The sequence below is a fragment of the Saimiri boliviensis genome, chromosome 12 (assembly GCF_048565385.1).
Source record: "Saimiri boliviensis isolate mSaiBol1 chromosome 12, mSaiBol1.pri, whole genome shotgun sequence".
Lineage (NCBI taxonomy): Eukaryota > Metazoa > Chordata > Mammalia > Primates > Cebidae > Saimiri > Saimiri boliviensis.
In genome coordinates, this window is record NC_133460.1 from 104,077,406 (window position 1) to 104,365,763 (window position 288,358).

At 41.3% G+C, this 288,358-nt stretch overlaps 3 protein-coding genes, 1 non-coding gene and 2 pseudogenes across 12 annotated transcripts; 2 read left to right on the forward strand and 4 right to left on the reverse strand.

The window, feature by feature from the left end:
- Positions 1-1,552: 1,552 nt before the first annotated feature.
- On the forward strand, positions 1,553-109,471 carry INPP5F (inositol polyphosphate-5-phosphatase F). Of its 6 annotated transcripts, XM_074382967.1 has the most exons (21): positions 1,695-1,862; positions 29,544-29,624; positions 31,466-31,468; positions 36,945-37,024; positions 72,184-72,312; positions 72,536-72,703; positions 72,824-72,880; positions 75,224-75,422; positions 76,288-76,467; positions 77,337-77,404; positions 83,778-83,902; positions 84,966-85,043; positions 85,938-86,058; positions 87,626-87,754; positions 89,772-89,889; positions 91,494-91,692; positions 101,265-101,336; positions 102,473-102,546; positions 103,109-103,237; positions 103,875-103,962; positions 106,953-109,471. In XM_074382967.1, the coding sequence occupies exons 1-21, from the start codon at positions 1,766-1,768 to the stop codon at positions 108,103-108,105; spliced, it is 3,348 nt and encodes a 1,115-aa protein (XP_074239068.1). In that variant the 5' UTR covers positions 1,695-1,765; the 3' UTR covers positions 108,106-109,471. The 6 variants fall into 6 exon arrangements, with proteins under 6 accessions (XP_039320984.2, XP_074239066.1, XP_074239069.1 ...); XM_039465050.2 differs by lacking the exons at positions 31,466-31,468; positions 36,945-37,024 and adding an exon at positions 61,458-61,594 and having other exon boundaries at positions 1,553-1,862; XM_074382965.1 differs by lacking the exons at positions 31,466-31,468; positions 36,945-37,024 and having other exon boundaries at positions 1,553-1,862.
- LOC120362559 (putative ribosome biogenesis protein RLP24 pseudogene) lies at positions 22,079-26,560 on the reverse strand (annotated as a pseudogene).
- A 641-nt stretch (positions 109,472-110,112) lies between the features above and the next one.
- Positions 110,113-157,311, reverse strand: MCMBP (minichromosome maintenance complex binding protein). Its single transcript, XM_039465051.2, has 16 exons — positions 156,952-157,311; positions 142,927-143,012; positions 142,192-142,332; positions 142,035-142,076; positions 139,924-140,025; positions 135,350-135,494; positions 130,589-130,740; positions 128,781-128,881; positions 124,100-124,272; positions 122,985-123,108; positions 121,350-121,467; positions 118,872-119,037; positions 117,340-117,473; positions 116,014-116,178; positions 112,626-112,714; positions 110,113-112,217 (listed from the first exon to the last, which is right to left on the reverse strand). The coding sequence occupies exons 1-16, from the start codon at positions 157,007-157,009 to the stop codon at positions 112,091-112,093; spliced, it is 1,923 nt and encodes a 640-aa protein (XP_039320985.1). The 5' UTR covers positions 157,010-157,311; the 3' UTR covers positions 110,113-112,090.
- Positions 157,312-164,342: 7,031 nt separating this feature from the next.
- On the forward strand, positions 164,343-222,521 carry SEC23IP (SEC23 interacting protein). Of its 4 annotated transcripts, XR_005578402.2 has the most exons (20): positions 164,343-164,576; positions 171,995-172,527; positions 176,704-176,914; positions 178,667-178,860; positions 185,364-185,453; positions 189,058-189,178; positions 191,878-191,967; positions 192,877-193,018; positions 195,029-195,237; positions 195,582-195,700; positions 196,619-196,771; positions 198,648-198,743; positions 205,703-205,894; positions 209,937-210,092; positions 210,653-210,755; positions 212,751-212,936; positions 213,923-214,085; positions 214,658-214,759; positions 220,971-221,181; positions 221,550-222,521. XR_005578402.2 is itself a non-coding variant. In XM_039465204.2 (19 exons), exons 1-18 carry the CDS (start codon positions 164,414-164,416, stop codon positions 214,737-214,739), a joined length of 3,003 nt encoding a protein of 1,000 aa, XP_039321138.1. In that variant the 5' UTR covers positions 164,343-164,413; the 3' UTR covers positions 214,740-214,759; positions 220,971-221,360. The 4 variants fall into 4 exon arrangements, 3 of the variants coding, with proteins under 3 accessions (XP_039321138.1, XP_039321139.1, XP_074239070.1); XM_039465204.2 differs by lacking the exon at positions 221,550-222,521 and having other exon boundaries at positions 220,971-221,360; XM_039465205.2 differs by lacking the exon at positions 221,550-222,521 and having other exon boundaries at positions 213,926-214,085; positions 220,971-221,360.
- A 23,930-nt stretch (positions 222,522-246,451) lies between these two features.
- LOC120362619 (U6 spliceosomal RNA) lies at positions 246,452-246,563 on the reverse strand. Its single transcript, XR_005578471.1, has one exon. It is a non-coding gene; the product is annotated as a U6 spliceosomal RNA (small nuclear RNA).
- A 31,036-nt stretch (positions 246,564-277,599) lies between these two features.
- On the reverse strand, positions 277,600-278,250 carry LOC101031934 (nascent polypeptide-associated complex subunit alpha pseudogene; annotated as a pseudogene).
- Positions 278,251-288,358: the final 10,108 nt, after the last annotated feature.

The window sequence follows — 288,358 nt, forward strand, 5'->3', positions numbered from 1 at the left end:
ATGGAAATTCAACACTGTGGGCTGCAATAATTAGTCATGTGGAACTCCTTCCTGCTTTTGTACCCTCTCACTTTTACTTGAGCAGAAGGTTAAAAGTATTGGCACCCCCCCTTTTTTTTTTTTTTTTTGAGATGGAGTTTCACTCTGTTGCCCAGGCTGGAGTGCAATGGCAGAATCTCGGCTCACCACAACCTCCGCCTCCCGGGTTCAAACAATTCTTCTGCCTCAGCCTCCCGAGTAGCTGGGATTACAGGCATGCGCCGCCACACCCGGTTTATCTTGTATTTTTAGTAGAGACCGGTTTCTCCATGCTGTTTCAACTGGTCTCGAACTCCCGACCTCCAGTGATCCACCCGCCTCAGCCTCCCAAAGTGCGGGCATTACAGGCGTGAGCCACCGCGCCTGGCCTTCTTTTGCCTATTAAACCTCCGCTCCTAAAGTTAAAAAAAAAAAAAAAGGTATTATCTCCTTTTGCTCATCTCCTACCTCTTGCTTTTTTCTTATTTCCGCTTCAGGGATTAGAGAAGGCAAGGAATTAAGTGCAGAAAGATTCACTGATTTGTAGAACTGGGAATGTAATAAAAGGTCATTAGTTCAGCCATCATCTGAGACCAAGAGACTTCGTCAAGATCACACAGCTAGACAGTCCTGCAACTGGCCCCCGAAGTGGGGGCCTCGTTCCCCAGACCCATTTTGGTTTTTCAAGACAGACTGAGCTCAAGGATGCTTGGGGGAGACTCTGCCCTCCCCGAGAGAGTCTCCACTCATATTATCGTCGCCAAACCATATTCCTTCCTCGTGCTTCATTAATTGGCGCCATTCATGAAGTCGTCTCCAACCCGCTCTGCTTAATTCGGGACACAGCAGCACCTGCACATTCCTCCCTTCCTCCTCGCTCTTTAGCCCTGCGCTGCTAATGCTTGTGTGTTTTCTATTGCAACATGCTCTCCCTCGTTGATGTGCATTTATTGAATGCCTCCTGTTGTCAAACTTCTAATCGGAAATACCAACACAGAAGACGCCTCCGCTCGGCGGGGAGCCTGGCTGGGTATGAACTCCTGTAGCCAGGCCCCGGGGTCTCGCCTGGTTCTGGCATGGGCGGGCAGGCAGCGCAGGCCCGCGGGTGTGGGGCTGGATTCAGGACGCGGCTTGGCTTTAGAGGGCCTGGTGAGGCGTGAGCGCCGCTGGCTCCGAGCGGAGGCCCCGGCGGTGGGCGGTGGGCGCCTGCCCCCAAGGCCGCGCGGATGGCGGTCAGCCCAGCCCCTCTCAGCCGAGCTCCTGGGCGGTCCCCGGTGGCCACGGCGGGAAGGCGGGCCCGGCCGCGGGAGGGGCCTGGGGAAGAACGGGAGGGGTGGGCGGAAGGAGAAGAGGGAGGAGGAAAGACCCGCGGGGAGGAGCTGGGAGGAGAAACCCGGGAGAAGGCGGAGGACAGGGCAGGAAGCGGAGGGAGCTGAAGGAGGCGGAGGCCGAGGGGCGGAGCCGCGGAGGGGGTGGAGCCGCGGGGGGGTGGAGCCGGGCCCGGGGCGGAGCCGGGGAAGGGGAGGAGCAGGGGGAGAGGCCTCTACGGTCGCTGCAGCCGCCGCCACCGCCGGGGCGCGTTCTCCTCCTACCGGTCGGGCCCCCCGAGGCGTTCCCTTCGCCGCGGCTCCCCGGCGCTGTTCCTACCCGGCTGCTCCCCAAGGCGCGGGCTCTGGGGGCCGCGACCGACGAGGACTCCCCGTGCGCCGCCCGTGGGCCGCCGCCTCCCTTGGCGCGCGGGGCCGGCATGGAGCTCTTCCAAGCCAAGGACCACTATATCCTGCAGCAGGGCGAGCGCGCGCTGTGGTGCAGCCGCCGCGACGGCGGCCTCCGGCTCCGACCCGGTGAGGCTGGCGGTGCGGGCAGGGGGCGCCCGGGGCCCGGGCGGGGAGAGGAGGGGGCGCGGCCGGACCCCTCGGCCGGGCGGGAGGAGCCGCCTGCGGGCCTGGCGAGGCGGGGCGGGGCGGGCTGCGAGGCGCGAGCTGTCATTATTTCCTGACTGGAGGGAGCCTGGCCTTTCTCCGAGGGCTGCGCCGAGCCCCTGCCCCAGTGCGGAGCAGAAGGGGCTGGCGACCCTCATCCCTCCCACCGCGTCGCGCTCCCGCCCTTGGGGCTAAGGACGAGGGGAGGGGGTCCCTTCTGGCAGAAAGTTCCAGTAAGGTGCGCTTGACCATAAAGGCCTTTTCCTCCCTGGAGCGGTTCTTTCTTGGCCTTCGCCAGAAATTCTGGGTTCGAATTCCGATCAGGAGCGGTTGCGCCAGTTCCGTCGAGGGCTCTGCTGGACACTCACGCCCTGTTGCCATCCCGACTGTTCTTGGTCCCTTATTAGTAAAAGCGTGACTTCAATGTGGTTACCTCATAGGCACTCGGTTTAAAGCCCTTGTCTTTGACTTTAATACCACAGCACAATTAAACTGTATTGTCATGTATAATGTTGAGATTTTTGTGTGACTTGATGTTGGACGACACAAAATGAGTTGTGGGTCCATGTTTGGGTGTCATGTAAGCTGCTCGGAGATGCTTAAGTCTATAGTTAGCTTGCTTTAGGAAAATGTGTGTGCACTCGTGGTTTAAACAGAGCAGTCCCTGCCCTCAGTGAGCTGACAGTCCAGTTTCTTGTAGGATGGGGCTGGGTGGCGCCTGCCCCTTTTGGCTTGCCAGTCCTTTCCCCATATCACTCAAAGATTCTTTCACTTCAGGAAAAGTGAGAGGATAGAGTTCGTTAAGGAAAGAGCCAGAGCTTTTGAGACTTCCTTGTACGGTAATTCTTATGTGCAATTCTTATGTGCAGTCTAGACGGAAGGATTACATGATGTGAACTGAAAGGATAAAAGGTTCAAATGAGGTTTTCAGATCACAGCGCGTTACCCCTTCTAGGGTGGGTTTTAAGGACAGGCCCTTTAATATATTATTCCTGATGCCCACAACATCCTTACAGCACAGGTGTGGGATCCACAGGTGAGGAGAAAGGAGTGAGAGGCTATTAAGGACCGGCCCTTTAATATATTATTCCTGATGCCCACAACATCCTTACAGCACAGGTGTGGGATCTACAGGTGAGGAGAAAGGAGTGAGAGGCTATGAGTAGCTTGCTCGGGGTCACAGCCTAGTGTTGAGACAGTGACACAGGGCAGTTCTGTGACCTTCAGAACACTTTTGGGCAGGCCCCACTGCTTTTTTAGGAAGGACTGTTAGTTGCGTTGCCAGAGCAGTGGATAACTTATTTTTTTTCCCAGGCTCTGGCTGTATTTTCTTTTTATTACGTTGTATTTCCTCTTTTCAGAATGGAGGATAAACTCCTTGGCCCAGATAAAGTTCTTGATGCTCTTAGGACAGAGTTGTAGATAGGCTAATTTTGGCCAGTCTTCTGTCATTCTCTTCTCTGATTTGACCATTTGCCTGGCTGTTTCTCCCCTTCCCTCCTTTCACTCCCCCAAATTTGGGTAAGGCTACACTACAGCTTGAAGTAAAGCAGATTGCAAAATTTCCTAGGTTGTCAAAAGAGCCAACTCCTTGGATTCTAAAAGTTTAGACTATTAGAGCTGGATGGCATTTAAGATTGTCTCCAGCTCATCTGACAACAGACTTCTACACCCCAGTGTCTTCAGCTGTGATTGAAGGCTAATTGGGCCTTGGTTTTTGGATGAAGCCATGCAGTTTGGATTACTGTTTTTCCAAAGTCCACCTCAGAAGGCAAATTTAAAACTTTTTTGGGGGAGTGAAGTAGCTATAGTCTTTGCACTTGAGATTATCATACTTTTTTTTTTTTTTTTTTTTTTTTTGAGATGGAGTCTTGTTCTGTCACCCAGGCTGGAGTGCAGTGGCATGATCCTGGCTTACTGCAACCTCCGACTCTTGGGTTCAAGCAATTCTCCTGCCTTAGCTTCCTGAGTAGCTGGGATTACAGGCATGTGCCACCACGCTCAGCTAATTTTTTAAAATTTATTTTTATTAGAGACAGGGTTTCACCATATTGGCCAGGCTGGTCTCGAACTCCTGACCTTGTGAACCTCTCACCTTGGCCCCGCAAAGTGTTGGGATTACAGGTGTGAGCCACCGCACCCAGCCCTTATCGTACTTCTTAGGATATAGCTGACCACAGACCAAGTAGACCAAATATCTAGAGGAAGAAAGAGGCCGTGTTTCAGAAGTAACAGCCAGTTTTGATCTAAGGTGTTCAGGATAGCCAGGGAATAAAGAATCCCATGCACTTGATTTTCTCATAGTTTATCCTGTCGGGGACTGAAGATTGTCTCTAACTAATGGCTATTTCATAATGGCATTTTAATTGATTAAGTACTTTTCAGATCTTTTTCTACATACGGAATCATTTAAAATTCTCTTTATTTTATTGAACTTTTCCCCTCTGCTTTTATGTCAAGTTTTGCTGCTATTTGTAGTGACAGCATTTAAAATCTTTCATTGTTTCCTATTGGTTATTCAGCTGAATAGATTACTGACCAAGTCCTTTTCTTTTTTAAAAGGGCAGTATTATAAGCTCAAAAAGGCTTGTGGGCATCTTGGTTTTTACATTCGTGGCTATTGAACAACCCGAAACAAGAGTTTTCCTTTTTCCAGAGACATTAGAAGGATAAGTAATGATGATATTTAAGATTAAAATGCTCGTTTATTTAGCCTGGGATGTTTGTTACTGTCCACTCCTTTTCCTAGCTCATTCTGTAAGGCCTAGCTCAGATGCTGCTCAAACCCCTGTGCTCATCCTACCCCTCATCCTTGGGGCAGAATTATTGGCCATCTTTATTGTGTTTCCAGGCATTTTCTACACTTAATGCACAGTTCAATTCTAGTCCTTATGCATCATCACATAATAAAAGTTTGCCTACTTCTTCCCCAGTGGGTAGTCCCAGTGTGTTCCCCAAGCAAGGCAAGGGGAAGAGTATGTACTCTTTTTGGTGTCTGTAGGCTTTAGAGTTCTTAGAACACAGAGGTGTTTTTGTTTGAGTTGAGCTGAATTAAAGTTAAGTCTAAGTTTTCTCTCAGTAATGTCATTGCCTTAAAAATAAGACGTATTATGCTTGTTGCTCTTTTTAGGCCTGTTTTTTGTTTTTTGTTTTTTGTTTTTTTGAGGGGGCAAGAGGCAGTGGACAGAGTCTTGCTCTGTTGCCCAGGCAGGAGTGCAGTGATGTGATCTTGGCTTACTGTAACCTCTACCTCCTGGGTTCAAGTGATTCTCCTGCCTCAGACTCCCAAGTAGCTGGGACTACCGGCACATGCCACCACACCCAGCTGATTTTTGTATTTTTTGATAGAGACAGGGTTTTGCTATGTTGGCCAGGCTGGTCTCAAACCCTTGACCTCAGGTGATTGGCTCGCCTCAGCCCTTCCAAAGTACTAGAATTATAGGCTTGAGCCACTGTGTCCCGCCTCTTTTTAGGTTTGTTTTGAATATATTTTCATTGGAGTGGAAAATGTCTGTCCATTTGGATGAGGAAATATGAGGAAAGGTTTGCTTCCACTTCCGTTATATTTCTATCTGATGTAAAATGATCTCCTTATCTTTTTGTTTTTTTCTGAGACAGGGTCTTGTTCTGTCACCCAGGCTGGAGTGCAGTGGTGTGACTGTGGCTCACTGCAGCCTCTACCTCCTTCAGTCAAGCTATTCCTCCCACCTCAGCCCCCCAAGTAGCTGGGACTACAGGCGTGTGCTGCCACACCTGGCTAATTTTTTTTTTTTTTTTTTTTGGGTAGAGATTGAGTCTGACTGTATTGTTCAGGCTGATCTTGGCCTCCTGGGCTCAAGTGGTCCTCCCACCATGGCCTCCCAAAGTGCTGAAATTACAGGCATGAACCACTGCGCTGGGCCTTTAAAAAATCTTTATGGTAGTATTCCTTACTTTCCTCTTCAACATTATTTAAGCTTTTTCAGGTTTTTTTTTTTTTTTTCTTTTTTTCCTAGCTAAACAATTGAGTATTGTTATTTTTCTGGTATTTCTAATTTTTTTAAGGGTAGTGAGTAATCTGTATTCATACATTGCACTGTTTTTTGAAAGATGCTTAGGTCTATTGTAAGATAATGACCACCAGAGAAAAATGTTTAGGTTATTTTATTTTCTATAGGGAAAATGATAAAGCACTGTGTAAACATTCAGTAATCTTGTGAGAGTAGAGTTTAATGTCTCAGGATGAGAATTGTAATTTAAAGACTCAAAAAGAAATATAATACAATCTGCTTCGGGGGAATGGTGATATGGTCTTATCTCTTTGCTCTTAAAATTGCTTCCCCTAGTCCTTGTGGCTTTGTCTGATATGACAGTATTATATAATTTACAGCTGTGTGTAAATTATATAATAATTCACATTCCATTCTGAGACAGAGTGACCATGAAAAGATCTCAGAGCATCTGTCATACACATAATATTCATAAACATAGAAACTATATGATACTCTAAGTGATGCATCCCAGTGAACATTTTTTTGAGGGGTACTAGCTATCAGTTAGAATTCACAAAAATATTTGAAAAAGTCCTGTTCTTAGAGTTAATTTTTGATAATAAAATTATTTTTACCATGTCATATGAGGTTAACTTTTTTGAATGAGAAATCATAATTATGGAATTGAAATCCACCTGGAATTTTTTTTTTTTGTGGAATCATTTTTATGAAATGTTTCTGTTTATTTGGAGTTTTGAGGCATTTGGTATTTACTTAAAAGAAAAAGGATTTTGAACTTTATCTTTTTTAAAAATGGTGGCTCACACTTGTAATCCCTGCACTTTGGAAGGCCAAGGTGGGTGGATCACCTCAGGTCAGGAGTTCAAGACCAGCCTGGCCAACATGGTGAAACTCTGTCCATACTGAAAATACAAAAATTAGCTGGGTGTGGTGGTGGGTGCCTGTAATCCTCACTACTTGGGAGGCTGAGGCACGAGAATCGCTTGAACGTGGGAGGCAGAGGTTTTAGTGAGCCGAGACCGTGCCACTGCACTCCAGCCTGCGTGACAGAGTAAGACTGTCTCAGAAAAAAAAAAATTGTGTTTGCTACAAATTTGCAAATTACCATGACAAAATTTTATAGGGTACTTTAAATTAAATATTAAATATGTTTACAAAATCTTTCTGATCACTTTCATTGCTGAATAACCAAGTTTTTTCTTAGTGTACGTAGTCTTCAGTTTCTATAAAATGGCTTACTGGTTTTATATCCTATACTACTTTTTACTCTACATTTATATTGCTGACAACTAACAGTTGGGTTGAATAGATCTGTGTATTTTTATGCATGTACATATGACTGTATATTTCCTATTTTAAGGTAGAAAATATTTATCTTTACAATTTTCACCTCACATGCTTTTGACTTAAAAGAAGACAGTTTTTTTTTTTTTCTTTCTTCTTTTCTTTTTTTTTTTGGAGATAGAGTCTAGCTCTGTTGCCCAGGCTGGAGCGTGGTGGCATGATCTTGGCCCACTGCAACCTCGGCCTCTTGGGTTCCAGCGATTCTCGTACCTCAGCCTCATGAGTAGCTGGGACTATAGATACCTGCTATCATGCCCGTCTAATGTTTTGTATTTTTAGTAGAGACAAGATTTTGCCATGTTGCCCGTGCTGGTCTTGAACTTCTGAGCTCAGGCAGTCTGCCCACCTCGGCCTCCCAAAGTGCTAGGATTACAGGTGTGAGCCACCACATCTGGCAGGAGGACAAGGTCTTTCTAAGGTGACTGACAATTTTTGGAATCGGGTTTTACAGATCGAGGGAGGTTTTTGTGTATATTTTGGTGTCTACATCATCACCTGAGATTAAGAGTAGCTAATAATAACAGATTTTATTTGTTGAGCACTTTTCTTTTTCTTTCTTTCTTTCTTTTTTTTTTGTTACAGAGTTTCGCTCTGTTGCCCAGGCTGGGGTGCAATGGCACAGTCATAGCTCACTGCAATCTCTGTCTGCTGGGTTCAAGCAATTCTCCTTCCCTCAGACTCCCAAGTAGCTGAGATTACAGGCAACTGCTACCATGCCTGGCTAATTTTTGTATTTTTAGTAGAGATGAGGTTTTGCCATGTTGGCCAGGCTGGTGTTGAACTCCTGACCTCAGATGATTGGCCCGTCTCAGACTCCCAAAAGTGCTGGGATTACAGGCGTGAGCCACCCTGCACCTGGCCTGTTGAACATTTTCTGAGCCAGACACTGTTCCATGCCCTTTACATATATTATTTTATTTCATCTTCACAGTAAATCTTGGGAGGAGAGTTTCATTTTTATCCTCCTTTTACAGATGAGGAAACTGAGGCACAGAGAAGTAATTTGCCCAAGTTTACAGAGGGAGAGCCAGGCTCTAACTCAGTATTTGACTCTAAAACCAGGTTTTCCTCAGTATTGACGAAAATGTTTTATGAACCTTTCTACCCTCTTGACTCCAAAGTTATAGGATTTATATTTTCATGGGTAATACCTGAAATGTACCTTTAGCTCTCCTAATCATTGTAGTGTAGCCCACATAGAGAATTAAGTAGCCTCTCAAATGTGAAAGCAAGCACACTGAGGAAGGATCTATGTAGAATGAAAAGGCTAATAATGTAATAACTGGTTTGTTTGTTGACCCTATGCCTGCACTGACTTTCTTCCAAAATTCATGTAATTATGGGGAATGTTGTTATGTAATGAATTGACTAGTACTAGTTTTTCCAGCAACGATCAGTTGATCAGGTTTCTCTTCTTAAGTGTTTGGAACATCTGCAGTTTGGGAAAGGAATAGATACAGGGTGGATCTTTGAGCAGAAACATTGATATGTGTACTCACTGGGAACTCTTTCCTCCAATGATGAGCAACCTGAAGCCCTTCTCAGTGTAGCTTTTCAAGAGTCCTAGATCCAGTTTCATGGACATCCTTTTAGAGCATGTACAGCAGAGATGAAATTGAGGAGAAGCCTGTAGGGCAAAACTACCTTCAAAGAAGGGAGAACCTTTGTAGAATCACTGTTTTCTAGACACTTGTGTTTTGGCCAGGTCCTGGCCAGGACTTACCAAAGGCATGCTTTAGAGGAGAAATAGTATCAAGTTTTTTTTTAGAGTAGATTGTGAGGGTGCCAGAAACTAAGGTGCACTGACAGCTTGGTTTCTGGGGAGCCTGGCTGCATTGATTCAGGTCCCTGCTTTTCCTACTTGCCTGGTGTAAACGCCTTGTTGGCATAGAGGAAGAGGATAAGACTCATTGCTGGATCCCTAGCACCTGGCCCATAGCACGTTTTCTGTGAAAGTTGTATTGAATAAATTGAAATAATTCTAGTCCCTGGTCTACCTTGTATAGTTTGAGCAGCAAAGGGGTTGTTGGGAAGTTTAAGGGGAGAATGCAAGAATAAAAGACTAGAACACACTTCCTCTCTTGCCACCTAAAAAGGTCGTGCTAATTTCTCATTGCCATTTTATTTAGTGAAGCAGGAATTTCTTAAGCCTGTGGAATTAATTAAATTTGTTTTCTTTCTGATTCTTTCTGAATAAAAATAAATGGAACCCATAGACATCTTTATTTTTTTCCAAGCTGGCTCTTATGCAAAAAAGGTTGTTGTTGCTAATTTTAGTCCTTGTGATTTATGAGGGAATTTGTTGATATATTTGCAGACAGATACTAAACTACTGGAAAATCAAACTAGTTTGGCTGTGCTATTGATTCTGTATATTCTCAGAATCATATGTAACCTTGTTTTGGCATGGTTTCATGGGGACTGAAATGCATTAGCCCTTTACAAGCTGTGTTACTATGTAGAGTAACACAGAGATGTGTCTTTTTGTAAACGGTTCTATTTCTGTTCAGATATGTTTTAAAACATAACCTTTAGCCGGGCGCGGTGGCTCAAGCCTGTAATCCCAGCACTTTGGGAGGCTGAGGCGGGTGGATCACGAGGTCGAGAGATCGAGACCATCCTGGTCAACATGGTGAAACTCCGTCTCTACTAAAAAATACAAAAAATTAGCTGGGCATGGTGGCACGTGCCTGTAATCCCAGCTACTCAGGAGGCTGAGGCAGGAGAATTGCCTGAACCCAGGAGGCGGAGGTTGCGGTGAGCCGAGATGGCGCCATTGCACTCCAGCCTGGGTAACAAGAGCAAAACTCTGTCTCAAAAAAAAAAAAAAAAAAAAAAAACATAACCTTTAAAAATCTACCTTTGCAAACAGAAGTTTGTGAAGTAACAGCAATGTCACAGTGCCTCTAGTCAATCCAAGTCCTTAGCTGTTATCAGTCATAATCATTATGTGTCAAATGCCCATATTTGAGCTGAGGAGAACATTTAAATCAGTATGTTTAACAAAATAGGGAAATAATAAATGTTATAGGTTATCAATAGCCATTGATAATACATTAAGTGATAATGTGTAAATCATATTTCTAAAGCGAAGATAAACATTGAACATTCAGCATCATTGTCCGTCACAAGACATACTGGTAGCCCCTTAATTAAATTGCATGTTTTTAGGATGACTCATTTTCTGGTTGTTGGAGACTCTTATGGGATCTGCTTCCATTCACAAAAAAGCATCCACACATTCTTTGGTGAGTGGTTGAGTGAAATACGGGCTGATTTTAGGTCAATGTTCCCTGGTGTTTTTTTTTCTTTTAAGTTATTTTAATTTCAGGTTCTTCCTAGTTTACCCTTGTGTTTCTTTAACTTGATAGTGGGATACTTTAAAATACCATGCTAATTTTCTTTATGAATCTCATTCTTTGAAACATTTTACTTTCAAGTTAACACTGAATTTCACATTTCACAATGTCTGCAATGTCAATCTGTATGATTTGAAGCAGTTATCGAACTGAAATGTTATGAAATGTAAAACATGCTATAATGCTCTCAATTTTAGTAGTTTGCAGGTATAATATTATTGCTGTTTCACAGTATGATTATACATTGTTTTTATACCAGATATAAACATTCTTCATATTTCCAGTTTAAACAATGTCCCTTCCCCCAGGGAGCAACGGAAGTGGGTAGACCTGGGAGTTTAGCAGAGTAACAGTCTCTTTTCTAGACAGGGACTCCCAGGATTCATCTGTGTAGCATCTGTTCCAGCTGTGCCTTTTACTCCCATTTGCACCTTCCAAATACTTCTCTTGAAGAAGCAGCCCTCATCCCCCAGTATCTAACTAATTTAGTATTATATTTATTTCTCCTAACACTTTACATTGCCTGAAATTTTGTGGGCCAGGTGCAGTGGCTCATGCCTATAATCTCAGCCACTTCGGGAGGCGAGGTGGGTGGACCACGTGAGGTCAGGAGTTCGAGACCTACCTGGCCAACATGGTGAAACCCTGTCTCTATTGAAAATACAAAAATTAGCCGGGTGTGGTGGTGAGCGCCTGCAGTCCCAACTACTCAGGAGACTGAGGCACGAGAATTGCTTGAACCTGGGAGGTGGAGGTTGCAGTGAGCTGAGATTGTGCCTCTGCGCTTCACCCTGGGTGGAGACTCGTCTCAAGAAAACAAAACCGAACAAAAAATCCAGCACTTTGGGAGGCCAAGGCAGGCAGATCACCTGAGGTCGAGAGTTCACAACCATCTCTACTAAACATGGTGAAATCGCATCTCTACTAAAAATATAAAATTAGCTCACTGCAACCTCTGACTCCCTGGTTCAAGTGATTCTCCTGCCTCAGTCTTCTGAGCAGCTGGGATTATTACAGACATGTGCCACCATACCCAGCTAATTTTTGTATTTTTAGTAGAAACGGGTTTTCACCATGTTGGCCAGGATGTTGTCGATCTCCTGACCTTGTGACCTGTCCTCCTCAGCCTCCCAAAGTGGTGGGATTACAGATGTGAGCCACTGCACCTGGCTAGGACTGTTTTTTTTTTTTTCTTTTTTTTTTAAGTCTTGCCAGAAGTAACTCCTTATATGTGAAGATTGTGAAGGTGCCAGAAACAATGCCTGTGTTATAATTAGGTGCTCCAAAAAGAAAAAGGAAAGGAACAAATTCATGAGGGTGAATGGTGCCTACTGGGCCAAACTGTAGGAATAGTACATGTTTTTCTTTCCTTTCCACTCCCTGGGAACAGTATCCTTTGGCCCTTATTTATCTGGAGTTTTTCATCTGAGGCCAAGTAAAATGGCAAATCCTAGATGTGATAATGTTTGAAGGTAGAGCTTTCTGTTGATGAGGACCTGTGGTGGTAGAATGACTGTGCAATCTTAGATGGGATAGAGTAAAGTAATTTTGAAAAAAAAATTCAGGAAAAGCTAGGAAATTATTTAAACACCAGCTGGGAGAAAGGTTACATCTATTTAATGATGGAAGTGCTAATTTTATGCTTCTCTGTTAATGGCTCTAAAATGAGGAAAGGAAAATACCGATTCTTAGCTCATCTGTGCTTTGATTTAGCTCTCAAAATCCTGTTTTTGAAAGTGATATCAAAAGACAGTTTTGGGGACAGCAAAAGGTGAGGAGTATATCCCAACACATTGCCATGTTTCTTGGGTGATGCATTATAAATGATTAGAGTTATCTAATCTTTCTTTGAGGTGGTTGTTACTTTTAGGTGCTTAAGGTAATGAGTTTGGCAAGTTGTGATTCAAGCTGTACTTCCTATTTTATTCCCAAACCATGGCCTTTCTTTTTGTTAAATAATAGAGACAGGGTCTTGCTATGTTGGCCAGGTTAGTCTTGAGCTCCTGGCCTCAAGCAGTCCTCCTGCCTCAACCCTCAAAGTTCTCGGATTACAGACATGAGCCACTGTGCCTGGCCTAGAAATTAAGTTTCTTTTCTAGGTGGTATCTCTAATCTTTTAAATATTCTTGTGGTTACTTTTTGAAGTGTATTTCCTCCTGCTAATTTAGACCAGCTTTTATGCCACCTCACTATATTATGAGATCTTTATGCATTTTATATTACTTTACTACATGAGAGTTTTAAGTTATATGTGCTATAGGCATCATCTTTCAGTCAGACTGATAAGACCAAGTTAGTAATACATGTCCTTCCCAGTGACCTATAATCATTTAGACCAGTGATTCTTAAGCTGGCTGTACATTAGAATCACTAGGGGGAGAATTAAAGAATATCTATTCCAGGGCCCCGCCCTAACCAATTGAGACAATCTCTGATTGTCTCTGAGGCCATAGTATAAAGCTCCTAGATGATAATAATGAGCAGCCAGCACTGATAACCACTGCATTAGATTTAAGAAATCACCAGCTGCTAGAACTTCTAAATTGGATTAGCTCTTCAGCTTGTGGAATGCTGGAGAATAAATACCATCAGAGAGTTCAAGGAAAAAAACTTTGCATTCATAAGATAGCACCGAATCAAATTATTCCTTAACCTATTTTCCTGGCCTAATTAAATTCTGAGAATTAAAGCATAAATGAGCTAACAATTGAAACTTTTAGTTTCTCATTTCCACATCTGTTTGATTTTGGCGTTGGTGATTGTCTTTTCAGAGCAATAATATCCTTTATCTTTAGCAGGAAATGAAACATGGGTCTGATTATGCATACCCTGACACACCTTTTTTTTTTTTTTTTCTTTTAAGACACAGTGAAAGTGCCTATAAACTTCAGCAGCTGTGCAAAACCCCGGCTTGTTCTGGCGCTGAGGGAGTGCCTTCATTCTTCCATCTTGGAATGAGTGACTCATGCTCTGTGCAGGCACATAGTACTTAATCACTTGTTTTCTGTGTACCAGGAAGAGGAGGGCATATGAAAATAGAAGCCATGTACTGCCAAATGCATCTGAAATAAGAGTGGAAATGTTGACCTGATGGGTCAAACAATTGAGCTTATTGCAAATACTTACAACTTTGGGTGTATGTTATATTATTATTTCACTAATTAAAATTTGGCATTATTTCAAACATGGTATACTTTCGTAATTTGTAAGCAACTCTGTTCCTTATAGGTACATTGATAATCTTAAATTTTATGATTTATTTGTGAATTAAGAATTTTTCTTTTTTGAATTTGTGTGCCACATTAGACTATACTTTCTGAAGGAAAGATTAGAAAACAATACGACTGTTGGATTAGATCAGTTACATGGTTATTAGATCAGTTATGTAGTTTGAGCCCGCTGGCCATTTTTTCTACCATTCCAATGCCTTCTGCCCCCATAGTAGCCATTAAAATGGTCAGTAGAGTATCTGCTACTGAGAGCAGTGCTGCATTTGCCTGATCTCATACTGTCTACACATGTCCTCTGTACAGAAAGACTCTTTAATGTCAACTGGTTTTATTTTTTTAGTGAAGAGCTACAGATTTTAAATACACACACACACACACACACGCACACACACACACACATTTTGAAGTGTCAGCTGTATGCCCCATGCTATACCAGGCAGCAAGTCAGAGCAGCTCATAAGACACATGCAATCTTCCTTTTTGTGTTAATTATGGTACCTGCTTCAGGCCTTTCTCTATTGTTTAGTGTCTCTTATCTCTAACTAGTTTGAGAAGTGATGCACCTGCTAGAGTTTTCAAGATAATATAAATATTTCAAGATAATTTAAATTGCCCCAGCCAGACTTGGTGGCTCATGCCTGTAATCCCAGCATTTTGGGAGGTTGACTTGGGAGGATCACTTGAGTCCAGGAGTTTGAGATCAGCTTGGGCAATATAGATAGACCTTGACTCTACTAAAAAAACAAACAAACAGCAATTAGCTGGGCATCATGGCATGTGCCTGTAGTCCCAGCTACTTGGGAGGTTGAGGTGAGAGGATAGATTGAGTCCAGGAGTTGGAGGCTGCAGTGAGCTGTGATGGAGTTACTGTACTTGAGTCTGGATAACAGTGAGACCTTGTCTCAAGGAAAAAAAAAGATTGCCTAGAATTTTTAGGTAAATCTTTGATTTTGAGAAACCATATTCTCATCATGTATTATATTTACTGAAAAATAATGCTTTTATTAAAAGCACCTGAAAAAAATGAAAACTCCAAGCTCATTCCTGGTTTGTATAAAAGAAGAAAATAAGTATGTAAATAAAAGTGCCTGCAGAGCAAAGACTGATATTTTGGGGCTAACTTCAAAAACAATAAAAACTTAAGATGATATTTTTATTATACGTCAATGAAAACAAGCAATTGTTAGGAAAAATTCATTTGCATGTTTTGATGCTTATTTTTATTTATTTTGTTTAATAACTGTTGAATGAGTGCCTGTTATGCTGGACAGCAGGTATATAGTGGCAAACTATAAATAGCCATAGAATTAAATAAACTGATAGAGGGGTTCGGACTTAATAGTCTGTCTTTTTTTGAGATAGAGTCTCATTTCGTCACCCAGACTGGAGTGCGGTGGCGTGATCATGGGTTACTGCATCCTCAACCTCTGGGTCAGGTAATCCTTCATTTTAGGCTCTTAGGTGGCTGGAACTAAGGCGCCTGGTTAATTTTTTGTATTTTTTTTGTAGAGACAGTGTCTCACTATGTTGCCTAGGCTGGTCTTGAACTGCTGGGCTCAAGCCATCTGCCTGTCTCAGCCTCCCAAGTACTGGGATTACAGGTGTGAGCTACCACACCCAGCCAATAGTCTGTCTTTTCATTGGTTGGTTGAAACTATTTACATGAACTGTAAATGTATTAGAAGTGATTTCTATCTTTTATTTATGTTTTTCACTTATGATGCTTTTCTTAATTTTTATTGCTCTTGCCATTTCCCCCCACTGTCCATTGGATAACTGAAATTTTGTCAGGTGTCTTTCTGTTGCTCATTAAAAGTTACACTTTCTATTTATACTCCTCTACAATTTCCCAAGGCTTAGGACCTAGCACTTATTCACATATGGAACTGGAGTTTACTAGTATTCATGTCTTTCCCAAGCATGTTTCTACCTCCCTTGAGATTCTACCTTTTTTAGATTATCCCTGTCTCCTGTGTATGTAGGGGGTGTAGGGCAGGGGAGGAAGTTGGCAGTCATGTTTGATTTACCATTTGGACCAGAATTTGGTTGTTGGGACTGAATGCTGGATGCCCATTATTACACTATATTAGAGCTGCAGATCAGTGTTTTCTATTCTGAGAAAGTAGAATTCTGGGGCATATCTAGGCATTAAGATATTTCCGTAAAGCATTTATTACTCTGAAAAAGCTTTCAGGAATTACGGTCCTACCATGAGGTTTAATAATTGAAAAAATTATTGAAGGTTTTTTTTTTTTTTCTTTCATACTTTTTTTTGTTTTGAGACGAAGTTTGGCTCTTTTACCTAGGCTGGAGTGCAGTGACACGATCTCGTCTCACTGTAACCTCCGCCTTCTGGTTTCAAGCGATTCTCCTGCCTCATCCTCATGAGTAGCTAGGATTACAGGCACCCGCCACCATGCCTGGCTAATCTTTGTATTTTAAAATTTTTAATTTTTTTGAGACGAAGTCTCACTCTGTTGCCCAAGCTGGAATGCAGTGGCGCGATCTCTACTTACTGCAACCTTTGCCTTCTGGGTTCAAGCAATTCTCCTGCCTCAGCCTCCCAAGTAGCTGGGACTACAGGCACCTGCCAAATGCCTGGCTAATTTTTGTATTTTTAGTAGAAATGGGGTTTCACCATGTTTGCCAAGCTGCTCTTGAACTCCTGACTTCATGATCCGTCTGCCTCAGCCTCCCAAAGTTCTGGGATTATAGGCGTGAGCTACTATGCCTGGCCTATTTTTGTATTTTTTATAGAGATGGGGTTTCACCATGTTGACCAGGCTGGTCTCAAACTCCTGACCTCAGGTGATCCACCTACCTTGACCTCCCAAGTGCTAGGATTACAGGCGTGAGCCACCAAGTCCAGCTGTTATTTTTTTTGAGATGAAGTCTCACTCTGTTACCCAGGTTGGAGTGCGTTAGGGAGATCTTGGCTCACTGCAACTTCTGCCTCCCAGGTTCAAACAATTCTTCTGCCTCGGCCTCCCAAGTAGCTGGGATTACAGGTGCCCACCACCACCCCCAGCTAATTTTTGCATTTTTAGTAGAGACAGCGTTTCACTATGTTGGCCAGGCTGGTCTCGAACTCCTGACCTCAGATGATCCGTCTTACTTGGCCTCCCAAGGTGCTGGGATTACAGGCATAGCCACCGCGCCCATCCCAACAACAGCTTTTTATTTAAAATTTTTTTTTAATTGTGATTTTTTTTCTTTTTGAGACAGAGTCTTGCTGTGTTGCCCAGGCTGGAGTTCAGTGGTGCTATCTCAGCCCACTGCAACCTCCATCTCCTGGGGTTCAAACAGTTCTCTGCCTTAGCCTCCCGAGTAGCTGGGATTACAGACTTCTGCCACCATGCCCATCTAATTTTTTTTTTTTGTATTTTTAGTAGAGATAGGGTATCACCATCTTGGCAGGCTAGTCTTGAACTTCTGACCTCGTGATCCACCTGCCTCGGCCTCCCAAAATGCTGGGATTACAGGCGTAGCTGCCGCGCCTAGCCAGATGGTAAATGATCCAGATGGTGAAGGACCTGGACAAGGATAGTGGCGGTAGGAGTCAAAAGAAGTGAAAAGATTCATCAGTTATTGAGGAGATAGAACCAATAGGACTTGGCAAGAAAAAAAGGCATTTTAGAGTACCTGGGATGATGCTGGTGAGCTGAAAGCCCCATACAAATATGAGAGGATCGCACCAGAGAGAATTTGGTAGGGAAACTTATGGTATTAGAAAGAGCTGTGGCCTGAGAGTGAGAAAGTATTCTGATGTTAATAAGCTGTGCAGTGTTGGGCAGTTACTTTACCTCTGCCAGCCTTAATGTCTTTGTCTCAAATAGACCAGATGAGATGACTTTACTTTTGTTACCTTAAGTAGTAAATCCTTCCAAAGTGGTTCTGTGATGATTTTTACCTTTTGCCACTTTCAGTTAGTAAATCCTTCCAATGTGATTCTGTACAAATTACCTGATTTCAGCTTGCCTCCCATTTCCACGTCATATGTTTACTCATTCATTTTGGAGCCTTCCGTGTACCATGCACTGGGAACATAAGCTTGAGGAGACTAGGTCTCAGTCACCTTCCTCTTCCTGATGAGTTCCTGTTCAGTCAAGGGGACAGGCAAGTCACTAATAACGTGCACTAAACCAAAGTAAGGTGCTACGATGGGAATATGCGCAGGGCTCAGGGCAGCCACACAAGAGGGTCTGGTCAGCTCTGCTGGGTGGGTGGAGTGGGGAATGTGTCTGGGAAGAGCACTGACCCTTGTTCTAAGTCTGGAATGAAGGGCAGGCAGAAGTGGGTGGGAAGTTGCATTCCAGGCCCAGGCCGCACGTGGTTCAGGATGACTGAAGTCCAGGTTGCTGTGGGGAGAATGTGCTGGAGGGGGATGGACAGGACTAGCCCATGCAGGGTCTCACAAGCCTCTCCAAGGAATTTGGACTTTATTCCTAAGGCTGTGGGAGTTGGAAAAGTAGTTAGCAATATCCATGTTTATCCCTTTTTAATGCCTAATGTGTTTCTTTCACAATATTAATGTTATACCAACTAGACTTTAGGGCAAAAAGTGTTATTTGAAATAAGACTGGTTATTACATCCTGATGAGCAGAGCAGTTCACCAGAAAGATATAATAATCCTGAAAGATATAAAAAAAAAAGTGAAAGAAAATAAAGCATGAGATTTTGCAAAGTAAGACCTCTCAAAAACTAACAGGTGAAGCAGTCAGAAAAATGAGCAAGTATGTAGAGGAGTTGAACAAAATAATTCACGGGTTGTACCAAAAACAAAAGTTTTATGAAGTATTTCTCCTTACACTGTGGTTTTTCTGTTTTCCATTCTGTTTTAGTGCTATTAATGCTCTACTTTTTTACTTTTTTTTTTTTTTTTTTTTTGAGACAGAATCTTGCTCTGTCACCTAGGCTGGAGTGCAGTGGTGCAATGTTGGCTCACTGCAACCTCTGCCTCCCAGGTTCTAGCAATTCTCCTGCCTTTGCCTCCTGAGTAGCTGGGATTATAGGCATATGCTGCCATGCCCGACTAATTTTTTGTGTTTTAGTAGAGAAGGGGTTTCCGCATGTTGTCGAGGCTGGTCTTGAACTCCTGAACTCAAGCAGTCCACCCGCCTCGGCCTCCCAAAGTGGTGGGATTATAGCCATCAGCCACTGCACCCAGCCAATGCTGCTCTCTTTATATGAAATTGACATGATGGCCCACTAATGGATTGATCCCCTTTTTCTTGAAAACACTGAGTTAAAAAATATACATACTTTTTGGCCAGGCGTGGTGGCTCACACCTGTAATCCTAGCACTTTGGGAGGCTGAGGCGGGCAGATCACAAGGTCAAGAGATCAAGACCATCTGGCCAACATGGTGAAACAAATAACAAAAATTAGCTGTGTGTGGTGGCATGCGTCTGTCATACCAGCTACTCGGGAGACTGAGGCAGGGTAATTGCTTGAACTGGGGAGCTGGAGGTTGCAGTGAGCCGAGATAATGCCACTGCACTCCAGCCTGGTGACAGAGCGAGACTCTGTCTCAAAAAAAAATTTATATGTGTGTATATATATATATATATATATATATATATATATATATACTTTTTTTGAGATAGCAAGTGGATTTTACTGATAAAACAAAGCAAATACCATTTGGAATTAGAAAGCATTTCCTATTTTAATTCATAACATTATTAATCAAAATTGTAAAAGTAGATTTACAGAGAAACAGGAAATGAAACGTCCCAGAGACATTCTGAAAAGTTCCAAAGAAACACACACTAGCCTAAAAATCTACAGTTAAACCATGGTTGCAAAACAGGTTATATTTATTCCTGCATTTTCTCAGTAAGTTCTTCCTTATATTTGCCTTTCTCTTTTCCAACTTGTCCAGACTTGGCTTTGTGTTCAAGAATTTTTTTCCTGTCCTTGTCCAGTTTTAGCCTGGTGATAACCACCTTGCTCGGGTGAATGTGGACTGTGGTGCCATTGGCCTTCTCACGCTGCACCCGCTCGATGTAGATGACATATTTCTTTCTGTACACCTGGACTACCTTGCCAATTTGCTGCCCTTTGTGGTGTCCTCGAACTACCTGGACCTCGTCATCCTTGTGGATGGGCACGGAGCGGACATTGTACTTCTGCCGCAGCTCCTTGGAGAGCGGGGATGACATGATCTTCCTGCGCACGTGCGAGGGAGCATTGACGTGACGTTTGCGGTTTTTGTTGCGATCCGAGGTCATGAAGGGATTGAACTGCATGGTGACCCTGGGAAGGTCTCGCAGGGCAGTGGGCTTCAGAATCCGAAAAAAATCTCCAACCTCCACTCAGCCAGCTATCAGCAGCCTCAGGACGGGAGCACACAGGGCCGAAAGTCTATATATACTTTTAAGCATACATAGAACACTTGCAAATTGACTTCCCAAATTCCTTTCCCACACCTAGCCTCCAGTGACCCTATTACTCCTTCATCCTTCCCCTTGCTAAAACAAAAATGACTTTGACTCTTGAGTCAAGGGCATATGATACACTCATCTGCTTCTCTTCTCCATTTCTATGTTTAGCTTTTCATCTTTTCTTCCAGACTTAGAAGAAAAAAATAGTATCTTCTTTTCTAAGGTTAACTTTTACACCTGTAGTTTTTTTTTTTTTTTTTTTTTTGGTCATCTGTCTTCTTTTCCTTCTTTAACATCTTCTGTCTTTCTTGTTTTTTATTTTTATTTTTTATTATTTTTTTGAGATGGAGTCTTGCTCTGTCCCCCAGGCTAGAGTACAGTGGCATCATCATAGCTCACTGTAGCCTCAAATTCCTGGGCTCAAGTCATCCTCCTGCCACAGCCTCCTAAGTACCTGAGACTACAGGTGCATGCCACCACACCTGGCTAATATTTTGTAGAGGCAGGGGATCTTGCTGTGTTAGCCAGGTTGGTCTCAAACCCCTGACCTCAAGTAATCCTCCTGCCTTAGCCTCCTAAAGTGCTGGGATTACAGGCATGAGCCACTGAGCCTAGCCCCTCCTCTTGTTCTTAAATTTAGTTATTTCCTCTTGATCAGCTCATCTTGAACTCAGTCTTTTTTTTTTTTTTTAACTTTTTAAATGGTTTTATGTACAAATAATGAACAGATATTGTACCCATAAATTCTACTTTCCAAAAACAGGAGCTTTTTAAAAGAAAACCACGTAACTTTTAAAAGGCACTGGGATTTCTCTGCTTCTAGATCATTGGGAGGCTAGAAAAATAAAGTTTGTTCTATCAGGAATCACAAGTTGGAACTAAATGTTCTCCAAAGTGTAATTTCTAGAGTGTAGTGTCACTCCAGGCAAAGATTATTCAGTTCTTATCCCCAACCAAAACTACCTATCAGAAGGGCTAAACCAGGTCAAAACAGTCCACCATAATTAGACTTCATCAAACAATGTCATATGCTCCTCCGAGATGCAAATAAACCAAAACAGGAAATACTAAAATCTAAATAATATTTGACACTGTCATACAAATTGTTAGTTCCTTGTTCAATATCCCTCCTTCTGTAACATTAATAAAGGGAATATTTTACTGCAAAGAAATATTTTATACATCACTAGCCATGAATATTTGCCATTAGTTATTATGGCAAATGCTGCCTTGTGCCGTTATCCAAATGGCATAACCGTTTTACATCCACAATTCACTTCTATAGTTATAAGCAGAATTTTCGTGATTTACATAGGTACATCTGTCAGTGAAGATTTAACACTGAGATGCAATCTAACATCCATAATATCTGATGTTTTGTAGATGGCACTGTAGGAAAGATATATTTTAATCACTTTTCATTTAAGTGACCTTATGTAAAAAATAAAGTAATAATTTAGCAGTTCCACGTGTCCAAAGGGCATTTTCAAATGTACATAAAAGAAATGGCTATAGAGGTTTTTTTTTTTTTTTGAAACGGAGTTTCGCTATTGTTACCCAGGCTGGAGTGCAATGGCGCGATCTCGGCTCACCGCAACCTCCGCCTCCCGGGTTCAGGCAATTCTCCTGCCTCAGCCTCCTGAGTAGCTGGGACTACAGGCACGCACCACCATGCCCAGCTAATTTTTTGTATTTTTAGTAGAGATGGGGTTTCACCATGTTGACCAGGATGGTCTCGATCTCTTGACCTCGTGATCCACCCACCTCGGCCTCCCAAAGTGCTGGGATTACAGGCTTGAGCCACCGCGCCCGGCTTATAGAGGTTTTTAAGAAGCATCTTCCATGTCCACATCCTCTTGCGACTGCTGTACCATTTTCTCTTCTGACTGCTTTCCTTTTCCTGCAAGAGGGGCTCAGATAAGATGAATGTTTTGCTTGACTTCTTTGATATCCTGAACTTCCTGTAGGTCTTTTTCTTCCATCTGTTCATTATAAATTTAGCTTGGCGTTTCTGTTTGATCTCTTCAACCCTCTTCATTGCATCAATAGTTTTATTCCATAGCTCTTGCTGGTATTTGATAGTTTCATTTCTATGCTTTTCAAATTCAAATGAATTATCCACTGTAAGCTCTTTACCAGCTGCTCTCTGGAATGCTTTGGTCCACCTAACTTTATGAGGATTGTGCTTCTTTTTAAAGTTTTTATGACATTTAGATTCACAAAATGTGAACACCTTGTAATCATTGCAGACAAACATCATGCTGTTGCCAGGGTAGATGGGCCCTGAACAGAAATAACACTTCTCGATATGCGTGTTGAACCCTCGTGGGTCCCCAGTAACCAAATGCCAAGCTTGAGAGGAAGTCTTGAACTCAGTCTTAATGGGTTTAACTGGTTTTCATTCTGGACTATTAATGACTATTGTTTTTTAATCATTAAACCACAACACAGACATTTTTATAGTTTTTTTTTTTTTTTTTTTTTTTTTTTTTTTTGAGATGGAGTTTTGCTCTTGTTACCCAGGCTGGAGTGCAATGGTGCAATCTCGGCTCACCGCACCCTCCGCCTCCTGGGTTCAGGCAATTCTCCTGCCTCAGCCTCCTGAGTAGCTGGGATTACAGGCACGAGCCACCATGCCCAGCTAATTTTTTGTATTTTTAGTAGAGACGGGGTTTCACCATGTTGACCAGGATGGTCTCTATCTCTTGACCTTGTGATCCACCCGCCTCAGCCTCCCAAAGTGCTGGGATTACAGGCTTGAGCCACCGCGCCCGGCTATAGTTTTTTTTTGAAGTAAAAATCTCATTTTCTTGAATGGATGATGGGTTTGCATGGTTCACAATGCCAAAGATGGAAAAGGGTATTGAATGAGGAGGTTCTCACTGGCCCTTCCTTTTGGCTGCTGTATACCCTGTCCTTACTGCCTTGCTCCCTCTTGCTCTTGTCACTCCTGTCCTTATCCTTTCCCACTCAGGAGAGAATAGGTGTCTCAGTGTCATCTGTGATTTGCCCTCTTCTTGTCATACACATAGCTTCTTTTGAGGTGTTTCATGTTCATCTATCTCCTCCTATGCATTCTTCACCTACTACCAATTCACTCCCCAAGCTCTTTTCTTTTTTTTCAAATCTTTTTTCTATTGTTATTTTTCCTTTTTTTTTTTTTTTTTCCTCGATCTCTTTTCTCCGTGACCTTTCATGTCATTTCAAGCCAGGACTTTTGCAGTAACCCAAGTGGGTTTCTTACACCCATTCTCCACATCTTTTGAAATACTATTTCATGAAACTTTGTTTCTAGTACCTACATACATCTATGTGTTCACTAGGTAGTGATGTAAAAATATCTCTTACGATGGACCTTCTAAATGATTGAAAACACGATTTAACTTTTGGGTAAGGGTTCTTCAGTTACATCAACCTCGTGATGTAATCCCTGGCTGTAATCTTGTTTTACTTATGTTATTACTGCTCATCATAGTCTCCAGGAAGCTCGGGCTCATTACTGGTTTTTTTTTGAGGTGGAGTCTCGCTCTGTCGCCCAGGCTGGAGTACAGTGGCATGATTGGCTCACTGCAACATCCGCCTCCTGGGTTCAAGCGAGTCTCCTGCCTTAGCCTCCTGAGTGGCTGGGATTACAGGCAGCGCCACCACGCTGAGCTAATTTTTGTGTTTTTAGTAGAGACAGAGTTTTACCATGTTGGTCGCTCCTGACCTTGTGATCCACCCACCTTGGCCTCACAAAGTGCTGGGATTACAGGCTTGAGCCACTATGCTCAGCCAGGCTCATTACTGTTTATGCATGTTTTTCCACAGTTGGACTCAGTTTACTTTTCCAGCTTTATCATTTCATATCTCCAGTGTACCTACTGGTTGTTATCTACACTGTTTGCTTCTTTATTTTTGTATCATCTTAACATGATAACAGTGTCTGGTTCCTGGCAAGTACTTGATAATGTGTTTCTCCAATGATGGGACAAATCCCAGAGCAAATCTTGTACTTTTTTTCTGTTGTATTTTTCTTGCTGCTGCCCTTATGCCTGATGCACCACTTCTTCTACACGACTCTCCCTGACTGCTTTAACTCTGTTTTTTCCCTTCCTCTTCCCTATTCCTAAAGCTTATTTGGTACCTAAGGGATAAGTCCTACAACTGTGGTTTGTTTGTCTGAGGTCAGGTTGGGAAGGTTCTGGGTAGCTGGAACTCTTTCCTTAGCAGGGTCGTCTGTGTTGGCAGATGATGAGATGTGGCCTGCCTGATACAGAAATTCTGGCTCGCTATTTGGAAAGAAATCAGGGTATCTTTATCCCACTGGTGTAAGGGTTAAATAGTTAACAACTAACAGATGAAATCAGTAAATACAGTAACTGATGCTAATGAACAACTTTGTAAGCAAAAGATATAAAAATTAAAAACTGAAAATATTTGCAAACTTGTCAAAAGAGTTGAAGTCCCTAATGTGAAAGGAACTCATAAGTCAATGAGGGATATAAAGAAAAATTGTTACGAGGTATGAGCAAGAAGATCATAGAATATGTCATGACACATAAGCAGCCTTTTTTTTTTTTTTGAGTCAGAGTCTCGCTCTGTGACCAGGCTGGAGTGGAGTGCAGTGATGTAATCTTGGATCACAGCAACCTCCACTTCCTGGATTAGAGCAATTCTTGTGCCTCAGCCTCCTAACTAGCTGCGATTACAGGTGTATACCGCCATGCCCAGCTAATTTTTGTATTTTTAGTAGAGACGGGGTTTCTCCATGTTGGCCAGGCTGGTCTCAAACTCCTGACCTCAAGTGATCTACCTGCCTTGACTTCCCAAAGTGCTAGGATTACAGGCATGAGCCACCATGCCTGGCCATAAGCAGCCAATTTTATAATTAAGTTTTTAGTCTTACCAGCAATCGAATGGGAATAAACATCATGTTAAGCAATGGATGCCATCAAATTAGCAAAATTAGTTAAATTCTAAATTTTTAACTGAAAATTATTAAATTTTTTGGTTGTTTTTGAGACACAGTCTTGCTCTGTCCCCCCAGGCTGGAGTGCAGTGGTGTGATCTTTCACTGCAGCCTCCCCTCCTTGTTCAAGCAGTTTTCATGCCTCAGCCTCCCAAGAAGCTGGGTTTCCAGGCATGTACCACTACACCCAAAAAAATCATTGTCTTACTGATTAGTTCCATGTATAATTTCTGAAGGAGGCACTGTAACAGAATGATTTAGAGCAGGGGCTAAGAGTCAGGAAGGCCCGGTTTTTGGTAGCAGCCTTGATCCAATCCATTGCATGACTTGACCATGTTACTTACTTGTGTATTTTTAGTAGAGACAGGGTTTCAACGTGTTGGCCAGGCTGAACTCCTGGCTTCAGGCAATCCGCCTGCCTTGGCCTTGCAAAGTGTTGGGGTTACAGGTGTGAGCTACTGTGCCTGGTCTTGCTTTTTTTTTTTTTTTTAATCTCAAAGAAATTCATGTGCTTCTGGCAGAAGTCTAATTTGGTGTAACCTTTGTAGCAAACAATTTGGTATTATTTGAGAAGTTTATATTTTTAAGGTTTTAACCTATTATTTTCATTCCCAAGAATCTATCCAAAAGCTATTAATTAGAGAGGCAAATATTTGTATAATGTTCATCATTTATCACAGTGTTTTTTATAATGGTGGGAAAACTTCCAATAACTTAAATGCTTTCATTGAGGAAATATTTCCTTAAGTGGGAAATTATGCCACCATGAAGTTATAATTTTGAAGAATATTTTAAAGAAGAATACTCATGAAATATTAGAAAAATTATTAGAAATATTAGAAAAATTATTTTTAAAATTATAAAAAATTATAATTATAATGTCATGGGATCCTTGGGGTGTTGCTTTTCCACCTGGAAACCTCTGTGGCTGGTGGCACTTTTGTCTGAGTTTTCTTTGGACCTGCTGGGCTTGTTCCACCTTCTTGGCCTAGCAGGCTGCACGCGGTTTGCATTACTACCTGGATCCTGTGCCTGCCAAGGGTGAGCCAGGTGCGGAGCGGTCAGTGGTGTGTGAGCGAGTGTGGGGTCCAGCCACTGTGCACAGCCAGGTGTGCCAGCCATGGCAGGGCAGGCAGTTCCAGGCACCAGTACAGGCACTGGCTCTGTGGGAGGCTGTGGCTGGACCAGGCGTACCACAGGCAGCTTCCACTGTGGGCACCGGGGAATGTGGTGATGCCTGCAAGCTTGGAGATGCCAGGAGCTGCAGAGCTCCAGAGAAGATGTCACAGCCCTGGCTCAGAGAGCCCCTAGGTCTGGTTCCCTCCTTGTTGCCTGCAACCTGGTGAGTAGAGGGCATGTTTTGGTCCTGTTTGTGTTACAGCTTTTTCAGTCCCACCATGCAGGGGTCCCATGTCTAGGAAGAATGAGGTATATGCACAACTGGAGGGTAAGCAAGGCAGAGAGCAACTTCGTTGAGCAACAGAAGAGCTATCAGGAGACCTGAAGTGGGTAGCTCCTTCTCACAGGCGGGTCTTCTGATGAGGAGACCCGAAGTGGGCGCTCATTTCTGCAGCTGGTAGTCTGGACATCTGTGAGTATGGCTGAGTCTGGGATTTTTATGGGCTCAGAATGGAGAAAGTGTGTGCTGATTGGTACATGGGAGGCCATGGACAGCCTGGAAAAAGCACTGTTTAAGTTCTTACTCCAGCCAGTGGACTCCACCTGGAATCCACAATCTGGACCCCAGGCCTTAGGCCGTCTCTGGCTTGACGGTGGGGTTTCACCTGGGACCCACCCCTTTCTGGGCAGGAACCTATGTCTGCCTCCCTCCGTCAACATGCCATCCATAGTGCCCACACTGTTTGGGCTGAGGGGTGCCTGCAGGTCCAGTTTGAGCTGCCTTCACCCCTGCTGGCCTCTCTGTGATGCTCACTGGCACCCAAAGTCCAGAGAGGGCTGAGGTGGCAGGGGGCTGGTGTGTCAGCACTGCCCCGAGCCTGTGCACACCCGACTGGGTCATCATAGTGCCCAGGCTCAGCCACAACTTTGCTCTGCGCCAGAGCACGTGCTAAGAGCAGGGAGAGGCCAGGGAGTGGGAGCAGGCACATCCTAGCCTGTGGGAGAAGAGGGGGCTTCCTGGGCCCTGAGAATGCAGGAATGCCCGGGTTAGGAGCCTCCGCTGGCTGCAGCTGTGCCTGGAGCATGGGGCTCTCACCCTGCCAACTTGGTAGCAGTCAGGGCTCCTACTTGTTCTCTGCTCTGCTGGCTCCGTGGAGCATGCAGCCTGGCTGTGCCTCCCCCACTGCAACCAGCAGCTGCTCCAGACAGGCTGCCCCTGCCCTTAGTAGTCCTTATTTATGGTGTTGCAGTTTGGTTTGTCTACAAACATGACCTGAAATGAAGCAGAAGTTATCTCTGGGTGGTGGGATAGGTGATGATTTTTAAAATTTTATTTGTATAGTGCATGTTATTTAAAAAATCACTATCCTGGCCAGGCGTGGTGGCTGACGCCTGTAATGCCAGCACTTTGGGAGGCCAAGGTGGGCGGATCATGAGGTCAAGGGATCGAGTCCCTCCTGGCCAATGTGGTGGAACCCCGTCTCCACTAAAAATATAAAAATTAGCTGGGCATGGTGGTGGGTGACTGTAGTCCCAGCTACTCAGGAGGCCGAGGCAGGAGAATCGCTTGAACCTAGGAGGCAGAGGGTGCAGAGTGAGACTCCGTCTCAAAAAAAAAAAAAAAAAAAAAAAAATCACTGTCTTACTGATTAGTTCCATGTATAATTTCTGAAGGAGGCACTGTAACAATGATTCAGAGCAGAGGCCAAGAGTCAGGAAGGCCCGGTCTTTGGTAGCAGCCTTGATCCAATCCATTATATGACTTGACCATGTTACTTTTCTCAGCATCTATTTCCTTATCTGTAAAATGGGACTTCTTAAACCTAACTCAGAGTTGTCAAGATTAGAAATGATAATGTATTATAACAGCCTTTAAAAAATAAATTTATTATTTTGCTTTAATTCTTGCAATAAAAACAAGTCTTTTTTTTTTTTTGAGGTGGAGTCTCATACTGTTGCCAGGCTAGAGTGAGTGCAGTGGCATGAGCTCGGCTCACTGCAAACTCCACCTCTTGGGTTCGAGTGATTCTCCCGCCTCAGCCTCCTGAGTAGCTGGGATTAGAGGCACATGCCACCATGCCTAGCTAATTTTTGTATTTTTGTAGAGACAGGGTTTCACCACGTGCACCAGGCTGGTCTTGAACTGCTACCTCAGGTGATCCACCCTCCTCGGCCTCCCAAAGTGCCAGAATTACAGGCATGAGCCGCTGAGCCCAGCCAAAAACAAGTCAACTTTTTTTTGCCTCCCAGTGAATATATCATAACAAAGACATTCAAGATATAATAGTCAAAACTCAAATGAATTTTGAGGCTGAACTATTAAGTGTATAATTACCCTGTGAATTACAGATTGAGTGTAAGTTTCACTAAAATAAAATGTAAAAATAATTAAAATGTAGTTTAAATTTTCTGCCAAGACAGATATTGTTTTCATTCTTGCTAATCTTCACCTGTTGAACTACCACCGAGGTTACATTTATTACCATATATATAACAACCTTTTGCAGTCTGGGTCACACAAGAGAATAAACCCTGTCCTTAGGCATCCGTTGCATGTAATGAATTTGCTTCTGTCTTGTGTGTCTACAATGGAACCAGCTTGTATCATCTAAGTTCTCATATGGAAGCAGTGAGAAAACTGTCACCCAAATTGCTATCTGTTCTGTGGTTTAGATGAGGAGCCCTGATTGAGATGCCTGGCGTGTAGAAGGCACTCAAAAGGAAACAGTTCCTATTGTATTTGTCCTAGAAGTCATGTAAAAGAGAAGTTGCTTTCCCGATTTCTTTGTTTGGTATAAGCATCTTTGGGAAAAGGTATTTTCAGAGTATGATCCCGTAAGTGGACAGCTCTGTGGCAATTTCTTAGGTCCGGTCTTTGGATCTGGTACTGACTCTGTGCTGTGTAGAACCACAGGCAGCTCCACCGTTAGCCCTCTTGTATTGTAACAGCCCTTTTCCTCCACTGTAGGGCGCCAAGGTACTGCTTCCTATCTGGGCAGAGTTTCTGAATTCTCTTCTGCTTAACTGTCAGAAGCCTTATTGTATCAGAATTTCAGGCCTCACATTTAATGCTTTGTCACAAATTGCTTTATGGTAATATATTTCATTTGGATATTCGTACTGCTTTTTGGGACTTTTAAAAAAAATATGCTGCTAAAGATACTGTTTTAATATATTTCCTGGTGAATGTTTTCTCATCACTGCTTCCTATTTTATTTTAGCTACTGATCTACTTCTTGCCTGGAATCCCATTTGTTTGGGATTGGTAGAAGGTGTTATTGGGAAAATTCAACTTCATTCAGGTATGTTTGTAAACTCCTTGAACTTGTCAGATTTATTACGGCATTTTTTTGGTGTTTTCCTCTTTGAGGATGCATGTAGGTTCTCTTAGAGCTTTGTCTTAATTTTGGGTCTGCTCAAAGTGGGCGTATTTCCATATAAGTTTAATGAAATAAAAAGATAACTTTAGAGAAAAAGTGGCATAATATTACACTTCTTTCTGCTACTAAAAACAAAAAAACAAAAAAAACTTACTGAATGCCTGCTATGCATCAGGAATCGTGCTTGTTGGTAGAACACAATAATGAGCAAAGACCTGTTTCTACCCTTATAAAGCCTACAGTTTAGGAGGAAAGACAGGTATCAAAGACTAATCATGGAAATAAGTGTATGATTATTTGGTAATCGTGGAAGGTGCCATGAAGGAAAGATACAGCAAATGCATCGATCTCAAAGGAGAGTAGTAGGAATAAAGCTGGAGAGGGAGGCAGGTGGCAGACCGTGGCTGGTTGGCTTTATGTCAGCTGTCTACTCCTGATACAGTCAACTCTGTCAGGGACGAGCGTGGGTCTCTTAGCACGGCACACAGTATATGGTCCTATCAAGGATCCCTATCCAGAACAGACAAATTGATGGGACATCCAGGTCATTCACCAGGCACTCACTTGGAATGACAGGCACCTGTATCCTAGGCCTAAAGGGAATTTTGTTAGTGGGAAAGTATAACAGGTATTATACGGGCGTGTCCTAAAAAGCTGAGTGAAAGGGGCCAAATGAAATTTTATTTATTTCTTTTTTGGTGCCTTGCCCTTCAGGGAGCTTTTTGTTTGTTTGGTTTTTGGTTTTTTTATTTGAGATGGAGTCTCGCTCTGTCGTGCTGGCTGGAGTGTAATGGCACAATCTCAGCTCACTGCAACCTCTGCCTCCCGGGTTCAAGCCATTCTCCTGCCTTAGCCTCCCTGGTAGCTTGGATTACAGGCACGTGCCACCACGCTCAGCTAATTTTTGTATTTTTAGTAGAGATGGGGTTTCACCATGTTGGCCAGACTGGTCTTAAACTCCTGAGCTCAGGTGATCCACCTGCCTTGGCCTCCCAAAGTGCTGGGATTACAGTCTTGAGCCACATTGCACCCAGACTAGGGAGGTTTTTAAAATTAGAGATGGGTTCTTGCTGTGTTGCTGAGACTGGTCTTAAACTCCTGGCCTCAAGCGATCCTCCTGCCTTGGGCTCCCAAAGTGCTGGGATTACAGGCATGAGCTACCACACTTGCCTTAAATGAAATACTTTAAGCACTGTGTTTAAATAAGTATTTTTCCTTTGGTATCAATTTTGATGAGTTATTAATTTAGGAGGCTTTGCCATTATTTTGGTGTAATTGTGAGTATGTATCTCTATAATGTATCCTTTTTTATTATTTTAAAATAGTAAGCATTTGAGAGCTAGATTGATTTTTTTGTATATAAGAAATAAGCACATATATCTGGACAATCATGATTCTTTGGTTGTTTTTAAAAGCGTGTTTTCTTCATGAAATATTTATAGTTTCAAAAAGCTGTTTATCACAGATGTGCATTTACACAGTTTCTTGTAAAATACACACATATATCTACCACCTAGATTAAGAAATGAAATATGGGCCAGGCTCAGTGGCTCATGCCTGTAATCCCAGCACTTTGGGAGCCCAGTCACCTGAGGTTGGGAGTTTGAGAATAGCCTGACCAACATGGAGAAACCCTGTCTCTACTGAAAATACAAAAATTAGCTTGGCATGGTGGTGCATGCATGCCTGTAGTCCCAGCTACTCAGGGAGGCTGAGATGGAGAATCACTTGAACCCGGGAGGCGGAGGTTGCGGTGAGCTGAGATTGTACCGTTGCATTCCAGCCTGGGCAACAAGAGCGAAACTCCGTCTCAAAACAAACAAACAAAGAAATGAAATATGACCAATGGGTTTGGAGCTGTCTCTGTGCCTTTTTCCAAATGTTGCCTGTTTCCTTCCTCTTAAAGGAACCTGCTATTTTGCATTTTATATTCCCTTGGTTTTCATTATTGCTTTTATTATATATGTATTCCTAAACATGTTGCTAAGGCTTGTATTTTGGGGATTTTATATAAATGATATTAAGCTGTTTGTGTTCTTTCACTTATTTTTATTTATATTTTTGAGATTTATCTATGTATGAAACTGTAGTTCCTTATTTTCACTATTTATGAATATATCATGATTTGTTCTTTTTCCTGTCACTGGGTAATTTCTATTTTTTTTCCTTTCTTTTTTTTGCTATTAGAACTAATACTGCTATGAGCATTGTTGTATATTCTTTGTTTGGTGGGTTTTTAAAAGATTCTTCCAACACAGAGGAGAAAAGCATTTAGTCATTGTGTCACCATGTAACCAAGGTATTTTAATAACACTCTCCTACCTGTCCACATTTACATACATATATTTTTAATTCATTTACATGCTGACAGGATAATTTCACAACTGGGTGTTCTGAGCTGAAATTCATTTTCTATTATTTAAATGACATGTATGAAACTTTTGAGTTATTTTTTCTCATTTTCAGTCACATCTTAGCACAGTGAATAAATCACTGCAGTCAGTCAGGAGACCCGAATACAAGCTGTATTTATTTAGCTTTGAGATACAGGAGAAGTTGCCTAATATTGGTTTCATACATCTCTTGTTATGTAACAAGCCAGTCCCAAAAGTTAATGGCTTAAAACAACAACAGTGTGGCCGGGTGTGGTGACCACGCCTGTAGTCCCAGCATTTTCGGAGGCCGAGGCGGGTGGATCACAAGGTCAGAAATTCCAGACCAGTGTGGCCAACATGGTGAAACCCTGTCTCTACTAAAGATACAAAAAATTAGTCGGACGTGGTGGCACATGCCTGTAATCCCAGCTACTTGGGAGACTGAGGCAGGAGAATTGCTTGAATCCAGGAGGCGGAGGTTGCAGTGAGCCGAGATCACGCCATTGCACCACTCCAGCCTGGGTGATGGGGCAAGACTATCTCAGAAAAAAAAAAAAAAAAAAAAAAAAAAAAAAAAAAAAAAAACAGGAACAACAGTGTCTAATTTCTCAGGATTCTGTGGGTTGACAGAGCAGCTCTGCTTTTCGCTGTTGTGTTGGCTGGGGTCATTCACGTAGCAGCAATCACCGGGAGTTTGCCTTGGGTGGCCTCAGTTCTCTTTCACCCAGCCCCTCCCTCCATGTGTCTCTTCTCACAAGGCCTCTCCTTGAGTCCTCCTCTCTCCTAGATAACCTGGACATCCTTTCAGGGTAATGGCCAGGTGCTGAGAAGACAGCTTCCAGTATTCAAGGGCCTGTATGTATGTCTTAAGTTGTTAAACAAGGTAGAAGAAACCGGTCTCTTCATTTCCGTAGGGTATTATGAGTCCCAAATGAGATAATGTACCTGCAAGTGCTTAGTAAATTGTAAATCACTATTTTATCAAGGATCTTTGGTTGCAAATACAAACCTATCAGCTTAGCAAAAACACATACTTTTTTATGAGGAACCCACGGGACCAAAAATAAGAAAGAAATGGATGTTGTAGAGGATCCAGGATTACTTTATTGGGACAGCTGGTCTCTGACAACCGCCTCTTCTTCTATGTCTCTTTTATTCTTCTCTCTTTTTGGCTTTCTCTGTTTGTGTGTATGTAGGACAAAATTTCTGCCTTTAAAATGGCACCCTTAGCCATCAAACCAACTGACATCTGATAATCCCTGAAATGACTGGAAACTAACCAGCAATCAAAAGAGATTGAGTAGTGAGTCCATGTTAGACTTCTAGTTAAGAGACTTATTGGCCCACCTTGGGCCAGGGGACTCCTGACCAGGGTCACATAGGTCACATGTGCTCCCGAGTCCCAATCCCTTAGGTGGGAGTCAGAGCAGGAGGGTTTGGACTTGGCAGACAGCCCAGAAGCTGTCTACTACAAATAATGTACAAATGTAAGTTAGTTAATAGTTGATGAGTTTATGATACAGTCAAAATATGATCATTTAGGAAGCGGTGAAGGTATGGTCATCTGTGGGTAGCCCCTTTATGTGTACTGTTCCTCTTTGCCGTTTTTTGGTCCCAAAACAGGTGACAATACCTGTGATGGTAGGATATTTTGGAAGAGGGAGAGGTGGAGAATAGAGTGAACTGGAGAAATAAGTATGAAAAAGGAAAGAAGGGCAGGGAAATTCTCTTAATTTTTCACTCTCCTAATCCTAGAACCTTTTTTTTCTTCTTGCCATGTCACCTGAAAGATTTGGCTCTTAAGAAAGAGAGTGGGGAGGAAGCAAAAGAAACTCTTTTCTGGGCCCTTGCTGCTTTTCCTTCCCTCCCAACCCTCTTCGTGTCACTCTGCTCCTAGCCCCTTGCCTGTGAGCACCCATCTTACTCCCCTCATCTGTCCTTGGGGATGCCCCCTCTTCCCCTTTCCCTGCCCTGCCATTAAAGTTCTTGCCCTGGGTCAGATTGGCTAGAAGGGAGATATGTGCCTGCTGTGTTAGAAAGAATTGAAAAAATTACTTCAGGGACATTTTCCCTGGGAACATCTTATTTTTGGAGCACAGGGGATGAGGGGAATAAAATGTCTGTACTTAAACTTTCTCCTGTTTCCCTCCTACTTATTATCCACATATTAATGCACAAATTTTTGTTCTCGCCTAGTGAGATGGGAACATAAATTTGTTTGAACAGATGTCATTGACAGTCTTAAAGTGGCGTGGGTGAGCCATGCTGCTGTTCCTGTCACTGAACTCTGAGCTCTGTGGAATGAAGCAAGGGCTTGTGACTTAGGAACTGTATTGGTTTGCTGCCATAACAAAGTACCACTGGCTGGGTGGTTTAAATGACGGAGTCGTATTTTCTCACAATTCTGGAATGCAGAAGTCTGAAATCAAGGTGTTGGCAAAGTTGATTCCTCCCAAGGCCTCTATCTTAGGCTTGTAAATGGCCGCCATCCCCTTGTGTCTTCATCTGATTTTCCTTCCATAACTGTGTTGTCTGTCTGAATTTCCTCATCTTGTAATGACACCAGCCATTTTGGATTAGGGCCCACCCAAATAAACTCATTTTAATCTAATTATCTCTTTGAAGACCCTGTCTTTAAATATCACATTCTGAGGTCCTGGGAGTTCAGACTTCAGTATATGAATTTTAAGGGGACACAGCTTAGCCCGTAACAGAAACATAATAGCCTCTGAAATGCTCATTACAAAAACATGTCAAAAAGAATTCCCTCGAACTGGTTTGCTGTTTCCTGCCACTTGGCCTTATTTCAGTATGATAGGCCAGTCCTCACATATCATTGGTTAGGCAGCCACTCTAGACATGAACTAATTCTGAAAGATCACACAATTGCCTTGAGTCAGGTGACTTCATCTAGTCTCAGTTGCCATTTAGAAGACAAAGTTGATTATAGTTCCTTGATACAGTTATTTTGAAGGTTTAATAAAACTCACATAAAGTGAGTTCTTAGTAATAAGCATTCAGTATATGCGGATTTTTTTCCGCATATACTGAAAAATAGTATATACTATTTTTTTTCCTCTTAAAGAGCCTCAGAGGTGTCAGATATTCTACTCAAGAACCACTTACATTGTGGCTACACATTTTTGAACAAATTTTAAACATGGACTATTTTTCTAATGTTAATTTTTGCCGAAACTGTAATAAGAACAAGTCACAGGCTGTATGTGGTGACTCACACCTGTAATCCAAGCACTTTGGGAGGCCAAGGCAGGTGGATCACTTAATGTCAGGCATTGGAGATCAGCCTGGCCAACACAGTGAAACGCCATCTCTACTAAAAATAGAAAAATTAGCTGGATGTGATGGTGGGCACCGGTGGTCCCAGCTACTTGGGAGGCTGAGGCAGGAGAATCACTTGAACCCAGGAGGTGGATGTTGCAGTGAGCCAAGATCACACCACTGCATTCCAACCTAGGTGACAGAACAAGACTAAAAAAAAAAAGAAGTCACTGAAAGACTACATTGTAAACAACGTATAAAAAGTAATGTTTTGCCAGGCGCAGTGGCTCAAGCCTGTAATCCCAGCACTTTGGGAGGCCGAGGCGGGTGGATCACGAGGTCAAGAGATCGAGACCATCCTGGTCAACATAGTGAAACCCCGTCTCTACTAAAAATACAAAAAATTAGCTGGGCATGGTGGCACGTGCCTGTAATCCCAGCTACTCAGGAGGCTGAGGCAGGAGAATTGCCTGAGCCCAGGAGGCAGAGGTTGCGGTGAGCCAAGATCCCGCCATTGCACTCCAGCCTGGGTAACAAGAGCGAAACTCCATCTCAAAAAAAAAAAAAAGTAATGTTTTTGGTAGTAACAGATTAGTAGCATTAGCAAAAGTTATTTTGTAATCCACAGTTCCTTTAAAAAATGGCCTCCCACCAAAAGTTACATTGTTAGTTTAGATTATCTGGCATTGCTCAAGGCCTCCAGTAAACAAAGATACTCCTACAGGCAGAACATTCCAAAGGCTTAGAAATTACAGCAAAGTTAATAAAAAAAATAAAAAAATATATATGACAGAAGAATTTCAAACTATTTTTGTTTGTGTTATCCTTTGTTGATAATTGCCTGCCCTTTTAGCAAGCTCTGCCAAAAAAAAAAAAGGAAAAAGAAAAATGGTTCTGTTTAATGCCTGTAAAATATGTGTTTAGAACCATTAGCTTGTTTCTGGGTTGCAAGGCCTCTTTCCCAGACATCTGTAGGCAGGTGGACTTCAGCCAGGGTATAATGTAGTCTGTCTCCAACAACTCAAACGTGTCTGACTTTGGTCTGACCAGTTGAGAGATAATTAATATGAGGAACAGAAAGTAGGAGATGTGTAATGTATCAACTAGGTGAAAGGAAAGTATGGACTTGTGAAAAATCAACATGAAAAAAGATTCATTGTACTATCCAGGAGGAAATAAAAATGGCAGTCAAGGGTGGGCACAGTGGTTCACACCTGTAATCCCAGCACTTTGAGAGGCTGAGTTAGGGCAGATCACTTGAGGTTAGGAGTTTGAGACCAGCCTGACCACACGGTGAAACCCCATTTCTACTAAAAATATGAAAATTCGCCGGGCATAGTGGTGTGTGCCTGTAATCCCAGCTACTTGGGAGGCTGAGGCATAAGAATCACTTGAACCTGGGAGATGGAGGCTGCAGTGGGCCAAGATCTTGCCACTGCACTCCAGCCTGGGTGACAGCAAGACTCCATCTGGCTGGAAAAAAAAAAAAGAGTAGTAATCAGATTCATATCATAATTTTAATTACATATTTATTTTTTCTTTTTCTTTTTTGTCTGTCTTCTCATGGAAATAACCTACAAGTAGACAGCAGCTGTGGGCCATGTCTGTTCTGCTTACCTGCTGTGTCTCTGTGTGCAGGCCCACTGCAGGGCTATTCAGAAATATTTAGCGAGTACTTAAGGATTTAATGAGTATCTATGGAGTACCTACTATGTGTCACAGTCTGTACTCAGTGCTGGGAACTGCAGGTTGAACAGAACTCGAAATTTCCAGGAACATAGACTCAGAATCTGAGTGATAGATGTTAATTCCCAGTTACACAGTTTTACCATTACAGATGTAATCATCTAAAGACAAGTATGGGGTGTTGTAGTAGTATGACAGAAGAGCCCAAGTGGTGGAGCTGGGGTTGCTGGATGGAAAGCATCTCATACGGACAGGGCCAGGGGTGGGATGGGGAGGGATTAAAAGGAGAGAGAGTTCTTGGCAGAGTATGAAGCTGTGCAAAAGGCCCACATGATTGATATGTTTCTTCTCTTCATTTTCTGTGTTATGTCTGGGTATAGCCATTTCTTCACACAGATGTCCAGGAAAAGACTGCTTTAGGCTGGAGATTTAAAATAGATCACAAAAGCTCTTCAAGTTATAATGTATTTTTAAGATTGAGAAGAGGATAAGCTCAATTAGGGTAAGAAGTATCTGAAGATAAAAAGCAAAAAGATCATTAGTAAAGGAATATATCCCACGATGTATTCAGGACTAGTTTAAAGAGAAAATTGTCAGGAGTCTTGATTAATTTGGCAATAGAGGCTCTTTGTTTAGTGATTAACTGAATTACTGCTGATAGTACTGAACAATCGTAGACAAAAATTCACTCAAGTAGATCTCATTCATGAAAATAAGTACTCACCATCTGCTGTTCCTACACTTTTTAAGTGGTAATGATGTCTCAGTCATTAAGATGGTAAAGTGTATTAGGCATATTATTTTTAATACTGATTTTAGTCTTCTCTATGGAGACTTTCTTGCTATGGCACTAGTGACATGAAATATTTTATATTTTAGTGATGAATGAATGGAGTGTCATTGGTATTGTTTTAGTGCATGCCTTAAAAGCCATTGGAAAACCCCACTCCTTAAGGACATTGGAGAGAAACAAGGGGGTCTCACAGGGTCCCTGTGGAGCTCTCATCCTCTGCTGGAGGCCTGGGTTGTGGAACAAGCCTTTTAGTTACTGTTTCTGTTTAGATATGAGTTTGCCTGTATACAGCTGTACTGTGGGGGATGCAGGTTGTTTTATTGTCCACTGACAACTCACATAATTAAAAATATGTAGGTATTGTGATGATAGTTATACAACTCTAAATGTAATAAAATCATTGAGTTGTTTCCTTACAATGGATGAAATTTATAATATACAAATTATAGTAAATATGTCTTGAGATACAATTTATATCTTATTGTAACATAACATTTCTACCAAAATATAAGTGATGTAAAATAGAATTCAAATACAGTCTTTTTTGGCTGGATGCAGTGGCTCATACCTGTAATCCCAGCACTTTGGGAGGCTGAGGCAGGAGGATCACCTGAGGTCAGGAGTTCGAGACCAGCCTGTCTAACATTGCTAGCCTCCCATGTAGCTAGTAGTCCAAGCTACTTGGGAGGCTAAGACAGGAGAATCCCTTGAACCTGAGAGGCAGAAATTTCAGTGAGCTGAGATAGTGCCATTGCACTCCAGCCCGGGGGAAAAGAGTGAAACTCCATCTCAAAACAAAAACAAAACAAAAAACAAATACAGTCTTTTTTGTTTTTTGTTTTGAAGACAGAGTTTCACTCTGTCACCCAGGCTGGAGTGCAGTGGCGTGATCATGGTTTACTGCAGCCTTGACCTAACTGGACTCCAGTGATCTTCCCATCTGTCTCCCAAGTAGCTGGGACTCTAGGCACATGCCACCATGCCCAGCTAATTTTTGTATTTTTTTTTTAGTAGAGATGGGGTTTTGCCATGTTGCCCAGGCTCGTCTTGAACTCCTGAGCTCAAGCGATCTGCCTGCCTTGGCCTTCCAAAGTGCTGGGATTACAGGCATGAGCACTATGCCCAGCCTCAGATATTGTCATTTTATATTCATTTTCTCATTTATGAGGATCTTAGAGTTACTGACTTCAAGAGGTAAGATTTACTTTTTTTTGAGACAGAGTCTTCCTCTTGTTGCCCAGGTTGGAGTGCAGTGGCACGATATTGGCTCACTGCACCCTCTACCTCCTGGTTCAAGCAATTCTAGTACCTCACCCTAAGGTGGCTAATTTTTGTATTTTTAGTATAGACAGGGTTTCATCATGTTGGCCAGACTGGTCTCAAACTCCTGCCTGCCTCGGCCTCCCAAAGTGCGGGGATGATAGGCATGAGTCACCATGTCTGGCCTAGAAGTAAAATTTTCATCCGTGACCAGATTCTTGTTTAACCCTTAGAATATTCTTTAACTATAGTTTAGTGGACCCATTTTCTTAACAGACTTGAGTCTTGGAAGCAGGCAGCTAAGTGGTGTGAGAGATTACTTTCTCTGGTATCTTCTCATCCGTCCTGTTTTTGCTTCCCTCCTGTTCCTTTTCCTCTCCCCTCAGGTACCTAGATGCTTGAGTGCTTCATCCATCTTTCTTTGCTCCCCTCAGCTTGTCCCCACATTTTGTGCTTCAGAATCTTTCACTTCCCTTTCCCTAGTCTTGAGTCTGTCTCCTTGGTGCAGACGGTTTTACCTCCCTGGTAGTAGTGATGCTTGAACAAGTCACATGAATGCGACCTGCAGTTCTGAGCTCCCCAGAGCGTGGTTACACAACTATGCTTCTTATTCCTAAGCATATCTCTAAGTGGCATGGCAGATTTTTATATTTTCAGGCAGAGAGCTACTTGAGAGGCAGGCCAGCATGCCTCATATGCTATTCCACTGTTACTCCTTTTTTCTAGTCATAAACCCATTTGTTTTTAATACTCTGATTTTCCTCAGTGATCTCAATGGCAGCAATGGTAAAGGTTTGGTTTTCAGCTTCAGAAAGAGGGGAGGAAAGCTGGGTGCAGTGGTGTATGCCTGTAGTCCCAGCTACTCGGAAGGCCGAGGCCAGGAGCTCGGGCTGCGGTGCATGATGATCATGCCTGTGAATAGCCACTGCACTCCAGCCTGGGCAACCTAGTGAGACCCTGTCTCTTAAAAAATGAAAAATTTAAAAGGAGGATTGTTAAGTTAAAAATGACTGTGTGGGCCACCTATACAGGTGCTTTCTGTATTGCCTCCTTTGTATCACCTTTTGGAGTTTTATTTTTATTTTTTTTATTTTTATTTTTTAAACAGAGTCTCACTCTGTCACCAGGTGCTAGGCTGGAGTGCAGTGGCACAATCTCGGCTCACTGCAACCTCCACCTCCCAGGATCAAGCAATTCTCCTGCCTCAGCCTCCCAAGTAGCTGGGACTACAGGCGCATGCCACCACACCCAGCTAATTTTTGTATTTTTAGTAGAGACGGGGTTTCACCGTGTTGGCCAGGATGGTCTCGATCTCTTGATCTCGTGATCCACCCACCTCAGCCTCCCAAAGTGCTGGGATTACAGGCTTGAGCCACTGCGCCTGGCCTAGAGTTTTTATCTTATTGAACATTTAAAAGTAATTCCAGTCAAATTATTGTCAGAGCTAATTGTGTTTAAGAAAGGAAATTCTCGACAAATATATTAAGTTCTCATTCACTTAGACTTGGCCAGTAACAACCATTGATAGCAAAAAAAAAAGGTTATTTAATTGACTTGGATAGCAGGTTTGTTATAGCCTTTGGGCTTGATTCACTTTGTGTATGGACCAATCACCTCCAACCTTGAAGCATTTTTATGTCACTTTTAAAAGCAGTAATTTATCTTTATAATGATTAACTTGCATCATGAGTAAAAATCCTGATTGTCTTTAGTATGTTGGAGTTTAATGGGCAGGAAAGTATTAAAGCTTTCAATAAACATACAGGAAAACATCTTAGTACTTTAGGGGGATAAGCTATAGTTATCTGGAAAATACATTTTTATAAAGAAGATCATTTTGCCCAAAATAAAAATTAAAAAAAAAAAAAAAACAAGATAGAAAAACCTGGGCACAGTGGCTCATGCCTGTATTCCTAGCACTTTGGGAGGCTGAGGTGGGTGGATCCCCTGAGGTCAGGAGTTTAAGACCACCTGGCCATCATGGTGAAATCCCATCTTAAAAAAATAAAAATAAAAATAAAACCATTTTGCCCAGCAGTACTTAATAAGTTAGACTTTTCTAGCCGGGCGCGGTGGCTCAAGCCTGTAATCCCAGCACTTTGGGAGGCTGAGGCAGGTGGATCATGAGGTCAAGAGATCGAGACCATCCTGGTCAACATGGTGAAACCCCGTCTCTACTAAAAATACAAAAAATTAGCTGGGCATGGTGGTGCGTGCCTGTAATCCCAGCTACTCAGGAGGCTGAGGCAGGAGAATTGCCTGAACCCAGGAGGCGGAGGTTGCGGTGAGCCGAGATCGCGCCATTGCACTCCAGCCTGGGTAACAAGAGCGAAACTCCGTCTCAAAAAAAAAAAAAAAAAAAAGTTAGACTTTTCTAGTTTTCTATAGATACAAAAGAGTTTATATTTTTATAGAGTATAATAGATTATTTTAGGATCATTTCATTTTATGGCAGATTTATTTAGGGATTTAACTACAGTCTTAAGCTTTACAGGCTAAGCAGAATATACTTCTAATTGCACCATTTGGTACTTTTGAAATAGAGCCTATTAAAAATGTCCCTTGCTGTAGATGCCCTCCCTATGAGTCACTGTCACTTTTCTATAAACTGAGACTTAGGAAACTTTAGTAAGCAGCAGAGCAGCCAGTTGGGAAACATGGAATAGCTGCTATGTTTGGAAGATGAACAAATTAATAGTTAGCTCTTTAGTCACTGAAAGCATTAGAAGCCTAATGTGGTGTGCTTTTAGCTATCAGGTACCTGACGTTGAACAAACCAGCACTGGCGTGGTGGTGGCATTACTTGTTATTCCATTTACTTGATGTATGTTCCCTGAAATACAACCTGGGATATATGGTGCTCTACTTCCATTAGGGGGAAAAACATTTCTCTTAGTGTAGTTTTTTGTTTTTGTTTTTTTAATATATGGCTTTAAATATAAAAGAAAAATTCATTAAACATACCGTTAATTCATATTTTTAGTCAAAATTTAAATTCATGCCTAAGTGTGCATAAAACCTACTTCATAGACTCATATTCATATTCACTTAAAAGTGCCAAAAGCTGATTAATAGCTTATTCATCAGATATCAATGAAGTAGGTTTTATGCACACTTAGGACTCAATTTACATTCCTACCAAAGATTTGTAAATAAGGGAGAATACTTAAAATTGGAGCAGAATATGCCTTGGGATAAACTATTAAGATATTCTCCTAATTATTAGTTTCTCATAGCATGTTAATATTATTGTTCAGTTGTCCCTTGGTATGAGGAGGAGGGGTTGGTTCCAGGACCACCCATGTATACCAAAATTCATACATGCTCAAGTCTTGAAGTTGGCCCTGTAGAACCTACATATATGAAAAGTTGGTTCTTTGTGTGGATTTCTCATTCCATGAATACTGTATTTTCAGTCTGCATTTGATTGGAAAAAATCTCCATGTAAGTGGACCCTTGCAGTTAAACTTTTGGTGTTCAAGGGTCAACTGTGTATAGTTCTGTTTTCATCTGTTTGGGCTTCTATAACAGAATATCGTGGACTGGGTGGCTTATAAATAACAGAAATGTATTTCTGATGGCTCTGAGGCTGGGCAGCCTAAGATCAAAGCCCCAGCAGATGTGATGTTTGGTGAGGGCCTGCTTTTTATACATGGATGGCCTTTTCTCACTGAGTCCTCACATGGAAGGAGGCATGAGGGAGCTCTCCTGGGTCTCTTTTATAAGAGCACTAATCCTACTAGTGATGGTGGAGCCCTAATAACCTCATCATCTACCAAAGGCCCCACTTCCTAATACCATAACATTGGGGATTAGGATTTCAGCATACAGTCAGGGTCCCCCTATTTGTAGGTTCCACATCCGCAGATTGAAAATGTTCAGGGAAAAAAAAATACAAATAATATAACAACTATTTAAATACCACTTATATTGTATTAGGTATTATACGTATTCTTGAGATGATTTAAAGTACACAGGAGGATGTGCATAGGTATATGCAACTATAATACTATGCCATTTTACATAAGGTACTTGAACATTTGAGGATTTTGGTATCCATAAGGGGTTGTAGAATCAATCCCCTGAAGATACTGAGGGCTCACTATGAATTTGGGGGGACATGAACATTTAGCTTATAATATTCTGTCCCTGGTCCCCTCAAATGTATGTTCTTCTCATATGCAAAATACATTCATTATAATCCCAGCAGCCCCAAACTCTTAACTCATTCCAGCATCAATTCTAAAGTAAAAAATCCAAAGTCTTGATTAAATGTCATCTAACTCAGATGTGGGTGAGACTCAAGGTATGATTCATCCTGAGGCAAATTGCTCTTCAGCTGCAAACCCTGTGAAACCAAATAAGTACGTACTTAGAAAATACTGTGGTGGGACAGACATGGGCTAGACATTTCCAGTTCAGAAGAGAAATAGGAAAGAAGAAAGGGGTAGTGGAGCCCTGGTAAGTCCAAACTATAAGCCAAACTCCTTGAGATCTTAAGGTTTGAGAATAATCTTCACTGGGTCCATGTCCTGCACTCCAAGCCCACTGGGGTAGAGGTCCTACTTTCCAGGCCTGCTGAGGTGGGGGAGGGGGCCTGCCTCCACAGCTCCACCTAGGAATGGTTGTGTCCCTAGGGCCTTGCTGGTTGTTCCAATCCCCACAGCATTGGGCAGAGACCATCTTGCCTGTTCAAAGTAAGGCAGTCCCTGCCTATGCCTTTTGAAACCCAGAAAGCAGCCCTGATGATCTCTTATCACCTTTGGGATTGTTCTGCCTTGTCTTGAAGAATAGTGCACATTCTCTGCCAAAAATCTCTGTTGTCCCGGCCTGTAAAACCCAAGAGGACAGTTCATTCCTTCATTCAGTTCCTTCCCTTTCATCTCACACTGGCCGTTCTCCTGCTGGAGTGGCTTATCAAGTTCATGGTTCACACCCATATTACTCTCCTTATCAGAGGGACTTGGGCACACCTGTTGTGTTTTCCCCTGAACGTGTCCTTTTTAAAATTTCCATAGTATGGCCAGACTGTTCCAGTTTTTAAAAAGTTCTGCTTTATTTTTGCTTAACAATTCTGTCTTTAAGTCATAGCTCTCTTCTCACATTTTACTGTAATCAGGGAGGAATAGCCAAACTGCAACTTTGACAGTTTGCTTAGAAATTGCTTGAGGTAAATATCCGATTTCATCACTCTTAAGTCCTCCCTTCCACAAAATACTAGAACATGCACACCCTTCAACCAAGTTCTTTCCCATTTATAACCGGGGTCACCTCCATGTTGTCCAATAGCATGTTCCTTATTTTCATCTGAGACTTCATCAGGATGCTCTTTACTGTCCATGTTTTCTACCAACAGTCTGCTCAGGATTACTTAGGAATTCTCTGAGAATATGGAGGCTTTTTCTACAGCTCATCTCTCTTCTTTCTGAGTCCTCACCAGAACCACCTTTAAAGGTTCACGCAGGGTAATGTAGGTTTTTTTTTAATAGTAGGCACCTCCAAACTCTTCCAGCCTCTACCCATTACACAGTTCCAAAGCTGCTTCCACATCTTTAGATGTTTGTTACAGTAGCACCCCTGCTGTTTGCTACCAAAATCTGAATTAGGGCTTTCCAGAACCAATAGTGTATACGCGTGCAAATGCATGCACACACAGGTGCACGTGCGCACACACGCACACAGTTGACCCTTGGACAATACAAATTTAAACTGTGTGGGTTCATGTATAGTATATTTTCTTTTGCCTCTTCCACACCTGAGACCTCAAGACCAAACCCTGCTCTTCCTTCCGCTTTCTCAGCCTACTCAACATGAAGATAAGGATGAAGATCTTTATAATGATCCACTTCCACTTAATGAGTAGTAAATACATTTCTCTTCCTTATGGTTTTCTTTTCTTTCTCTCTCTCTCTTTTTTTTTTTTTTTTTTGGAGACAGAGTTTTGCTCTTGTTGCCCAGGGTTAAGTGCAATGTTGCAATCTCGGCCCACTGTAACCTCTGCTTCCCAGGTTCAAGCTATTCTCCTATCTCAGCCTCCCAAGTAGCTGGGATTATAGGCATGTGCCACCATGCCTGGCTAATGTTTTGTATTTTTAGTAGAGATGGAGTTTCACCATGTTGGCCAGGCTGGTCCTGAACTCCTGACCTCAGCTGATCCACCTGCCTTGGCCTCGCAAAGTGCTGGAATTACAAGTGTGAGCCACCACACCTGGCCACTTGTGGTTTTCTTAATAACATTTTCTTTTCTCTAGCTTACTTTATTTATTTATTTATTTGAGACAGAGTTTCCCTCTTGTTGCCCAGGCTGGAGTGCAGTGGCATGATCTCGGCTCACGGCAACCTTTGCCTCCAAGATTGAAGCGATTCTCCTGTCTCAGCCTCCTGAGTAGCTGGGTTTATGGGTGCCTGCCACCATGCCCAGCTAATTTTTTGTATTTTTTGTAAAGGTGGAGTTTCACTATGTTGGCCAGGCTGGTCTCAAAACTCCTGACCTCAGGTGATCCACCGGCCTTGGCCTCCCAAAGTGCTGGGATTACAGGTGTGAGCCACCATGCCTGGCCTAGCATACTTTATTTTAAGAATACAGTATATAATACAGCATGCAAAGTATGTGTTGATCAACTATGTTGTTAATGAGGCTTCTGATCAATAGTAGGCTTTTTAGAGTTAAGTTTTGGGAGAGTTAAAAGTTGTATGTGGATTTTGTTTTTGTTTTTGTTTTTGAGACAAAAACAAAACTCTTGTCTCCCAGGCTGGAGTGAAGTGGGGAGATCTCAGCTCATTGCAACCTCAACCTCCTGGGTTCATGTGATTCTCATGCTTCAGCCTCTCGAGTAGCTGGTACTGCAGATACACGCCATGGTACCTGGCTAATTTTTGTATTTTTTTGTAGAGACAGGTTTTGCTATATTGCCCAGGCTAGTCTCAAACTCCTGAGCTCAGGTGACCCACCTGCCTCAGCCTCCCAAAGTGTTGGGATTATGGGTGTGAGCCACTGCACCTGGCGCTCTCTCTCTCGCGCTCTCTCTCTCTCTCTCTCTCTCTCTGTGTGTGTGTGTGTGTGTGTGTGTGTGTGTGTAGAGAGAGAGAGAGATTTAACATCTATAAGAGAATTATTATATACAGAGATTGGCTCATGTGATTATGGAGGCTGAGAGGTCCTACAGTCTGGCCATATGCAAGCTGGAGAACCATGAAAGCTGATGGTATAGTTCCAGTCCAAGCCCAAAGGACTAAGAACCAGGGGAGCCAATGGTGTAAGTCTCAGCTGGAATCCAAGGGCCTGACAACCAAGAGCACTGATGTCTGCAGGCAGGAGAAGATGGTGTCCCAGCTCAGAGAGCAAGGTAGCCCATCCTTTACTTTTTTGTTCTATTCTGGCCCTCAGTGGATTGGATGATGCCCACCTGTATTGGTGAGGGCAGTCTTTATTCAGTTTACCAATTAAAATGCTAATCTCTTCTGGAAATATCTTCTTACACAAACCCAGAAATTATGTTTTACCAGCAATCTGGGCATCCCTTCCCAGTCAAGTTGACCCACAAAATTAACCATCACAGGGTCATTTACAGATATTTCATACACTTTAAAAATAAGATCAAGTAAACTAATCAGAGGTTCTGTTTCTGACAGCAGCAGTATTTGATGAAATAATGGCCAAGAATTTTCTAAAACCAACTATAAATACAAGCCTTGAGAGGATATCCTAAAAGAAGCCAAAGAAATAAAAATACACACTAAATTCAAAGGCACTTAGTAAGTCCTGATAGAAACAATGGAAGCCAGAAGACAATGGAATGACATCATCAAAATGCCTGTCCAGAATTTTATACCTTCAGAAATTAAGAAAAATAAAGACATTTTGAGACAAACAAAAACAGATAATTTGGCCGGGCGCGGTGGCTCACGCCTGTAATCCCAGCACTTTGGGAGGCCGAGGCGGGTGGATCACAAGGTCAAGAGATCAAGACCATCCTGGTCAACATGGTGAAACCCCGTCTCTACTAAAAATACAAAAAATTAGCTGGGCATGGTGGCACGTGCCTGTAATCCCAGCTACTCAGGAGGCTGAGGCAGGAGAATTGCCTGAACCCAGGAGGCGGAGGTTGTGGTGAGCCGAGATTGCGCCATTGCACTCAGGCCTGGGTAACAAGAGTGAAACTCCGTCTCAAAAAAAAAAACCAAAACAACAAAAAACAGATAATTTGTCACCATCAGTTTCTGCATTAAAAGAAATACTAGAGAGGGCCAAGCACAGTGGCTAATGCCTGTAATCCCAGCATTTTGGAGGCCAAGTCGGGAGGATCACTTGAGATCAGGAGTTTGAGAGCAGCCTGGTCCAACATGGTGAAACCCCGTCTCTTCTAAAAATATGAAAGTTAGCCAGGCATGGTGGAGGGCACCTGCAATCCCAGCTACTTGGGAGGCTGAGGCAGGAGAATCACTTGAACCTGGGAGGCGGGGGCTGCAGTGAGCTGAGATCGTGCCACTGTACTCCAGCCTGGGCAACAGAGTGAGACTCAGTCTCCACCCCCCTCAAAAAAAAAAAAACCCCAAAAACTAGAGAGCTCTCATTTTCAGACAAAAGGAAAATGATTTCAGATGGGAACATGGAGGGATAGGAAGAAATGACGATCAATGGAAAGGGGAAATAAATTAGTAAATTTAAGTGAATTTGTCATATGGGCCTTAAATTTAAATGTGGAATTAAAATACACAACAATAATAGTAACAATGGGGAGTGAAAAGGAGTTGGTATTCTAAGTCCTTTCACTGTCCAGCACCTGGAAAAAGTACAGATTTACATTAGGCTTTTGTAAATTAGTGTTTATGTTATCCCCTACAGTGTAACCACTAACAGAATAATAAAATATTGTGAAAAGCTAATAAAGGGGAAAAGCAGAATAATAACGATTTAAAAATTTAATCCAAAAGAAGGCAAGGAAAGGTATGTATGGAACAAGTGGGATAAATAGTAAGATGATAGTTTGATTCCTTAATTTGTCAGTCATTACATAACAAACGAGTAGACTTAATGCTTCAATTAAAACCCAGAGATGTTTATACTGGAAAAACAATAAAATCCATCTATTGCATCGGAACTGAATCATTTTCTGAGTGCAAAACACACACAAAAAAAGACAAAAAAAAATCCATCTACATGCTGCTTTCAAGACAAATGCCTTAGATACGTGAATACAGAAAGTAAAAGCGTAGAAACTGCAAACATTAACCTAATGAAAACTGGTGTCACTGTGCTAACATCAAAGTAGACTTTAAGGCAAGAAGTAGAATCATTTCAAAAATAACAAAATGTTCAAGTCACCAGAAAGACAGAACAATTTGAAATTTGTATGCACCTAAGTATAACCTCAAAACCAACTATAAATATATATTAAAAAACAGCAAGTCATTTGGCTTACATTTTTTAGTTGAGACTCTCAATTTGAAATGACAGAAGAACGTGAATGTTCCTATTGGCAATGTGACAGAAAAGAAAGGAAAGGCGGGCAGACTTTTCCCCTTTTCAGATTATCTTTTTCCTTCTTTACCAACATGTCTCCATCCTCTGATGTATCTATTGCAAGTATAGACCCTTCTGTGATGCTTTGAGCATAATCTGCAGAAGCACAGCCCTTCAATAAATATTTGTATTTGAATATTATGTTACAAAAGACTTTTGAGTATATGGTATGCACCTCTGTCTTTGGGTTAGTATTTGTTGGCATGTCAATATAATTATAAGTTCTTGTCAAGTGTGGTGGTGCATACCTGTAGTCCCAGCTACTAGAGGGCTGAGGTGGAAGGATTACTTGGACCCAGGAGTTCTGGGCTGGAATGAGCTATGCTGATGTGAGTGTCCACACTAAGTTTGGCATCAAATATGGCAGCCTCTTGGGAGTGGGGGGAACACCAGGTTTTTTTTTTTTTTCTGTGGTGGGTGGTGGTGGGCGGGCCAGTCTCACTGCCACCAACTGTCAGGCTCCTCCAAGGCTTGGGGCCCATGCTGGGGCCCAGGGGCCTTCTCAGGCTCCACAGTCACTTGAAGGAGGCTCCGGGCCAGGAAGCAGGGAGGCAGAGTTACAGTTTAGAAGATGGAAGAACCGTGGGGACACTGGAAGGTCGCCTGGAATCGGCACACGCAGAGGGACCGGAAAGCCACGTCGGCGTGCGCCCTCCAGATCAGAAACAGAGGAGGTCAGAATTCCCATGCTGATAAGCATAGCCACTGCACTCCAGCCTGGGGAATATAATGAGATCCTGTCTCTTAAAAGGGAGAGAAAGAAAAGAAAAAAAAATTACAAATTCACCTGTGCTGGCTTCTCAGGTCGTAACTGCACAACTGTCTGAGTGTTCAGGCAGATGGGTGCGCTCTGTTTCACCATTTCCTAGCCTCTCTGTGACTCTTCTAGTGGACCCAGGAAAGGTAACTCTTGGCCTCAGGAATATAATGTAAGTATTAGGGCATAATAAAGGAAGTAAACACCTAAGATTCATTAGTAAATGCACCTTCCCTTCCTTTTTACCTTTGTTCCTCACACACATGTTTATAGAGATAAATTGGAAAGTGTCTAAAAGAGCAGTGAAAATAGAGCCTACAAAATAAATATGGTTGTATGCTGTGAACATAAGCCATTTTAAGTTCTCAAGTAAAATTAAAAGGACTAGTGCCAAGAATGGTAACCAGTTACTTTCTATCGCGCTTGTTTTTCTTATGTGAGAGAACTAAGAAAGCAGGGTTTGGATTAGGTTTAAAGAATTTCCATGGAGTAGGGAATAATGGTTAAAGAGAACTTTAGTTTTGTTTCTAATGTTTAAACTTTAAAAAAATGAGATGTATTTATATATTCCCTATATAATGTTAATAAAAATAAAAATGATTGCTGGACATGCATTGGTGGATTTAATGTATATATTTTCTGTATGTCAGTAGTATGGTTAGCCATGTCTAGAAATAGTAAATACCTTTAGAGGTAAGGTCATGAGTAAGAAGTAGGCTAATATGAAAAATTTTCTTTGGCTGGGCGCAGTGGCTCACGCCTGTAATCCCAGCACTTTGGGAGGCCGAGGCGGGTGGATCACGAGGTCAAGAGATGGAGACCATCCTGGTCAAAATGGTGAAACCCGTGTCTACTAAAAATTCAAAAAATCAGCTGGGCATGGTGGCGCGTGCCTGTAATCCCAGCTACTCAGGAGGCTGAGGCAGAAGAATTGCCTGAACCTAGGAGGTGGAGGTTGCGGTGAGCCAAGATCGTGCCATTGCACTCCAGCCTGGGTAACAAGAGTGAAACTCCGTCTCAAAAAAAAAAAAAAAAAAAAAGAAAATATTTTTAAGGATTATCTATGTTGAAGCATGTACCAGCACTTCATTCCTTTATAGCTGAATAATATTCCCTTTTGTGGATAGATTACGTTTTGTCTGTTCTTTCACCCCTTGATGGATGTTTGGGTTGTTTCTTCAAAAGGAACTTCTTTTAAATTTAAATTTTTAGGTAGTACAAGTGCATGGTGTAACGATGTAAATGGTAGTAAAAGGTATTCAGTGAAGCCTCCCTCACTCCCCTGTCCCTATCTGCTCAATTTCCACTACTTCATCCAACCTAGCACCCATCGTTATTAGTTTCTTGTGAATCCTTCCAGAGTTTCTTTGTGCATTTACAAACAAATATAATTATTATGCTTACAGTCTTCATTTTCCCAACCTTCCCAAATATATAGAATACATTTCTAGGAGAGGAACAGATTGGATAAAGCATACACACAGTTTGAATTTTGATGTATCTCCAACACTAAATGTTACCTTTAAGAAAGAGATTTCTGGGCCGGGCGCGGTGGCTCAAGCCTGTAATCCCAGCACTTTGGGAGGCTGACGCGGGTGGATCACGAGGTCGAGAGACGAGACCATCCTGATCAACATGGTGAAACCCCGTCTCTACTAAAAAAATACAAAAAATTAGCTGGGCATGGTGGCGCGTGCCTGTAATCCCAGCTACTCAGGAGGCTGAGGCAGGAGAATTGCCTGAACCCAGGAGGCGGAGGTTGCCGTGAGCCGAGATCGTGCCATTGCACTCCAGCCTGGGTAACAAGAGCGAAACTCCGTCTCAAAAAAAAAAGAAAGAAAGAGATTTCTTTTTGACAATCTGATAGAGAAAAAGTGATCTTCCTATTTTAATGTATATTTATTTGATTATTGCTGAGCTTAATTATATATATGTTTTTTTTTTAAAATTTTAGTTTCAGGGGTGTACATGTGCAGGTTTGTTATATGGATATATGATATGATGCTGAGGTTTGGGCTTCTGTTGATCCCGTCACTCTAATAGTGAACATAGTACCCAGTAGATGCTTTTCTCTCCCTTGCTTCCTTCCCACCATCCCCTGTTTTGGAATCTCCAGTGTCTATTACTTACATTCATTGAGATACCATTCTTTTCCCTTCTTTGTCATCATTTATGAGATGCTCATTTTTACATGGGTTTGTGTCTGGCTTCTCTAGTCTAGTCTAGTGATACATTTATCTATTTCTTTACTAGTATCAAGTTTTAATTGCCATGCTTTTTTTCCTCTGCTTGCTTTGTCTCCCATGTTGGGTTTCACTGTCCCCCATGCTGGAGTGCAGTGACGCAATCATAGCTCACTGCCAACTTCTTGAACTCTTGGGCTCAAGTAGTCCTCTTGTCTCAGCCTCCGAAATAGCTGGAATGACAGGTGCAAGTCACCACGCCTGGTATTACCATAGTTTTATAGTACTTTTTGCTGTCTAGGAAGATGAATAGTCTCAATTTATTTTCAAAATTTATAATTTATATATATATTTACGCATGTGTGTGTTTGTGTGTGTGTGTGTGTGTATTTTTTTGGAGACAGGGTCTCACTCTGTTGCCCAGGCTGGACTGCAGTGGCATGATCTTGGCTCACTGCAACCTCCACCTCCTGGGTTCAAGCAGTTCTACTGTCTCAGCCTCCTGAGTAGCTGGGAGGGAGTACAGGTGTGTGTCACCATCCCCGGCTAATTTTTGTATTTTTAGTAGAGACTGGGTTTCACCATATTAACCAGGCTGGTCTTGAACTCCTGATCTTGTGATCCGCCTGCCTCAGCCTCCCAAAGTGCTCAGATTACAGGTGTGAACCACTTCGCCAGGCTGATAGATAGAGAGATAGAGATATTTTTGAGACAGAATCTTGCTGTGTTGCCCAGGCTGTAGTGCAGTGCTCGATTTTGGCTCACTGTAGCCTCTGCCTCCTGCATTCAAATGATTCTCCTGCCTCAGCCTCCTGAGTAGCTAGGACTACAGGTGTGTGCCACCACACCTAGCTAATTTTTATATTTTTAGTAGAGACTGGGTTTCACCATGTTATGGTCTGTCAATCTCCTGACCTCGGGTTCTGCCCACCTTGGCCTCCCAAAGTGTTGAGATTACAGGAGTGAGCTACCATGCCTGGACTTTACTGGATATTTTTACACATTTAGTCTTTCAAGTGAAATTTAAAATATATTTAAATTTACCTAGAAGCCCCATTAGAATTTTGATTGAAATTGCTTTAAATTTCTATATTAATTTGAGAGAGACCAGAAAATCTGAAGTATTGAACCTTTGCATCCAGGCACATGGTGCTTTCACATATTTATTTTCTGTATGCCCTGAATGAAAGTTCTGTGGTGCTTTTCATATAGATATTCTTCCTTCCTTCCTTTCTTTTTTCTCTTCTTTGATTCTTTTCTTTCTTTCTTTCCCTCTCTCTTTCTTTCTTTCTTTTTTTTTTTTTGAGACGGAGTTTCGCTCTTGTTACCCAGGCTGGAGTGCAATGGCACGATCTCGGCTCACCGCAACCTCCGCCTCCTGGGTTCAGGCAATTCTCCTGCCTCAGCCTCCTGAGTAGCTGGGGTTACAGGCACGCACCACCATGCCCAGCTAATTTTTTGTATTTTTAGTAGAGACGGGGTTTCACCATGTTGACCAGGATGTTCTCGATCTCTTGACCTCGTGATCCACCTACCTCGGCCTCCCAAAGTGCTGGGATTACAGGCTTGAGCCACCGCGCCCGGCCTCTTTCTTTCTTTTCTGGCTTTCTTTCTTTCTTGACTGGGTCTGGCTATTTTGCTCAGGCTGGTCTTGAACTCCTGGGCTCAAGCAGTCCCTCTGCCTTGGCCTCCCAAAGTGCTGGGAGTACAGACATGAGCCACCACTCCCAACCTAGACATTTCTTAATTGGAATTAGTCCCAAAAGCTTTATTGTTCCTGTTGCTAATGTTATGACATCCTTTTTTCTATTACATATGGAAGTGGCCTATATTAATGCTTTTTTGTATATTTATTTTTATATGTGGCCACATAGGTGGACTCCATCTAATTAATATATTACTGATTTCTCAAGGTATTAAAAACTTTGGAAATATATAATATTTCCTTTCTTTACAATATCTCTAGTTAGTTTTTAACCTTTTATATTATATCTAGAATCCATGCTTTTTCCATGAGGCTGAGGTTTAGCAAATGAAAAATATACAGCACATAATAAAGGCACGATGCTAATTTTCTTCCTCACTGTTTCAGTCTTACACATTGATCAAAAAAAAAAAACCAGTAAAATTTGTAAGGAAATAGATATCTACACGTTATAATCTAAGTAATCTACCTTAATTTCTCTCTGCTTAGGAAATGGTATGATGATAGGTGGTTGGAATTTTTCTTCACACAACTTCCCTTTAGGTTTCCTTAGGGGGAAAAAGCAATAAAAAAATTACATATATTTGATTATGCTAGAATCTAAAATCTTTTTTTTTTTTTTTTTGCAATTTATTTCTGGAAGAAACTGGATTATCAAATAGAATTCTTTTTTCTTTTTTCTTTTCTTTTTTTTGAGACGGCGTCTTGCTCTGTCACCTAGGCTGGAGTGCAATGGCATGATCTCTGTTCACTGCAATCTCTGCCTCCAGGATTCAAGCCATTCTCTTGCCTCAGCCTCCCAGGTAGCTGGGACTACAGGTATGTGCCACCATGCCCAGCTGATTTTTCCATATTTTTAGTAGAGCTGGGGTTTCACCATGCTGGCCAGGCTGGTCTCGAACTCCTGACCTCAAGTGATCAACCTGCCTTGGCCTCCCAAAGTGCTGGGATTGCAGATGTGAGCCACCACACCTGGTGTCTTTTTGTTTTTTTTGGTAGTGTCTCTTATTCTGTTGCCCAGGCTGGAATGCAGTGGTGTGATCAAGGCTCACTTCAGCCTTGACCTCCCTGGGCTCAGGTGATCCTTCCACCCTCAGCCTCCGTGTGTGTACGTGTGTGTGTGTGTGTGTGTGTGTGTGTGTGTGTGTGTGTGTGTGTGTGTATACGTACGTATATACAAGGTTACTCCACCATGCCTGGCTAATTTAAATTTTTGTTTTTTATAGAGACAGGTTTTCCCTATGTTGCTTAGGCTGGTCTTGAACTCCTGGGCTAAAGTGATCTGCCTGCGCTGGCCTCCCAAAGTGCTGGGATTACAAGTGTGGGCCACTGTGCCTAGCCTCAAATAAAATTCTAACTCAGATTTTTAACCAAAGGCCCATGTGATTTCTTCTTTACTTTCTAGAGTTGCAATTTTTTTTAAATTAAAAGACAGGTACAGAGTCATTGAAAAAAAAAGTTGAACGTCATAGAAGTCTGAGTCATACATTGATGACTGCTGGGCCTAGGTGGTGGGTGAATTTGGTTTGATTATATTGCTTCCTCTACTTTTATGTATGTTTGAAGATGTCTAAAAAGGAAGTTTTAAAAAAAATTCTGTTGGCCAGTTGCAAGTCTGGATGGAGCATCTTATTTGAATGTTTTTCTGTTTTTCAGCTATAGGTTGGAAATGGAATCTACTAGCAGGGTATAGTGGTATTAAAACTATGACATAAATTGCCTTGTGATACTTAACAGTAGATGTTCAATAAACATTAATTCTTAGGAATAATATCATGAATTATACAAATTGGTATTTAATCCTCACAGCCACTCTCTGAAGTAGGCAGTTTTATCCCAGTTTTCATATGAGAAAACTGAGAACTGGAGCAGCTAAGTATTATGCTTTGAAGTATAAAAGAAGTAAGTGATGGAGCTAAAATCTGAGTCTGACTTCTGGCTTCAGAGTCTAGGATACTTGAAGCCTGCCTGAAAAGGGAAGGCTGCTATTTACAAAGCTTTGTTTCTGTCATTTGAGATTATTTACATTTTCTCAGATTTAATCATCGTAACTGCAAGGCAGATTGAATGTCAGTCTGTAACCTTTTAAAAGAGGCACATAGATTTTCACATTTTTGTATATGAGTAGTTCACTCTAAAAAATGTGTATTTTATTTTAAAATATATTTGAATGTTTAAGTTGAGTTTATTGGCAATACCATTGTTTTTGTGGAAGAAAAGATGCCTCTAGTTTTCCAAGTGAGTTTGTATATGAGATAAAACCTCTGTGTTAAATTTAAAATTTTATATTTTTGTTACTATACCATTAGATGGTATATTTGATAATGTACATTGTGTTTTTGTTATTGTTGAATTTATTAAAATCATAAATTATAACGTTGATATGAAATGAATCCAGAGCAAATCGGGGCAAGAAGATGTAAATTAGGAAGGGCTCTCCTGTGTGTGTGTGGGGGGAGCGGGTAGGGGAAGGGGGAATCCTTGAGTCATAAAATAAAGATTCCTTATTTATTTATTTTTTTAAGAGACATGGTATTGTTTTGTCATCCAGGCTGGAGTACAGTGACACACTCATAGCTCACTGCAGCCTTGAACTCCTGAGCTCAAATGATCCTTCCACTTCAGCCTCCTGAGTAGCTGAGCCTACAGGCATGCATCACCATGCCCAGATAATTTTTGTATTTTCGCAGAGACTGGGTTTCACCATGTTGCCCAGGCTGGTTTAAAACTTCTGGGCTCAAGTGATCTGCCCACCTCAGCCTCCCAGAGTGCTGGGATTACAGGCATGAGCCACTGCACCTGGCCTTGGCTAATTTTTAAAAACAATTTTTAGGTCTGGGATCTTGCTATGTTGGCCTGGCTATTTTTGAACTCCTGGCCTTGAGTGATACTCCCTTTTCAGCCTTCCAAAATGCTGGGATTACAGGGATGACCCATCATGCCTAACCCAAATCTAAATTGTTCACTATAAGACAGGAATTGTTCCTGTGAAGTTAAGAGACCTATTGTAAGGATTTTTTTTTTTTTTTTAAGACATAGTCTCACTCTGTCACCCAGGCTGGAGTGCAATGGCGTGATCTCGGCTCACTGCATCAGGCGATTTTCTTGCCTGAGCCTCCTGAGTAGCTGAGATCATAGGCATGTACCACCACGCCCGGCTAATTTTTGTATTTTTAATAGAGATGGGGTTTTACCATGTTGGTCAGACTGGTCTTGGACTCCTGACCTCATGATCTGCCCACCTTGGCCTCCCAAAGTGCTGGGATTACAGGTGTGAGCAGGATGTCTTTTTATTCAACAAAATTCGTTGATATTCAACAGTTCATTATCTGTTATGTGCTTTTTCAGAATAATGGCATGTTAGGTTTGTTACCAGGCACCTAAAGGGTAATGTTTCACATAACCCCTAAAAGGTGCTTGGCAATGTCTGTTCATGCCTGATTAATTTCCTAGCACATGGCAGGTCTTCGGTTAATGTTTAATGATAGTAGGGAAATGACCTTTAAAAGTCTTAAAACTTTGGAGTAAATTTCCACCCTACTTTATATGGAATTATAAAATGTTTCCAAACTTTGAGTTTGTGAAATGCTTAAAGCATGTCTCCAAAGCACCATTTCTAATATGAGAGTTGATCAATACTTGGAGAATAAATGGGGAAATGAAAATATTATATATCTTTTTTATTTTTTATATTTATTTATTTTTAAAAATTTTTTTTGAGATAGGGTCTCACTCTCTCACCTAGGCTGGAGTTCAGTGGCACCATCTTGGCTCACTGCAACCTCTGCCTCCCAGGTTAAGCAATTCTCATGCCTCAGCCTCCTGAATAGCTGGGATTACAGATGTGCACCACCATGCTTGGCTAATTTTTGCATTTTTAGTAGAGATGGAGTTTTGCCATGTTGGCCAGGCTGGTCTTGAACTCCTGGCCTCATGGGACCTGCCCACCTTGGCCTCCCAAGGTGCTAGGATTATAGGCATGAGCCACTGTGCCCAGCCTGTATATGCATTAAAAAATTTGTTTTATATGGGAAATATATGGTGTCATTTTTCTATAATTGGGAAATACATGATGTTATTTTTCTATAATAAATTTCTGAAACACAATTTTAATCATTTTTGGTTTGGGGTATAATTGGGGAGTATTTTTTTAAGGGTATAGTCTCATAATCTAAAACATTGCTTTTGCATGCTGTCTTTCATAGACTCTTTTTCATTTACTTAAAAATCTCGGCCGGGCGCGGTGGCTCAAGCCTGTAATCCCAGCACTTTGGGAGGCCGAGGCGGGTGGATCACGAGGTCGAGAGATCGAGACCATCCTGGTCAACGTGGTGAAACCCCGTCTCTACTAAAAATACAAAAAATTAGCTGGGCATGGTGGCGCGTGCCTGTAATCCCAGCTACTCAGGAGGCTGAGGCAGGAGAATTGCCTGAACCCAGGAGGCGGAGGTTGCGGTGAGCCTAGATCGTGCCATTGCACTCCAGCCTGGGTAACAGGAGCGACACTCTGTCTCAAAAAAAAAAAAAAATCTCTTGTGAGAAGTAGAAATTTGGATTGGAAAGATTGGGTGTTTGCTTCTTTCTGTCTTGTATTTTTTAAAGGTTTCTTTAGGTTGTTTTACCATTTTCCCCTCTATTCTCCTCAATATATTTAGTTCTCTATTCAGTCCTAGTGTACACATAAAGTGGTTGGAGAATCACCAGCCCATACTCTTCTCAAAAATAAATTTAGTAACCGGAGTACAATAGTGCATTTGGTTCTTTTTGTCTTTATCTCTACCAAATAGTTTTCTGAAGTTATTTGGTTAGTTTTCTCTTCTCTATCTCCAACAGGTTAGTTCTGTTCTTAATTTTTAATAGAGTTGGGTTTGCAGTTTGAAGTTCTTCCACATTCTGGTCGATTTGAACTATTTATTTTAAGAGACATGTGAGGGCCAGGTGCGGTGGCTCAAGCCTGTAATCCTAGCACTTTGGGAGGCCGAGGCGGGTGGATCATGAGGTTGAGAGATCGAGACCATCCTGGTCAGCATGGTGAAACCCCGTCTTTACTAAAAATACAAAAAATTAGCTGGGCATGGTGGTGCGTGCCTGTAACCCCAGCTACTCAGGAGGCTGAGGCAGGAGAATTGCCTGAACCCGGGAGGTGGAGGTTGCGGGGAGCTGAGACCACACCATTGCACTCCAGCCTGGGTAACAAGAGCAACACTCCGTCTCAAAAAAAAAAAAGAGACATGTGAAACATTACTATTGTTCTAAGTATCAGAATTCTACTCAGAGACCAGTCATTTGCCAGGATGTAACTCAGAGAACTGTCATTTCCTTCTCATCTCTTTCATCCTATTCCCTTTCCCCTCTTCTTTCTACCCCGTTACCACTTACTCTGTGGATGTAGCTAATCTCACTGACTTCTTGTTTCTCTCTCCTCTTCTTGTTTTTGTACAAATGGGTGAATACATTTAGTTGTGTGTCACTTAATGAGAAATGCGTTGTTGGGCAGTTTCACCTGAACATAGAAATGGTACAGTAAAAATACTGTATAAAAGATAAAAATGGTACACTTATACTGGGAACTTAACCATGAATGGAACTTGTGGGACCAGAAGTTGCTCTGGATGAGTCAGTGAGTGAGTGGTGAGCACATGTTGTACACTGCTACAGACTTTTTAACCACCATACATGTAGGTGGCACTGACTTTATTTAAAAATGTTTTTTCTTTATTTTGGGGGGGTTTTTCTTGTTTTTTGCTTTTGCATTTATTTATTATTTATTTGAGGTGGTGTCTCACTCTGTTACCTAGGCTGGAGTGCAATGGCATGATCTCGGTTCACTGCAACCTCCACCTCCTGGTTTTGAGTGATTCTCCTGCCTCAGCTTCCTGAGTAGCTGGGATTACAGGCACCTGCCACCACACCCAGCTAATGTTTGTATTTTTAGTAGAGATGGGATTTTTACCAGGTTGGCCAGGCTGGGTTTTTAAATAAAGTTCTTATAAGGTGGGATCTTGCCCTGTCACCCAAGCTGGAGTGCAGTAGCATGACCATGGCTCACTGTAGCCTCAACCTCCCAGGCTTAAGTGACCCTCCTATCTCAGCCTCCCGAGTAGCTGGGACTACAGGTGCGTTTCTCCACTCGGGGCTAATTTTTAAATATGGAGAACAGGGTCTCCATATGTTACCCAGACTGGTCTTGAAGTCCTGGAGTCAAGCAATCCTCCCACTTCAGCCTCCCAAAGTGCTGGAATTACAGGCATGAATGATCCTCCATGTCCTGCCGAATTTTTTTTTCTTTTTCAATAATAAATTAACCTTAACTTACTATAACATTTTTACTTTATAAACTTTTTAATTTTTAAAAAACTTTTTGATTTTTCTGTAATAACACTTAGGTTAAAACACAAATACATTGTACAGCTGTGCAAAAACATTTTCTTTTTACCCTTAACTTTTTTTTATAAGTAGGTGTACACCTAAAATAATGATAAAAAGAACACTATAGCAGATACATAAACCGGTAACAGTCATTTATTATTATCAAGTCTTATGTACATACATAATTGTACATTGTATACTTTTATATCACTAGCAGTGCAGTAGATACCAGAATCACACAAATATGTGTGTAATATGTCATGCTACATTATGATGTCACTGATATTAAGTTTTCAGCTCCATTATAATTTTAAGGGACCACCACTGTATATGTAGCTCATCATCGATGGAAACATCATTGTGTGGTACGTGACTGTATGTATAGATACATATCACCTCATATTTCCTTTCTTACATGGAGAGTAGTACACTCTAGGTATATTCTTTTATGCTTTGATTTAATAATATATTTTATTGACTGGGCACAGTCGCTCAAGCCTATAATCTCAGCATTTTGGGAGGCCAAGGCTGGCAGATTGCTTGAGCCCAGCAGTTTGAGACCAGCCTGGGCAACATGACAAAACCTTATCTCTTAAAAAAAAAAGTACAAAAATTAGCTGGACGTGGTGGTGCGTGCCTGTGGTCCCAGCTACTTTAGATGTGGATGGATTGCTTGAGCGCTGGAGACAGAGGCTGCCATGAGCTGAGATTGCGCCACTGCACTCCAGCCTGGGTGACAGAGTGAGACCCAGTCTCAAATATATATATATATAGCCTGGGTGACAGAGTGAGACCTAGTCTCATATATATATATATATATCTATATATCTATATATATATATGTTATAACATAACCTTATTATGTACAGTCGGCCCTGTGTATCCACTGAGCTCTGTATCTGTGGATTTAACCAACCATGGATGAAAATTTTTGGAAAAAAAGGATGGTTGCATCGGTACTGGATGTGTATAGACTTTTTTTTCTTGTCATTATTCCTTAAACAATACAGTTTACAAACTGTTTACGATAGCATTTACATGATATCAGGCATTGTAAGCAATCTAGAGATGATTTCAAGTATATGAGAGGATGTGCATACAAACACTACACTATTTTACATGAGGGCCTTGAGCATCCCTGAGTTTGGTATCCACGATGGCTCTGTATGTTAATATATTCAATTTATCTACTTAATGCATCCATCTCATTAATTTAAAGAAGACTTTTTTTTACAACTACATAGTACTCCATTGCATGGATGTGCTATAGTTTATTCAACCACTGTACTGTATCTGGACATTAGGCTGTTTGCAGTATTTTATAATTATAAACTGCTGCAGTGAATAGGCTTCAGTGTATGTACTTTTCGTTGTTGAGTTATACCCTCGGGGTCAGTTACCAAGGGTGGGATCACTGGATGGATTAAAAGTTGAGTGCATTTGTTGTATTGTTAGGTATTGCTAAATGTCCTTCCAGAAAAGTTGCATTTGTCATCAGTATTCTCACCTGCACTGTTGTTTGAGTTTTCTCACAGCCTCGCCAACATGTGTGTTGTCATTATTGTTAATTGTCCCCAATCTGATGGGTGAGCATGGTGTCACAACATTGTTTTAATTTACATTTCTCTAATTATGAGTGAGATTGAACATCTTTTTGCATGTTTAAGGGTCATTTTTATGTCTGTGTGACATGTTTTCCTTTGAAAGTTTATTTTGGATGCACACTTTGTTATCATTGTTGGATTATTCACCTTCAACTTATCAGAACAGTAGCACTCTATCAGAACAGTAAACTCCAGACTTTATTATGGCTCTCCTCTTTCAGATCTTCCATGGTGGCTTATTTTAATTCGGCAGAAGGCATTGGTCGGCAAACTCCCAGGAGACCATGAGGTCTGTAAAGTTACTAAAATTGCTGTGCTATCACTTTCTGAAATGGAACCTCAGGATCTTGAGCTAGAGGTAAGGTGAAATAAAGGGAAATTCTCTGGAAACCTGATATAAATGTAATAGCAAATCTGAGGATTTGGTTTCGTAGACCAGAAACATACATTTTTTAGAGCTGGGTAATGTTTTTAAAAATAATTTAATCCTATGATTTTCCAACTTTATTTTAGTAGTGGAACCCTGGTCTCAAAAATCCATGAAATCTAGTATAGAAGACACACAAAAGCAGGGCTGCTGTGGTTGAAGTAGTGCAGAGAAATCCCTGGGACTCTGACCACTTGATTTCTCCTGGGAAGCCACCTTCTGTTTCCAGGGAGCCCTAGGGCTCTGAACAGTACAGTTTGAAAACTTTTTAGGGAAAAGGAGTGAGTCAAAAAAAGGAGAACTTTGATTATATCCTCTTTTATCTACATTTCTTGAAAACTTTCTAAGCATATCTTACTCCTACAATTTAAAAAGAAAATTTTTTAAAAGGAAGACAGTCACTCATCTAATGTCATCTCTTTATTTTCTAGAGAAGAGCTCAAGTCTACAAGTAGAGTAATTTACAGACAAAACAATGAGATTGCTTAGGGCTCGTGTTTTACCACAAGGTGCTGCTGCCTAGTAGAAGTAACCCATGAAAGCATTTCTGTTCTGTTTGCTCTCTGTATGGGGATTTGATGCCTAGGAATTGTCATCACTCTAATATAGCCATAGCCTGTTTTGTTCACTGTGTGATATGCCAGGCCTGTGTATTACATAGATGATAATATTTAGTCCCTAGGAGAACCCTGTGAGGTGGGCATTACTACAAATAAAGAAGGGAGACCAGGGTGGCTCCTTTTTTTGACAGGCTAAGGCTGGAGGATTGCTTGAGCTCAGGGGTATGCGACCAGTTTGGACAACACAGCCAGACCTCATCTTGTTAAAAAAAAATTAGTGAATAGATTTCAGAAAATAAAATAAAAACAAATAAAGGAGACCTGGCAAGGGTTAAGCCATACAGCTGGCACATGTGGGGTCTGGATCTAGACTCAGGTAGCCTGGTCCTGTATCACTCTGCTGAGCTGCCACCCTGTTACCTGAACAGCAGGTAACAGCAAAGCACACACTGCCCCACAACTCAACACATGTTTTTCCATGCAGAGTTCTTGGGGAGGAAGTTTGAGGACAGGGTTAAAGTGCTTTAAGAATAAGTAAAAATAAAGCTATTTTTATGCTTCAAATATCGCTGGAAGTTTGACAGTTGAATTTTAAGAAACATTAAAATGAATTTAAGTGGACTCTGATATTAACTATTTGTTACAGGAATCAAAAAAAGTTTGAGGTTCTTATTATTCTCCTTTTGTTGATACTTATGCCAGAACACTATTCACTATTGCTGATCGAGAGACAAAAAAATCTAGGCTGCAATTAGGCCTATTAAAAACAGATGTTTGCAGTTTTTGTTTGCATTTTTTTTTTTGGTGAAGAGCGGCCAGGCTAGCAAAAATTGTATTAGTTTCCTAAGCCAGTAAATTTGCTGCCAATGTCTTTTGGATGGTTTTGCTGACACACTGAAAGATCAGGATGGCTTGTTATCACAGACCTTTCCCTTGAGTGTGGGCACCCCTTGGCCTGGCATTCAGGTTTGAGCATGAAGCATGGAGTCTCTGGCGGTTTGATTTAGAGCCAGGAACCAGCTTGTCCAGCACTTTGTCCATCTGCCAGTCACAATTTGCGTATTTGGCACTCCCAGTTCTCGGGAAATTAAATGTCGCACCTAATCCAGAACCAGTTGGGGCCTTTGTTAGACCTTTCAGGGAGGTTTTCTGATGTCTTTCATGGCCACCAATCTGTAACATTTTTGAGGCTAGTAGCTGACTATTAAATAAATGGGGAAAAAGCCAAGATGGCTTTAGGAACTAACATTTATATGGAGTTTTCAAGCACAGAAGTGTGAGTATTATAAAAGCTTTAAGAACTTCTTTATGCTTCAGACTTTCCCTTTTCTCTCTCTTGATAGTCTAAGGGAAAGAGATTATATTCAAATAAAAAGGAAAGTGAGATTTCCTCTATTGATGTAATTATTTTTACAGCTGTTGGGCTGCACTGCCGCACTTCTCAGGGGCAGCAAAATCATGATTCATGTTAAGAGTTGAATATATGTAATGACTCTTGCTAATTAGGAGTTTAAGTAATTTCAGAGAAAGTATTTCCAGATGCTATCTCAGTGATTAGTTTGGGACACCTTTCTCTCAAGAGATTATAATTTTAGAAATTTGTACTTGTGCCATTTTTTCTTTCCTTTTAATTCTGTTTTATGGCAAAGGAGCTTTGCAGCGGTGAACAGCAGGAAGGGCAAAGAACCACTGTGTGGAAAATCACAACTTTATTGTCTTGTAACTTGTTAATTTAAATCTTGGTACCTTTATTTCAATTTACATATAACTCAATTTAAAAGAGCTTTAAGAAGCTTAATCATTTTTAAATTGTGTTTTTTGATTATACAGTGCATTGTAAAAGAGAAGAAAAAATATCCCCCCGCTTGGAAATAATTGTTATCAGTATTCTACTGAGTTTTGATGGGTATTTCCATTTGTACCTAGGCTCTTTGGAGGACCAGTGCGACTTTCAAATGTTTCAGAATAGTTTTTCTGTTTTGCATTTTTACATATTTTCCATTAGTCTGATTTTTTTTAAGAACATAGGAAGACTTTATTAAAACTACTTATTTCTCTTTAATATGACTTTCTGATTTGGATGTCTGTGTATTAGTTTCAATAATCCACATTTATTTCAGCAGCATCTTTTAATGTGGTCACTGTTCTCAGATTTGCTAAAGCCTAGTCTGTTTCTATAATTGGAGCAGATGCAATCTTATTTCAGATACTTGTATTAATAGAATTTCTAGTTTTCTGCCTCTGTTGTCTTTTTATCTCAAATATGTGCCTTATTTGTTTGCCAGTTTTAAAAATAATTCATATACCATAATTCAAATATCATACAGTGCACCCATTTAAAGTATATGTCAATGGTTTTTAGTGTATTCAGAGTCACATCGTTATCACCACAATCAATTTTAGAACCTTTCATCATCCCCCCAAAAAACTCTATCTTCATTAGCAGTCACTCCTCATTTCCTTCCAAGCTCCAGCTCCCCAGCACTATGTAACCGCTAATCTCCTTTCTGTCTCTGTAAATGTCTTTTGTGGACATCTCGTATAAATGGAATCATACACCATGTGGCCTTTTGTGACGGACTTCTTTCACCCAGCATAGCTTTTAAGGTTCATGCTACATTTTATCTGTTCATCAGCTGGTGGACATTTGAGTTGTTTCCACCTTTTAGCTATTATGAATAATGCTATTATGAATAATGCTATTATAAACCATTTTGCATACAAGTTCTTGGTGGTATATTTGTTTTTATCTCTCTTGATGGTGTATACCTAGGAATGGAATTGCTGGGTCTTAATGGTAACTCACTATGTTACCCATGCTGGTCTTGAATATCTGAGCTCAAGAGATCCACCTGCCTCAGCCTCCCAAAGTGCTGGGATTATAGGCCTAACCTTTTGTGGAACTGCCAGACCGATTTTCAAAACAGTGTGCTATTCTACAAAAATGATGTAGAAAGGCCGGGCACAGTGGCTTACACCTGTAATCCCAGCAATTTGGGAGGCCAAGGCAAGAGGATCGTTTGAGACCCACCTGGACAACATGGCGAGATTCTGCCTCTACAAAAAACAGCCAGGTGGCACATCCCTGTAGTCCCAGCTACCAAGGAGAACCACCCGAGCCCGGGAGGTTGAGGCTGCAGGAGCCGTGATCATGCCACTGCACTTTTGCCTGGGCAATGGAATGAGACATTGTCCCCAGAGAGAGAGAGAGAGAGAGAGAGAGAAAGAGAGAGAGAGAGAAAGAGAGAAAGAAAGATGTAGGGGTCAGGTGTAGTGGCTCATGCCTGTAATCTCAGCACTTTGGGAGGCCGAGGTTGGAGGAGTGCTTAAGGCAAGGAGTTTGAGACCAGCCTGGGCAACATAGTAAGACCCTGACTCTATAAGAAATTTAAAACTTAGATGGGTATAGTGGTATGTACCTGTAGTCACAGGTACTCAGGAGGCTGAGGCAGGAGGATTGCTTGAGCCTGGGAGTTTGAGGCTGCAGTGAGCTATGACTGTACCACAGCACTCTGGCCTGGATGGTGGAGTGAGACCCTGTCTCTAAAAAGTAAAAATTTTAAAAATATATATATATACATATGAGTATGAAGAATCTGTAAGGTTTGAACAATGAGGACATAGATGCTCCTTCTTTAGGAAAAAATACCCTTTAAAGTTGTATAGGCTTATGTTCCATGTCTGCATATCTTACTTGCTGTATCTCATTGCCTTAATAAATAACCGCATCATTTTCCATATTTAGTTTCCATCAGACATCTGTTTAAAATTTTAACTTCAGATGGATGTAGATACCGGCTTTTCACATAAAATTATTTATTTCTCTCTTCTCAAATGACAGCAGCAACATCAACCCTTAATCTTGTTCACGAGGTGTAAGTTGCAAGTGTAATTTAAAAACTAGGGAAGTGCTGTGGAGCCTGTGGCTGTTGTATTTTCTTTTTGAGATCGAGTGTTTCAGAGCTGTGATAAGGACCTAACCACATACCACACAGAACTGGCCGGGCCTCTGGAAAGGGGAAGGTGATCCTGTTGCCAAATGCAGTGCATTATAATCCTGCGACTCTGTGTAAACAAAATACCTTAGAACTGGGAAGGAATCCCAAGCAGTAATTTTCCTTTATCCTTGTTTTTTGTCAGGACCGAATTTAACCTTTTCAGAAAGGTAGTGCTCTATACTTTATTTTCTAAAGGTAACTGTGTAGAAGATTCTAACATATTCACTGAAAATATTTGCATTTATAGTAATCTCATTGTTTGTTTGAAACAGGGTCTTGCTCTGTTGCACGGCCTGGAGTGCAGTGGTGTGATCCTCCTGTCTTCAGCCTTCCAAGTGGCTGGGACTATAGGCATGCGCTACTGTGCACGGATAATTTTTATTTTTTCTCTTTTTTGTAGAGGTGGGGTCTCACTGTGTTACTCATGCTGGTCTTGAATACCGGGGCTCAAGCGATCTGCCTGCTTCAGCTTCCCAGAGTGCTGATTATAGGTGTTAGCCCCTGCACCTGGCCAGTAATTTTAAATTTTTATTTAGAAAAAATCATTTTTAAGGGACAGAAGGCCGGGCGCGGTGGCTCAAGCCTGTAATCCCAGCACTTTGGGAGGCCGAGGCGGGTGGATCACGAGGTCAGGAGATCGAGACCATCCTGGTCAACATGGTGAAACCCCGTCTCTACTAAAAATACAAAAAATTAGCTGGGCATGGTGGTGTGTGCCTGTAATCCCAGCTACTCGGGAGGCTGAGGCAGGAGAATTGCCTGAATCCAGGAGGCGGAGGTTGCAGTGAGCCGAGATCGTGCCATTGCACTCCAGCCTGGGTAACAACAGCGAAAACTCCGTCTCAAAAAAAAAAAAAAAAGACAGAGGGCCAGGTGCAGGGGCTCATACCTGTAATCCCAGCACTTTGGGAGGCTGAGGCGGGTGGATCATGAGGTCAGGAGATTGAGCCCAGCCTGGCCAACATGGTGAAACCCCCTGTCTACTAAAAATACAAAAATTAGTTGGACATGGTGGCGCATGCCTGTAGTTCCAGCTACTTGGGAGGCTGAGGCAGGAAAATTGCTTGAACCCAGGAGGTGGAGGTTGCAGTAAGCCGAGATCACACCACTGCATTCCAGTATGAGTGACAGAGGAGTGAGACTCCATCTAAAAAAAAAAAAAAGAGAAAGCCTTCCAGTGAAGGTGTTTCCCTGAGTTTGAACTGTGTTACACAGATCCACAATCCTTATCTGAACTTTTTGGGGCCATATTTGTTTTAGCATTCAAGTTTTTTGGAGTTTTCAAAAGGTTATTCCATGTATTTTCTATACTCTAAAGTGATACTGGAGCATTACCCCACAACAAAACACATTAATGTTTCTTAAATAATCGTATGAATACTCATACTAAGGGAGGTAAGTAATGATTATCAATAGCCTCATATCAGGTTACGGCATGCTCTGCTATTAAATGAGTTTTAACTTAAAAAATAAACTTTCAGGTTTTAGAGTTTTTTGGATTTTGGAATTGTACATAAGGAAGTTAAGGAATGATGGGCTTATATTAACTTTGTTTCAATTCCAGGATGAGAATAGATAAAAGAAATAAAAATAGAAAAGGCCGGGTGTGATGGTTCATGCCTGTAATCCCAACACTTTGGGAGGCTGAGGCAAGCAGATCACTTGAGGTCAGGAGTTTAAGACCAACCTGGCCAACTTGATGAAACCCTGTCTCTACCGAAAATACAAAAATTAGCTAGGCATGGTGGCACGTGCCTGTAGTTCTAGCTACTCTGGAGGCTGAGGCGGAAGAACCACTTGAACCCAGGAGGTGGAGGTTGCAGCCAGCTGAGATCGCGCCATTGCACTCTAGCCTGCATGACGGAGCAAGACTCTGCCTCAGAGAAAGAAAAAAAGGGGGGTGGGGAGGGAGGGCCAAACTTAGAGAGGAAGCATTTTAAAAAGACCAGCTGCAGGACTTTCTGGATCTGCATCCAGAAGTGGACAGTAGCAGGTGGGAATTTGGCCCCTGTACAGTAAAGAGGACTAACAGAGCTTCATGGGAGATGGGAGCCTGGGGCCATGCTTAGTACTTGAGGCCTGGGGCTCAGGTGGAACTCCCTAGATAATGAGGGGAGCTGTTAGAGCGTCTGCACTGAGTTGGATAATCCTGCATAGAAATCTCTTGTGTTCCATGCCAGTAGCACTTCCATGAAGAAACACTGGTCTGGGCAAAAGATTGGGATCTGAATCAACACAATAGCAGTAGGCATGAAGTGGCTGGGGTTGATAGGAGAGACTTAGAGAAGAATGATGGAAGATGACTCCAAGGTTTCTTGCTTAAATGATCCAGTGTGGGGGTGCCTATTTTATTACCTGAAAAATAGGGCATTCCAGAGATGTTGCTCAGTTCTGGAGATGCTGAGTTTGAGAGTCTAGTGTGTCTCATTGAGGGGGAGACGTCACATGTATCAGTCTTGAGATTAGGGTGGGAGAGTGGAGTTAGCAAATGTAGTAGTGAAATTGAGGAAAGAGGGTGACATTTTCTAGACGGATCATGAAGACTGAGAAGAGAGCTAAGAGTAGAATGCTGGGAATACCATCAGCTTTAGAGAAGAAAGATACACCCACAAAGGAGACCCAAGAAGGAACAGCTAGAGGTGGGGAGGACCCCAAGAGATTGGTGTCATGGGGACTAGAGGAGGAAACAGCAGGGAGTGTTCATTAGTGCCACATTCTGAGAGACAGAGTTAGGAGGCCTAAGAGTGTCACTGGGGCCTTTACTCCTTGACCTGCCCCAATCAGATGATATTCCTTACAGTTCCTGTGGCTGGGACACTCTCTGTGCCCTGCTGGCTCTTGGAGTTGATTCCAGGTTTGAGGAATGGATTTAAAAGAAGATTCTCACGTATGTAAACATGTCATGATGTGCTAGTAAAGGGGCTATTAGAGGTTGGGACTAAGGAAAGGGGCGAATGATGAGCCCAAGTCCTAATCCCAGAAACTATCCTCTTAAGAGAAAAATGGACTGTCTTTCCGAGTGAGGAAGATGTGGGTGTAGACCAGGTATGCTGCTACACATTTACTTGGAATATGGACCTTGGGGGGAAGTTTTTGCTGGCTTGGGTGCTCTTAAAGAATGATTGTTGGCCGGGAGCGGTGGCTCACGTCTGTAATCCCAGCAGTTTGGGAGGCTGAGACAGGCAGATCACCTGAAGTCAGGAGTTCAAGACCAGCCTAACCAACACGGAGAAACCTCATCTCTACTAAAAATACAAAAATTAGCTGGGTGTGGTGGTGTGCGCCTGTAATCCCAGCTACTCATGAGGCTGAGGCAGGAGAATCGCTTGAATCTGGGAGGCGGAGGTTGTGGTGAGGCGAGATCATGCCATTGCACTCCAGCCTGGGCAACCCAAGCAAAACTCCATCTCAAAAAAAAAAAAAAGAATGATTCTGTCTGTCTATCCCATCTTGAATACTAAAATTGTAATAGTCTGTAGCTCAGTCTTGAGCAAGTAAGCATGTTTTCAGGTTTTAAGTTATTCATATAAGTAAATAATCACCAACATTTTATATAAACATTGCTAGCCAATAGTTGCCCAGTGCCACAAGCAGAGCAGTAGCAGGAGACCAGAAGGAGAGCGTCTTTTTAAAACTGCTGCTCTGCTGCCCCAATGATGCTGTATCGTGGAGGGTGGGGTGTGCACGACGTGTTTATGGGAGAAGGGGAGTGAGGGTCGTGAAACCTCCGATGCCAGCCACTGCTAAGGCATCAGAGATAGGAGTCAACAAGACAAAGCTTCCTGCCTTTATGGAGCTTACATTATAGAAGGAGGAGACAGAAGATAAACATCAGGACAATAACTGTGTAGTATGCTGGGAAGTAATAAACACTCATGGAAATGAGAGTTGAGCACAGTAAGTGTGGTGGAGGGAGTGCCCAGGAATGGAGATGGAGGTGAGCTATCTGGGGAGGGGGTGTCTGGGCAGAGAGGACAACTGTGTTGAGGAATAGCAAGGAAGCCAATGTGAGTGGAGTGGAGTGAGCAGGAGGCAGAGAGGAGTAGGAAGTTAAGATGGTAGAGGGGAGGGAAGGATCTGGTTTTGGACGTGTTGAGTTTAAGATCCCTGGTAGACATCCCAGTGGAAGTGTTGGGATATGTGAGGCTGGAGTTTTAGCAGAGAGCTGGGCTGGAAATAAACATTTGGGAAGGTGGGGGTGGCACATGGATGGTATTAGAATCCACAAGTCTGGATGAAATCACGGAGGGAGTGAATGCAGATGAGAAGGGGATCAGGGACCAAAGCTTGGGGCACCTGGACGTCAAGCAGGAGGCTGGAAAGGAACCAGTCAAAGTGGCAGAGGAGGAGTGGCCAGTGGGAGCTGGGGTGAAGCTGTGTATTGGAGGATGAGGGAGCGGCTCAGATGCTACTGAGAGGTTAAGAACCAAGAGCATTAGATTTAGCAAAAGTGGAAGTCATTGATCATGCTGGAGACAGCAGCTTGGGAGAGTGGTAGGGGTGAAAGCTAAATTGGGGGGTAGGGGGCAAGTTTGGGAGCAAATGGGAGGAGTGGAGCTGGAGGCGGTAAGGAGCACAGAGTAAGAGGACAGCAGTGGCCAAGGAAGAGGAGTCAGCGGGGGTGTGCAGAGGAGAGGAGCAGAGGAGGATGGAAACAATCACAGAGGGGGGTGAGGAGAGAATTGCTGGAGCTGTGTCTATGTACTTGGTTCTTCTCTCCTTCCTGTCACCTGGAGTTCTTCGTTTTTGTTATTTGAAGGGAAATAAAGTGAGCTGTTCTGGCAGTAGGAATATAAAGCTTTTCTGCCACACCTCTAGTTCCCTTGTATTTAATGGTAGGGCAGGAACAGCTTAAAGCGGTAATCATGGTGTGAACCCATGTGGACAGTTTTTGATAGCCCATAATTTTGAAAAGGCATAAAATCATCTGGAGATTCCATTGCACATGAAAATTTGGTCTGGTTATTAGTTTCTACCTCCAAATTTCATAAAACAGTGATGGTCTTTCTGTCTTTCTCTTTTCTTAAATAATCAAAGCTTAAACTTGCTTTTCTTCTCTTTTATCATGTTAGTAAGTTATTTTGTAAAACACTTATGGTAATAAGCATTTAGTAACTATTCTTACTAAGAGTCTCCTCAGTGTAGCAATGAAACTAGTTTGTTGAAAAAATGGAATTGGTCTGCATATTGTTAATAGAATTTATGTGTACATTTCAGAATATTTGCTTTCTGTGCTGAGCTACATGAAATTATATGTAAAACCCTCAACTTTAACCAGGTCACCTTCTTTAGAACCTTCTGTGCCTTCTCTTATCTTAGCACAACTGATTCACGCTCCCATGCCCTTTCTTACCCTTGACAGTTGTGTAGCACTTTTCTGCAGCTCCTAATTACTGTTTCTTCAAGTTTAACTAATCTTCATTAATGAAAGCTGATTTCATTAGTGCATGTGAGCATAAGAGGAGAGGGAGTGGTTGAAATGTACAGCTTTTAGGGCTTCCACTAGAACAGGCTCTTAAGCCATCTTCGCATCCAAAACAATTAGCATCAATATTTAGCACAGATACCTGAAAAGTCATAACCCTGAAGCATAACAATGTGCATTTTGCGATTTTTAAATTCTTAGACACCAATTTCCAAAGCATTAATAACTTCAGCCAGAATGCTTCATTCTTCAGTTATGTTAGAAGAGAACTTATCATGAGCCCACTCTGAATTTTCCATCTCTAAATCCTAAGTGTATCCTGCCCCGTATTCTTTGTGTCTTAACCTTCTGCTGTCGCTTTCTCATCTTTGGACTCACAGCTGTGTTTGCCGTCAGTTGTCTACTTGATCATTTTTCTAACTCTTGAGGTTTACTGTTAATCAAAATGCCTGAGCAGTAGCATTCACTTCTGCACTTGAACATTTGACAAGCAGATATTAATAACAACAAATCATCTTTCTCTTCCTCACTATTTAGCTCTGTAAGAAGCATCATTTTGGTATTAACAAACCGGAGAAGATTATACCATCTCCTGATGACTCCAAGTTTCTGCTGAAGACCTTGACGAATATTAAATCCAATGTGTCTGCTCCTAATAAAAAGAAAGTAAGAGTTTAATTGATACGGGCTTTGAATTCATCTTTGATTAGTTTTAAATGGAGAGATAATTTTCCCCTCAGGAAATTTACTTTCAAACCATTTGTTGTATTGAAGCACCATCTCCTTATGTCCTTGGTATTATTTTCACTTCTGTCTTAGGAATTTATATGTCATCCTCAGACTCTTTTACATTTAGTTTCTGTAGTCATAGTAGATTAATTTCTTATAGGTTAAGGAAAGTAAAGAGAAGGAGAAGTTGGAGAGAAGATTACTAGAAGAGTTGCTGAAGATGTTCATGGACTCGGAATCCTTTTATTATAGCTTGACCTATGACCTGACCAATTCAGTGCAGAGGCAGAGCACTGGGGAGAGGGATGGCCGGCCCCTCTGGCAGAAGGTACCACTCACTGCTCAAAGAGCAGGGTTTGCCCTTGGGAAAAAGTGATGGCTTGTTTTGGCTTTTATAGGAAAACTGAAATAATGTGTTTCTGAACTGTTGTTTCTGCATCTTTTCTAGGTTGATGACCGATTTTTTTGGAATAAATATATGATACAAGATCTTACTGAGATTGGTGTGAGTAGTTGTTTCTAAAATATCCTAACCCTACTGAGATTGGTGTATTTGTTTCTAAAACATCTGGGTATAATTGTTAAGCAAATGTTTTTTAATTGTATTAAGATACATTTTGAAAGATCACTGTTTTTTCCCCTATGGAATGGGAGAATCATTTAGCCAGGAAAACCAAGGCATTATTTTGAGGCAGTTTACAATTCCACTGCCTCCTCACAGGCCTGTCTTTTTAGCAGATTCCCATAGGATAGTGATAAGTTAAGGCTGTGGAACTCATGTTCGTAGAGTTTCTGTAAAAGAGGTGTTTGTTTTCACTCACTGGAAATGTTGAATATGGGTTTTCCTGTAATGATACCAGTTTGTTGTTGTTGTTGTTGTTGTTGTTTTTACCTTCACTGGACCTCTGTTTTCTCATCTGGGAATTGGAATAACAGATCTCTAAGGCCATTCTTGTACTACTGATATTTGATTGAGGGAAGACACAGAATATGATGAGATTATTTTATAAAGTTCCTCTGGTTTAATGATTACTTTCTTCCTTTTCTTGATCATGTATGTTGGAAAATTTACTGTCTAAAGACAATTCATTCAATCAACAAATATTTATGGAAGGCCTGTTACGTGCCACTCATGTTTTAGACACTAAACAAAGCAGGCAAATGTCTGAATAGGTTTATATTATTATCTTTTAACCTTTCAGCAATTTCAGACCTTTTCCTTTTGGTTTCTCTCCCTTAGTGGTGGTTAGTATCAGCGATTTTCACATAATCTAGTGGTGTCTTTGCTAGATACCCATCATATGCCTCTATGGAGAATGAGGCATATGAGGCCTGAGATTATTCTTACCTCTGCAATGCTGATCAAACTGTGACCACCAAAATCTAGTGATCGAGGAGAAAAACAGGGGCATCTGTAATGAGTATTTGTCCTGTGTGCTGACAATACCGAGCTCTAACATGTTTTGCAGAGTTTTTGTCAGAATGCTTTTACATTACCATGTAAACCTGAAGTTGTCATATTAAAAGGTGACATTTGGCAGCATAAATTTCTCTATGCCTGTCAAGAGTTTTGCACTTACTGCTAGAACAGAAATACAAATAATAGGAATGGTGATAAGAATGCAGGTAGACTCTTTACCTCACTATTTTTCATTTTAACCACCTTCCTAAGATCCTGTCTGCAGACTCCATGAAACAAAACTGTGAGATAGGACCTGGAGTGTTTGGTGATAGAAGAAGAGAGGGATTTGAAGTAGATGCTGAGATTAAAGCTGGGTACACTTACGGAGATAAGAGAGAAAGTAGGACAAAGAACAACTCTCTGGAGCATTTTTTACCCTTTGCTGTCTCTGCAGGCAAAAACTTGAGAAATCTGTCTTCTTAGTCTGAAAGAAACAGAAGAAGAAATCTTTATTTTATTTATTTTTTGAGAGAGTTTCATTCTGTTGCCCAGGCTGGAGTGCAGTGGCGTGATCTCAGCTCACTGCCACCTCCACCTCCTGGGTGCAAGCATTTCTCCTCGCTTACCTTCCTGAGTAGCTGGGATTACAGCTTGCATCACCATGCCTGGCTAATTTTTTGTATTTTTAGTAGAGACAGGGTTTCACCATGTTGGCCAGGCTGGTCTCGAACTCCTGGGCCTCAACTGATTTGCCTGCTTCGGCCTTCTAAAGTGCTGGAATTATAGGTATGGATCCACTGTGACCGGCCAGAAGAAGAAATCTTTAATCAGTACTCTCCTACTTATGTTGGATGACATTTTAAAATAAGATATTTACGAAATGGATTTTTTTGTTTCATTTATGACTTAGATTTTAGCTTGAGGAAGCAAGAATTTTTTTTCTAAGCCAGAAAATAAAGTAGAGCTATATGTTTCATAATAAAGTGATCAGAGTTAGTTGTATTTTGTTAAAGCCTTAATACAATTGGGAGTTGAATCATAACCATAATAGTCACATTTGTTAAATACTTACTATATGGCAGGCATTGTGCTAAACACTTTACATGTATTATCCATTTAATCTTCACAACCTTATCAAGTAGTAGTTTCTGTTTTCACAGAGGACAGCCACAGCAAGGGTGGCTCCCCTCAGTGAGTTAATAAATGGTGATCTTGGATTTGTACCCAGGCAGCCTAGCTCTTAGACTGTGTTCACTATAAGGAAAAGGAAGTACCTCCTCTGTCCCTTCCTTCCATGATGTTCTTCAATAAGCAGAAAATAAGGTTGCATAATGGAAGGTTTCTGCTTCTAATAAACTGAGAAATAGCTGCCGACTACTGTTTGGGTTTAAGAAAGTAGCAGTGCTGTACAGGATAGAAACAACATGATGTTCATTTTGTTTTCAGACCCCAGATGTGGACTCTTGGATTATCCCCATGATCCAAGGTTTTGTGCAGATTGAAGAACTTGTGGTTAATTACACCGAATCATCTGATGATGAGAAAAGCAGCCCGGAGACCCCCCCTCAGGAGTCCACCTGTGTAGATGATATTCACCCCCGATTTCTAGTGGCTCTCATTTCACGCCGAAGTAGGCACAGAGCCGGTGAGTGGAGGGCTGTAATAGCATGCAAATCAAATCCAGGCGAGAATGGAAAAGGTGCAGATGTGTTGAAATGCTAATGACAATAATGGATTTGGAAACACAGTTGGCTTCAAAGTTCTTGGGGACTCTAAATACTGTGATATAATTGGAGACTTATTTTTGAAGAGAGGTGAATAAGAGAGAGTTAGCAAAATGAGAAGGAAAAGGAAGTACATATATAGAGAGAAGAGAGAAAGTCACTTGAGATGTGCTTCAGAATACTGGCACTCCATTGACAGCCTGTATCGCCATGATAAATCCTTCTTGTGTGCTAGTGCCTTTGGGAAAATCTTTCAGTTCAGAGGAACTGTCTTAGCTTCAACTTGTTAAAAACAGTGATGCATACAGTTACAATTTTGGGTAAGTTGATACTGCTCTGCTTGGCAGTTGCACACCGGATCCCCAAAGCTATCCTGGAAGACATACATTCGATTAGGAAGCGTAATCTAGTCAGACTAAATAAATTTTTAAAAACATTGCTGGCCGGGCGCAGTGGCTCAAGCCTGTAATCCCAGCACTTTGGGAGGCCGAGGCGGGTGGATCACGAGGTCAAGAGATCGAGACCATCCTGGTCAACATGGTGAATCCCCGTCTCTACTAAAAATACAAAAAATTAGCTGGGCATGGTGGTGCGTGCCTGTAATCCCAGCTACTCAGGAGGCTGAGGCAGGAGAATTGCCTGAACCCAGGAGGCGGAGGTTGCGGTGAGCCGAGATCGTGCCATTGCACTCCAGCCTGGGTAACAAGAGCGAAACTCCGTCTCAAAACAAAACAAAACAAAACAAAAAAAACAACGTTGCTGTTTTCTGTTTTAATTTTCTTTCAGGAATGCGATATAAACGAAGAGGAGTGGATAAAAATGGAAATGTTGCAAATTATGTGGAGACTGAGCAGTTAATTCATGTTCATAATCATACCCTGTCATTTGTTCAGACACGAGGCTCTGTGCCTGTCTTTTGGAGCCAGGTTGGGTATCGGTATAATCCAAGACCGAGGCTGGACAAAAGTAAGCATGTCAGTTATTTTGTTTGCAAATGGTGATTTCAGAGAGAATAGTTTTTAAGAAATTAGATACCTGATAGGTTTGGATTTGCTTTGCCAGATACTTCATTCAAAACAATAACTTATATTTATGAAATGTAATAGAAAGTGATGCAATAATCACAGGATTAGTAATAGTTGACTAAGTCATTTAACCATAAAAATTGCCTCTAACAGTAGAGCAAAACAGCTTCGGAGATTATAAATTGCTGTTGCTTTGAAGAGTACTTTATTGAATGTTTAACTTTGGAAAGGAGCAAATCTAGCCAATGTTTGTAGAAGCAGGATATAAGATGGAATCTAGCAAAATTCAGTGAGATGGCTTTACTCAAATATTTTTCTGTGAAAGTGTTTTTTTTTTCTTTTAAATCTTGAGTATTTCATTTCTTCCAGTATTTTAACTTTAGTCTTGGAATAGCTAAGTCATTTGAATCTAATTGGATTACTGAATGAGGTTGATTTTTGAAAAATTGTTGAAGTATATTTCTCTATCAACTTAGTTGGTATTCTTTGTGAGAATTCAATATAGCTTTGGTTTTTAAAATATTGTTTTAGGGGGGTTTTTATTAGCTTGTAAACTACATGAAAGCTTTTCTGAGAAGTAGGCTGGGTATATAAATAATCTCATAATGTCACAGTTTGCACTTTCAGATATGTTTTAGTGTAGTGTAATTGGAAAAAAAAATCTTTGGCTTAGCATTTTAATTTTAAATGATGGTTTAGTTTCATTTTGGCTGTCAATAAATTACTTAAAAGTAAGAATAAAAATGGAGTAGACACTAATATGTCTTAAACATGGGAAGGAAAAAAAGATTTTGTATCACTTCTTTGTAGGTGAAAAGGAAACTGTTGCCTATTTCTGTGCCCATTTCGAAGAACAACTGAAAATTTACAAAAAACAGGTGGGCTTTGATCTACAGTAGTAAAATGTTCCTTCATATTTAGAAATAACTGTATCTTTTTCTTTAAATTTTATAAAAATTGTACTATTCAAAATTAAAGCAGCATTTGTCATGAAGTTAAACACATTTAAGCTAAGAGTTTTCTTAATATTCTTTAAGAATAATCATTGAGTCAGCTACTTTTTTTTTTTTTTTTTTTTTGAGAGACACTGTCTTGCTGTGTTACCCAGTCTGTACTCAAACTCCTGGGCTTAAGCAATCTTCTCTCCTTAGCCACCGGAGTAGCTGGGACTATAGGCACATGCCACTGTGCCTGGCTAAGTCCGATACCTTAGACTCTGTTTGGATAGCATAAAGAGATTAGACTGCTGTCATTTAATTATAACAATCTAAGAAGCATCTAGACCAAGGAATGAAAGTCTTGTCTCAGTACTACCTACAGTTCCACCTCCTGGAGATAACTTGTTGTGTATGTTTCAGTATCTTTTTTTCTCTGCTCACCTTCATATACACTCACATAAAAGAATACAAGTGCATAAACCAAAATCAACTGAAAACTGGTAGGTAAGATACAAGTTCAATGATTTTGATACAAGATAAATATATAATGTAAACGCTGTTATCCCTTAGCAGTGACCAGTGCGAATGTGTAATGCCATGAATGTGTAATGAATAGGTAATGCATTTTTTTTTCAGCAACAAAAATGAAATAGGAAGAAACAACCTAAAATAACATACAAAAAGATAACATGTACATGGAAAGAAAAAAAAAAAACCTGCTGAAGAACACAACAGAAAACCTGTCTTAAGTGGAGAGAAAATACCATGTTCCTGGAAGGGAAGTCTCAACATTAAATAGATTTCAGTTCTTCCTAAATTAATATATAAATTTTGGGCAATCCCAAACGAAGTCTCGCAGGGAAATAGCAAACCCTCAGATTGAAAAAATTATGAGGCTTGATGATAAGAGTTAAAAGGGACAAGTATTTATGTTTTGAAAAAACTCTCAAACATTGGTTGAAGGAGGCTTAGTCGGCATAGCAATTTTGAAGATATTATTAATTAAATTGACATTCTGCTTAACCCAGTAATTTTACTTTTTGATATCTATCCTATATACCCTATACAAAAATCAGTTGAGATGGATTATGAACCTAAATGTGAAAGGTTAAGCAATAAAGCTTTTAGAAGAAAAAATAGAATGTCTTTTTGACCTGGTGTCTTAAATAGGACTTTAAAAAGCAGTAACTATTGTCTTCCCATGTTTTCAATGTATTATTATGTATTTTCTCAGTTGTTTAATATTTTGTTGTTTTATAAGAGGTAATGCCCATCTAGGAAAATATAAAAAAAAAAGACATGAAAAAAATTGATAACTTTGACTTTAAATTTCTTTTGATTACACCTTTACTAAATTACAAATATTAAAATACTATTGTAAATATTATTAAAATTCTATTAAAATTAAATAGGACTTTAAAAACACCATAGTGAAAAAAGCTGATGGATTTGGCTTTATTAAAATAAAAAACTTCTATTTGTTAAGACACAAGAGAATGGAAGGGCAGTTCACAAAGTGGTAGAAGATATTTAAGATTTTTTAGTGTATGTATGACAGAGGTCTCATATCTAGAGTATATTTTAAAATGACTATAAATTTATTCAAAAGGATATACAACCCAAAAGAGAACTGGACAAAAGAATTGATCAGACTCTTCATAAAAAAGAATATCCAAAAGTCAACAGCCATATGCAAAAGGATGTCAGGGAAATGCAAATTAAAGCCACTACTCACACACCAGAATTTTTTATGGCTAACATAAAAAAGTTGGGAAGCCTAGGTTACATGGCAAAACCCTTTCTCTACCAAAAATACAAAAATTAGCTGGGCATGTTGGCATGCACCTGTAGTCACAGCTACTCAGGAGGCTGAAGTGGGACAATCACTTGAGCCCAGGAGGTGGAGGCTGCAGTGAGCCAAGATCACACCAGACACTCCAGCCTGGGCAGCAGACTGAGACTCTGTCTCAAAAAAAAAAAAAGGTTGGGGATGGAATACCACGTTTTGACAAGGAACATGGAGCAACTGGAATTACAATAGAAAACAGTTTTAAATCTGAGAGAAGCATATTCAGTCAAGGAGGCATGTACAAGAACATTAGTTGCTGCATGGAAACAATCTAATTGTTCATCAGGAGGACAGTGGGAAAATCAAGTACTGCACGTCTAAAGTATTGAATATAAATGAAAAGAGTGAAGTAGATCCATGTGTACTAACATGGGAAAATCTTAAAGTCACCTTGTGGAATTAGAAAACTATAATGGCATATAGCCATTTAAAAAGTCCCACAAAACAAAATTATGTCATTTACATATAGGTGATTCTCGTCCATCTCTTCTGTCCACGCACATATGACATGTGCATTTATACAGGAATGCATTTATGTGGGCTGAATGGGGACACACCCAACTGATAACAGGAGTTGCCTCCAGTGGGGGCCATGGGTTGTGGTTAGGAAGGATTTGACCTTATTCTACATTTGAATTTCTTTCAATGTAAATAAAATCATGTATTAGCAATATGCGTAATTATAAGTAGCTATAAAGAACAGAGCCTGTCTCTACAAAAAATTTATAAATATAGCTAGGCATGGTGGCACATGGTTCTAGTCCCAGCTACGCAAAAGGCTGAAGTGGGAGGATCACTTGAGCCCGGGAGGTGAAGGGTGCAGTGAGCCATGATTGTGCCACTGCACTTCAGCCTGGGTGATGGAGTCAGACTCTGTCTCCAAATTAAATAAATAAGTAAATAAAAAATTTTTTAAAATAAAACAATAGCGAATAACACATTTTAAATGTAACATGAAATTAGAAAACGATACTAAGGTGTGTAAGCAGAGGAAATAACTGTTTCCCACATTCATCCCTGCTCCCTGTTGACTTTCACGTCAATTTTACAGGTGTGTGTATTGAGCAGACACTTCCTGATTTCTAACAGTACTCCAACAGTGTTCATTTATCCACCTTTTCCTGAGCAATTACTTTCTGGGGCGATGGGCCCACGGTCAGTCTTACTCAGCTGTGGTGGCACCATTGCTCTCACCTGATTGGTTTAGGTGTGGACCTGTGTGTGTTCATTGAGGATTTAGCCAATGAGATATGTGATGTGGGGGAAGTCCCCTGGAGGCTTCTAGGGACAGGTTTCTTGCTCTAATAAGAGATACAGGAACCAGTAGTCCCCGTCTGGTTGCTGTGTCTGGGTTTGATGTGGAACTAGCTCTCTCAAGACTGTGAAGGAACCAACCTCAGGATCAGCCAATATGCTGGCAGAATAAAAAAGATGGGAAGAATGGCAGAGTAAAGGGAGGGAAAGAACCTGTGTCCTTAATGGTATTGGGAACCCCTCTTAAGCCATTTTGCAACCGTCCTACCTCCAGACTTAGATGAGATATGAGTCAGTTGACTCAAATTTTCATAGGCAGCCAAAAAACCATCCTGAGACATGCATATACACAATGAAAAACTCGAGTCAAAACAAAACTATGCCATATATACTACTGTGCAGCTGTTTTCACTTAAGATCTCATGGCTGCTGTTTAACCATTGCTCTATTGGTGGACCTTTCAGATATAGTAGTTATTTTGCTATTAATGTTATTAAAATTCTCCAGAAAACATCTTTCTTTTTTTAAAAAAGGTATATATAAAGATAGTTCATGGACTAGGAACAGAAAGCATTTTTTGTATTTTGGGACACTTGTATGTTTTACAGAATAAATTTATGGAAATGAAATTACTGGATCAGACAGCATGTATATTTAAACTTGATACTCACCACTCTGTTGCTTCTGAAAAGATCACATCATTTGTTTTTTTAATTTTTTTTTAATTTTAATTTTTTTTAATTGAGAAATTTTTTTAATTGAGTTTCACTCTTGTTACCTAGGCTGAAGTGCAATGGCGCGATCTCGGCTCACCGCAACCTCCACCTCCTGGGTTCAGGCAATTCTCCTGCCTCAGCCTCCTGAGTAGCTGGGATTACAGGCACGCACTACCATGCCCAGCTAATTTTTTGTATTTTTAGTAGAGACGGGGATTCACCATGTTGACCAGGATGGTCTCGATCTCTTGACCTCGTGATCCACCCACCTCAGCCTCCCAAAGTGCTGGGATTACAGGCTTGAGCCACCGCGCCCTGCTTTATTTGTTTTATAGAAGCAGTGGAGCTAGTGCCCATTTCCTCACATACTGACCAGTGCTGTCTATGTTTAGTATTCACATTTGCCTAGGTATAGGTTAAAACTCATTTTCTGTTTTAAATTGCATTTCTTTGAGTGTTAAAGTTGTCATCTCTTCATTTAGTATAGGTTCAGAAGTTGTAGTCTCATGTTTATTAGCTATTTGTATATTTTCTCATGTGGATTTCCTCTGTACCCTTTACCCATTTTTTTCCTTATTGGATTTAGGACTCTTTATGCATTATTGGTTTTTATGTTGCAGGTATATTCTCCTAGGTAGTATTTTGCTTTTTTACCTTTGCTTATACTGTCATTTGGTACACAGGCTTAACGTTTTTTAATGTTATGCTTAGAAAGTCATGCCCCACCCTATGTTTATAGAAACATTATTCTGAATTTTCTTCTAGCTCTTTTATAACCTGAAAAACTATTTAGATCATTAATGAATCTAGAATTTATTTGTGTATAATTAATGAGATGTAGAGAGCTAATGTAAGCTCCTCCTTACCCCCTACATAGACATTTCAGTATCACTTATCGACTAGTCCACATTTGTCCCACAGTGGTATCGTTAGCATAGCTTAGATTCCTCACTATGTACATAGGTCTGCCTCTGGGCCACCATTTTTATTCTATTGAGTCACTTATCTATTTCTACACTAGTATGACAGTTTTAATTGCTATAGATACAGTGTTTGTTTTGCTCTGTAATAGGGCAAGCCCGTTTTTATTATTAGTTTCCAATTTTTTTCTACATATTTACTCTTCCTGATGAATTTTGAGTTGTCAAGTTCATTAACAGATCCTGATCGAATTTTGATTGGGATGGTTGAGTGTATACATTAATTGGGGGATGCCCATTCAAAAGTGGGCAAAGGACATGAACAGACACTTTACAAAAGAAGACATACATGAGGCCAACAAACATATGAAAAAATGCTCATCATCACTGGTCATTAGAAAAATGCAAATCAAAACTGCATTGAGATACCACCTAACACCAGTTAGAATGGCGATCATTAAAAAATTTGGAGACAACAGATGCTGGAGAGGATGTGGAGAAATGGGAACACTTTTACACTGTTAGTTCAACCATTGTGGAAGACAGTGTGGCGATTCCTCAAGGACCTAGACATAGAAATCCCATTTGACCCAGCAATCCCATTACTGGGTATATACCCAAAGGATTATAAATCGTTCTGCTATAAGGACACATGCACACGAATGTTCATTGCAGCACTGTTTACAATAGCAAAGACCTAGAACCAACCCAAATGCCCATCGATGATAGTCTGGACAGGGAAAATGTGGCACATATACACCATGGAATACTATGCAGCCATCAAAAATGATGAGTTCGTGTCCTTTGTAGGGACATGGATGAACCTGGAAACCATCATTCTCAGCAAACTGACACAAGAACAGAAAATCAAACAGTGCATGTTCTCACTCATAGGTGGGTGTTGAACAATGAGAACACATGGACACAGGGAGGGGAGCATCACACACTGGGGTCTGTCGGGGAAATAGGGGAGGGACAGCAGGGGCTGGGGAGTTGGGGAGAGATAGCAGGGGGAGAAATGCCAGATATAGGTGATGGGGAGGCAGGCAGCACATCACACTACCATATGTGTACCTATACAACAATCTTGCATGTTCTTCACATGTACCCCAAAACCTAAAATGCAATTAGAAGAAAAAAGATTAATTGGGGGAGACTTGGAATCTTTACAATATTGAATCTTGCTGCCTAGCAACATGGTATATGTTTCTGTTTATTCAGGTTTTCTTCTATATACTTTGTGTACCTCAGCAACATTTTGTGATGTTTGGTCTTTAGGTTTTTGTATTTCTTTTAAAATCTAGATATCTAAAATATTTGCTATTATAAAAGACCTTGTTTTCATTCTTTCATTCTAACTGGTTATTGCAAATGTATAGCAAAGCTATTAATGTCACTGATGTCAATTCTCAAAAATGTAACTGAAAATTATATAGAAAAAAATTGATGTTTAAGTGTGTTAATTTCTAAGCATGGCTCTAAAGTATTTCTAAAACATTCCAAATTATTAAAAACCACATTATGATTCTAACATCTAATTAAACTTAATTTTTTCTTTTTCTTTGCTCTTCTAGGTTATTATTAACTTGGTAGACCAGGCAGGAAGAGAGAAGATTATTGGCGATGCATACCTGAAGCAAGTGTTGCTCTTCAACAATTCACACCTCACTTACGTTTCATTTGACTTCCATGAGCACTGGTAAGATGGCTTTCTGAGAATAGTGTTGATCAATTTCAGTGTTTTTGGTACATGCTGCCACAGGGACCTTAGTTTCTCTTCTTTGCTGGGAAGAAAAATTTCTCCTTATTATTGGAAAGAAAAAGGGTATCATTTGTTTACTTAGTTTTAATTTTCATGTGGGCATTATTTTGGCTAAAATTTTGAGTTAATTGTTTCCAAAACATTTATAGTCTTTCTGTTCCAAAAGGACTTGGAGACATAGACTTCCCTTTTTGCTTTGATCACACCAGCTAAAGAACTTACAGCATTGCCTTTCTGCTTGGGTCTAAGCCTAGCAGAAGTAATAGAGTTTCCTTCTTCATATCTGGTAGTGATGCTTCTCTCCCTATGGGTAAACTTCACTAGAGGAAAACAACAACAAGCTGTGCATTTTTTGTTTTTTAAAGACAGGTCTCACTCTGTTGCTCAGGCCGAAGTGGAGTGCAGTGGTGTGATCTGGGCTCACTGCAACCTCCGCTTCTGGGTTCAAGGGATTCTCCCGCCTCAGCCTCCCGAGTATCTGGGACTGCAGGCACACAGCACCACACCCGGCTAATTTTTGTATTTTTTGATAGAGACAGGGTTTTACCATGTTGGCCAGGCTGGTCTGGAACTCCTGACCTCAAGTGATCCGCCTGCCTTCAGAGTGCTGGGATTACAGGGAAGAAGCACTATTCCCAGCCCAGTGAGTCATTTTGATGGTGCCTTTAACTTGTGTGTATTCTGACAGCAGGATTCTTTTGCCATAATCCTGACTCTAACTTAATTTACTTAAGTATTGGAAATTTGGTGGGGAAAGAAGGCTCTGATGTCTGTAGTATGTTTTAATGAATTTTTAAGTATGCTTTATTTCACAATGCAGATTAGCTATAAACATTTACCTGATTGCCTACATAATATATAGTGGTATTAACCTCATATACATAGAGCAACAATTCTTTTTAATTTTTCCAATCTACATTAAATAGCATATCTTAAATAAGTTTTTAAAAATCTATGATTATATTAAAGATTTTTTTCTTTCTTTTGGCATGGATTTTAGCCGAGGAATGAAGTTTGAGAATGTTCAGACACTAACAGATGCCATTTATGACATTATTCTTGATATGAAGTGGTGTTGGTAGGTATTTCACAAGAACTTCTTTTTACAGACTCTGGGATCTGTGAAATCATGGTACCACTAAGCGTTAAACTAATAGCATGAGGAGACGGCATTTTTTTGTTCATTTTGCTTCCCAGTTCCTGTTCTTTTCAAGAGAATGTTGATCATTAGGCAGTGTTAGCTTCGAACAGGGAGAAGGTGTCAAATGATCAGGCAAAATGAAGTGAAACGCTCTGACTGTTCTTTAAGGACGTGAATTTATTCCTGCTCATGCCCCATGGTTCACATTTTTTCTTTACCCTCTTTCTCACTGTTCCTAACACAGGAGGGAAGGCTTAGAGGCACTTTGTCTCAGTTTTCAGGCATTTCAAAATTATCAGAGATGGAAAATGGTTCTGAGTACAGGAAGTTTAAATTGGCTTAAAGGACAGAAGAGAACATTTGATTAGAGGTTAAGACTACACGGGTGGTCAGAGAAATTAGATGAGCAAGCCATGCTGCATGACTCCTCACTGGGTGGTGAAATAACTTAGTCTGATTCAGAGAGTTTAGATGCATTTCTACTTTCAGTTAAAAGGAACAACAGTGTTTTAAAGTGCCTTCTGGTTTTTTACGTGTCGGAAAGCATAACTTGGGAATATGTCAGCTCTGCCTAGCAGTTGTAGGACTTGGGGCAAGTCACTTTGCTCCCCAGTTTTTTTCCCCTAGGGTGAGGATAATATGTTCCCTGCCATGTTATTGTGTAAATTAACAATGGTGCCTATAAATGACTCAATAATGCATAGCATATAAAGATATCCCAAGCAAATTATAGCCAGTGCTACTGTTTTATTGTTATACTTTAAAGAATTATGTGTTTTGAAAACCCTGCTCTTTTATATTGTAAAATAATTCTGTATTGTTTTTAAAAAGGGTTGATGAAGCTGGGGTAATATGTAAGCAGGAAGGGATTTTTCGTGTTAATTGCATGGACTGCCTGGATCGCACCAACGTGGTCCAAGCTGCCATTGCGAGAGTGGTCATGGAACAGCAGGTAATTTGGAGTCTGTCAGATTGCAAATACTCATTTTGAAATGCTTTTTCCCATGAGCAATCAAATAGCTAAATACTTTTCAAATGTCAAATGTTGTGTAGAACATTTATAGCATACAAACACCCTTGTTGCATTAAAACCTGAAAAGCACAAACTACACTGGAAATAAGTTAAATAAAGAGATTTTCTTAATTATTCGTTTCAAAAATGTGATGACCAACATTTTTAAGTCCATTGAGTGACATTGTATGGTCATTTATCTCTTCCTTATTTGGGGCTGGGATTCTAGATACTGCAATTCTTTTTCTTTTTTTCTTTTCTTTCTTTTTTTTTTTTTTTTTGAGATGGAGCCTTGCTCTGTTGCCCAGGCTGTTGGGGAGGGAGCTGCTGATGGGAGGAACACAGGTGAAGGAGCCTGTACCTTTTTCCTCCTCCTGCCTCATGGGCTTCCTTGAGTGCCTCCTATTGGCAGAGCCACCTGGCCAAGCAGAAATGTGGTGTAGGCTGGGCGTGGTGGCTGACGCCTATAATCCAAGCACTTTGGGAGGCCGAGGTGGGTAGATCACCAGAGGTCAGGAGTTCAAGACCAGCCTGGCCAACATGGTGAAACTCCATCTCTACTAAAAATACAAAAATTACCCGGGTGTGGTGGCAAGTATCAGTAATCCCAGCTACTTGGGAGGCTGAGACATGAGAATCACTTGAACCTGGGAGGCGGAGGTTGCAGTGAGCCCAGATTGTGCCACTGCACTCCAGCTTGGGAGATGGAGTAAGACTCTTATCTTCAACAAATAAAATAAAAATAATAAAATAAATAACCTTGTGACTGTACTTTGAGGACATGAATCTGTTTCTCTTATGTAGTGTTTTAGCAGCCAGTTTCGAGTTCAAGCCCTGGCTCTACGACATACAAAGTTTTGACTCTGTACAAAGAAAACTTAACCTCTCCAAACCTCAGGCTCATTGTTTTTAAAATGTTTCGCTCTTGTTACCCAGGCTGGAGTGCAATGGCGCGATCTCGGCTCACCACAACCTCCGCCTCCTGGGTTCAGGCAATTCTCCTGTCTCAGCCTCCTTAGTAGCTGGGATTACAGGCACGTGCCACCATGCCCAGCTAATTTTTTGTATCTTTAGTAGAGACGGGGTTTCACCATGTTGACCAGGATGGTCTCGATCTCTTGACCTCGTGATCCACCTACCTCGGCCTCCCAAAGTGCTGAGATTACAGGCTTGAGCCACTGCGCCTGGCCTCTATGTGCTTTTTTGATATTCAGCTTCACTTCATAGGTAAATTTAAAACAGACAAAATATAATAGTATGATCCTGCACATTAAAAATTTATACTGTACCAAAACATTATACGTATTTCGTTATATTTATTCCGCTTATGGCAATTTATAAAGCCTTCTTTCAAGCACTGCTTTATTAAAAACAAGTCTGAAAAGACCATTTCTTTTATTTAAGGGTCCTAAATTGTATATGAATATGTTTCCTTTTTCTGCAGTACAGATTTTATGCTATGGTTTCTGGCCCATAAACAGTTAATCCACCAATATGTTCATTTTAGCTGAAAAAATTAGGTGTGATGCCCCCGGAACAGCCACTACCTGTGAAATGTAATCGCATCTACCAGATAATGTGGGCCAATAATGGTGACTCCATTAGCAGACAGTATGCTGGGACGGCAGCTCTGAAGGTAAATACTTGCAGCAAGCATCTGTGAGTCATTATGTGGGACACATAATGACTGTTATGTGTCATTATGTTAGGTTAGACTGTGGTTTAAAACCACAGAAAGGTATGTGGGCTCCAGGTTGGGGGTGGGTATAGTTGACTCTTCTGAAATATTTGGCTAAGACAAGTCCAGGTAATGTGACTCAAGCAGGCCACACATTGTATCAGAGGGGGAGGGGCTGCATGGACCTGAGAAGGAGTGTGTAGCTCTCTCTGGAGGGGCCTGTGTTGCCAGACCCTTCAGTTTTTCAAGGGAGTCTGGAAATCTGAATTTTATACAAAGTGGTTGTTTTTCAAAACTGACAAAACAGAGCATGTCTACTGGCAGGTTTTAGCCACCAGTGTCATGCTTCGTCTTTGAGTTTGAATCTCAACCCTGCCTCTTACTAGCTGTGACCTTGGGCAAGTCACTTAACCACTCTCACTTGTCATACAGGAATTATACTAGACCTATTTCAAAAGACTGTTATGGGATCATATGAGTCAATGCATGTAAGGGTTTAGAATATTCTCAGACACACGTAAATGCAGAAGAAATGTTTCAGTTATTGTAATCAGTAAAGTCTTTTGAAGATCCTATAGAGCTAGTCTTCACAGAAGATTAAGTTAAGTATAAAATATAGTCCCTAGTAAATAAATTACCCTAGTAAGTGTTTGAATTTGTTTAAATTAGGTTTATGTTGATCATTCTTAAAGATATTTCTTGTCACAGATTGTATCATCAAGGACTTAACAGACATTAGCCCTTCTTTTGGGTTGAGTGATAAATATCAAAAGCTTTTTATTGATTATGGAAAGTAAACTTCAGAAGTCCTGGTACAGGCCAGGTGCTTGGGCACACTCCTGTAATCCCAGTACTTTAGGAGGCTGAGGTGAATGGATCACCTGAGGTCAGGAGTTCAAGACCAGCCTGGCCAACAAGGTGGAACCCGGTCTCTACAAAAATACCAAAATCAGTCGGGCATGGTGGGGTGCACCTCTAATCCCAGCTACTTGGGAGGCTGAGGTGTGAGAATCGTTTAAACCTCAGAGGTGGAGGTTACAGTGAGCCTTGATCACACCATTGCACTCCAGCCTGGGCAACAGGGCAAGACTCTTATCTCAAAAAAAAAAAAAAAAAGTCCTGGTACAAGTTAGTGCTTTCAGAGAAATACTTCTCTTTTTTCCCCCCTCGATTTTAAACTTCTTTGGGATGAGCAAGCATTCATGCCTTTCTTCTGTAATAGAGACTTGTTGCTCTACTAATATTTCCTGTGACTGGCCTAATTGGCAGCATGTTCTTGCTAAATTGTCGGTTTTAGGTCTGAGATTCCTGAGATTGCCTTGGAGAGAAATAGAGGGGTTGGGATGGGGAAAAAGAGACTGCACCTTCCTTGCCTTAGGTTTAAGTCACTACTTCTCTAGGGACTTGCTCTGACATCTTTGTTGTGAAAAGCAAGGGAAGCAAAACAGTTTAAGTTGTGGCTGGGTTGTTCTGCAGGTGCTGGCTGTGCAGCAAGCCATGGAAACCTCTGCTTGTTCTACCTGTGGAGGGCTGCTGTCCACACACCCAGGCTAAAAACCCATTGTGATAAACTCTAGGGAACGATCCACATTTTCCCACATCAGAACCTTGGTTTTTGAATTTTACACCAGTTTGAGAAGTAAATAGTTTTTATTGTTTTGGTGTTTGTCATATAATTCGTTTTGACCTGTAAATTCTAGAAATTCTACACATGCCAAGAATGGCTTTACCGTAAAGCACCATCTAGCTGTGAAGACTTGATGCCACAAGTAGCATGTGTAATTATTTGACAAGCTTAGATCAAGGTAGAATACTAGTAGATATTTTAATTTAACTACACTATTTGAAAATTATAAAAGTCATACCTTGGAAATTATAAAAAGCCTGTAGAATTCCACTCTTGAAATGAAAACTCACAATTTATTTTGGGGATATTCTTGAATTTAAGGTGTCAAAATGAGTTTTTGTTTGACAGGGTGACTTTACAAGGACAGGAGAAAGGAAGTTAGCAGGAGTTATGAAAGATGGAGTGAATTCAGCAAACAGATATTACCTCAACCGATTTAAGGATGCGTATAGGCAAGCTGTTATAGGTAAGAAGCAGAAAAGCTTTGCTTTCCTTAAAATTTGTGCCTTCTGTGACTAATATTTTACAGAAACCAGCTTCATTAACATAATTCATGTTTTTTAATATACTTGTGTTTCTGTATTGAGCATCTTACCCAATACATCAAATTCAAATTTTTACAAGATTAGAATTTGACAAATACTGTTGGCTGGAGCAGCAAAAGAAACCATCTATTTCCATGCGTATTTGTCAGTTTGTTACTCATGTAATAGAAAGCAGGGTTTGAAGCTCCTAGAGTGTGGAATAAGGTGCCCTAAAACCTCAACAGTTAAAACCTTTATATTCCGTTTTTTTTCCATTACTCAAGGCTGAGCAATGTAACCTGATTATTTTTCCTGTATGCTATTTATTGTATGTTCTTGCTGTGGACAGATATACCAGCCTTTCCCATAAGCATAGTTTAACAGAATATTAGGGTATGAAATTTAGAGATTACCCTAACCAACTCATCATTTTTTGGAAGAGGAAATGGGAGGGTAGATTGCCCAGTAGAATTTATGCATTGACATTTTTAAAATTTAATTTTCATGAAGATGTTACTGTATAGGATTAAAGTAAATGCAGAGTGTTCTGGATTAGAACCAGATGTAACATAGCTGACCTGTGGTCCCTGAGGGTCTTTTTGAAATCCTATTTCTTCACCTGATTATTTAGTGCACACATCAGTCTAGAAGGCCCTAGACACAGGCCGCTTAGGAATTTGAGAAGTCTGATGTAAAGAAGTCTGATTCATTTGCCAGACATGGAGGGTGCATGCTATGACTACAGAACTGGATTTTAGCAGTTGCTATTCAAGGAAAAAAATATAAGTTATCTTGCTTCCATTGGTTGACCTAGCTACCCAGTTATATCACTGAAGACCCCAGTTCTGTCCTCCTCTCAGTTCAGCCATTCATTGCATCTGCTCCATCCTGATCCTGAAGCTGGCTGAGAGATCTTCCGGGTGAAGCGATAGAGGGCAGTAGCAGTCTGTGCTTGCCTCATTCCTGTATAGGGTCAGTGGTTGGCAGATCTTCTTTCCCAGAAGACTCCTCCAGTCTCATTGTCCCATGAGACAATGAGATAGGACGGAATAACTCCATAGGGAATGGGATTATAATGATTTATTAAGGCTGTGCTGTGTCCCCCACCAAGAGGAAGTTAGCTTGTCTATCTAGGTATTTTGCTCATTTTAAAATTGGCTTATCTTTTTGTTACTCATTTGTAGGCGTTCTTTATTTATTCTAGATACAAGTCCCTTACCAGATAGATGAGTTGTAAATAAAGTCCCTTACCAAATGAGTTGTACATATTTTCTCCTGTTCTAGGTGTTACCTTTTCACTTTTGTGCTGCTGCTCTTTGAAACACAGTTTTTAACTTTTATGAAGTCCAATATGGTGGTTTTTTTCTTGTGTTGTTTATGATTTTAGTGTCATATCTTAAAAATTACGTCTAATCCAAGGTCACAAAGATTTATGCTCATGTTTTCCTCCAAGAACTTTACAGTTTTATGCCTTATACTCTCTTTTGTTTTTTAAAAATACATTAGTAAACTAAAATGATGATAGATATTAACAATTCCACCCTAGATTTGATGCAAGGCATTCCAGTGACAGAAGATCTTTATTCCATATTTACCAAGGAGAAAGAACATGAAGCTTTGCATAAGGAAAATCAGAGAAGCCACCAGGAACTAATTAGCCAGCTCTTACAAAGTTACATGAAGTTACTACTGCCTGATGATGAGAAGTTCCATGGGGGCTGGGCCCTCATTGACTGTGACCCCAGGTGAGTTGGAGTGGTGTCCAGGTGACCAGCTTGCTTATCTGATGTTGGGAAGTTGTCATGATGAACACTGGCAGTTGTCCATAAAGCTATGGGCATGCATGCATGGTGCAAGGCTGTTTCCTCTATGGGCTGGTAGTAAGGGAAGCTGACTGCACTTGCGTTGGGTACAAAATTAAGGGGGTTCTAAAATCTTGGTAATGAAGAGAAATATTTTAGTGCAGTATTTGATTTAAAAAAAAATTTAAATTGGTGAACTATAGCCTGCAGCTGCCTGCGGGTCCCCTGCTCCCTGCAGCCCTAGAATCTTGATTTATTGTATTAATTCATGTAAGTGAATGCAGTAAGAGGTACAGCGAGGCTGGGTATTTTTATTGGTTATAAAGTGGTCCTGGCCTTTCATAAAATAAATAGGCCAACTAATATTCTTTTTTTTTTTTTTTAACAAAACCAATTTCAAGTGGTTCTTCAAAATATCAATGACTAACGGGATCTAAATTTATCCACTAGATTGAATGTTTGCTGAAATCTAAAACGATAATCATCAATATTATAAATAAGAAACATTTTGGAAAATTGTAGCCCAAGCTTTAAGAATAAAGCACTGTAGTTTGATTTTATCTTATTATATATTTCGTGTGTTTCTAGTCTAAGAGGGGGCATAAAATGTGCTTGAAAGTACAATTAAATGAAAGATAGTATTTATATATTAAAATGAATAAAAAACAACATTGACTGTAGATTCCTAGGGAAGTATCCCATGATAATCCCATGGATTTTTTTCACTTTGATAGTAAATACTGTATGTATGCATGTAATTTGTTGACTTTTAAAATAAGAGATGAAGTTTTCCTCATACACAACCTAGCAGAAGGTTTTTGTGTTTGTTTAAGCCATTTGGTAAAGCAATTTTGATTCATATTCTTTATTTGCTTTTTTAGTAGCAGCAGTCCAACTTATGTAGCACAAAAAACAAACAAACAAAAAAAACAGAAAGAGTAATTTTAATACCCACTCAGAAATAACTGCTGGTAGCACACCTGCATTTTCCTTGAGTTTTAACTGCACTTCTATTTTTAAGAGGGTGTCATGATTTTCAATACCATCTTTTTCCAATCAAGTATTTTTGTGTCTACTTTGGGATAATCGAAATTGGGAAAAACCAAAAGGTTTATTTCTAGTGCTGGCTGCCATTTTGTAGGGTCACATTGCACTTGATTTGATTTCCAATTCTGTAATTTTTATGGAAAATTGGTACCCTGGGGTGAAGAGTATTAAAAAAATGTAGGCCGGGCGCAGTGGTTCATGCCTGTAATCCCAGCAATTTGGGAGACCAAGGTGGGCAGATCACTTGAGGTCAGGAGTTTGAGACCTGCCTGGCCAACATGGTGAAACCGCGTCTCTACTAAAAATAGAAAAATTAGCTGGGCATGGTGGCACACACCTGTAATCCCACCTACTCAGGAGGCTGAGGCAGGAGAATCACTTGAACCTGGGAGGCAGAGGTTGCAGTGAGCTGAGATTGCACCATTGCACTCCAGCCTGGGCAACAAGAGTGAAACTCTGTCTCAGAAAAAATAAATAAATAAATGTAAAGTGTATATAGCTTTGCTTTTAAAGTTTGCAACAAAATTTGGGTAAGCATGCTTTAAGAGTCACTAGAAGCCTCTTGCAGGCCGGGCACAGTGGCTCACGCCTGTAATCCCAGCACTGTGGGAGGCCGAGGTTGGTGGATCACCTGAGTTCTGGATTTTGAGACAAACCTGACCAACATGGAGAAACCCCATTTCTACTAAAAATACAAAGTTAGCCAGGTGTGGGGGCACACGCCTGTAATCCCAGCTACTCGGAAGGCTGAGGCAGGAGAATCATTTAAACCCAGGAGGCGGAGGTTTCAGTGAGCAGAGATCGTGCCATTGCACTCCAGCCTGGGCAACAAGAGCAAAACTCCATCTAAGAAAAAGAAGCCTCTTGCAAAGATTCATAAAAACACTCATACTTATTTCTGGCAATTGGAGTAATCAAAATAATGGTGAATATTGGTGTGGTGGCTCATGCCTATAACCCTAGCACTTTGAGAGGCTAGGGCAAGAGGATCATTTGAGTCCAGGAATTTGAGACCTTGTCTCTACAAAAAAACGTTTTTTAATAGCCTGGTGTTGTGGTGCAGCCCTATAGTCCCAACTACTCAGAAGGCTGATGTGGGAGGAACTCTTGAGCCCAGGAGTTTGAGTCTGCATTGAGCTGTGATTATACCATTGAACTCCAGCCTGGGTGACAGTGAGACCCTGTCTCAAAAAAAAAAAAAAAAAAAAAAAGTGTGGTGAAACAAGAATAGTCCTGTAGGATTAGGTCTTTAAATCACTGGCTGGGCACAGTAGCTCATACCTGTAATCCCAGTGCTTTGGCAGGCCGAGGTTAGGGGTCACTTGAGGCCAGCAGTTCAAGACCAGCCTGGACAACATAGTGAGACCATGTCTCTTAAACAAAGTCACCATTGGGTGATTAGAATCTCAAATCTTTTAAGTTCTCGGCTACCATATATCTGCCTCAGAAATACCATTGTGCTTCAGTTTTTTTTTCTTCATTAACATGATGAAATGCTTCTCTTTTATTCCTGATTTTTGACTCCCTCCTCTTTCCAGTGCCCAGTAATTGCATTTCCTATTTCTCTTTAATCCAGCATTATAGAATTTGGCTTTCTGATAACGGAACCAGTGAGTATCTTCTGTTTATCTTCTTTAATTAAAATTACTAGGGCCAGGCACAGTGGCCCACGCTTGTAATCTCAGTACTCTGGGAGGCCAAGGCGGGCGAATCATGAGGTCAGGAGTTCAAGACCAGCCTGGCCAACATGGCGAAACCCTGTTTCTACTAAAAATACAAAAAATTAGCTGGGCACGGTGGCTTGCACCTGTAATCTCGGCTATTTGGGAGGCTGAGACTGGAGAATTGGCTTGAACTTGGCAGGCAGAGGTTGTAGTGAGCCAAGATTGTGCCACTGCACTCCAGCCTGGGCAACAGAGTGCGACTCCATCTCAGTAAAATTAAATTAAATTAAAATAAAGTTCCTGATGAAGAATATATTACTACTCGGTCACATTTGTTAGATAGCAAGGGTCAATACGTTCTTCCTGTTGCTCATTGCTGCATTTGGGCTGTACAGGTGAGGAGTTCTTCCCCCCACCCCCAAAAAAAAGCAGCTGCCCACTCTTCCTTCACCACAAGTGAAGCTGAAACACATGCATTCGGGGCGTCATCAGGTTTTCAGCACATGGTGCTACCCCTGAAGATGATCCAAATAGTCTCACATGTCATGATGGACAATGAAACTAAGTTCATTTTGTTCAATCCGTATTGCTGCCTTGTCTTTAGGTGCTAACCTGGTTCAGGGCTTGCACCTGCACCACTGTGGGTCTCGGGCTGAGCTTTCTGCTGAGTTTGCCTTTTAGTTGTGTTTTTTATTCTTGTTCTACTTCTTTATTCTTTTGTTTAAGGATAGCTTCCGTCGTGGGCCTCTGAGTCTCCCGATTACTTTCTAATTTGTTGTTGGATTCCCTGACTTTTCTGCTCAGATGTTGCTGCACAGTGGTTTTTGTCCTCTAATTCTTTCTTAGATGGTCAGTTGCCAGGAATGATTGTGAGAGTACCCTTCACCTGCGTTACATACCACAGACTTCGTTGCCATCCTCATCTTCCCTGTGGTCATCGGTGTCCAAAATAGACCCGTCAGAGTCATTCGCCCAGTGATTCCCTTTGATCTTCATCCTTTGGGACCCTGAAAGATTCTGAAGATTTTCCCATCAAGGCAGGAATCCTTAGCTGAGGTGCTGTCTTTCCTGACGTGTTGCTGGCTGTGAAAATGTTGTGTCTTCTCTGATAATATGTAAAGCAGTGTCTGGTGTAGAGTGGTTTTGTCTGTTGGCTCTTCAGTCCAGGGAAGCTGACTTGGGTCTAAGGCAGAGATGGGCAGGGAAGCGCCATCACTAACCAGGACAGCAGGAGTGTCTGAGGGAATGACGTGTTGATTGTCAAGAGGAGGAGGTAGAACAGGGGACACCGGGGTCACAGACTTGTGAAATCTGTGTGCAGTCTGCTCTTTGGCAACAGGCATGGCTGCTAAGTTTTGAGATTGTCCACTCTGTTCCGGAAAGATCTCCTCTAAGGCTCATCGTGCCATACTGTTTGCATCTAACCATAGTTGAGGTGTTGGCTGCCTTCTAGGTTTTCCTTGGTGGTCCCTGTGGTTAATGTGTTCCTAGAAATGTGTTTCTTTGAAGCTTGGGGACAGGAGGAGGTGGATGTAGGAGCCAGTGAAGCCAATGCTTTGGAGCCAGCGAAGCCAGTGCTTTGGAGCCAGCAGCTTATCAGGTCATGTTTTCCTTGTTGGCTTGCATAGCTGGATGAGGCCTGCCTACCAGGAGTCTTGGCATTTTTTTTTAATGGAGGGTACTTCATCTCTTTTGGAGAGCCAGTTGGTTTAGGGGTTTAGGCTGGGGCTTAGGAGGAGCTGGAGGAGATAGAGCAGGAGCTGGGTCTCAGAATGATTTTCAGGTATTCTCTTTTATTCCAGAAGTGGTGCTTTTTCAAATAGAGAACTGTTACCTTCTTCCTACATTTTCCTCTCCTGTGGATTACGGATTACTCTCAGTGGACAGTGGGTGTCACGTGCTGTTTGAGTTTTCAAAGTAATATTGTGTTTCTATCTTGATTAGATAATTCTTTAGGAACTCCCCTTCTTACCCGTACCTCTTTACTTTGTCTTGTGGGTGTCATTCTTTCTAATACTGCTGAGATTTCTTTAAATTTGCCACCAATATTTTTCTTCTACCTGCAAGGCTTAAAGATTTTCCTGCCGGGTGCGGTGGCTCAAGCCTGTAATCCCAGCACTTTGGGAGGCCGAGGCGGGTGGATCACGAGGTCAAGAGACCGAGACCATCCTGGTCAACATGGTGAAACCCCGTCTCTACTAAAAATACAAAACATTAGCTGGGCATGGTGGTGCATGCCTGTAATCCCAGCTACTCAGGAGGCTGAGGCAGGAGAATTGCTTGAACCCAGGAGGCGGAGGTTGCGGTGAGCCGAGATCGTGCCATTGCACTCCAGCCTGGGTAACAAGAGCGAAACTCCGTCTCAAAAAAAAAAAAAAAAAAAAAAAAGATTTTCCCAGTGTTGCTCTATTTCCCTTTCTCTTGATTAGAGATTTGGAAACCTGATCTTGGGCTGAGTTTGCTATAGAACCTCTGTACAGTCTGTCAGCTCGGCTGGAGATGTTGACTCAGAACAGAGACTCCTGGTGGAGGACCAAAGGTGGCCCTGGAAGTGCCAGTGGGTGTGCCGGTCTCTGGAGAGCCAGCCAGTGGAGGGCTCGGCCCTCAGACTTGGGTACTTGGTCTCATTGCCTGCTTGCGTGCCTCAACCATCCACTCCTGGAATATGTGTGTGTGTTTAAGCAGTTTTATTGAGACATATAATTCATATGCCATATAATTCACCTATTTAAAGTATATAATTCAGTGGTTTTTAGTACATTCAGACTTGTGCAGCCATCACCATAGTAAATTTTAAGACATTTTCATCACCACAAAGAGAAGCCCCGTACCCTTTACCTGTCACTTCCCTGCCCCTTATACTCCCATCCCTAAGCAACCATGAATGTAGTATTTCTGTCTCTGGATTTGCCCATTCTAGACATGTCATCCAAGTGGAATAATATGTGGCCTTTTGTGACTGGCTGCTTTCACTTAGCATAATGTTTTCCAGGTTAATCCATGTTGTGGCTTGTGTCAGAACTTTATTCCTTTTTGTGGCTGAATAATATTTCATTATGTGGATAGACCACATAATGGTTAATGCTAATCTGTTCTGTTGATGGGCTTTTGGGTTTATTTCCACATTTTGACCATTGTAAATAGTGCTGCTATGAACATTTGTGTACAAGTTTTCATTTGAACACCTCTCTAGTAAATAGTTCTTTTGGGTGGAAGTTGCTAGATTATCCAGTAGTTCCATTTAACTTTTGAGAAAATGCCAAACTATTTTCTACACTGGCTATGCTGTTTTACATTTCCGCCAGCAGTGTATTTCAGTACATTCCAGTTTGGAGGGTTCCAGTATCTGCAGTCTTTGCCAACACTTATTTTCCTTTTTATCTAATTGTAGTCATCCTACTTGGTGTGAAGTGGTATCTCATTGTGGTTTTGATTTGCATTTCCCTAATGACAAATGATGTTAAGGTGGTGGTTGTTGTTTTTTTTTTTTTTTTGGTACTTGTTGGCTGTTTCTGTGTCTTACTTGGAAAAACATATATTCAAACCCTTTGCCTATTTTTTAATTGGGTTGTTGATTTTTTAAAGTTTTGTTGGGAATAGAGCTGGGAATAGGGTCAGGTGAGCGAGGTACAATTATGCAACTACGGGGTGTATTCTATCTTTACTTAAATGTTTGATGTTTTGTCCATCATATTTATATTTTTGCATTTTGATTTTTTAAAATATTGCACTAATTGTCTTGTTGACAAAATTAATGGCATCCTTTAAAATTTGTACCAGAGACCAGTACACTCGCCTCACTGCAGTCCCAGCCAGATGTTTAAACATCTGGTGGAAAAACAGGCAAACAGTTTGGAAATGCGCAGTCCCAGCAGGACAGCAGGCCTGGCTGCGGGGTGCCAGCCTGGGGCATTGGGTGCTTGATAGGGAGAACTGGGAACCTGGAACTGTCCAGCGCACGCTTGCCTGTCCCAGCCCTTTTCCCTTGCAAAGCTGAGCCCAGCTCTGTCCTGGCCACCCTAGACAGCCTCTGGCGTGGCCGGGCCAGACCCCTCTGCCTTTCTTGTCCTTTCCCGCCCGTTATCGCAGGAAACCCCCGACTCTATCAACAGTGGGAAAGAGGCTCTGAGACTGGAGGGGAAACCGGGGACCTGCAGGGCGCGTATTGCCTCTCCACGAAGCCAAGTGGTGTTCCCAACTCGCTTTGACTCGCTTCCTCGCGCTCCAGCCGACTGCCTGGTCCAGGCGTGGTAGTGGAGTGACCAGGCACACGGCAGCCACTGTCCCTTAGGCATGCCACGGCCTGGGGGCCAGACGCTCGGCGCGGTACACACACCCGGCCCACCACCATCCCCTCTAGCCGCAAGCACTGTCCCTGACGAAGGCGAAGCGCCAGCGAACTCTTGCTGGGGCAGCTACTCTGCACCCCTCCCCTGCCAGGCTGGATCTGTGCCCTTGGGTGCAGCATGCGCAGGACGGAGCGCGCATGCGCACTGGCAGCCAGCCGAGACCGGAAGTGAGCGTCAGGAAGCTAGAAGTGTCCCCTGGGCGTGGCTTGGCGCAGCCGTGTCGCAGTTGCCGCATTTGCCGCATTTGCTGCAGGCGCGAGGTCGGGTGCAGGCGGCTGTCTGACTGAGCCTCGCGGCATCGACTGACGGACGGACCGACGGACTGACGGACGGACTGACGATGCCGCGCTCCCACAGGTCCCACTCTACCGCGCGGCGGACTGCCGCAGCGGCCACCGCTGCCACCGCCGCCGCCGCCGCCGCAGAGCCCCCATCTGAGGGCCCTCTGGCTATGACTTTCAAGATTTTTCTCCTTTTTGCAGGGCTTACTGTTAAAGTTCCTGTGGGGTTATATTTTACCAGTAAATTGCTGCTTTTCCAAACTCTGTTGATGATGTCCCCCGATGACAGCGGCTTTTACGCGACCATTGTGTCCGTGGTCGGGCTGCATGTGGTGCTGGCAGTTTTTGTCTTCATAGTGTGGAAGGAGGGCTGGCCCCAGTGGCGGGAAGAGAAGGACGAGTAGAGCAGCTTCTCCTACAGAGCTGCGAACGGGGTGGGGGGGACGCCCAGAGGGTTTTTCGTTTTCTTTCGTGTTGGTATCTAACGTGCTTTTTGTTGTTGTTGTTGTTGTTGTTGTTGTTGTTGTTGTTGTTGTTTAAAAGGGAAGGGTGGGTGGGGAGGGAATTAAATATTTACTGCCGCTAAGACTTCAGTAAAATGGGGTGGGGGTAGGGTTGACATTTTCCGACTCCCTGTGACGTGCCAAGTGTTTTTTCGTTAAGGACATAATGTTTCTGACTGAGAATCATGTTTGGCTGCTGTAAATATTAATGCCAAAATAAGCTAGTTAGTAGTAGAATTTATTTCATCTTAAAATGTGTTGTGACGTAATTTTTATGGCTTGGCTCAAGCAACAGTCTTTAGAGTGCACGTAAGTATCAGTGCATGAAACTTAACTACGTTTTACAGTGTTATTTGGTATTATTCTCCATGAAGCTGCCTGGATCGGTCTCCTTTTCCCATTGATTAATTGGTTAATGCTCAGATTTTGGCTCCTAGAATCGACTTGTGTGTTCCCGGTTCTGGCATCTCATTGCGTCATTTGTTTTATTTCTGGTATGTTATTGTACGTGCAAATCGAGGTGAATTTGTTGTTTTAGATTAAGACTGTTAGACAAGCTACAACAAGGTGGCTGTGAGGTCAAAAACTGCGATTTAAGATTTTGGTAGATCCTTCTCCGCAGTACCTGTTAAACGGTGACCTCATTCTTGCGCAGATTCAATACGTGGTTTAAGTTTCACCAACAAACGCTTTTTTTCCCCACTGTTATTTTCCATTTGTTTTTAGTAGCATTTTGATAAGGTCTAGGGAATAGGTATGAAATCCCAAAGCAGAAATGTCGGCTTTCTTACAGTGGAATTTGGAGACTAGTGTAAGAATGCAGAAACGTCTCTGCCTTTTTCTGGAAAGGCTATTGTTGTTAGGTTAATATTAGACTAAAAGTTTCATTTTAATTCAGATTCTGCCTGTGTTATTTGTAAATTTTATACTTTAAGAATCTTCTTGTTGGTAATTTTACAAGGGTGTACATTTTACCGTAGTTTTGGTTTCATGGTTCATCAACACTTAATACCTGGATTCTAAATCTTATTTTCATCATTGATTTTAGAGTGGGTATAAATATTGCAAAATAGCCTTAGAATAAGGAAGTATTTACTTGTTTCTTGAAAGCCAAATTATTCTATAATGACAAAAATGCAAAAGTAGCTTGGATTTGTTCCATTTTTGCACATAAATACTGTATTCATGTAAAAGTCGTTCAAAAGATGCATTTCACATGAATGTAAAAATATCCTGAGTGCCTACAGTGTGTTATTTTGAAGATTAGCTAATGTGAGATAATTTGGATGATTTCTCCCTTCTCAACTCTCACATTTTTCTTTCTTCCCTTAACTCTTCTCTGTCATTCTCCAATCCCCCCACTCCCCCACCTAAAATTGTCCTATTTCCCGAGGGACCCCTTCATCCTTTGGCTGCCTTTCTCCACGCAGGGACCTCCCCTCAGCTCCAGCCCTTCTCTCTCCATCCCTCACTTCCCACATCTGCTTTTCCTTGTTTTTTAAAGACTGTCCAAATGGATAGATTGTATTACATCTAAATTCAGTAGAACTCATTGATTATCTTGTCATCCCCTCACCCCCAGCCAATTTTTTGTCCTAAGTAGCTCTGCTGAAGAAATATGCTTGGCAAAAAATGCAAATGAAAATATTTAATCTTCTGTGTCATATTTAGCCTCATTGATGCTACTCACAGAGATGTGGATGTGCTGTTACTGCTTTCTAACTCTGCCTACTACGTGGCCTAGTAAGTTCCTTATTGATTTAAAGCATTTGATTTTGCTTTTTTAACTTGAGTAAATTTTCTTTTTAGAATTCATTTAAAAATGCGAGAATATGGTTTTGTTACGTATTTTATGAAACGTCATTGAACCCCTTTACCTTATATAACTGTTAAGTTATTCTAACTTCCTTTAATCTTTATTGGTTTGAAAACATGATTTTACAGTTAGAATAATATGTAAATGTTATATTGTATTCTTTTGGCATTTGATATTATTTCACATGTATCTCCCAGATTTTTATATACTCCATACATTTTTATCACTAATGCCCACATATCATCGTTTCTATTAGTGTAGTAAAGTTTTTCCCCATTTTAGGTATTAAATTACTTCCAATTTTTTTGTTAATATGAATGACGCAGTTGTCTTTATGCGGTAACATGTCTGTGCGTGCATGCGCACTTCTTTGGTTACAAGGGTATGATGAATTAAGACTTTTATGGTTTGTTGTAAGATTGATCTCCAGAAAGACTATCAATTAACAGTGCTAGTAGCAAAATACAAGTACTTGTTTCCTCATACATTACCGGAATTGTTTTATTTTTACTAAGTAAATATTCACCTTACTTTTGGTTTTGTGTAAACTGTTATTTTTTAGTCATTTGCTCAGATGCCCGTTGGAATATATCATAAGAATTTTTCATTCTGGGTTTTGGATATCAGATGTAACAGCTGTATTGGCTGTATTGTTCACAAATACATTGTCTGTCTGTCCTTCTTTCTCTCTTTCTCTGTCTCTCTCCGTGTGTGTGTGTGTGTGTGTGTGTGTGTGTGCGTGTGTGTGTGCACCTTGTAGGTTAAGTTTTAGGTTTGTTTTCATTTTATGAGTTTTTATAAAACTGAAATTATTTTAACCTTGTAGTTGGTTTTTTTAACTGTTAGATCTGTTATTTTCCCTGTGTGGTTGAACTATATATGTTATTCTAGTTTAATTTTTAAAATAGTTCTTACATTTTAATGTTTTACCCCAGAATGTATGTGCTGTGGAAGATTTTGTTATCTTAACTGTATATAATAGTTTGCAGCTATTACACCTTCTTTGACAGCCAAATACACTTTTCATTTCAATCCTGTTTTTACTTCATTTCCTTTTACCTAGTTACGATGATGAAGTTGATAAAGTAAACCAGTATCAACGACTAAGTCTAGAAGACCTGGAAAAAATCGAAATAGGTAAGTTTTAACATACTAATCAAGTCATAAAAAGCAAATGCTGTTGATTTCAAGAGGGGGGTCAAATTATTTAAGCAAGTACATGGTTTAAGTTTCACCTACAAATGCTCTTTTTTCACTGTTATTTTCCATTTGTTATTAATAGCATTTTGATAAGGTCTAGGAAATAGGTATGAAATTCTAAGGCAGAAGTGTCAGCTCTCCTTACAGTGGAATTTGGAGACCAGAATAACGTCTGTTAGAAACCAGAAAGGGATATTCCAAGCTGTCTACTTCTTAGAACTTCCTTTCTAGTCTTTATAGGTTAGTGATGGATATAGTCTAATTATAATAACTATTCCTTTTATTATTTACCTAATGAAGATTACCCTAGGGATCAAAAAAGGTTAATTGATTGAAAGAGTTCTTCTAGCCTTATCAAACCAATGGTCACAAGAAGTTTGTATTTTGTGTGCTGTCATTTATATTATGAAGATAAATGTATTGGTCTTTCGAAAATAATAGAAGAAGGTGCATGTTTTATGGAAGATTTAACTTTATACATATTCACTTGGGTTTTTAGGTCCTGAGCCAACTCTTTTTGGTAAGCCCAAGTTTTCCTGCATGCGACTCTACTACAGATACAAAGAAGCAAGTGGCTACTTCCACACACTGCGAGCTGTAGTGCGCAATCCTGAAGAGGATGGAAAAGGTAAAAAGAGGAAGAGATGAAAGTATGCGGTGAAAACTCTGCATTTACTCTTAAAAGCCCAAATGGAATTGGGAACATTTCATGTCCTAACCAACTGAATGAGAGCAGATCTAGGGAATAGCTTTGGAATATGAGGCCTTGAAATAGCAACTCTGTTTCCAGCAACCCAGGGAGATTATTTGACTGTATTAAGTATTTAGTTTGGGACAAGGAACTCTACAGTGGGGATTCTCAGTGAGTTTGGCTCCATCAGTGATCATATGGGTGCCAAGGCTTCTCACACATCATGTTCCTTTCATTTGTGGCAGGCAGGGACCATGCCTGTCTGGTTCATGGCTGTTCTCAGCATCTGGCATGGTGCTAGAACATGAGTTAGAACAGACTTTTAATTCCTCAATTTCATTCTTCTGCTTTTGTTTTTTTCTCTTAAAATGTTAAAACATTGTGAATTAGTGGGGAGAGTAGTGAACAGATAGCAGTTCACTAAATCAAAACAAATAAATTTGTATTTAATCAAAGCAATTAAGTTTGTATTTAATTATATGACCACAAATTTCAGTCAGTGCTATGAGTTAGAATTGCTATTTTTTTTAGTATGTTTACGGAGAAATGGCAAGCAGTTCTATTTGGGTTGCAGATACCCTTCAGTGCATTGCAGAGATGCTGCAGATCACGAAGCAAGCCATGGGATCAGATGTACCGATAATTGAGAAGAAACTTGAGAGGTGAGTATACTGCTTCTCTCAAGAATAAAGGCCTTGTTATCCAGAGTCTTAGAATTTGCAGGGGGAAAGAGGTAAGGGGAAAATGTTGGTATTTAGAGAGGTAAGGATCACATTTCTGCAGATCAAAATTTTAAAAATTCTTCATGTATACCATTTTCAGATAACTTTTAGACTTACAGAAGAGTTGCACAGGTAATTCAGAGGGTTTCCATATACCCTTAATTCATCTTCCTTTACAGCTTACATAACCATAGACCATTTATCAAAACTAAGAAACTAACCGTGGCACAGGAAGATTAAATAACCAAAGTACTGAACTTAGGAGGATTTTACTAGGTGTTCACTGACATCCTTTTTCTGTTCCAGGATCTAATCTGGGATTCCACATTGCATTTAGTTGTCTCTGTAGCTTAATGTTATTTCCTCAATCTTGTTTTTTCTTTCCTAACTTTGACATTTTTTGTTACTGGTCAGCTGTTTTGTAGAACATCCCTGAATCTGGGTTTGTACAGTGTTTTTTCCTGATTAAGCTGAGGTTACACATTGTCAGGAAGGACACACAGAAGTGATGGGCACTTCTCAGTGCATCATGCCGTGGGGAGGGGAGGACAGGGTGTCCCTGTGTAGTGTTGTTGAGGTTCACCTTGATTACTCGGCTAGAGTAGCGTCTGCCAGGATTCTGCACTGCAAACTTTGTGTCTTCCTCTTTATAATTGCTAAATATTTGGGGAAAATCCTTTGAGACTGTGTAAATCGTTTCCGTGTAAACTTAATTCTATTCATTTTCATAACTATTGTTGGATCTTATCTATAGTAATTATTCCTGTCATGCTCTATGGTGATTTTTCTAATTCTCATTCCTTCTACACTTAATTGGAATTTTTCTGGTAAAGCCACTGCACCCAGCCTCTTGTACACATTTTCAACCTAAGTAGGTTAATAACCTTTTATTGCTAAAGATTGTATTTTATGCATTTTCCACATTACTCCAGAATTCATAACTATCATTTAAATAGCTGCCTACTGTGATCTGTTTGCAGATGTATTGGGTGGTTTCAGAACGTGGACTCTGATTGGCCAGGTGTTTTCCTTTTTTTTTGACTCCTGGTTCTATCAATTACTCTTTAATCTTGGGAAACATACTTAATATTCCTTTACTTCAATTTTGTTATCTGTAAGAGAAAATCCATGTTAGTGCATTGCATTAACTGAATGATAATGCACTTAACCTGGCACAGAGCTATTAAACCCAATTGCCAAGAATTTTGGTTGCTAGCATTTTTGCCTTTTATAAAAAAGTCATGACAGATATCTTTGTCATGTATTGCTTTTTCATGTTTAGGATAATTTCTTTAGAGTAGCATCCCCAGGTTGTGAATCTGGATTGAAAGGTGATCTCCAGAGTCCTTTAACCCTGTACCCACCTCCTTAAAGGTTATTGCTTATCCTCGGTTTCAAGAAAAACTTTGAAGACCCAGAGTTTCATTTTCTTGAGTGACATGGCATTTAAAATATGCTTAGGATATCCCTGTAGGTGTGTTTAAACGTTTTGTTACACAGTGACACACTGACTGTCTCCACAAGTACTTAGGTAGGTGGTATTTTGCCAAGAGAACCCGTCTGAGAGCACGCCCCTGCAAGGATTTTGCCATCCTTGATAGAATCTGTGTGGCCACAAGTGATACATTTAACACTCCTAAGTGAACTAATGAGAGGCAACATTGAAAATTTTTTCTAAGTGCTTTGTAGAGAAAATAGTATGTTTTAAACACTTGGCTTTTGAATTTGGGAAAAGAATGCCTATCAACAGATTATTTCACATTTTAAAAGTATGACTTTTCTAATCAACATCTGTCGGGCTTTGTGGTCCACATTCTACTAGTGAAGAGAACCATTTGGCCAGAAGAAAATTACTCGGGCTTTTGTTAAAGAATTATTTTAACCTCCTTTTTCCTGCAATATGCTCACGATCAGTGATCTTGCATGACCAGCAGTGCAAATGCACATACTGAGACATTTGTGGCAAATAGCGCTGACTTTATAGCTGTCAAAAGGGATCCCAAAGGAGAAGACACTCAGAGTAATTGTGTTAAATGTTCCAAACCTTGTAAAATAAATTCAGATAACCCACAGGACATATAAGGAACATCTTGCTCCTCTCTGCTCCCACTACCTGAATTGAGCCACACTGGGATGTGTATAGGTAACCTTAGTTAAGGTGCTGCAGATTCCCATTTAGTCAGAGATTTCTTTGCTGATGGTATAGATGGTGGCTTTGCTAGACACCACGTATGGTTGTGAAGCCTTTTAGAATACAACTAGGCTGAATTGTCAGGTGTGTTGTAATTATAGAACACTTGAGTATTGCTTAGATTCAATTAGTTCAAAAAGGAATATTAATCATCTTTTAAAATTTTATGTTGAAATATTTTGTATATATTGGGTTAAATTACTATTAAAATTCATTGCTGCTTTTTAATGTGGTTGCTAGAAAAATTGTAATTACATATATATTTCACATATTTCTATTGGACAGCACTGTTTTAATGTCAACACTGACGGATTATCTATCAGCAATGTACTGTTTTCAAGAAATTGGGACCAATTTAAAATGCTTTCACTTATTTTTGAGACGGAGTTTCGCTCTTGTTACCCAGGCTGGAGTGCAATGGCGCCATCTCGGCTCACCGCAACCGCCGCCTCCTGGGTTCAGGCAATTCTCCTGCCTCAGCCTCCTGAGTAGCTGGGGTTACAGGCACGCGCCACCATGCCCAGCTAATTTTTTGTATTTTTAGTAGAGACGGGGTTTCACCATGTTGATCAGGATGGTCTCGATCTCTTGACCTCGTGATCCGCCCGCCTCGGCCTCCCAAAGTGCTGGGATTACAGGCTTGAGCCACCGCGCCCGGCCGTGCTTTCACTTATATTAATTGGAACTGGTATATTGTATTCCATGGGGAATTAACTTTTTTCCCTCTTCTCATTTGTAGGAAGAGCAGTAAACCGCATGAAGACATCATTGGTATCAGATCTCAAAACCAAGGTTCTTTGGCCCAGGGAAAGAATTTTTTAATGAGCAAATTTTCATCTCTAAATCAAAAAGTGAAGCAGACCAAATCCAATGTAAATATTGGCAACCTCCGAAAGCTAGGAAACTTTACCAAACCTGAAATGAAAGTTAACTTTCTAAAACCAAACTTAAAAGTAAATCTTTGGAAATCAGATAGTAGTCTTGAGACAATGGAAAACACAGGAGTGATGGATAAGGTTCAGGGAGAGTCTGATGGGGACATGTCTTCAGATAATGACTCATACCACTCTGATGAATTCCTTACAAATTCTAAATCTGATGAAGACAGGCAGCTAGCTAATTCATTGGAGAGTGTAGGGCCAATAGATTATGTTCTTCCTAGTTGTGGTATTATTGCTTCAGCACCTCGATTAGGCAGTCGGTCCCAGTCTGTTAGCAGCACTGATAGTAGCACTCATGCTTCTTCAGAGGTTACTGTTGCTCATGGGAGTGGGCTTGGAAAAGGCCAGGAGTCGTCTTTGAAGAAAAGTCCCTCTGCTGGCAACATACACATACTGACTGGCTTTGCCAAGCCTATGGATATTTACTGCCACAGATTTGTGCATGATGCACAAAGCAAAGTGGCCCACCTATCAGAGATCAGATCTGTCCCTCAGCAGGCTAGTCAGGAAATAAATCAAATGACCAATCAAGTTTCGAATGAAGAAACCCAGTCAGAATCAACAGAACAGACCCCTTCTCGGCCGTCTCAATTAGACGTATCTCTTTCTGCAACAGGCCCACAGTTTTTGTCAGTTGAGGCAGCACATTCAGTTGCACCTCAAAAGACCCCCAGCTCCGCTTCCAGCATGCTTGAACTGGAGACAGGGCTTCGCGTAACTCCTTCTCCTTCAGACAGCAGTAGCAGCAGAGCAGTCTCTCCCTTTGCCAAGATTCGAAGTTCCATGGTCCAGGTTGCTAGTATTACCCAAGCTGGATTAACCCATGGGATAAACTTCGCTGTGGCAAAAGTTCAGAAGAGTCCGGCAGAATCTGAAGTGATTAATGAAGTCCGGCAAAATGAACTTAAAAATATGTTTATACAATGTCAGACACGGATAATTCAGATTTAGCTTTTAGCCAGAAGAATACTTCCATGGCTTTTATTTAAAAATATGAAAATAAATTTTCACCTCTTGGGGTATTTTAATTGTACTGTCTGAATCCAGGGATCACCAATTCTGTTTATTGGAAAGGGTTTTAAAAGGAGTCTGAACCTGAGTAGATTCCAAAATTTTAGAGCCAGGACTACAGAAGTGCATCATTCTAGAATGTGTAGAACTGAGGAGCTTAGACACTACAGAAAACTTCGCTTATTTGAAAGCAATTCAGCAACAGGTCACTTTGGGATACAACCTGAACCTTTTTTTGGAGTGGGGTAGGTGGATACATTAAGTAGACACAAGAGCTGGACATGCAGCGTTTTTCATAATTTGTTTGTCAGTTCATTCCTGTGTGTTACCACCTCTACAAAGTAACTTATACATTTAGTTTTCAGTGACTTTAACATGTTACCGAAGCATATGAATTTAAAGCTATTTTGGTTTGATGGCTCAACTATTCCCTGAGGAGTTGAGGGTTGACACTAAAATCAAGGAAAGAATTCTGATTTGATCCTAATTTTCCCCATATTCTACTTGAACACATTAAAAATATTCTGCTGCCTATACCATGTAAACCTAGGAGCATTAACACTTGCCAGTCACACGGTAAACCTGATGATGACATCAGATGTGAATACCAGCACCTATTAAATTTCATTTTGCTGTTTTCGGGAATGTAAGAACACATATATTGGCTACTGGAAATTCTATAAGGAAGTCAGATTTTAATTTATTCCAGGAGGGACATCCTCAGCATCTTATATAGACAACTCACAACTTTACAATTTAGGCTGGGCCAAGTGCACTGGCTCACACCTATATACCAACACATTTGGGAGGCCAGGAGTTTGAGACCAGCCTCGGAAATGTCTCTAACAAAAACATACAAAAATTAGCCAGGCGTAGCGGTGCACGCCTGTGGTCCTAGCTACACAGGATTACTACTTGAGCCCATGAGGTTGAGGCTGCAGTGAGCTGTGATTTTGCCACTGCCCTCCAGCCTGGGGGACAGGGCAAGACCCTGTCTCAAAAAGAATTAGTCTGAAGCACAACTGTGCTAAAACTGGTCTTCTGACTGTAACTCTGACCACACAGAACCAGGGCTGCCTCTGTAATCCACACAAGAAAGTTGCACAGCATATTCCAGCAAGTATTGGTTTGTCTGATATCTTTAGAGCTTTTACTCTGTTGAAGTGATTCTCAGCTGAACATTATGTCTGTTGTAACTTTGATAAGCATTCCACTTTTGTTATTTATTGGTGGTATCTTTTTTTTTAACATGTTAAATCTTGTGATTGATTATTAAAATAAAGTACCATGTAATTTAAAGTGACAATGTGTATGAGAATTCCTTGCATAACAGATTAAAGAATTTGTAAACAGAGCAGATTTGCTGTAACTGAACACTTGGTCTAGGTGTTGCCAGTATTTTACTCCTTAGAAGGATACTCATGATCTTAAAAAATGATGAAATGGATAAGAAACTATACTTTAAAATCCAGACATTCAAAACTGAATGTGTTCTTCTACCAACTTTTCTTCCAGGTCCTAAAAATATTAAGGGTTCCCAATATGGGAGAAAATACAAGCCAATGTCATGTGATAAAATACACATTTAAGCTCCACAGAAATTAGTTTGAAAAAGATTTTTGAAAAATTAAGAAGGCAAAGTTTCAAATGGTTATACGGGAGTCTGCTCAGTTCCCTGGCCATTCACACAGGATTAACGCTGTACCTTAAATGAGAGCAACAAACTTCACTGTCCATCCCCGTATACAGGTAAGGGACAAAGGGCTTCCGTCAACAAGCGCTGCACTCCACTCCGCTGCCTGGGGGGTGCGTTGAGCAGGAAGGCCTCTCTTGCACCACCTCCTCCACTTCAGTTGAGTTCTTTCGTGTCTCCACCAGGAGGACATGGTTTCTTCCCACACAGATAACATGGGATGGTGAATCTTACTCATGAAAAACAGCTCACAGTACTGTTAATTTAGGAAGTTTTATTTACTGGAAAGTTTCTTTCAAGGGAACTTTTCTGCAAGACCAAGCAATTTATGTACTTTTCTTTGGTAAATTACATTGGCACAAAAAACACATGATGACTAATCTACTTTGCTCGAGGACAGTTAAAGAAAATGTGTTTTATCCTCACAAATCCAGTTAAGCCTTCATTTTATTTCTAAAAGTTTAAGGAAGGTCTAGTCTACCAGTTTTAAAAAGAAAACCAGTTAAATTATATAAACATTATTTTACATTAGTTTATAAAAATAGATTCGAGTTTAGGAAAAGTTGAACTAGTGATTTTTACGTCAGTTATTAGGTATAATGAATTCCTCGATTTTTCAAGGCTGACCCTGTTTCCTTGGTTAACAATGTCAAGTTAGGCCTTACAGGAAAAAAATGCAAGCGATCCTTTACTCTCCAAGTAAGTTACTTACTAAAAGAAGTTAAGTCTTGACACCACTGACAGCTTAAAAAGTAACATCCTAACCTTTCTGGAGATTCTGGTTGTCATAACCATGTTACTATATAGTCTGTTAGTTTGCACTATCAAAACTAATTGGTCTGGAGAAAACCTACCTGCAGCTGTCTGAGGCTGTTACTGGAGTAGCATATGTTAGCTGATTTAATATACTTGGAACCAACTGAAAAACTCATATAAAATGCTAAAAATCCAAATACAATCAAAGCAACTAAATAACAATAGGAAAAAAACTTTCTAAAGGGGGTATTGTTTTTTAAGTTTGCTATTTTGTTTTCATATTTGGGCAAAACTTTGTAGCATGGCGTTCCCTTATGCATGGTTCTAAAATGCACTGGGATAGAAGAAAATAAGGAAAATGGAGTATTTTGGTTTATTTTGCCCCCAAATGCTACATTCATTCCATTTAAAGAACTATTATTCTGAGATTGTCCTTTTATGAAAAAAAATGGTGACAATAACAGTGATTTATTCAGATTACTTGGCAATGTAAATTGGCAACCCTACAGTCCTCCAAATTTTTGGAAATACTACTACTGGTCCATAAAATACAAAAGTCTGGGAACCACTGCCATGTAAAAGTCTAGTTTTGCAGGCTGTTAACAAATGTTGAGTGGGAAAAAGTTTCTGTGGCCAAACGTCTGGAAAATGATAGTACAGAATTTCACGTAGTCATGTGAATCAATGGCAAGCAACACCTCCAGCCCCCAAAGTTGGACTACCGAATGCACTCAACCCACTGCTAACTGGAAAACATAAAAACCTGAAGCGCACAATTTCTCTGACTTTGAAATTGCAACAACCTTCTTCATCTCAGCATTTCAACAGTCTGGCCTAGGACTCAGCTGAAGCTAAGGAAATGGTATAATCAGCAACATGATCAATATTAAACTTTTAATATCAAATACTTTTTTTTTTTTTACATCATTACTAATTTATATAATTATAAAACAAACTTCAAAAGCTCCATGAAATCAGTAAGGTAAAAGTCCTTACTGAATATCATATAAACATCAGATGTTAACCAGGCTTGATTTAAGGAAACGTCATTGGTTTGTGATAGAAATTACCTATAAAACAATGGTATAAATGAATATCTGAACTTTACAATTATGTGGCTACAATTTGCCCATTGCTCTTCATAGGTATCAGATTTTTTTTTTTTTTTTTTTTTTTTTCAGATGGAGTTTCGCTCTTGTTACCCAGGCTGGAGTGCAATGGCACGATCTCGGCTCACCGCAACCTCCGCCTCCTGGGTTCAGGCAATTCTCCTGCCTCAGCCTCCTGAGTAGCTGGGATTACAGGCACACACCACCATGCCCAGCTAATTTTTTGTATTTTTAGTAGAGACAGGGTTTCACCTTGTTGACCAAGATGGTCTCAATCTCTTGACCTTGTGATCCACCCGCCTCGGCCTCCCAAAGTGCTGGGATTACAGGCTTGAGCCACCGCGCCCGGCCCCTAGGTATCAGATTTTTAAAGTTCATTTCCATTCACACATTTTTGCTGCTGAAGCCTCGTTCTTCTGAAAGACTCCAGCTGCTTTGCTCTCAGCCATCGTTCTCTTGACAGCGTTGTCTGACCAGCACTGAGAGACAGACACCTGGTTTGAAATACAAACAAATTTAAGTCTAGAACTGGGACAGTAAGTCTTACATTTTTTTAAGACCTAGGAATACTCTGTAAAATACAGACCACGTATGGGAGACAAGACCGTCTGGCAGTTACACACAAGTCAACAGCCAAGTTAGACTTCTACAAAGAAATCTTTGAAGAGTCAGAATTGGAGGGTGGCTCACTCTTTGAAGCTTAGAGAACAAGCAGCATGCCTGTTCCACTGAAGGGATCACCAGTCAAACTTGATTGCCCCTCAATGAGCCCTTTCATACAGCGTTTTTAAAAGGAAAAGTTCATTTCCGTTTTCAGAAGTCTGCCTCAGTTACTGCAGAATAACAGAAGATTTATACACACAAGCTCACCGAAAAAGCAACGATCGACATGCACCACTTACCGAGCCACCACGAGCAGCTGGTGAAGATCGTCAGCAGTGATGCTCTGAGGGTCGTTCTTTCGCATTTCCACAAAGTCATCTTCAACTGCCTTTATCAAAAGAGTAAATGTAAATGACATGCATTTTTGTAAGGAAGAGAAAATTAACATGGTTCCTTGACTGATGTAAAAATGAGGATGTCAACCTCTTAGACAAATAAAAAAAGTACCAAAGCATATACATAAATAATGCTGATGAAAAATAATGAAACTCAAGCTTCATTTAAGGTCAAGCAAACATAAATCGGCAACTGGCACAGGAAACAATGCTTTTCAACAAAGGGAAAAGTGATGTTAGTGAAAATGGCAGAGAAAGGACTGCAGAAAACTGTCTCTACTGTTAAGAACATCGATCAAAATCAACTTTTTTAAAACTCTGGAAATAAAACCACACTTGCAGCAATCCAGAGAACATTTATGCAAGAAAACCAGGTGACTACTGGCAAGAATGTTGAGCCCTGTTGCCATTTTAACATGTCCTATTCCTATATTCTACCCCCTTCCCCTCCAGGGGATACGAATAGCTTCAAAAACCAACAGCCTGGCAGCCACTGGAAAGAGAACAGGGCTAGAGCTCTTTCAAAATGCCATTCCCAGAGAACTGTCTTCTGACCACCTGCCTAGTGGCTCCCTGGAATAACCATTTACAAGGTTGTCTTCATGTAACCTGACTGGAAGCCTGTCTACTATGAACCACCTCTTTCCCCAGGGCATTTATCAAAAACAATCAGAAGAAATTGTCAATCACCTGGATAACAATTTAAGGCTAACCCAAACCCTTAGACGAAAAAGCTAGTTGGGAAATGAGATGTCTGCAGAGGGCTCTGAAAACCTCACATATGTAACTCCTAGGAACTTAGAAGGCTGCAGACATGTTCACAGACCTTAAACTCCCACCTCTGGATAACCTGGAGGCTCTGTGCAAGCAGGAAATGAAGACTAAGGCAGGCTTGTAAATTGTAAAAGGCTAAGTGTTGAAGGCTTGCCCCAGCTTTTATTTTTATTTATGATTATTATTCACCCTTAGACTGGGAGACCAACTGGGAGAAAGAAAATTTCCTGGCATTTAAGGAAATTTCTTTCCAATCATTAGCCACAAAACTAACGGCAAAGACTTCAGTGTCCACATGTGACAAAGATACAGACTTCATAGAATTAGTCAAAAAAGTTACTAAACAACCTACCAACAATAACAAATAGCAACATCATCAAATCCTAAGTAGGTTTAATTTACAGAGTCTGACTTCCAAAGCAGAGTTGCCATACTATATTATTCAAAATGTCTGGTTGTGGCTAGCGTGGTGGCTCACGCCTATGATCCCAGCACACTGGGAAGCCAAAGTGGGAGGACTACTTGAAGCCAGGAGTTGACCAGCCTGGGCAATAAAGCAAGACCTCATCTCTACAAAAAAACAAAACAAAACTTTAGTTGGGAATGGTGGCGCACACCTGCAATCCCAGCTACTGAGGCAAGAGGATCCCCTGAGCCCAGGAGTTCACTGCGACTGTGCTACTGTACTACTGCAGCCTGGGTGACAGAATGAGACCCCATCAATCAATCAAATAAAATGTCTGGTTTTCAACAAAAAAGTACGAAGAAACAAGAAGGTACAGCTCACACTCCTGGGGAAAAAGGGAGTCAGCAGAAACTGTCCCAGAGGAAACTCAAACATTAGACAGAAAGACTCTATACTGGCTATTTTAAGCATTCAAATAACTAAAGGAAACCACATATAAAGAACTTCAGGAAAATATGAGAATGATGTATCATCAAATAGAGAATATCAATAAAAAGAAATAATTTTTTATAAGCAGCAAAAATTCTGGAGTTGAAAAATATAGTAAAAATTATCTAGAGGTGTTCAGATTTGATCAGGCAGAAGACAATCACTAAACCCGAAGAAAGTTTTCACTAAGACGAGTGTAAGAAACAACAAAAGAATGAGGGAAAATGAACAGAGCCTTGAAGACCTGTGGGATACCATTAAATACAGCATCAGAAAGTGAGTATCAGAGGGAGAGGAGGTAGAAGTGAGGCAGAAAGAAACATGGCCAAAACCTCCCCAAATTTGTTGAAAATTTCCCCAAAATGTGAATTATTCTGCACCTCCAAGAAGCTCAACAAACTCCATGTAGGATAAACTCAGAGATCTACAAGTAGACACATCATAGTCAAAACTGTCAAAAGCCGAAGAATCTTGAAAGCAGTGAGAGAAAAATGACTTGGTGTGTACAAAGGATCCTCATCAGAAACTAGCTGGCTTCTCAGCAGAAACCAGAGGCCAGAAAGTGGTGGGAGGACTTATTTGAAATGAGACAAAGAGCGTAAGCCAAGAATTCTACATCCAGCAAGACTAGCCTCAAGGAGAAATTAAGATTCCCAGATAAACAAAAACTTAGAGAGCTGGGCATGGTGGCTCACACCTGTAATCCCAGAATTTTGGGAGGCCAAGGCGAGAGGATCACTTGAACCCAGGAGTTCGAAACTAGCCTGGGAAACATAGGGAGACTCCCTCCTCATCTCCACACACACACACACACACAAATTAGCTGCACACAATGGCACATGCTTGTGGTCCCAACCATTCAGGAGGCTGAAGTGGGAGGATCACTTGAGTCTAGCAGGATTGAGGCTGCAGTGAGCCACTCTAGCCTGGGTGACAAAGCGAGACCCTGTCTCAAAACAGCAACAAAAAGAATTTGCACACGTAGACCTGCCATGCAAGAAACACTAAAGGGAGTTCTTCATGCTGAAAAGATACTAGACAGTAACATGAATCCACATGTGGAAATAAAGGATGCTGGTAAAAGTGACTGCATAGGTAAATAGAAAACATAGTACAACAGTCTTTTCTGTTTACAACTTTTTCCCTCTAATTTAAAAGACAACTGCAAAAGCAGTAATTCTAAATGTGTTGATGGACATACAATGTATAGAGATGTAATTGTATGATGACAATAGCAGTACAAGAGAGAGGAGAAGGAACAAAATTAAAAAGAGGCAAAGTCTTTGTATAATATAATTAAACTGGTGTTACCCACACAAAAATTCTAATTAAAAATAACGAAACAAACTGGTATTAATCCTTAATCGATGACTATAGCTAGCATGTTACGTTTATCCTGCCAGGGCAACCACTAAGAAAGAAAGAAACTTCAAGGGATAAAATGGGACAATGGAAAACATCTATTTCAAACAAAAAGACAATAATGGAGTAATAGAGTAAAAAGAAAAAAGACAAGATAGAAAACAAAGAGCAAAACTACCTTATCAGTCATTATGGTAAATGTAAATTGGATGCATACTGCAATTCAACATAGGGAAATCCTTTATTTTAAACCAGACATACCTTGGTTATTTCATCAGATATGCTATAATCCAGGAATCTCAAAAGGGTTAGATAAATGCGGAATTTGTTCAACACGGAAGGCAGCACCGCTGAGAGAAGGCTGTTCATGTACTCATCCATGTTTGGTGGAATAAGCTGGGGCTGTAAGTGAATCTGGCAGTCTGCCTGAAAAGAGAAAGAGTACACTATTTTCTGAGTTCCTAATCTACATTTTTAAAGAAAGATGCATCATCTCTGTCAGCCCCTATGGGAATTAGAAAATACCATTTATTATTTAAGGAGAGGGAATAATATTGTTTTTTTTATATGTGCGTGAGACAGGTTTTGCTCTGTTGCCCAGGCTGCAGTGCAGTGGTGTGATCACAGCTCACTGCAACCTGCCTCCCAGGCTCAAGTGATCCTTCCACCTCACCCTCCTGATTAGTGGGACAATAGGCACACACCACCACACCTGGCTAATTTTTGTATTTTTTGTAGAGACAAGTTTCATCATGTTGCCCAGGCTGGCCTCAAAGTCGTGGGCTCACATGATCCATCTGCCTTGGCCTCCCAAAGTGCTGGGATTACAGGCATAACCCACTGCACCTGGTGAAAATCGATTTTTAATATTAGCTTACATGCTTTAGAACTATCTCAGCAATAATTATGAAAGTTAGCTTTTCCTTGGTTACTTATGTTTCCTCAATGGTATCAGTGAGCACACAAAAATATAGCCAATCTCTAAAAAAGCAGTTAATTAAAAAGGTTTGTCACACTTGCACACAGAAAACACAACCTTTAGCTGTTCCATTCTTAGTCAAAGGCTATTTCTCATCAATCGCAGGTGAATACTATTATACAGACTATGTACCACTTGACAACAGGGAGCATTTCCCATCATCTTTAGAATTAAAAGCTCTCTCTTTACAAGCCATTCTGAGGGCATACCAGAGCATTTCACTGTAAAGCATGAAAATAGCTACCAAGTGACCAAGGACATTTTAAAAGGAACTCTTAAGTATTTTTCACATCAGATTAGCAGAAAACAATGGGTCAAAGGCAGCAAGACAGAAGTTTAGATGTTAAAATCAGGCAATCTTTCTATACTCAGATGTGGGAGTTTCTGCTGCCAACAGCCTTTCTAGTCTTGTGACTTGCTGATATCTGAGCTTGATAGATGTAAGGTTTTCATCCCTGGCAGTGCAAAATACTCAATTCCCTTGATGACTGGCAGTCACAGTTTTTTACAACAAATTTAACTTATTAATAAGCAGTACCAAGACACTGCAAAAATATAGGTATTTTTCCAATGTCAACCTCCCTCCATTTAAAAATGACTCATCATACCGGGAGGAGTGACCTCCCCTCCGAAGTAATGAAAACGTTAATATTGCAGGGGAATTCCATCTGATGATAGCTGAAGTCATAATCCACCTTCTGCCATGTTATGAGGTTGCTCAGGGCAGTCACATTATGAACACCTACGAAAGCAAGAAAACATTTTCAGTCATTTGACTTTAATCATCTAAACAAATCAGTTTTGCTGACACTGATAATGAGCCATCAAGTTTCTACTGCTTGGGTATGAGGCACTGTCCAATTTACTAAGCTAAACGTCACTAAGTGTGTAAGCTTACAACAGTCTTAGTCAAAGTAGAACTTTCTGGGGCCAAGACCCCCTGCCACAAATCTAATACCTAGCATCTGGTATGCACCTAGACATAAAATAGTTCCCAAGTATGATTATTTCTAGGTGGTGTAGCCACAGGGCTAAAGGAAGGACTAAAACTATCTTCATATGTAGACCAGGCTAGTGAAATTTACTGAGTTTATATTCCCCTTTGTCTCAAAGGTGCCCAGTCTACCTCATTTTTTATTTCTACCTTTACCTCTTGAACTGATCACCAGCAGTATATTCTTAATTGTCTTCATTTGAGCACAGGTAAGTCTGCTTTCTTGTGATCTTATAATACGTTCCATAACTGAGGTTAGTTCAAACCATTTGATTTATCATTTTTCAGAGATTCTCTGAAAATCGTTTAAAAGCTTTAAAACTGGAGGTGAAAAATGTTTTATTAGATCTTTTCTACACTTCTCTTTTGAAGTACTAGATGACTAAAAGTAAAGCTTCCTCCCATTTCAGCATTCATTCGTTTGTTCATTTATTTATTTATTTTTCTGAGATGAAGTCTTGCTCTGTTGCCCAGGCTGGAGTGCACTGGCACGACCTCTGCTCACTGCAACCTCCACCTCCCAGGTTCAAGCAATTTTCCTGCCTCAGCCTCCCAAGTAGCTGGGATTAGAGGTGTGTGCCACATGTGTGGCTAATTTTTGTTTTGTTTTGTTTTAGTAGAAACAGGGTTTCACCATGTCGGCCAGGCTGGTCTAGAGCTCCTGACCTCATGATCTGCCTGCTTCAGCCTCCCAAACTGTTGGGATTACAGGCATGAGCCACTGTGCCTGGCCCCATTTCAGCTTTTAAAAAGCTATTTGGGGCAAGTGCAGTGGCTCATGCCTGTAATCCCGGCACTGTGGGAGGCCAAGGCAGGAGGATCGCTTGAGTCTAGGAATTCAAGATCATCTGGGCAACCTAGTGAAACCTTGTCTCTACTCCCCCACCAAAACAAACAAACAAACAAACAAAAAAACACAACTGTTCTACTGTACTATTTTCAGAATACTATGGCAAAACATAGTTGGTTTATACAATTTGGTTAGTTTTTAACATAAACTTTAATCAAAGTCACATGCCAAGCCTTTATCTTACATACTTGCTAAATGTGAATTTGTCTTTGTCCATACTCTTCAGAAAGTTACTCCTAGATCTCGCTTTAGCAGGAACGAAGTCAGAAATGGAAGGAAAATTTCTATGTACGTACCTGAGGTATCCAGCTGCCCCTGTTCTAGGAGAGTCTCATCGATTACAAGGGAAGTATTGCTGGGCAGCTGGAGGAGCCCACTGACCAGGCGATTGGCTGTGTAGTCTTTGTGGGGAATGAATTTCAAATGGTTCATGTTCTCTATAGTCATCTGCAGACGAAAAGACTGCAAAGAGAAATTTTTTAGTGAACAAGAATTTAAGTTTCCCTGTTTTAAGGAAATATGCACTTGGAGTTAAACACTGCTTCATATGGAAAAAGTGATCTTATCAGTTTTAATTTAACCAATGAAATAAATGGTAGATAACTGATGTACTAATATTAAATATCCCAAAGCCTAACTTCTTTCACCTAACATAAGCTAGCAAAAAGAAAATGTTAATTTTATTCTTCAAGATGGGGAGAGAAAAGTTTAATTTTCCTCTATATTCTTTGAGTTAAAATTACATTCATTCATCACAGACATTTTTGAACAAACTTTTCAGAGAAAAATCAAGGAGCAGAGCACACTGAGCTGTGGTGACATGCTGCAGCTCTCAGGACATGGCTCCCAGCCATGTGCACCTTATTCTTCAGTCTAATGAGTAAGCGGCCCATCTATGCTCCTCCTCCAGCTCCTGAGCCACCATTCTCAACACTCTGTGCTCTGCTTTATACACCAATCATTCTACCCCTCCAGCCTAAACAATGTGTGGCAGGGGTGGAGAAGAGGGTATGGTAGGGAAAGGCTGTCAAGGAAAAGGTAAGATATATTGCCAAAATTTAGAGGTGTTTTATACATTAGCTCAGTGAGTCTAAGAAAACAGGGAAGCGCCGGGCGTGGTGGCTCAAGCCTGTAATCCCAGCACTTTGGGAGGCCGAGGCGGGTGGATCACAAGGTCGAGAGATCGAGACCAACCTGGTCAACATGGTGAAACCCCGTCTCTACTAAAAATACAAAAAATTAGCTGGGCATGGTGGCGCGTGCCTGTAATCCTAGCTACTCAGGAGGCTGAGGCAGGAGAATTGCCTGAACCCAGGAGGCGGAGGTTGCGGTGAGCCGAGATCACGCCATTGTACTCCAGCCTGGGTAACAAAAGTGAAACTCCGTCTCAAAAAAAAAAAAGAAAACAGGGAAGCTTAGGGAAGCTTAAATGACCTACCATGGATTAATTTATTTGTTGGTCTTTTACCTAAACTCCGTAAGGGCAAAGGATCTGACTGTTTCAATAATTCTCAAAATGTGGTCCAGAGAATCCCCAGGGAATTGCTCAAACACTTTTATGGGGTCAATCAGGTCAAAACCATGCATGAAGAAAAGATCCTTTCAATGTGCGAGACGAAAGAATTTTATCTTAGCAGAGTATGGAAAGTTTACGAATAAGATTTCAGATTATCTATCTTTAAGAAAATGTCATGTGGATAGTTTTGGTCTACTATCAAAGACCACCACCAAGTTACCTACAAAGGCTACTGAAACCATCTTTATCAACTACCTTTCCAACTGTGTGAGGCCAGCTTTCCTTTATATACTTCAACCAAAACCTCAGATTACAACAGACTGAAGACAGAAGCAGATACTAGCATCTGTTGTCTCCTATTAATCCAGACATTAAAGAGACTTGCAAAAATGTAAAACAATGTTGCTTTTATCACTAATCATTTTTGACTTGTGAAAAGTTGTTTTTATAAAAATATTTGTCTATATGTAGTTTTTTATTTTTAATAAATGTATTTGCTTTACCTTTTAATTTGGTAAATTAATGATAAACATAACATGAAAAACGTGAAAAACAGCACTTTGAGTACTAGTAAGTTTTTCAGAGTGTAAAGTGAGTCTAAAGAGACTATGAGAAATGCTGGTGTATTCTGGTCCAGTTCTGCTTCTTGAGGGCCTGGACGAGTACTAGCACTGAGACACTCAATACATGTGGTTCAATAAGGATCTAGTGCAACCTCTTCAATTTCCAAAGAAGGGATCACTATTTTCAGTCACACAACTAATGAGAAGCAACTCCCTGTTCCCAAGATCCTAGCACCACACAAATACTGCAATCCAGATACCCTGGCAAATAAAGTGAGCTCAACTTTCCAAACAGGAATTAAAATTGGGGCAATGAAGATAAAGAACTTTATTACCTCAACTAAAAGAATTATGCTCCTATAATTTAGAGTTCATTTAGGTTTAAGATTTTAGTGTGCAAAAAGGATACCAAATTGCACAAACAAATTGGTATCAACAGAGTATAATTTTAAGGGAGTTACTGCAACTGTATTAATTGTTAAGACTTACAGAAATTTGTGCTTAGACAAAAAGAAAAAAAAAAAAGGTGAAACATTTAGGGGAAAGTACATTTTAAATTATGTAATGTGGCAGGCTTTGTTTCCCCTTAAATAAGATCTATTAAAATCTCTAAGTTAAATATTCGGGTTGAATGAAAGATAGATGGATCTGTTAAGTGTGCTTAGGTTTATAATACGTATTTATATTCATCTTACTGCTGGAACAAGATGTTGAATAATTCGATATAAGTGTTCTGTGAAGGTACTATTCCGTGGGCAACCACTCAAGTTAACTGTAAATTTTCCTAGTGGAAGAACGTCTCTTCTTGTATATCTAGAAAAGAAAGAAATCAATCAATAAGATGCTGAAGTGATTTCCTGATTTCTATAGAAAAGTAAAGAACAGAAAAATTAGCTTAATGTTGTTATTAAATATAAACCAGAATACTCTGCTTCATCAGTTATTATATCAGAGTAACAGCAATAAAATAAAAGTAATAGCCAATGTTTGGACACAAGTGCTGCTGATCACGTGCCAAAGACTGTTCTGAGTATGTAAATGCTTCCTTATTTAACCTCGAAACATTCGGAGGCAGGTACTGTTGTCTTTGCTTTACAGATGAGAAATCTGAGGCACAGAGATGATAATAAGCAACATGTTCATCTAGCCAGAAGCTGATAGAGCTGGGATATGAATCCAGGTAGTTTGGTTCCAGAGTCTGTGCTCTAAACCATTATGTATTACTGTCACAGATTGATCTGAGAAAAGATAAGATTTACAGCACAAAGATGTTTAGTGCAACTTTATAATAGAGAAAAGCTAGGAAAACCTAACATTTAGGGAAACTGTTACAGTATGGTACAACTGTACAGTGAAATAGTTTGCAGCCAATACAAAGGTCATGAAGCGTTATGATGGGAAAATGTTTAATATGTATCAATTGCTAAAAACAAGACACAGATCTGTGCTTAGAATATAACTAAGATCTATGCAGGGATGTATACATATGTAAACAAAAATCAATGAACGTGTACCAAAATGTTAATGGAGGTTCTAAGTGATGAAATCACAGATGATGTGCATTTCCTTCTTTATGTTCTTGTAACTTGTCAAAGGCCCACATTAGTTTTAAAATCAGAAAACTAAGAAACACAGTGGAATCAAGGGATGTGGTGCTAGTGTCACTGTCCACGCTAAATGTGTACATGATGTGGGGGCCTTGGGACATATAAACAGAGCGTTCAGAATGCAAAAGGGATAAAGTAGCTCATTTTACTCATCAGCCAGGTCCTCCTTTACCTCAGGCATCCCCAAGCCCCAGGCCGTGGACCGGTACTGGTCATGGCCTGTTAAGAACCAGGTCACAAAGCAGGAGGTGGAGCAAGCATTACCACCCCAGCTCCACCTACTGTCAGATCAGCAGTGGCATCAGACTCTCACAGGAGTCTGAATCCTATTGTGAGCTGCGCATTTGTGTGCTCCTCATGAGAATCTAACACCTAATGATCTGAGGTGGAACAATTTCATCCTGTACCCATCCCCACTCTGGTCCATGGAAAAATGTTCTTTTCATGAAATGGGTCCTTGGGTGCCAAAAAGGTTGGCAACCAATGCTTAATCTGATTTTGGCTCTAAAAGTTAAGGGGACATAATCAAAATGCTAAATGTGAAACTGTGAGAAAAGGAATTTGTTTGTGATTTGGTATAACACTTGTTACACTGAACAGATAAAAACTATTTGACGAAGCCTAATAATGAACACACACACAAATTACACCAGCAATCTTCCTGCTCTTCCACTTTCTACACAGACCAAACTCCCTTAATTCCCACCAGGATACAGCACTTACACTGTGGAGATGAGATGTAATATAAGGTATTCGGCAGCCAAACTATCCCCCAGAAGAGCATGAGTGAGGAACCCAAGAAGTTCTGCTCTGACTGGAGACAATTCGGACATGAAACTTGAAACAACTAGAGGAGAAAGGGAGACCAGAGTCAGGACCACACACCAATCCTAAGTGTCTTAGGTAAAAAATAACTACGTGAACAAAGCACTACAATTCAAAAGACAGCTAGTAAAACTGAACACATCCATCCATAAGTGATACTGATTTTAAAAATATGACAGTTTGGCCGGGCGCGGTGGCTCAAGCCTGTAATCCCAGCACTTTGGGAGGCCGAGGCGGGTGGATCACGAGGTCAAGAGATTGAGACCATCCTGGTCAACATGGTGAAACCCCGTCTCTACCAAAAATACAAAAAATTAGCTGGGCATGGTGGTGCGTGCCTGTAATCCCAGCTACTCAGGAGGCTGAGGCAGGAGAATTGCCTGAACCCAGGAGGCAGAGGTTGCGGTGAGCCGAGATCGCGCCATTGCACTCCAGCCTGGGTAACAAGAGCGAAACTCCCTCTCATTTAAAAAAAAAAAAAAAAAAAAAAGACAGTTTGTATACTCCTTTTTTTTTTTTTTTTTTTTTTTTTTTGAGATGGAATTTTGCTTTTTCCCCCGGCTGGACTGCAATGATGTGATATGGGCTCACTGTAACCTCTGCCTCCCGAGTTAAAGTGATTCTCCTGCCTCAGCCTCCCAAGTAGCTGGGATTACAGCCACAGATCACCACACCTAGCTAATTTTGTATTTTTAGTAGATATAAGGTTTTACCACGTTGGCCAGGCTGGTCTCAAAATCCTGACCTCAAATGATCCACCTGCCTCAGCCTCCCAAAGTGCTGAGATTACAGCAGTGAGCCACTGTGCCTGGCCTTGTATACTCCTTTTTTGTCCTCATTTCAATAAAAAGAATTAATGTAAGAGAAAAATGGGGCAATGAGAGAGAGATTACTAAAAACACTTATTGTGATGAATGAGGACCTGATTCCTCTATGAGCATGTTACAGGCAGCTCTGGACATACACTGAGGCTAACAGTCAATAGTTCACTAGGCTGTAACACTTAGACTTACAGGTTTTGCTCTCCTCTTTGTTAAGGCAGGCAGGCAATAATGGGTTGATGTGCTGCAACTTCTGGGCTAAAATCACATGAATTCTCGGCACTAATGAAGCAGGAGGACTGTGTACTCTCTGCTCCTCTGCTGTGTCTGTGCACTCCATTGGATCCAGCACTGCAGAAGCATCCCTGTGGAGAGACGAAGTTTCAATTTAGAGATACATCAATTGCACAGATGCAAAAATAATATGCATCTTGGAAAACAAAATTAGAATTAAAGCCAAGAGTATTTCTACCTGTACATCTCCTTAGAGAACAGAAAGTGGCCTTTCATTCTAAAGTGTTACATCACACAGACTTCAGGCTTGTTAAGACATATCATGAAATATGCATTTATTCCATTTCCCAGTAACTTTTTTTTTTTTGGCGGGTGGGATGGAGTCTTACTGTGTTGCCCAGGCTGGAGTGCAGTGGCACAATCTTAGCTCACTGCAACCTCTGCCTCCTGGGTTCAAGTGATTCTTGTGCCTCAGCCTTCTGAGTAGCTAAGATTAGCTACTCGTTTTATACAAGCAGTGAATGTTTTAGACTTTAGCGAATGCTTTAGACAAGTAGACAACAGGTGCACACCACCACACTTGGCTAATTTTTGTATTTTTATAGGGACGGAGTTTCGCTATGCTATGTTGGCCAAGTTGGTCTCAAACTCCTGACCTCAAGTGAACCACCTCCCTCAACCTCTCAAAGTGCTGGGATTACAGGTGTAAGCCACCAGGCCCAGCCAAGAACAGTAGTATTTTTTATAAGCACTGCAATAAACAGAATATAGGATATCACTCATTACGTTATTTCAAAACACAGGTACTCCTTAACTATCTATTGAGACATCAAAAACTTGACAGCACATCTCAAAATCTGGGGTCTTTTTCTTGAAAGTCATCCAGTATCTATATTATTCAGTGTGTGGAGAATCCATTCATTTCCTATCTTGCTAATTGTTTTCCCTAAATTTTATTCTTACATAAACCCCCAAATACTGAGTAGACAAACAATGAAAGTATAAATTTTTCAGATTTGCTAAATTAATTTGCAGATGATAGATTTGTGAGATGACTGAAATAAATGACTATTTTTAGATCTTGACTTTATAGACTCTATAGACACCGAAGTAATTTACTTATGTGTAAATTCATACTCCTATTTTTTAATACAAGCATAATAACCTTTTCCACAGTATGTACCATGTAACAGACAATGTTCAATGCTTTACACGTATGAATTCACCAAAACCTCATATCTACCTTATTTACAAGGAAACCAAGCCTAAAGTCACACAGGTAGTAAGTGGCCAAGTCAGGACTCCAACCCAGGCTGTCTGCTCGTCTAAGCTTTTATCCTCCATGGTTGATACTGAATGTCAACTTGACTGGATTGAAGGATGCAAAGTATTGTTCCTGGGTGTGTCCGTGAGGGTGCTGCCAAAGGAGATTAATGTTTGAGGCAGTGGACTGGGAGAGGCAGACCCACCCTCAGTCTGGGTAGGAACCATCTAATTAGCTGCCAGCGTAAAGGCAGGTATGCAAAGAGCAGATTGGCTGAGTCTTCTGGCCTCCATCTTTCTCCCATGATGGATGCTTCCTGTCCTTGAACATCAGACTCCAAATTCTTCAGTTTTTGGACTCTTGGACTTGCACCAGTGGTTTGCCAGGGGCTCTCAGGCCTTCAGCCACAGACCGAAGGCTGTCCTATCAGCTTCCCTACTTTTGAGGTTTTGGGACTCAGACTGGCTTCCTTCCTCCTCAGCTTGCAGATGGCCTATTGCGTGATTTTACCTGTGACTGTGTGAGTCAATTCTTCTAATAAACTCCCCTTCATATATTCATCCATCATATTAGTTCTGACCCTTTAGAGAACCCTGACTAATACAACTTCTAAACTAAACTACATCAATAGGGAAATAACTAAACAGGAAAGTCATCATAACCAGAAATTGCCAAGATAAACAATTTCATATACTATTAAGGGATTGTTAAGCTTATTTAAAATTGTTTAAAATTTCTGTTTTGTACCTTTCTTTTTTTAACTGTGAAAAATGTTAAATTCATCCTTCACAGAAACCAAGACAATGAATGTCCAGTCTTCAACAAGAGGACTCTGGTGGACAGACATCAGCCCTTGCTTTTGGCATTCTCAAAGCAAAACAACAAGGAAGATCTAGATTTCCAACATATGTTAATAAAAAAATTAAAAAGTGTAAAAGATTACATACACTATATGCTACCTTTTATAGAAGAAAAGGTAAACATAAAATATATATGTATCTACTTATTTTTTACAAAAAAGAAATCCAGGAAGGATAAACCAGAAACTATGGTTCCCTAAGGAGGCTGTTTGGGAACAGACAGCAGGAATGGGGATAGCTGAGAATGACATCTCTGAGTATCATTTTGTAGTTTGAATTTGGCAACAATTTTGATGTTTCCTTTATTAAAAACAAAAAACCAGTAAGAGTGGAGAAAAAAACCGAAGTGAAACATAATCAGACATAAATGAATCTAAGTAAAATAATGAAATTACACTGAATGGGAAGAAGTTACTTGAGTAACTGGAAGACAGCTCTGGCTACACAGCTGCATTCTAAAATAAAACTGAACTGGAAACGTGTATTGAACACTAATTACTAGGTTTATGTTTTGTAGTGGTATGGCTTACCAATTCTGAAATTCCCTTCTGTATATGATAGAAATGGGCAAATGACAGATTGTGAATAACGGGAATCAAATCTGTTAGAAAAGGAAGCCATAAATATAGAGAGGAGAACAACTAGAACACATGACACCTGTTGTGCTGAACTGGAATCAGAAATATTGTTTTTCATAGACTTTAGAAACATACAAAACATATGTATGTGTGAGTACATATGTGTGCATTTAAATGTGTATGCATATATATGTACACATATGTTGCATGTATGCTGTAAGGGCCTAGATGCAAAGCTAACCCAGTACCAACAAGCACATCTAGAGCTCAGATCTTCAAAGTATATGAAGAAGCTGCAACAGCTTAATAGGCCAGTGCTTGCCTACAGTCCCAGCTACTAAGGAGGCTGAGGCAGGATAACCTCTTGAACCTGGGAGGCAGAGGTTGCAGCGAACCGAGATTGCGCCACTGCACTCCAGCCTGGGTGACAGAGCAAGACTCCACCATCTCAAAAACAAACAAACAAATAAACAAACAAAAATGGTAAGATCATCTCACAAAAAGGACCCACCATCTGCTTAAAGTGGCTACCGCTAGCCAAATCTAGAAAAAGTTGGGTCTCAAAATAATGACATTATTAACATTGAATAAAATCAGAATTAGTCCATACTAAATATAAGTAAACAAATTACTTGAATGACAAAATGGAAGAGACATCTCTTTTATAGTAGAATGCTAATAAATAAAAGTAGAAGGAATGACTGAGTTAGATAATTGCCAACAAATAATTGATTCAAGCAAGAACCATCAATGGATGCTAAAATAAATTGGTGAAAGTTTAATGAGAAACTGGATTATTCATGTCCCAAAGTATCTTCCTCCAAGTTATTTGTCAATTACAGAGACAAATGGAACTTTATAGAAGAGAGACATCTTCAAGACACCACCTTAACCAACTAATGAAAATTAACCTCACCAGTAATGGGACAAACTGACATCGAATGCCTCCTGCTAACTACTGAGGATACATCACTTCTGCAGTACCTGCTAAAAACACATAACATTGAGTCTAACCCAAGTAACTGGTAACTGGCTTACACGCTTCAAAAGCATCAAGGCTCTCTGCTCTCTACCATGTGAGAAGACAGCCATTTGCAAACCAGGAAGTGGGCCGTCACTAGACACCACATCTGCTGGTAACCTTGATTCTGGACTTCCCAACCTCCAGAACTACTGCAAGACATACATTTCTGTTGTTTAAGAAAAAAAAAAGGTAGCAAGGCCATTTAAAAAAACAAAAAACAGAAAAACAAAACAAAACAAAAAACAGAAAAACAAAATGCAGAAAGGCTGAGGACTGTTTCAGATTGAACTCCAGTTACTTAGGTTTATGTTTTATAGTAGTATAAGTTAACGATTCTGAAATTTCCTTATGTTGTAAAAATGTGCAAATGATAAATTGTGAAAACTGGGAATCAAGTTTAAGAGAGTTACACTAACATAGAAAGGAGAGTAAGTAGAACAACACCTGTGGTGCTGAACTGGAATCAGAAATACAGTACAAACTCAGTAGAAATAGAGAATGAGCCATCTTCTGAACCCTGGAACAGCGGGTGTGGAAGGGAGTAGTGTGAGAAAGAACATGATTTAAGACAATCAGTGAAATTAAGTACAGATTGTGGATTAGCATATTGTGTATTTGTGGTAAATTTCCTAGTTTTGATATCTGTACTCTGATTAAATATGAGAAAAGTGCTCTTAGGAAACGTTAACAAGTAGTCAGAGGTAAAAGGGTTTGATTTCTGCAACACATTTTCAAGTGTTTCAGAAAAATGTGTGCATAGAGAGCACAAATAAATGACAAAGCACATGGGGCATAAACGTTTACATCTGGGAAAAACGGAAAAGGGAGTTCTTTATAACCATCCTGTAAATTTTCTGAAAGCTCAAAATTTTATCAAAATAAAGGAGACCAAAAAAAGAGCACACAGACTCACCTTTCATCATTATTCAGTATACTCAGCACAGGATCCACAGACAGTATGCCATATAGCTCAAGAATGTCATTTACTTTGAAACATTCCCAATCTTCATAAATCTAACAAAAGACCACATGGAATCATACTGTTAGAAGAGGCATAAAGCCTAAGATATTAATCTTGAAGTACTAATATCTTAGAATTTTAGATCAGGAAATGGACTTTAATGTAAGTCCTTTATTTTATAAATTGAGACCAAGAGTCATTCTGCTAGTTAGCAAATAAGTTAAAAACTAAAACATAGGATGCCTAACTTCCAGACTAATGTCTGTTTTCAATATACCACACTACTTCCAACAAAAAGGCTTTTCCTAAAATTTTTTTAAAAAAAGGTTTTTCCAAAGGCTAACAGTTAAAACCAGATATGTGCACTATCTCAAAACCTATTAACCATACCAAGAAAAGGAAAAAACAAAAACAAGACAATTAACTTTGTGTTTATTCATAAACTATGCAACATTAGAAGGATTAACACAAAACTTGGAATGACCACAAGATTTCTCACAATTTAAAAAAAAAAAAACTTCCAAATTGACTATCATGATGGATTTCAACAGTGGTCAAGGCCACTTACTGATGAGACCTGGTAGAAGCATAGCAGGGGGAAGAATGGTTATTCTGGCCCCTGTGCCATATGACTGAAGTACCATTTTAGTTAAAACCACTGAGAATCTGGGTGTGGTGGCTCACGCCTGAAACCCCAGCACTTTGGGAGGCAGAGTCAGGCAAATCATTTGAGGTCAGGAGTTCAAGACCACCCTGGCCAACATAGTGAAACCCCATCTCTATGAAAAATACAAAAAACTAGCTGGGTGCGGTGGTGCATGCCTGTATCCCCAGCTACTCAGGAGGCTGAAGCATGAGAACTGCCTGAACCCAGGAGGAGGAGGTTGCAGTCAGCCGAGATCATGCCACTGCACACTAGCCTGGACAACAGAGTAAGACTGTCTCAAAAAAACCAAACCAAAACAAAACAAAAACAAAAAACAACAACAAAAAAATGCACAAAGGATGAAAATCCTTAACAATAATTTTTGAACCTTCTAATATTTGCTCATTTATCAGGATCAAAACACTACAATAAGATGGAAGAAAAAACTATTAGCAATTTTCTTCCTTCTGTTTTATTTTAAATACAAGTGAGAAATAGGTTTTGGGGAGAGAAGGAAGACGACAAAAATGAAGACAATACTATGTTAGAAATGATACAAGAAGGGAACAGACATAATGTAAACGTTGTTCTGCTTCTGCATTTGAAATATTTTGATTATTTTAACTTGTGAATAGGTTAGCTTACATGCAAAAGGAATGTGCAGGTGTGATTAAATTAAGGACTCTGAAATGGGGGGATTATCCTCAATTAACTGGGTGGGTCCCATGTAATCACACAGATTCTTAAAATTGGGAAACGTTTCCTGGTTGTGGTCAGATAAGATGTCAGCAAGAAAAAAATGGTCAGACAAATGCAATGTTGCCGGCTATGAATATGGAAGAGGGAGCCACTAGCCAAGGAAATTCTCCCTTAGTAGCTCCAAAAAAAGGAATATAGCCCTGTTGGCACCTTAAGTTTACTCCAGTGAGACCATGTTGGATTTCTGACCTACAGCCTGTAAGATGATAAATTTTTGCTGCTTTAGGCTATTAAATTTGCAGTGATTTGCGATTATCTAGCCCAGGACAAGAAAGCTAATGAAAATGCTCAAATACTAAGCCAGTTTCTGAGACATATAACATGTCAATGTCAGACCTATAAAAGGTTTTATTACCTTCACAAGGCATGCAGGGCCCTTTTCTCCCGGCAATGGAAAATTCAAATCAAAAGGAGAAGAGAAGTTCAGAGAGTTCATCTGTTGCCCAGCAGAAGCTTCGGTTTCTAAACGTTTTGGCTCTCCACACCACTGAAGACCACCAACACTCCCTAAATTTAAAGGATAGTATTGCACTTAGTCTTTTCTAAGGCCTTCTGGAGAAAGGGACCATTCCATAAGCGCCTTCCAAGTTTGACATACATGATGCTTCTGAGCTTGCAAAGTTCAAGTTGTTACAGTTTTTAAGGAAAACAGCACATACTAACAAAGTCTTTTGTTTGATCAATAAGAGAACAAAGATTAATGTGAAGATCTAAAAATTTTACTTTTTTCCCTTATTCTAAGATGTCAACAAATTCCTCCCATCAAATCTCATGTATAATCACTTTCAAAAGTTGATTTGCAATCTGGTTACTTTGACATCTTTGATTTAAGAAACACATGGTCGGCCGGGCGCGGTGGCTCACGCCTGTAATCCCAGCACTTTGGGAGGCCGAAGTAGGTGGATCACGAGGTCAAGAGATCAAGACCATCCTGGCCAACATGGTGAAACCCTGTCTCTACTAAAAATACAAAAAATTAGCTGAGCATGGTGGCACATGCCTGTAATCCCAGCTGCTTGGGAGGCTGAGGCAGGAGAATCGCTTGAACCCAGGAGGAGGTGGAGGTTTCGGTAAGCTGAGAATGCGCCACTGCACTCCAGCCTGGGCAACAAGAGCGAAACTCCAGCTCAAAAAAAAAAAAAACACATGGTCTACCCACAGCAAAACTCCTTGGTAGAATGTACTTTTTCTACTAATTAAGCAGAATAAAACCATACAGCAATCGATTAATTTACTGAATGCTTCTTAATATCCAGTATGTACTAGGAATCAAACTAGTTGTTGGGGATATACAGGTCATTAAAAGAGTAACTCCAGCCGGGTGCGATGGCTCATGCCTGTAATCTTAGCACTTTGGGAGGCTGAGGTGGGTGGATCACCTGAGGTCAGGAGTTCAAGACCTGCCTGGCCATCATGGTGAAACCCCATCTTTAAATAAATAAATAAATAAATAAATAAAAGAGTAACTCCAACTCCTGAAGTAGTTAGGGCTGATAACAAGGTAATCATATTATGCCATATCATGAACTACTACTCAGCAATAAAAGGGACAAACTGGCCGGGCGCGGTGGCTCAAGCCTGTAATCCCAGCACTTTGGGAGGCCGAGGCGGGTGGATCACGAGGTCAAGAGATTGAGACCATCCTGGTCAACATGGTGAAACCCCGTCTCTACTAAAAAACAAAAAATTGGCCAGGTGTGGTGGCTCAAGTCTGTAATCCCAGCACTTTGGGAGGCCGAGGCAGGTGGATCACGAGGTCAAGAGATCGAGACCATCCTGGTCAACATGGTGAAACCCCGTCTCTACTAAAAAAATACAAAAAATTAGCTGGGCATTGTGGCGCGTGCCTGTAATCCCAGTTACTCAGGAGGCTGAGGCAGGAGAATTGCCTGAACCCAGGAGGCGGAGGTTGCGGTGAGCCGAGATCGCGCCATTGCACTCCAGCCTGGGTAACAAGAGCGAAACTCAACCTCAAAAAAAAAGAAAAATTAGCTGGGCATGGTGGCTCGTGCCTATAATCCCAGCTACTCAGGAGGCAGAGGCAGGAGAATTGCCTGAACCCAGGAGGCGGAGGTTGCGGTGAGCCGAGATCGCGCCATTGCACTCCAGCCTGGGTAACAAGAGCGAAACTCCGTCTCAAAAAAAAAAAAAAAAAAAAAAGGACAACTACCGACACATGCAATATGCAATAACCGGGACAGATCTTAAAGGAACTGTGCTGAAGAAAAGCCAATCCCCAATATTTACATAATATACAATTTCATTTGTATAACATTCTTTTTTTTTTTTTTTTTTTTTTTTTAAGATGGAGTCTTGCTCTGTCACCCACTTTGGAGGGCAATGGCGTGATCTCAGTTCACTGCAACCTCTGCTTCCCAGGTTCAAGTGATTCTCCTGCCTCAAGTGACTCTCGTGAGTAGCAGGGATTACAGGTGCCTGCCACCACACCAGCTAACATTTGTATTTTTAATAGAGATGGGTTTCACCATGTTGGTCAGGCTGGTCTCAAACTCCCGACCTTGTGATCTGCCCACGTAGGCCTCCCAAAGTCCTGGCATGAGCCACTGTGCCCAGCCATGTAACATTCTTATAATGACAAAATTTAAAGAGATAGAGAAAAGACCAGCGGTTGCCAGAGGCTAGAGACTTGGGGGGAGGGAAGAGGCAGGAGAGTGGTAGTTATGAGCATAGAAGGGCAACATGAGAGATCTAGGTAATAAAATACTCCTGATCTTAACTGTGGTGGTCATATGAATCTACACATGTGAAAAAACTGCAAAGAATGAAATATTCACAAATAAGTACATGTAAAAATAAGATTATATTGGCCAGGCAAGGTGGTTCACACCTGTAATCCCAGCACTTTGGGAGGTCAAGGTGGGCAGATCACAAGCTCAGGAGAACAAGAACATCTTGGCCAACATGGTTAAACGCCACCTCTAATAAAAATAAAAAATTAGCCAGACATGGTGGCACACACCTGTAGTCCTAGCTGCTCTGGAAGCTGAGGTAGAATTGCTTGAACCCAGGAGGCAGAGGTTGCAGTGAGCTGAAATCACACCACCGCACTCCAGCCTGGGTGACAAGAGTGAAACTCCGTCTCAAAAACAAACAAACAAAAAAAGTGATTGTATCAATGTCCATTTCCTGGTTATGATATTCTACTACAATTATGTAAGGTGTTACCACTGGGGGAAGGAGGCAAAAGGTATACAAGATCTTTCTGTATTATGTTCCTTTTTTTTTCCCTTCCATATTGAGTCTTGCTCTGTCACCCAGACTACGGTGCAGTGGCGCAATCTTGGCTCACTGCAACTTCTGCCTCCCAGGTTCAAGAGATTCTCCTGCCTCAGCCTCCCTCCCGAGTAGCTGGAATTACAAGTGTGTTCAACTGTGTCTGGCTAATTTTTTGTATTTTTAGTAGAGACAGTGTTTCACCATGTTGGCCAGGCTGGTCTTGAACTCCTGACCTCATGATCCGCCTGCCTTGGCCTCCCAAAGTGCTGGGATGACAGGTGTGAGCCACCCCACCTGGCCCTATTTCTTTCTTTTTTTGAGACAGAGTCTTGCTCTGTCACCCAGACCGGAGTGTGGTGGCGCGATCATGGCTCAATGCAACTTTTGCCTCCTGGGTTCAAGCAATTGTCCTGCCTCAGCCTCTCAAATAGTTGGGACTACAGGCGTGCACCACCACACTCAGCTAATATTTGTTTTTAATAAAAGACAGGGTTTCACCATGTTGGCCTGGTTGGTTTCGAACTCCGGACCTCAAATGATCTGCCTGCCTTGGCCTCCCAAAGGGCTGGATTACGGGTGTGAGGTACCATGCCCATCCTCTCTGTATTATTTCTTACACAGAGTAAATATAATTCATTAGTAAATCCCTGTTTACCAATCAATGTTAATCTGCCTTCTCAAACCAATCCTGCAAATAGTAAATGACCCCAGATTGATTTGTTTTGCCTCCTTGTCCTTTAATTTTCCTTTTGATTAAAGGTGCTAAAGGAAGGTGACTAGCACATAAAAGGAAAAATAAAGACAAACTTATATACCTGCCATAACAAAGAAATTCACTGCTTATAAAAGCTATGACTGGTTAGGCATGGTGGCTCACACCTGTAATGTCAGTGCTTTGGGAGGCTGATATGAAAGGATCACTTGAGCGCAGGAGTTTGAGACCAGCGTGGGGAACACAGTGAGATCTCATCCTACACAAAATTTAAAAAGTTAGCTGAGTTTGGTAGCATGCGCCTATAGCCCTAGCTACTAGGCAGATTCAAATGAGAGATCACTTGAGCCCAGGAGGTCAAGGCTACAGTGAAGCATGATCATGCCACTATACTCCAGTCTGGGTGATAAAGCAAGATCTTATCTCTAAAAGAAAACCAAAAAACTGTTATTGAAATCAATAATGATATGTAGTAATTCTGAGTTTCTCTCATGCTCTTATTAAGTAGAAAGTTCAAACTTTTGGTCTCTTTGTTTCAACCAGAAGTAGATGTATTTTGAGCACGTTTTTTAAATACTTTGGGAGGCCGAGGTGGGTGGATTACTTGACCTCAGGAGTTTGAGACCAGCCTGGACAACATGGCAAAACCCTGTCTCTACAAAAAAACCCCACAAAAATTAGCAAGGCATGGTACACCTGAGCCTGGGAGGTAAAGGTTCCAGTGAACCAAGACTGCGCCACTGCACTCCAGCATGGGTGACAGGAGTGAAACAAAAAATAAATAAATAAAAAATAAAATGAGAAAGCATGTTTTCAGATAAAAACAAGTCATTTTTAGGGTAAAGCACCAGGCTTCCATATTATTTAAGAATTGGGAAAAAAAAGAAACATGTAGAAAAGACCTTTCCATTTAGTCAGTTGAGACTCCAAAAACATACATGAGAGCAGCCACTTGTCCCGAAGTGATGCCTAACTGCTCAGCTGTGAAGCACAGTCTAACCAAAGAGTACTGTAAGAACTCAACACCGTCTGTAACTCTTGACAGACTTGAAGGTTGCCACATCATCGCCAACTCCTAAATGTAGAGCTGTATTATATAATGATTAACTCTGAAAATTAATCTACTGTAAGAGAGCAAAGTCTACGAGAAACCTGTTGACACACTACCTGCTTGTCTGGCACCTGCATGTTGGTCTTTCTGTTTATTGGGCTGTAGGTCCATATCGTCATCATCTTCATAACTCCTCTTGTGGCGACTAGGAGTGTAGGATGTTGAGGGACTGACTCGAGCTTGGTTTGCATTAACACAGGCGTTAAACGAAAAGTTAAGAAAAGACCACCATAAACTGAAGAATATTCTAAATGTTATGCTAATGATATGACTTATAAAAAATTACTAGTTTGGCAATTCAGTTAAAGTGGAAATGCATTTTTTTTTTTTTTTTTTTTTGAGACAAAGTTTCGCTCTTGTTACCCAGGCTGGAGTGCAATGGCACGATCTCGGCTCACCGCAACCTCCGCCTCCTGGGTTCAGGCAATTCTCCTGCCTCAGCCTCCTGAGTAGCTGGGATTACAGGCATGTGCCACCATGCCCAGCTAATTTTTTGTATTTTTAGTAGAGACCGGGTTTCACCATATTGACCAGGATGGTCTTGATCTCTTGACCTTGTGATCCACCCGCCTCGGCCTCCCAAAGTGCTGGGATTACAGGCTTGAGCCATCGCGCCCAGCCGGAAATGCATTTTTAAAAGGAGACCAGACTTCCAGTTTTGGTCATGAGAGTAACCTTATGCCCCTATCCTTGCTGTGAACAACAACGTAACTGGACAAAATACGTGAAACAACTCTTTTCACTCACTGGATAACAGGGAGCATAGGCTATGATCCTTGAATGAAGAGAAACACAGCAGGTAAACATCAAATTCTCCCAGCTCTCTCCTGGAGACATTCTCCAAACTGTAACAAAGAGCAGTAGAGACTCTGCTCTTACTGGGTGGAGAAGACAGAGCACATGGTTCAGGGCTACTGAAAGCAACTGGAATTTGCAGAGAAGGACTAGAAAGGAAGTAGTTATGGATAAAAGACCCAAAAGGTTTCATTTGGAACTCTGACAAGACACTAAGCTGTGCCTATACAAGTCAAGATTCCCTGAGGCCTAGCAGAGAACAGCTGCTAGTTGGCAGAGATTTTAAATGGAGACTCTGAAAGTAGTGTAATACTAGAATGGACCCTGCTAGTCACCCCAGGCATTTAGGTGAGACCTAGAAACAGCACACCTCATGAATAAGGACAATCTACTGCACAGCAAGGGCTGTGCTATACCACCCCTAACAAATCCCAGGTGGGTGTGGTAGCTAACTCTGTGAACCCAGCACTTTGGGAGGCTGAGGTGGGAGGATTGCTCAGCCCAGGAGGTTGAGAGTAGCCTAGGCAACATAGCAACATAGTGAGATCTTTTCTTTTTTTTTTTTTTTTTGGAGACAGAGTCTCACTCTGTCCCCTAGGCTAGAGTACAGTGGTGTGATCTCAGCTCACTGCAACCTGTCTTCTGGGTTCATACGATCCTCCCACCTCAAGCCACTGGAGTAGCTGGAACCAAAGGTATCTACCACCATGCCCGGCTAATTGCCATGTTAGCCAGGCTGGTCTTGATCTCCCAGCCTCAAGTGAACCTCCTGCCTCTGCCTCCCAAAGTGCTGGGATTATAGGCATGAGCCACTGTGCCCGGCCTATTTTTTTTTTAATAAGTAAAATATTAAAATAAAAAATAAAAATTCTATATCCAATGAAAATGTTTTTCAAAAAAAAAAAAGGGTGAGGCCAGGTGCAGCGGTTCACATCTGGAATCCTAGTGGTTTGGGAGGCCAAGGCAGGTGGATCACTTGAGCTCAGGAGTTTGAGACCAGCCTAGGCAACAAAGGGAGAGATCTTGTCTAAAAATAAATAAATAAACAAAAACGAAGGCAAAATAAAAGACATTTTCAATTGAACAGAAACTGACAGAATTTGTCACCAACAGATCTGTACTTTAAAAAAATAACATCACTGGCCAGGTGCAGTGGCTCACACCTGTAATCCCAGTACTTTGGGAGGCTGAGGCAGGTGGATCACAGGTCAGGAGATTGAGACCATCCTGGCCAACATGGTGAAACCCCGTCTCTACTAAAAATACAAAAATTAGCTGGGCATAGTGGCATGCGCCTGTAGTCCCAGCTACTCGGGAGGCTGAGGCAGGAGAATCTCCTGAACTCGGGAGGTGGAGGTTGCAGTGAGCCAAGATCACGCCACTGCACTCTAGCCTGGCGACAGAGCGAGACTCCATTGCAAAAAAAAAAAAAAATAGCTAAGGGAAATAATGCCAAATATAAAAGATGAATTCTTCTTGCTTCTTAATTTACATAAAAAGCAAATGACTGTTTAAAGCAAAAATAGTAATCATATATTGTGAGTTCTATAATCGAAGTATGAGTGAAATATATGACAAAAATAGCACAAAGAATGAGGATAACAGAAGCAGGCTGTTGCCAGGGTCAAGAATCAAAGAAGAAATCACGGGGAAATTAGGAAATATTTTGAATTGAATGATAGTAAAAACACAACAAATCAAAAGTGGGATGCCACTAAAGCAGTGGTTAGGGAGAAATTTATAGCTTTAGTAGCTAACATTGGAAAACAAGAAAAATTTGAAATCAATGACCTGAGCATCTACCTTAAAAAGCTAGAAAAAGACCAATTAAAATCAAACCAAGAAGAAGGAAATAAAACAGAAGTGGATAAAACAGAAAACAGAGAAAATTGAAGTGAAATATAAACTAACATTATTGGGAATGAAAGAGATGAATGCTAGGTATCTCACAGACATTAAAAAGAAAACAAGGAAATACTCTGACAGGCTTTGTCAATAAATTCAACAACGGTTTAAATGACTTCAAAACAGTGCTTGAAAGATACAATTTATCACAACTGACTCAAAATATCTGTTAAACTGAATTAGTAATTCAAAATATTCTCACAAAGAAAATGCCCAACTGCAAACCTAAATGCTCATCAACTGAAGACTGTATAAACAAATCATACTTAGAAAAAAAAATAGAAATGAGCCAGGCGCGGTGGCTCAAGCCTGTAATCCTAGCACTTTGGGAGGCCGAGGCGGGTGGATCACGAGGTCAAGAGATCGAGACCATCCTGGTCAACATGGTGAAACCCCGTCTCTACTAAAAAAATACAAAAGATTAGCTGGGTATGGTGGTGCGTGCCTGTAATCCAAGCTACTCAGGAGGCTGAGGCAGGAGAATTGCTTGAACCCAGGAGGCGGAGGTTGCGGTGAGCCGAGATCGTGCCATTGCACTCCAGCCTGAGTAACAAGAGCGAAAACTCCATCTCAAAAAAAAAAAAAAAGAAAAAAGAAAAAAGAAAAAAAAATAGAAATGAAGAACTACTGATATGCACATAAATGACTTTCAAATGCATTATGTTAAACATAAGATGTCAGATCCAAAGACTACATATTATATGATTCCATTTAGATGCCACTGAAGAATAGGCAAAACCAAGCAATAGTGAAATAATTGAGGACTGTGCTTGCAAGGGAGGAGGTAGTGACTGGAAAAAGGCAGAAGGGAATTTTTAGGCATAAGTTCTTTACTTTGGCATATAAATTATATGGGTAGATGCATTTATTCAAATCACTGTGCATTACCTTAAAATCTGTGCATTTCAGTGTAGGTTGAACCATGCCTTAAAAAAACTATTAATGTAAACAAAAAGGAAATGTTTCTACAATCCCCTCTCAAAACAACCAACATGTTTTCCCTTAAGATTAGAATGAATTCTAATTTGAAACTATTTTTTTACTTTAATTATCATGATATTTTTTCAGTACCTTTAAATGTGCCTTAGATGGACTGCGGTGGCTCACACCTATAATCCCTGCACTTTGGGAGGCTGAGGTGAGAGGATCACTTGAGCCCAGGAGTTCAAGACCAGCTTGGGCTACAAAGTGAACCCTGTTTCTATGAGAAACCAAAAAATTAGCCAGGGATGGTGGCACATGCTTGTGGTCCCAACTATACAGAGGCTGAGGCAGGAGGATTGCTTGAACCCAGGAGGTTGAAGCAGCAGTGAGCTATGTTTGTGCCACTGCACTCCAGCCTGGTGACAGTGCACCCCTATCGCAAAAAAAAGAAAAGAAAAAAAAATTTACTGCCATCTTTTTAACAGTATTTCTTTTTTTTTTTTTTTTTTTCCTTCCTGAGACGGAGTTTTGCTCTTGTTACCCAGGCTGGAGTGCAATGGTGTGATCTCGGCTCACTGCAACCTCCGCCTCCTGGGTTCAGGCAATTCTCCTGCCTCAGCCTCCTGAGTAGCTTGGATTACAGGCATATGCTACCATGCCCAGCTACTTTTTTTGTATTTTTAGTAGAGACGGGGTTTCACCATGTTGACCAGGATGGTCTCGATCTCTTGACCTTGTGATCCACCCGCCTCGGCCTCCCAAAGTGCTGGGATTACAGGCTTGAGCCACCGCGCCCGGCCCAGTATTTCTAATATTATAGGAATGTACTGTAATTTCACCATTCCTCAGTGATGAATACTTAGCTTGTTTTATGGGTTTTCTCAATTAGAACAAATAAAACATTTTATTAAAATAAAGCCAAACTTTGCAAAAAACAAATAATAATAATTAAAGACTAAGTTTTTAGAAACCATCAACACAATAAGAAAGTTCAGATAAAGGATATTTCTTTTACCCATGAAGATTCCCCAGGCACCGGAACACAATAGAAAGTCTGTCTTTCCAAAGTGGTATTTCGTGGAGAGTTTAAATCAAGTTCTTGTTGAGGCTATGATACACATAAAAAGTATTTTTAAAAATTTATTTTAAAAAAAAATTATTTTAAAATTAGCAAGCACATTTTCATGTAACACCACAGCAAATACTTTACAAGTTAATTTAATTAACAAGTAACAGCCGGGCGCGGTGGATCACGAGGTCGAGAGATCGAGACCATCCTGGTCAACATGGTGAAACCCCGTCTCTACTAAAGATACAAAAAATTAGCTGGGCATGGTGGCACGTGCCTGTAATCCCAGCTACTCAGGAGGCTGAGGCAGGAGAATTGCCTGAGCCCAGGAGGCGGAGGTTGCGGTGAGCCGAGATCGCGCCATTGCACTCCAGCCTGGGTAACAAGAGCGAAACTCCGTCTCAAAAAAAAAAAAAAAAAAAAAAAAAAAAAAAAATTTAACAAGTAACTAATTCCAAACTATCACTTTTTAAAAGAAAACTGACATAAAATCATTTCTTCTTTTTTTTGATACAGTTTCGCTCTTGTTGCCCAGGCTGGAATGTAATGGCCCTGCACCTCCACCTCCTGGTTCAAGCGATTCTCCTGCCTCAGCCTCCCAAGTTAGCTGTAATTACAGGCAAGTGCCACCACACTCGGCTAATTTTGTATTTTTAGTAGAGAAGGGGTTTCTCCGTGTTGGTCAGGTTGGTCTCGAACTCCCGACCTCAGGTAATCCACCCGCCTCGGCCTCCCAAAGCGCTGGGACTACAGGCATGAGCCACCACGCCCAGCCTGAAATCATTTCAAACACAGTCATCAAACACTTCCTCCCTCAAATCCAGAATAATGAGACCATTATGGAGTGACTTATGGCCTGGGTCTAGTTCTCTGCTTTGTGGATCTAGAACCTTACTTCTAACAGATTATCTAGGGTTTTTATATTCTTGGAGTCTAACTCTTGGCTTACCCAAACCTCAGGAGAGTGATTTATCAAACCTTAATACCAGTCTGTTAATTCACAGTAGAAGTTGTTGTTAATTAAATATTCTGGTTCAGTAGGCAGATCTGGACAGAAAAATAGCCCTAATTTGGAAGGTTACTGCAAAGATTACATTTAACAAAAATGTAACTTCTGACAATTATTTAGAATAATGAACTCAATTTGAAAGACAGACCTGTGCAATCTTAACACATGATGAACTTCAGGGCTCTTTCTTTTCTTTTAGAGTGTTTCCACAAAATAAATGCTGTGCCAGGTCTAAGGGATCAACTGTATTAATGATTATGGTATCCCTTGTTTAAGGAGCCCTAACACATTAGGCTAATATATTACATTATTGTACACTAGAAAAAGCTGTATATTAATATAACTCAGTAATCTCAGTATCTGGAAATGGGCCAATAAAAGAGATGAGGCTGCCCATGTGTGACGCTATTAAAGGCTAAGAGAGTCAGTACACATGTTGCTCAAAAATCACAAATAAAAGACTCATTATAGGAAAAAGGTACCTTGGGCCTAGAAAGAAAAGCAAACAAAAAATCCTAGCTTGTATGCATTAGGCTCAAACTTGATGTCTCTTGGGTCTCTTCTACCTCTTAGAGTTTTCTAAGTATATTTGAAAGAGAACATGCCTTTCCTAGTGAGTAATATCTGGCTTTTGAGTATCATCTCAGAGCTACCTAGGAAGGATTATTTCACTAAATTTCTTTATTACAGGCTAATTCTGACAGTTTTCTATGAAAAACAGTAGGATTGCCACTAGCTTTGTTTTTGAAAGAATAAAAAAAGGATTTAATTTTGCAACCTAGGGTAGTTTGTTTTACATATATTATATACGGATATGGGAGAGAGAAATTAATTTTGGCATTAACAGTATTTTCCCTTCTAAAAGATAAGACTAAAAAAGTCACATCAAACTCTTAAATAAAGCCAAATAAAGAAAACATTTCACATGATTTCTTATGACTTATATACAAGATAAATAAATTTAAGATTAGCCAAATTAAATTCTCTGTTTAGGAAAAATTCTTACTAAAAATGTTTTACATACATTAAAGATACATACCCCACACTCTGCTACATCTCTGTATTTTCCAAAATGAAGAACCTATGACCCAAAACATAGGAAAATATAATTATATAAATGTATCAGAACCAAAACTACCACAAACAGCGCAAGAACAAAATTAATACCACAAATTTAGGAAAACAGCAATACCTACATGTGCTTTTGTGTTCTGATTAACCGTTTCATAAACTCCCATGTAAAACTCAGGGTCAAACATATCCTGAATCATGCAACGAAATTTCACAAAACTATTAGGTTTCAAATAATGAAGGGGAACTTCATTCAGTGATGGTACCTTAAAAGAAAATAATCAAGTAAGTCAACTAAATATCCCATCTATACAACATTAAGCATACATACAACTTTATATCCAGACTCAAACTGTTAAAGATACACCCACCCATACCTCATCAGGTAGCCGAATGATCTCACTGGCCAACTTAATTCTTGGGATAAGTTCTCTTCCAGTTCTTCCCAGTTTTAGATAACATTTGACCATAATGTAAAAGAATGCTAAAAAATGTTTTTCCTTTAGAACATTTTTCAATTAGCAAAAAGGCATTCACCTCACTGAGCTCTTCTCTTAAAACCAGCACATGCCAATTCTTTCAAAATGAAGGTAATAAAACAAAGGTAATTGATTCTTTTGCAACTAAAGATTTGTCTTAGGAAGCAATACAGTCAGTTACTGCCACCTAGAGGTATAATGTATTAGTATTTATTTGCTTAAACAATTACGAAAAGATGAAAATCTTTTCATACAAACATACCTGAAGCAGAAGTACACATTAATCTACGTGTTTTTAAATTACATGTGTGTTACTACTCTACCAAGAGAAACCGTACAGTCTGCCCAACCCTCTCCCCCCGAAAATAGCAATAAGCTTACCCACTTAGGAGCATTATTTTCCTTTAGTTTTTCCTTAAAATACTCAATTACTTTCTTCTCCCAGTCAGGATTAACTCCATTTTGGGCTGAAAGAGAAATGTACTTTTCAAAGCTAATATACAGGCAATATATAATCAGAGACTATGATCAGGTGAGTCATACAATAGTTTAGCCAGCAAAAACCAAAATAAAATTTGCTACTATGATAGAATGAACTTTAGCTAAAAGGATGAATTTTTTACTTCAGTACATCTGAAGTACTACACAAGACACATTCAACAAACTGTACTGGGCCGGGAGAGGGACAGCTATAAATCAGGAGGATGCTGACTTCCTGCCAGCTCTCTGGCACCCACAGTGAAGCTGGGGACACCTACAGAATGAGATACAAGGCCACCTAGATTCAGCAGCCTATGAGCCACTGCTGGTAAAGCACTTTGTTCCTTTAAAACATTTTTATGTAGTTGTTTGTTAATCTTTACAACTATCCTGAAATGAAGAGCTGAAGTTTGTTTACAATTTCATTTGGGAATAATTCCAGACTCAAAAAAGTTTGAAAGAGCACCTGTATCCCTGCCTCACTTGCTTATCATTTGCTCCATCTCTTATTATTTTTCTGACTCAATTAAGTTGCACAGGCTGGGTGTGGTGGCTCACGCCCATAATCCCAGCACTTTGGGAGGCTGAGGTGGGGGGATCACCTGAAGTTGGGAGTTTGAGACCAGCCTGACCAACATGGAGAAACCCCATCTCTACTAAAAATATAAAATTAGCCAGGCGTGATGGTGCATGCCTGTAATCCCAGCTACTTGGGAGCCTGAGGCAGGAGAACTTTTTTGAACCTGGGAGGTGGAGGCTGCGGCGAGCCAAGATCTCGCCATTGCACTCCAGCCTGGGCAACAAGAGCGAAACTCCATCTCAAAAAAATCAGAAAAACAAAAAAAAGATTAAGCTGCACTATCAGGTATTTTTGCCTCCAAATATTTCACTGTGTCTCCTAAGGAAACTATCTTTTATAACCATAGAACTGTTATCAACCTCAGGAAATTCAAAATTGACCCGATACTTTTTTTTTTTGAGACGGAGTTTTGCTCTTGCTACCCAGGCTGGAGTGCAATGGCACGATCTTGGCTCACCGCATCCTCCGCCTCCTGGGTTCAGGCAATTCTCCTGCCTCAGCCTCCTGAGTAGCTGGGACTACAGGTACACACCACCATACCCAGCTAATTTTTTGTATTTTTTTTTTTTTTTTTTTTTTTTTTTTTTTTTTTTTTGAGACGGAGTTTCACTCTTGCTGCCCAGGCTGGAGTGCAATGGCGCGATCTCGGCTCACCGCAACCTCCGCCTCCTGGGTTCAGGCAATTCTCCTGCCTCAGCCTCCTGAGCAGCTGGGATTACAGGCACGCGCCACCATGCCCAGCTAATTTTTTGTATTTTTAGTAGAGACGGGGTTTCACCATGTTGACCAGATGGTCTCGATCTCTTGACCTCGGGATCCTCCCAAAGTGCTGGGATTACAGGCGTGAGCCACCGCGCCCGGCCGACCCAATACTTTTTATCTAACCTCCCATCCATATTCCAATACTATCCTCTGTAGCACTTTTTTCCCTTCAGTACGAGACCTGGCCTAGGATCACTTTTGCATTTAGCTATCAGGTCCCTTTACTCTCCTTTAATCTAAAATAGTTCCTCAAGCTTTATATTTTACGACATTGCTATTTAAGAAGAATAAGGTCCTTTTTAAAACATTGAATGCTTCTCAATTTGGATTTGTTGGTTCCCTTATGATTAGATTCCAATCAAGTATAACCAAACTGCTGTTTAAATGATGGTTTCAAATTGCTGTTTAAGTGATGTTGTCAAACTACTGTTTAAGTGATATTTTGCCCTTCCAGTTATCTGGAAAGACATGATGTTCATCTTCCCTTCATTGGTGATGTTAATGTTAATTTTGATCACCCAGTCAAAGTGATAGTCCATTTATCTACTGTGTAGTTTATTTACTCCTTACAATTAATAGGTCATCTACAGAAGGCACTTATGGGAATTGGCCAAGACCAAAAAGTGAGCTATTGATGGAATATAGATTTATGTGAACTAAAACCACCAAACCACACAGTGGGCCAATCCTGCCGCCGTTTGTATACATCACACAGTGTTATGAAAATTTGGAGTACAAAGCAAAAATTCTACACTTGTTATGGAGCTGAATCTGTTGAAAATGCTCATACAATCCTAACACCATGTTTGAGCAGGACTTCCAAATACAGTTATTTATCTGGACAAAGGCCAGTTCTGAAAAAGAAGTAGGGATAGGTAACTCCTCAGCTGATTCTGATGCCCAGGCGTTAAATCCAGTAGTAAACTGGTCCTCAAAGTTGGTTCCCGGAACAGCATGATTAGCACCACTTGAATACTTGTTAGAAATGCAAATTATTCAGCCCAACCCCAAACGATAGAATCAAAACTCTTAAGGGTGGAGCCTAGCAATTCAAGTTTTAAAAAGCCCTCTGGGTTACTGACTGTAATGCACACTCAAGTTTAAGAATCGCTGCTCTACTAGATACAGTGAATTGGGTAAAAGATAATGGGTATTTTCGCTTATAGTCAAAATGAATGTTTAAAGAAAAGACTATTACACAGCCATGACTGCCACACCAACTATTCTGCCTGCAACTGTGTAAAAAATGTAAGAATATCACGTAACAAGTAGTAAAGCTATATTAAGCAGTGACTAGGGAGCAGCAAGTTATTTCTAAGTTACCTGAATGTATATAAATGCAATTTTTTTTTTTTTTTTTTGGACAGGGTGTTGCTCTGTCACTCAGGATGGAATGCAGTGGCGTCATTCTGGCTCATTGCAACCTTAATTTCCTAAGCTCAATTGATCCTCTGGTCTCAGTCTCCTGAGTAACTGGGACCCAGGCATGTCCCATCACGCCTGGCTACCTTTAAATTTTTTGTAGATACAGAGGTCTTGCTATGTTGTCCAGGTTGGTCTTGAACTCCTGGGCTCAAGTAATTGATCCTTCTACCTCTGGACTTAAAGTGAAAAAAAATCTCCCGGCTGGGCACAGTGTGGCTCACAACTGTAATTGCAGCACTTTGGAAGACTGAGGCAGGTGAATCACCTGAGGTCAGGAGTTCGAGACAAGGCTGGCCAACATGGTAAAAGCCCGTTTCTACTAAAAATACAAAAATTAGCCAGACGTGGTGGTGCGTGCCTGTAATTCTAACTACTCGGGAAGCTGAGGCAGGAGAATCACTTGAACCCGGGAGGCAGATGTTGTAGTGTGAACCAAGATTGCCCCACTGCACTCCAGCCTTGGTGCTAAGAACAAAACTCTGACTCCACCCCTGATAAAAAAGAAAAAATTATCAAGACACTGGATTTCTCCAGACCTCATGTATGTCTTTCTCCCTTAGGATCCAACTATGTATCCTTACCATATTGCTGCAATAAATCTTGGGAGAAGTACAACTATACAATGAGTGATATAAGTCCTTCTAGTAAATCTTCAGGCATATGGATGGTTGTGGGACCACCACTTACACATTTGTGTATGAATACTTCATTTCTTTTCATTGCTATTATTTCTCTGAATAACAACTAATTTGTTCATCTGTTTGCTTGCTGAAGGACATTCAGATTGTCTTCAGGTTTTGACAACTATAAACGAAACTATAGAACACGTGTCTGTAGATTTTCATGTGAACATGAGCTTTTATTTTTCTAGAATGAGTATCTAGATACGACACAACTGGGTACATGGTAAATATATGATTAAGATTCTGCCTGTCTTCCAAAGTGGCTACACCGTTTTGCTTTCTAAGAGATCTAGCTGTTCATATCCTTGCCAGTACTTAGTAACATCACCATGTATTTTTAAATTTTAGCTGTTCTACTACATAATATCATGGCAATTTGCATCTTTTCAGGGGGATATTTGCCATCCTTGTATCCTTTCTGGTGAAATGTCTATTTAAGCCTACTTAACTCTTTTTCCCCTTTTAAAATTGAGTTTTTAAATTGCCACTGTGTTTTCTTTCATATTCTGGATTTAAGTTCTTTTTCTGATATTGGATTTCAAATATATTCTCCCAGTGTCGAGTTTGTCTTTTCATGCTAATAGTATTTTTTTTTTTTTAACAGAGGAAAGGTTTTCAGTTTTGATGAAGCCCAATTTATCGAATTTTTATTTTATGCATTGTGCCTCTGTTGTCATGTTTTAAGAACTCACTGCCAAACCCCAGGTCACAAAGATCTGTTTTCTTCTAAAAGTTTTATAGTTTCAGGTTTTATAGTTAGATCTATAATCCATTTTGAGTTAATTTTTATATGAAATGAAGTACAGGTCGAGATTTGTATTTTTCCATGTAAAGGTTGAATTGTTTATGTCTTTGTTGAAAATAACGGCCTTTTTCAATTTGTATTAGCTTTTGTATCTTTGGGTTTTTTCCTTTTTTTTTTTTTCCCCTAGAGACAGGGTTTCATCATGTTGGTCAGGCTGGTTTTGAACAGGTGATCCACCTGCCTCTGCTTCTCAAAGCGCTAGGATTACAGGCGTGAGTTTTGAACTCCTGACCTCAGGCGCCCACCCTTGTATCTTCGTTAAAAAGCAAGAGGGCCGGTGTGGTGGCTCACGCCTGTAATTCCAGCACTTTGGGAGGCCAAGGTGGGTGGATCAACTGAGGTGAGGAGTTCGAGACCAGCCTGTCCAACATGGCAAAACCCCATTTCTACTAAAAACACAAAAATTAGCCAGGCGTGGTGGCATGCGCCCGTAATCCCAGCTACTTGGGAGGCTGAGACAGCAGAATCCTTTGAACCAGAGAGGCAGAAGTTTCAGTGAGCTGAGGTTGCGCTGCTGCACTCCAGCCTGGGTGACAGAGTGAGACTCAGTCTCCAAAAGAAAAGAAAAAAAAAAAAGCAATGACTACAACAGGAATAAACCTTGAAAACATTATGCTAAGTGAGACAAGCCAGACATAAAAGATCAAATATTGTATGATTCTACTTATATGAGTTAACTAGAGTAGGTAAATTCATTGAGAAACTACAATAGAAGTTCTGGGGGAAGACTAGAGGGAACTGGAGCTGCGGGGTCAGATGGCTATTTCATCTTGGGTGAGTTTGGACAGTTTGTAGTTGTGATCAGCAGAATAATGCCCAACCCCTCCCCACCAAGATATTCATGTCCTAATCCCCAGAACTTGTAAATATATGTTATATGGGAATTAAGGTAGCAAATGGAATTAAGCCTAATAATCAGTTGAACTTAAAAATGCAAAATAATCTGGGTGGGTTCAATGCAATCACAAGGGTCCTTAAATGTGGAAGGAGACAGAGAAAGAGGAAGCTAACAGTAAGATGTGAGAACAACTCAACTTGCTGTCTTTGAAAATAGAAGTGGGCCACAAGCCAAAAAATGTGGGCAGATTCTAGATGCAGGAAAAGCCAAGGAACAGATTCTCTCTTAAAGCCTCCACAATGGAATGCAAGTCCTGTTAACAATTTGATTTTACCCCAGTAAGACCCACGTCAGACTCTGTCTCCAGGATTGTAAATAAAAACCTTTTGTTTTAAAGCCACTACATCTGTAATTTGTTACAGGAAAAATAGGAAACTAATACAGTGGTTTCTGAGGAACTGGTCAATTTCATCTAAGTAGATGAATTTGTATCTGCAGAGTTGTTTGTATTATCCTTTTCATGCCTGTACAGTCTATGGTGGTCTCTCCTTTTCTTTTCTAACATTGGTAATTTGTCTTCCTTCCCTCCCCGCCCGCCCTTTGCCAGTCTGGATAGAGGCTTACAATTTTATTAATTTATTTTTAAAGAGCTTTGGGTTTCACTGATTTTTTCTATTTAATGGATTTTTCTATTTTTTTTTTTCTGTTTCCTATTTCTCTATTATTATGAAGTCGGTTAATGCATTTAAGCACATCTTTGGCTGTATCTCACAAATTTTGATATGCTGAGTTTTCATTTTGGTTTAGTTTAAAATATTTAAAGCTTTCCTTTGAGAATTTTTAGTCCACAGATGGTTTAGAAGTGTTCTTTTTAAAGTTTGATATTTGGTTTATGACCCAGAATATGGTTTATCTTGGTGAATGTTACATGTGCACATTCTTTTCAATGTGTATTCCACTGTCATTAGGTAGACAAATGTCAACTAGATCTACTTGGTTGATGGTATTGTGTAGTTGTGTGTTCAGTATTCTTGATTTTCTATCCACTATTATGTCAAGTACTGAGAAAGCAGTAAAATATCTAACTACAATTGCAGATTTGCCTATTTTTTCTTTTACTTATGCTGGTTTTTGCTTCAAACATTTTGAAGCTCTGCTGCTTGGTGCATATATAGTTAGGTCTTCTTGGTGAACTGTTTTAACATTATATAATGTGCCTCTTGTCCTCTTCTCACACCTTTCTTAAAAACATTTTAGGGCCAGACGTGGTGGCTCACGCCTATAATCCCAGCACTTTGGGAGGCCGAGGCGGGTGGATCACGAGGTCAAGAGATCGAGACCATCCTGGTCAACAAGGTGAAACCCCATCTCTACTGAAAATACAAAAATTAGCTGGGCATGGTGGTGCGTGCCTGTAGTCCCAGCTACTCGGGAGGCTGAGGCAGGAGAATTGCTTGAACCCAGGAGGCAGAGGCTGCGGTGAGCCGAGATCGCGCCACTGCACTGCAGCCTGGGTAACAAGAGCGAAACTCCGTCTCAAAAAAAAAAAAAAAAAAATTTTAGGCCAGGCATGGTGGTTCACACCCGTAACCCCAGCACTTTGGGAGGCTGAGGCAGGCGGATTACCTGAGGTCAGAAGTTTGAGATCAGCCTGGCCAACACGGTGAAATCCCGTCTCTACTAAAAATACAAAACTTAGCTAGGCATGGTGGCAGGCACCTGTAATCCCAGCTACTTGGGAGGCTGAGGCAGGAGACTCACTTGAACCTGAGAAGTAAAATGGTGCAGCCATTGTGGAAAAGTCTGGCAATTCCTCAAAAAGTTAAATATAAAATTATAATATGACCCTGCAATTCCATCCCTAGGTATATCTGGGAAAGAATCAAAAACTTATATGCACACAAAAACATGTACATGAATGTTTATACCAGCACTATTTATAGCAGGCAGGAAATAACCCAAGTGTCCATCAGCAAATATATGGATTAACAAAATGCAGTACAGACATACAATGGAATATTATTTTCAGTCATAAAAACAATGCAGACTGGGTACAGTGGCTCACATCTGTAATCCCAGCACTTTGGAAGGCCAAGGCTGGAGGTTCACTTGAGGCCAGGAGTTTGAGGCCAGCCTGGGCAACATAGTGAGACCCCAAATCTACAAAAAATCTTTTAAAAATTAGCTGGGTGCGGTGATACATGCCTATAATCCTAGCTACTCAGGAAGCTGAGGCTGCAGAATCACTTAAAACTGGAAGTTCAAGGCTGCTGTGAGCTATGATCTTGCCACAGCATTCCATCTTGGACCACAGAGATAGATTTCTGTCTCAAAAAAAAAAAAAAAAAGGAATGCAGTATGCAGTACTCATTCATACTATGACATGGACAAACCATGAAAATATCATGGTAAATGAAAAGAAGCCAGACCCCAAAGGCCACATGTTGTATAATTCCATCTACACGAAACATTCAGAATAGGTAAATCTGTGGGCAGACGTGCAGTTGTGGGTGGGGGCTGCAGTGAGCCAAGATCTCCCCATTGCACTCAAGCCTGGGCAAAAATGAGACTCTGCCTCACTCCACCTCAAAAAGAAAATGATAGTGGTGATGATGGCTGCACAACATCATTATGAATATAGTTAAAAAAAAAAAAAAAAAAATTAGGGCCGGGCGCGGTGGCTCAAGCCTGTAATCCCAGCACTTTGGGAGGCCGAGGCGGGTGGATCACGAGGTCAAGAGATCGAGACCATCCTGGTCAACATGGTGAAACCCCGTCTCTACTAAAAATACAAAAAATCAGCTGGGCATGGTGGCGCGTGCCTGTAATCCCAGCTCCTCAGGAGGCTGAGGCAGGAGAATTGCCTGAACCCAGGAGGCGGAGGTTGCGGTGAGCCGAGATCACGCCATTGCACTCCAGCCTGGGTAACAAGAATGAAACTCCGTCTCAAAAAAAAAAAAAAAAAAAAAAAATTGAATGACATTTTAAAATGGTAAATTTTGTTATGTGAATTATATTTCAAAGAAAAAAAAATTTGGACCAACCTGAACAACACAGTGAAACCCCATCTCTACTAAAATAGAAAGAGTTAGCTGGCATGACAGCGTGTGCCTGTATTCCCAGCTACTCGAGAGGCTGAGGCAGGAGAATTGCCTGAACCTGGGAGGCAGAGGTTGCAGTGAGCTGAGATCATGCCACTGTACTCCAACCTGGGTGACAGAGGCGACATAGCAAGACACTGTCTCAAAAAGGAAAAGAAAAAAGTGGGGGGGAGTAGGGAATCTCTAAAATCAGAAATAAGTTACAAGTGGTTACTTCAGGCCGGGCGTAGTGGCAAGGCAGGTGGATCATGAGGTCAGAAGATCGAGACCATTCTGGCCAATATGGTGAAACCTCGTCTCTACTAAAAATACAAAATTTAGCCAGGCGTGGGGGCATATGCCTCCCAGCTACTCAGGAGTCTGAGGCAGAAGAATCGCTTTAACTCAGGAGGGGGAGATTGCAGTGAGCCGAGATCACACCATTCCACTCCAGCCTGAGCAACAAAGCCAAGACTGTCTCCAAAAAAAAAAAAAAAAAAAAACTGGTTATTTCAATGGAGAGAGCACATACTTTTACTCAGTTCATACCATCGTGTTGGTTTTTTGAAACCATGTGTAAGTTATCAAAAACTCCTTTTTATGCCATTTGCCACGGCTGCAAGAGCTATTCTTCTTCTCTGAGAACACCCCCACTGTTGAGGTGTGGACAACAGTCACAACTGTCCCACGTAACACTGTGCCATGGCCACAGATGACTGATCTCTGAGTGAATGGATTCCTGACTCCATGTTGTGCCAATCAGAGTTTCTATGCCTGAAAATAAAGATGCTAGCTAGCGTGGGTTGCAACTGAGAACAAGTAAATTTGGGAAACATGGAGTAGAAAGAGAAATTTAAGTGTGCAGAGATGAATGTAGCCTAAGAGAGAAATACTAAGTTGCTTGGATTACTGCCTGCTTTCCAGTTCCTGAGTCCTCTCAGTCTCTTGGAATACCCAATCCCTCTCCCTGCCATTAGGTTTGATAGCCTTAATATAAATTACCTTTTTTTCAGTGGCCTACCAAGGACAGAGTGGTAGGAGAGATCCAAGCTGGGTACGGACAATAAGGGCATGGACTGTTTGTTTAGATTCACGATAATAAAAAGCAGACCAATTACCTTTATTTTATTATTGCTTTAAATTCTCTAAAATGCCAGTGATAAATTAGTCTGCTCTGCCCAATCCACCAACACTGCTCTTCTTGGCATGAGCTAGCCTAGTTCTGTTAGATACAAAGAACCTGAAATACAACCAGAATAATGATCTTGGTCTAACCAATGACTGAAGGGAAAACAGCAAAAGAGGCTGGGTAAAGCAGCTCATATCTGTAATCCCAGCAATTTGGGAGGCCAAGGGGGCGGGAACAGATCACTTGAGGCCAGGAATTCATGCCGAGATCATGCCACTGTACTCCAACCTGGGCAACAGGGGCGACAGAGGGAGACTCTGTCTCAATTTAAAAAAAAAAAACCTTCTAAAAGCAGAAACGGTTAAAGGTTGTTACTGCAGGCCAGGTGCGGTGGTTCATGCCTGTAATCCCAGCACATTGTGAGGCCAAGGCAGGTGGATCACAAGGTCAGGAGATGAGACCATCCTGGCCAACACGGCAAAACCCTGTCTCTACTAAAAATACAAAATTTGGCCAGGCATGGTGGCGTGCACCTACAGTTCCAGCTACTCAGGAGGCTGAGGCATGAGAATGGCTTGAACCCAGAAGAAGAGGTTGCAGTGAGCCAAGATCACGCCACTGGCACTCCAGTCTAGGCAACAGAGCAAGACCCTGACTCCAAAAAAAGAAAAATTTTGAGATTTGTGATCTCAGTAGCCATTTCAATTAACAACATTTCTGATTAATCAGTCTTTCCACTGCTTTTGTTCAGCAAGTGTCCACTGAACACTTTCAATGTACAAAGCACATTCTAGGAAATTAGGATATAATGGTGAATAATGCAGAAACAGGCCCTGATTTTGCATAGTCAAGATCCAGTAAAGGAACTTTGGAAACAAGGAATTTCAACAATGTGCTTTGCAAACTAATTTTCAAAGACATATATAATAGGATCCTGCAGTAACATTGAGCAGGGGGTACCCTACCTTGGTACCTAACTTAGGTTCCCAAAGGAAAAGTAAGATTTAGCCAGAAAAGTAGACATGGATGGAAGGGAGAATCAGGCACAAGAAACAGGATATGCAAAAGACCTAGACAAAGGTTCAAAATCAAAGAACTCAGAAAGAAAGTTCAGGGCGGCTGGGATGGAGAGCATGAGGAGGGGACCCGCAGAGATAAAGTCTCAGAGCAAGGCAAAGGTGGAGCCAACAAGGGCCTCATAAATCACTTGGAAAGGCCTGGATCAGATAGGAAGGGCAATAAGAAGTCACTGAAAGGCAGCAAACCACGCTGTCATGTGTGTACCTACGCAACAATCTTACATGTTCTTCACATGTACCCCCAAACCTAAAATGCAATATTTAAAAAAAAAAAAAAAAGAAGTCACTGAAGGACTTGGTTCCAGCGTGGAAGGTGGAAGAGAAGCAAGACTAGAGGCAAAAAACAATTAGAGGGCTGTTCCAGCATCCAGGAAAGAGACTACAATGGCCTTAATTATGACAGTAACATTGGAGATGAAGGTCTGGGCCAGGTGTCATAGCTTACACCTGTAATCCCAGCACTTTGGGAGGTCAAGGCAGGCAGGAGTTCAAGGCCAGCTTTGCTAGCATGGTGAAACCCCATCTCTACTAAAAATACAAAAATTAGCCAGGTATGGTGGAAGGCACCTGTAATCTCAGCTACTTGGGAGGCTGAGGCAGGAGAATCCTTTGAACCTGAGAGTGGGAGGTTGCACTCCAGCCTGGGCAACAAGAGGTGGGGGAGGTGGGGGGGGGGGGCGGGGAAGACACCAAAAACTCGAACTGGTAGGATACAGCGACCAAATTAAAATCCCGAAACAGTGAGTAGCTGGTTATCAAAAAAAGAAAAAAAAAGAAAAGAAAAAAGAAAAGAAAAGAAAAAAAAACTAGCATCATATACTAAAATGTGGCATACTCCAGACTCCAGATCGGCGCTGTAAATAGAACTTCCTGATGTTAAGAAAATTCCAGATCTATGTTAATACAATAGCCCCCATCCACATGTAGCTACTGAGCACTTGAAATGTGGTTAGCTAGCAACATCGAACTCGTAATTTTGTGTAATTTTAATTAATTTACATTTAAATAGCCACACTTGGCTACTGCCCTGGACTGCACAGCTCTAGATTATTGTGACACCTAACCTAAAATATATGACAGGGTTAGTAAGTTTATACAACACTATATGACAAGGACAATAAGAATGGGGCTCACCCCTGTAATCCCAACACTTGGGGAGACTGAGGGGGGGGGAGATCACTTGAGGTCAGGATTTCGAGACCAGCCTGGCCAACATGGTGAAACCCCGTCTCTACTAAAAATACAAAAATTAGAGGGGTGTGGTGGTGCATGCCTATAATCCCAGCTAGTCAGGGGGCTGAGGTAGGAGAATCACTTGAACCCGGAAGGCAGAGGTTGCAGTGAGCTGAGATGGTGCCACTGTACTCCAGCCTGGGTGACACGGTGAGACTCCATCTCCAAAAAAAAAAAAAAAGAAGGAAAAAAGAATTGGAAAAAGATTCCAATACAGTTGGAAAGATGTCCAAGGTATATTAAGAAATGTGTTATTTCAAAATAATATACACAACAAAACTGCACTTTTCAGTTTTAAAAAACGGTCTAAATATATGCAGAGAAAATATACACAACCACGAACCAAATGGTATCTTGAAGATGAAGGATCTTTAAAGATCTTTTGTTTTCTGGTGTATGTTACTGAACTGCTTTTTTTCTTTTTGTACAATACATAAGCATTACCTTTCTATGGGGGGGGCGTGGGGGGACAATTTCCTACTAAACCAAAAAGTTTAAGTTCTCACACAAGAATACTTGTAATGCTATTATTATAAAGGTGTGCAATACAGTCACAGTGATAGGAAAATACAGCAACAGCTTCTACAAACACTTTATGACTTCTCTGTGAGAGACAATCTACATGGGAACAAGGGAAAGACATCGACAAACTTCAGGTTCCACAACAATCCAAGAAATTTATAAAATACTCTAAAGCTATTATTTGTATCTAAGTTATAACCTTTCTGTACCATGATGATGTGTCCGTTAGGATCATATACTTTGGAGACAAAATTTGACAAAAATACATTCAAATCTCTATCAAATATGAAACATCTCATTTATCCAGCAAAATCAGAGTATGGAGTATCTTTCATAAGCGAATATTCTAATATCAGTCACTGAAATGTAACCCTTTAAGCACCAAACCTTTTTACTTTGGAAGGGTTTTTCCTAAAAAGTATCTATGCATCTCCACCCTCTTAAATCAATGTTATAACTGAATCTTCACTTGACATTTTTGGGTCATTATGTTGAGCATCGATTATCAGTTCTAGGATTATTATGAACATAAATTACTAGGATTTAGTGGAGAAATACATGCCCCTTTCTCAAAGCACCCTTGACTGCTATACACTGAATCTGCCTTTGTTATTTTATTTTATTATTTTTTTTTAATATGTAGGTAGTTTTAAATTTCTTCATCAGGTTCAGTGTTCACTGGCTAAGTCCGGATACCTATCCAGGCTTTCTTCTAATGTAATGCCTTTAGTTTCAGCCTGGGAAACCAGATAACTAAATTAATTAAAATAACAGATAAATTAATAAGGACTTCTTGAGTGAGGACTAGAGGCTCTTCCATTAAGAAATACCATAAACTGTTTGCCGTCGGTTTTGGCTGCTGAGGATGATTTAGTTTCCTACGGGCTTTTCTCCCAAGTACCCCACGGTGTTTTCAAGGAGCTAAGGCCGCTCTACAGCTCTAAGTTAACTCCAACAAATCAGGTGTTGCCATCTACAGTGATTTCTACTTGGGTCTGACCCCACCACTCATTACGTGCAAAAAGACACTGGGGAATGGGACGGTTGTCAAAATGCCCAGTTAAGGACAACAAATACAATTTTTTCTTTGTGTACCCTTCGCAGAAAAGTAGCAACAGCAATCACAACCAAAATTTACTAAGCTCGCCTGCAGCATTCTCAGCCCTACGTACAAACTCAAGTAGCTCAGTATTTCTTGCTGGCTCTGGGACAGGAGCAGATCCAGACTAGATGGGTTCTAAAGTTACCCCAACAGGAAAACTAAGCTATGGACCTTAAAGCTTGCCTCTGAAAAAAAGAATGAGGGTGACACGGGAGTTAGAACCAACTTCTGTGCCAGCGAGCACTCCCCGACGAACCGGAAGTTTTGAAATATCCTGCGAGCTTCCACAGGCGAAAGCGGTTTTCCCTGCCCGCGGCTCTGCGGGCCCTCCCCAGGGTCCGAGGACCTCCCCGAGTTGGCTGTGCCGGGGGCCCCGTCCGCGCCGCAGGCCGGGAGCGAGGCGGTCAATCACAGCCCGCGCCCCACGGCTTCACCTTGGCGGCTCGCGAACTGCGACTCGGGCAGGTGGGAGGCACCTGCGGCCGCGGCTCCGGCTCCCGCCTGCCGCGCCCGGGGCAGAGGCTGCCCCAGCTGGGGCCCGCGCAGGCCCCGGGGCGCCGTCTCGGGCCGCGCGAGCCCTCCAGGTGGTCCCGCGTGGGGGCCGCGCAGCGGGGCCGAATCCCGGGGCTCGGCAAACTCGGCGGCCCGCCCGGCCCAGCCCGCCCCGCCCCGCGGCGGCGACACTCACCAAAGAAGCCCTGCACGATTCCCAGCGGGTGGCTGAGCCAGTCCTCCCCACACGGCATCTCGGAGGCGGCCGGGGACGGCGCGGCCCGGGCGGCGGCGATCCGCGGGCCGAGCGCGGCCGGGCGGCCGGGTGGCCGGCGCCCAGCTCCTCTTCAGCTGCTTGGTCGCTCCTCGCCCGCGCCCTCCCACGCACAAGGAGCGGCCGGGCACGGGCCTTCCGCGCCTCAGGGAGGACGGCTGCAGCAGGGCCGCCGAGGAGCTGCTGGCGACGGGCAGGCCGGCGCGTCCCGGCCCCCAGCCTCCACTTCGCACAATGGCGGGAAACAGCCGCCGCCGACCGCGCTGCCTGCGACCTGGGTGGAGCTCGCGCGGGGAGGGGCGGCGGGAGCGCGCGGCGCGGCTCTGCGCGGTGAGGAGGAGGGGCGGGCCGGGGCGGCCGCCATCTTGGAGACGGGCAAAAGGAAGGGCACGGAGCGCCGCGGGAGGCTGCGCGGCGCCGGGCCGGGCGGCGCGTTCCGAGGGCGGCGCGTTGTCGTTTTTCCGCCTGTGCCGGCGTGAAGGGGAGGCTCCCGTCATGGGCTTATCGGAGCGCCGACCGAGTTCCTGCTCAACAGCGGCGGAGCACAAGCTCAGAAACCTGAGAGTCATCTTTGGGCAAAATTAGTGGGCGAAGCCGCCTTGGGAATCTGCCCACCTGCTCTTCGTGCCTTTTTTTTTTCTTTCTTTCTTTTGCTGGTGGCAGCTCTTTTATCTGGCCCTCGGCCCGGAACCCTGAGTGGTGACTTTCCCTCAGCGGCACAGGGTCTCCCTGAGGAAGGTGCACATTTGGAGAAGGGGAACTTCGGGGGACCCCGCGCGCCTTCTGCGGTGGCGGTCAGGCCCCGTGGCTCGGAGACGATGCCTCTGAACGCGCCGGGCCCGGCCTGCGCCCTGGCTGCCAACCCCGGGGTCCGCCTGCGTTCGCCGGCAGCGGTCGGGGAGCGGGGCGAGGCTCCTGCGCCGCGCCGACGGGGTACCCTGCAGAAAGCAAGCTGCGAAGACCGACCAGGGCAGCCTTGTGCTGAGGCAGTTTGGAGAATTTCCAAGTTCAAGAGTCAAACTGTGGGAGTCACTCTGAACCTCTTCTGGTTCAGGAGGCTGATTAAAAAAAAAAAAAAAAAAAAAATGAAGCTATTTCCCCTGGGCCTGGAATGTACCTAAGAAAACCCCAGGCACATCCGATATATTTGCTCAATGAAAAAAGGGCGTGGATGACCCGAGTGCGATCTACAAAGGGAGGAGCTGAAGGAAAAGAACGGAGCCCGCATCTCAAGCCCTGTTTGGGGCTGTAGGGAGGGAAATAGCCTTCCGCCTTTTTAGGTTCTTATCACAAAGCACGTATTGGCAAGATAAAACCAAATTTTAGTAACGCACACCTCACACGTACATGGGGAAAACTCAAGGAAGAGTAACTCAAAGACGTGGTTTACAATGGGGGATTACGTAGCGTTTGCAATAAAGAACAATAAATTTGTGGAGAAATGACAGGACAAAGGAAAGCAGTTTGAGGTTTCCGAAAGCGACAGACTGAAGGTAGAGGTATGAGAAACTAATGATAGCTACAGGTAGTGAGCGAAGCGTGTTACGTAGGTTCTAGTGCTAAAGTTGTCTCTGGTGATTAGCTTTTGTCCTTGGTAGAGAGGCGGTGGGACATCTTTGAAAATTTACGTCCCGCTTTTAGGCAAATAGTGGAGGGGTAGGGAGCTTGTTTTGTACAGATGCTCCTCTATTTAGTCTACTTATGATGGGGTTACATCCCAATAAACTCATTGTAAATTGAAAATATCATTAGTTGAAAATGTGTTTAATACGCCAAACCTGGCCGGGCGCGGTGGCTCACGCCTATAATCCCGGCAATTTTGGAGGCTGAGGCCGTGGATCACGAGGTCAAGAGATTGAGACCATCCTGGTCAACACGGTGAAACCCCGTCTCTGCTAAAAATACAAAAATTAGCTGGGCGTGGTGGCGCGTGCCTGTAATCCCAGCTACTCGGGAGGCTGAGGCAGGAGAGTTGCTTGAACCCAGGAGGTGGAGGTTGCAGTGAGCCCAGATCGTGCCACAGCACTCCAGCCTGGGTAACAGAGTGAGATTCCAACTCAAAAAAAAAAAAATATATATATATATATATATATTATATATATATATAAAATATATACATATTTTATATATTTTATATATATATATGCCCCAAATATATATATATATGGATGTGAAGGACTCACATATGTATATTTATATATTTCTATAAATATAAATAAATATATATGTACATATATATTAAAGGAATCACTGAGGAAGGGTGGAGGCAGGTCTTCATTTTTTTTGAGATGGAGTTTTGCTCTGTCACCAGGCTAGAGTGCAGTGGCATGATCTTGGCTCACTGCAACCTCTGCCTCCTGGGTTCAAGAGATTCTTCTGCCTCAACCTCCTGAGTAGCTGGGACTTTAGGCACCCGCCACCACACCCAGCTAACTTTTTGTGTTTTAGTAAAGATGAGGTTTCACCATGTTGGTCAGGCTGGTCTTGAACTCCCGACCTCAGGTGATCCGCCCGCATTGGCCTCCAAAGTGCTTGGATTACAGGCAAGAGCCACCATGCCTGGCCAATTTTTGTATTTACAATAGAGATGGGGGTTTCACCATGTTGGCCAGGCTGGTTTTGAACTGACATGAAATGATCTGCTTGTCTTGGCCTCCCATAGTGTTAGATTACAGGCATAAGCCACCATGCCCGGCCCTGATGCCACTTTAAAAAAAATTGTTTTGAGATAGGGTCTCACTCTGTCATCCAGGCTGGAGTACAGTGGTATAATCACAGCTCACAGCAGCTTCTACCTCCCGGGCCCAAATGATCCTCCTGCTTCAGCCTCCAGAGTAGCTGGGACCACAGGCATGTACCACCATGCCAGTTATCTCATTTTATTTATTTTATTTTATTTGAGTAGAGACAGGGTCTTGCCATGTTGCCTGGGCTGGTATTGAACTCCTGGGCTCAAGTGATCCTCCTGCCTTGGCCTCCCTAAGTATTGGGATTACAGGTGTGAGCCACTGCACCTAGGTGCAGCCCTAGGTGTGGCCCCTAATGCCACTTTAGATATGGCCAAGGAAGATCATGGATCAAGAGACATATCCCTGTGTTAGTCTACTTTTTGCGTCACTATAAAGAAATACCTGAGGCTAGGTCATTTTTGAAGAAAAGAGGATTAATTGGCTAATGGTTCTGCAGGCTGTACAGGAAGTATGGTGCTGGCATCTGCTTCTGCTGAGGGCTTCAGGGATCTCACAATCATGACAGAAGGAGAAGAGGGGGCAGGTACATCACATGGCAAAAGTGAAAGCAAGAGAGAGAGGGGGCAGGTACCATACTCTTTTAAACAACCAGATCTTGCTCGAACTTAGAATGAAAATTCATTATTGTGAGGACAGCACCAACGTTCATGAGGGATCTGACGACCCAAACACCTCCCACAGGCCTCACCTCCAAATTGGGAATCACATTTCAAGATGAGATTTGGAGGGGACAAATATCTAAGCCATAGTACTCCCAGAGGGTAAAGTCAGGGCCTGAGAGGACTGTAGACTGAGGAGTTATTTCCAGAGGACTGGGGAGTTATTAAAATACCGGAGGCAGCCGGGCGCGGTGGCTCACGCCTGTAATCCCAGCACTTTGGGAGGCCGAGGTGGGTGGATCACGAGGTCAAGAGATCGAGACTATCCTGGTCAACATGGTGAAACCCCGTCGCTACTAAAAATACAAAAAATTAGCTGGGCATGGTGGTGCGTGCCTGTAATCCCAGCTGATCAGGAGGCTGAGGCAGGAGAATTGCCTGAACCCAGGACGAGGAGATTGCGGTGAGCCGAGATCGCGCCATTGCACTCCAGCCTGGGTAACAAGAGTGAAACTCCGTCTCAAAAAAAAAAAAAAAAAAAAAAAAAATACCGGAGGCAGCCGGGACTAACCATGACAATTTTCCACTCTCAGAGCAGGGAGCATTTCCAATTCATGCCTATCAAGATTCAATCATTCCTATGAAAGTGATTGCTGTGTTTTCCATTCCTCCTTTTCTTTCCAATGGGGGCTGATGGAAGTTACGCCGTTCTTGCTCCACTATTGGCTATTGGGCATCTTACAATCGTGGTTCATTAGACTATAAGGAGCCACATTTTGATGCAATCAAAACGGCTGAGCTATGCTCAAAGATCCTGGACATTTAAGTTGGAGGTAGGTGGTTGCCTCCCTTTGGAAGGAACATAGACATATGTTCTATATCTGGAAGGGTGGGTATTTGCCAGCCAGAAGGGCAGACTGTGGTGGCAGTTGTTATTTGCCCACCAAATCTGGTTTTTTTTTTTTTTTGGTTTTTTTTTTTTGAGATGGAGTTTCGCTCTTGTTACCCAGGCTGGAGTGCAATGGCGCAATCTCAGCTCACCGCAACCTCTGCCTCCTGGGTTCAGGCAATTCTCCTGCCTCAGCCTCCTGAGTAGCTGGGATTACAGGCACGCGCCACCATGCCCAGCTAATTTTTTTTGTATTTTTAGTAGAGACGGGGTTTCACCATGTTGACCAGGATGGTCTCGATCTCTTGACCTCGTGATCCACCCGCCTCGGCCTCCCAAAGTGCTGGGATTACAGGCATGAGCCACTGCGCCCGGCCCCAAATCTTATTCTTCCACAGTTTTATGTAGTTAGAATGTGGCTACCCAGGTGGGGACTGTATTTCCCAGCTCTTTGTGCACCTAGACATGCCATTTGTGGATGTTCTCATCAATGGAATGTGAACAGAAGGGATGTATGTAACTTCTGCCCGCTTGTTAAGATGAAATTTTTGTCCTTCAGCTGTTTTGACCCTTCCTGCTAGCTTGGATGGCAACAACTAGAGCAGCCTTGGCAGCCCTATGTTGAAGACAAAAAGTTGGTCACCAACATTTACTCTTATGTGAGTGAGGGCTGAGCTTCTGTTTTGTTTGAGCCATTGGGTCTTTTTGTTAAAGTAGCTTATAGCCCCCTACCATACCTTGAAGCAGTTACTTTAGAAAGCTTACAATTATGAACCCTTCTTCTGCTACTTGGAGATGTAAATGTCTGACCACTGAGAACTGTCTTCTCAGTGACCTGGGGTTTGTCTCTTGAACTGCAAACATTCAAGGAGGTAGTATCATTCTCATTCCCAGTCCCTGTGGCTACCTTGCTCTCTTACACTACTGCTTGTTGTGAAGACAGAATTATGCGTCTCCCCTGGATAAGCATGGATTAACACACCCTGGCGGCCTAATCGCAGGACCAACCACCCCTTCACACTCCTCAGCACCTTTAGCACATCACAACCTCTAAAAAGCCTCCAAACTTCTGTTTCAGCAAAGTTGCATTCAGTTCATGCTGGACCCTCTTCCCTACTGCAATAGTTTTCATTAAATAAAATTTAACTTACTGCTTTAACGAGTATCCCATTTTAAAACATTTTTTTTGACAGTAAGCACATTAAATAATTATTGAATTAATAAACTTAGGTTCTGCATAGGTGTAAACAGCTGGGGAGAGTTTCACTATTTTGAGCGTTCTTTTGGGATCTTCTCTCTCAAACTCTAAGAAGCTGAAAGATTGTTTAAGTTATATTTTCTTTCAAAATCTCTAACTCTGAAAGATGACAGTTATGTCCAAGTTATCCACAGTATCTTCTGGATTGAACCAGTCAGCTTAACTATGGATATAGAAAGCTATCTAAAATGTCAGATCCCTGGCTAGGCGTGATGGCTCACGCCTGTAATCCCAGCACTTTGGGAGGCTGAGGTGGGTGGATCACAAGGTCAGGAGTTCAAAATCAGCCTGCCCAATATGGTGAAACCCAGTCTCTATTAAAATATAAAAATTAGGCATGGTGGTGGGCGCCTGTAGTCCCAGCTATCGGGTAGGCTGAGGCGGGAGAATTGCTTAAACTGGGGAGGCAATCTACAGACCACTGCATTCTAGCCTGGGCGACGGAGTGAGACTACGCTTAAAAAAAAAAAAAAAAATTCAGATTCCTAATTTCAGTGTTCACGTTTATTATTATTATTTTTTAAGGAGACAGGGTCTGGCACTGGCACTGTTGCTGGAGCTGGAGCACAGTGAGTGTTATGATCAGAGTTAATTCAGCCTCAAAATCCCAGGCTCGTGCAATCTTCCCACCTCAGCCTCCTAAGTAGCTGGGGCTGTAGGTGCCATGCCACCACATCCGGCTGTTTTTTTTTTTTTTTTTTTTTTTAATTATTTGAGACAGAGTCTTGCTCTGTCACCCAGACTAGAGTGCAGTAACACGATAACACGATCTTGGCTCACTGTAACCTCCGCTTCCCGGGTTCAAGCGATTCTCCTGCCTTGGCTTCCCGAGTAGCTGGGACTACAGGCACGTGCCACCAGCCGACTAATTTTTATATTTTAATAGAGACTGGGTTTGACCATATTGGCCAGGATGGTCCCGCTCTGCCTTACAAAGTGCTGGGATTGCAGGCCTGCACCACGGCGTCCGGTCTCATTTTTCTTTTAAATATTTTTTTGGCCAGGCGCAATGGCTGACGCTTGTAATCCCAGCACTTTGGGAGGCTGAGGCGGGCAGATTACGAGGTCAGGAGATTGAGACTATCCTGGCTAACACGGTGAAACCCCGTCTTTACTAAAAATCCAAAAAGTAGCCAGGCCTGTAGTCCCAGCTACCCTGGAGGCTGAGGCCGGGGAACCACTTGAACCCAGGAGGGGGAAGTTGCAGTGAGCCGAGATTGTGCCACTGCACTCCAGCCTTGGTGACAGAGTGAGACTTCGTCTCAAAAAACAAACAAAAAACCAAAACCATAAAGTAATTTTTTCTCCCTATGGATCAAACACTTAAAAAGTTTTACCATTTCTATTTCTGTGTCAACAACAAAGTTTTGTTCAGTTCAGAAAGACACGTGGGTTTGAAGAGTGTGTTTGGTTTGGCCTTGTGTGCGAATTCCCGCACTTCTTCCTCCCTTCCTCCTTCTGGTAACGTCCAGCAGGATTCCGCTGTTCCTCCAAAATCTTTATCAGGAAAGCCTAGAAGTACCAACGTTACTTCTGGGAAGCCCAGAGCTACCCGCGTCAACCTGGGACTTTCAGGGTCAATTGCCTGTCAATTCGCTTGTCCACCCAGAACCGGCGGGAACCACGCCCCCACGCTCCAGCCCGGCCTCCGCCCCAACCCTCCTTCGCCTCCGAGAGTGTCACGTGCTAGACTCGGGCGTGAAGACAGCGCTGCCATGTTGATTTCTGGCGGCGTCGGCTACGGGAAGGGAGAGGGCGGCTGACTAGTCACCCGTAGTTCCGGCTCCTGTGCGCAAGTGCGGAAGTGCGCTGGCCAGGAGGGTGTTCGGTTTCCGGTCAGTGCGGCGCCGGGTACTCGGAGACGTGTAACGGACGGTGGGCCGCAGCCATGGCCGAGAGAAAACCTAACGGTGGCAGCAGCGGCGCCTCCATCTCCTCGTCGGGCACTAACTTACTTTTCTCCTCCTCGGCCACGGAGTTCAACTTCAATGTGCCCTTCATCCCAGTCACCCAGGCCTCCGCTTCCCCGGCCTCCCTGCTCTTGCCCGGAGGTAATAAGAGGGCGGTCCCGTCTGCGGGGAGGCGGGCAGGTGGCGTGCGGTGACAAGGGTTAGTCGGGAGGTTTTCCTTCTGCCTCGAGCTACCCTCTGGGTAGTTTGCCAGGATCATCAGTGGCCAGGTTTGAGTCTGTCGGGGGATTTAGGGTTTTGGAGGCGGCAGGTGATGAGACTTGCTTTTCATGGCAGAAACCATCTGTTCCAAGTTGTCCAGAGTACTGGACACTCGTGCACTGGCATTCCGCAAATCTTTGCTGAACACCCATTGGTACACGAGGTGCGATAGGGAATGCAAATAAATTAAACAGTGGCCCTCTCCTAGGGTACAGTAGTAGTATCTCCCACTAGAAGACTCGTAGGATACAGTAAGATACCTCCTAGGATGGACTGTGCCCCTCTCCTAGATAGGGTACGCTCTTTCCTACTAGGAGAGTGTTGCGATACAGTAGGATATCTTCTAGGTTACAGTAAAATATCTTGTAAGATGGACTGGGCCCCTCTTCTCTGATAGGCATGTAATATTTGTGAAGCAGAGATATAAAATGCATGCTTCATCTTTTTTTTTTTTTTTTGAGACGGTGTCTTTCTCTGTTGCTCAGGTTGCAGTGGCACCATTATCGGCTCACTGCAATCTTCAGCTCCCTGGTTCATTCTCCTGCCTCAGCCTCCCGACTAGGTGAGTCTACAGGCATACAGGCGTGCGCCACCATGCCCAGCTAACTTTTGTGTTTATATTAGAGACGGGGTTTCACCGTGTTGGCCAGCCTGGTCTCGAACTCCTGACCTCAAGTGATCTGCCTCTCTCGGCCTCCCAAAGTGTTGGGATTACAGGCATGAGCTCCCCGCCCATTCCTCATCTTTCAAGACAATCCATCACTTTTAAGAAGCTTTTTCTTGTTCCCTTAGGCCCCCACTCTTATGTGCACTCCTAGCTCTTTTTTCATATTTGTATTATTGTCCTGGGAGATTGCTTTTTAAAAAATTTTTTTTAATTTTTATTTTTAAATACGGGGTTTCACCATGTTGGTCAGGCTGGTCTTGAACTCGACCTCAGGTGATCCGCGCGCCTTGGCCTCCAAAGTGCTTGGATTATAGGCGTGAGCCACCATGCCCGGCCTGGGAGATTGCTTTTGATGATTATGTGGCATAGCCCGGAGAGCATGGTGTTTAGGAGCACAGACTGTCTGTGTTCCTGTCTTGGCCCTGCCAGTAACTTGCGGTGTGACTGTAGGCATGTTACTTTACCTCTCTGTTCTTCAGTTCCTATGTATGTATAGCTTCACAGAATTGTAATTAGAAGTGCTTTAGTTTTTGCAAGGCACTAAGTATAGTGCCTGCAAGACAGTGTGATTTAATGTATGTGAAGTAAATACTCTCCATTTGGACTGTGGTCTTCAAGTTTGCAGCTATGACCTAATTGCCTTTTTATTTTCAGGATCTTGTTTAGGGCCTAGTACGTAGATCCTCTTTGGATGCTGAGTTTCCAGTGAATAATTTATTCTTGTTTGAGGGACTGAAGACACTTTCATGGAGAAGCGAAGACAGGCACACTGGGAACAGCTGTATATGAAGGTTCCCCTGTCCCTGTGTCATGTTTCTTCTTGATGCTTGTCACTACCTGACATGTACACAAATTTGTTTATTCCACCCCACTAGAATGTAAGGCCATGAAAGCAAAACTTAGTTTTATTCACGATTATATCCCCACTGCCTAGAATGGTGTGTAGTGTGCAGTAGACCAATGATTCAGTAGACGTTTGTTGAATGAGTGAAAGGATGGGAGTCAGGAATACTGTGTCTCATTTTGACCTGTGGTTGAAAGGTTAGGCGTTGCTGTCTTTGGTGAAGAACCAGCATGATCGGAGCAGAATGCTGTGGGAGGATGCTGGAATAAACAAGGCTATACCTGGGGTTTTCAAATCATCTTCTGCATCATTAAAGTTGTTTGGTTATGTCCATCTTCTTTGCTATGTGGTATTTGGTTTGTGAGTGTCACCGTGAATTCATGCTAAATATTTACATTGTTAAGTCTAGGATAACTAAATCTGTCTTTAATTCTCTTATTTCTTGGAGACTGTGTGTGTGTGTGTGTGTGTGTGTGTGAGAACATTAATAATTTTTAGAACTAAAATTCATCTCTAAAAATCTCAGAAACCCACTCAGAGAATTTCCAGAGACAAAATAAGAGCCTGTCTCCTTGGAAGCAACAGTTAATCCTATAAGTTAAAGAGAGACACAGAAAGCAATTTCATACATTCAACAGACATTGAAGACTGGGCACAGTGGCTCACACCTGTAATCCCAGCACTCTGAGTGGCCGAGGTGGGTGGATCACCTGAGGTTAGGAGTTTAAGACCAGCTTGGCCAACATGGGGAAACCCTATCTATACTAAAAATACAAAAATTTGTCGGGCGTGGTGGCGGGCTTCTGTAATCCCTGCTACTTGGGAGCCGGAGGCAGGAGACTCACTTGAGGCGGAGTTGCAGTGAGCCGAGGTCATGCCACTGCATTCCAGCCTGGGTGACAGAGTGAGACTGTCTCAAAAAAGAAAAAAAAAAACCAGACATGGATTAAGCAGCTTCTATTTGCCAGGCCTTGTTCCAGAAGCTGGGAGACATAGAAGAGCAGACAGCCCTGCCCTCAATGACTGCACAGGATATATGTATACACACATACCCACCTGTGTAAGCAACTGTGATACAGGTTTACAACAGTTAGGAAGAGGGATTGATAGGCGGCTGTGAATGCTATGGGTCTCAGGCTGGCTGAGAGGGGGAATGGATGTCCCTTAGGCCTTCAGGGCCTCTTTGGGAGGTTATGCTTGAGCTGAGTGTTGAAGGATACATAGAAGTTAAGGAGTCTGAGAGATAGGCATATGTGAAGTCTGAAGGTGTGAGAAAATCTGCAGATTTGGCGGGAGTTAGTGGTTGGTGGCATGGGACATGGGTGGAGCTTGTCCTTCTCTCCTGTCCCTTCACCTTTGTCTCCTCTCCTCTTTGTCCTCTGCCCCCCAGAGCGTGTGCAGTGGAGTGGCCTCAGAGGTCTGTGGGCCGCATGTGCAATACACAGGAGGAGTTTGTAGTTCACCTTGTGGGGTGTTTGAGAGCCTTTGAAGGATTTTCAACGAGGCAGTGAAATTAGATGTGTGTTTCAGAAAGACTGGAATTTTCTCTAGTTGTACTGCAGTAAGGTTGACTGTAGCAAGAGGATTTGTTTGGGAGGCTTAGTGAGAGGCTGGCAGTGGTGATGGCAGTCTAGCCTGAGTCAGCCATATTGGGTGTGAAGAACAGGGAGCAGATATGCAAGATGTGTACACTATACGGTTGTAGAGTCTTAGGGACTCACAGAAGGTCAGTGTCAGCTCTGTCTGTCAGCTCAGAGGCCCATTTTTGTTTAGTTTTAGACCCAAGACTGAACTCTGTACCTGGCACATAATATGTCCTGAATAAATGTTTCTTGAATGAGTATTCTAATGATTAAATGAAGGTTATGAGAGAGAGAGAGGAGTCTGAGACCTGAGGTTTCTGGTTTGAATGTCTGAAGGGATGCTGGCAAACATCTATGGAAAAAGGAGCACGGTGGGTGATAGTTAAGATTATAAACTCCGTTTTAGGCTTACTAACTATGAGGTATATGTGGCTGAGTCTGCCAAAAATATTGAGGAAGTAGTTGGTGAACAAGTTCTGGAACACATGAGTACAGTCTGGGTTTGAGACAGAGTCAGGAGTGTCACAGATACACAAATGCCAATTAAAATTGTGGCTTTAGATGAAATGTGTCCGAAAGAAATGAGAAAGTGCCCCTGAATCGAGGGTAGCAGCGTGTAGAGAGCATTTCATCTGTAGTTGATGCTAATCAGAAAAAAGTTTATTGTACCAGTTTGACCTGAAGTTTTTCTAAAGGGTGAACAGTACCACTGAAGTTTTTTTTTTTTCATGCTTTATTATTATTATTTTTTGAGACGGGGTCTTGCTCTGTTGCCCAGGCTGGAGTGCAGTGGCGTGATTTTGGCCACTGCAGTCTCTGCCTCCTGGGTTCAAGCGATTCTCCTACCTCAGCCGTCTGAGTAGCTGGGACTACAGGTGTGGGCCACTATGCCCAGCTAATTTTTGTATTTTTAGTAGAGACGGGGTTTCACCATGTTGGTCAGGATGGTCTTGATTTCTTGACCTCATGATCTGCCCACCTTGGCCTCCCAAAGTGCTGAGATTACAGGAGTGAGCCACCGCCCCGGCCTCATGCTTTTAATTGTTGGCAGTGAAATAAGAAATATAGATAAGTCCAAGTGAGGGTTACTGACCTGAAGAGGGATGGGAGCTGGAAATATATCAGGAAGTGGAATGATACAAGCAGACATAGGGCCTTGTGCAGCAAGGTATGTTTTATTTTTAGTTACAAAAAACTATCAAGAGGAGTATTTTGAATAGTGGAGTATTTTAGTTAAACAGATATGTGTGAATTATGAGAGCGGCTTAGAAGCTCAAGCCCTAGGCGCGGTGGCTCACGCCTGTAATCCCAGCACTTTGGGAGGCCGAGGCGGGCAGATACAAGGTCAAGAGATCAAGACATCCTGGCCAACACGGTGAAACCCTGCCTCTACTAAAAATACAAAAATTAGCTGGGTGTGGTGGTATGCGCCTGTAGTCCCAGCTACTCGGGAGGCTGAGGCAGGAGAATTGCTTGAACCCGGGAGGTGGAGGTTGCAGTAAGCCAAGATCACGCCACTGCACTCCAGTCTCTACTATTTTTAGTAGAGACGGGGTTTTACCATGTTGGTCAGGATGGTCTTGATCTCTTGACCTCATGATCTGCCCGCCTTGGCCTCCTAAAGTGCTGAGATTACAGGAGTGAGCCACTGCCCTAGCCTCATGCTTTTAATTGTTGGCAGTGAACTAAGAAATATAGATAAGTCCAAGTGAGGGGTTCTGACCAGAAAAGAGGGGTGGAAGCTGGAAATATGTCAGGAAGTGGAATGATACAAGCAGACACAGGGCCTTGTGTTTGCTGACGCCTGACGACAGAAGGAGACTTTATCTAAAAATAAATAAATAAATAAATTAAAGAAGAAGCTCGAGCCCTAGTCTCAGCAGAGGTCAAGAAGCTTGGAGCAGGCCAGGTGCAGTGGCTCATGTCTGTAATCCCAGCACTTTGGGAGGCCAAGGTGGGTGGATCATCTGCGGTTGGGAGTTTGAGACCAGCCTGACCAACAGGCAGAAACCCCATCTCTACTAAAAATACAAAATTAGCTGGGTGTGGTGGTGCATGCCTGTAATCTCAGCTACTCGGGAGGCTGAGGCAAGAGAATCATTTGAACCCAGGAGGTGGAGGTTGCACTGAGCTAAGATAGTGCCATTGCACTCCAGCCTGGGCAATAAGAGCAAAACTCTGTCTAAAAAAAAAAAAAAGAAGCTTGGAGCCCCTAGCTTAGAAGAAGGCTACCTTTTGGCAGATCTTAAAGGGGGGGACCAAAGTGTGCCTGTGTTCCGTGAGTGAGTGCAGCCCTCTGATGGACTCCATGCCCCCAGCACGGAGGTAAAAGGGAATGAGGCAAGAGCAGGGAAGATTGGGAGGAGGAAGACGAGATGAAAGCTGTAAGCTAGGGAACATAAAAGTTTAGTAAGGAATAATAGTAAGGTCGACTTTTGAGATCATATACAGGGAAAATGCTTTTTTTTTTTTTACGACTTGGTAGTAGAACAGAAGCTAAATTGTGGGGATTGTTGATACCCACAGTGAAGATCAAGTTGGGCAAAGGGATGGGAGGAGACCTTCCCTTGGTTAGAAAGTGACTTTTTTGGGCCGTGTGTGGTGGCTCATGCCTATAATCCCAGCACTTTGGGAGGCCGAGGCAGGTGGATCACGAGGTCAAGAGATTGAGACCATCCTGGTCAACATGGTGAAACCTCATTTCTACTAAAAAATACAAAAATTAGCTGGGCATGGTGGTGCATGCCTATAATCCCAGCTACTTGGGAGGCTGAGGCAGGAGAATTGCTTGAACCCAGGAGGCGGAGGTTGCAGTGAGCCGAGATCACACCATTGCACTCCAGCCTGGGTAACGAGCAAAACTCCGTCTCACAAAAAAAAAAAACCCAAAAAACGAAAGTGACTTTTTCAGCAATTTGATGTTCTGTAATGATAAGTATGTGATAGTGCATGATTTTAGGAAATGGCAATTAATAGTTGACCTACTTTGCCTTGGGAATACGAATGCCTGTGTTCATTTGTACAGTAAGTGCTTTGTAGGTAAGAGTCCTGACACACCCCTTTTTGTCAACAGAGTTATCTTTAGACTCTTTTTATGACTATAGAAATAAAATTATTTGTATTTGGGTAGTGGAGTAACAATTGAATTATTTTTTACCAAGAAAAAAAGATAAAAAATAGTATTGGCCGGGCGCGGTGGCTCAAGCCTGTAATCCCAGCACTTTGGGAGGCCGAGGCGGGTGGATCACGAGGTCGAAAGATCGAGACCATCCTGGTCAACATGGTGAAACCCCGTCTCTACTAAAAATACAAAAAAACTAGCTGGGCGTGGTGGCGCGTGCCTGTAATCCCAGCTACTGAGGAGGCTGAGGCAGGAGAATTGCCTGAGCCCAGGAGGCGGAGGTTGCGGTGAGCCGAGATCGCGCCATTGCACTCCAGCCTGGGTAACAAGAGCGAAACTCCATCTCAAAAAAAAAAAAAATAGTATTAAGGCCAGGCGTGGTGGCTCATGCCTGTAATCCCAGCACTTTGGGAGGCCAAGGTGGGCAAATTACTTGACGTCAGGAGTTCAAGACCAGCCTGGCCAACATGGTGAAACCTCATCTCTACCAAAAAAACCTCCCAAAAAAACAAAAGTTAGCCGGGCATTTTGCTGGTCCCGTGTAATCCCAGCTACTCGGGAGATTGAGGCATGGATATTGCTTGAACCTGGGAGGCGGAGGTTGCAGTGAGCCGAGATCTTGCCACTACACTCCAGCCTGGGTGACAGAGTAAGACACTGTCTCAAAAAAAAAAAAAAAAGTAAAAATATAGATTTTGTTTCTATTTTTAAAAACTTCTCCCATATACAAATATATATTTACAAAAGAACAAATAACAGTTTGTATTTATTTAAAAAGTATGGAAGGGTATGTAGCAAAATGTTAACAGTGTGATTGTCTTAAGGAGGTGGGCTTATAAATAATTATAATTTTTCCTCTTTTTGTGTTTTCTTATTCATGTTTTCTAGTTTTTCATTTCTAAGAAGCAAGTTTTCAAAGAAAGAAAAACCAGGTTTTTTTTTTTTTTTTTTTTGGTCTGTAATGCAGAAATATAAGTTTGAAGAACAAATAAGGAGGTATAATTGCAAGCTCTTCCTTCTGGAATTGTATCTGCAGAATGATAGACTACCTTTTAAACCACTTGCTCTCCTGTTCTGTTTCAGAGGATTCCACAGATGTTGGTGAGGAGGACAGCTTCCTTGGTCAGACTTCTATTCACACGTCTACCCCACAGACATTTAGTTATTTTTCTCAGGTATCAAGCAGCAGTGATCCTTTTGGGAATATTGGACAGTCACCATTAACAACTGCAGCAACCTCAGTTGGACAATCAGCATTCCCCAAGCCCCTGACTACTCCCCCTTTTACAACTGGATCCCAAGATATCTCAAATGCATTTTCACCACCCATTTCGAAGGCTCAACCTGGTGCTTCACCTTCCACACTGATGGGAACAAATACGTATCTGCCTTCTCAGCCAAGTAGTCTCCCTCCTTCAGATTTTGGGAGCCCACCCCAAGGAATCCCTCAACCAGGATACAATCCGTATCGCCATAACCCTGGCAGCAGCAGAGCTAATCCTTACATTGCACCACCCCAGCTGCAGCAGTGCCAAACACCGGGCCCTCCTGCGCATCCTCCACCTTCTGGACCCCCTATTCAGATGTACCAGATGCCTCCAGGATCTTTGCCACTGGTATGGAGACGTGTTTTTGTGTTCAGCTTACTGTTTCTTCTCTCTCACCTGAACCTATGTGTTAAAAAACATTTCACATCTTATAATCAATATGATGACAAATTAGTTTCAGAGGATATTCTTTGTAAGCTACATGAAGTAAACATTGTCTTAAAGATAGGTCATTGGATGGCTCGTATTTTGATGTATATTATCTATTTATTGAAGTAGTAATTAATTTTAATGAGTTAGCTACATGTCAGTATTTCCAGATTTTAGAGTAAGGTAAAAATAGTAAGTGTTGTCTGGAGACATGTGAGAATTGAAGCAGTTGAAGACTGCTAATTTTTCATCTTTAAATTATACTAGTCAATCAGAATACTCAATTACAGGGACTAACATGGATTACTTCAGTAATTTCATTTATATTTATGGAGTTTGGATCTAGGTCAGTCAAATTCTGTCTCAGGGGGAGTTGATGGAATAACATATGCACTGGGTAAATTTTATGAAATTCCCTTGTACAGTTTTCTCAACTCATTGTTCATTTGATTTCCAAAGAAAAATCAACTGAATTAAGCAAAAAGAAAAATGATTAAAAAGAATTAAGAACGTATTTCAGCGTAGTGGAGATAGCACTATTGTGATCAGAATGTAACTAACTTCTCTGTTAGAGATAGAGAATGGACTCTGTTTTATCATTTCATTTAAATCATACCAGTGCACAAATTTTTGACAGTGTTGGATTTTGGCATTCTGAAAAGTAACCAGATTCATGGCATGTCGTATAGTTAGTATTTTGCTAACTATAACAAACTAATTGTAGTTTGTTGATTAAATTTTTAAAAAGGTTTTTAGATAAGAATTTAAAATATGATCATTTCAAACTTGAAGAAAAGTTGCAACAATAAAAACAGTACAAAGAGCACTGTAATATTCTTTATCCAGGTTACTTATCATTAATGTTTTATCCATTTGTTTTTTAATTTGTGCATGTACACACCCTGGTATATATAAGCTCTCCTCCCTTCCCCATCCCTCTCTCCTGCCCCTTCCTCCTCTTCCTCTTCCTCCTCCTCCTGCCCCTCCCTTTTTCCTCCCTTCTCCACTCCAAAGTGCTGGGATTACAGGCTTGAGCCACCGCACCCGGCCAAGAACATTCTTTTACATAACCACTGTGCAGCTGTAGCTCTCAGGAAATTTAGTGTTGAGATAATACTTCAAAATGATTTTATACATATATATATATATAAATTGTGTGTTTTTTTATATATATGTATATAATTTTTTTTTTTGAAGCCAGGTCTTGCTCTGTCACTCAGGCTAGAGTGCAGTGGCATGATAATGGCTCACTGTAGCCTCGACTTCTCAGGTTCAAGTGATCCCCCTACCTCAGCCTCACCACAGGCACGTGCTGCCATGCTTGGCTAATTTTTTTTTTTTTTTTAATGTTTTGTAGAAATGAGGTCTCACTATGTTGCCCAGGCTGGTCACAAACTCCTGGGCTCAAGCAGTCCTCCTACCTTGACCTCCCAAAGTTCTGGGATTATAGGCTAAATGATACAATTTTTTGAGACGGGGGGATTACAGCTGTGAGCCACCATACCTGGCCAAAAATGGTTTTTAATTAAAAAATTTAAACATAAGTATATTTTGATTTTAAAATCATTTTTATTGTAGAAAATTTGAAAAATGCAGAATACCCAATTTAATAAAAAAAGTCCATAGATAACCACTGTTCATTTTGTTATGTCTTTTTCCAGCAAACATCATATAGTACCTATGGTTTCTGTTACCTATTTTTTTTTTTTTTTGTGAACATACCTTAAGTGTTACTAAGATTTTTTTCTAAAACACTCAAAGTTGTTATTACTATTTCTTCTTCTTCTTTTTTTTTTTTTTTTTTTTTAAGACATGGGAGGTCTTGCTCTGTCACCTAGGCTGGAGTGCAGTGGTGTGATTACAGCCCACTGCAACCTTGAACTACTGAGTGCAAGTGATCCTCCCACCTCAGCCTCTGGAGTAGCTGGGCCTACAGGTGTGCCTCACCATGTCTGGGTGATTTAAATTTTTTTTTTGTTTGTTTGATGGAAACAGGGTATTGCTGTGTTGCTCATGTTGGTCTCGAAGTGCTGGCAAATGATCCTCTTTTGTTGGCCACCCAAAGTTCTGGGATTATAGGTGTGAACCATCGTGTCTATCCTCTAAAACTTTTATTTTTGTTTATTATTATTATTATGATTATTATTTTTTTTAAAGGTGGGGTTTAACCATGATGGCCAGGCTGGTCTTGAACTCCTGACCTCAGGTGATCCACCCACTTCAGCCTCCAAAAGTGCTAGGATTACAGGCGTGAGCCACAGCTCTTGGCCTGTTTATTATTATTATTTTTTAGCTATCTCCTGCAGGAAGGATATAACATATTTTTTTTTTTTTTTTTTTTTTTTTGAGACAGAGTTTCGCTCTTGTTACCCAGGCTGGAGTGCAATGGCACGATCTCGGCTCACCGCAACCTCCGCCTCCTGGGTTCAAGCAATTCTCCTGCCTCAGCCTCCTGAGTAGTTGGGATTACAGGCACGTGCCACCATGCCCAGCTAATTTTTTTGTATCTTTAGTAGAGACGGGGTTTCACCATGTTGACCAGGATGGTCTCGATCGCTTTACCTCGTGATCCACCCGCCTCAGCCTCCCAAAGTGCTGGGATTACAGGCTTGAGCTACCGCGCCCGGCTATTTTTCTTTATAATAATAATAATAATAATAATAATTATTATTATTTTTTAAAGATGGGGATTCACCATGGTGGCCAGGCTGGTCTTGAACTCCTGACCTCAGGTGATCTACCCACCTCAGCCTCCCAAAGTGCTAGGATTACAGGCATGAGCCACCGCGCCCCACTGAGATATAACACATTTTTTTTTTTTTTTTTTGAGACGGAGTTTCACCCTTGTTACCCAGGCTGGAGTGCAATGGCGCGATCTCGGCTCACCGCAACCTCCGCCTCCTGGGCTCAGGCAATTCTCCTGCCTCAGCCTCCTGAGTAGCTGGGATTACAGGCACGTGCCACCATGCCCAGCTAATTTTTTGCACTTTTAGTAGAGACGGGGTTTCACCATGTTGACCAGGATGGTCTCGAACTCTCGACCTCGTGATCCACCCGCCTCGGCCTCCCAAAGTGCTGGGATTACAGGCTTGAGCCACCGCGCCCGGCTCGATATAACACATTTTTAATGGTTCTAGAGGATCTAGCATTTGAGTGAAATAATACTTGATCAGGTTTCTGTTAGACATTTCAATTGTTTCCAGTGATTTCCTATTTTAAATAACCTTTTGATGTACATCCTTGTGGGTAAATTTTTTTTTTTTTTTTTTTGAGAAGGAATCTCACTCTGTCACCCAGGCTGGAGTGCAGTGGAATGATCTCAGCTTACTGCAACCTCCCCTTCCTGGGTTCAAGCAATTCTCCTGCCTCAGTCTCCTACATAGCTGGGATTACAGGCATGTGCCACCACGCCTGGCTAATTTTTGTATTTTTAGTGGAGATAGGGTTTCACCATTTGGCCAGGCTGGTCTGGAACTCCTGACCTCCCAAAGTTCTGGGATTATGGGCTAAATGATCACTTGGGATTATGGGCTAAATGATCCACCCCCCTCAGCCTCCCAGAGTGTTAGGATTACAAGCGTGAGCCACTGTGCCTGGCTTATTTGTTTTTATAGTTATATCTTTTGGACACATTCTTAGAAATGGAATGACTAGGTCAAGGAATAGGCACATTTTAAAGGTTAAGTAAATCATGGGAGATGTATTGCTAGATTGACTTCTGTAAAGGTGTTCTGTGAGAAAGTCTAGTTCACTTTGTAATTGATTTTTTTCTAAATTTTTAATTTTTGTGGGTACATAATAGGTGTATATGTTTATGGGTTACATGAGATATTTTGATACAGGCATGCAATGTGTAATCATCACATCAGGGTAAATGAGGTATAGGTATCCTTCACCTTGAGCATTTATCCTTGATTTGGGGTTTCGTTAGGTTGAATAATTCTTTTTAAAATTGCTTTGGGGTCTAGTTATTGCACTAAATAATTGTCCAAAAATATAAGTAGGATTATTACTACTAACATTAGTTTGGGTGTGAAGCATATTCAGAGTTCTGTTGGACAAGGATGACAGTCTTCATTTTGCCGTCTCCTCCAGGTTCCTCCTTCAGTGCAGTCACCAATACAGCAGCAGGTACTTGTTAGACCTGGGGCTCCCTCTGTTCAAGTGCCACCTCCTTTTCTACTTCAAAACCCATATGAGCCTGTTCAGCCCCACTGGTTTTACTGCAAGGAGGTAGAATACAGACAACTGTGGATGCCTTTTAGTGTGTTTGACTCTTTGAATCTTGAAGAAATCTATAATTCAGGTAAGCACTGGTCATACATCATTCATATCTGATTTTAGGAAGAGAAGGAATGAGTATTTATCCATGGTCTATTTTCTGTGAATGTCAAATTCCTTAATTTTTGTAGACCCCAGACTCTGTACCTTAAGATGATGATATTAATGTATGTCCTGAGTTATCTGGGTAAGATATTTAAAGAAATGTTTTAGTCGGCTGGGCACGGTGGCTCACGCCTGTAATCCCAGCACTTTGGGAGGCCAAGGCGGGTGGATCACGAGGTCAAGAAATCGAGACCATCCTGGTCAACATGGTGAAACCCCGTCTCTACTAAAAATACAAAAAATTAGCTGGGCATGGTGGCGCATGCCTGTAATCCCAGCTACTCAGGAGGCTGAGGCAGGAGAATTGCCTGAACCCGGGAGGCGGAGGCTGCAGTGAGCTGAGATCGCGCCGTTGCACTCCAGCCTGGGTAACAAGAGCGAAACTCCGTCTCAAAAACAAACAAAAAAAATGTTTTAGTAATTCACTTCATAGTTTAAAGGTTATTTTGAATCAGAGAAGTTGATTAGTTCGTGTAATTCGGGTTTCAGTTTTTCTGTTTCCCTTTCATTTGTAGTTACGGCGGCATTTAGAAAGGGTTTTCTATGAAACTCCCAATCCTGGAGATGCTCTGTGAAGAAAGGGTTCAATGATCAGATGAGTTTTGGAAATGCTGCTCTCTATATCTAGGTCTTGAGAGAAATGTTGCACAGGAGTGCATTAAGGCTCTAAGAAGTCCTGCAGTGTAGAAATATGTTTATTTGTTTATCTTGGTAATATTTGATAATGGACTTAAAAAATCAACCTATTAATGGCCTTTAGAAACATATTCCATGGAACATTGCTATATGTAGATAATATTGCTCTGATTTATAAACAAATCCATCAGTTATTTGAATTATGCTTTTAAAGTTTGCCCTGGCGGTTATTTCTTTTTTTTTTTTTTGAGACGGAGTTTCGCTCTTGTTACCCAGGCTCGAGTGCAATGGCGCGATCTCGGCTCACTGCAGCCTCCGCCTCCTGGGTTGGGTTCAGGCAATTCTCCTGCCTCAGCCTCCTGAGTAGCTGGGATTATAGGCACGCACCACCATGCCCAGCTAATTTTTTGTATTTTTAGTAGAGACGGGGTTTCACCATGTTGACCAGGTTGGTCTCGATCTCTCGACCTCGTGATCCACTTGCTTCGGCCTCCCAAAGTGCTGGGATTACAGGTTTGAGCCACCGCGCCCGGCCGGCTATTTCTTTTTTACTTAAGAAGAGTCATAATTTTGAGCAGCACAAATTAATCTTAAACTTCTATTTTTAAATAAAAATGAGCTTAGTTTTTTGTCTTTAACGATTGAGTAGTCACCATATTCATTATTTATTATTTTGTTTTTATTTTTTTGAGACAAGAGTCTTACTCTGTTGCCCAGGCTGGAGCACAGTGGCACAATCTAGGCTCACTGCAATCTCTGCCTCCTGGATTCAAATGATTCTCCTGCCTCAGCCTCCTGATTAGCTGGGATTACAGGCATGAGCCATCATGCCTAGCTAATTTTGGTATTTTTAGTAGAGATGGGGGTTTCATCTATTGGCCAGGCTGGTCTAGAACTTCTGACCTCAAATGATCCTCCTGCCTCAGCCTCTCAGAGTGTTGGGACTACAGTCATGAGCCTCTGTGCCCAGTGGATTATTTATTATTTTAAAATATGCCTTGTATCAGTCAGGAAAAGTGTTAATTTTGTTCTCTAGTTCAGCCAGATCCGGAGAGCGTGGTTCTTGGTACGGATGGAGGGCGCTACGATGTTTACCTCTATGACCGAATAAGGAAGGCTGTGTACTGGGAAGAGGATCCCGCCGAAGTGAGACGCTGTACTTGGTTTTACAAGGGGGACACAGATAGTCGATTTATTCCCTATACTGAGGAGTTCAGTGAAAAACTAGAGGTACGAGTGCTTTATTTCTTTATGAGTTTCTTTAAGAACTGTAGGTCCTATATACATTGGTGAGTAACATCACTTACAGTGGAGCTGACTTTATTTACAAGACAGCTTGTCTTGATGCTGTTCACAGAGAAGATTACATTTTAAGTGATGCCATTGCCCATGAGGTGCTAATCGTGCCATCTGTGTCTAAAGATAGGATATGATTTACAGAGGTACATCACAGATCTAATAAGGTGCTTGTGTCAAGCCTTCAGTAGAACCTAGGCTGCTGGGATTTGTTGTTGATCGAAGATGCCAAGCATATGGACATTTTCAAATTAATATTCAGCAAAAGGCTTGAAGTCAGCCTCTGATTTGTGAAAATAATAAGCGTCATGAGCCTTATTGACCATCTTAAATAATTTCTTCAAGAAATTAGGCGGTTAATGTTGTTTTATATAATTCTGTTAAATGCTTGTGATAATTCTACTTAAGAGTTGAATGTTAGATACTTGAAATAAGTTAAGTGAATTCAGTTGCATAGAGGGGAAATGATATATAGAACATTTTAGTTAACATTTGGCTGGGTGTGGTGGCTCGTGTCTATAATCTCAGCACTGTGGGAGGCCGAGGTGGGCAGATCACTTGAGGCTGGGAGTTTTGAGACCAGCCTAGCCAACATGGTGAAACCATGTCTCTACTAAAAATACAAAAACTAGCTGGGCATGATGGCACACGCCAGCAGTCCCAGCTATTCAGGAGGCTGAGGAGGGAGGATCACCTGAGCCAGGGAAGTTGAGGCTGCAGTGAGCTGAGATCCTACCACTGCACTCCAGCCTGTGCAACGGGAATGAGACCCTCCCTCAGAAAAAAAAAAAAAGTATATGTTTATATATGTAGATCTCTCTCTCTCTCTCTCACTCTCTCTCTCTCTCTCTCTCTCTCTCTGTGTGTGTGTGTGTGTGTGTGTAGAAAGAAAAATGCATAAAGGAGTGCTGATGTCTATAGCTACTTAGACATAAATAAATAAAGGTATATTATAATTTTTGGTACCTTTGGTAGGCCCCTAGGAAACTATTATGTCCCCAGATTAAATGCTGAGTTTTACTGTTTTGAAGCTGAAGTATGTATTTTCAAGTCCAAGCAGTGTCTGAAAGTCTGCACTTTATCTTTAATGTGTTTGATTTTATGTGGGTGACATAGGCTTTGAGGTGGGATAGCTATCCATATACTGACCATTGCAACAACACATAGCTACCTAGGGAGACCTTAGCTTTTGTTCAGCTTCTTTCAGGAAACTCAGACCAGATCAGGGAAGAGGCAGAGAGGTTAGGAAGTAAGAAAGCCAGTAATGGAAAGGGAACAAGATGATAGGTATTGCTCAGCATCCTGTTGGTGATCCTATTCTGTTAGAGCACTCAGTGTTCTCTGTCTCCAATGAAAGGGTTGGAGACAGAGAACACCTTTAATTTGATGAGACATGATTGTCTCATGGAAAATCAGGAGAACTCTAGAAATACCCTTAGCACAAATATAAGAGTTTTTTGCAAGTCCATGTATATAAAATCAGCATAGGTAAATTAGTGACATTCCTGTACCATAGAAATAGCCAGTTAAAAATTATAATTGAAAAGAAGATACTATGTATTTATAACAGAGATACTATACAATTATAAAACTTCAGGCTTTGTAGGAAAAAAGTCCAAGAAAAGCACCCATGAGCTTTATGGAGATTAAACTACAAAACAGAATTGAAGAATGTAAAAGGTGACCTCAAGAAATGGAGCTAGGCTGGGCATGGTGGCGCCTGTCTATAATCCCAGCATTCTGGGAGGCCAAGGTCGGGGGTTGCTTCAGGAGTTCCAGACCAGCCTGGACAATATGGCAAAACCCTGTCTCTACAAAAAATAGACACACAAAGATTAGCTGGGTGTGGTAGCCCATGCCTCTGGTCTCAGCTACTCAGGAGGCTGAGGCAGGAGGATTGCTTGAGCCTGGGATGTTGAGCTGCAGTGAGCTGTGATTGTACCACAGCACTCCAGCCTGGGTGACAGACCAAGACGTTGTCTCAAAAAAAAAAAAAAAAAAAAAGAAATGAAGCTAAATATCATGTTTATATAAGCACTATCATAAAAGATATCACTTCTTCCCAAATTATCTGACAAATTTCTGGTAATCCCAATCAAAATTCACATCAAGGTTTTTTTGGTAGAATTTGTAAGTTGCTTCTAAATTTTATGTGGAAGATCGAAGTGTTAAGGATAATCAACCATTTTGACAATGAAATGTGGACTCTTTGCCAGATAATACTTACTATAAAGCTGTGGATTGAAAGGGAATATGAAGAAGTGAAATAATTTTTTTTTTTTTTTTGAGACAGGGTCTCATTCTGTCACCTAGACCAGAGGGCAGGGATGCAATCTCACCTCATTGCAACCTCCGCCTCCTGGGTTCAAGCGATTCTGCTGTCTCAGCCTCTTGTAGCTGGGATTACAGGTGCCTGCCACCATGCTCAGCTAATTTTTGTATTTTTTAGTAGAGACAGGGTTTCACCATGTTGGCCAGGCTGGTCTCAAACGTCTAACCCCAGGTGATCTGCCCACCTTGGCCTCCCAAAGTGCTGGGATTACAGATAGGAACCACCGTGCCCAGCCTGAATATAATTTTTAAGATGGTAAAAGTTTTCTTTCTTTAATCATTGTTGTTTGTGGCCTTGCTTTTAGAAATTATAAATTATATTTAAAGTTTTTTTAAAAGCAAAGAAGAGGGTAAAAAGTATAGGAGACTAGGTTGGGCATGGTGACTTACGTCTGTTATCCTAGTACTTTGGAGGCTGAGGTGGGCTGATTGCTTGAGGTCAGGATTTTGAGATCAGCCTGGCCAACATGGTAAAATCCTGTCTCTACTAAAAATACAAAATTAGCTGGACGTGGTTATGCACGCCTCCCTAGGTACTCAGGAGGCTGAGGTAGGAGTATCACTTGAACCTGGGAGGCGGAGGTTGTACTGAGAGCTGAGATCGTGCCATTGCACTGCAGCTTGGGTGACTCTGTTTCCAAAAAAAAAAAAGGTACAGAAGACCAATGAAGAGGAATTGTTACTGAGTGATTGTCCAAGACCAAAAGGAAATACTTCTCTTTTCACATGATTATCAAATACACATTGTTTTTTTTTTTTTTTTTTTTTTTTTTGAGACGGAGTTTCGCTCTTGTCACCCAGGCTGGAGTGCAATGGCGCGATCTCGGCTCACCGCAACCTCCGCCTCCTGGGTTCAGGCAATTCTCCTGCCTCAGCCTCCTGAGTAGCTGGGATTACAGGCACGCACCACCATGCCCAGCTAATTTTTTGTATTTTTTTTTTTTTTTTTTGAGACGGAGTTTCGCTCTTGTTACCCAGGCTGGAGTGCAACGGCGCGATCTCGGCTCACTGCAGCCTCCACCTCCTGGGTTCAGACAATTCTCCTGCCTCAGCCTCCTGGGTAGCTGGGATTACAGGCACACGACACCATGCCCAGCTAATTTTTTGTATTTTGTATTTTTAGTAGAGACGGGGTTTCACCATGTTGACCAGGATGGTCTCGATCTCTTGACCTCGTGATCCACCCGCCTCGGCCTCCCAAAGTGCTGGGATTACAGGCTTGAGCCACCGCGACCGGCCAATTTTTTGTATTTTTAGTAGAGACGGGGTTTCACCATGTTGACCAGGTTGGTCTCGATCTCTCGACGTTGTGATCCACCCTCCTCGGCCTCCCAAAGTGCTGGGATTACAGGCTTGAGCCACCGCGCCCGGCCCACGTTGTTAATAGTTAAAAAAAAAGACTTTTTAACAATTTTTACTTGTCAATTAAAAAAATACATGAACAAGAAAAAGGACTTTTGGGTATGTCAGAGGCTCCCCCTTACTTTGTATTGAATCTCTCCCCAAGAGGCCCTCAGATTTGTGCTTTGTAGAAACTAGAATAGCATGATTGGCCCTCGGTATTCACAACTTCCACATCTGCAGATTCAATCAAATACTCTGAAAATACTTAGGAAACAACAACAATAAAAATAACACAGGCTAGGCATGGTAGCTCACACCTGTAATCCTAGCACTTTGGGAGGCTGAGGCAGGTGAATCATCTGAGGTCAGGAGTTTGACACCAGCCTGGTCACTATAGTGAAACCTTGTCTCTACTAAAAATACAAAAATTAGCCAGATGTGGTGGCACATACCTGTAGTGCCAGCTACTCGGGAGGCTGAGGCAGGAGAATTGCCTGAACCCGGGAGGTGGAGGTTGCAGTGAGCAGAGATTGCATCACTGTACTCCAGCCTGGGCGACAGAGCAAGACTCTGTCTCAAGAAAATAAAAATGAAAGTAAAAATTACAGTATTAACACCTATTTACATAACATTTACATTTTATTAGATATTGTAAGCTAGAGAAGATTTAATGTGTAAGGGAGGATGTATATAGGTGTTATGCAAAAACAATTCTATTTTATATAAAGGACTTGAATACCAGGGATTTTGATATCTTTGAGGGGTCTTGGAACCAGTCCCCTGCAGAAACCAAGGAACGATCATGTATCTGGAGGAAGAGTAAGAAGATGGTTGGACAGTGAAGATTTTGGAGTTAGAAAGTCCTGAGTGATACTACTATAGCCCACATGAAAAAAGGAAAAAGTCAGTTCTGGGTGGTAACAAACTACAGTTCTCCCATTGCTATTTCCTAGTTGTGTCATCTTATGCAACTGTGTACAGGACTTAAAATGTCTGTTATGGGTTGAATTGTGTCTCCCCATCCCCCAAATATGTTGAATTACTAATCCCCAGGATCTCAGAATGTGACCTTATTTGGAAATAGCATAACTGCAAATGTAGTTAGTTAAGATGAGGTTTTACTGGAACAGGGTAGGACCCTAAGGCAATGTGACTTTCCATGTGAAGACAGACACACAGAAAGAATACCATGTGGTGAGGAAGGCAGAGGTTGGAGTTATGCTTCAAGCTGAGGAAAACCAATGATTGCCAGCAAGCACCAGAAGCTAGGAAGAGGGAAGGAGGGTTTCCTTATAGTTTTCAGAGGAACTGTGGCCTTCCTGGCACCTAATTTTCTACTTAGAGCCTCCAGAACTGTGGAATGATACATGTTTTTTTTTTTTCCTTTTTTTTGGTTAAAAAAAAAATTTTTTTTTTCAATTGCATTTTAGGTTTTGGGGTACATCTAAAGAACATGCAAGACTATTGCATAGGTACACACATGGCAGTGTGATTTGCTGCCTTCCTCCCCATAACCTGTATCTGGCATTTCTCCCCTTGCTATCTCTACCCAACTCCCCACCCCCCGCTATCCCTCTCCTATTTCCCCCCAACAGACCACAGTGTGTGATGCTCCCCTCCCTGTGTCCGCGTGTTCTCATTATTCAACACCCACCTATGAATGAGGACATGTGGTGTTTGATTTTCTGTTCTGTGTCAGTTTGCTGAGAATGATGGTTTCCCGGTTCATCCATGTCCCTACGAAGGACATGAACTCATCGTTTTTGATGGCTGCATAGTACTCCGTGGTGTATATGTGCCACATTTTCCTTGTCCAGTCTGTCATCGATAGGCATTTGGGTTGGTTCCAGGTCTTTGCTATTGTAAACAGTGCTGCAATGAACATTCGTGTGCATGTGTCCTTAATAGTACAACGATTTATAGTCCTTTGTATATATACCCAGTAATGGGATTGCTGGGTCAAATGGAATTTCTATTTCTAGGTCCTTGAGGAAGTGCCACACTGTCTTCCACAATGGTTGAACTAATTTACACTCCCACCAACAGTGTAAAGTGTTCCTATTTCTCTACATCCTCTCCAGCATCTGTTGTCTCCAGATTTTTTAATGATCACCATTCTAACTGGCGTGAGATGGTATCTCAATGTAGTTTTGATTTGCATTTCTCTAATGACCAGTGGTGATGAGCATTTTTTCATATATTTGTTGGCCTCATGTTTGTCTTTTGTAAAGTGTCTGTTCATATCCTTTGCCCACTTTTGAATGGGCTTGTTTGTTTTTTTCTTGTAAATCTGTTTTAGTTCTTTGATACATGTTTTTTCTTTTTCTTTTTTTTTTTTTTAAAAAAAGACGGGGTTTCACCATGATGGCCAGGCTGGTCTTGAACTCCTTACCTCAGGTGATCCACCCACCTCGGCCTCCCAAAGTGCTAGGATTACAGGTGTCAGCCACTGCGCCCGGCCGATACATGTTTTTTTTGTCACCCTGTTTGTGGTACTTTGTTAACGCAGCCCTAGGAAACAAACCAACTGCTTAAAACTTGGTTTTCTTCATGATGTAATGGGGATCATATTATTTAGGATTGATCGAGAGTAATTACTTTAATGATAAGAGTAAGGTGATAAGTATTTTAACCAATCAGTAAATGAGAACTACTATTACTGTTATTTTTATCACCATTATAGTTATTATTTTCCTCCATATTTTCTCTCAATGCAGTATAAATTTTTCATATTGGAATATGTGTTGTCTCTCCCATTATAGGCTGAATATAAAAAAGCTGTAACCACTAATCAGTGGCACCGAAGATTAGAGTTTCCAAGCGGAGAGACAATTGTTATGCATAATCCAAAGGTAATGATGCTGTTTAAAATATTAAGGTATTAAGTTCATTTTAATAGTTACTTTGCCACATATGTTTGATAAGTTGTTCCTTTTTAGTAACTTCTACAGTGGGAATGTTTTTATAACAAGTGCATTGCTTTTAAAACAGTTTATTATTATAGTGGATAATACAAATATTATTTGTTTCTATGATTCTCACTGATCATAGAAACAAAACCACAAATTTTTCTTAGGGTGAGGTACATGCCTGTGAGGGGCTGAGACGGTAGAATGCTTGAGCCACGGGGACAGCAGAACCCTGTCTCTATAAAAAATAGAAAAATTAGCTGGGCATAGTGGCACATGCCTGCAGTTCCAGCTACTCGAGAGGCAGAGGTGGGAGGATCACCTGAGCACAGGAGGTTGAGGCTGCAGTGAGTTGATTGCACCCCACTGCACTCCAGCATGGGTGACAGAGCAAGACCCCATCTCAAAATAAGTCATTTTTTCTCAGGCTGGATGTGGTGGTTCACACCTGTAATCAAGTGTGAAGATTGCTTGAGGCTAGGAATTTGAGACCAGCCTGGGCAAAAAGAGACTCTATCTCTACAAAAATTAAAAAAATTAGCTGAGGCATAGTGGTGTGCACTAGTCCTAGCTACTTGGGAGGCTGAGATGGGAGGAACACTTGAGCCCAAGAAGAGTTTGAGATTATAGTAAGCTATGATCACACTCTCTCCAGCCTGCGTGACAGAGGAAGACTCTGTCTAAATAAATAAATAAAATAAATAAAAAAGTATTTCTTACTAAGTTTCTGTTTATGGCAACATGATAACTGAAGTTTAGTATGCACTGTAGAAGTTGCTTGATAAATTTTTCGACTTGATCAAAAGTTGGCAAGCTTTTTCTATAAGGGGCTAGAGACAAAATATTTAAGACTTTGCAAGTTATGTGGTCCCTGTTGTAGCTACCCGCTCTGGCTGGCATTGTGGTGTGAAAGCAGCCAGAGTTTACAGTGTGTAAACCAATGAGTGTGATGTTTTCAATGAAACTTTATTCATAAAAACAGATGGTGGACCAGATTTTTCCTGTGGACTGTTGTGTGTGTATCTGCCTTTGATGTGGTTTGCTCTACCTTTCAAGTAAAAATGTGTCCTTTTTATTTGTATTATCTATTAATTTATCTTGTTTTTAAAAATTGTTGATTGCTGGTGTTCTGATTCTTTGATTTACCAATTTTAATTTCTCTGATCTTTAAGTTCCTCACCTGCAGTAATGATCTCCCAGGGTCATATTTTAGATGAAGTGAGGTAATTTATGCAGAAGCATCTAGCATATGACTTAGCACACAGTAGTTTCTGTGAACATAGGTTTTTTAAAATTTATTCATTTATTTTTAAGAAGAGAATAAAAAACAAAAATAACATAATCCAACTACTTCTGTAGTCCTTATTGATATTGAAATAAATAAAAATAAAAACATTCATATGCCAACAAAATGTAAATAGTTTCAAAGGATATTAAATGAAAAATAAAAGCCTCCTATCTTTGCCTTTCTCGTTTATCCTCTCCATAGTAACCAGTCTTAATCTTTTTGTTTGTTTGTTTTTTTAAGAGACAAGGTCTCACTCTTACTCAGGCTGCAGTGCAATGGCCAATCACAACGCACTGTATCTTTGAACTCTGGGCTGAAGGGATCCTCCTGCCCCAGCCTTCTGAGAAGCTAAGACTATATATGTGTGCCACCTTGCCTTGCCACTTTTTAAGATTTTTTTTTTTTGCAGAGACATGGGGTCTTGCCATCTTGCCCAGGTTGGCCTTGAACTCGGGCTCAAGCCATCCTCCTGCCTCGGCCTCCCAAAGTGCTGAGATTACATGTATGAGCTAATGTGCCTGGCTAACCTTTTTTTTTTTTGACAGACATTTTGCATACTACATCAAGTGTATATGTATATATATATATATATATATATTTTTTTTTTTTGAGACAGAGTTTCGCTCTCGTTACCCAGGCCTGAGTGCAATGGCGCGATCTCGGCTCACTGCAGCCTCCGCCTCCTGGGTTCAGGCAATTCTCCTGCCTCAGCCTCCTGAGTAGCTGGGATTACAGGCATGCACCACCATGCCCAGCTAATTTTTTGTATTTTTAGTAGAGATGGGGTTTCACCATGTTGACCAGGATGGTCTCGATCTCTTGACCTCGTGATCCACCCATCTCGGCCTCCCAAAGTGCTGGGATTACAGGTGTGAGCCACCGTGCCTGGCAACTTTTTTTTTTTTTAAAGAAAATTTTCTGTATGGTAGAGGGCTGAATTTAATACAGTTGATTTAACAGAATGGATTTCCTGAAATGTGGTGGGGTTTTGTCATTCAGTTTTTATCAGTGAAATTGAAATTGTATTTTAATTGGGAATCTTACTATTTAAAGGATTTTGCTTTACATGCTTTTTTTTTTTTTTTTTTTTTTTTTTTAAGACAGAGTTTTATTGCCCAGGCTGGAGTGCAGTGGCGCCATCTTGGCTCACCACAACCTCTGCCTCCTGGGTTCAAGTGATTCTTCTGCCTCAGCCTTCCAAGTAGCTAGGATTACAGGCATGCGCCACCATGCCTGGCTAATTTTGTATTTTTAGTAGAGATGGGATTTCTGCATGTTCGTCAGGCTGGTTTCAAACTCCTGACCTCAGGTGATGCGCTTGCCCTGGCCTCCCAAAGTGCTGGGATTAACAGGCATGAGCCACCATGCCCAGCACGTAAAATATTTTTTGTAAGACAAAGACTCCTCAATTGCAGATTACTTGTCCTTGATTTCTTTTTTGCTTTTATTTTATTATTTTTTGTAGAGACAGGGTCTCTAACTTTGTTGCCTAGGCCGCTCTGGAACTCCTGAGCTCAAGCAGTCTTCCCACCTTGGCCTCTCAGAGTGTTGGGATTTCAGGCATGAGCCACTGCACTGGGCCTGTCCTTGATTTCCTGTGTGTAAACCTGCAGTTTTATGTTAGCTTTATTTATTTTTATTTTTTATATTATTTTATTTCTTTGAGACAGGATTTTGCTCTGTTGCTCAGGCTGGCAGGCTGGAGTGCAGTGGCACAAACACAGCTCATTGCAGCCTTTACTGCCTGAGCTCAAGTGATCCTTCTGCCTCGGCTTCCTGAAAAGCTGGGACCATAGGCATGCACCACCACGTCTGGCTAATTTTTAAATTTTTTGTAGAGACAGGTTCTCACCATATTGCCCAGGCTTGTCTTAAACTCCTGGCCTCAATTCATCCTCCCCACTCAGCCTCCCAAAGTGCTGGGATTACAGGCATGAGCCACCATACCTGGCCTATGTTATTAGCTTTTAAGTCAAAGTATAATACTTTTGATTTAATTGTATAATTTTCAACATTAGCATTGGAAAGGTGTTGATTTGTTTAATTTTGGTGGTTAATGAACACTAGCAAGACTCAAAGACTCAGAGAGTCTTACCTAGTGTTCATTAACCATCAAAATTAATCTTTTGGGGGAACAGTACTAATAATTTATAAATTATCCATACTCTGAGATATAGCTTATTATGTATTAAGCTACATAGGCTGTAGTGGAAAAGAATTTGTTAATGAGCTTTGTCATAATCCTGTTGCATCTTGAAGGTTATTGTTCAGTTCCAGCCCTCGTCAGTGCCGGATGAATGGGGGACCACGCAAGATGGACACACAAGGCCCAGGGTTGTAAAGCGTGGAATTGACGATAACCTTGATGAAATTCCTGACGGTGTGTATAGTTTGTTTAGAACTGAGGTCTGTTTTAGTCCTCTCCATTTTAGCATCATTCTTTAGAATGATGAAGAAAAACACAGTTACTAGAATTCCCTGCCACAGCAGCTATAGCATGCAGGCGTCAGCCAGTTTGGCACATATCTTTTTTTTTTTTTTGAGGCACGGTCTCACTCTGTCATTCAGGCTGGAGTGCTGTGTTGTGAATAAACATGGCTCACTGCAGCCTCAACCTCCTGGGCTCATCTGATCCTCCCACCTCAGCCTCCTGAGTATCTGGGATGAAAGATGTACACTACCACACCCAGCTAATTTTTCTGTTTTTTGTAGAGATGAAGTTTTGTCATGTTGTTCGGACTTTTCTTGAACTCCTGAGCTCAAGCTATTTGCCTCCCTCAGCCTTCCAGAGTGCTGAAATTACAAGCATGAGCCATGTCTTTCTTTTTGATTTTGTTACTTTTGTATCTTTATTTTTTTAATTGATGCATAATAATTATACATATTAATGGGGTACACCTGATATTTTGATACATGCCTACGATGTGTCTGTGTCGTGGTGAAATCGAAGTAAGTAGTATGTCCATCACCTCAAACATTCATCATTTTTTTGTTGGGAACATTTCAAATCTTTTCTCCTAGGTATTTTTCTTTTTTTTTTGAGACAGGGTCTCACTCTGTTGCTCAGGCTGGAGTACAGTGGCGTGATCTCGGCTCACTGCAACCTCTACCTCCCAGGTTTATGTGATTCTCCTGCCTCAGCCTTCCAAGTAGCTGGGATTACAGGCATGTGCCACCATGCCCGGCTAATTTTGTATCTTTAGTAGAGATTTTGGTTTCACCATGTTGGCCTGGCTGGTTTCAACTCCTGGCCTCAAGAGATCCACCTGCCTCAGCCTCCCAAAGTGCTAGGATTACAGGCACGAGCCACCGCACCCTGCCTCTCCTAGGTATTTTGAAATATATAATACATGATTGTTAACTGTTGTCATCTTACTGTATTGTCGAACAGTAGAAGTTATTCCTTTGACATACCTGTATGTTTGTACCCATTAACCCACCTCTTTTTATCTTCACTTACCCCTGATCCTTCCCAGGCTCTGGTAGCCATCTGCCCTTACCTCCATGAGATAAACTTTTTTAGCTCCTACATATGAGTGAGGACATGTAGATACCTATATCTTTAAATTTGGAATTCTGTAAAAATACACAAACCACATAGTATAGATTCTAAAATATGTTTTGTTGTGGAGAAGCACTTTGCTGGTTGGAACTAAGCTTTGGAAACACCTTTTGGCTTGTGTTTTTACACCTCACTGGCTTGTATTACTCTGGCACAGGGATTGCAGACTTTTTCTGAAAGGGGCCAGATAGCAGATGTTTTAGGCTTTGCAGACCATATGGACTCTATCATAAGTACTCAGCTTTGCTATTGTTGTGTCAAAGCAGCTGTAGACTGTAAACAAATGGGCATATTCCATAAAACCGTTTTTTTTTTTTTTTTTTTGAACAGAGGTTCACTCTGTTGCCCAGGCTGGAGTGCAGTGGTGTGATCTGGGCTCACTGCAGCCTCCACCTTCTGGGTTCAAGCGATTCTCATGTCTCAGCCTCCCAAGTAACTTAACTTGGATTACAGGTGCCCACCACCACGCCTGGCTAATTTTTGTATTTTTAGTTGAGACGGGGTTTGCCATGTTGGCCAGCTGGTTTTGAACTCCTGACCTCAAGTGAGCCATGTGCCTTGGTCTCCCAAAGTGCTAGAATTACAGGTGTGAGCCCCCGCACCCAGCCCATAAAACTTTATTTATTTTACTTTTATGTTATTTCCTTGAATGGTTTCACCTTTGTCAAAAACTTTATTTACCAAAACAGGTAGTGGGTAGGATTTGGCCTGTGGGCCATTGTTTACCATTGCCTGCTCTAGTGTCTGTGCTTTGGCGTCTACTTATTTTATTTTATTTTATTTTATTTTGAGATGGAGTCTCGCTCTGTAGCACAGGGTGGAGTGCAATGGCACGCTCTGGGCTCACCGTAACCTCCACCTCCTGGGTTCAAGCAATTCTCCTGCCTTAGCCTCCTGAGTAGCTGGGATTACAGGCATGTGGCACCACGCCTGGCTAATTTTTGTGTTTTTAGTAGAGATGGGGTTTCACCATGTTGGTCATGCTGGTCTCAAACTCCTGACCTCGTGATCCACCTGCCCCGGCCTCCCAAAGTGCTGGGATTACAGCGTGAACCACCTCGTGCTTTGGCTTCTTTACTACGAGAATGGATTTTATTTTTACAATTACATATACTTCACGCTTATTGAAGTGTATGCAAAAATGTTTCAATAAAATAAATATATACCCATGTTATGAAATCTGAGTAATCTCCATGTGGGGCTTAGTGTCCTGGGGAGTTCTGAAGAACACAACGTTATGGAGCCTCTGTAGATAAAAACATGCTGCTCATCATGTGCTATTAGCCTCTGGGAACAGGGAGAGCCTGCTACCTCCACCTCTTACTCTAGTTCACTTTTATTTGCCAAGAGGGACAAATTGTTCTTCTAATTTGGTAGGGATAATAAGGTTTATTCTCTTGGAAAGGTCATGAATTTCTTTGGCAAGTTTGTGATGACAAAAGAGCTATCTAGAATATTGCCATTAGGAAAATCCAAACATTCCCATCTTTATTTATGTTAAAATTTTTTTTTGATAGGGGAAATGCCTCAAATTGACCATTTGGTGTTCGTGGTGCATGGCATTGGACCTGTGTGTGACTTACGATTTAGGAGCATTATTGAATGTGGTAAGTGTTGGGCATATTGCATTTTATGGGATGATCTGAGAACTAATAGAAGAGCTTTGGAGTATTCGTTTTTAAGATGGTTCCCAGCTGTGTGCTACTTGCTGAGGGGGCTGTAAGAGGAGATTTAAATAGTCAGTGGGAAATACTAAATTGTACTTGATTTGCTCTTGTGACGTGTGACTCATAAAATCCCAGACCCTGAGGAATTAGAAGGGATCTTTGAAGTAATTTAGCCTTGCTGACAGCCTCTGCCTGAGCACCTCCAGCAGTTAGGAGAACCTCTGCATTGAATGGACTTATAGTGAGTGAGTTGTGAGAAGTTGTTTAGTGGAACCATGAATCTGCCTGGTTGACTTAAATTTTTGAAGTTTTATTTTTATGTCCATATAATAATAGTTTGTATTTATTGAATATTTGGTATATGCCAAAAATCCTCACAAATAAACCTTTGGGGTATAGATGCCGTCACTGTTATTGCCACTACTGTGACTAATAAGGAGCTGAAGCCTGGGGCAGTGGGGGTGGCGGGTGAGGAGGTAGGTAGGGGTGGGGGTAAGTGAAACTCTCGCTTATGACAGTCAGTAGGGTCTGATGCCTGGAGCCCGCAGTGTGATTCCAGAGCCTTTCACCAAGGTGTGATGCTGCCTCCTAGCAGTGCTGGTTAAACTGATGGCCTCCCAATCATTGATTCCTCTGAAATAATGGGAAGTTCAAAAGAGCTTCCCAAAGCCAAAGGTTGCTTATTCTTTTCTCCTTTTTTAAAAATTCTACTAATACTGTTATCCATTTTTTTAAAAAACATATTTTTATGTTATTAAAAATACTGGCATGTTATAAGTAACTGATGACTAGCTATAAAACTAGGACAATTTAATCAATTTATTTTTTCTGATTTTTATTTTTTTGAAGTGGATGATTTTAGGGTGGTTTCTCTCAAATTGCTGCAGACACATTTCAAGAAATCTTTAGACGACGGGAAAATAAGCAGAGTGGAGTTCCTTCCAGTTCACTGGCATAGTTCTTTGGGTGGGGATGCCACAGGTGTTGACAGGTTTGTGGATTTTGATAACTTGTTTTTCAAAATAGTCAAATTTAAATTCAAAATTTAAACCATAATATGAAATAGTTTATTGTAGCTTTAATCAATATATTTTTAAAAATTATATACTTCTGACATATGATTAAATATTGGTTGTAAAGTTTACACACTACTTTTCTCTGTGTATGTGTGCTTTCCTATTGTAAATATTTAAGAGACTATAAGACATTTTAGCTTGTTTTAAAATACAATTTTAATCTGTAGTGGTTTAGACAGGGGGTGGTCCTGTATATAGTAGGATGCCTGATGGCTTTTCCACCCAATCAAAAATGTCTCCAGAAATTGCCAGATGTCTCCTTGGGTGGGATGGCTTTCCACCCAACCAATAATGTCTCCAGAAATTACCAGATGTTCCCTGGAGGGTAAAATCACTCCTGGTTGAGATCCACTTTCAGAATTTTGTTTTTCAGTGGAGATGCTCTTGTTGGGACAATCCTTTTCCGTGCAGCGCTGTTGCGTTGCAGACCACTTAACTTCCTTAGTGTAAGGGTCACTCAGTACTAGCAGTGCTCCCCAGGCACTGTGACAGTTAAAAATACTTTGCTCAATTTTGAATGCTCTCAACTGAGACTCATAGATAGAGGCAATATTTATGCTGGCACAGAGGGTTAATAACATGTCTAGATTTTGGTGAATGCCGTAATGTTTCAGGGTACATAGTTTAATAAAAGTGATTCTACAAACAGCATTTTGTCTGTTAGGCCCTATTATAAGGTTGTTTTCTTTCTCTGTGTGTAGTCATGAGCTTCATTTTGGTCATTCTCAAATCGGGAAAGATTTTTTATTCCATGTAGCACTGGTGTTTTTTGTTTAATATTCTCTTTAGTTCTTTTGACCCACAAGTTTTGTCAGGTGTCCAGATTTCCAGTTAACTGGAAGAAAAATGGAAGAATAACCTTCCCTCTTTAAAAATAAAATCTTTTCATATGACTTACATAGCAACGAACTCTTCAGAGAATCCTAAAATTCATAGTACAGTTATAGGTACGAATAACTTTAAAAAAACTGAATTGTTTTTGAGACAGCATCTCACTGTCTTAGCCTCTGGAGTGCAATGGCAGGATCATGGCTCACTATAGCCTTGGCCTCCTGGGCTTAAGTGATCCTTCCACCTCAGCCTCCCAAGTAGCTGGGACTACAGGCACAAGCCACCTTGCCTGGCTAATTTTTAAATTTTTTGTAGAGATGGGTTCTCACTATGTTGCTCAAGCTGGTCTCAGTCTCCTAGACTCAAGCAATCTTCCTGCCTTAGCCTCTCAAAGTGCTAGGATTACAGGCACGAGCCACAACATACAGCAGCACAAATAACTTTTTTTCCTTTATTTTTATTTATTTATTTATGTTTTTAATTTTTTTCGAGGTGGAGTCTCGCACTCTGTCACCCAGGCTGGAGTGCTGTGGCACGATGTCAGCTCACTGCAACCTCTGCCTCCCAAGTTTAAGCAATTCTCATGCCTTGGCCTCCCGAATAGCTGGGACTTCAGGTGCGCACCATGATGCATAGCTAATTTTTGATTAAAAAAATTTTTTTTGAGACAGAGTCTTGCTCTGTTGTCCAGACTGGAGTGCAGTGGTGCAATCTTGGCTCGCTGCAACCTCTGCCTTTCGTGTTCAAGTAGTTCTCCTGCCTGAACTCCTGAGTAGCAGAGATAACAGATGTACACCACCATGCCCAGCTAATTTTTGTATTTTTAGTAAAGACAGATTTTGCCATGTTGGTCAGATTGGTCTGGAACTCCTGACCTCAAGTGATCTGCTCACCTTGGCTTCCCAAAATGTTGGGATTACAGGGTTGAGCCACCACATCTGGCCTATCTTGATTTATTTATAGTGACTGTCTATAGAAACAAGTCTGTGGGGCTTTCTTAGTGTATTTTCAGGAGTCAAAAATCTAAAGTTTAAAAAATCTGTAAATTTAAGATAGGTGCTGATTGAATGTGCTATATTTTTCTTTTTAAACAGGAATATTAAGAAAATCACTTTACCAAGTATTGGTCGATTTCGTCACTTTACCAATGAAACTTTGCTAGATATTTTATTTTATAATAGCCCCACCTACTGTCAGACAATTGTGGAAAAAGTCGGAATGGAGATAAACCGCCTACATGCACTCTTTATGAGCCGGAACCCAGACTTCAAAGGAGGTGTCTCTGTTGCTGGTCACAGTTTAGGTAAAACTGTCAAATATTCACCTTTTAAATACAATTTTTGTTGAGTCATTACCGCTTTCAGTTTAGGTGATATTGTTAGTGCAAAATTAAGAATTACAGATTTTAAGTTTCAGAAAGGGTAGATATGATAGCTTTGAGTTTAGATTCTGCCTTTTCTATATTCACTTGTAGTATTACCTAGGAATGTTATGTATTTCAATTTATTCTGCTGTTTCATATAATAAAATTATTAATTATCAGGTCTTACAACATGTAACATTTGTATAACTTTTAACTATAGACTTTGTTTTAGTGTTATAAAAGCATGTACTATATTATAAGCCATAAATGTTTCTTTTTCTTAGGTTCTTTAATACTGTTTGACATCCTGTCTAATCAGAAAGATTTGAATTTATCAAAGGGCCCTGGCCCTCTTGCTGTTGCTAATGGAGTTGTGAAGCAGCTACATTTTCAGGAAAAGCAGGTATGTCTGCACATGGCCAGTTAACATTTCAATTTAGAGTCTGTGGAGCTGAACAGTTTTCAGAAGTCTGAACTGTTTTCTGAAGCTTTTTGTTTGATCATTTGAACAAGGCCTCCCTTGGTTGCTCGGGCTAGTCTAGACCTCCCTCCTGGCCTCAGGTGATCCTCCTGAGTTGGCCTCCCAAAGTGCTAGGATCAGTAACTCTTCAGAGAATCCCCAAATTCAGAGTACAGTTATAGGCACAAATAAAATAGCTACTGTGTCCAACCCTGAAACTGGTCACTGAGGGTGGATCAGAGTACACTGAGGTTTAGAAATGGATTGGAATCATACAGCTCATTGTTTGAGTTTCTCACTTTTCTTCCTTATGGATTATAAATTTATATGTGAAAGTTTGTGATTTTAAAAAATGTAAATAATAGGAAATGGGGACATAACGTGATTTATTAAATTTATATACTTTTCAGAATATTCAAACCTTTTTTTTTTGAGGCAGAATCTTGCTCTGTTGCCCAGGGTGGAGTGCAGTGGTGTGATCTTGGCTCACTGCAACCTCTGCCTCCCAGGTTCAAACGATTCCCCTGCCTCAACCTCCTGAATAGCTGGGACTACAGGTATGTGCCACCACGTCCCGCTGATTTTTTTGTATTTTTAGTAGAGACAGGATTTCACCATGTTGGCCAGGATGGTCTCGATCTCCTGACCTCTTGAGCCACCTGCCTCAGCCTCCCAAAATGCTGGGATTACAAGTGTGAGCCACTGCGCCCAGCCAGAATATTCAAACTTTGAATGGCAAAGTACTATACCTGAAATTACGATTTGTAGATAGAGCAAAATTGTTTGGTTTTTCACAGATTAGGAGACATTTTATGGGAGTTTTTCTGAACTTGTAATGTTTTGCATACTTTTTTTTTAAAGATATCTGAAGAGCCAAAGCTGACTTTGGATGAGTCGTGTGACCTTGATGTTGAAAATGAAGAAGTTCTAACTTTGCAAGAAACTCTGGAAGCACTTAGCCTCTCTGAATATTTTAGCACTTTTGAAAAGGAAAAGATTGATATGGAATCCCTGGTACTGATGATAGTTTGATTCATTTTGTTTGAAATTGTTTTTCTTGTGTATAGATTGAAAATTAAGAATAAACACTTTTGCCAGGCGTGGTGGCTCAAGCCTGTAATCCCAGCACTTTGGGAGGCCAAGGCGGGTGGATCACGAGGTCGAGAGTTCGAGACCATCCTGGTCGACATGGTGAAACCCCGTCTCTACTAAAAATACAAAAAATCAGCTGGGCATGGTGGCGTGTGCCTGTAATTCCAGCTACTCAGGAGGCTGAGGCAGGAGAATTGCCTGAACCCAGGAGGCGGAGGTTGCGGTGAGCCGAGATCGCGCCATTGCACTCCAGCCTGGGTAACAAGAGCGAAACTCCGTCTCAAAAAAAAAAAAAAAGAAAAAAAAAAAAGAATAAACACTTTTGTATCAAAATACATTCCATAGTAGACAAAGACTGAAATGTTTTAAAAAATTGAAAAACAGAATATTTTTTATATTCTGAAAGGCTTTTCTGAGTATGTAGAAAAATCCAGAAGCCATCAAAGAAAAAAATTGCGTAACAGTAGACACCAATTACAACATCTAAAGGTCAATGATAGATTTGCAACACACTTTATAGACAGAGGGCTTACTTCATAATATTCAAAGCTTCTACAAATCAGGTACAGAAAGATCATCACATCATTGTGATAGGTAAATAGGCAAAGAATGTAAACATGATTTACAGAAAAGGAAATAACAAATGACTTCTTACCTATGAAAACTCATAAGAGAAATGGAAATTGAAAGTACGATGAGATTTTTTTAACTTACTAATTGGAAAAAATAGGAAGTTTGATAATACGTGTCCAGAATAAAGGGAAGTAGGCATTGTTATATATTGTTGGTCAGAGTGTAAATCGGTACAACCTCTATGGAAGGCAGTTTGGCTATATTTCTAAGAATATAAAAATTACCCTGTGCTTTATCAGTTTCATTGCCAGAAATATTTCCTATAGAGAAATGTTCACACAAGAATATCTACAAGGATACTCACGGTAACGTTGGCAATATAACAAACCATGTTGAGGAGTAGGGTGCTGGTGAAATCATTTATGGTGCATCCACATAATGGAGTACCCTACAACTGTTGAATGAATGAGGTGGTGTCAGAGATACTCATCTCTAAGCTACATTACATGATAAGAGCAAAGTTCAGTACTATGTGCATAGCAGACTACACACACACACAGAAATACACATAGGTGCTATGCATACATAAGACATCTCTTCAAAGAGCAAATTTCTAGCAGTTGCTACTGAGGGGAGAATTGTATGGTTGGGGCGGCAGTGGAAGGAAGGTATTTCATCATATGCTTGACTATAGCTTTGGAATTTTGTACATGTATTTTCTGTTAATAGAATGATTTAGGTGTGGAGGCCTAAGGCTTTATAGCCTAAACTAATGCATGATTTAAATATAAAATAATTAACTTTTAAAAAGTTGACTGGCTCTTAGATTGCTTTAGTTGATGTGGTTTCTTTTTTTTTTTTTGAGACGGAGTTTTGCTGTTGTTACCCAGACTGGAGTGCAATGGCACGATCTCGGCTCACAGCAACCTCTGCCTCCTGGGTTCAAGCAATTCTCCTGCCTCAGCCTCCCGAGTAGCTGGGACGACAGGCATGTGCCACTACGCCCAGCTAATTTTTTGTATTTTTAGTAGAGACGGGGTTTCACCTTGTTGACCAGGATGGTCTCGATCTCTTGACCTCATGATCCACCTGCCTCCAAAGTGCTGGGATTATAGGCATGAACCACTGCGCCCGGCCTGATGTGGTTTCTTCATAATTTTCATATTCTAATTTTGGTTCTTCTGTCACTGGATTGACTAATGTGCTTGTTTGTTTCCTTTTAAAGCTTATGTGTACAGTTGATGACCTGAAGGAAATGGGGATACCCCTTGGACCCAGAAAGAAGATAGCTAACTTTGTAGAACATAAAGCAGCCAAACTGGTAAAGTTCACCTCTGACCTCAAGAAAAACTAAAACTCATGGTGTGACCAGCTCGTTTATATTATAGAAAATTTTAATACTACTATGGTTAGGTAAGCTAGTTTGCTCCCTACCTAGGGCACAGTAATGGAGCTGATGGAAACTCAGACTTTGGAGCCAGTCAGAGTTGAGTTTAAGTCCATGTTAGGGTAACTGACCGTCCTAGTTTTTCTGGGACTGAGTTCCTAGGATGAAGAACTTTCAGTTATAAAATGGATATTTAAGGATTTTCTGGTGCAAAACTGGTTAAGTTCTGGACAAATAAATTCTCAGCTCAACCACTCATTAACTACATATTAATGAGCTATTTTTATTTGGCTTTATTCATCTGTTTAATTTTGAGATGGGATTTTGCTGTGTTTCCCACTGCTGGTCTCAGACTCCTGGGCTTAAGCTATCCTCCCACCTCAGCCTTCTGATCATGAGTAATTTACTTAATTTTTCTGATCCTTTGTTTTGTTCATTTCTAAAATGCAAGTAATAATACCTTCCTTATAGGGTTGGAGTAAGCATGAAATATGCATGCAAAGCTTAGCACCAAGTAATAGCTCACTTTCTTTCTTCTTGGTCCTTATCTAAAGAGAAGAGGAAAAACATATACACTAAAGTCTCATTAAATAAACAAAACAGCAAAAATTTTCAACAATACAAAACAAGGCAACAACTAAAAGCGTTTAAAACTAGAACTGGAAAAATTTACTTGTTCTATTAATTTTAATTTATTGATCAAATTAATTTTACAGAGGTTTTCTAATTAGAAAAATTAGACGACACTTAGAGTGGCTGTTTTATTTTTATTGTTATTAAAATGGTCTTTGGTGATCCTTCCATCTTTTGAATTTCTGTGGTTCTATTATTTTACTACCTATTTGTTACTCTTAACATATGTAATTTCTTTTTTTTGAGACGGAGTCTTGCTCTGGTTGCGCAGGCTGGAGTGCAGTGGCGTGATCTCAGCTCACTGCAACATCATCTCCTGGGTTCAAGTGATTCTCCTGCCTTAGCCTCCCAAGTAGCTGGGGTTATAGGTGCCTGCTGCCATGCCCGGCAAATTTTTGTATTTTTTAGTAGAGACGGGTTTTCACCACATTGGCCAGGTTGGTCTTGAACCCCTGACCTCAGGCCTGGAGTGTTGGGATTACAGGTGTGAGCCATCATGCCTAGGCTTGTCATGTCTTTATATGGAAAATGACTATAAATTCATAGGACTGATTTTTTTTTTTTTTTTTTTTTTTTTTTATGGTTAGCTTAAGGAATTGAGTCTTTCAGTACTTCATTGAATATCTATCTCTTTTGAGTCAGGCACTGTGTTCAATTCTTGGGAGCTGGAGATTAACCAAGAGTGTGCTGTCTAGTTATGGGGAGCATGTTGAGCTCAAATGATGACATACCAGTCCCATAATAGCGTGGTGTGTGTGCTGTTCTGAGAGAGAAGAGAAGTGCCTGTTCTGGCTTGTTGAGACAAGCATGGGGTTGGTGAGAGAAGACTTCCCCAAGGTGATGGTGCTTGAGCTTGAAGGAGGGGTAAGGTCAGGGGAGATGACCTTCTGGGAGCTGGCATGTGTTTTCCTGTAGCCGAAGTGTCAGGAAAGCTGGAAACTGGGAAGTGCAGAGGGTTCTAAAAGCCCAAATGGCAGGTGTGGTGGCTTGGAGTTTTCTCTTGTAAGGGAGTGGTTTTCAAACATGAAAGTTATGGTGTTTTTTTTTTTTTTTTTTTGAGATGGAGTTTCGCTCTTGTTACCCAGGCTGGAGTGCAATGGCGCAATCTCGGCTCACCACAACCTCCGCCTCCTGGGTTCAGGCAATTCTCCTGCCTCAGCCTCCTGAGTAGCTGGGATTACAGGCACGCACCACCATGCCCAGCTAATTTTTTGTATTTTTAGTAGAGACGGGGTTTCACCATGTTGACCAGGATGGTCTCGATCTCTTCACCTTGTGATCCACCCGCCTCAGCCTCCCAAAGTGCTGGGATTACAGGCTTGAGCCACCGCGCCCGGCCTAGTTATGGTGTTTTTAAACAAACATTACAAAATGCTGACCTGCTTATTCTATCACAAGTTATGATTTAGCACCAAATCATCTATTTAGTCTAAATTTTAATTTTAACTTTTGGGTTGTGGAGAGCTTGCTTGGTTACAGTGCACAGGTAAAGTTGGAAAGTGGTGAAGCTGGAGGCAGTTGGAATCTTTTCTAGTAGTAATTGTAATTGTACAGTGACTGAAGGAGAGATGATGACAGGGTATAAAGTAGGAGGCAGAGAGGGAGGAAGCAGCTCAAAAGACATTTTAGACGTAGACAGGCAGTATTTGATTAAGCGCTGAGAAAGGTTATTAGCTTTGGCAGTGAAGAGGTATCTTTTGTGTCGTTTTTCTTATATGTGGAATCATTCTGTCATTCCAGTTTACAAAGAGCTTCATAACAACCCTGTGAGTAGATCCCCAGGTGTCTGTCTCTGATGAGCACAGCAGTCAAACCGAGACTAGGACACAAGTGTGTCAGGGTTATTCCTGTATACAGGCTGGGTGCCCCATACATCAAAATGCTTGTCTCCATGTCTATATCAGTGAAGCAAAAGTCTGTAAAAAAAAAAACAAGAAATGAGAAGCTTTGTGTTCAGGCTCTACACCGTGTTCTTACTTTATTCTGTAATGAAAGGGGAAAAAGTAGAAAAAGATTCTATAGTTCTTGAAGAATTTCTAGAAGGAGACTGGTTTATGGGCTGCAGTTGCTTGGATATATAATTTATGGCATTATAAGAATGTTTTGAAATGAGCAAAAATTGCCTGGCACAGTGGTGCATGCTTGTAGTCCCATCTACTCAGGAGGCTGAGGCTGGAGGATCTCTTGAGTCCAGGAGTTCTGGGCTGTAGTGCGCTATGCCGATCGGGTGTCCGCACTAAGTTCGACATCAATATGGTGACCTCCTGGGAGTGAGGGACCACCAGGTTGCCTAAAGGAGGAGTGAACCAGCCCAGGTCGGAAACAGAGCAGGTCAGAACTCCTGTGCTGATCAGTAGTGGGATCACACCTGTGAATAGCCACTGCACTCCAGCCTGGGCAACATAGCAAGACCCTCTCTCTTTATTTAATTAAAAATAAATAAATAAATAAATGAAACGAGCAAAAATCTATAGAGTGATCTTATTTTTTAAATTAAAAAGCAGTTGCCTTTGGATGAACCATGAAACTTTCTCAGCTGAGCTGCCATTGATTGTTCTACGTTTCTTACAGATAACAAGTTGCTACTAGATCAATACAAAAAGAATATGGTGTGTTCTGTTGAGTTACTGTAACTGAAATAATGGGACCAAAATTAGCAATTATTATTATTTTTTTTGAGACGGAGTTTCGCTCTTGTTACCCAGGCTGGAGTGCAATGGCGCGATCTCGGCTCACCGAAACCTCTGCCTCCTGGGTTCAGGCAATTCTCCTGCCTCAGCCTCCTGAGTAGCTGGGATTACAGGCATGTGCCACCATGCCCAGCTAATTTTTTTGTATTTTTAGTAGAGACGAGATTTCACCATGTTGACCAGGATGGTCTCGATCTCTTGACCTTGTGATCCACCCGCCTCGGCCTCCCAAAGTGCTGGGATTACAGGCTTGAGCCACCACGCCCGGCCCAGCAATTATTTTAAATAAGGAGATCAAATATTTGTGACTGTTGTTTTTTTTTCTTTTTAAAGCATCTTAGTAATTTTCATTTGAAAAAGAATTGTTTCTAGTGTTGGGAATATTGATAGTCAAGTATGTATATATTCACCTTTTTTTTTTGTTTGAGAGGTAGTATCAATTGCTCTGTCCCCAGGCTGGAGTGTAGTGGCATGATCTCAGCTCACTGCAACCTTTGCCCTCAGGTTCAAGCGATTCTCCTGCCTCGGCCTCTTGAGTAGCAGGTATTACAGGTGCCCAGCACCACGCCCAGCTAATTTTTGTATTTTTAGTAGAGACTGGGTCTGATCATGTTGGCCAGGCTGGTCTTGAACTCCTGACCTCAGGTGATCTGCCTGCCTCGGCCCCCAGAGTGTTGGGATTACAGGCATTAGCCACTATACCCGGCCTATGTTGGTTCACTTTTAAACACTGTTGGTTCACAGTTTAAAAATTATTGCAAGTAATTTAAGGGAAACAAAACAACTGTTGGCAACAGGACAGTTGCTGATCTCCTTAGACAATTCTCAGCAATTTAGAATATTTTATGAATATAATGGGCGGTACTTCTGAGTGAGAAAGCAGATTTAAAGTGAAGAACCCTGAAAATGTTCCTATTTCGGATTTTAGGCTTAATTTTGTGTTGCCTCCAAAGGGCAGAGATAATCAAATCTTCTAAAATATTAGTCGTAGAAGCAGTTGCAAGCTAGCTAAGATTTTTCTTTTTCTTTTTCTTTTTTTGAGACGGAGTTTCGCTCTTATTACCCTGGCTGGAGTGCAATGGCAGGATCTCGGCTCACCGCAACCTCAGCCTCCCGGGTTCAGGCAATTCTCCTGCCTCAGCTTCCTGAGTAGCTGGGATTACAGGCACGTGCCACCATGCCCAGCTAATTTTTTTGTATTTTTAGTAGAGACAGGGTTTCACCATGTTGACCGGGATGGTCTTGATCTCTTGACCTCGTGATCCACCCGCCTCGACCTCCCAAAGTACTGGAATTACAGGCTTGAGCCACCGCCCCTGGCCAGATTTTTCTTTTTTATAGACTGCCTTTTCAATTAACCAGTTAGACTTACTTTCCTGATTTCCTGGTGTTTGGAATTAAATAATAGATAAGATCATTTTGGCCAGCTGTGTTGGTAAGGCATTGTTGATAGCTGTTTAAACAGAGGCTAACACTTAGTTATTCACAATCTAACTCGTGCTATTGGGAAGTAAACAAGTCCTCCTCCCACCCAACTGTTTAAATATCTTCCATGTTATTGTTGATGCTGTATTCAGGGCAAATTACAAAACCAGTGTGAATGGCTTTTGTTTCATTTTAGAGGTAACACCTTTTTTTTTTTTTTGAGAGGAGTCCTGCTGTGTTGCTCAGGCTGAAATGCAGTGCCGGATCTCAGCTCACTGCAACCCTTGTCTCCCAGGTTCAAGCAGTTCTCTTGCTTCAGTCTCCCAAGTAGCTGGGATTACAGGCCTCTGCCACCATGCTCAGATAATTTCTTTGTATTTTTAGTACAGATGGGGTTTTGCCATGTTGGTCAGGCTGATCTCAAACTCCTGACCTCAGGTGATCTGCCCACCTTGGCCTCCCAAAGTACGGGGATTAAGGTATGAGCCACTGTGCCCAGCTGAGATAACACCTTTTGTGTAGATGCCCCAAAGTTTTTGTTTACTTACAGAAATGCATAGATCTTTTAAAAAATTATTTATGATTATTTTTTGAGACAGGGTCTCACTCTGTTACTCAGGCTGGAGTTCAATGTTGTCCACATGGCTCACTGCAACCTCCACCTCCTGGGTTCAAGCAATCCTCCCACCTCATCCTCCCAGGTAGCTGGGACTTCAGGCATGTACCACCATGCCGGGCTAATTTTTCTATTTTTTATAGAGATGGCGTCTTGCCATGTTTCCTAGGCTTGTCTTGAACCCTTGAGCTCAAGTGATCAACCCACCTCAGCCTCCTAAAGTGCTGGGATTACAGGTGTGAGCCACTGTGCTGAAATGCTTAGATCTTCAGTGTGCAGTAGAATTAAGTTTTCACGATTGTATGCACTTGTGTAATCACTGCCTAAAACAAGAAATTGAACATTTCTGTGTTCATTTCTGTGTTCTGTGTTCATTTCTATTTTATGAGGGAGCTCAGGTAGCTCCCTCATGCTTCTTTCTAGTTAACACCTCCTACCACAAAACCACACTTCTGATTTCCTTCAGTATGGAATAGTTTGCCTGTTCATTCATATAAATAGAATGAACAGTATATGTTTTTTGTTTGTTTATTTTGTTTTTTGAGACCGGTCTTGCTCTGTCACCAGGTGCCAGGCTGGAGTGCAGTGGCACAATCTTGGCTCACTGCAATCTCTGCCTCCTGGGTTCAAGCAATTCTTCTGCCTCAGACTCCTGAGTAGCTGGGAATACAGGTGTGCACCACCACACCCAGCTAATTTTTGTATTTTTTAGTAGAGATGGGGTTTCACCATGTTGGCCAGGATGGTCTTGATCTCTTGACCTCGTGATCTGCCTGCCTTGACCTCTCAAAGTGCTGGGATTACAGGCGTGAGCCACCATGCCCGGCCTATATATTCTTTTATACTTGGTTTCTTTTACTCAAAGTAATATTTTTGAGATTTATCTAATGAGAGCCAATACTTAGTTTTAGCTGTTTTGCTATATTTTCTTTGCTTCTTGTTTTTCTTAAGAATATTAAATTATAGACATCGTGACATTTGTTCCCCAAATATTTAGTATGCATCTCTTAAAAGGACATTTACAAAGTTTTTTAAATTTAATTTTTTTTTTTTTTGAGACAGGTCTCTCTGTTGCCCAGACTGGAGTGCAGTGGCACAATCACAGGTCACTGCAGTCTTGACCTTCTAGGCTCAAGTAATCCTCCCACCCCAGCCTCTTGAGTAGCTGGGACCACAGGTGTACACCACCAGGCCTGGCTAATTTTTTATTTTTTGTAGAGGTAGAGATCTCACTATGTTGTCCATGTTGGCCTTGAACTCCTGTCCTCAAACGATTCTGCCACCTTGTCCTCCCAAAGTGCTGAGATTACAGGGTGAGCCACTGTGCCTGGCCTGGACAGTTTTTTAAATTAGCTAAAGCAAAAGCTGCAGGGAATAAAAAGGACATTAAAAAAAAATCCTAATACTATTACTATTCCTAAGAAGTTACTAATCATCCCTTAACACTGAGATAGCATGTTTTATAATGCTTAGATCTTGGAGCTGAACCTTTCCTCAAGATTATGTTATTACATTTTGGTATTTTACAGAAAAAAGCATTATCAGAAAAGAAGGCAGTGGCGATCACTTCTACAAAAGGACAAGAGGAAAGTGCCCAGAAAACTAAAGACATGGCTTCTCTCCACGCAGAATCTAATGAGTCAAAGAGGAAACTTCCAGTTGGTGCTTACGTTTCTTCTGTGTGTGTTAACTACGAGTCTTTTGAAGTTGGCGCTGGACAGGTAAGTTTGTGTATGGACTAGGGCTACATAGTTCATATTGGAATCATACATCTTTATCATTTGGGTTGGCTTTAAGTACTTTAAATATTTATTTGACATTTATTTGGGATGTGGAGAAAACTGATTTTCTCTTAGTGAAAATTTTTTGCTTCTTCGACAGTTCTCAAACTAAAGGATTAAATGCATAAAGAACATGTTATCTGACTTTTGAAATTGTCTCTATTTCAGTTTTTTCACACTCATACTTTGTAGTATTAGTCTCTTATAGCCACTAACAACAGAAGTGGCCATAGTTAGAAAATTATGTTCAGAATATATTTCGGTTTCTATGAGAGCTACTTGGCTGTATTCATTCAGCCTATGTTTTCTGCTACTTGTAATTCTTCCCTTGGGGAAAAAGTCTTATAAAAATTGACCAATGCTGCATTTAATAATATGCTTTAACATACTTGTATCACAGTGGCTTTCAGAATTATTAAAATCCTTTTAGTCAGTGTTACTGTCAGGATATTTATAGTTGGGTATATAAAGATGCATTTCTGTAAGTGAGTTCATGAAGGTACAAAATGAAATTAGATGTTTGATTTGTATTAAAAATGAAGTTGTAGAGGAATATATTCTTTTTTTTGTTTGTTTTTGTTTTTTGGAGACGGAGTCTTTCTCTGTCACCAGGCTGGAGTGCAGTGGTTCGATATTGGCTCACTGCAACCTCCACCTCCCAGGTTCAAGTGATTCTACTGCCTCCGCCTCCGGGGTAGCTGGGACTACAGGCACGTACCCAGCTAATTTTTGTATTTTTTAGTAGAGATGGGGTTTCACCATGTTGGCTTGGATGGCCTCAATCTCTTGACCTCGTGATCTGCCCGCCTTGGCCTCCCAAAGAGTTGGGATTATAGGCATGAGCCACCATGCCTGGCCTTTTTTTTTTTTTTTTTTTGCGACAGAGTCTCCATCTGTTACCCAGGCTGGAGTGCAGTGGGGCGAACTCAGCTCACTGCAGCCTCCACCTCCTGGGTTCAAGCAATTCTTCTGCCTAAGCCTCCCGAGTAGCTGGGACTACAGGCGTGTGCTACCATGCCCAGCTGTTGTTTTGTGTTTTTAGTAGGGATGGGGTTTCAATGTGTTAGTCAGGATGGAGTCAATCTCCTGACCTTGTGATCCACCCACCTCAGCCTCCCAAAATGCTGGGATTATATGTGGAATATATTCTTATGTAAGTAAGTAAATATTCCTATACAATTTCATTTTCTTTTCTCTTTTCCCTTTATAGAGACAGTCTTACTCTGTTGCACAGGCTGGAGTGCAGTGATGTGATCATAGCCCATTGTAACATCAGAACAAGGGTTTGGGGTTTGGGTTCAAAGGATACCTCCTACTTCAGCCTCCCAGGCTGGGACTGTAGGTGTGCACCACCACACCTGGCTAATTTTTTTCATTTTTTTGTAAAGACAGAAATGTTGCTTAGGCTAGCCTTGAACTCCTGGCCTCAAGTGATCGTCCTGCCTTGGCTTCCCAAAGTGCCAGGATTACTTACAGGCATGAGTTACTGCATCGCGCCTACAACTGCATTTTTAATGACTGCTTTCATCAGTAATGACTGTAATTTCACTGTTTGGAGGGATAATGACTTATTCTTATTTCCTTTTTATTGAAGGTATGAGTTTCTTAAGGTGCCACAGCAAAGTACCACAACTTGGGTGGCTTTGAACCATAGAAATTTGTTGTCACATAGTTCTGCAGACCAGCAGAGATAAGGGTGATAGCAGGACCATTCTCTCTCTGGAACTTAAAGGGGAATCCTTCTGTGTTTCTTCCGGGCTTTTAGAGATTTGCTGGCATCTTTGGCAGTTCTTGGTTTATAGGTGCATCTCTCCAGCTTTCCTTTTTTATGTTGTATTCTCCTTATCTCTTCATATCATCTTCCTGCTGTGAGTGTCTGTCTGTGTGTCCAAATTTCCCCTTTTCATAAATCAGTCAGATTAGGGCCCATCCCAATGATCTCATTTTAACTTGATTACCTTTTTAAAGACCCAATTCCAAATAAAGTCACATTATGAGGTGTTGGGGGTTAACTTAAACATAAATGTTTTGTGGGGACACAATTTAACCCATGACATTAGATGTGTAGGCAGTTTCTACTTTTTTACTCTTTTAAATAGTCTGGTGATGAACATTTTAAAGCCAATTTTCTATGCACATTCTTTATGATTTCTTTCAGTTAAGTTGGTAGACATAGGATAGCTGGGCCAAAGAATGGACACAGTTACTTCCCCTGGAGAGGCACCAATCTGTATTCTCACTGGCAGTTTAGAAGGTTGCCTGTTTCCCTTGTCCATTGCCAGTACTGGTACTACCATTTTCCTTTAAAAATGTGTAGTATTTTCATGTTGACAACTTTATTCTAAAGGATTAATTTTTTGTGTGTATTTTCATACAATTTTTTTCCTTTCTTTGTAGTATTTCTTACTTTTTTTTTAGTATTTCTTTTACGTTTCTGATAACCTCATAGAGAAAATGGTATCACACTATATTTCTTTGAGCATTAGTGAGGTTAGATATTTTCTCACGTTTTTTAGACATTTTTCTTTAAGTGTTGAATTTACCTGTTTTTTTTTTTTTTTTTTGAAGATGGAGTCTTGCTCTGTCACCAGGCTGGAATGCAGTGGTGCAATCTCGGCTCACTGCAATCTCTGCTCCCAGGTTGAAGCGATTCTCCTACCTCAGACTGCTGAGAAGCTGGGACTACAGGTGTGCACCACCACGCCCAGCTAATTGTATTTTTAGTAGAGATGGGCTTTCACCGTTGGTCAGGTTGGTCTCAATCTCTTGACTTCGTGATCTGCCCACCTTGGCCTCCCAAAGTGCTGGGATTACAGGTGTGAGCCACTGTGCCTGGCCAGTTTACCTGTTTTTCTATTGAGTTTTTTTTTTCTTTACTGACATTTAGGAAATGTTTCCAGATTAAGGTTATTAGCTCCTTGTCATATATATTATAAATATTTCTTTCAGTTTGTAATTGTTCTTTAGCTTTCTTTTTCTTCTTTTTGTTTGCTGGAACAAAACTGTTGAATTTGTAGATATAAGGACAAACCTAGGAATGTGAAGGAATGTGACTTAGTTAGAAGGGGCAGCTTAGTATAGTAGAAAGGTAATTGGATTTGGCATTACAAGTCCTGGATCTAAGTCTGCACTCTGCCACTCACTGGCTCTGTGTTCTTGGGTAAGTCATGCTGTGAACTTCACCATGGGCATAATGGTTTTTGCCATACCTCCCTCTCTGTGGACCTCTGTCAAACACTTGGATTATGCCGTTCATTGTTCTTCACTCTTAAGATACTAAAATAAAAAGATACATTTTCTGCTACTGAGAAACAAATGAAAGAGCTTTGCAAACTGTGGAGTGCTATACAGATGACAGTGCTTTCTCTTGAGAGAGGCTGCATGTAAGCTACTCAAAATATGCTCTTTCAGGACAAATCATTTTTCTGATGGAAAGAAACTTAACTGGAGAGGATGATAGTTATAATAATAACAGAAATAATGCTCACTCAGTGCTTAAGCGAGCCAGGTTCTGAGCTAAGCACCTTATATGGATTAGGTTATTTATTTTTCAGTCACATGTGAGCTTGGCATTGTTATAATCCCCATTTATAAATCAGGAAACAGGTGAAGGAGAGAGAGGTTAAGAAACTTGCCCAAGGTCACACAGTGAGTAAGGAGTGAAACCATGATTCAGACCCAGGCAGTTTGAGCTTAGAAGTCTAAAGTTTTAACCATATTTATAACCATATAAATATAGTAATTCTTACATACTATTATGCTATGCTAAACAATAAGTAAACGTATAGTTAGAGGATATAATAGTCTATAAAGATTTTAAATAATTTTCTTAGTACTTTTAAGCTAACAGCTGTCTGGGGGCATCATCTGTATTTGGTGTTTTTAAGTAAGTGTAGTTATAAGGATTTTTGAACATTCAGAAGAATTTTCTACCATGTGACGTTGGAACAATCATCTTTTATTGTTATTTGATTCTTTCCAGGTTTCTGTTGCTTACAACTCATTAGACTTTGAACCAGAGATATTCTTTGCCTTGGGATCTCCAATTGCTATGTTTCTTACCATTCGAGGAATTGACAGGATAGATGAGAATTACAGCCTTCCTACCTGTAAAGGGTTCTTCAATATTTATCATCCAGTGAGTAACTGATTTTACTTTCTTTCTTAAAACATTTTTTTCTTTTCTTTTTTTTTTTTTTTTTATAAATTTTTTACTTTTTTGTAGAGATGGGGTCTTGCTCTGTTGACCAGGCTGGTATCAAACTCCTGGCCTCAAGTGATCCTTCCATCTCAGCCTCCCAAATTGCTGGGATTACAGGTGTGAGCCTCTGTGCCTGGCGTTTTACTTTCTTTTTTGAACAAGATGAAGAACCTGTCCTCTTTATCCTAATAAATTCTACAAAATCTTGATTTTGTACAGTTCAACTCTCTGTTCTAAGAGTTATAGTCTGACACTTTCCAATAAACTTTTCTACCAAAAGCCTTTGTTCAAGGAAATAATTCTGCTGCCTTGCTTGCAAAGTAACCTTACACACAAACTAGAAATTCTTTTTATAATTGGATTTGAATAAGACGTGGGGAAAAATAAAAATCTCTGATTTGCCATGTATCCATTTTCTTACCCAGCAAAGGCATATAACTCAAAACAGCTTCATAAATCTCTTTTATTCATTTATTCGTAAATTCTTCTATTTATAGCTTGATCCAGTGGCATATAGATTAGAACCTATGATTGTTCCAGATTTGGACCTAAAAGCTGTTCTCATTCCACATCACAAAGGCAGAAAAAGACTTCATTTAGGTAAAAAGCAAATACTATAAAAACTTTTTTTTCCTGTCATTTATAATCTGTAGTGAATTATGAAAATTTTGACACTAAATTGTCTCTGAAGCATTTAAGTGCCTACTATGTTCAGAACTTTTAAACTAAGAATTTGGAAGAGCTGTAACAAAGTTATAAATAAGTTATTTCTCTTTGATGACATTCTAATTGTTAAGATAATTAAGAATGGGGGAAGTTGATAATAAGGCAATAAAATGCATAATTAGATTTTTTTTTTTTTTTTTTTGAGACAGAGTCTCGCTCTGTTGCCAGGCGCCAGGCTGGAGTGCAGTGGCGCGATCTCGGCTCACTGCAGCTTTTGCCTCCCGGGTTCCAGCAGTTCTTCTGCCTCAGCCTCCTGGGTAGCTGGGACTACAGGTGCACGCCACCACGCCCAGCTAATTTTTTTCTATTTTTAGTAGAGACAGGGTTTCACTATGTTGGCCAGGATGGTCTAGATCTCGACCTTGTGATCCGCCCACCACAGCCTCCCAAAGTGCTGGGATTACAGGCTTGAGCCACTGTGCCCGGCCTCATAATTAGATTTTGATAGAGTTTGGTTATAAGTTTTGGAATTAGGCAGAAGAATAATATTTAAAGTAATGACCAGACCATCAAGAAATAAATTTGATGTTTTCTAAGTGAATTGTCATTTTCTTGCTAACTAGACACACTTTCCTATTAAAAAATTTATTAAACATAATAGATTGGTGATTCCAAGTAGAATTTAGGTTTCTCTTTTTCCTGTTAATGGTGTATATTAACCCTACATTTGAAAGTTTGGGTAGAAGGGATGGGAGGGGTAGAAGAGAAGGAAAAGTGATCGTGCACTCTTATGTGAAAGTGTATTTTTTGGTAACATGCTTTTTTGAAATATTTAACTCTTTTGAAGTTAAACTAAGACATGTGTTTGATAAATCAAGAGACCTTGAATTCACACCTGATTATTAGACAACAGTAGAAAAAGTGAAGGAGCAGAGATTTCTTCATTTCTAAGTTGGAGTTTAAGTTGTGATTTTTTCAGAATCTTAAATTCTCCCCTTGAACCCAGGAGGTAAAGGTGGCAGTGAGCCAAGATTGTGCTACTGCACTCCAGGCTGGGCAACAGATTAAGATTCCATCTCAAAAAAAAAAAAAAAAAAAAAAAAAAAATCTTAAATTCTCAAAACCACTATCTGTTTACATTTTTAAATCTTGTAGACCTCTTTTTATTTTTATTTTTTTAACAATAGAGATAGGGTCTCACTCTGTTGCCCAGGCTAGTCTTGAACTCTGGGCCTTAAACGATTCTCCCATCTTGGCTTCCCAAAGTTTTGGAATTACTGGTGTGAGCTACTACTGTGTCTGGCCCCCATGTTTAAATTTACCTTTTTTTTTTTTTTTGAGACGGAGTTTCGCTCTTCTTACCCAGGCTGGAGTGCAGTGGCGCGATCTCGGCTCACCACAGCCTCCGCCTCCTGGGTTCAGGCAATTCTCCTGCCTCAGCCTCCTGAGTAGCTGGGATTACAGGCACACGCCACCATGCCCAGCTAATATTTTGTATTTTTAGTAGAGACGGGGTTTCACCATGTTGACCAGGATGGTCTCGATCTCTTGACCTTGTGATCCACCCGCCTCGGCCTCCCAAAGTGCTGGGATTACAGGCTTGAGCCACCGTGCCCGGCCTTTTTTTTTTTTTTTTAACTGTAGGAATGTGTTTACATTTTTATGGTATTTGAACTTTTTTTATTTGGAGAGAGGATATTTGTAGATTTTGGCTGGATCAAGTTTAGTCATTAAAAAAGAAATAACAGAATGAGACTCTCCATGACATTTTAACATGTTGAGAGTCCTTGGCTGAGCACTCCATATATTTGACATTTAAGAGAGGAAGAAGCAGTCTTATCTTGTCTGAGAAGAGTGTTAACTTGTAATTTTTGTGATGCAGAAGTTTACTCAGTGACTAATGAACTTGTGCCATCTTAATCTCTTTAGAATTGAAAGAAAGTCTCTCTCGTATGGGATCTGATTTGAAGCAGGGTTTTATTAGCTCTCTCAAAAGTGCTTGGCAGACATTAAATGAGTTTGCCCGTGCTCATACCTCTTCAACTCAGTTGCAAGAAGAATTGGAGAAGGTGGCCAATCAGATCAAAGAAGAAGAAGAAAAGCAAGTCGTTGAAGGTAAATTTGACATTTGAGGCATTTGCTAATACAAATATTTTATATGAACGTAACACTTAAAAGTTATATAATGATGCATTTCCTTTCTAGACTTTTTTGTTAAATTATAGAAACCCTTTAAAGGAAACAGTACTGTCAGTCGCATTACTTCAAAACCCATGTCATCTTTTTTTAGTGGGTTTTTACCTGATAGTTACTGAACTATTTCCTCTGCAGTTTAAAAATTTTATTGAGGCCGGGCGCGGTGGCTCAAGCCTGTAATCCCAGCACTTTGGGAGGCCGAGGCGGGTGGATCACGAGGTCAAGAGATCGAGACCATCCTGGTCAACATGGTGAAACCCCGTCTCTACTAAAAATACAAAAAATTAGCTGGGCATGGTGGTGTGTGCCTGTAATCCCAGCTACTCAGGAGGCTGAGGCAGGAGAATTGCTTGAACCCAGGAGGCGGAGGTTGTGGTGAGCCAAGATCGTGCCATTGCACTCCAGCCTGGGTAACAAGAGTGAAACTCTGTCTCAAAAAAAAAAAAAAAAAAAAAAAAAAAAATTTTATTGAGATTGTTAAGGCCAGAGTGGAATTTCTGAGATGAGCACTCAGTTTGTTTTAGTGTTTGCATTTTAAAGACTCACTCTGAGAAGTTTTCTTTCTAATACCGTTGTTTAACTATGTTACAGAGTTATGCAATGCTAGGTCGTTGTGCTGTGATGTTCTTGACTTTTTCAGATTCTAATCCTGTTTCCTTTTTTTCTACAATGCTTTCTCACCCCTTATCTTCACAAATCCTCTCATCTTGTTGGCTCTTTCTCCTCTCTCTTGGGTAACCAGCCTCTCTTCCCCTGGCTCTTTGGAGGAATGGGGTGTGAGCCTGGTAGCTCCTCAGGTTGCTACGTGTGTCAAGCAGTATTCTCATTGAGCCCAGAAAGTCAGCTAAAGTCAAAGGATAATGATTAAGTGATTGACTTTGATATTGAAATGGTTTAAATTCTAGCAGAAAAGGTTGTTGAAAGTCCAGATTTTTCCAAGGATGAGGACTACTTAGGGAAGGTTGGAATGTTAAATGGAGGCCGCCGAATTGACTACGTTCTTCAAGAAAAACCAATAGAGAGTTTTAATGAATATCTTTTTGCTCTTCAGAGTCACTTATGCTATTGGTAAGTGTTCTTAAATTTGGTAACATTTGAGTGGGCTTTAGGTGCTAGCACATGCAACAATTTTAGTTTTAGTGAGCTTCTTTTACTGATAAATGTGCTGTGAATATTCATTGGAACTCATATTCAGAATCATTATTTTTCCCCTTTAGTTATCCACCAGATGGCAGTATGTCATCTGTTTTCGACCAAAGACCCTTGGTTCTTGCACACCGTTTTCATGGGAATGCCTTTCACAGTAGGTGCGGTAGGGACTTTGAAATGCCATTCTTTCCTGTATCCCTGTCACCAAGGAGAATTGCAACACAGCTATTTTGGCGCTAATCATTATCCATTTAGTTTTTTTCTTTTTTTCTTTTTTTTTTTGCCCCAAGATCCAACTATGAGCTTTTTACCATTTAGTTTTTAAGGACAGCTCTGAGATTACGCTGCTTTATTTATTACACTGAGATTACATTGCTGTCATTTGCCCTTCTTACAGTTGAACAGAATAGAACCTGCATTTTCTACCATTGTGCATAGAAGTTAATTTCTACTAATTGTTTCTTAAGTAAGTGTGCTTTTTCTTTTCATAGGGAATCTGAAGATACTGCTCTGTTATTACTTAAAGAAATTTATCGAACAATGAACATTAGTCCAGAACAGCCCCAGCATTGATCAGACTTCAGTTTTACTGTGTGAGTTTATCCTTATTGAATGTACACATTCTGAATGTTTGCGCTCTCAAATCTGTTGTATGGAGTTGATGTTGACTGATTTTGCTTTTTTCTGTTTCCTCTGAGTTTTTGTTGTTTTATTGTTTTAAAAAATTCACAATAGAGACATTTAGGAAGAGAATTGGTTTGCAATTTATATTTCTGACTTATTACAGTCTTCTTTCTTTCTTTTTTTAAATGAGATAGAGTCTCACTCTGTCGCCCAGGCTAGAGTGCAGTGGTTGCAGTCCTGGCACACCACAACCTCAAACTTCTGGGCTCAAGTGATCCTCTCACCTCAGACTCCTGCAGTATTGGGATTACAGGCGCAGCCACTGCACCCATCACTATCTGTTTGGCTTCGAAGCCCACATTTTTTTTTTTTTTTTTGAGATGAAGTCTCACTCTGTTGTCTAGGCTGGAGTGCAGTGGCACAATCTTGGCTCATTGCAACCTCTGCCTCCCAGGTCCAAGCAGTTCTCCTGCCTTAGCCTTCCCATTAGCTGGGACTACAGGCGACTGCCACCATGCCCGGCTAATTTTTTGTACTTTCAGTAGAGATGGGGTTTCACCATGTTAACCAGGATGGTCTTGATTCCCTGACCTCGTGATCTGCCCGCCTCGGCCTCCCAAAGTGCTGGGATGACAGGCGTGAGCCACCGCGCCCGGCCTACAGTCTTCTTTCTAAATTTACAAAGAATTTGAGTTCTTTTATTTTTAGTTTCTTTCTTTCTTTCTTTCTTTCTTTCTTTCTTTTTCTTTCTTTCTTTCTTTTTTTTTTTTTTTAAAGAGATAGGGTCTCACTATGTTGCCCAGGCTGGAGTGCAGTGGCTATTCACAGGCGTGATCCCACTACTGATCAGCACGGGAGTTCTGACCTGCTCTGTTTCTGACCTGGCCAGTTCACCCCTCCTTAGGCAACCTGGTGGTCCCCCACTCCCGAGAGGTCACCATATTGATGCTGAACTTAGTGCGGACACCAGATCAGTATAGCGCACTACAGCCCAGAACTCTTGAACTCAAGGGATTCTCCAGCCTCAGCCTCCCGAGTAGTTAGGACGATAGGCATGTGCCACTGTGCCTGGCTTTTAGTTTCTTTTTAAAATAGATTCCCAAGAATATCAGTTAGGAATTCCTTTGGCTACAGGTCACAGAACGCAGTTTACAATACATTAAACAAATAGAGGTTTATTTTTCTTCTATAACAAGAAGGGTTCCTCTGTTGAAGGACTCTACCAGACACCTGGAATGCTCGAATCTTTCCCCCTGAATGTTGACTCTTGCTGCCTCATAGTTACAAGATGCCTTCATAGTTGCAGATACCATATCTATATTCACAACACGAATAAGAGGGGTTAGGGTAGTACTGCTCACATCTGTCACTCTTAATTAGGGAAGCAGAAGCTTGTTCAAAAATTTACTCATAGCTATTGACTAGGCCTGTATCTAACATCCAATGTCTTGAGACTGTATGAAAGATTGTAAAAGTGATGGTTTGCGTATTCCCAATCTTTATAGAGGGAAGGAACAGAGAAGGAGGTTAAGTCTGTGATGGGTCAGCTGACCTGCAAGTCAGCCATACTCTGTATTCCTGACTGTCCTCCTGAGACACCAGATACCCATATTTCATCACTAGGTTATGCATCACTTTTAAAAATAAGTAATGTGTTTTTTTTAAAAAAAAAGTTGGAAATTTTAAAGCCTTTTAAAGAAGCAGATACAAAGTGCTGAGCTCTATGTTCCTGAAATCAAAAGAAGTTCCTGCCAGTATTGGTTTTCTAATAGTAAGTGGTAAATGAAGATTCCTTCAGCCTCATCTTCTACCTTGTTTTAGAGAGGTAACCACTTTTATTAGGGCTTCCTTAAAGAAATTTTCTGGCTCCATTTCCAAAATTAAACTTGTAACAAAGTAAAATAAAACTAAAGTGTAGGCCAGACCTGGTGGCTCACACGTGTAATCGCAGCACTTTGGGAGGCTGAAGCGGGTGGATCACGAGCTCAAGAGATTGAGACCATCCTGGCCAACGTGGTGAAACCCCATCTCTACTAAAAATACAAAAATCAGCCAGGCGTTGTGGCAGGGGCCTGTAGTCCCAGGTACTCGGGAGGCTGAGGCAGGAGAACTGCTTGAACCCAGGAGGTGGAGATTGCAGTGAGCCGAGATTATGCCACGGTACTCCAGCCTAGTAACGAGTCGTGCTGCTGACCCGTGTGTCCCCTCCGCCGGGAATCCTCCGGTCCGAGAGTGACAAAAACTCTTCTGAAAGTGTGGCATCCTCTTGCCCCCCTGCACCCCCACCAGGAGCCACAATCCTGAGCCGCTAGCAGTCAGTCATCTTGGATCTCTGTCTCCCCCAGAAATTGTTAAATACCATTTTTATCTACATTTCTATTATTAGTGAAGTTGAGCTCTTTGGTGTCTTAACTGGCTGATAATACTTCTTTTCAGTTGAGTGTTCTTGACTTTTACGCATTTTCTTGGAGGTATAGGTACGGTCCTTTTCTTTCTTACGGATTTGTAATTATGATATTTAAGGATATTAACCTTTGTCATTACAAGTATTTTTTTCCAGTTGAAATTAGCGTTTTATGTTTGCTTATGCTTTGGATATTTTTGGAACAGGACTGAGGGGAGCATGTTTTAAAAATACATAGCCCTCGGCCAGGCACAATGGCCCACACCTGTAATCCCTGTACTTTGGGAGGCCGAGGCAGACAGATCACCTGAGGTCAGGAGATCGAGACCAGCCTGGCCAACATGGTGAAACCCCATCTCTACCAAAAATACAAAAATTAGCTGGGTGTGGTGGTGGGTGCCTGTAATTCCAGCTACTTGGGAGGCTGAGGTAGGAGAATTGCTTGAACCCGGGAGGTGAAAGTTGCCCTGACCCAAGATGGCGCCACTCTACTCCAGCCTATGTGACAGAGCGAGACTCTGTCTCAAAAAAAAAAAAAAGCTGTCTTTTATGATTATTTTTTAGATATTTACATTTATTTTCTTTTAATTCTTTTTTTAAATTTGACTTTGTAATTTAGAAGAGTAAGGTGTAGAGAGCAATTTAACTTTTTCTTACATAATCATTTCTGTCTGTGCCATATATTGAAAAATGTAACCTTTTGCCGGGCGCGGTGGCTCAAGCCTGTAATCCCAGCACTTTGGGAGGCTGAGGCGGGTGGATCACGAGGTCGAGAGATCGAGACCATCCTGGTCAACCTGGTGAAACCCCGTCTCTACTAAAAATACAAAAAATTAGCTGGGCATGGTGGCACGTGCCTGTAATCCCAGCTACTCAGGAGGCTGAGGCAGGAGAATTGCCTGAACCCAGGAGGCGGAGGTTGTGGTGAGCCGAGATCGCGCCATTGCACTCCAGCCTGGGTAACAAGAGTGAAACTCCGTCTCAAAAAAAAAAAAAAAAAAAAAATGTAACCTTTTGTCATTGGCTTAATGTTTTTATCATATGCCAAATATTTTGCTGTTGTTTGACATTTTAATCAATATTTGTTTTCTAGGCTTTCTTCTCTCTTCTAGTGATTTATTTGTCTATGATACTTCATTGGTTTCAAGTCATATATTTTCTACATTTTAACATCTTTAAATTTGTAATGCATCTTAAAATCAGCTGTGGGGGCTGGTGCAGTGGCTCATACCTGTAATCCTAGCTCTGTGGGAGGATTACTTGAGCCCAAGAGTTTGAGACCAGCCTGGCCAACACAGTGAAACCTTAAAAAAAAAAATTTAGGTCAGCTCTTACCTTAACAGAAGTTGAGTTCTTTATGAGAAGCCATACTTTTTTTTTCTGCTGGTCACTGGGGGAAGGGCTCTACCAACCTGCCTCTGCTTAAGTTAATTTCTCCACCTGAGATTTCTTACAACTATGCTGATAGTGTGAATTCAGCCCCCGAAATTTGCAGGGGTAGGGCAGTTGGTTCAGATACTGGAGTTTTTGTTCCCTCCTTGCACCGTCAAGGAGGAGGCATGCAGGCCTCTTTGCCATCCTTCTGCGTGTAGTTGTCAGCTTTTATCCCTCATTGACACTACAAATGTTTGGTAGCCCCACTCTCTGTGAGGGTCTCTCTTTTGAGATTCCCTTTCTGGCCATCTTTTTATGGTATATAACAGTGAAATGTCTTACAATCGTTATCTTAGATTTGGTGAAATATGGTGTTTTAATAATTGTAATTTTATACTTTTTAATATCTGGCAGTACAAATTCTCGGTATACTATGGTCTTCACAGTTAATCCCAAATGAATTTCAAAGTAATTTAAGTTCCCCTGACACTCTCTCCCCCAACAAAACAAAGCAAAACCAAACCAAAACAATAGTAATTCTAGGATTTTGCCATCACCTGATATGAAAAACTCAGTAAGAATCTTCTATTTCACATATGATTCGTTCACTGTCAGTGTTTTATTTCTTCTTATATTTGGCCATAAAATTTAGGCGAAAATTTAAGTTTCTAATACTATACTAATATCATAAAATAATCCATTTAAAATGTTAATCATTTTATACGTGGTTCATTCAAACATAGGTCAGTTTTGCTAAATAGTTGTTTTAGTGTATGTCCTTTTAGTCCTCTGTAGGATTGTTCTTTGAAAAGCTGCAGATTGGCTGGGTGTGGTGGCTCATCCTGTAATTCTAGCACTTTGGAGGCTGAGGCAGGCAGATAGCTTGAGCTCAGGAGTTCGAGACCATCTGAGTAACATAGCGAGACCTCATCTCTACTAAAAGTAAAAAAAACACAAAAACCATTGGGGTGTGATGGTGTGCACCTGTAGTCCCAGCTACTTGAGCGGATGAGGTGGGAGGATTGCTGGAATTTAGGAGACTGGGGCTGCAGTGAGCTGTGATCACACCACTGCACTCCAACCTGGACTGTAGGGTAAGACCCTGTCTCAAATATAAATAATTAAATAAAAAATAAGGCCAGGTGTGGTAGTTCACACTTGTAATCCCAGCACTTTGGGAGGCCTAGGTGGGTGGATCACAAGGTCAGGAGACCAAGACCATCCTGGCCAACATGGTGAAACCCCATTTCTACTAAAATACAAAAAAAAAAAAAAAAAAAAAATTAGTGGGCCTTGGTGGTGCACGCCTGTAGTCCCAGCTACTTGGGAGGCTGAGGCAGGGAAATCGCATGAACCCGGGAGGTAGAAGTTGCAGTGAGCCCAGATCATGCCATTACACTCTAGCCTGGTGACAGAGCGAGACTCTCTCTCCACATAAACAAACCAACCAACCTACCCTCAAATTAACATGACAGGTAATTTAGATAAAAGATAACTAACTTTATCTTTTATTAATACTTTATTTTAGCTAGGTGCGGTGGCACATGCCTGGAATCCCATCACTTTGGGAGGCCAAGGCAGGCAGATCACAAGGTCAGGAATTTGAGACCAGACTGGCCAACATGGTGAAACCCTGCCCCTACTAAAATACAAAAATTGGCTTGGCGTGGTGGCACCTGCCTGTAATCCCAGCTACTCAGGAGGCTGAGGCAGGAGAATCGTTTGAACCCAGGAGGCGGAAGTTGCAGTGAGCCAAGATCTCTTTTAATTTGCAATATCTGTCTTAAATTTAAAAAATTGAGACTCTGTCTCAAATTAAAAAAATTTTTAAAAATATTTTGAGAAGGGGTCTCACTCTCTGTTACCCAGATTGGAGTGCAGTGGCACGGTCTGGGTTCATAGCAGTCTCTGCCTTCCAGGCTCAAGTGATCCTTCCAGCTCAGCATCTGGAGAGGCTGGGACCACAGGTGTGTGCCACCATGTCCAGCTAATTTTTTTGTATTTTTTGGTAGAGATGGGGTTTCCCCAAGTTGCCCAGGCTGTTCTGGAACTTCTGAGCTCAGATGATCCAGCCGCGTTGGCTTTCCAAAATGCTGGGATTACAGGCAGGAGCCATTACACCTGTCCATAACCAACTTTAAATTGTGTCATTTACATTTTGTACTGGCTTTGTTATGAAGATTATCATGCAGGTTAATCTTACTGAGTGTTCCCTGGGCACTCTTATCCCTTTAGAAAACCTGAGGACTTGTTCATGGGCTGTTGTCTTTGGAGGCATTTGCACTATTTGTCAGTAACGTTGAACACTGGATTGTCCGTTCTTTTACTTCAGAAAATACAACGATGCATGATATTTGACTGTAAGTTTGTAAAGCTCACTGAGGTTTCTTTTTTTTTTCAAGACTTTCTTATCTGCACAGAAAGTCCCAGTGTAACTTCCATTGCTGAGAAAATCCTCAGAAGGTATTCCCATTTTGCTCCTGTGATGGATGACAGAAGAGTGAGTCATCGACAGTTACTCAGCCACAATTCTCGGATACAGGGATTCATTTAAAAGACAGTACACAGAACTAAGACAGTGAAAAAAATCAGTACCACATTTGGACAGTATAGGTGAGAAAACATAATTATAAAAATGATGCCATGAAAAATTCCAGATCAGTTTAGTCGTATAGTTGTCAAAGTTATGTGTAATATCAATGAAGAAATATTTGTAGCATGTAAACAGTTATTTCTGTTTCTTAAAAAGTATTGTTAGTGGGCTATTAAACTTGGATTTTTCTTTTTATTAATGAAGTATGTTCTTTTTATTCAAGTATGAACTGTTGAGAAACTATAGTAATACGATTTTTAAGGGATTTATGTTCTACTTTAAATGTGAATTGTATTTCTGAGCTGCCTTAATGCAAGATCATTTATATTTGCTAAGAGGAAATAATCGAGATCACTTGTATCCCAACTGATTCTGAGGTTTTATAAAGCCCTCAAGCTATCGCTGAGAGCCTGATTGTGGAAGGAAGTGAGATGCACCTTATTTTCCTGAAGTCCTGTGAAGCGCTCTCCTAGCACGTCCATTTCCAGGAGGAGAGGCAAGCAGATAAGAGGTTTTCCATTTTGTCATCCAAGGTAGCTATGCAATTGCCTTGTTGTTGAAGTTCCAATAATGTGAAAACCAAAGTAGAGGTTTTCTTCTTCTTCCTCTTCTTCTTTTTTTTTTTGCTTTGTATTAATTTCACTTATACCAAAGTGTTTGAAAGTATGAAATGTATTGCTTCTGGGCTATGTAAGGCTATTTCATGAAAGACTGCTTTGTAATATTTCATTGTGTTTTACTATAAATTCAAATTATCCAATTATTTTCCTAATACTACATGGGAATGCTGATTTTCTTCTTTTGTTATGTAGTGGAAACATTTTGCATTACTTACATAGTTCTCATGGAACATGGAAATTTTTGAAAGTGATATATGATACACTTTTTGTGTATATATTCTAATTAGCATGAATAAAACAGTAACATTAATGCATTTTTTTTTAAAACAGCAAACTTCTGTATTTCTCTTGTCTTCCTTCAAAGTATCCTGATGAGTTCAGTGTTTATTCCCCTTTCATTGTGAGTATCTGCTTATGTGTCAATACATAATATTAGCATTGGCTCCTAATGGTAGAATTAGAACAGAATTGTAGAGCTGTAACTGACTCTAGACAACATATATTTCAGCCACCTCATTTGACAGCTGAGGCCAGGACACTAAATGCCTTTCCCAGACTGGGTAGTGGCAGATCTGTGATGGAATATGGTTTTCTTGATTCCCTTTCAGCCTTCGTTTCTCTTTGGACTACTACTTTTTAGTTAATTTTCACTTGACTTCCCAATGCTGATGAAATAAAAAAAAATGAGGGTTATTTATATATATTTTAATAAAATCCAGTTTGATTTTTCAACTTCAAAACTTTCTGGTTTTGTGTCATTCAGCCTGTTTTCTGAGTAATGGGCAGAGAAGGACCAGGATTCATAGAAGCAGCATGTGGCAGCCGAGTGGCAGCAGTCTTCTCCTTTTGTTTTAATACTTGAGGACACAGAAAATAGAATTTTTGGGTGACTCTGCCTGTGGACATATACATACTACATATATGTATGTACATACACACATATACACATATGTATGTACATACATATATACACACACATATGTATGTATTACTATTCAGTCTCTTAAAAAACAAAAAACAGTGAGTTTCCTTGGGGCAGAGTCTATGTGTATGAACATATTGTTCACTGTTGTAACCACCATGCAGGATTTAAGTCTATAAACTAGGTGAGAGTCCAACTGCCGAGCGAAGCTTGCCCTCCACCTCTCCTCAGGAGAAACTCATCCCCTGACAATCTCCCCTCCAAGCCCCTAATCTGGTTTAATGCTTTCCTTTTCCCAGATAAAGAAAGTCATGTCTATTTATTCCAAAAGTGTTTCATGTGTAGAGTTGGGCACAAAAATTGAAAAGCACTAGCATCTGAAATCAAAGGTCAAAGAGTGGTCATAGTACTAATGATGACACCCAGACCTCGTCTGCTATGTCAGCGTGCTGTATGACAAGAGGAACCTGCTTTCCAAATCTGTCGGACATGTGTGCTTCTTGAATCCAACCAGATAAGCATGTTTTCTCAAAACCACAGTATGATTATAAAACAAGGAAACTGCATAGATGAGAGTGGTTTTTGAGGTATGTTACTGGAAAGGTGTGATCTATATAGAGCCTTGAATATGAAAAGGTGGAGATGCCACTCTCTTGGCAGGGATGGTCATGTATTTGAAATAGTAGTGCACAACATTTGGTCTCATGATAGGAGTACTGAAGATTATCCCAGAAAACCTAGGATGATTGGTATTTATAGTACCATTGTTTCAGGTTTTTATGACTTGAGCCATCTTACTGTCTTAATGCTGTACTTTAGTGTTTACCAAGCAATTTTGCGGTGGAAACGTGATTGCCCATGTAAATTTTGCCATTGGGAAGAGGGCAAATTGAACTTAGACAATGAGTGTTTTGGTTTTCCTTCAAGTTATAGTTCTCATTGTAACTTAATAAGTTGGCATTCTGGCTTAGAGTCATTTTCCCAGGTCTGGGTCCTCAGAGGAGAGTAGATAGAACCCTTTTCCTCTGTGAGGTGGGGTGCTGACATTGTATTCTTGCTGTTGACAGTCTCCCTGCAGTGCACGGGATGGGCTCTCAGCTAACCTGTCTTTGTGACATGTCTATAATACTTTTCAGGGGGTTATCAGTCTTATCCTGCCGTTTCATCTCCTAATTGAGCCTACCAAAACTTAATAGCATAATAAAGAGCTCTGTGCAAGATCTTTCCCCCAACCTCTCAGCAAAGCGTTTTTGTTTTGTTTTTGCTCAGTTTTCTCTATCATGAAATTCCTTAACCTTATAGAATAGTTGTGAGGATTAAATGAAAATATGAATAAAATATCTATCATGGTGCTCGGCACACAGTAGGCACTCAGAATGTTAGCTAATTATTACTACTGTGGTTCTTTTACCATGAGCGCTTGAGTCTGGGGAAGACCCAGGCCTTCATTCCAGGTCACTACCCCTTCCAGTCCTCCCTGGGGAGAGCTTTGGCCAGGTTTCTTGTGGTTGAGCCCTGCCAGGGAGAGCACCTTAGAGGCCTCTGAGATGTCTGCAGAGGTGTGAGGTGCGCAAGTCTGCAGGAGGCACAGTCATTGGAAAGGGGTGAGGAGCTGTGGAACAGGTGGGCTGGGTAGCTGCCTCCTGACTTGCATGTAATGCTTGCTTCATGCAAGTCAAGGGGCTCTTACACAGCACTTTTGGGTAACTTCTTTGTGCCTTGATTCTCTAAACTCATTTTGGGATAAGGAACAAGAAAACACATATTTTTTTTCCTTCTTATATTCTGCCCTCTCTTCTTCCTGATACTGTTTTCTGCTTAAAAACAGCAGCTCTTGCAGATTTTCCAAATGTGTTGGTCCCACAGAACACTGATAATAATGTCATGTTGTTAGCATTAGTGGGAGCTGGGGAAATAATGCTGCCTCTTTTTTAAATACTTGTTTCAGCTTCAGATCAAGTGAAATGAGTTTCATATATTTCGGTATATGAAATTGTATGATGATATATAAAACAGGAGTTATCCGTTGTGATAGCTTAATATCAACTACAATATTAAACATGTGGCTGGGCGCGGTGGCTCATATTTATGTTCCCAGCACTTTGGGAGGCTGAGGCAGGTGGATCACCTGAGGTCGGGAGTTCGAGACCAGCCCGACCAACATGGAGAAACCCCATCTCTACTAAAAATACAAAATTAGCCGGGTGTGGTGGCGCATGCCTGTAATCCCAGGTACTCAGGAGGCTGAGGCAGGAGAATTGCTTGAATCTGGAAGGCGAAGGTTGTGGTGATCTGAGATCATGCCATTGAATTCCAGCCTGGGCAACAAGAGCAAAACTCTGTCTCAAAAAAAAAAAAAAAAAAAGTATACTGCCAGACTCACTGAAATATATAAAATTGTATGACACATAAAACAGGCCAGGGGTTACTGAGGACACATCCATGAGATCATGGGCAATGCTACATATTTGTTGGTGGATGTGCTGCAGTTCAGGTTCATGGACAGGTGGGACTGGTGTGTTTGGGATAACCCACCTTGTTTTTCTTTCATTTCTTGTATTAAATAGTTGTTTTTAAAAGACCTAACTATGGAATTTTCACAAATACTCAAAAGTATGGAGAATGGTACAGTGAATCCCCATGTGCCCTTTTCCCAGTGTCAGTGGTGGTGTCAGTAATATGATTTGGCTCTGTGTCCCTACCCAAATCTCATCTTGAATTGTAATCCCCACATGTCAGGGGAGGGCCCTGGTGGGAAGTGATTGGATCATGGAGGCTGTTTCCCCCATGCTGTACTCATGATAGAGAGTTTTCACAAGATCTGATGGTTTTAAAAGTGGCAGTTTTCCTTGCATTCTTCTCTCCTGCCACCTTGTGAAGAAGCTTGCTTCCCCTTTCGCCGTGATTGTAAGTCTCTTGAGGTCTCCCCAGCCATGCAGAACTGTGAGTCAGTTGAACCTCTTTTGTTTATAAATTACCCAGTCTCAGGTAGAACCTTGATAGCGGTGTGAAAACAGACTAATTCAGTCAGGGATCTGAAAGGTAAAGAGATGTGGCCAGGTGAAGATGGAGAAAGGACAGTGTATTCCAGACCCGTGGAAGCATATGAGGTGGGAAAAAGCATCACAACTTGGGTAACTGAAGAAATTAGGTTGTTAAGCACGAAATGTAGAGAAAGCTATATGAATGTGAGTGCGGTTTTCATTAAACAATTTTTAAAGAAAGGATTTCTAGTGGTGGTTTTATTTTTGCAGCCACTTAATAGCATTTACTCTAATTGAAAGGAGCGCAGTTTGGAATATTGGAAAGTGCTTGCTACCAGCTGAGATGCATTACTCTCCAATGCCTCTCAACACCTGTGCCCAGCTGTGTCTTTGAGGCCTATTTGCTCCCCTTTTCAGGGTATATTTACTAGTCAGGAGTTGTAAAACTATTTTGAAGAGCACTTCTGACCCGAGAGCAACTTCAAGTGAAGGAGGCTGTTGTAGTTCCCTGGCTGTTACCTCCTGGAAGACAGCTGGGGAGGAGAACTCATTCGTTTGGGGTGCTGACTGTGTCTTAGGCGCTATACGAGCTCTAGCTCTTGCCTGTAATCTTTACAGAGGCGATTGAGGGAGTTGTCATCTTCATTGTTTTACAGAGGAGAGAACCAAGGCTCTTAGAAGCTAGTCATCTGGCACAAGGCCAGTTAATGGCAGGTCAGAATAAAGAAAAGCTGTGCTTGTGTCTCAAACATAAAAATAAAGGGAAACCGCTACTATAGAAAGATGTATTTTCAAATACTTGCAAATTGCCTGTCTCTTTTTGCAAACTCTTAGGCAGTCAAAGCCCATTTAACTTTTTTTTAACGTGGGAGTAAAGACCTTGTATTAATGAAGATTCCCAAATCATTCTAAACAGCATAAAGGCCAGGCACGGTGGCTCACGCCTGTAATCCCAACCCTTTGGGAGGATGAGGTGGGAGGATTACTTGAGTCCAGTAGTTTAAGACCAACATGGGCAACATAGCAAGACCCTGCCTACAAAAAATAAAAAACAAAATTACCTGGATGGTGGCTTGTGCCTTAGTCATAGCTAAGGAGGTCGAGGCTCTAGTGAGCTGTGATCGCGCCACTGCACTCCAGCCTGAGTGACAGAGCAAGACTCTGTCTCTTCAAAAAAATTAATAAACAGGATCCAGATATTTGTATAACTACCCTTTGAACCGAAAAGGGAGGAATACATGCAAGATGATCTATTTATCTTCAAAAAAGAGCGTGGAAAGTGTTGACCTAGGCTGTCACCAAGTTTCTTAGTGGTCACTGCTGGCCTTCTTGTCCTTGGGTTGACCCCCTTCCAAACTCATTTCGTTCTCTGGTTTTCCTTTAGCCCAGCTGATGCCCACATGAGACCCACAACTGCAGTCTGTCTGGAAACCTCTGCCCTTTGGCTCATCCTTAAAAGGATGGCTCCTTCCTGGCTCCCCTGAACCATAGGATGGGAGGAGCTGATTTCCTGTGTTCAGAATTCCCTGTCCTTCCCTGCCTTCCTCCAGCCTTTCTCCCAGCCGGACTTGCCTTCTGCTCCCTCTGCGTGAACCAAGCTAGGTTATTCATTCCACTCTTTTGTCTCAAAGGACATTAAAGGGGAGGCACACCCAGAGTTCCCAGAACAAGCATATTAGAGTGCTTCCTCTCCCTTTCCTGGCACCTGCAGCCCGCTTCTGCAGCCCATGCTGTCCTCAGCCTTGCAGCCCCTTTCCTCAACAAAATGGGAACGGTGGAATTGCAGAGCACATTGTAGCACAGCTGGGCCACGTGAACATCCATAAGCTGAGGAAGGGGTGTGAATGACGGCTTCGCCCTCTGTTTCCTGGTTCCCACAGCATGCCATGTTAGCTGAGAGAGGAGATTCCAGTAAGCAGCCAGTGACATAGGGAGAGGCCCTTGTCCAAAATGTGCAGACATCTCATGAGATGGTTTTGCTAGGGCAGGAAGTACACGTTTGCTCAAGGACTTTGGAGTTAGTGCTCTTTTTCTCATAGAAATACAACATTGGAAAGCTTTTCCCTGTGGAAAACTTTAAAACTTCCCCTCAAATCATTATCTTGTGTCAGAACGCTTAATTTGGTTTCTTTAATTAATACTCATGATCAATTTTACTAGATAGACTTTCTGGATAGCATCCAGAAATTCTTAGTGTGATACTCCTTTTCTTTCATTCTCGTTAGAACTTTGGCAGTGCCTTGAAATCTCCTTCTAGCTTGTTTTCTTCCATGTGAGTCTGTGAGAGAGAGACAGAGATTTTATTTCACTCAGTGTTGGGGTGGCATCTCTCTTTAGAGCCTCATATTTGGAATAGACAGTTGTAGTGCAGGGTTGAGATTTTTTCTTTTTTTTTTGAGATGAAGTCTCACTCTGTCACCAAGGCTGGAGTACTGTGGCATGATTTCAGCTCACTGCAACCTCTGCCTCCCAGATTCAAGCATTTCTCTTGTCTCAGCCTCCTGAGTAGCTGGGACTACAGGTGCCCACCACCACACCCAGCTAATTTTTGTATTTTTAGTAGAGGCAGGCTTTTACCATGTTGGTCAGGCCGGTCTTGAACTCCTGACCTCAGGTGATCTGCCCCCGTCGGCCTCCCAAACTGCTGGGATTACAGGTGTGAGCCACCATGCCCAGCCGAGTTTTTTTCTTTTTTGAGACAGTCTCCCTCTGTCACCCAGGCTGGAGTGCAATGGTACAATCTCAGCTTATTGCATCCTCCGCCTCTTGGGTTCAAACGATTCTCATGCCTCAGTCTAACAGTAGCTGGGACTACAGGTACGCACACCACCCCCAGCTACTTTTTTGTATTTTTAGTATAGATGAGGTTTCACCATGTTGGCCAGGCTGGTCTCAAACTCCTGACCTCAGGTGATCTGCTTGCCTTGGCCTCCAAAGTGTGGGGATTACGGGCATGAGCCACTGTCCTGGGCTGAGATTTTTTTCTTGATGCTGTGTCTCATTTAACACAGGTGTGGTTCATCTGACTTTAGTAAAAATTCATTTTCTGATACCACTTTTCATTTTCTAATACATTTTAGAATTTAGCCAGATACTTCTACATTTTTGCCCGTTTTTCAAATCAGTTTTGTTAATATCCAAATCTTCCATGACTGTGACCTTGGATGACTGTGTATGACTATCTCCCTCTGCCATCACTTTTTATTGCCCGGGTCCTATGGAGTTTTACCCTCTATATAATGAGGATAATTTTGTTAGGTGACAATAATAGTCTGTTAACCTCAACTGTTGTCAAATATAATGAGTTTTCTATTGATTTTGAGACTCAATAAGAAAAAATAAATTAAGTCTTCTTTAGAAGAAACATGTTAAGATTAAGGTTTCAGAATCCTTGGGGATGTCTATAGTCAGACACGTGCTGCTTATGTGTGAAGAATTCAGTCTGGTGGCTGGGGTTTTAGAGGCATATCTGTCACCACTTTCTTTGCTGCTGAGAGGAGAACATCAACATTCTGCTTCATGGCATATCTGAAAGTTCTGGAAAGCATTCTTGAATTGCAGGAGGGATCATGGGGAGTCAACTGGACCTAAATTCTCATTTGCCAAGATCCAAAAAGAAATGAACATTTAAAAAGTTTTTATTTTATCGATGTTTAAATTTGCATAGTATTAATCCCAACCAGCTTGAAGGTGGTCACCTTTTACTTTTATGTTGAGAGTTAAGTCTCCCATTTTTTTTAGCTGTGGAAGAAATTGCTGTACAGATTTTCTTCTGGTGAACATTTGGCAACTTAAGAACATGAAAAGGACATAGGCAATTCATTAGGGAAAAAAAAAACCTAGTTAAAGAAGTTGTTTATCCTCATTGTCTCAAAAACGTAAAATTTAAAAAGGGGTGTCTTTAACTGCTCTTATTAGTAAATAAGAGATAGGCTCACAAGCTCATGCATTGCTATTGGGAATATCAGTTGGTGCTTCTTTTCCAGAAAATGGTGTAATACGTATCAAGAGCCTTAAAATGATCTATATCTTTTTAGTCCAATAATTGAACTTTCAGAAGTAGAGTCTTTAAAAAATAATGGACAGGGCAGGGCACCGTGGCTCACGCATGTAACCCCAGCACTTTGGGAGGCTGAGGCAGGTGGATCACTTGAGGTCAGGAGTTCGAGACCAGCCTGGTGATCATGGTGAAACCCCATCTCTACTGAAAATACAAGAATTAGCTGGGTATGATGTTGTGCGCCTGTAATTCCAGCTACTAGGGAGGCTGAGGCAGGGGAATTGCTTGAACTCGGGAGGTGGAGGTTGCAGTGAGCTGAGATCGCACCTCTGTACTCCAGCCTGGATGACAGAATGAGACTCTGTCTCAAAAAAAAAAAAGGACAAAAATTTATATATGCTGGATTATTCATCATGGGAAGTTTATAGCGTAGAAACCTGGAATCAGATGTTCACTGTGGTTAAAATAAGATGGTCAGTTTGGGAAGAAGTTGGAGGAAAGAAGGGAGGATGCCTTGAAATGTCACAAATTTCTAGTCTTGGTCACAGATGTCTTATCAGACAATAAAAACCCATGGACACATCAATGCATTATTTCTGTAACTAGAAAAACAACTCAAATGCAACGCTGTTATTGGCAACTTGGCAGCACCATCTGTATAAAGTTAGCACAGCAGACAGAGGCAGAGTGCTGCCTGAAATAACAGAGTGGTCACTTGTATGTGAACAGTCTAGTCTGGGAGAACAGTGGCCATGCAGACGTGTGTAGCCTGAACCGTGGCTGGAGTGAAGACTCAGGAATCCTCCAACTAGCCCCAGGCAATCTGAGAAGGGAGGGGGTGTGATTGTGGTTGTAGATAATGACAAAGCCAGAACTAGGGTCCCAGATTCCTGAGTCCAGGTTCATTCATGTCCACCCAGTGCCTCTTTGTCTGTAATCCTGAGATTTGTCTGTAATCCTAACAGTGCCACTGGCTTATCTGCCCCAGCAGTTCTCTCCTTGTGTCATATCACTGAGGGGTTGGATTGGGTAGAAGGCAGTGGGGAAGAGCATGACCTTGAAAGAGACTATCTACATCTGATCAAGTTCTTGTTCCACCATTTACTCACTGTGTAATCTTGGACTAGCTACTTCATCCTAGCTTTAGCGCACTAAGTATACAAGAAAGGTTATAACATTCTTTACTTTTTAGGGCTATTATAAGATTTAAATGAGCACATGGGTGTATGTGTTTGACATATAGAAAACAATAATTAATAGATGGGCTTATTTTTAAATCTCCTTGACCCGTTTCTTCAGTCATGTATTTCTTCCTTAGTAATAGCTGAGGCTTCTTCAAACTTTTTATGCCTGGTTTGGTCCAGTGGGAATTGAACATGAAAAGAGAGGAGATGGTGTACATTTTATATCAGAGCAGAGAGCTTAAAAATTAATCTCTTTAAGTATGTACAAGAGTTGGTGAACTTCATTCTTTGAAGGAAGAAATGAACATGAAGTTTGAAAAGTTTCCAGAATTAGAGAAGGCAGACCCTGACAAAACACCCGGATAGGTAAAGGATTTTCTCCTTATGGTAAAAGTTAACTTTTCTGACCCAATTTAAATTTGATTTCCTGTTTCTGCCTTTAAAAACATTGATGCGTAGAATGCACCATCTTCTCTATCAGAAAATTCTTTCATAACAATTTCCATTAATGTAATTCTTTTTTTTTTTTTTTTTTTTTGAGACGGACTTTCGCTCTTGTTACCCAGGCTGGAGTGCAATGGCGCGATCTCGGCTCACTGCAACCTCTGCCTCCTGGGTTCAGGCAATTCTCCTGCCTCAGCCTCCTGAGTAGCTGGGATTACAGGCACGTGCCACCATGCCCAGCTAATTTTTAGTATTTTTAGTAGAGACGGGGTTTCACCATGTTGACCAGGATGGTCTCGATCTCTTGACCTGGTGATCCACCCGCCTTGGCCTCCCAAAGTGTTGGGATTACAGGCGTGAGCCATTGTGCCCGGCCCTAATGTAATTCTTTCTTGCTTCCTTTCCCTCCCTCCCTCCCTCCCTCCCTCCCTCCCTTCCTTCCTTCCTTCCTTCATTTCCCTCCCTCCCTCCCTCCTTCCCTCCTTCCCTCCTTCCCTTCCTCCCTTCCTTCCTTTCTTTTTTCTTTCTCTCTTTCTTTCTCTCCCTCCTTCCCTCCCTCTCTCCCTTCCTTTCTCTCTCCCCCTCCCCTCTCCTCCCTCCCCTCTTCCTTCTTTCCTTCCTTCCTTCCTTCCTTCCTCCCTCCCTCCCTCCCTCCCTTCCTTCCTTCCTTCTTTCCTTCCTTTCTCTCTCTCTTTCTTTCTTTTTCTTTTCTTTCTTTCTGATAAAGTCTCCTGCTGTTGCCCAGGCTGGACTGCAGTGATGCAGTGATGCAGTGATAACTCAATGTAACATCAACCGCCTGTGCTCAAGCAGTCTTCCTACCTCAGTCACCCAAGTAGCTGGAACTACAGGAGCATGACATGCCTGGCTAAGTTTTAATTTTTTAAAATAGAGATGGGGTCTTGCTATGTTGCCCAGGTTGGTCTTGAACTCCTGAGCTCAAGTGATCCTCCTGCCTTAGGCTCTCAAAGTACTGGGATTACAGGTGTGAGCCACAGTGCCCATTGAATCTTTTATTTCTGATTCAACTCTGGACATTAACCTACTTTTACTTCCTGGTTAATAATTTTTTTCATATATTCATGTAATTTTAAAATTCTGTACACTAGATATTTTACTTCTCCCTAAGCAAATACATATGTATACAATTTAAATTATAACTACATACAGAAAATTGGAAAATAAATTTCACCTAATATCAAAGACCACTCAACTCCCATTGGCGTCAACCTGTCTGATGTTGCGTCTCTTCTCGGGCCAGCACTGAGGAGCTCTGACAAGGAAATAAAAGAAGCAGCCACATTTGCCTTTCATAAAGCACGTGCTGAATGCCAGGCACTGGATGAAGCTGTCGCCATGCACGGTCTCATCCAATTGTCACATCCACCTGGAGAAGCCTTTCCTTTGGGGCAAGGGCATCATTCTCTTTTATTTCACTAGGGAGAAATATGATCTTAATGTGAGTATAGGCCGGGTGCGGTGGCTCATGTCTGTAATCCCAGCACTTTGGGAGGCTGAGGTGGGTGGATCACTAGGTCAGGAGTTTGAGACCAGCCTGGCCAAGATGGTGAAACCCCGTCTCTACTAAAAATACAAAAATTAGCTGGGCCTGGTGCCACGTGCCTGTAGTCCCAGCTGCTTGGGAGGCTGAGGCAGGAGAATCGCTTGAACCCCAGAGGCGAGGCTGCAGTGAGCTGAGTGTGCCATGCACTCCAGTCTGGTGACGGAGCGAGACTCTGCCTCAAAAAAAAAAAAAAAAAAGGTGCGAGTGTAAATTTGGACACTGAAATTGGTGGCAGTCTTTGTTTACAAGGTAGATGACCCAGAATGCAATGATTGTGAGAGAGTTCATAGATTCACTCCTCTTTCCCACACTGACATGGGAAGTTCTGCTGTTGCTGTTCGGGGAGTGTCTATAGTTTTGTGATGCAGGTTTGGACTCATTCATTCATTCTTTCACTCACTCATCCATTCTAAAGATTCCTGTTTAAGCCTACCATGAGCCAGGCTCTGTTCCTGGCACTTGGGATATGGCAGTGAGCAAAGCAGAGATCCCTGTCATGAGCTTACGTTCCAGCGGGAAGGGAGGTAGCAGATAAGCAATGTGGAGGATAAATGGTATGTGGAGATGTATGGAAGGCTGGAATCCGTAGCTGGAGATGCTATGGAAAAACTAAAGCGGGGCCAGGTGTCATGGCTTGTGTTTGTAATCCCAGCACTTTGGGATGTTAGGGTGAACAGGTCGCTTGAGCCCAGTAGTTTGAGACCAGCTTGGGCAACATAGTGAAATCCTGTCTCTACAAAAAAAACACAAAAATTAGCCAGGTGTTGTGGTGCATGCCTGTAGTCCTAGCTACTTGGAAGGCTGAGGTGGGAGGATTGCCTGAGCCTAGGAGGTTGAGGGTGCTGTGATTACACCACTGCACTCCAGCTGGGGTAACAGGGTGAGATCCTATCTCAAAAAAAAAAAAAAAAAGTGGGCCAAGCGCAATAATTTGGGAGTGGTATTGGTCTTGGCTTCATGAACAGGTGACCTTAGAGTGGAGACCAGAGGGAAATGAGGGCATGAGCCACGCAGAGGGCTGAGGCCAGAGTGCAGTGGGCAGAGAGAATCCAAAGTGGGAACCCAGGCTGGAAGGCGGGAGCATGCCTAGTCAGGCAAGGAGGCCCGGGAGGCCGTAGGAAAAAAGCCAAGGGGAGAGACGGCAGGGCGGGCTGGTCAGGCTCTTGAAGCCGTTATTAGGGCCTTGACTTTTATCCTTAGGGAAATGAGGAGCCCCGGAGAACCTGGGCAGAGGTGTGACATGATGGGACTTGGATTTTAATAGCATCCTTCTGGGCTGCTTGGGGAGAGAGGACAGCAGTGGGTGTCACAGGGTGGATTTCCCCAGAAACAGACTCTGAGAGAGAGGAAAACATGCAGGAAGTTTGTTGGGATGCACCGTTGGGATCAGCATCTGTAGGGGAGTGAGGGGGGCAGGACTGGGCAGGGGCCTAAGTGTGGCCGTTGCAGCTGAGGCTCAATGGGATGGTCTTTCAGAGATGTCCTGAATGCAGGCGAGGGGCCGGGACTTGATACCCCTGCATCGAGCAGTCATAGCATGTGGGCTGCTCCCAGAAAGGGGGTGTGAGCTCAGCCAGGCAGCTGTCTTCCTAAACCTAGCCCCTTCTCTACGAGGGCAATTCCTGAAGGGACTCGACTGAGAGCCATTGGCAGGTGACAGGTCTGGAAGCCGGGGAAGTGAATGCCTCTGTTGAAAGAGTTGATCAGGTTGGTATGCCCCAGCATCAACTACAGGGCAAGGGTGGAGCCATGAGGTCACAGAGGAGGCTCTTAACAGGAGCCCAGGTAAGAGATGATGTGGCCTGTACCCAAGTGGTGGAAGGGAAGGGGTGAGGTGTGGCTGGATTCTGGACCTAGTTTGAAGGTAGAGGCTGGAGGGTTTTCTGTTCAACTGGGTTTGGGATGGGAGAGAAGAGTTGAGGGCCACCCCACAGTTGAGCAGAGAAGGACCAGGCTGGAGACAGGGGCAAGAAGGAAAACTGTCATTAGAAGAAGCCAAGTAAATATAGATCACAGGGGGAAGGGCCTCTAAGGGCTGGCGGTAGAGGGAGAGCCTTAGGAGGAGGGGCCTTCTGAGGCGCTTTGGAGAAATTGGGGTGGTGTGAAATGGGGATTTGAGAAATATTGCTGGGGGTTATGGATTAGATCCCTTTTAATATTTTAGAGGGGGTTAAGTTAAAAAAAATTAACAGGGCTAGGTGCAGTGGCCAATGCTTGTAATCCCAGCACTTTGGGAGGCCAAAGAGTGGGGATTGCTTGAGCCCAGGAATTCAAGATCGGTCTGGGCAAGAGGGCAAGACCCTGTCTCTACAAAAAAATTTAAAAAATTAGCCAGACATGGTGGTACACACCTGTAGTCCCAGCTACTTGGGAGGCTGAGGTGGTGGGGATGGCTCGGGCCCTGGTGGTCAAAGCTGCAGTGAGCCGTGATGGCACCACTGCACTCCAGTACGGGTGACAGAGTGAGATCCTGTTTCTAAACTAATACATAAAAAGGAATTTCTTTGAAAAGAATGTTATTTGTTTGGCCTGTGTTTTTCCACCTCATGTGACTAGCCTGTGCATGGCACTCATCCCTTTAACAATGATGGCCCAGGGATGGCCATGTACTCGGTCCTGGCCGGCGCTGTTGGGGGGACAGCTGGCTAGGTGGAATGGGGTGCTTCTGGGAAGGCTGCCTCCCTCCTGGGAAGGTCCATGTAGAATGTTTTCTGACCCTGGTCACAGTCCTCATGATAGTAATGATTGCTGCTCCTCCCAGTGCCGAGTGCTATTCATGCTTCATCTCTATGTCACCTCTCATAACAGCCCCAGGAGCAGGCATTGTCATCCTATTCTACAGGACAAAATTGGGAGTAAGGGAAGTCAGGAGGCTTGATAACCATCACATGCCTAGTAAGAAAAATTACACATGAAGCCCTTAGGACTGGCACCGACGAGATGCTGAGTGATGGCATCGATCATTGTAATACAGGGACCTCCTCAGTTCCAGGGAGGAGGGGAAAGTCATCTATCCAGGTTTATGTGCTTCTGAATTCACTACTGACTTTAAAAGCTCTTCTATTACCCCCTTCACCATGTGTTGGCATTTGTAAATATGGTCACATGTTTACCTGAGCCACAGTGTAACAGAAGGAACTTCAAGGTCTAGAGACCTGGCTCGGAATCCAGGCTATGTCACCTACTAGCTGAGTGACGTTGGGAGAGTTACTTACCAACTCTGAGCATGCGTTCTCATTTATGAAATGTGGATAGTAATAACCTCAGAAAACAGTTTGAGGATAATAAAGTGTTTATTAGCTCATTATCTGGAACACAGTCAGTGCTCAGGAATGCTAGGTATTATTATCCAAGTTATTGTGTAGATGGCTCCCTTAGATCACACGGAAGGGCCACATGAAGCAATGTATGCAAGAGTGTTTACAAATGCTTGTTATTATATTGTTAGAGAAACTCCACTGCATGGAGAAATTTGCTATATGGAAAATGGGCTGGGCTTGGTGACTCAAGCTTGTAATCCTAGCATTTTGGGAGGTCGAGGTGGGTGGATCACCTGAGGTCAGGAGATCAAGACTATCCTGGTCAACATAGTGAAACTCCGTCTATACTAAAAATACAAAAGAAAAAAAAAATTAGCTAGGTGTGGTGGCATATACCTATAGTCCCAGCTACTTGGGAGACTGAGGCAGGAGAATTGCTTGAAGCCGGGAGGCGGAGGCTGCAGTGAGCTGAGATCGCGCCACTGCACTCCAGCCTCAGTGGCAGAGTGAGACTCTGTCTCAAAACAAAAAAAAAAAAAAAAGAAAAAGAAAAGAAGGATTTATACAAGAGATGTTCATGCCTAGTGGGCTAGAAATCATGAAGGAAGGAGGGAGGGAGAGAATGAGTGAGAGACAGAGCATGAGAGTGCCAGTTGCCTGGGAGTTCCGGGCCATGCATGCATTGCCATGGGGCCTTGTAAAGTGCCCAGGATTTGGAAGGACACTAGGAGTAAAGTGAGAGGGATTCTCCCAAGGGAATGTGACCCTCCAGAGGCAAGTGATTTTTTTTTTTCTGAAGCATCCTCAGGAAACTGCCTGGAGCCCTCAAGAATATGGAGGCCTGAAGCCCTGAGCCTGGTCTGAGTTCCTGCGGTGTGGTCTGCCACTGGGGAAGCCCGGAGCTCCAAGACTCAGTGCTCAGAGGAAGGAGAAGTCATGGCTAGGGTAAAGGTGGACAGTGTCAATGAAGGATCCTAGGCAGGGGAAAAACTGAGTCCAAGCCAAAGGGCCAGTACTTGGGGGCTCGACATGGAAAAAGGCTCAGGGGAAATCCAGTGGGAAATTGAACCGAGAGCAGTAGCTCTGTGTTGAGCTGTGGTCCAGGGGGCACCATTTACACAGAATACAGTCCTACCACCCTTGTGCCAGGTACACAAGGTTACCCTGGCTGAAAAGTTCCTAAATCAGGAATCTTCTAGAGCAATTCTGTTCACACGAAACTGAGCGCTGCATGTGGGTGGGCCACTGATCCCCCAGGGGGATGTTGGATTTTGTGTTTTCGTTTTGACGATGATCCTTTGAAAACAAACACATAAGCACACAAACAAAGCAAAACAAAAACAAAATGCAAAAGCAAATAGAAGACACCCACACTGTCTCTTTTGAGGGAGACATCCAACCAAGTCTTTTCCTTCTGACTTTGTAATAATAAAATGTCCTTCTAATATGTCTGTCCTCTCAGGGTGACACATGGCATCAGCCAGCAGGCTTCTTGGGTGGATTCTAGGATGGCAGAACATAAAGGAATGGCCTTTGTTGATTTAGAGATAGAGTCTTGCCCTGTTACCCAGGCTGGAGTGCAGTGGCGTGATCTTGGCTCACTGTGACCTCTGCCTCCCAGGTTCAAGTGATTCTCACGCCTCAGCCTCCAGAGTAGCTGGGACCACAGATGTGCACTGCCATGCTTGGCTAATTTTTTGTATTTTTAGCAGAGCCAGGCGCCATGTTGGCCAGGCTGGTCTCAAACTCCTGACCTCAAGTGATCCACCTGCCTCACCCTCCCAAAGTGCTGGGATACAGGTGTGAATCACCACCCCCCGGCCAGGAATAGCCTTGGAATTTAGACCAATTTACTTTCAGATATTGACTCTGGACAATTTTCTTGACCTCACTTTTATATTAAGATTTTGTTGTTATTACAAAAATGATTGTAAAAATTCAAACTATACAGAGATACACCAGGTAAAAGGTGAATTTCTTCCCTCTCTCTTGTCCTAATTGCTCTCCTATTTACATTTTTCCGCTAGATTTTTACAGCCCTCTTCCCAATATTTTGGAGTTTTGGTTGTTGAGTGGGACTTTTAAAAAACAATTTTAAGTTGGTTATTGTTCGTATCTAGGAAAGTATTAGTGATTTCCTATTGGCGACCTGTCCATCTGCTCCACTCCTTGCTCTCATTAGTGCTAATCGTTTTCAGCTGTTTTTCTTGGCATTGTTGAGCATTCGTTTTCTCATCTGTAAAATGTAGATAGTGTTGACCTTGCAGAGCTTTAATAAGGATTCGGTGGGATAAAGTAAGGAGCTTAGCTGCCTGGCCCAGTAGGGGCCTGATTAATAGGAACTTGTACTTTCACTAGTATCATCCTCATGGTGAGATCTTTTCTGTACAACTCTCTTCTATGGTTGTGGAGAAATGGATTATAGAGAAAAATGATTCGATCAGAAAAAGCTCTGCATACGGCTGCTTATACAGAAAGACTGACATCAACCAAGCGGCTGCCAATGTTTATTTTTTTACTCTGTTAAAAAAATTAAAATTGGGCCGGGCACGGTGGCTCACGCCTGTAATCCCAGCACTTTAGGAGGCCGAGGTGGGTGGATCACAAGGTCAAGAGATCGAGACCATCCTGGTCAACATGGTGAAACCCCGTCTCTACTAAAAATACAAAAAATTAGCTGGGCATGGTGGCATGTGCCTGTAATCCCAGCTACTCGGGAGGCTGAGGCAGGAGAATTGCCTGAACCCAGGAGGCAGAGGTTGCGGTGAGCCGAGATCACGCCATTGCACTCCAGCCTGGGTAACAAGAGCGAAACTCCGTCTCAGAAAAAAAAAAAAAAAAAAAAAATTAAAATTGTGATAAAATACACATCTGAAACATTTTTAGGTGTACAGTGGCATTAAGTACAGGCAATAGTTGTATAATCATCACCATCATCCATCTCCAGAATTCTTTTCATCTTGCAAAACTGAAATTCTATACCCATTAGGCAGCAACTCCCCTTATCTCCTCCTACTCCCTGGAAACCACCATTCTACCTTTTTTTGTCGTGAATTTGACTACTATAGATACTTTATATACGTGGAATTATACAGCATTTGTCCTTTTGTGACTGGCTTATTCAATTTAGCATAATCTCAAGATAGGCTTATGCTATAGCATGTATCAGGATTTCCTTTCTTTCTAAGGATGAATCATATTCCATTGTATTATACACCACATTTTGTTTATCCATTTATTGGCCAATGGACATTTGAGTGGCCTTTGCTCCTTGGCTATTGTGAATTATGCTATTACAAAATGGGTGTACAGGCTGTGTGTGGTGGCTCATGCCTGTAATTCCAGCATGTTGTGAGGCTGAGGTGGGAGGATCACTTGAGCCCAGGAGTTTGAGACCAGCCTGGGCAACAAAGTGAGACCCTGTCTCTTAAAAAAAAAAAAATACAGAAAATTAGCCAGGGGTGGTGGCACAACCTGTAGTCCCAGCTGCTTGGGAGGCTGAACTGTGAGGATTGCTTGAGCCCCTGAAGGTTAAGACTGCAAAGAGCTGAGATCAAGCTGCTGCACTCTAGCCTGGGCAACAGAGCAAGACCCTGTCCAAAAAAAAAAAAAAAAAAAAAAAGGCAGGAAGAAATGGTTGTACAAATATCTCATGGAGTCTCTGCCTTCAATTCTGTTGGGTATAAACGCCAGTGGGTTTTTGAGAGCTATAGATCACTGGAAAAAATTTCTGTGTACCTTTCATGTCAGTGGCTCTGGGAAGAGTGGCCTGACCAGCGCACCCTGTGCTTCTTAGTCTGCTGTGACAGGAGGGAGGTGTCTGCTTCTGACAGTCACTGTGTGTTGAGATTTCAAAATCCCCATTAGCCTGCTGTCTGAGCACTCAGGCGCAGAAGGCCCTGAATGAGTGTGGGATTTGTTATTGTTAACTTTCAAGACTTCCGCAAATGCATGTTTTTCTATTTTATTGGATAGTTCCAATGGCTAAAATGACCCTGAACAATGTGCAAACTGCAATAAAGCATCAACATTGGGCTTCCAGGAAAATAAAAATGCAGCAGGAAGAAACAGCAGCAGGGAAGAAAAAAATTACTGGGAAACACATGATGAAATGCCTCCGCTATCTTTCACATTTCTCTCTGTTGTTTAAACTCTGTATTATTCAATGCAGCATTATTTGTAATGGCAGAAGATTGTAAATAACCTCAATGTCTATCAATGGGAGATGGTTGGATAAGTTATAGTCCTCCACACCACGGGATCCTGTATAGCTATAAAGAAGGCTCAATCTCTTTGTTGAGAAAGGTCTACCAGACATTTAAAGTGAAATAACAAAGGCAAAATGCTCAGTAGACTGTACAGTGTGCTGTCCTTTGCGGAAAAGGGAGCAAATAAGAGTGTGTGTGTGTATTCATACAGAATATATTTTTATCCTTGCTTGTGTATATTTGATGAAACTCTAAAAAGATGCATAAGAAACCAATATTAGCAGTTCTATATGCAGGCAGGAAGGAGATTTTTACAGTATCATTTTTGTTTATTTTTTATTTCTGAGCTATGTGAATATATCACCTATGGGAAATGAAGAGCTTATGTTTTCCCAACAGCCTGACCAGAGGAGAGGCTCAAAATCGAAATTAGGTTGTGTAGGCAATAAACGATTGTACACTTTCTTGCAAGGAAAACAAATCTCTATTACAGGCTATTTAGAATTCATCTTCTAGCCAAGGAAGCCAACTTCTTCCCATCTTAACCCTGCAGATGCTCAAGAAGCGACAGGGAGGATGATACGCTCAAAGCCTCACTTGGCAGCTGATCCTAAGTGCTTTGGAGAAAGGCAAGTGTTGGGTCCGGGGCAGGGGGTCTGGAGTTGGTCAGGGGAGGAAATCAAGGCCAGAACAGACTGGACTGGGTTTTACTTGGGGCTTTGCCTTTCCCTGACACAGCCCTGGGTGAACTAGGTGGGAGCTGGGAGAACCCCCCCAGTGCAATTGCAAACCTTGGCTTGTATGGCCGGACCCAGAAGTTGGCCTTCTCAAAATCTTATAATTTACAGCAACTCTTAAGCAAGCAGGCAAATGAACATACTGATTAATCGAATACCCACTTCCACGAGACCAGAACCTCTACCACTGTTCACTCCAGAGGGTCCCCAGGCAGGGTTTGCTTCTGCCTGGAAAGCCTACCTAGAGGTTCTCCGACTTCAGCTCACCCTAGCTCACCTGGAGAAGCATATGTCATAGGCTCTTTCCTCTCTACCAAGGAGCCATCACTACCTGAGGGATAGGTCATCTTAAAGAAGTAATGGAGAGCTCCGAGGAACAATTAGAAGGCATCTGAGGAGCAGGAGCCCTAGTGAAAGAAAGGCAACCGACTAAATCCAGAGACTCTCTGATGGGCTAAATGAGGGGATCCTGGGACCCAGCAACATATGATCTACCAAGTCACTCTTACAAGAAAAAGATATACATAAATGGAAAATAAATGAACAAAAAGATATGCAGCAGGCAGATGTGAATAAGAAAACGTCAGGGAGTAGTCTTGGTATAAAAGACTAAACAAATCTACAGCAAATGAAACATAGTAGCAACAGAACCAACTGATCAAAGATGAAGCAAGTTGCCACATGCTGTTAGAAGGAACCACGGACTAAGATGATACAACAATCACAGACATCTCCCCTAACATCAGACCCCTGAAATACATCAAGTAATTTGTAGTAGAATTAAGATGAGGGGCTGACCATGATGGCTCACACCCATAATTCCAGCACTTTGGGAGGCAGAGGCTAGAGGATCACCTGAGCCCAGGAGTTTGAGATCAGCCTGGGCAACATAGCAAGACCCCATATCTACTAAAAATTAAATAAACAGAACAAAAACAACAGAAAGAAGATGATAGATAAATCAAGAATTATAGTTGGAGATTTTGACATATACTCAAAAGCTGATAAATTAAGCAGAAAAAATTACCAGGGATATGGATGAGTTTAATAATGTGATCACTTAACTCAAATTAGCAGAGAGAAGTTTAACTTTACATTTCAGAAACAAATATATTATTTTGAGCAAACACAGAACAGGCACAAAACTCTGTGTACTATGCCTGTGTCACAAAGGAATTCTCAGTGAATTAGAAAGAAATGACTTTATGTAAACTACATCCTGTGGTGGAAATGTAATTGAATTACAAATCAATATCAGAAAATGTGGTAGCAAGAATAATGGCCCTGCAAAGATGTCCACACTTAAATCTCCAGAACCCATGACTATATTACTTTACATTGCAAAAGTGATTTTGCAGATGTAATTAAGGTTAAGGGCCTTGAGATGGTGAGAGTAGCTTGGTTTATCCAGGTGGGCCTAATTGAATCCCTTCAGTCCTTAAAAAAGGGGACAGTCATTCCCAGCTGCTGGCAGAGGGAAACATGGTTATGGAAGAATAGTCAGAGAGGTGGAATGTGAGAAAGTTCTGACCTGCTGTTGTTGGCTTTGATGATGGAGGGAGTGGCCTGTAAGTCAAGGGCTGTGGGTGGCCTCTGGAAACTGGGAGTGGCCCTCAGCTGTAACAAAACAGCCAATAAGGGAATAGGGATCTCAGGCCAAGCACAGCAAGAAACAGCCTGAATGAGCAAGGAAATGGATTCTCCTCCAGAGTCTCCAGAAAGGAACACCCAGTCCTGCTCACACCGTGACTTTAGCCTGGTAAGACCTGTGTCCAGAACTGTAAGATAATAAATTTGAGTTGTTTCAAAGCCACTAAGCTTGTGGTAGTTTGTTACAGCAGCAAGAGAGAACAAATACAGAAGACTAATGACAAGTCCTATATCATTACAAATTTAAAAATATATCACTGAAAATTAATTCCTGGGTTAAAGAAGATATAGGGGTATATTAATCATCTATTGCTATGTAACAAATTATCCCAAGACTTAGTGGCATCAAACAAAACATTGATTATCTCACAGCTTCAGTGGATCAGGAATTCAGGTGTGGTTTAGCTGTGTACTACTCTGGGTCAAGGTGGAGGCTGCAGTAATTTTTTTTTTTTTTTTTTTTTTTGGGACAGGGTCTGGCCCTGTCAGCCAGGCTGGAGTGTATTAGTGAGATCTCAGCTCACCACAGCCTCCATCTCCTGGGCTCAAGCCATCCTCCTACCTCAGCCTCTTAAGTAGCTGAGACTGTAGGTGCATGTCACCACACCCAGCTAATTTTTGTATTTTTTGTAGAGATGGGGTTTCACCATGTTGCCTAGGTTGGTCTTGAACTTCTGAGCCCAAGTGATCCACCTGACTTGGCCTCCCAAAGTGTTGAGATTACAGGTGTGAGCCACCATGCCCAGCCTGCAGTCATCTTAAGACTCAACTGGAGAAGGACCTTTTTCTAAGCCCACTCACATAGTTGTTGGCAGGATTTAGAACCCTGTTGCCTGTTGGACTGAGGGCCTCAGCTCCTTACTGGCTGTGGGCCAGAGGCTGCCCACAGTTCCTTGCTTTGTGGATGTCCCAGTATGGCCTCTTGCTCCATCAGAGTGAGTTTGAGAGCATGTGCTGGCAAGAGGACCGTCGTAGCCTTTTATAACCTAATCTGGGAACTGACATCTCACTACCTTTGTCATATTCTAGAAGCAAGTCTCTAGGACCAGCCCTATCTCCGGGAGAGGAGTTACATAAGACAGGAGTGTAAGGAGACAAGGATCATTGGAACCAAGTCAGGAGCTGCCCTACTACAAGGAGAAATTACAAAATTCTTGGGATTGGATGATAAAGTGGGACATGGTGATATTTGTGTGATGCAACTAAAACTATACCAAGAGGGGACTTTATAGTGGTGAATACAACCAGAAACAGGAAAGATGGAAAAGAAATGAGCTCAGCTTTCAATTCAAGAAACTAGGATAGAGTAAATTTGAAGGAAGTAATGGTAAAAGCGAAATCAATGAAATAGTAAAGTAAAACAAATGGTGAATAGATGATTTTTCAAGATCTAAAGCTAGGTTTTGGCTAGTGAGTTGTAAATAGGAGCTGTGTGTGCAATTTCTGACGTGTTTCCTTTGTGGGTTCTGCATGAATGTGATGCCAGGAGCAACATGGGAGCATGAGGATGAAGGTGTATCCCAAGGCTGCTGTAGAACTTTCACACTGGAACTGGACTCCCTACATCCTTTTCCATGAGAGAGCAATGAACTTCTATCTTCTTAAGCCACTATTATTTGGGGGCTCCATTATATGTAGCTGAACCTAAATCACAACTAACACAAAATTGAAGAGACAAAATTGTTATTGTTTTTAAATAGAATGAGACTTTTCAAAGTAAACCCATGAGAGTAAACCATTAGAACTAAAAAGAGAATTAAAAGCTCAGCAGGTTTGGAGGTACAAAATAAATCAATAAAGAGTGCCTTTTACTCTAGAAATTACTCATCATAAAATGTAAAGAAAATAAGGTACAAATTAAAATAGCCAAAAACTCCAAACTCCACAGACCTATAAATTTTCTAGGAATTAACATAATAAAACAGTCTCAAGACTTTTATAAAGAAAAATTAGAAACTCTATTAAAGGATATAAAATAAAATATAAATAAAGAGCTATGGATGGATGACAACATTATAATACTGGTTGATTCTCACCTAATTAGTCTATAAATTCAGTGTAACTTCAATTAAAAGTCTTGAGTATTTTAGAGGACCTAATAAATGGATTTGGCAAATTAGATGGAGGAATAAAACTTCATGAATAACTTAAGATTTTCTTGGGAAAAAAGGCGAAGAAATGAGACTTACACTATCAGATACTGACATACATTATAAATACCAGCATATATTATAGAAACAGGTCCACCTGAATAGAAAAGCATCCAGAAATAGACCTTCTATATTTGGGAAGTAGTACTTTGCAGAGATAGGGAAAGGGTAGAGTATTTGGTAAATAATCTTGGGAAAATGGGCTCCATTATCTGGAGCAAAATAAAATTGGATCCTCATCTCATACGATACCCAGAAGTAAACTCCTGATGGATTAAAGACCTAAATTTAGGTTGAGCGGTGGCTCACGCCTGTAATCCGAGCACTTTGGGAGGCCAGGGCGGGTGGATTGCTTGAAGTCAGGAGTTTGAGACCAGCCTGGGCAACATAGTGACATCTCTTCTCTACCAAAAAATACCCTTTCTCTGTACCCCAGTTTAGGATCCTTTCCCATTTTATTTCAGCTCCTTACTGAGTAAGAGAGCATGTGCTGTCTACCAAACACACCAAATATACCAAAAAATCTCTACCAAAAATAACATCTCTACCAAAAAATACAAAACGTAGCCAAGTGTGGTGGCACACTGTTTGTTAGGTTTCTCCACTGTAAAGTTACTCTTTTGTTTCCTCTTTTCATACTGTGTCCTTCGGAAGGAAGTCACTAGGCTCAGCCCATACCTAAGAAGTAGGGACTTATGCTAAAACTATGTTTTTTTTTTTCTCATTAAACATTGTTTTAATGGATCTGAAATTCTGTGATAGATTTTTGGTCAAGTTTCCATTAAAAAGTACTGATTTTAATAACTAATAACATAAAACTGCTATATGTGAAAAAAAAAAAGTGGTCCACAAAACATTCTCCTTTCTTTCTGAAAGATTTACTGTGCATTGTTATCATTAACCAGTCTTTTACTATTAAACTTAAATGGCCAATTGAAACAAACAGTTCTGAGACCGTTCTTCCACCACTGATTAAGTCTGTGGTGGCAGGTATTAGGGATAATATTCATTTGGCCTTCTGAGGTTTCTGGGCAAAGTTGGTGAGCTTGCCAGCTCCAGCAGCCCTCTTGTTCATTGCTTTGATGACACCCATGGCAACTGTCTGTCTCATGTCACAAACAGCAAAATGACCCAGAGGATAGTCTGTCTGAGAAGCTCTTAACACACATGGACTTGTCAGGAACCGTATCAACAATGGCAGCATCACCAGACTTTAAGCATTTAGGGCCATCTTCCAGCATCTTACCAGAACACTGATCAATCTTTTCCTTCAGCTCAGCAAACTTACATGCAATGTGAGCTGCTTGACAATCCAGTACAAGGCCATAGCCTGCACTGATTTGGCCTGGATGGCTCAGGATAATCACCTGAGCAGTGAAATTGGCTGCATCCATTGGTGGATCATTTTTGCTGTCACCAGCAACATTGCCACAACAAACATCTTTGACAGACACATTCTTGACATTGAGGCCCGCATTGTCCCCAGAAAGAGCTTAACTCAAAGCTTCATGGTACGTTTCAACAGACTTCAGTTGTAATGTTGACTGGAGCAAAAAAAAAAAAAAAAAAAAAATTGGAATGCTTTATAAATTTGCATGTCATCTTTGTGCAGAGGCCATGCTAATCTTCTCTGCATTGTTCTCATTTTAGTATGTGTGCTGCTGAAGCCAGTGGAAAACTACTTCTTAAATAGGCTTCCAACCATTCCTAGAGTTCTCAGCTTACTCCTTTACTCCATTCCCGAAAGTACTCGGTGCTGCTGATTGGTGTGATGCGTTAAGATTATGAGGTGCACGTTATGTGGCCTCCTGGCTTCCCCACTGTTGGCTCACGATTAGGCTTCCTTGTATCTTCTAAGTGTGATTCAATTTCCTGATTTCCCAGTTCTGGATTTTTGTTGCTGCTGTCTTCTCTGATTCCCTTTTCTTTGTGACTTTATGATAGTTTTTGTACCATATTTTGTGATTTTGGCAGGAGTATTGGGGGGAGTAGAGTTGTGGTAGTTTTAAAAATAAATTATTTGGCCAGGTGCAGTGGCTCATGCCCATAATCCCAGCACTTTGGGAGGCAGAGACCGGCAGATCACCTGAGATCAGGAGTTCAAGACTGGCCTGGCCAACATGGCGAAACCCCCATCTCTACTAAAAATACAAAAAATTTAGCTGAGCATGGTGGCCTGCACCCACAATCCCAGCTACTGAGGAGGCTGAGGCATGAAAATCGCTTGGACTCAGGAGGCAGAGGTTGCGGTGAGCCAAGATCATGCCACTGCACCCCAACCTGGGTGACAGAGCTAGACTCCATCTGAAAAAACAAACAAAAACCCCCCAAAATCAAAACCAAAACAACAACAAAAAACCAAAATTCTTTGATTTTGCTCCCTTTAAGAGGCAGATCTTAATTTATCTTTCCTTGTGTGTAAGGTTGTACTTAGTGTCTTGCCTCTAATGAGTAGAATATGGCGGAAATGATGGTTTGTTACTTCTGAGATTAGGTTATGAATGGACTGTGGCTTCTGTCTTGCACGTGTGTTCTTGCTCTGTCAGATCACTTACTTCGGGAAAAGCCAGCAGCCATTACAAAAAATGTAATCTCAGCTACTTGGGAGGTTGAGGCAGGAGACTTGCTTGAACCCAGGAGGCAGAGGTTGTAGCCATAAGGCTGCTGTATGTGAGAAGCCCACAGGATGAAGAACTGAAGCCTCCAGCCAATGATCAGCAAGAAACTGAGGCTGCCAACAATCACATGAGTGAGCTTGGTGTTAGATTCTCCAGTCCCAGCTGAACCTTGAAGATTCTTTAAGCTGAGCCATTCCCAGTGTTATGATAATCAGAAACTGTGGAATAATATTAACTGAGATAGTAGATGTTTGTTATTTCAAACTGTTAAGTTTGAGGTTAATTTATTATGAAGCCATAGATAACTAACATAAGAAATAAATCACAGAGATTTTTATAAGTGTTACTATGGCCAATAGTTATTTACCATTATGAGTTTTTGAGAACTCAAGTAAAGTTATTAGCTATTGTAAAAAATATATATATTTTTAGGCTGGGCACAGTGGTTCATGCCTGTAATCCCAGCACTTTGGGATGCCAAGGCAGGTGGATCACCTGAGGTCAGGAGTTTGAGACCAGCCTGACCAACATGGTGAAACCCTATCTCTACTAAAAATACTGAAAATTAGCTGGGCATGGTGGTAGGCACCTGTAATCTCAGCTACTTGGTAGGCTGAGGCGGGAGACTAGCTTGAACCCAGGAGGTGGAGGTTGCAGTGAGCTGAGGTTGCGCCACTGCACTCTGAGCAAAACTCCATCTCAAAAAAAATGAAAAAAATATATTCCTTATTTTGAAATAATTTTAGACTTACTAGGTTGCAAAGATGGTAGAGAGGATTTCTATATGTCCCTTACCCAATTTTCACCATTGTTAACATCTTATATTACCATGCCACATTTGTCAAAACAGAGAAACTGACATTGGTCAATTTCATTAACCAAAATATGTAGTTCATTAACCAAACTCCAGACTTTATTTGGATTTACCAGTTTTTCTATTAATATCTTCTTCCTGTTCCAATCCAGGGCGCCACATTATATTTCATTTTCACGTCTTCCCTGTCTCCTGGTCTGTGACAATTTCTGTCTTTCCTTGTTTTTCATGACCTTGACAGAGATCTGAACCCTACTGAAATTATTTTTGTGTTAGATTGTGTTTCTTTGACTGTGACACTGCTAGGAAATCGAGCCACAGAAACCCAGGCTTTATGCGAGCTATAACATTTTTCCAGTTTGACAATTAGTTTTACATTCATTTGTGCAAATGTTTGGTTGTTTGCCTTCCCCACTAGCTTGGAAGATCCCTGAAAGTAGGGGCCATGTTTGTTTTGGAAACAGAATGTGATGTTTAGCACTTAGTACTTGCTCCATAAATATATGTTAAATGAATAAATGGATAGTTATTGATCTATGAGTATTTTTAATAAGCCAATGAGTTGCAGTATTCCTCAGTGGACTTAGAATTTTGTCTTAATTATAATAAGTTTTAAGCCAATAGTAACTATTTGCCAGACCAACTGCCAAGTACTTTCCCTGCAATAGCTAAATAAACATATATTTAATTCAGTTACATAAAATGATGATTGCAAAATTCTTTCTGAGGGACAATGTTTTGTTTCCCCTAGATGGGGAAGGCTTACCACCCAGGAATTATTCTTTTTTTCATTAAGAAATTTGCTGCTACCTAGGAATTATTCCTTTTTATTAAGCCCAATGCAGTTGGAGGAAAGAAAACTGTTGGACTGGGCGCAGCAGCTGTTCTCTGGGAAATTGCACAGTGTGTAAGTATAGCAGATCTGTGTGCCAAGGAGTAAAAGGAGAAATTAACTCAGGCTTCTCAGGAACAATGAAGCAGAGAAAAAATCACAAGTTAACAACACGGGAGAAGAAAATATAAATTCTCAAGACTCACCTCTGCCTCTTTGAAACCTAAAGTCTAAGTTCTGAAAATCTTATTCTAATTAAATAAAACTTCATTTGAATTCAGTGCAAAACTTTCACCATCTCTTAACATTTGAATTTAAAATATTTATGCTTTAGTATTACTATTCATATTACTATTGGCATTTTAGTTAAAATGCTAAGTGCAAAACATTTGTTGGACTTTTTTTTTTTTTTTATGATGGGGAGAGGTGGAGATGGTGATGGCACCATCTGGGAAGATGGTGGAGATAAATCTTAAGGAATTTGGGAAATGAAAAAAGCTGAGTTGGTGATGTCTGTCTGACAACAGTGATGCATTCCAGTGGCAGCTCAACCAACATTATTACTAAAGGCTTTATGTGGTGGTTTATGTATTCTTTAGAAATAATAATAAATTAGAATTGGACTTTTGGCTCCTTTCCCAGATGAAATACCCTGAGTGTTTATCTTACAGAAGACACAGAAGGAATTCAATTTTGGACCCATATATTTGTCTAAATGCAGTAAGTGACAGTTTGTGTGTTTTGTTTTGTATAGGGAAAAATAAAAATATGTTTCAGAAGAAAATACAGAAAAAGTCATCGAAGTAAAAATTCAGGACTGAGACTCTCTAATATATTTTTGCTGGTGGCAGCATAGCCTGATTAATCAGGGTTGTTTGTTTACTTTATAATTGATTTTCCATATGTTTCAGCAAGCCACAAAAAATTCAGCTTAAAATATATCTGTTTGTATCTACAACCTTCTATGGGAAGAAATTATTTGTGTTCATATTTTAAATTATTTGTCCTTGTGAAAATCCGGAGGCATTACCTCTGGATTTTTTTCTCCAGAAAAGGGGCTTATTCATTTATTCATCCATTGTTTATATATACCTTGCATTGGACCTGAAATATAATGGCATTTTATTCATCTTTATTGAATGAAGAAATGTTGTCTGCCTGCACATAACATCATTCTGAATGTATTTCCTAATCATGGTCACTTGAGATGGCTAATTTTCTTTCATTATCTGTTCTCCCTTTCTTTGCTTTCTTTGGTATTATAATAATAGAACTTTTAACTTGATTCTGTCTTTAAAAGGCAGGGGTTTGCCCTCCCTTTCCACTTTTACCCCTTTTAAGGCATTGAGCCATTGTGGACAGCTGAAGGCTGTCCTCTGGAGATGGCAGAGCCACAGACGGAAGATATTTTGATCCCTGCATAACACTGTGGAGCAGGACCTCCCTCCAGCCCCAGACTCTGCAGCTATATCATTATGTGAGCGAGAAACAAACTTCCACCATATTTAAGCCATTGTTATTTAGAGGTGCCTCTTATACAGCACCAAGAGTCATCTTTTAACCATACAATTCTCAAGGCATTAGTTCTAGAAGGAGTCAGAAGAGTAGTCCTTCAGTAACCATAATGTAAGTAAGAATATGGAAAATTCCATTAAAAGTCCAATAAATACTCTGAGGGTTTGGAGGAGGGAGAGTTCACACTCATTTGGGGAACAAATTAGAATTGCTTTAGAAACAATGACATCTGAATTTTGATAGCAGCATTACTCTAGAGTTTGATGGGCATGGATATTATTATTCATGGAATTCTGACTGCCTAGCTTATCTTATTTTGTCTGTCTGTCTGTCACAGAATTGCTACCTACAGGCTTAGGAATAAGGCATAGTCCAGAGAGTGTCAGGGGGTCAGTGTGAACTCAGTTCCCACCAGAACAAAGAGGCTGTGTGAGCTTTCTCTAAGTCAATGAATTATGACTCTCACAAATTATTAATATCAAGGTGGTCAAGAATGGTCAGACATTGTTTCATGTTCTACCTCTACCACTTACCAGCTGTGAGACTGTGAAAAATATTGAAGTAGTTGAGATCTGGCCTCCTTGAGTTGAAATCTCTGTTCCACCATTTAGGAACTGTAACCAAAGCAATTTGTTTAACCTCTCTATGATATAATTTTCTCATGTGTAAATGTAGATAATAAAAATACCTTCTTCACAGATTTGGGAAGATTAAGCGAAAACTCTTTATAGTATTAAGTCATTAAGACATGTTTAATGCTTAGTATGTGCCAGGCATGCATGTGCACATGCACATGCACATGTGCACACACACACACACACACAATTTATATTTTATTTCATATTTTGAAAGAGAATAGTGTATAGTGAATGCTGAATATTACCCGTTGTTTTTATAACTTCCTGGTATCTCAATTTACTCGTGTAAAACAGAAGCGATACTATCTGACTCTGTCCTCATTTGTAAAACAATATTCACTCTCAGACTTGTAAGATTATGTCTATAAAGCAGGTGCACAATTCCTGGTATCTAGCAGAGTCAATAAATTACTACAAAACTTTTGAAGTAGATCTCTAAAAAACTTTCCTTACATATTTTGTATGTTATTTTTGTTTATTGATTGATCAGTTCTGAGACATGGTCTCACTCTGTTGCCCAGGCTTGAGTACAGTAGTGTGATTGTAGCTCACTGTAGCCTTGAACTCCAGGTTTCAAAGGACCCTCCCCAGTAGCTGGGAGTACTGTCATGTGCCACCACACCAGCTAATTTTTGTATTTTTTTGTAGAGATGGGGTCTTGCTGTGTTGCCCGGGCTGGTCTTGAACTCCTGGCCTCAAGCTGTTACGGATGGAGGGTCTTGACTACGAGTCCTCCAGGTTCTTATGGCTTTGAACAAAGAATGGGCAAAAAAAAAAAAAAAAAAAAAAATGCACAAAGCAATGAAAGAATGAAGCAACAAAAGCACAGATTTATTGAAACAAAAGTATACTCCACAGAGTGGGAGTGGATTTGTGTAAGTGGCTCAAGAGTGCTGGTTACAGAGTTTTCTGGGTTTAAATGCCCTCAAAAGGTTTCCCATTCGTTACTCGGTTAACATCTATGTAAATGAAGCAGTGGCCTGCAACCAGTCGGATTGGTCTTGAAAGGTGACCAATCAGAGGCTGAAGTGAAATTACAAAGCTACATATGAAGACTTGGCCTGCAACCAGTCTGATTGGTTGCAGGAGGGGACCAATCAGAGGTACTTTCATTTTTCATCTGCAAGGCAGAAAAGTCGGGGGCGGGTTTGCAAAGGGAGTAGCCTCTGATCCCTTTGTTACTTGGGTGTGCAGAGGTGGAGTTTTCCTTTTGATTCCATTCTAGGAATTCAGCATGAATCAGATGTTGGTTCTCTGCCTCCAAATCCTATTCTCCTGTCTCACAGCTATCTTCCTGAATTTGCCACTCAAAGTGTGAGGTTATAGGCATGAGCCACCGCACCCAGCCCCTATGTCATTTTAAGGGAAATAAAGAGTTATGTGCAGTTTTGTTAAACGCAGCACTATAGGAGAATGGGCATATGTAGAATACTAAGTATGTAGCCTTAATGCCCTGCTGCCTTAGCAGTCTTTTTAAGGATGCTATGAAGAAGATATGGAGAATTACAGCTAGAGCTGGGGAGAGGAAATAGGAAGAGCTACCGTTTATTGGGGCCACCTATGTGGTTCATCAAAGCCCTAGAAAGTGTCTGTGTCCCTCTGACAGTCAAGGAAAGTGAAGTTCAGAGAAGGTAATTCACCTGTCCTTGGGGACTTGGTACACACCCTCCCTGGGAATCCCATTCTGGCTTACATGCCAGTAGCAGAGCCAGGAGCCAGGGTGAATTTGGAATATCTTCCCCAGGGCCTCCCGCTCCTGCCTCCCACAGTCTAAGAAGGTGCTCACCCAAAGACCCTGGACCCCATGGCAGCCCCTCCAGAGCTCTTTCTTTCTGGTCATTTCTCAACCCTTTGGGGAAAAAATACCTCCATCCCTCTTCAGTGAGAATGGGAGAACTCTTGTCACAGCGTCTCCCAGCATGGGAGCACCCAGGCCTATGGTGTCATTGTGAGCGTGGAGATAGTGGCAGGGGGCCAGAGTCACCCTGCACGTCCAGGAGGCTTCAGAAGCACTGACCCAGAGTAGGCCCGCCCCAGATGTAAGGGGTTAAAGAAGAGGAAAAACAGCAAAACAGCAGGAGCAGTGCTGGAGGCTGGCTGCCCGAGAGGCTGGGAGAGGGCTCCTGGGGTTAATTCCGTGAGTTTTGTAAAGAAAGGCTACAAAGGAGCAGCAGGGAGTTGGAGGCTTCCTTCCCCTGAGAGAGTACAGGCTGAAGGGATGATGGACCTCGAGGGACGGGGCCAGGGCTCTGCCCAGCCTGGACGAGGAAGGCGGTGACTCAGATTTGGTCCTTTCTGCTCCTGCCAGGGCAGTGGCTGCTGCTGGGCTTGACTCACTCTCCTCATGGTTACCTTGCCACTTTCCAAATCACAGACGGGTGGAACTGCCAGGCTGTGTTCTGTCTGCGGGAGGGAAAAAACAATGAGGTCCCAAGAGAGCCAGAAAACAGAGTAGGGCCCCACAGACTGAATGGTGGACAGCAATGGCATGTCGTAAGGTCCCAAGTGCCCCAGAACTGTGCGGTGGCACCTGCAAACCCTTGTTGGCTGCTTTGGGTGACTTTGCAACTGATGAGGCAGAGGCAAGATGGGACCCTCGGTGCCCACCCCTCAGGGGCTGTCACACATGGCAGGGCCTTGGGTATTTCCAATGGCAAGGGGAGGACAGTTTTTCATCTGTTCTCTCTGGAATGATAGATTTCTATAGACTTGGATGTACAAGGAATGTAATTTTCTTTCTTTTCTATTTAATTTCTGATCTCTGGCCTTCATCTGTGTGATACAGGAAAATGCAATCTGGTCACTTCCATTTGAAATAAAATCTATGACTTTAATCACATTCATCTTGAAGGCCAGGCAATCTCCAGGTGGCTGCTGACCTGGGGCAAAGCTTTCACAACTGCCACTCAGGCAGCCTTCCTGGCTCTCCTTCGGTCTTGGTCCTACCTTGGCCTCCTGCCCTGGTTATGTCACTGGGTCCTCACTGGCACTGTCTGTGGTCCTCCACAGACAACTAAATGGTCCCCAAATGCTAGACTCTTGCCCACTGTTCTGCATTTTCCCCTTCCTGGATGCTAGGTGTGGGGAAGGCATGGGTGTGGGGAAGGTTCGTTCTTTTTCTTGCCTTTATGGATCTTTGGGAGGGTGGTGACTGGCTGTGAGCGCCCACTCAGTTCCAGCAACTCTTGCTGCCATCTCTGTGTTGTTATTTCCTGGCCTTTGTGAAGCTGCTCTTGCCAGGCTGGGAGAAGACGGAGGTCTCAGCTCAAGCAGGCAGAGAGGCAAACTCTCTCTTTGTCTGCCTTTTATTTTGTTCTGGCCCTCAATGGATTGAATGGTGCCCACTCACACTGGGGAGAGCCATCTGCTTTCCTCAGTCTCCCCAAATGCTCATCTCTTCCAGAAACACCCTCACAGACACACCCAGAATAACACTGAACCAAATTTCTGGGCATCCCATGGGCCATCCTAGTTGACACACAAAATTAATGATTACACCCCAGTAAGAGGTTTCATGAGTGTGGCAAATGTGCCACACATTTTTTTTACCAAGAGTATGTTCTAGAAAAAGACATTTGAAGTTCCCATGGCCCATACTAGAAAATACGGCAAAATAGGCCTTCTTTGGGGCCTTTGCACTTTACCTACATGTTCTTTTTTTTTTTTTTTTGAGACAGCGTCTTGCTCTGTCACCCAGGCTAGAATCCAGTGGTGCGATCTCTGCTGCTCGCTGCAACCTCCACCTCCTGGGTTCTAGCGATTCTACTGTCTCAGCTTCCTGAGTAGCTGGTACTACAGGCACTCATGGCTATGACTGGCTAATTTTTGTATTTTTAGTAGAGATGGGGTTTCACCATGTTGGCCAGGCTGGTCTTGAACTTCTGACCTCAGGTGATCTGCCCATCTTGGCCTCCCAAAGTGCTGGGATTATAGGCGTGAGCCACTGTGCCCGGCCTACCTAAATGTTCTGCAGCTGTCTTGGGTCTTCTGAACATTGTGGGTGTGGACAATTGGGGCACAAAGGGAGAGTGATAAACGTGACATTTAGGAACCAGCTTCCTGTTTGGTTTACTCCTGAGCATGTCTTAATGCTGGGATTCTGTTTGACATGTTGTCACTTGCTGGCCATGTCAACAGATGCTGTCATGACAGGGAGATGTGAGTGAGGAAATTCTGTAGCGGAAAATGGGATATGGAAATCGGGGCGGAGAAGGCAAATAGGAATGTTCTGTTTCAGTTAAATATAAGAGTGAGAGGATGAGGGCAAGAGATGATTTAAGATCCAAGATTTATCTTAAAAATTTTCATTCATGTTTATTATTTTTTCCAGTAATTATCAAAGTAGAAAATTTGGAGGATATAGACAATTACAAGGAAGAAAAATAATTACCTCATAGTTGTATGATACAGAAATAAGCTTTTTAATGAAGAAATATATCTCTATGTATAACATATATTTTATAAGAACATTTTATATTGGCTATTTCATGAATATTTTATTTTGAGAGTTGGTATAACTATGAAAGCAATCCCTGTTTGCTTTAGAACACTCAAGCAGAGCAGACTGTGTAAACGAACAGTCTGCCATTCTCTGGGAGGGTTGGGGTTGACATTTGGTGTGCATCCTTCCAGATATTTTCCTCACACATGTACCTTCTGCAAATTGCCTTTTTTCAATTAACTATTCTTTCCCACAACCGCCAGGCTGTAAGTTTCTGATATCTTCCTTTCATTCTCTGTGTTGGTGCCTGCTTTGGTGAATTAATGAGCTCATGATGTTCAACAGTCCACAGCCACTGGTTCAGACCCCAGGTAGTGCCCTTTTGAGGCATAGTTCCTGATGGTAACTATGGGACGAGTCCCAGGATAGGAGATGAGAGCAAAAGGCCACACTTTCTTCCTGGGAGAAAGGACCCCAGGGAGGCGGGTCAGTTCTCTGTATCTTCCCCGAGTGCTGCCACCATGCTTAGTTATTCCCATCTGGTCACGGCCATCTCCCGCGTGGTGGACGTGGCTTGCTTAGCAGAGTGCTGCCAGCATTTAAGGAATGAAAGATGGGACATGCCTTGCATCTCAGCATTTGTAGTTGCATGTTCACATGTATTCCAGACTTGAACAGCCTCTCAGAAACTCTCAGAGGTCACTTCTGAGGTGGCTTCTAATTTGTTTGAAAAGTTATAGTCGTGCCTGGGACCAGGAAAGAGTCAGGCAGTTTAATTGTCACCTTGTTTGCAAACATTACCTGCCTCCTAAGAGGGATGATGGTAAGTATTAACACTGGCTGGGCCACCAACAGAAGAACATATGACCTCCCAGGGGTGCTGCTACTTCTGTCACCAGCTTGGCTTGTTTCTCTCTCTGTCTCTCTCCTTCCCCTTTATTAAATCATCAGTGCCCATCAGGAGGTTTAATTTCAAATACTTGTAGGACTGGGATGGTGACAGAATCAGTGGAGTGGGTACAGTGGAGCTCTCACGGGGATAGTTGCACCGATTGCTGACATGCTGGAGGATGGGCATAGTGTTGCCAGCGTAATTGGCAATCCACATTTTGATGTGAAATCTCCCAGGTTTAAACACAGGCAGTTAATTTTTCAAAACCCTATGCAGGCCAGGAGCATTGGCTTGTGCCTGTAATCCTAGCAGGCCGATCACCTGAGGTCAGGAGTTCAAGACCAGCCTGGACAACATGGTGAAAGGCTGTCTCTACCAAAAATACAAAAATTAGCCAGGTATGGTGGTGCATGCCTGTAATCCCAGCTACTTGGGAGGCTGAGGCAGGAGGATTGCTTGAACCTGGGAGGCAGAGGTTGCAGTGAGCCAAGATTGTGCCACTGCATTCCAGCCTGGGTGACAGAGCGAGACTCCTTGTAAACAAACAAAACCAAAAACCCTATGCAGGTGGGAAAAACCCACATCTGGGGGCTATATTTGGGGTCTGGAGCAGTGTGGATAAGGGCAGTATTCCAAGGGCCCATCAGGTTACGTTATCTTTTCATAGATGTTTTTTATCTGTCTCCGAAATCCCAAAGTCCTTATTTTGCCTGTATCTTGTGATTTATGAGGCAATCAGGTGAGTTCTTATATATTAAACCTCCTTCAGTTTCCCCTCTTACAGAACTAATGGATTGACTTAAAAACTCTTAAAACAAAAAGGAGCTTATTCCTCTGGATATATTTTTAAAGGTGCTAATGGGATTTTGGTTTAAGGAATAAATTCTGCAGTCTTTATTTATAAGGAGAGGCTGAATGAAAATTATGTTTACTATAGAAATATCAGAGTTTATATTTACCTTCCTAACATGAATTCAAGCCTAAATTGATGTGTGTGTTATGATATCATTTATCTCTTTGAACAGAGTAAAATGGTAGTTTAAATGATAACACTAAGAGGTGGTGGAGTTCCTTTCTCCATGATGAGAGTCTACTGCTCCTTCTTAGTGAAATGAAAGATGACGATTACAGAGAAAAGGATCAGATCAGATGCTCACCTTACACTCCCCCAGCCCACACACACATGTAGAATACTCATCTTTCTCCTACTTCCTCAGTACCTTCTAAAACTACCTGCAAGGTCAACAGGAAATGTATGGTGGCCTCATGACTGTCAGCATGGACTGGTGATTCATCTAATTTCTGGTTCACCACTGTTTTCTTCCTTTCTTTGTGAGATGGAGTTTCGTTCTGCCGCCCAGGCTGGAGTACCGTGGCATGATCTCAACTCACTGCAACCTCTGCCTCCTGGGTTCAAATAATTCTCCTGCCTCAGCTTCCTGAGTAGCTGAGATTACAGGTGTGTGCCACCACACATGGGTAATTTTTTGTGTGTCTTTAGTGGAGATGGGGTTTTACCATGTTGGCCAGGCTGGTCTCGAACTTCTAACCTCAAATGATCAGCCTGCCTCGGCCTCCTGAAGTACTGGGATTACAGGCATGAGTCACTGCACCTGGCGCATCACTGTTTTTTTTTCACGGGATTAACTAACTTTCAAGGCTCTAAGAAGTGTGAATAAGAAAAATGAGTTAATGGAATTTAGCCATAGTTGCTGCCTTCACTTTTTTATGTTCTCGTCACTGGGGTGACATGCTATGATAAAAGCCGCTTATTTGATGACAGTTTCTTTTCATCAGAATCCAGAGGCTTCAGGGGTCATTAACTTATTTCCCAAACCAGTGAAAACCTTAAAACTCTGCCCTCTACTGAGCAGTGCAAAGATGCCCTTCCAAAGCCGACTCAGACGTCCAACAATTAGAAACAATTGTAAATTTTGAGAGAAGATGGAGTTTAACAGGAGCTAATTCTTAATGATATGCTGTACTACATTTAATGTGAGAACAAATCACATATTAGAAGGTCACAGAAACTGTTCCTGTGACTATATTTATTTCTTCACAGTTCTTCATGGCAATTGATTGGGGTTTAAAAGTCACAGATGGGTGGATTGAAATTTTCTTGCATTTGTCTCTATTGGTAAAGACAGTGTCATACATACTAGACTCTTATTGGCTTCCATTGAAGACTTTGTGGCTGACACCTCTTAATTCTACCATAGTTCTAGAAGCCACAGGTTTTCAATTTCAACATGTCCCAACTGTGGTATACGTTGCCACAAGTATAATAAAAAATAATCTTGGAGAATATATGAATAGTTTTTAAAATTTAAGTGGCTATGTATTTATCTTAAAGGTAGTTTAAAAAGTATAACTAGCACCCCAAACCAGTGAGTTTAAAGATTTTATATATACCTTATGAAATAAAGTAGATGATTTAAATCAAACTAGTGAGTAAATAATAGTTTGGGTGATATACGAATATGGCAAAAATCATGCAGATGGTAAAGAAATAACTGAAATATGGGAACCTGTGGATTAATGGAGTCTATTTGAGTCTGTTGGGGTGATACTATTTCTTAACTTTATAAAACTTCAATCAGACTAGGATTAGATGGAGCTGACATGTTGACATAGATAATCCAGATTATTTTACATCTTGATGATCCTGAAGAGATGCCAAATCAGCTGTTGATTCCAGTTTCCCTTTTATCCTCTGCCATACTTTAGGTTTCATTTCTGCAGCGCACCTCATTTTACGTAATAATGTAGGCTCAGGAGTCAGACTGCTGAGGCATGAACTCTGACTCTACCACGTATCTGTTGTGTGAACTCAGAAAACTTAATTAACCTCTTTGACTCTTGTATTTCTTACATGCAAAATGGGGGAAACATAGTACCTAGCTTGTGAAGTTCTCCTTAAGATTAATAAATCAAAACACATCAAGGAACTATCACCTCAGAAAGTATTGAATAAATACTAGCTATTGTTATTTTATGTCTGGAAGGTTGTGTAAAGATAGTGGTTTATGTTGCAGGTAACTCTCTGGGTCAATGGCATGGGTGGTAGAAGAATTTACCAAGACAGCTGTAGTTAAAGAAAAGCAGATTTATTAGAAAAGTATGCAAATACATCCATGCATTAAAAAGGGATTGCAGTAAAGAAAAAGAAATACATTGCAAGAAAGCATCAGGGAAATCAACATGAGAGGAACTGAATGCAAGGAGAAAAAGGCCTCCTGGGGATTTTTTAGGATGGTGCCTGGGCTGTCTGCTGAAGAGGGCTTTGTGCAGTACTGACACCACCAAAGTTTCAGGGAGCTAACTTGCATTTTTGTATCCGTCAAGGATCTGGTGATAATTGGGCACAGGTGATAATTGTGTCCCGGACCATGAAGAAAGGCAGACTTAAAACAGCTTATCTGCTTTTTCTTTTTGCTTTCCCCTGCTCCCACAAGCCTGACTCCATTTCTCTATTTAGGATACCACTGTTTATACACAAAATTCCATTTATGATGCTACAAAAGAGTTTATTTAAAGGAGAGTTTATTTAAAAGGAGAACTAGCCAGGTGTGGTGGCTCATGCCTGTAAATCCCAGCACTTTGGGAGGCCAAGGTGGGTGGATCACCTGAGGCCAGGAGTTCAAGAGCAGCCTGGCCAATATAGCAAAACCCTGTCTCTACTGAAAATACAAAAATTAGCCGGATGTGGTGGCATATGCTTGTAATCCCAGCTACTCAGAAGGATGAGGCAGGAGAATCACTGGAACTTGGGAGGTTGCAGTGAGCTGAGATGGTGCCACTGCACTCCAGCCTGGCGACAGAGTGAGACTCCATCTCAAAAAAAAAAGGCTGGGCATGTTGGCTCACACCTGTAATCCCAGCACTTTGAGAGGCTGAGGTGGGCAGATCACCTGAAGTTGGGAGTTTGAGACCAGCCTGACCAACATGGAGAAACCCCGTCTCTACTAAAAATACAAAATTAGCCAGATGTGGTGGTGCATGCCTATAATCCTAGCTACTTGGGAGGTTGAGGCAGGAAAATCGCTTGAACCCAGGAGGTGGAGGTTACGGTGAGCCAAGATCGTGCCTTTGCACTCCAGCCTGGGCAACAAGAAGGAAACTCCATCTCAAAAGAAAGAAAGGAAGAAAGAAAGATAAAAACTTAGTGAGTCCCATTGTGAAGCAAATAATGGCATTATTTCACAGTACTGTACTGCTTTTTAAGGTCTGTGTTATTGAATAGGCTAGGTTTAAGGTGAAGGTGTTCTTAGAGACATTTAAGTCCCAAAAGGTTTGAAAAGCATTTCTTTTCATGGTTTTCGCCATGACTTAGCACAAAGAAAGTCCCTTTGAAAGGTAACATAAATGAGCTCAGCATTCTTGGGGCCAAATATTCCAAACTGTATGTGGAAGACTTTATTTAGGATGATGGCCATAAGTCCAGAAAGAGAATTTTTTGAAAATCTTTCAGAAGAACTTGAGGTTAAAGCTCTTGAAAATGAGGTTTTGGTTTTTATTCTCTTTAGCACTGCCTGAAAGAAGAAATTTCATTCTTTTTTTAATGTGTCTTTTTTAAATTGCATTTTAGGTTTTGGGGTACATGTGAAGAACATGCAAGATGGTTGCACAGGTGCACACGTGGTGGTGTGATTTGCTGCCTTCCTCCCCTTCACCTGTATCTGGCATTTCTCCCCATGCTCTCTCTCCCCAACTCCCCACCCTCCGCTGTCCCTCCCCTATTTCCCCCTGACAGACCCCAGTGTGTGATGCTCCCCTCCCTGTGTCCATGTGTTCTCATCATTCAACACCCACCTATGAGTGAGAACATGCGGTGTTCGATTTTCTGTTCTTGTGTCAGTTTGTTGAGAATGATGGTTCTTAAAAAGTCTTGTCATTTATCGAGTCTTCTGCAATTAAGAATGTCATATAGTCTCACCTGGAAGAACATTTTGTAATCCAGCTATTTAGGTAGGGCCGTATGCAGGAAAATGGCCCAATGTGTGAGAGATTTCCTTTTCATTTTCCAAGCAGGGGCTGCTTTGAACCGAGTTGTCAGGAGCCAGGCCAGAGGCTGGTAAGTGCCTGTGGATAGGCCAAGGCATTTACGAGAGGAGTCCTAGCCTTTAAAATAGACTATATTAACATAAATAAGTAACTCCTTCCAGAAGTACTGTGGTCATGAGCTCGCCCATGAGTTGCAGTTCCTCTGGTCCTTGTACCGGTTGCCTTTGGATTCTACAGGATCCCACGAATAACCCTCCACTGCACTTTCTATCTGCAGCACAGACTCCATGACCATGTCCTTGCCTGCTTCCCGTCCTGGGCCTGGAGGGCCTCCTGTAAATCTACTTTGATTTATGTTTGGTGGTTCTAGTTGCTCAGGCTTTCTGCGGATTGGATAATGACTTTGACAAAGATTCGTGGAGCACTTAAGTTTTCACATGCATTCGTTCACCCAATCCTTACAGCAGGCTTATGAATCAGCTACTGACACTGTTATCACTGTTTTGCAAATGAGGGGATTGAGGTTCAGAGAAGCTCAAGGCCCCTCAGCTGGTGAGTTGCAGAGCTGTGATTGGAAGGAAGATACACCTGACTGTAAGGCTTTTTACCTTGCTCACCTGTTAGACTGTTGGGCTGGCCAGCCTACATCCCTACTTAGGGCTGGGGGACTCCCTGGCTTCTTCCTTCTCAATCAAGGCTGGGTTCTGTCCATGCAGAAGTTGTCCTTCCCCTGTTTAGAAAGCAATGTGGCTCCCTGTTTTGACAGTTTGCCTTCAGGTGGAGGTAGGAAGGCTGGATGGGCAACTCCACCCTTGGGCTACCTGTGTGCTGTACAGCAAAGTGGAGGGGCCCAGACTGGGCATTGGCTGGGCCTGCAGCTAGAAATCTTGTGCCAGAGCTTCCACAGCAGCTCCAGAAAGAAGTACCGGGAAAGAGAAGAGCTGGTCTCAGCTGGGCTACTGGAGAAATGTCAGTTTTTCAGGAAGGCACAGCCTTCTTGCACAATGTGTGTTCCTACCTGCCCACTGTGAAGCCTGGTGTTGGTCAGTGAGCATGCCCACATGGACCCCACACGGCTTGCCTGAGCCGTGGAGGCCCAAAGCCTGTGATCCATCCAACTGTGGGAAAATGTGAGGACCCAGATGTCCAGGGTGATCTCTGGGTGGGTGAGGCATTATATATATGTATGTAATATATATAACATGTATATAAGTAATATATATTATTAATCATTACCTAATATTAATATATATTATCTATTATATATGTAATATATTCAAGTAATATATAATATATATGTAATATATAAGTAATATGTGTAATATAACATATACTTATATATGTAATATGTATATAAATATATATTCCAAGCAGGGGCTGCTTTGGACGGAGTTGTCAGGATATATATTTTGAGACAGGGTCTGGCTTTGTTGCCGAGGCTAGAGTGCAGTGACGTGATATTGGCTCACTGACACCTCCACCTCCCAGGCTCAAGAGATCCTCCCACCTCAGCCTCCTGAGTAGCTGGGATGACAGGTGCATACTACCATACCTGGGTAAGTTTTTTGTTTTGTTTTTTTTTGTTTTTTTTGAGACGAGTCTTGCTCTGTCGCCAGGCTGGAGCACAGTGGCGCAGACTCGGCTCACTGCAACCTCCACCTCCTGGGTTCAAGCGCTTCTTCTGCCTTAGCCTCCCAAGTGGTTGGGACTGCAGGCGCATGCCAAATACCCGGCTAATTTTTGTATTTTTAGTAGAGAGGGGGTTTCACCATCTTGGCCATGATGGTCTCGATCTCTTAACCTTGTGATCCACTCACCTCGGCCTTCCAAAGTGCTGGGATTACAGGCATGAGTCATCGTGCCCGGGCCTGAATAATTTTTTATATTTTTTGTAGAGGTGGGATTTTGCCATGATGCCCAGACTGGTCTCGAACTCCTGGTCTCAAGCAATCTGCCTGCCTCAGCCCTCACAGAGCTGAGGTGGTGGTGGTGAGAGTGAGGGGTGTGGCATCAGAGGCTGTGGGAGGTGTGGGAAGGAGCATGACATCAGAGGCTATGGTAGGGATGTGTGCAGAAGGGGGTAACATCAGAGGCTATGTGAGGGGTGTGTGTGAAGAGGGGCGGGGCATCAGAAGCTGTGGGAATGGTGTGTGGGATGGGGTGTGGCAATCGGAGGCTGTGGGGGAGGGGATGTGGGGAGGGGCGTGCATCAGAGGCGGTCGGAGGTGAGAAGAACAGGATATTGTAGGCTGATGGATCCTGTGGACAGAATTCAACATTCCCATAAAGTCTGCGCACACCACATTTCTCTTGATTAAAGGTACAGCTGGGTGAAGTGTATTGGGTCTGTATTTTCCAGCCGCTGTGGGTGAGTTTAACAAATGTTTTATGCATAAGGGCAAGAGTGCTTGAAACCATGGAGACTTCCCTAGAGACGAGACCTAGACAGATGAGGATTTCAGGAATGTTATTTTCCGAAGTGAGGCAGGGTGATGGTGGAAAACTCCCCCAGTGAGACTCTGGGGGCAAATATTAAGTATTAGTGAAATTATCCAGGCGCTTCTTTTCATGAAGAAACACAAAGGTTCTAGCCTGCTAAAACCCAAACTCCTGATCATTGAAGCAGTTGAATTCTGCTTTGCTCTTGCAAAGAAGAAAGGATAAAAATATCAGTTTTTGCCCCATTTCTCCTTTCAGCTTTTGCCTGGAGGTTTATGGCCCCAGCAAGCTTAGTTGTTTCATGCTGACCATTTTGTTTATTTGTGTTTAGCTCTTCTCTGCATCTCTGGTCTCGTCTTCTTTGAAGCATCATAAATACGAACGAGCTAGTTTGCCTTTCTTTCTGACAATAATGAAGAGGAGTAAGTATTTGGGTGGTTTCCCTGCCCCTAAATGTATCCTCCCAAAGAGCCTCAATTCACCAGATAGTTGTTTAGATTAAAACAAGTTCTTCTCTGGACAGTTTTGAGAGAGGAAATAGCAGCCACTCACTTATTAATGTGAAAAAACGACTTAGACGATCGTTCTTCCGACACCCAGTCGAAAGCTCCATAAAGGAATGGATCTATTTATGAGATAGAGAAGCAAGTGGTGGTGGGGAAGAGGAATAGCATGGAGGGGAATTCAACTGCTCGTGCCAATTGAGAATGCAAGAGAGAATCGCTGGTGGTGGCGGAGCGCAGGTTGCTGGGAGGTGAAAGCGAGAGCTGAGATCAACTTGCTACATTAGTAATTTAGTCCTAAAGAGGTGGGTCTTCTCCAATGAAATAATAATTATCTGGACATTACAATTCCTGCTCCTTCATATGTATTTATTAGAAAGTCATCTTGAAATAGCTTGGTGGGGGTTTTTGTCCTTTTTTCATTTCAAGAAGTGACAAGTTTCTAGCGAGAGACATACGTTGCACAGCAAATTTGAGTTTTTGCATAGGAGGGTTTTTCATTGGCCAGCTGTGCAGCTAATGTTTCACCTGATTGCAAATTGCCTGTGGATCTCAGAAGCTGAAAATAATTAGAAATCAAGAAATTAGAAATCTCAGTAAATGGGAAGTTCTGAAGGTCTTTAGAAAACTTGTTTCCGCTGGGCGCGGTGGCTCAAGCCTATAATCCCCGCACTTTGGGAGGCTGAGGTGGGTGGATCACGAGGTCAAGAGATCGAGACCATCCTGGTCAACATGGTGAAACCCCTGTCTCTACTAAAGGTGCAAAAAATTAGCTGGGCATGGTGGCGTGTGCCTGTAATCCCAGCTACTCAGGAGGCTGAGATAGGAGAATTGCCTGAACCCAGGAGGCGGAGGTTGCGGTGAGCCGAGATCGCGCCATTGCACTCCAGCCTGGGTAACAAGAGTGAAACTCTGTCTCAAAAAAAAAAAAAAAAAAAAGAAAACTTGTTTCCCTCCCAAAGCAAGAGGTGTATTTTGCTTACATATACCTCTTGCTATTAAGAAGGAAAGTAGGATCTTAATGTCCTAACATGAGTAGATTGCCAAAATATATTGAGAACAAAATATGTTTCAAGCCTTAAGTATGATACGTTTTATGCTGAACACACACTCAGTGCTACAGATCCTTTATAAGTAAATATATGAGTATATTTATGTAAAGTAGCTGTCTTATGGGGTTGTTATGAGGATTTAAAAAAGATAAAAAGCTAGAGGGATGAGGGATGTAGAATGCTTAGAACATTGGTGGTGTGCCATTGTTAGCCATTACAATGATGTAAAGCATTTAGAAAGATTTGTAATGACCTTGTAGCCAAACCCATAGCAGTGGAGCCGGGTAGATAGATAAGTTGGATTTTAGCCTTATCTTCAATGTTCACATAATTTTGGAATAAAGGAATATATTTACAAATTACTCATATAATTAAACATTAATTTAATTGATCTTAATAAAAAGTGGATATATTCAGATAAAAAATGTAAGAGCGTTATCACAAGCAGTGTTGCACTTAGACTTGGATAAGAGGGTGTCTTGAGATCTGTGTGTTAGAGGGTCTTATCTGTCATAAATACACACACACACACACACACACACACACACACACACACATACGTCAAAGACCAAATGGCAAGCTCTGTCACTTAATGTTGAGAAATGCTAAGTGTATGATCACTGAGAAATGCTGAGGGTATGATAATATTATATTGTTTGCTGAGAAGAATGATGGTAAGGAAAACCTAGCACCCCACCCCCACCCCCCAGCCGCCCAAGTAGAAAACTACTTGGAGCATTCTTCAAGATAGTATATGAATATCATACACCAGTTAAAACAATTCTTTAAGGGTGGGATATGTGACCCTGTCCCCATGGCTCGCTCGTAGAGAATACTTTTTAGTTTGTCTGTGATCAGTGGTAAGCAGGCATCAGCTGCCTACCTTTTGTATTATGAGAAAATAACGAACATCTGTTTGTTAGTCATCACCTGTTCAAAGAGAATAAATACGTGGTCAGCGTCTGCTCGAGGCCCTCAGCTCGGGATGCTGTCAGCACCTGCGGCTCTCAGCTCGGAAGTCTGTTTGCCCCCTGCAGACAGTCCCACTTTGTTGTTCTTTCTGGATGTCTGCTTCTCAGTTCCTTCAGGACCGCCTGGGTGGGGGTCTCTATGGCCAACCTGGTCTTGGTAACTTAAGAACTGGTGCTCAACAAAGGCTTACGTCCCTAGACATCTACTTTTGTGACTAACACCATTCAGGTCCTAGGAAAATTCTCCTCCACGTACACTCTTGCCCTATGTCCTTGAAACAAAGGCAACTGTATCTGAATGCTACAAATTTGAGAGTTGTGCTGCTGCCTGTGTTGGATTTGCTTGGGAGTGTAAGAATGATTTGACCACCAGAGCGCTGAGGTAAAGAAAAAATACTTTAATTAATTTATCTTTAATTAACTTGTAATGAATTCTTGCATAGAGAGTTATTGTTTCTCCGTAGTGCCAAGCTTTCATTTTCTTGTTTTTCTTTGTGTTCTAATTCTTGGTTCCAGAGGTACTCATTAATTAGCACAGTTTTGCAGTAGCTGCACATGGTAGCTGAGGAATAATTTGCAATGTTAAAATAGTACATATTATTCTTAAACTTGTATTTATGTAGGTCTAGAAATAATATGCCTGAAGTGTGATATCTATTCTTTATATAGGCAACTAGATGGAAATTGAATGCTAAAATTAGGAATAGTTTAACTTCTATAAAATATATTTAATATGCTTTGATTACATTTTCAAAAAATTACAATTTCAGCTTTAAAAAGTCTTGATGTAAAAGTTTTATATTTATTAATTAAAATTTGGATTTTGCATACATATATACTTTGGAGTATTTTAGAAAAATAACCTATCTTGAAAGCATAAAAATAATTTTAATTACTAAAATCAAATAATTTCTATTTTTAATAAAAATTCATTCTAATTTTATACATTTTGAATATCATTACTTATTGTTTAATAGCTTAGGCAATTGCTAGCAATCTAACCCAAATTATATGAAAAAATATTTTATTTGAGACAGGGTCTTGCTCTGTGGCCCAGGCTGGAGTGCAGTGGTGCAATCAAAGCTCACTGCAGCCTTGATCTCCTGGGCTCAAGCAATCCTCCCATCTCAGCCTCCCGAGTAGCTGGGACTATGGGCACATGCCACCACACCTGGCTCATTAAAAAAATTTTTTTTTATAGATACAGGATTTTGCTATGTTGAGCAGGCTGGTCTCAAACTCCTGTGCTCAAGCAATCCTCCTACCTTGGATTCTCAAAGTGCTGGAATTGGCATGAGCCACCGTGCATGGCCTGAAAATCTTGATTATAAAAATATAATTATAATTTTGCTAAAATGAAGTCAGGAAAAGTAAAACTTATGAAATAAATATAATGTATGATGTATACCTTTGTTATGTTTCAAGCACCACTAGACCATTAATAGACACTCAGACATAGGCAATACTAAATTTAGTTGTTTGATATTTTGCCAGTCTTCAGTTATATTAAAACCTAACTTTATACATAGTTTAAGCTTTGTCCATACAAAGGTATACTGATCAACATAGGAGAATATGACACATTGCATTTAGCAGTTTGATAGCTTGATTGATAACTTTTGATATTTTAGGCATTCAGGACATGAGCCTCCAATGGAACTTTAAACCTGAAGTCCTGTGGCTGTTAGGAGTGGGTCTGAGCAGATGCATTGTTTCAGCAGACAAGGCTGCTGCTTCTGAACAGTTCATCCCCGGGTTCCTTGCTATAGCCCGAACTGTGTCCAGGTTGTCTCGTAGGATATTGAAGGGTCAGGTCTCTGAGCTGAGAGCAAGAGGCTGAGCAGCTGAGAGGATGCCCCCTCTGCTTTCTCTTTCTCCTTCTGTTTCTTCTCCCCTGTCCTCTCCACAACTCACTGGGGTATTCTTAGAACGCCAGCATTCTACACATTTTACATCCATCTTGGCTCACTGCAACCTCTGCCTCCTGGGTTAGAGTGATTCTCGTGCCTCAGTTTCCAAGCTGGATTACAGGTGCGTGCCACCTTGCCCAGCTAATTTTTGTATTTTTAGTAGAGACAGGGTTTCACCATGTTGGCCAGGCTGGTCTCGAACTCCTGACCTCAAGTGATCTAACCTGTTGGGCTCCCAAAGTGCTGGAATCATAGGTGTGAGCCACTCTGCCTGGCTCTCCTACGTCTTGAGGTGAAACTGTAGCCTTCTCCCCTCTGTGTTCCATGTCTATAAAGCCTGACCTTTTCCATGGTTATCAACTAATTCCTGCTAATCTGTTAGCTGATCATTAAAATCTTAACCAAAGATGGGATGAAGGGATGGAAAAGGGTAAGCACTTTCTAGAGTTAGCTGTAACTGCGAAAGGCAGTGTGTCCTAGCAGTTGATTTTAGGCATTAAAAACATTGATTCACTTAAGAAGTTACTTCTTTTTTTTTAATCCTCTGATTACCCCGGGAAGAAAGTTTCAGTTTATTGTACAGTTGGCCCTCTGTATCTGCAGGTTCCATATCTGAGGATTCAACCAACCATAGGTCAAAAGTATTATAATAATAAAAAAGTAAAAAGAACAGTCCAAAAATAGAAATAATATAAATGTCAATACAGTCTAATAACGATTTACATAGCATTTATAGGTATTATAGGTAATCTGGAGATGATTTAAGTCATATGGGAGGGTGTGCATAGCTTATATGCAACTACTTAATATGTGGTATTATGTCAGGGACATGACCATCTGTGGATTTTGGTATCCATGGGAGTCCTGGAACGAATCCCTTGCTGATACCGAGGCAGCTATATTTTAATTCTGCTTCTTGGAAAGTTCCCCCCTTTAAAAAAAATTCAGTTTGTTTCTTTATTTATTTATTGAATTGGAGTTTTGCTCTTGTTGCCCAGGCTGGAGTGCAATGGCACAATCTCTAATCACCGCAACTTCCACCTCCTGGGTTCAAGTGATTCTCCTGCCTCAGCCTCCTGAGTAGCTGGGAATACAGGTTTGTGCCACCATGCCCAGCTAATTTTATACTTTTAGTAGAGATGGAGTTTCTCCATGTTGGTCAGGCTGGTTTCGAACTCCCAACCTCAGGCCCCTCAAAGTGCTGGGTTACAGGCATGAGCTACCACACTCAGTCAATAATTCAGTTTATTGAGATAAATCAATATAAAATAAACTTCACCTATTTTAATTTTGGTGAATTTGATGAATGTATACATATAACAACTACCACGATCAAGACAAGATTTCCATCAGGCCTAAATTCCTTCCGTGTCTTTTTATGGTCAACCCCTCTCTCTACCTCTAGCCCCAAGCAATCACAGATCTGCTTTTATTGCTATAGATTAGATTGCATTTTCTAGAGCTTTAAGTATATGGCATCGGCCATGCGTGGTGGCCCATGCCTTTAATCCCAGTACTTTGGGAAGTTGAGGTGGGTGGATTGCTTGAGCCCAGGAGTTCGAGACCAGCCTGGGCATCAAGGGAAAATCCTGCCTTTACAAAAAATATAAAAATTATCCTGGCATGGTGGCTTGTACCTGTGGTCCCAGCTACTCAGGAGGCTGATATCGGAGGATCTCTTGAGCTTGGAAGGCAGAGGTTGCAGTGAGCCAAAATTGTGTCACTGCACTCCAGCCTGGGTGACAGAGCCAGACCCTTAGAATGCCAGCATTCTACATATTTTATATCTCAAAAAAATATATATATATCTGTATCTATATCTATATATATGTACATATGTATGAATGAAATCATACAGGACATATGTTATTTTGGGCCTGGCTTTTTAAACTTTGCATACTGTTTTTGAGATTCATTTATGTTGTGAGTTTTAATAGTTTATTTTTATTGCCGAGTCTTCCTTTGTATGGGTATACCAAGATTTGCTTATTCATTCACCTGTTGGTGAATACTTGGACTATTTTTAGTTTTTGGCTGGTTTGAATAAAGCTACTTTAAACATTTGCATGAAAGTTATCTGTGGATCTATACTTTCTTTTGGGTTAATAATGAGGAGTGGAATTGCTGGTTCTTATAGTAGCTGTATGTTAAATTTATAAGAAACTGCTTGTATTCCAAAGTGTATCATTTTACATTCCTATCAGCAATATATGAGAGTTTGAACCACATCTTTTAAAAATATATAATTTCAATGACTTTTGGGGTCCAAGTGGTTTTTGGTTATGTGGATGAATTGTACAGTGGTGAAGTCTGAGATTTTAGTGTACATATTTCCTGAGTGGTGTACATTGTACCCAATATGAAGTTTTTTTATTCTTCACCTCTCCCGACCCTCCCCACTTCTAAGACTCCAATGTCCCTTATACCCCTTGGTATGCCTCATTTATAAGTGAGAACATACAGTACTTGGATTTTCATTCCTGTGTTACTTCACTTAGAATAATGGCCTCCAGTTCCATCCAAGTTGCTGCAAAAGACATTATTTCATTCTTATTTATGACTGAGTAGTATTCCATGGTGTGTGTGTATGTATGTCTCTCTGTCTGTCTGTCTGTCTCTCTCCTTTATCCATTTAGTGGTTGATGGGCACTTAGGTTGGTTCAATTTACAGTGGTACATTTCACTGTGATGAACATACGCATGCAGGTGCCTTTTTGATATAATGACTTTTCCTTTGGGTAGATATTCAGTAGCAGGATTGCTGGATCTAATGGTTGATCTAATTTTAGTTATTTGAGAAATCTCTGTACTGTTTTCCATAGAGGTTGTATTAATTTACATTCCCACCAGAGTGCATAAGCATTCTCTTTTTACCACATCCATACCAACATCTATTGTTTTTTTACTTTTTAAAAACTGGTCATTCTGGCTGGGGTAAGGTAGTATCTCATTGTGGTTTTAATTTGCATTTCCCTGATGATTAGTGATGTTAAGCATTTTTTCATATATTTGCTAGCTATTTATGTATCTTCTTTTGAGTACTGTCTATTCATGTCCTTTGCCTACTTCTTTTGTCTTTATTATTTTATTTTATTTCTTTTTTTTATTTCAGTGGTTTTTGGGGAGCAGGTGGTTTTTGGTTGCTGGGAAAAGTTCTTTAGTAGTGATTTCTGAGATTTTTGTTGCACCTGTCACCGAGCAGTAGACGCTGTACTCAGTTTGTAGTCTTTTATTCCTTACTCCCCTCCTACCCTTCCCCATCTGAGTTCCCAAAGTCCATTATATCATTCTTTTTTTTTTTTTTTTGAGACAGAGTTTCGCTCTTGTTACCCAGGCTGGAGTGCAATGGCGCGATCTCGGCTCGCCGCAACCTCCGCCTCCTGGGTTCAGGCAATTCTCCTGCCTCAGCCTCCTGAGTAGCTGGGATTACAGGCACACGCCACCATGCCCAGCTAATTTTTTGTATTTTTAGTAGAGACGGGGTTTCACCATGTTGACCAGGATGGTCTCGATCTCTCGACCTCGTGATCCACCCGCCTCGGCCTCCCAAAGTGCTGGGATTACAGGCTTGAGCCACCGCACCCGGCCCATTATATCATTCTTATGCCTTTGTGTCCTTATAGCCTAGCTCCCACTTGAAAGTGAGAACATGCCATGTTTAGTTGTCCATTCCTGAGTTACTTTACTTAGAATAATGGTCTCCAACTCCATCCAGGTTGCTGTGAATGCCATTATTTCATTCCTTTTTATATATTTCATTTTACACACACAAACACACACAGACATTTTTAATTCATTCGTTAGTTGATGGGCATTTAGGCTAGTTCCATATTTTGCAATTGCAAATTGTGCTGCTATAAACATGAACGTGCAAGTGTCTTTTCCATATAATGACTTCTTTTCCTTTAGGTAGACACCCAGCAGTGAGCTAGCTGGATCAAATTCTACTTTAAGTTCTTTAAGAACTCTCCATACTGTTTTCCATAGTGATTGTACTAGTTTACATTCTTACCAGCAGTGTAAAAGTATTCCCTTTTCACCACATCCGTGCCAGCATCTGTTATTTTTTGTAAATTCTGGCCGTTCTTGCAGGAGTAAGGTGGTATCTCATTGTGGTTTTGATTTGCAGTTCCCTGATCATTAGTGATTCAAGTATTTTTTCATACATTTGTTGGCTGCTTGTATAGCTTCTTTTGAGAATCGTCTGTTCATGTTGTTAGCCCACTTTCTGATAGGATTATTTATTTTTTTCTTGCTGATTTGTTTGAGCTCCTTGTAGATTCTGGATATTAGTCCTTTGTCAGATGCATAGTTTGCGAATATTTTTTCCCGTTCTGTGGGTTGTTGTTTACTCTGCTGACTGCTTCTTTTGCTGTGCAAAAGCTCTTTAGTTTAATTAACTCCCACCTGTTTATTTTTGTTTTTGTTGAATATGCTTTTGGGTTCTTGGTCATGAAATATTTGTCTAAGCCAATATCTAGAAGGGTTTTTCTGATGTTATCTTCTGGAATGTTTATAGTTTCAGGTCTTAGATTTAAGTCTTTGATCCATCTTGAGTTTATTTTTGTGTAAGGTGAGAGACGAGGATCCAGTTTTATTCCTCTGTATGTGGCTTACTAATTATTCCAGCACCATTTGTTGAATAGGGTGTCCTTTTCCCACTTTATGTTTTTGTTTGCTTTGTTGAAGGTCAGTTGGCTGTAAATATTTGGTTTTATTTCTGAGTTCTCTACTCTGTTGCATTGGTCTATATGTGTATTTTTATACCAGAAACATGCTGTTTCAGTAACTATAGCCTTGTAGTAGTTTGAATTCAGGTCATGTAGGGCCTTCAGATTTGTTCTTTTTGTATAGTCTTGCTTTGGCTCCGTGGGCTCTTATATGGTTCTATGTGAATTTTAGGATTTTTTTTTTCTGCTTCTGTGAAGAATGATGGTGTTATATTGATGGGAATTGCATTGAATTTATAGATTGCTTTTGGCAGTATGGTCATTTTCACAATATTTATTCTACTCATCCCTGAGCATGGGATGTATTTCCATTTGTTTGTGTCATCTGTGATTTCTTTCAGTAGTGTTTTGTAGTTTTCTTTGTAGAAATCTTTTACCTCATTAGCTAGATATATTCCTAAGTATTTTATTTTTTATGGAGCTGTTGTAAAAAGGATTGCGTTCTTAATTTTATTCTCAGCTTGGTTATTGTTGGTGTATAGCAGTGCTACCGGTTTATGTACCTTCATTTTGTATCCTGACATGTTACTGAATTCATTTATCAGAACTAGGAGCTTTCTGAATGAGTCTTTAGGGTTTTCTATATGTATGATCCTAACACTGGTGAACAGTGACAGTTTGACTTCCTTCTTACCCATTTGGATACCCTTTATTTCTTTCCCTTGTCTGATTGTCAGTCCTTTCTCTGGCTAGGACTTCCAGTACAATGTTGAATAGCAGTGGTGAGAATGGAGATCCTTGTCTTGTTCCAGTTCTCAGGGGAAATGCTTTCAGCTTTTTCCTGATCAGCATAACATTGACTGTGGGTTTGTCATATATGACTTTTATTACTTTGAGGTATTTTATTCTATGCTGACTTTTCTCAGGGGTTAATCATATTAATAAAGAGATGCTGGATTTTGTCAAATGCTTTTTCTGTATCTATTAAGATGATCATGTGAATTTTGTTTTTAATTCTGTTTATGTGGTGTATCACATTTATTGGCTTGCATATGTTAAACCATCCCTGCATGCCTGGGATGAAATCCGCTTGATCATGCTGGATTATCTTTTTGACTTGTTGTTGCAATTCAGCTAGCTGGTATTTTGTTGAGGATTTTTGCATCTATGTTCATCAGGGATATTGGTCTGGAGTTTTGTTGTTGTTGTTGTTATGTCTTGTCCTGGTTTTGGTATTAGGTTAATACTGGTTTCATAGAATGACTTAGAGGATTCCCTCTTTCTGTTTTTGGAATATTTTCAGCAAGATTGTACCGATTCTTCTTTGAATGCCTGATAGAATTTACCTGTGAAACCATCTGGTGCTGGACTTATTTTGTTGTTGGCATTTTTTTTTTTTAAATTACTGTTTCAATTTCACTATTTGTTATTGGTCTGTTCAGAGTTTCTATTTCTTTCTGATTTAATCTGGGAGGTTTGTATATTTCCAGGAATTTATCCATCTCCTCTAGATTTTCTAGTTTATGCATGTATAAGTGTTCATTGTAGCCTTAAATGATCTTTTGTATTTCTAGGATATAGGTTGTAATAGGTTTTGTTTCTAATTAAGGTTATTTGGATCTTTCTTTATTTCTTGGTTAAAGTTGCTAATTGTCTATCAATTTTGTTTATCTTTTCAAATAACCAGCTTCCTGTTTCAATTATCTTTTGTAATTTTTTTCAATTTCATTTTGTTTTGCTTTTATTGTTATTTCTTTTCTTCTGCTGGATTTGACTTTGATTTGTTCTTGTTTCTCTAGTTCCTTGAGATGTGACCTCAAATTGTCTACTTATGCTCTTTCAGACTTTTTGATGTAGGTATTTAATGTTATGAACTTTCTTCTTAGCACCGCTTTTGCTGTATCCCAGAGGTTCTGATAAGTTGTGTCACTATTATCATTCAATTCAAATAATTTTTAAATTTCCATCTTGATTTCATTATTGACCCAAAGATTGTTCAGGAGCAGATTATTTAATTTCAATATGTTTGTGTAGTTTTCAGGGTTCCTTTTGGAGTTAATTTCCAGTTTTATTCCACTGGTCTGAAAGGGTACTTTATGTAATTTTGATTTTCTTAAATTTGTTGAGACTTGTTTTGTGGTCTATCATATAGTCTATTTTGGCGAATGTTCCATGTGCTGAAGAAAAGAATGTACCTTCTGCAGTTATTGGGTAGAATCTTCTGTAAATATCTGTTAAGTCAATTTGTTGTAAGGTACAGTTTAAATCCATTTTTTTTGTTGTTGTTGACTCTCTGTTTTGATGACTTGTCTAGTGCTGTCAGTGGAGTACTGAAGTCCCCCACTATTATTGTGTTGCTATCTATCTCATTTCTTAGGTCTAGTAATAATTGTTATATATAAATATACATATTAGGTACATATGTATTTAGGATTGTGATATTTTTCTCTTAGACTCATCCTTTTATCATTATATAATGTCCCTCTTTGTCTTTTAAGGACATACTGTTTTAAAACTGTTTTTACTTTCAAGATAAGAATACTCCTTCTTGCTTTTGGTTTTCATTTGCATGGAATATATTTTTCCACTCCTTTACCTTAAATGTATGTGAGTTCTTATGCATTAGGTGAGTCTCTTAAAGATAGCAGATACTTGGTTGATGGATTTTTATCCATTCTGCCATTCTGCATCTTTTGAGTGGGGTATTTAGGTCATTTACATTCAACTTTAGTATTGAGATGTGAGATACTGTTTTATTCATTATGCTAGTTGCTGCCTGAATACCTTTTTAAAAAATTGTGTTATTGTTTTATAGCGTCTGTGAGATTTATGCTCTAAGGAGGTTCTATTTGGTGTATTTTGAGGTTTTGTTTCAAGATTTAGAACTTTTAGCATTTGTTACAGTTCTGGCTTGGTAGTGGTGAATTCTCTCAGCAATTGTTTGTCTGAAACAGGTTTTTTTCTCTTCTTCATTTATGAAGCTTAGTTTTGCTGGATACAAAATGCTGGGCTGGCAATTATTTTTTTTTTGAGGGGGCTAAAGATAAGGCCCCAATCCCTTCTGGCTTGTAGGGTTTCTGGTGAGAAATCTGCTGTTAATATGATAGGATTTCCTTTATAGGTTACCTGATGCTTTTGCCTCAACAGCTCTTGATTCTTTTCTTTGTTTTGACTTTAGATAACCTGATGACTATGTGGCTAGGTGATTATCTTTTTGTGATGAATTTCCAGGTGTTTTTTGAGCTTCTTGTATTGGGATGTGTAGATCTTCAGTGATGGCAGGGAAGGTTTTTTTTGTTTGTTTTTTTTGTTTTTTTGTTTTTAATTATTTACTCAAATATGTTTTTCAAACTTTTAGATTTCTCCTCACCCTCAGGAACACCAGTTATTGTTAGGTTTGGCCATTTAACATAACCCCAATTTTCTTGGAGGCTTTGTTCATTTTCAAAAAAATTTTTTTTGTCTTTGTCTGATTGGGTTAATTTGAAAGCCTTATCTTTGAGCTCTGAAGTTGTTTCTTCTACTCGTTCTAGTCTATTGTTGACACTTTCCAGTGCATTTTGTATTTCTTAAATGTGTCTTTTGTTTCCAGAAGTTGCGATTGTTTCTCCTTTATGAGATCTATTTCTCTGGAGACATGTTCATCCATATCCTGTATTGTTTTTTATATTGCTTTAAGTTGGTTTTCACCTTTCTGTGGTGTCTCCTTGAGTAGCTTAATAATCAACCTTCTAAATTATTTTTTATTTTTTATTTTTTTGAGACGGAGTTTTGCTCTTGTTACCCAGGCTGGAGTGCAATGGCATGATCTTGGCTCACCGCAAACTCCGCCTCCTGGGTTCAGGCAATTCTCCCGCCTCAGCCTCCTGTGTAGCTGGGATTACAGGCACGCACCACCATGCCCAGCTAATTTTTTGTATTTTTAGTAGAGATGGGGTTTCACCATGTTGACCAGGATGGTCTCGATCTCTTGACCTTGTGATCCACCCGCCTCGGCCTCCCAAAGTGCTGGGATTACAGGCTTCAGCCACTGTGCCCAGCCCTACCTTCTAAATTCTTTATCTGGCAATTCAGAGATTTTTTTTCTTAGTTTTGTTCCATTGCTGGGGAGCTAGTGTGGTCTTTTGGGGGTGTCATAGAAACGTGTTCTGTCACATCACCAGAATTATTTTTCTGATTCCTTCTCATTTGGGCAGACTGTTTCAGTGGAAAAATCCAGAACTCAAGGGCTGCTGCTCAGATTCTTTTGTCCCACAGGGTGATCCCTTGATGTGGTGCATTCTCCCTTTTCCTAGGGATAGGGCTTCCTAGAAAGTCAGACTGCGATGTTTGTTACTCCTCTTCTATAGACAGTAAAAATTTCAAATCAAGCTGCAGTTACTTCTTTGAAACACCAAAAAAGTTGTTTTCAGGTGGTTACTTTGTTAATACCATAATAGCATTTACAATATCATTACTGTTGTTCTTCGGGTCTTGGACTGCGTTTGCTCTCAACACATTTGCTTGTGACATGACCAATTCCATGTCCTTAACTTCCACACCTGTTTCATCAGCTTCTTCCTCTTCATTCTCCTCTTATATAGTTGGAGTCTGTTTTTTCTTAAATGTTTGAGATAGCTTTACCTTGAACTTTGAATTTCTCAGCAGCTGCTAGCTATACTTGCTGAGATAAACCTTCATTCTTGTCTCCCCCCAAAACTATGTAGATATCTAAAGCAGGGCTCTTGTAGACATCTGGTTTTGTGATGACAAAGAGGATATTCTTGGATTTCCATATAGTGACTCTAGTAACCCCTGTAATCTGCCCAAGACCCAGTTTGGACATGGCCTTCTGTGCTTTCTTTTCACTTGAACTCTGCTTTACTGACTGGTTTTTCATTAATATCAGCTGCTGCTGCCAGCTGGGCTTGTTCTGTGGTTGTCTGTGTGGAATTGTGTTCCTCAAGCTCTGGTACTGATTCATCACTGTCAGATTCTGTTCCAGACCCTCTCTCAGCCTTTTTCTCAGGGGGGCTGCAGCAGTTCCTGTTCCATAGCAGGAATGGTTTCTGTGGCTTTGCCGGGCATTTTGTGCAGGGAATGCAAACCCTTTGCCCACTTTTTGATGTAATTATTTTTCTCCTTGCTGATTTGAGTTCCATGTAGAGTATGGATATTAGTCAAAATATTGTTGGATGGATAGTTTGCAAATATTTTCTACCATTTGGTGGGTTGTCTGTTTATTCTGCTGATTATTTTGCTGTACAGAGCTTTTTAGTTTAATCAGGTCCCATTTATTGATTTTTATTGCATTTGCTTTTAGGGTTTTAGTTATAAATTCTTTGCCTAGGCCAATGTCTAGAAGAGTTTTTCCTAGGTTTTCTTCTAGGATTTTTATAACTTCAGGTCTTAGATTTAAGTCTTTAATCCATCTCGAGATGATTTTTGTATATGGCGAGAGATAGGAATCCAGTTTCATTCTTCTACATATGGGTATCCAGTTTCCCTAGCACCATTTACTGAATAGAGTGTCCGTTCCCTAATTTATGTTTTTGTATGCTTTGTTGAAGATCAGTTGGTTGTAAGTATTTGGCTCTGTTTCTGGGTTTTCTGTTCTGTTCCATTGGTCTATGTGTCTACTTTTGTGCCAGTACCATGCTGTTTTGGTTACTATAGCCTTGTAGTGTAATTTGAAGTTGAATGATATGATGCCTCCAGATTTGTTCTTTTTGCTTAGGATTGCTTTGACTGTTTAAGCTTTTTTTTTGTTCTATATGAATTTAAAAATTGTTTTTTTCTAATTCTGTGAACAATAATATTGGTATTTTGATAGAAATTGCATTCAATCTGTAGATTGCTTTGGGAAATATAGTTATTTTTATGATATTCTTCTGGTCCATGAAGATAACATGGATTTCCATTTGTGTCATCTATGGTTTCTTTCAGCAGTGTTTTGTAGTTCTCCTTATATAGATCTTTTACCTCCTTGGTTAAGTATATTCCTAGGTTTTTTTTTTTTTTTTTTTTTTTTTTTTTTTTGCAGATATTGTAAAGGGGATTGAATTCTTGATTTGATTCTCAGCTTGATTGTTGTCAGTATACAGTAGTGCTACTGATTTGTGTACATTGATTTTATAACCTGAGACTTTACTGAATTCATTTATCAACTCTAGAAGTCTTTTGGAGGAGGCTGTAGGGTTTTCTAGGTATATGATTGTACCATTAGAAAAAAGATAGTTTGACTTCCTCTTTTCCAATTTGGAGGTCCTTTATTTCTTTCTCTTGCTTGGTTGCACTGGCTAGGACTTCCTTCCCCTACATCTTTTCCATCACTTATTATTGTCAGTCTTTTAAATTTTAGCCATTTCAGTGGGTGTGTACTGGAGTTTCATTGTGATTTTTATTTGTATTTTCTTGATGACTAATGATACAGAGCATTTTTTCATGTGCTTATTTACCATCCATGTCTTTTTTTTGCAAAATGTCTATTCAACTATCTTGCCTATTTGTCTTGTTATTGAATTGTCAGCATTTTTTATGTACTTTGGATAGATGTAAGTTTTGCAGATATTTTCTCCCAGTCTTCAGCTTGCCTTTTTATTGTCTTAGCTGGGTTTTTTGAAGAGTAAAAGATTTATTATATTTTTGATGGAGTCCAATTTATGAATTACAAAAATAGCTCCAGCTCTTTGTGTCTTACTAAAGAAATCTTTGCCTAACCCAAAGTCATTAAGATTTTCTCTTGTGTATTCCCAAAGTTTTGTAGTGTTAGCCCTCATATTTAGGTCTATAATGCATTTTGAGTTGTTCGTTTCTTTTCTGCATGTGGATGACCAATTGCCCCAGTGCTATTTGATGAAAAGATTTAAAAAAAAAATCCATGGCTCTGGCACCTTTGTTAAAACCCAACTGATCATTTTTGTGTGTCTTATTCTGGACAGCATGCTATTTCATTGATGTCTATGTTTCTTGTTTCATAAGTACCACACTATTTTAAATGACAGAAGCTTAGAAAGATAAGAGAATAAAAAGCTTCAGGTAGCTCAGAAATAAAACTTTAATGAAAGAATGACCAGTGGCAAGTGTGTATTTTGGGGCACGCCAAATCACACTGACAATTTGCAGTGAAGAGAATTTCTATTTTGGGATTAAGCCTTCAATTAAGTTTTTCTATAAAGTTGCCTCTAGAATGCTCTATGACACCCTAACTCAGGGGTACCTCTGTATTTAGAGATACCTAAACTAAACTGAAGCTTGGACCTTGTAGCTAGGAAACAGCAGAAAGTTTGTGCATGTTGCTCATCAGAGATGGCATGCTAGGTGTTAAATTGCAATCTCTCTGCAGAACAAGTTCTTATAAAGAAAGATGAGCTAACCATCTTGCTGATATGAAAGATAAAAACATTTGTTGCTCTGTTTACCAGAAGTTTAGGATCCAATTTTTCTGTCTTCGATTGACAGCTTGACCTTGACTATGAGTCCCTTACCTGAAATGCAACCCATCTCATGGGGCAGACAACATAATTTTGTCTTTATTTGCCACCTGCCATCTATGTAAGTAGGTTGAACCCAGGAGTCAACTCAGGTCAGAAGGGCATCAGTGTTCACAGTCTTAATCTCTTCTCTAGAACATATCCTCTATTTAGGGAAACAAAGACATGATTAACAAAATTGGCTCTGCATTCCTTTGGAAACAAAGAATGAGAGGGTAATCATGATTTGGCACAGGGGAAAGGTGAGTGGGTCACATGATATACTACTTGGCAAATTATCTGAGGCTAGATTGTCCCCTTCCCCAACATCAGCATGGAAAATAGAGAGTTCACAAACATTTTCTTACACTTATTGAAGTGGAGTTACTTATATTTCAGTTAGATTTGCTGAGCCACAGCTCTCTGTGGCCTGTGTGCTCAGTGGACTTTTGTTGACTAGAATTGTTCTGACTGCATTTCTTTAATAATCTACTACACAAATTCTACCCTTGTCTTCAAATGGCAACGTGGTAGCCCAATCAACAGGGGCCTTGTTATTTGGAGCATAGCGCTCCTGGTGGTTGCTGCTCTCCTGACCTAGCTTGTTTAGGCTTCCCAAGGTGCATGTCTGGGAGATAAGAGCTACCATTCACAGAAAGCATCTTGTGATGTTTATCACATAATTTATTCTGAAGGCATCTCCCCACCCCCACCATTGTGTGTGAAATGAAGACTGGCTATAGTAAAATTAAGAAATATGTTAAAAATCTAGAAAAACCATCATTAAAAAAATCCCCAAGTACTAAATTTATGCTAGAGTATACCTCAAATAATGAATATCTCAAGTGAAAAATAATGTGCTGCGTGAGTTTTTCCCCTAAATAAGAAAACCTTGTATAGGGTGTGTGTGTGTGTGTGTGTGTGTGTGTGTGTGTGTGTGTATGTGTATATGTGTGGTCAGAGGCTCTCCTCTAACACTGATGTTAACTCAAGAATAATAGGTTTGTTATTAGCACTGAAATTGACCTTAACAACAAAACTTTAATTTTATGGGTGCCCAGAGCAATGAGGTAATCCTCCTGAGGCCTGTAGTGATGAGGCGATCTTCCTAAGGCCTGGAGTGACAGGTGATCCTCCTAAGGCCCGGAGTGACAGGTGATCCTCCTAAGGTCCTACAGCCTCGATGTGGTAGTGTCCAGAGGAGCTCAGGTTCAGTGGTATCAATGGTTTTAGTTTTTTTGAGGTATATTAGGCAGTTTCTCCAGAGAAACAGAACCACTGAGATAGATATATATATATATATATATATTCTAGGAATTGGTTTACGTGATTATGGAGGCCAAGAAGTCCCATGATCGGCCGTCTGCAAGCTAGAGAACCAGGTAATCCAGTGGTGTAATTCAGTATGAGTCCAAAGGCCTGAGAGACAGGGAGCCAGTGGTGTAAATCCTGGTCCAAGTCCAAAGGCCCAAGAACCAGGAGCACTGACGTCCAAGGGCAGAAGAAATTGGACATCCCAGCTTAAGCAGAGAGAGAGAAAATTCATCTTTTGACTGCCTTTTTGTTCTATGTGGGCCCTCAATGGATTGGAGGATGCTGTCCACATTGGTGACGATGGTCTTCTTTACTGATTCTAAAGTCTCTTCTGGAAACACCCTGACAGACATACTTAGGAATGTTTTATCAGCTATCTGGGCATCTCTTATTCCAGCCAAGTTGGTACATAAAATTAACCATCACAAGGGGTCACGTTATCTAGTATAAATGTGCATGGCATAGGCTTTGTTATAAACTGTTTCTTTTCAAAAAACTTTCCTTCTCCTATTGAAATTTTACAAGTAAAGTGACCAGGCATTCTGTCTGCACAGGCCTCACAGGGTCCCTGGACTTGGGACTTTAGTGCTAAAACTAGGGAATGTCTGGAAAGGTCAGAATGAGTTAATCACCCTAGTTAGAGGGGTTTGTACCTATTCACTTGGGTGGTTTTGTCACACATTTCCTGGTGACCTGTGGATTCTGGCCCAAGCTAAGTGAAAGGAAACAGATGACTCGATTCTATGGCCAAGAGACAAACTGTGGCTCTCTCTGGGTTATGAGCACCTGGATTCTGCTCACCTTAATCCTGTCGGTCCTTCCAGGGCAGCCCCTCACTTCCTTTACTACCCTCCTGACTACTGTGGTTGTCATCACACATCACATGGATGGATAGAACTGAATTTTGTATTTACCATTTTACTTCCTGCTATCAAGCTCTGTTCCCTAAAGCTTCACCTAGAAAGGTTTTATCTCAGCAGAGGTATTGTAAGACCCTTTAGGGGTCTTTGTCAGATCCTTGTGTCCCAGGCATGTTAAGATCACAGACTGTGGAACCAGACAGTCTCAGTTAGAACCATGATGCTCTGCCACTGTCTTAGCTGTGTGATCCGGGCAAGTATAATAACCTCTCTGTTTCTTAGTTTGCTTCTATCAAATGGGGATTAAAATAGTACCCACCCTATAAGAGTATTGTGAGAATTAACTTAGTTGATATACATCGAGTGCCTAAAGCAGCACTTCAGCTATGATGAGTGAGGTCTCAGTAGATTCTTTGTTGGCTGACTGGTTTGAATGCATATTCACGAGGCGAATTCCTCTACCTTTGCTGTCCACTTGCAAGTTCTGCATATTAAAAGTGAATATCGTTGTGGAGAAGATTCCTGCCTGCCCAAGCTGTTAAAAGATTCTATCTGTGTGATTCATTAGAATTCTAACTGCAGTGGGGCTTGCCTTGAAATAGAATCTTTAAGCATAAGGCCATCTAATGGTGTCTGCTTGAAGATTACTCTGTATAAGTAACACTTTTTCATCTTTGAACCCACCATTTAATATCAATATGTTAGCAATTAAAAATAGTTTAAAAGCACATTAATGATAACTAATTTCAATTTATTGGAATAGACTTTTATCATATTTGATGCATAATTTCAGTTTTATTGCTGAGATAAAAGGTCAACTCTGATATAGGATATATAACTGAAATAGAATGTGTGCTTCACAGGAGCTTTACTTTTAAGTTTTTATATATCTTGATGTAATTAATAAAACATTTCTTACAGCAGAATTGCACCTCAGAGTGAATCCATGAACTTTCTGAGTGTCAAACCAAATCAAGCTACTTCAATCCTTGAAGAATAAAACTGTTCAAATTGCAGTGGCTTGTAAATTCCTAGCTTTGGATGAAGGAATCTGCACTGTCTTCAGAAGGAATAAGCCCAAAACCCATATTCCTCTCTCTCCATTGTAGGAAATCTGGCCATAGATAATGACAGTGTGAGATAATGCAGTGGTTTTGATGCTTGCCTGACCAGCACTCTTTACCCTCTTCTTCCAGTATCAAGGCCCCTCTTCTTTCTCTGGGGTACAGCTCTTCTCCTCCAGCCATCTATTAGGGGCTGCCATTTATAGTACCCTGCCTCCCTTCCCACTGTAGTGAGTGCCTGACCAACCTGTAATCCAGAGAAACAGAACCACTAGGAGATACATGTGTATTATTGGAACTTGGTTTACATGATTATGGAGGCCAAGAAGTCCCATGTACTACCAAGTTCCAGCTAGAGAACTAGGAGATTCCATGATGTCATTTAGTCTGAGTCCAAAGGCCTGAGAGACAAGGAGCTGGTGGTGTAAGTCCTGGTCCAAGTTGAAAGGCCCAATAACTGGAAGCACTGATGTCCAAGGGTGGAAGAAATTGAATATCCCAGCTCAAGCAGAGAGAGAGAAAATTCATCTTTTGACCGCCTTTTTGTTCTATTGGGCCCTCAGTGGATTGGAGGATGCCATTCACATTGGTGACGGTGGTCTTCTTTACTCAGTCTACTGATTCAAAGGTCTCTTCTGGAAACACCCTCACAGGCACATCTAGAAATGATGTTTTACCAGCTATCTGGGCATCTCTTAGGCCAGCCAAGTTAATACATAAAATTAACCATCACAAGGGGTCACCTTATCTCGTATAAATGTGCTAGATAAGAAAAGTTTTTGAAAAGAAACAGTTTAAAACAAAGCCTATGCCACGCACATTTATACTAGATAAGCTGTTCTGCCTTGTGGCTTAGTTTCCTGCAAGTGCTGTAATGAAATGCCGCAAACTGGGCAGCTTACCACAACAAATTCATTCTCTCACAGCAGCAGAGGTTAGAAGTCTTAAAGCAAGGTGATGGTAGGATTGGTTCCTTCTGGAGGCTCTGAGGTAGAATCTGTTTGATTTCTCTCTCTCTCAGCTTCTGAGAGTTGCTGGCAACTCCTAGTGTCTCTTGGTTTGTAGATGTATCACTCCAGTCTATGTCCAAACTTCTGTCTTCGTATAAGGACACAAGTTATTGGATTGGGGCTCACCCATCAAGACCCCATCTGAACTTGATCGCATCTGCAGAGACCCTATTTCCAAACAAGGTGACATTCACGGACACCAAGAGTTAGGATTTGCAAGTATCTTTTGGCGGAACATGGTTCAACCCCCCAATACCATCTTTCCCATAGAGATTTGTGCAGTGAGGAGCATGTGAGCCACACGGGGCAGTGGGAGAGTTTCCCACTGAAGCTGCTGGGAACCAGGCTTGCCTTTCCACCTCAGAGTCTGCATGACAGCCACGGGCTGCTGGCCATTGTGATTCTGGCCCCGTGGAGAAATCTGCCTGAGAGAGGCAGATGATGTGCAGAGAAAAGCTGAGAAGAGGAGACAATATCCTGCTGGGGTGCTTAGATCCTTACATCCAGACACTCCTTTCCTTGGTGTGCTCATACAAACCATTAAATGTGTGTTCTTCCTTTTTGCCTTCTGAAACGAGCCTGAGATAATGTTTCAGTCACCTGCAACCCAACAGTAACACTAATTGAAGACAGCATTTAAAGATAGGGGCGAGGGCCCTAACATGGAAATGTTATCTTCCAGGAAAGTCAGTACTTAGCTAAGACCATTCCAACATGCCTGTACTGTCCTTGGCGGGTAGCAATGCATGTACAGGGACACATCCCATGTCTTGGGCCGTGTGAGTGCCCGGCTCACAATGTAGCTTTTCAGGAGGCTGCTCTGGGTCCTCACAATGGCAGACACAAGCTCTGACCTCACTTCATTTATTTTTCTTTTCCTCTCACAAGCTTATTCTGATCATCTATCATTTTAATACATATTTATAAAAGAGACATTTTCTTGAGTTCCTAAGAACAAAATAATAATGTAGAATAGTGAGCTTTTTCTAAGATGATGTAAGCAATGATGCAAGAACATGTGAGAGTCTTTTTCAGTTGCCTGATTCATGGTGAGCATTCTCAGATGACATTGCAATGCCACGGTAAAACTGCCACTCAGTGCCATTCAGGCAGGAGGCCGTCTTCCCGTGGGACCTGCAGGACAATTTTACCTGCAAATAACGAGACCTGGAAAAAGGAGCTTAAGTAATATGGAGCTTCTTATTTATTTATTTGAGATGGAATCTTGCTCTGTCGCCAGGCTGGAGTGCCGTGGCCCGATCTCGGCTCACTTCAACCTCCGCCTCCTGGGTTCAGGTGATTCTCCTGCCTCAGCCTCCCAAGTAGCTGGGACTACAGGTGCGCGCCACCACGCCCAGCTGATTTTTGTATTTTTTTTTTCCTTAGTAGACGGGGTTTCACCATGTTGGCTAGGCTGGTCTCGATCTACTGACCTCGTAATCTGCCTGCCGCGGCTCTCACAGCGCTGGGATTACAGGTGTGAGCCACCGCGCCCGGCCGCTGCTTCTCTTATGTAACAAGAAATGCAGTCACAGGACTTCTGTGTCATCAGTTCCCTGTTGCTTTCTCACTTTCAGCTCTGCCATTTTCGGTGTGTGGGAAACATTACCCGTCATAGTTGCAAAATAGCTTTGGGATTTCCTGCCACTGAACGTGGTAACATTTAGCAAAGCGGAGCAGCGTTTTTTCCTCTGTGTTCCTTTTTTATTGAGGAAAAAACAAAACAAAACAAAACTTTTCTGTGAATTCTCCCACCTCTACCCCTGCCAGACTTTCCCCCAATCCCAATGGCTAGGATTGAGTCACGTGATGGAAGGTTTGTTCGATCACATGGGAGGAATTGGATTCCCACGGTGGTTTAGTACCCAGCATTAACCACTTGAGGCTGGAAACAGCCTGAGAAGCCAAGGACACTCAGCAACTAGGTAAAATTGGGAGTCAGTGAGCAACGAAGGGGGAAGGGCGCAGTGTGGGTGGCGCCACAGCACTTGCGGGGGTCTTTGATGGAAACTGACATCAGTACCTAGCAAGCTGCCCCACAGCTCTTTGAGGTATTGGTAAAACATTAAATCTTGCCGGGCGCGGTGGCTCAAGCCTGTAATCCCAGCACTTTGGGAGGCCAAGGCGGGTGGATCACGAGGTCAAGAGATGGAGACCATCCTGGTCAACATGGTGAAACCCCGTCTCTACTAAAAATACAAAAAATTAGCTGGGCATGGTGACACGTGCCTGTAATCCCAGCTACTCAGGAGGCTGAGGCAGGAGAATTGCCTGACCCCAGGAGGCGGAGGTTGCGGTGAGCCGAGATCGCTCCATTGCACTCCAGCCTGGGTAACAAGAGTGAAACTCCGTCTCAAAAAAAAAAAAAAAGCAAACAAAACAAAAAACATTAAATCTTGTGGAGTATTTCTTAGAAGAAAATGGATAGTGTTAAATATTTAATATAATTTAACATGTTAAACATATATGGTATATAATATATGATATACCATATTATATTTAATAAATTAGTATAATATAATAATACTTACATTAAGTATTAATATATTAAACATCCCATATTATATTTATTAAATTAATATTTAATATGTTAAGGTGAAAAATTAATGAACTACTGATCAGACTTAAGTAGAAAGTAGAATAAACCCAAATCAAATGTGAAAGTAATAGGTTAAGAACAGACATTAGCAAAATAGAAAACATTAGAATATCAATAGAAAAACATTTACTTTAGAGAGGATCAATAAGGCCAATTTGGTTATTGGAAAGTCTAAACCAAATGTCAAACTTTTCATAAAAATGACCTAGAAAAGAAGAGAGAAATAAATAATGTTAGAAATAAAAATATTAGGAATCAGACACTAAAATATAATATAAACTACTTTAAGCTTATAAACATTAGGTTTAAATAAAATGAACAAACATCAAAAAATATAGCCTACTAAAATTGTCTTAAGAAGAAATTGAATATTGAATAGTCTTATAATTTGAGAAAATCGAACCATTTGTTAAAAATCTTTCCACAAAGTTTATTCCAGATGTTTTTTACTGGCAATTTCTATCAGACATTCAAGAAATAAATAATCCAAATTATGTACAAATTATTCCAAAATATTGAAAAAGAAGGAACAATTCTCAAGTTGTATTTTGAGAGTTGGATAACTGATTCCATAACCTGACAAGGGCTGAATGGGAAAGGAAGGTCACTTAGAAGCATGTTTACAAAAATCCTACTGAAAATATTAGCCAGCCAAATCCTGCCTCCATTAGTTGTGTAATCATGAATAAGCTGGGTTTGATTTAATATAACATCATTGAGGTAAATTATCATATCAATGGATTAAGGGAGAAAAGTCTTGTGATAATTTCAACATGTGCCGAATCATTTGATGAAATTCAATACTTGGTCATGATAGAAACTCTAAACAAACTGAAAACTGAGAGTGTGTTGGCTGGCCCAGTGGCTGAGTAGCATT

What these genes read in the sequence shown, in the direction of transcription:
- SEC23IP (XM_039465204.2), top strand. Translation starts at nt 164,414, where the DNA reads ATGGCCGAGAGAAAACCTAACGGTGGCAGCAGCGGCGCCTCCATCTCC. An exon ending in CTCCCTGCTCTTGCCCGGAG is followed by an intron (nt 164,577 to 171,994) that starts GTAATAAGAGGG and finishes GTTCTGTTTCAG; the next exon opens with AGGATTCCACAGATGTTGGT. An exon ending in CTCCAGGATCTTTGCCACTG is followed by an intron (nt 172,528 to 176,703) that starts GTATGGAGACGT and finishes CGTCTCCTCCAG; the next exon opens with GTTCCTCCTTCAGTGCAGTC.
- INPP5F (XM_039465050.2), top strand. Translation starts at nt 1,766, where the DNA reads ATGGAGCTCTTCCAAGCCAAGGACCACTATATCCTGCAGCAGGGCGAG. An exon ending in TTTGACTTCCATGAGCACTG is followed by an intron (nt 83,903 to 84,965) that starts GTAAGATGGCTT and finishes CATGGATTTTAG; the next exon opens with CCGAGGAATGAAGTTTGAGA. An exon ending in GAGTGGTCATGGAACAGCAG is followed by an intron (nt 86,059 to 87,625) that starts GTAATTTGGAGT and finishes TGTTCATTTTAG; the next exon opens with CTGAAAAAATTAGGTGTGAT.
- MCMBP (XM_039465051.2), bottom strand. Translation starts at nt 157,009, where the DNA reads ATGCCGTGTGGGGAGGACTGGCTCAGCCACCCGCTGGGAATCGTGCAG. An exon ending in GAGATGTAGCAGAGTGTGGG is followed by an intron (nt 140,026 to 142,034) that starts GTATGTATCTTT and finishes TGTGTATCATAG; the next exon opens with CCTCAACAAGAACTTGATTT. An exon ending in TGCAGGTGCCAGACAAGCAG is followed by an intron (nt 130,741 to 135,349) that starts GTAGTGTGTCAA and finishes CTTTAAATTTAG; the next exon opens with GGAGTGTTGGTGGTCTTCAG.